The sequence below is a fragment of the Cyrtonyx montezumae genome, unplaced genomic scaffold (assembly GCF_038088225.1).
Source record: "Cyrtonyx montezumae isolate F1298 unplaced genomic scaffold, pur_monq_1.0 scaffold_5, whole genome shotgun sequence".
Taxonomy (NCBI): Eukaryota; Metazoa; Chordata; class Aves; order Galliformes; family Odontophoridae; genus Cyrtonyx; species Cyrtonyx montezumae.
In genome coordinates this window covers 21,352,233-21,634,460 of record NW_027072056.1, presented here as the reverse complement: position 1 = coordinate 21,634,460, position 282,228 = coordinate 21,352,233, and the positions used below count along the sequence as shown (strand labels likewise).

Below are 282,228 nucleotides of genomic sequence, written 5' to 3'. Positions count from 1 at the left end.
CTCGATGCCCAGAGCACATAGAAAAAGTCAGGGAAAACTGTTTAGGTGCATTTTCTTCAACTTGGGCATAGGAGCAAGTGTGTGTGATTGGGTATTGCTTTGCCCGAGTTCAGAACATCCCAGGATGTTTTGTTCAAATATGAAAGTGGGAGCTCCCAGCTCCTCTCCAAGCACATGAGGGTTTGGACCATGAGCTGGTTGCACACTGTGTGCTAAGCCAGTGCAGGAGCTCAGCCCATGTTCATGCCAGGTAGACAGGACACACTTCAGAGGTGTTTTTCAAAATGAAAAGCCCTGTTTGGGTTTGAAGGTGTTGGGTATCTTGGGAAAAAGTGCTTTTAGGGTCTTTGCTATTGCTTTGGAATTTATCAGCCGATTTCTCTGAAGAAAGCCAATAGCAAACCAGCCTCTTCTCAATGGACTTTGGGATTTTTGCTGCTGCTCTGATGGCTTCTGGTCCCTCTAGGAAGGCTGGGAAAGCACAGTGCTTTCACCTGGTGAGGGGCAATGGGGGAGGTGGTCGTTGGCACACCCGGGTGATCCGTTGGTGCCCAGAAGCTTTGCCCCCACCCTTTGTTCACGGCGGTGACCTTGCTGCACGCTTTGTTAAATAGTGCTTTCCTTTGTTAGCACAGATTAATTTCAGTATCTGTGTTCTCATTAAGGAGTGCAACATTCGAAGACGCTGAAGCACTCCCCTCTGATTTTTAAGGTTTTTGATTTACAACAACTGTCGTGGGTCTCAGCTGCACGTTTGTATCTGCGTGGCTTTATTCCGTTATCCTCCTTAATATTTAGACACAAGGAGGCCTTTTTAGTGTGCTCTGACAGTATCGCAGCAACTTGCCACGTTCGAGCAGATGTTAAGCAGGCAATAGTTGAATGTTAATTTTGGGAGGGTGGGATGTTTAAGCCTATCTGAAGTATGTTGCATGTGGGCCTTCCAGACTTAGCTACAATGCTTTGTCTCTTGGGAGAATTTTAAAGCTAAACCTCTTTCTTTTTGTGGCTCTATATGGACTCTCTCAAGTCAGTATAAAGCAGATCATCCCTAGGCTAAAGCTCTTCAGCTTTTGTTATTGGGCTCTGTAGGCCTGTAATTAGGCCTCCTGGCAGGCCTTGCAGGCCAGTTAATGGTCATATGGAGTTTCTATGAGGCAGCCTGGCTTTGTGCAAATCCTTCGCGGGAATACGTTTATGGGTCACTTCCTACCAGGACCGGGCTTTGTGCGGGTGCCCCCGGGCTGACAGGGAGCAGGTTCCCTTGACCATGGCCAGCTCGCTTTGCGCTGCACAATCTCCCACTAATCCCCAGTGTAAACAGAGGATTTAGCAGAGCTTCTGTCACTTACAGTTGCCAAACCACTTGGGTGTCTGTGATTCCTTTCCCAGCCTTCATTACCGAGGAGCGGGGAAGCACAGGAGATTTGAGCTTGCTTTGCTATTAAGCATTACTCGTGCATATCGCAAATTATAAGAAAAGAAGTTTTCCCACGCGTTGAATCCTTCCCCAAAACTGATAAGCGTAACAGGACACCTCCAAACTTTGACGGCGGTTAATCTGTGCCGTGAATCACTGTGTGGCATCAGTGCTTTCTCATTAAGTTCAAAACACGGACAAATATTCCACTTGGAAATGTATTGCTAGGAAGTAGCGCGTGGGCCTCGCGGACCGGTAATCTTAATGCTCTTACTGGAGCAGCCTGAAAAACTGTCCGAGTAGACGTTTCTTCTCCTTATAGAGACGGTGACAAAAGGCAATTGATCTGGATTTTCAAAGGTCCAGAGTTGAAATAAGTGACTGATCTATTTTTGGAATCTGCATTTCAATCTGTGGCTGAAAGAGCATTCAAGAATAGGGCGTTTTTGTGCAAGGAATTCCTGATCGAGTTTATTTCAAGGAAGCCCGAGGAGTGAGGCGCTGGCGTGACATTAGCAATATGCGGTGGAAATTAATGAATAGAAATAAGCATTGGCCGTTTATCAGCTCTGTTTGGCAGCGAGTCTGGGTATCAGCTATTTTACTCATTATCTTTGAATTACACTATCAGATTGCACCTTTTAATTCTGTAACGCGCATCTTTATTACATTTTACGTATTCCTTACAGAGAAAATAATGGAACAGAAGTACTTTGTCTTTAGGCCGTGCAAGAATGCAAGTGTTTTATAATACTGCGTTTCTTTATCTCCCCGTTATAATGCGTTTTATGAGAGGGAAAAATCCTCATTTGCACTCCCAGTGCCTGATAAGTATATAGTCCGATATTCTCTACTTTCTGGTATCATAATGGCTCATAACAGATGTGGCTGAAAGGACCACATACGTAGACTGTATGATTTTAGTCTGGTGGAACTAATAGGATCACTTGCTACTTCATAGATTCTTGCTTTTCTTTTACTCTAATAAAAACTGTTTAGTTAAAGAGGATGGCCTCTGTTTTGCTCCTTGCCAGCTATGCAAAGCAGTAAGGGAGGCAGGTGGCAACAAGTACGAAAACTTTCATGTTATTGGTACTGAGCTTTGAATGATCTTATAAAATGCTCATGGATTTATTATGTTGGGTTTGTTATTATAACTTTCAATTTTTGAATTCGTACTTAACCAAATGGGTTCAGAAGGATGGATAACGTGTGTTGGTTTATATAAGCAAAGGATGAAGTAGGACATAAAATGTCTTATCTGTACCACAGAAACCTAAAAATACCTTATAAAATACTCTTTTATCCAGAAATAAAAATTCTAATGATTTTAAAAGTGGCTGAAAATTGACAAATAGATTTATTAATGTAGTTTCTATGTGAATGTGCTCAGTCTGATTTGATATCAGCTCCTAATTTCTGTCAGTATCCAGCGGTTGTTTTAAGCTGTGTCATTGACACACTTCTGTTTGTATGAAAATCTCAATTCTGTGAGCAAACATTGAACTATAGTTCTATACATCACAATTGTTGGCTTAAGGTGCTGAAGACCTTTCTTTGAAGGTACACTCAGGTACAAATCCGAGGAGAAGCTGCTGTTCCCGTTGCTGCTGTGGTTTCAGCTGCTGGCATTAATTGCTTATAACCCCACAAATTGTCATTGATTTCTTTTCTTCCTTAATGCCCTTATCATTTTGATGCCCTCTCCGTGGCCTTTCTTTGCTTTGTGGCTGAGGTTTGGTTGGAATGTTTGTAGATAACTGAGTACAATATCTCATTAGGCAGTGAAGCCAGTTCCTAGGCCAGCTGCTGGTTCCTACTTGGTCAGCAGGTTTCTGGACCTCCACACTCATTTGGTTGTGTCGTGGAGTGAGGCTGAGTACACTGCATGATGCTCTGATGTGGCATACTGATCACAGAAGTCATAAAACCATGATGGCAGAAGGAGACCTTTGGAGGAAACTGACTCATTGGGTTTCCTGGGTGAATCCCGTTGCCCTGAACTATTGGGGCCAGGCGGTGGGTTGCTGTGCTTTAGGTCATTGCACTGATGTGCCACTGTTATGACACGATACTATTAATCAGCTGTAGTGTGATTAATGCTTGTGTTGTAGGACACACTGAAATCTAGACACGTAGCACTCATCCCTACCGTTAGAGATTATTCAGTTTATTCAGTTTATTATTGTAGAGTCTTTGTCAGAATAGTTCAGGTCTGATTCCGTGTGTGCTCTTGTGTCAGTCTCAGAGCAGTAGAAAAACTAAAGGGCTGTTGATAGTTTGAAATAAAATTGAAAACACTCATTTTCCAACATGAGAGCCTGATCTGTGAAGAGCTGTGTCGGTGCATTTTGACACGTGCAGTCTCTGCATTTGGAACCAAGCCAGTTCTGCATTTAAAAATTACAAATGAATGTAGTGAATGATAATAAAACTGATAAAAAGCAGCAGTGAAAGGAAAAGGTATGTTAGAATAAAATAGCGATAGCTGATTTCCACTCTGTGTGCTTTGTGAGGGTTGGAGGTGTTCCATCAAGGTGCACACAGTTCTGGAGCTCACCTGGTCAGTGCACAGCGCTGAGCTTTGCAGCCAGGCACAATGCTTACACAGCTGGACATGAAATACATTTATTCATACATTACTTGCTCCTAATTTGTTGGCAAAGCTACATAATCTCATTAGGGTGCTAAAAAAAAAAATAATACTTTCTGCACACGAAGCTACAGCTATATAATTAAGAGTCATTAATCCAAGTAATTATTTTTAAATCATATTAATGGTCTTGTCCTTACGGAGTGTGTGGTTTTGATGTGCAGCTGTTTTGTGTCACTGGTGAGCAAACAGTTATTTAATCAGTAATTTCTTCAACTTCTTTCTCACGATTGCTGAAAAAATATGCTGTTTTAATTAAACAAATTTGAGTAGAGAGTAAAATATCTGAAAGAAAGTAATGCACTTCTGGAAGCTGTAATGCTGTGTTGCTTTGTGAACTTATTTTAGGCTCTTATGAGACATTAAAAAGAAGAATGCTTTGTTTTGAGCCATTTTTGTAGCATAGTTTTAATGTGTGTTTTTTCTGGTGTGAGAAGCCCGGGAGTAGTTGCTAAATTGTACCCTTAAAAAAAAAATAAAAGCCCAAGTGGAGTATTGCTGCCTCTTCGTATGTAAATACTGACATCAAAATGTGAGCCAGAACCTAGAGGTGAATGTACAGTAGGTTTATTAGCTAGCAGACATTTAGTGCCTTGAGAAATAAACCTAAAGCTGTTAGCATTCCTGTTGCTTGCTGAGTTTTTGTCTGAGAGCTGGAACACAAGTATCTCAGGCCCGCGTTACAACTAATAGGTTTGCAGTAACAACGTTGTAGCATATGGTATACATGATTTTGATGCAAATATGTGTGCTAATTATGTGCAGATGAATCTTGCAGTCCTGCTATTGATCTTAAGTCAAAGACAATTTTTCAGTTAGCTTAAGTTTTATATCAATTCGTTTTTAGCAACTTTGCCCGGTAATTTAATTATGTGCTGCTTTGGCTGCAGAAACCATATGTGGTGGTGCAGTGATTGCTGTTTAAAAATGCCTTGTGGGAAATGTTGTGTCTTCATACAGACAGCACAGTGTCCATTGCTCGTTGTGCACTATCTGTTGCACCATCGTCTCCACGTGGGGGCCGCCTTTGGTCTGCAATCATTAACACGTTGGCCAGAGCATGTGCCCTAAGGTACATTGTGCCAGGACACACACCCTGGAAGTTGCTGTGAATTTCCCACCCTTCGGTTTAAGATGTTGCTCAGCAAGACCGGAGAGCATTTGATTGTGTCCAAAGAGAGGATCTACAGTGCTCGGCGTGCCCAGGGCGCTGCCTTTCGTTATCGGCGCGTGCCATGAGGGGATGCTGAAGGCCTCGTTCCGGTGGTGCAGAATCATTCTTGACTCGTGGTGTATTGCAGAAATACAGGCGGGGTTTAGAAATCATAAAGCCCTGAAAATGCCTCAGGAATTTGTGAACCTTGGTAGACGTGGGTGGTTGGGTGTCAGCTCAGCTCTCCTTGCTCGTGTGCCTGTTTGTTGAAGGTGTTTGTTGTCGTGAAGCATTTCACAGGCAGTGGACATCAGAACTGCTGTTTCCTTTGCTTTCCACGCTCATCCTGTCCAAAGAGCCTGAAGAACAGACAGGTTGTTCTCTGTGCAGAAGTGCAGTTGTCCAGCACCTGAAGGTCTTCCTTTGTCCCTCCGTGATCTTCCTATAGCTCATCTACATTAATTCTTTTACTTGAACCAAGAACGGTATTTAATGTGGGTAATAAAATCCTTGTTTTACAGTTATTGAAAGAATATCTATCACAGCTTTATTAAACACAGAGTAATAAGGGTACCACTTTTTCCAAGTGCTTTCGTTTGCTCGTGTTTTCTTTGTTGACCCAAATGAATGAAATTAGAACAAACAATCTCTGAGTCATTTGTAATCAAGAGCTGATTAATGGAGTTTGGTTTCATAGCCATTATTCATTCAAGAACACCTGATATCTTTCCCATAAACAAATTGTGTTTGTCCAAATTAAGAAATTAAATGAAGCATTTGATGAGTTTATGATTGACCCTTCTAACTCCGAGCCCATTAGTCAATGTCGTTATCATACAAAACTGTTTGACTAATGTGCTGTCTGAAGGAGCATGTGGATTTATTATGACTTCTGATTAATGCGTGCTGCAAGCCAAACTACTCGATTGTAATAATTTTTGGATTTTCATTTTAGCAATCGCTGAAGATTTTCATCAGCGATGAAATGCGTTTGTGTCCCATTAGATTTAGAGATCATTATAAGGGGCTGACTGAATAAATCTTTACGTACAGTGCTGGGTGTGTTTCGAAGATGGTTTGTCCCTGGTAGTGCTGTGCTGGTTGGCTTTCCATGAGGATGGCTGCCCATCGTTTTATAGGCACTGCTGTGTGGCTAATCTTCTGATGCCTGAGACTGGAACAATTCCTGAAAAAAAAAAAAAGATAGGCTTTACTGATTTCCATTTGTTCTTGGTTTTGGTTTATGAAATATTAATGCATTTGTGGATGTAGGGTTGCTCTGGTTGTTTGGAAAGGCTCATTATAATATTGAGAACAAGAATGTTCCTAAAAAGTAGATATTAAGATAAGTCTCTATGATAAAAAGATGGCTTTGTTTCAAATACCAATCTCTCAGCTATTTCAGGAAGTATATGTATTAATAATTTTATCTAAAGACAAAGGAGTATTTTCCCTCACGAAAGGTACCTCGTAGCTCAAAGCTGCATAGTCCTCTCTGAGAGCTTTGCATAGTAACTATTGAAGAGTGCATTTAGAGAGTTTAGCCAAAAGAAAATCACCCAAATATATGACAAATCAACTTAGACCGACTGCCCAGAGCTATATTTGCCCATAGCATTTAAAAGTCCTGATTGCTTGCCTGGCATTAAGCTGCTTAGAGAGACCTGAACAGGCACCAGCGATCTCCTTCTGATCCCACACCAAAGAGTGTGAAAAGGAGAGAGCAAGTGGGAAGTGAATTGAAGCATTGCCCTGGATGCTTTCTAAGAACAGCTGAAACCTAAAAATAGAGTAAATAAACAATAACAGCAACCTAATGACAAGGATGGTGACACTGGTGTTTGTCCTTCACTCCAATGGTGTATTGACACAAATGTACACACACGCAGTTCTGTGGCCCTTGGTGAAAAGCTCAGCTTTCATTTCACACTCTTCCAACTGTGAATCAATATGCAAAAGCAAGGAGAGTTCATACTGAATTAAATTTGCAGACAATTATTTTGGCTGTGTTGCCACAAGCTTAATGAAGAATTGCACCGTGATGCATGGGAAAGGGCAGAGTGGTGTCTTCATTAAACGGCGAGAAGGAAAACTTGTGCCCTTTGCTCTATCACTTGTATTGATTACTCCAGTGAGGAAAAAAAATATTTTGAAACACAGCTGACTGGAGCAATCAAACAGAGGCACGTGTGTCGGATCTTCCCTTTAGTTCTCTTCTATTGCTGTTCCACACGGCTGCAGTGTGATTTATTATTTAAGATTTCTGGGCGGACTTCTTTGTTTAAGCCATCGTGTATCCCTTCGTGTTGTTAAAATAGCCACTGAAGTGATTTAATCAAGGTGTTGTCTTAGAGGTTTTGAGCATTTTAAGCTGTTGATCTGAAGCCCTTGGAGAGCACTGAGAAATGTTAATGATTTTGTAGCAGTTACACTCGTGGTGCAAGATGAAATCCTGACTCCGTTACCATCAACTCAAGGCACGAAAACCCGGGGAGGACTCGGTTCTTCATGAAATAAGGGCTGTTTGTGCTCACCTGGTAAGAGAGCAGGTGTGAGAACTGAGCAGGTATGTGGGGCAGTGCTTGGGGAGTTCAGTTGCAGTTGTTTCCATGTCTCCAGTCATCTCTCCTTCATAGTTCAACAGCTTGAGGAAACTTGAGGGTAATTGCATTGGGACAAAGCAAGGAGCTGCTTCTTGGTGCATCCCTAGTGCTTTTAGCACTCACTGAAGAGAAATCTTCCACTTGTTTTATACAGACAAGGCATCTTTCCTTGTTCCTGTCTTCAGAAGTAGCTATGCACGAGTAATTTCCCTGCCTCCTCAAAGCAGAGCAACAAACCAAATGCAGAAAAATCAATTGGAGTATGCTTTACGCATGTAGTGTTTTGGCCCAAACAAGTCAGAGCTGTGACGTTGCAATAACCAGGCTCCAACAGTCAAATAATCCTGAAGGGATATCATGCTGTCATCATCCTACAGTATGTTAAGCTGTTCATCCTGAACTGTATTATGGGAAGTGCAGTTAATACGTGTGGGTGTTGTTCCAGTTATTTTCCATGGCGCATAAATTTCACCACAGCCATTGCTTACTTCCCTGTGTGCTTCCATTTTCCGTCTCCCGTTTCCTGCCTGCCCACTGTGGGGTGCTGCCTTCAGCTGTCAGAATCCATCATGAGTTCCAAAACTGGTGGTGTGAAACCTGCTCAGGTTATGACGTAGAGAGCTCTGTTACCGGAGGAAACGCAGACATGAGGCTGAGAACGCTCTGTGTGCTTTAGCAGTACCCTCAGTACTTGATGGTGTCTCAGGTGTCAATTCTGAGGGCAGGCAGCAGGGCTGAACCACGAGGGCATGCTCTGGTGGTGTGCTCGCAGCCTTGGCTGCTGCTTCACCTATTAGGGCATGGCAGGGATGGGAGGTGCTGGCTTTCCTGCTGCTCCTGGCAGTGAGGACTTCAGCCTGGGCAATGCATGGCTTCAATGGAGGTGACCCTGAGTGATCCCCCCCAGCAGCGGGGACCTTCCCTGCAGGGTGACCTGGTGCCGACAGGAGTCAAAGGGTGAGAAAGGAGTTCTGCATGAGAGCTGCTCCCATCCAAGTGAGTTTTAACTCCCGTAGCGTTATTTTCAGGTTTCTGCTGCAGCATGCCTGTAGTTTTTAAAGCTTATTAAGCTTACCAAATGGGTTTATTTTCCAGCACACTTAGTGCTGGGACATGTATTCTGACCGCAGCTCGTTGCCACCCAGGCCGCCCTCACATGGTGGGCGTTTTGTTCCAAGGCTCAGCCTACCACCAGATGATGAAATGAGCTGTGCTCTCCAGCAGATAAATGCACAGTATTCAGCTGTTTGTAGGTGATTATGCAGGGCTGCAACAAAATAAAGCCTAAAGCGTCATATTAGCTGTGCCGTTTGTATGGGTGCTAATACACTTTGAATAAAGCCCTCAATTACTAAGCACTTCTGAGTCCTGACAAGACAGTCCCGTGACGTTAATGGTATCTTTATAACCTTTTTAACTTCTTGTTTCTCTGACAGAGCACTACAATAACAGCGATGGGTTTGCCCTTGGCAAGCAAAAACTCATTTTGAGAGGATAATAAGTATTTACTATTTAGATAGCTGGCAATAAAATTTCTCTGAATGAGATTTTCCTGAGAAAATACAAACTGATTAAATTACTTTCTTTAATGGACTGGTGAAGCATGTAATAACAGTTTGTTGAAGCAGCGAGCCTAACGCTGAGCTTTTTATTTCTTTTCTGTATTTTGCAAAAAAAAAAAAAAAAAAGGATTTTTTTTTCCAAGCAGGAATTTTTAGTGGAAAACTTGCTCCAGCATTCCCTTGCAAAGTCACAAGGCGCTTTTTTTCGTCTTAGGTAAGTGTCAGAAGCTCAGATGTTGGCAGTCACCTGCTGAGAGCTTCCAGGATCCCTGACGGTTCACAGTGAGTTGCTGTCAGGCAGCGTGAGTAGCAGAGGGACAGTTGTGGGGTCTGGAACAAGGTTCTTTTAAAAACTTGTCCTAGGACACATTCAGTTATTTAAAGTACATCCAAGTAATGTCGTGCTAAATGAAGCTAGAAGAGAAAACACAGAAGCTGTACTAGAAGAGTGGTTTTTACAGTTCCCCTGAAGCCCAAGAGCATCTGCAGCTCAGTTGTGAAGGAGCACATTTATGTACGTTTCCAACCACCCTGAGCTGCCTGACTCTACCTGAAGTTGGGTTACTGTGACTCAGGGCTCAGTGCAGAATGGAGTTGGGTGCTGTTCTGTGGTGGATCTTGCAGCTCACAGAGAGCAGGGTGCTCACGTGAGTGTCGGTGTGTATGTGTGCAACACCACCTCCTTCTGTGCTGTCATCGTCTGCTGGAGAATTCCATCTCCTCGCTATAAGAAAATGGACTGAAACTGGAGCCAGAGTATCACATCCTCAGGTTAAATGCTCCTGAATATGCACATGTTAGGAGTGCTGATTCCTTCTGTTTTCTCTCAGCCCCCGGTGCTGCAGTTCATCTTTTTTTTTAATCTGGCACTTTGTAATTTCAGAAAGTCTTTATCCCGAGCACTGGGAAGTGCCGGGGGTACTGCTAACACCAGCAGCACCGCACTGGAATAAGAGGATAATATTTCTTTACCTTTTCTCATTTAAACATCACTTACTGTATGGAGCTGCTGTGATGTTGTATACAAATTCATAAGCTACACTGCATTTGATTTAAAAACAAAAACAAACAAAAAAAAGACAGCTTTCCTCAGCTCAATGACTCCCTGGAAAGCTCATACAGTACTGCATAGGTTTATAAATTGAACTCCCCCGTTTTTTGGACGTACCAGCCTGGATGAGTGATGGCTGTATCTATTTGCTGTAGAATTTTAATTATGGGGTAGGTATGAATCATTGCTCCCGCTTTTTGAAGTGTTAAAATATGAGAGCTGTGTTGTTTATTGTACTTGTGAGGGACAGAGGAGGAGGATGGTAGAGACTTCAGGTCGGTGCAGGCTGGATCCTGGCCTGGGCCATTGGCTTTTGCACCCTTGTGAAGCTGAGGTGCTGCTGTGGGGATGGACGGACAGCACCTTCTGTCAGAGGCACCGAGGCTCCCACCCTGCAGGGGCTGGCAGGCGTTACTCATTTATTACTGGCCGTGTGTTTCGGTGTCGTGGTCCCCCACTCGGGTGCTGCTGCAGAGCTGGGTGCTAGCAGCACTCTGCTTTGTTGCAGTGAGCACAGTGTGCTCGCCGATCGATACCGAGCTGAAGATTTAACAGGAGAAAGAGGTAAAACGAGAGGAATTGTGCAGGATCTTCAGTACCAGCTGCTGCTGGCATGCTGTTGTGTACGTTATCAGTGCAGCAGCGTATTGAGACACAGCACTCCTGCTGCAGCAGCAGGATGCTCGCTGTTCCCTGTGCTTCCCCTGTTTTAGGCTGTTGCTGCGTTCAGCTGTATTTGTCATGTACAGGCATCGCTTTCAACGTCTCCCACTTTGAATTTCTCTTTCTCAAAATGAGATTTTCCCCTTCGCTGGGAGCCTGGCTGTCACGGGCAGGGCTTTTACACCGAGACACAGTAACAGATTGAAGTGGTTGCAGGGCTTTAATCCCTTGGTAAATTAGCCAGCAGGCTCGCCTTTTCATGGCTGTGCTAAACAACAGGTTGATGCCATTTGGGCATTAGCAACGAGAACCACCTGAGGGAATAGGAAATGAATAAGGAGAGATGTAGCACGGGGAGAGCGTGCCTATTAGTGCCGCGTATTTCTGCCAGAGAGAAGTGATAACGCTAAATGAGTTTTTAAAAGACAAAGTTGGGGATTATATAGTCATTTATGATTTGATTAATGGGTAATTGATCCTGGTAATAGCAAACATCCAGACAGGGCTGTAAAAAAAAAAAAAAAAGCACAACCAAACCAACCTCATCTTTTCAGCACCGTGTTTGGGTTTCTCCCTTTATCCCAGCCTGCGTTTGTGGGTGGGAGCTGATGCGACGTGCACATATTCCTGCTTGAATGCTGTAGTCATCTGCTGCTGGAAGGAAACTATGTCAGAGAAATGTTGCATGATTCTTAAGTTTGTATTAACGTAGGTCTAAAACAATTAAAACCAAACGTTGCCATTTATTTTGGCTGAATTTTGTTGGATTCAGTTATAAAAAAAAAGATGTTTGTTGTTGTTTGTGATTATTTTATTTAGCTGGTAACAGTAGATAGCGTTGCTCTAATGAAGAAAAATATTATGTTTTTGTGCTCGCAGCAGTAAGAAATCAATAGCACGTTTAGGAAATAGAGCACAGAAAGCTGATGCAAGATGAAAAACCTTGGAACTACCTGTTAGCCTCCAAGTCCCACCCCCAGAGCTTTTAATTCTCTGTTTCGAAGAGGGGTTTTAGGGATCAATATGAAGATCTGTTGGTGATATTACATTTAATTAGAGTAATCAAAACCCATGCTTAGAGGGTGACACCTGCCAGGGAGGAGAGCAGCAGTGTGAGCGCAGCTCTGCGCGTGTCCGTGGGCACTGATGGAGGCACGGTCCCAATCAGGGGGAGCTGCTTTCATCTGCTTTGGGGGGTGGTTGGTTCTCCCATAATGCCATTGATCAATGATTTCCTTTCAGCAGTGATGTAATTAAAGGGCTTTCGTCAACTTGTGCCGTGTTGTCTGGAAATCTGTGCTTCTCGAGGTTTGGAGGAGATCGATGGGTGGCGGGGCACGGCGGGACACGCGCTGGGCCTGGGGCTGAGCCGTGCCCACCCTGAGCAGGGCCTGCTGCTGCTGCTGCTTTGGTCTTGGGGGCTGCCAGCTCCTCTGCCCTGCGTGCTGTTGAGCTGAGCTCCTTCAAAGGAGCTGAAATTGAGTGCTGGAAGAAAACGGTAATGAGAGATGTTGTTTTTTAGAGGGTTTCACAATCACAGAACTGTAGGGGTTGGAAGGGACTTCCAAAGATCATCGAGTCTGACCCCCTCTGCCAAAGCAGCTCCCAGCCCAGCTTGCACAGGCAGGCATCCAGGTGGGTTTATTGCTCTGATTGCAATGTATGTCCAATATTTTAAAAATAATCTTAGAATGCTGTCTCAAGACATCACTCTGAGAACGAGGTCAGGTTTGTTGTTTTTACAGTGTGAGCAGAGAACCATCACGTTCCTGTAGTATCACACTGAGTGATGAGCATGGTGAGAAGCTGAGCACGAGGGGAGGCAACGGCGGCCTTCCCCGAGCACTGAGCAGTGCTGTGTCACAGTGGAACAGCTCTGTAGCTTTTCAGCCTCATCCGTCTCCTGTGAGTATCATTTGCCATCCTTAGGACTAGGAAAGAAGTGTGAAAAACAAGGCAGGCAGTTCCAGATGGTTCAGAGCATGAGCACTCATGGGTTGTCTTGTGTGCCCCATGAATCGTCGTGCTGGCATGAAGTGTACTCCTCTGCTGGGGGGGTCTGTAATGAACTTTCTGGGTTCAGGACCACATGAAGCTGAGCTGGAGCAGCTCTGGACAAGCAGACCCTCGCAGGCAGGTGCTGGGTGCTGTACACGGGCACGCTGCTCCCAGCTCCTCTCTGTGCATGCATCATTGACCATTGTAGATGTAGCCTTAGGCTCAGCTCTCCATAGATGGTTGCCCATGCTCCTACAAGAAGCGTTTTATTTTTTCCTCTGGTATAAGCTATTGTAAAGCTAATCAGGAACACACTTGAACACGAGTTAATTCTTGTTTATTATCAGATATTCTACTGAAAGTACAGATCCTATGCAAAGGATGTACAGATGCCTTGCAGATGCTCGTGTAAGTTCAGAATGTAATTGATTTTGGATGAGGGACCTCAACAGAGGGATGCTGCTGTGGATCCAGCAGGGTCCTGTGGTAGGTGTCTCCCCTCCTCATCCTTGCAGCTGCATGCTATTAAACAGACAGCTTTCAGTATTTCCAATTCTGTACATTTCCTAATCAAGGAAGAAATGGTAAACTGCAAAAATAGACTTTGCAGAGCACTTCAGCCATAAGTTAAAGTTGGCTGGAAATGAAATCTAATAGAAGAAAGTCCGTGGAACCTCTGGTGTTGAATAGGGCTGCTTATTTATTACTTTGTTATAGCTTTATACAAATACATAGGTGCACACATCTGTACTGAAATGAAGCTGTCCAGACTTACGAGAGCCACTTGGAATCTCTCAAGGTTGCAGATGAGTAAGTGTAAATGCATGTGTATATTATAAGATGCATGCCCTTGGAGGGGGCTTTCTCGACGATGACAAATCTGTCTGAAATCCTCTCCCAGAAATCAGTCCTGTCCTTTTTATTTTTTTTTTTTGGCTGAGAGTCTCTGAGGTTTCTAGTTTCCCGTTTACCCTAATGGATTTTAACAGAAGTTTCAAAAAGAAACGTGTACTTGAAATATACCGTGAGATGGAATACTTCAGAGAAATGTTTGATACCCCGAATTCCTTTGGGTGTTATTGGAGCAGTGGCACAGGGACCTGGCTCTGCTGTGGGCACTGTGCTGTGGTGTAGCACTCTTTCAGTGCTGCTCTTGGTTTGGGACCCACGCTGCCTCTGGTGTAATTCTAGGGATGAACGGAAGATAAATAATTTGTTTTCAGCAGCATTTCTTCATCGCTTAATCTGGAATGAAATTTTACAGTCAGCTACTGAATTTTTAAGCGATATATTTACTCCTTTTATCCCGGGGGAATATTTAATAACGCTGTGTACAGTAAATGATTATAGTGGTTAATGATACAAGCTCAGGATGTATAGTTCCCCATATTTTTTTTCCATTGCCACGAGAGCTGTTCTGCAGCACAGGAGCCCAGGTTTTGCCGGGCTTTGTACGCCCAGCTCTCAAGGCTATCAGGAGTGTAATTGAGAGCGTGTTGGCACCGGCAATAAGTCTTTCACACAAATCTTTCCTTGACACATACTCCCCCTTTTGGTGCCAGATGTCAAGTTCTTTTGGATGCCTGTCTTATGATTTTGCAGTTAAAGCACAGTAAATCCTGGGTGTTGCTGTGCCTGGATGTTCCTTTCCTCCTCGCTCCCTGGCGTTCGGGTGCCCCATTGCTGATCTCTCTGTTCCACGTGGATGCTTTGACAATGATTCTCAGAAACAATTTTTTCACTTGGTGTTGGTGTTGTTTGGTTGGTTGTGGGGGTTTGAAGCTCCCATTGGTGTCGTTTGCATCTTCCATTTAAAAAAAAAATAAAAAAGAAGGAAAAAGCACTTAAAACACTTTTGATCCTTTGATTCATCATTGTTCCACAAAGATTTATCATTAACGTTGAAGTGAGAATGGAAAATTGACATCAGGAGATGCACAAAGGTCTGTCTTCAGAGCATCTCTAAAATACCTCCTAGTTCTTGCCACGTTATTCATACGTTAATTGCACCCCATCCATTATTAAGTTTGCCCTGCACTGTACTCCTGAAAGTGAAATTTCAACAGTAATGTTGTGCTTAGAAGTTAATTCAGTTTGATACGGCCATGGTTGGTGTAAGCATTTGAGAATATGCCTGAGTTTTAAGCCTGGTCACACAGTCTCAATGAAGTCAAGTGGCATTTCTGATGGAGCAAGGACTCAGTCCGTCAGGAACAAAATAAGGTACATCATTCCTTCCTTGTGGGTCACCTTTTGAATATTATTGCTTCTACAACAGAGAAGGAAATCCAGAATGTCCCTTTTTCTATTAGTAATGGGGGAAGAGGAGTAAATCTTGTTTTTCTTCTAACTAGAAAATGTCCAAAAGCATCTTGAACTGGGTATATGTTATTTCCATCAACCATTTGGGATTATACATGGGGTGGTTCCTAGAGAGCTGTCTTAGCTGAAATCAGTTGTCAGTGCTCTCTCCCCATTCATACAGCTGATACGTGGATCATACAGCAGGAAGGCCATGGAAATGAGCTGGGCAATTAGCTGTGCAGTTGGGTGCTCGTTGGGCTGTGTGGCACAGCACATCTCCCTGTGCCTATTGACACATGTAGGTGAGTGACCAGAGCCCATTCTGCCTGGAGAAGGCTCGTGGTCATGAGGCAGTAGTAAAGAAGTCAGTTTGGGGAACTGAATCAGTGGACCTTGTGCTCTGGGGACAAGGACGAAGGCTGTCAGCTCCGTGCAGAGCCTTTCCTTCCACCGTGTCCTGTGCAGGCCAGAGGGTTTGTGCTTTTCATGGCCATGATCACCAGTGTGAGCCTCACAGCCCCGTGCTCACATGTGGGCTGTTTTATGCCCAGGTTAGAAGCAGGGCTTGCCACCTGCCATTTCATCCCACATCAGGTCTGGTTTTCACAAGGAAAAAGTGCTGCTGGTTGTGGTAACACACAAAACGTGCCGTGGTACTCCTCTGTATTGGGAATCTCTTCAGTCACATATGATGAAGGTTTATTTTCCAGAGTTCCATGAGACCTTATATGAGGCTATCAAAGCTGAATGAGCTGTTACGAGTGCAGAGTGGATGGGTCTCTGATGACAGCACTGCTAACAGGAGCTGCTTTCCCGTTTTTATTCATTAGGTTTTTATTTGGTTCGAAAGCACGAGATAAAATTTCTCTGAGCCCTGGGCAGGTTCCCTGGGCTGCCTTGGCTTTTCTCCGTGTTGGTTTTTGTAATGGTTTATAAGTACTCCCCAGTTTATTACTTCCTCTTGCTGGACAGATTAGTTGTCATCCGTGTGGTTTTCACTCAGCGCGGTGACTCCTGACATGTCGCTGTTGGCAGATGAAAGGAGGGTTCATTCTGAATCGAAGTTTTGTGACAGAATTTTTCCAGTTTGCTGACACGCTGTCAGGCTGAATTCTGCTATTAACCCCCAAAGAAAAGCCGACTGCCACTCTCAATATCAGGCCGAAGTCGCAATTGTGTTTGAAATCCATTGTCAGTTTTGTCTTGTTTTCCAGGAATAAATCAAATATTTTTACTTGAAGTGGATAATTTTTTTCCAAGCTCACATCATTCATTTGTGGAATGGTATGGGTTCGCTGTTGCATTTGTCTGGCGTGGCAGTTGCTAGAGGTAATTTCCCCCATAGGGCTGTGTGGCTGCAGGAGGGACGTGTCCCTGGGGGCTGTGCAGCCTGGGTTGGGGTCTGCTCAGTGCTCTGCTGACCCCGGGGTCTCAGCTGGAAGAAGAACAAACCAGCGTGAACTAACGCTGTGTCATTGGTGTGATAACTCTAAAAGCATTTGTTGCACTGAGATTGTGCAACAAACCACAAGGAGCTCCTGGCACCGTGTTCAGCAGCTCTCCACTGTGTTTCCAAAAGGAGGTCCAAAAGAAAAAGGGTCTCTGTCTGCACTGAACAGTAGGGAGGAGGAGTGGCTCCATCCAGATACTGCTTTAAGAGCACTTTAAATAAGTAGAGTCAAAGATTGGAGGTTTTCATGTGGATCACTCCTCAGTTCTCCAGTTGAGCTGAGAAACGTTCCTGAAGGACACAGCACAGAAGCATCCTTTACTTCAGGAACTTTAGTCTGGATTTCATTTGTTCTCCCCTAAACTTTGCTGTTTTCTGCCCTTTTTAGCACAGCAGAGGAGGGTAATTTTCAGCTCCAGGCTCTGCTCTTTCATTCCCAAGCTCTCCCCTCCTCTTCCCAACCCCTTCCCCCAGAAGCCCCTCGGGTAGAAGCTGCCATTTAATCATTGCTGTCGAAGTTATTGCATTGTTCTGAGAAGTGTTTCTCTTCGAGGCCAACAATCAGATGCGATCAGCACTGCACCAGGTGGCAGTGCCTCACCGGTGACCCACTGGTTGCCTGCAGAGCATCCACACTGGTGGAGCAGAGCCTTCGTGGAGCAAATCTTTGCCACACTGAATAGCATCCAGCGATGAGTCAGGAGCCACGGAAGCAATTTAAGCCAATTAATCCTTAGTGTTAAAACATATTTCAGTTGAATTTTTTATCAGATGAGTGTGTGGGAAACAGTGTGAGAGAAAGAAAGAAATTAGAAATGTGCTAAATAATAGATGAGCATACGTAGCCAAGATCTGCTTATTAAGTCCTCTTTATTATTCTAAATATTTAGTGCCAGATCCTCAGCTGGAGTAAATGTCCTCAGTTGCATTGAAGTCAATGGAATTGTGCCAGCTGGGATTCGTGATGGATCTGGTCCTTGATTTTGCTGCAAGAAGACAAGAATATTCGGGGAGGTGAATGATGGGGGCAGCAAGGACTTTGCAGATGGTGACACCAATTTCGTAGCAATTTTAACAGGAGAAATAAGGAAGTCTGCCGTTCTTCTGACCAACATAATGAAATTAGAGGAACTTCTTGGTGTTATTTCCTTAGATGTGAATTTTCCTCCGAGCATCTACATCCTCAGGAGCTCGCACGTGCTACGGGACGCTGCATAGAGCCTCGGCTGTTCTTTCTTTTCTGTGGATGCCACATTTCTGCTGCCCTCACCTGAGAAGTGTCCCAGCAGCCACGGTGTGCTCACGGTAAACGTGTTTGATTTTGGAAAGCTGTTCTGTGTGCTGCAGCTGATTGTCCGCCGTGAGTAAAGCGTGCCGTAATTCGATGTGGCGCCTTATTGAAATCCAACGTGTCGTTTCATTTGGCTGCGTTTTAGAAACGTATCAGCGAACCGGATCCTGCAGCTGGCTAATTCTGTAATGGCTGCAAACCCCAAAGCTGTTATTTCCATAGTGAAGGAACAGCATCCTTCAGTACCATAAAACGTTGTGCTACCCCGCGTGGAGCGTGCACGTTGGTGCCAACCTCTCCCCATTTCTGCAGGCATGGCTTTTTAAGGGGCTCTCTTGGAGGGCTGAAAATAACATCACAAACCGTGTTTGTTATATTCTTAATTGTTTTGACCATAGAATTAATTTTAAAGTCAAAAGGGGCACTGCTTTTTCATCACTCCCGGTCCAGAATATTCAGCATGTCACAGATGTTCATGAATAATGTCCATTTAGAGCTGTTGGCAGAGCACACCGGCGAGTTGGCGAGATGAATTAAATGTTGGGGGGATCTGACAGGCAGCACGCTGCTTTGTGATCATTCCAAAGTTCTAATAATCTCCCTCACCTTCCCTGCCTGCCGCTAATGAAAGAGAATAGGTGATTGCACCTCGGGCTATGTTCCGCGCCTAATGACTCCTCCAAAGGCAGATTTATGAAGAAAAAATTAACTTTGAATGAGGATTGAATTGGCCCTGACAGTCTGATAGACTGTGACACAGATTCTGTGGCAAAACAGACGTAGCCCTAATTGATTATCAATATTTTAAGCAAAGTGATGAAAATAAGCATTAAGTGATGAGAAAGGCAGTCTTAATACAGTCGGCAGTGAGCGGGCTGTGGGGAGCCTTCGGGGAGGCCAGCCTGCTTGCCATCCCTGCATTCTATCTGTCAGCTTTCACCTTTTGCTTCCCAGCACCCGTTGTCCCTTTCCAGCTTATTTTCTGCCTGCAGGTTTACGAGCAGAATGCTAATGGCCTGGGCGAGGCTGTACGTGCTCCCCTCTCTGCTCAACTTGGGTTGATGTTTCACCCACCTCAACTTGGGGATAACTTGGGCTGCTTTGAGACGTTCCCAGCCCCACGTGGCACATACCCAGCAGTGAGCACTTTGAGGGTTGTGATGGTGAACAGAAGAGAGCAGCAAAACGGCCTGCATGGTGCCACAGGGTGTGTGCCTTCACGGGTGGGTCGGTCCTCCCTATGGGGAAACGGGAGATGTTGGGGCTGAAAAAGTCCTAAGATCCCCAACCCCACCCCACCTGCACGTGACCTCAGTGCCACATCCCTGCGGTTCCTGGTTCCCAAACACTTCCAGGCACTCGCAGTGATGGCAGGAGCCTCTTCCAGCTCTGAATAAAGAGACAAAAAGAGAAGAAACAGCACAGTCCTGGTCACGATGAGGTGTGTGCAGCACTGCTGCTGTGGAGCTCCTGCCTGGGACAGGATGGCACGGATCGAACACTGGGAGTTCAGGGTGGAATATCTGGGATGTGTGCTATAACTTTCCTTGTCAGCATATGAATATTTAGCAGAGAGCATTGCCGTGAGCCTCGATAAATTTGATATACTTGAGAAAAACGGCATGTAAATTAAATAAGGCCTTGTGAATTAATAATGGATTACCGTTGTATTTTTATATGTGAGCTGACTGAATATTTTATAAGTGCAAAAATGTTTGTGTTTAAAGAAAAACAAAACGGTGAAGGCCTTTCTGCTGAGCATCGCAGGCTGCACGGAGCCTGCCTGCCTCTCTTCCCCACGCTGCATTGCACGGCGTGTGTTGGTACAAGCGTGTGTGCAGAGCCTTGTGATGTGCACGCAGTGAGTGCTCTGATGAGGTCAGCTTTTGTTTTTGTGTGCTTTTTGGAAGTGAAACTTGGTCGCTGAGCACTGCGGGACTGGTGAGCAGCCTTCAGACTTTCCCACTGCACTTCCCCTGTTGCCTTTTCCTGCTTTTTTCTCCTGCTGGCTGTGCTGCACAGGGAGAGGGGTCGGTCTGCTCTGGGTAACTCTGGTGCAAGTATCTGATGTGCCCATGCCAGTGCATGGGGCCGTGTTCACCTGTAAAAAATATTAATCCAGGTGAGCACTGTGATTGTTTCAGGGTGAGAAATTAGCAGTGAAAGCCTGGGGAGAATTGTCATGTACCCTGGTCTTGGAGCCACTGCTGGGGAGCGCAGCAGAGTGAGCAGCAGAGAGCTGAGGACTGAACGGGCTGAGATAGCTGGGGTTTAACAGGATGCTGAATTACACTTTCTCTAATAATGGAGGAAATGGTTGAAGGTGTTTTCATTATTTTTTTATTATTTAAGTACATGGCCTTAAGTGAAGCAAAGCTTGAGGCTGTGTTGGTTACGCTGTGATTTTAACTGTTGACCAATTTGGGCACAAACCATTGCCAGAGCACTGACTTCGGGGCTTTGCACCGAGCCTGGCCATGGCAGCTTGGCAGCTCGTTGGGTTTTTAACTTTTATAATCACCAAAATTGGTCCTGAGGACAAAAAAGGATCAGTGGAACTGTACCTTTGTCTGGGGCTGCATCACCACTGGGTCACTGCTCCTGGGGGGGTTCAGAGCTGCGGGGATGTGGCACTTGGGGACGTGGTGGGTGTGCTGGCGTTGGGCCTGGGGATCTCAGAGGTCATTCCCAACCTGAATGGTTCCGTGATTTTGTGGCCTGCAGGGATGGCAGTGCTGCAGCAGAAAGACTTTCTGCTCTTTCTGCTCTGCATAGCAGCTCTCCTAATGCAGCGCACTGGGCTGCGCTCTGAGCTCACTGTGCTTTGGAACGAGGTGTGAGGCTCCTGCAGTGGTGTTCGGTCCCAGCTTGACTCAATGAAATTAAGTGGTGCTTTTTCACGCTGCTTGGTAGGTGAGTAGTGACGGAGGGCTGATGGCACGGAGTTCTTAGAGCCACGAGTGGCCTTGCTGACCTGGGGTGGTTGCAGCGGGCAGTGCCCGTGACCTCGGGGCTTTGCTTGCTCTGCAGATTGATGGGCTGAGTTCAGTTGTTGTTAATGAGCAATTCTGTGCAGGAAACTGTCCTCATGGTACTTCCTAAATGGCTCCATTGTCCACATAATTAACTGGGATGTGGGGGGAGGTCTCTGTTTCTGCTGGCTGAAGTTGTAACTGCATTACAAGGGCTGCACATGGGCAAGTTGAAGTTCACGTACAGAAGGCAGAAGTTTAGTCCCAGAGCAGAAGCATGCGTGTTTTAATCCTTTTGCTCAGATAACCATTGGGATATCCAATGAATTGCTCCCATGCTGCAGCAAATCAGGGAGGAAGAACAAAGTCGCATCGTGGAATAGATAAATCACATCTAGGCACGGCGGGTTATTGAATCTAAATTGTGCCCAGTTGGCCCAACAGCGATATAAGCCATCCATCTTCTGCTGATAATGGAGGTTCTTGAAATCCACCTGATGTTTGCATTATTAAATTTCAGCCTAATGAGCTCTGCTAATACATATTGAAGGCAGTTGCGAGGAGCAGGACGAGGATCCGAGCGGGATAATTTGAAAGAAACATAAGCTGAGCATTTCACATGACTCCAGGGGTATCTCCACAATTACGCACATAACCAAAATTGAATTTAAATGGAATTTCTATTATCCTTGTCCTCTTACCAGGGAGAATGAAGTGTAAACGAAGTAAAACTCGGTCGAGTTCCTGACAGTTTCTTCTTAGGATGTAATCTAATGGATTCTTGTGGCAGAAAGGTTCTGGTATTCCGTGGCTTTGAATGTGTAACTGCGTACAGAAGCGTGTCGATGCGGCCGCGGGGCCGAGCACGTGGCGACCTGAGTGTGTTTGCTGCTGGTGCCACAGCTTGTGGGGCTGGGTGCACACAACAGCCCGCTTCCACTCTGAGCTCTGCTTCTTTTCTTTCTTGTCTTTTCTTTTTGTGACACGGTGATACTTTTGAGAACTTCATATTTCATCACTTGTAATGCTATTAGAGACTTCTTCTCACTTGGTTCACTCATCAGGCAGTGAGACGGCAATAAAAGAGAATGGCTCCTTGGAGACATTAATGCTTTGGAATAAATGATGTGCTAGAGCAGAAATTTAATTAATTTACAGAGTATATTGATAGTCCCTTGTTACTGGGCTGTATATTTTTAATCTTCTTTAACATCTGTAGCAAAGTGTTTGGAAACCCCTGCAGTTGAGCAACTAGTAGATAATTAAGTAATAAGCGGAGAGGTTTCTGGAGAGAAAGAGATTCTCAAAGAACACTGTCAGGATGTGAACAAAGTGCTGCTGCTGTGGTTTGAGGTGAAAATGCTGCGCTGCATCGCTTGATGCCGGCAGACAGGAATCTGACTCTGAGTTTAAACACTGCCTGCAACTCTGCGTCCCTGCAAACGCTGCCCTGTTTGTCCCCTCTGCTCAGAAGAGGCCCTGTGGATTGCTCTCCGTGGCAGCAAATCCTCCTCCCAAGGTTGGCTCAGGTTGGTGGAGGCACTGTGGGGACAGCGGGGGTCAGAACAACCGCTTGAAAGTTCTGCTTACAGAAAGTGAGCGCAGAGATCTGTGCTGAAGTGTCACTGACAGCAGAAATCGCCACTGCGCTGTCGCCTTAACTGTAGTGATAAAGTGTAAGAAAATAGCCCAAGAACCAAATCCTTCTCTTTCACACACACCGACTTCATCGTGGGACCTGCAGAAACAAGTTGGGAATTGGCTTTGTCTCCCTAGGAAATGTTTGGTGAGATGCATTAATTAGTCATTAATTGCTTTATGTTTCTTCTCGTTTTAGCTAAAGCGGATGAAGCGTTGAAGGCTAAAGAGAGAAATGAAGAAGAAGCGAAGAAAAGGAAGGAAGAAGGTAATGTGGTTTTTCTTTCTGTAACAAACTGAAGCGTTTCAGGGATGGGTTCTGGTCAGATTCTGTGTGAACAGTCCAGGTTGGTGCCTGGGCCGGGCACGGAGCAGCTGCCCTCACTCTTCCAGCCCTGTGCTGACCCCTTCTGAGGCAGCAGCTGTGGATGATGCACTGAGCGCTCGTGGGGCCCAAACTCGGATCAGTTCAGCACAGCTTCTGCTCAGGTGAAGTTCCTGGTAACAGCAGGTGCATTTTGTTCCTGACAGAGGTGTTGCTGTAGGTCCTGCACGGGTTCAGGTAAACTGCTCGGGTCTTACGGAGTATGTGGTACCTGGAGCCCCTGCTGCACTTGACAGAAATAAAGGTAGGGTGTAATTACCTTTGAAAAATCGGAACTAATCAATTGCTTTTTTATTCTGTGTCTGAAAGAGGTTGGAGGTGTTCACATTTAATAAACTTTTAGTTTAATGATGTTTAAAAAACAGTGAAATGGATGCTCAGCTTTTATTCCCACTTCAAAGAATGTTGGGCAATCATTACATCTGAAGGAAGCATTTTCTTTTATGTTAATTTTGTAATTATGTTATCTGGGCTGCACTGTGAGAACTTATTACAGCAGACACGGCGATGCTCCTGAATCCACGCGTGCCCCCACGGCAGCACTGCACTCCCACCCCACAGCAGTGCTTCCTGAGGGCTGCTGCTCATTAAAGTGAACATGGGGTTGGTGTAGGGTAACGGGTTTGTGGGCACCTCAGCTTCAAAGCAGGAGGCTCCTGACTGCTGCTTGTCCCACGCCGCAGGTGGCCCCTGCCTTTGAAGTCTGTGCTTCACTTGTGCTACTGCGGGTGCACACTGAGCTCCCACTGCAGCTGTGCAGGCAGACACTTCTCTGTGAAGGAGCTCGTTTTGTCTGTAGGGTGTGGACAAATCCAGGAAAAAAGAGTCCCAGGTTGGTAGTGACAGTTTGCCCCAGTGTAGCTGAGCGCTAGGAGTCCTCTCCTCCTTTGGAATATACCTCGAATAGCATGCAAACCACTGCAGGGTGAAACTGTCTTCCTCTGGTTTGTCTTGTGGAGAATGTGGTTGTGTAACTGAGTAAGATACTCTCGTGCTCCTGTGTGGCTGTGTTCTGGGGGGAGAAGTCTCTGTCTTGTGCTGGCTCCGGATGGCTCAAAGTCCAAGTGATCTCTTTTCTTCTGTGCCTGAAAGATGGTCCTTGGAATGCTTCTAATTCCCATCTGTGGATGAGAAGAGCTCCTTGCTGCTGCCGTAGTGCTGGAAAGGATGGAAGGAGAAATTCCTTCAGGTGTTTTTGCAGTTCCTAACTTCTTGCTCAGTTATTCTTTTTGGAATGCAAAACCGAAGTTATTCCCCTGGAGGTACTGGGAGCTGCACAGCAGCGCTCCCTTCCCAGGGTCCCAGAGTCCCAGTTCAGCTCTGAGTCCGTACGGTGAAATCTCTTTGGAACTGAGAAATGCTGCCTGGTACAACGTGATGCTTTACCTTAAAATACCTCGCATGGGCTCTTCTGTCCTTGTGAAGGAAAGCATCACATCTGTGAAGCCCTCAGCTCAGTATTCCAAAGGCAGTGCTGAAAACTTCACCTTCGTGGAGCAGTGTTTCTCTGCAAGGAATGGTTAAAGTTGTTCCATGTGATTGTAAATATCTCATTCACGTCTACACAGCGACGATGCTGGGGTCACATGGAAAAGGTACTCTTTGGATTTGTGGCTGTAATTAATTTCATTCAAAATGGAAATACTCTGATGGTTTGGTTTGGGACTGTGTGATGCCAAGAGGAATTAGTTCTTGCTCCTCCTTAGAGAATGCGTCTTTGATGCTGAAGAATAAAACGCAGATGGAGGAGTGGGACTGCCTGGGTGTGTTTTGTTGGGCTTCAGACAGCAGGGGAGGGAGAAGGTTTTGTGGGCACACCAAGCCAAGGCAGAAGGTGATGCTGGGTTAGCTCTGAGTTCTCACACACACCAGTAATCAGTGAGAATGCGAGTTGGGGAGAGGCACCTCGTGCATCGTCTGTCCTCATCTGCACTCCTCATCCACTGAGTCCTCCCCAGACTGGGATGGTTTGTGCCCAGACAGAGGGGGGCTGGGGGCTGCCTCCCAGCTGCAGGCCGAGGTGCCAAGGTCTCCTTACGTGCACATTTGCTTTGGAAAATGTGTGTGTGGTTTTCCATTGTGTCCATCGTGAGGGAGTCGTGTGCTGGCAGTTGTTTTACCTACGGTAGTTAGGACAGCTGAGTATGGAAAGGCAAAGGGAGGAAGAAACAGTGGTGTATGTGGGAGTGAAAGCAGGAGGGAAATGTATTAATAGGCAGCAGAGCTGTCCCGTGGCTCCTCTGAAATAGTTGTGAGGCCGCTGTGCTGTTCTGAAATGAAGAGATGTGTCCTGAGGAGAAGCACAGTGAACAAAGCCCCTCCATTGCTCTGCAAGGCCAGCTACTAATTAAGAACAAAATGTTTTCAGTGGGCAATAAATAGCTTATTAAATGGTTTAATGAGTGTCTCGACCTACCAAGGCCATGGAAGGGTCCCATGCCATGTTTACCCCAGCGCAGCGTGGGGAGCGCCGGCTCCGTGCTGGGTGTGCTGTGCACGCAGTGGGTTTCTCCATCGGTTCATCCACGGAGCCTTGTGAGCCATTTTCAGAGTGTTGTGGTTCGGTTTTTAAAGGAAATCCGAATCCTGATTTAGCATCCCAGAGTTCCCTCCCCGCACAGTGCAGACACGTGGGGCTGCCCGCTCACCTGCAGCAGCCGCCAGCCCTGGGAAGCAGCACCACGTGCAGACCAGCAGCTGTTCCTCCGCTCCCGGCGCTGCCTCTGCATCCCCACCCCATCACGAGGGTGTCCCGACATCGCTTTTATTATCATTTTATTGCCAAATCAGGTGTGAGATTAGATGTTGGATGTTACATGTAATCTGCTCAGAAATCAAATTACGTGACCTCCAAGCCCAGCGCCGCACCCTCCCGCTGCTTCGCTGCTCACTATGCAGCGTTCTGCTGTCATGAATACAAATAGAGGACAAATTAGAATCTACAGACAGCTGACCCGAGCTCCAGATTAAAGGCGGGGGGCTTGTGCTGCTTTCAGTGCTTTAATTACCATAGTCCCTATAGCCGGTTGAAGGACACGTGCAAAAATCATTTTTGTGACAAAAAAGCAAAGAAAGAAAGGGAAAGGCTCCCTCCTTCTCATTTGAATTTTTCAGTTTGATTGCATTTGCACTTCCATTGGAGCTATGCTAATTCGCTGCATGAAATTAGGTCCATTAATAAAGAATGCACTACGTCCGTACGGGTATTTTCGACGGAGGGCTTTTTTTCTTTTTCTGCTTGCTTTTTTTGCTTCCCTGCTTCTGTTTGGGGATGCCTGAACGCGGCACTGTGTGGCCCTGAGGGCTTTCCCTGCCCTGCTGCTGGCTCCTGCCCGGCCCAGGCATGGAGCTGAGCTCTGCAGGAGGAACACCCATCCCTGCAGCGCTCATCCCAACGCGTGGCACCGCGTCCCCGCACGGCTTCAGGGTCGTCTGTGTGAGGGCATCGTGCAGAACAGTATTTAACACATGTCCACGGAACACAGTGTGCAATTGCAAGGAGAGATTGGCCCTGCGAGGTTTCACACGGTGCAGCTGAATGGGGTTTGTCCTTTGGGAAGGGGTCCCTGTGTTGGGGTGGCTGTGCTGGGGTGGCTGCTGTCCCCAATTTGCATTCTGTGTCTCTCGCGCGTGCTGGCCCAATGCTGAGTTGATTAGTTATGCCTGGCTAGTAAGCAGGGAAACATTTTGATATACTCTGGGGAAATAAATTTGGCAGCAAATCAGCACGAGGAGATTTAATTATCACTCGGAGACCTTTCCCTTTTCTGGCTTAGTGATCCTGAAACTCGGTGTTCCTCTGAAATCTGTGCGGACGCTAAGCTTCGCTTCCCAATTTGTTCCTCCGTGCAATGATAAGCCAAGCAATTATTGGTTTATTGATTTTTCATCACGGCAAATTTAAAGTAGATTTTTTCCTGAAAAGGCAGAGGTGATTAAGTGTTTCCCCTCGGTTTAGTACAAGAGAGCTGTGTGGCAGAATCTAATATCCTGAGGTCAACCTCCGCAGGCAGATAATACGGTGTCTCGGCCACGTGTTAAGGAGAGGAATCGGGGCTACAAATGTGATAGGATATATGTGGAGACAGTTTAATTTGCTCCATTTATATGAACAAATCATGTGGCACACGCTTGGAAAACATCATTTTGAATGGGCTTGGAAATGAAGCCCACGTGGGCGGAGGAAGGGGGGAATGCAAACACGAGAGCATTTGAGCCCTCGGTGCCAGGAGGGGACTTGTCTCTAAACGCAGTCCTTTGGGATTCAGCTCAGGGCTGTTCCTTACACCCATCTTTACCCCGCTCTTCGGGACAAGTTGGGCTCTGCAGGTCTGCAGTTCTGAGGAGAGCTTTGTTTTAAAAACAGGACCCTTCATTAAGTGGATTTAAATGAACAGGAGTTGCTCCGACCAGCGGGAAGGTGAAACTTGCAGGTGGTTCTCCTGGTTTTAGACGTTTACTAGCGGTGATTCCAGAAATGACAGCAAATGCAGCAGGGAGATGTAATTTTCTGCCATAAATCGTGGAATCCTCATTGAACCACACGAGGTTGGGTCAGCAGGGCCCTCACAGACCCCACTCCCCCACTCTGGGGGAGCACCAGCCGCGTTTGTGCCCATCTGGAGGGAGCTCCCTGGAATGCTGCTGCTCTGCAGGGCTGTGAACACACCTCACCTGCAGGGAGCAATGTGTTGTTCTAATCCTTGAGTTTGCATATGAATGGTCCAAGATTTGGCTTTATTGGGCACATTAGCTGGGAAGCCATGGAGCAGAGCACTGTGCAAAAGCTGTGAGATGGCTGCAGAGAAATGGCAGTGCACCTTTATTTGAAGGAAAACGGATTAAAACCAACAACCTCCCTTATATCATCTGCAGAAGTGCCTTGTTTTTCTTCTGTATTAACGTGCAAGGCAGCATTTGTCTGTTTTCATACTCATTTTCTTCTGGCTTGAAGCCCATTAACGTGTGGGGTCCATTAAGGGTTGGGATATCAGCGTGATGTGCCTAGATGTTAAAATTCCTTTGCCGCTGGTATTTGAGGCACTTCAGTAAATACAGTGGGTGTAATCGCTGTTCCATTTATACGTCTGTGACGATGAAGAACTCCATGAGTAGATGATGCAGATTCAAAGCTGAAACTCCAGCTGACCGAGCCATTTCCCTCCTGTCCCCAAAAAGAGGAATGCTCTGCTCCCTGTTACAGGTGTATCATCAGCATCACATTGAAAAATACCTATTTCAGATCAGAGGTATATTTTTAGACTGAGGATTGCCACCAGAGTTGTTCCATGCGTGCCCTGGAAGGGGTGGTTGGGTTGGGGTTGGGCCTTTAGCAAATCAGCAAAGATTCGGCTTTTAGCCGCTTCCATTCTGGAAGTGGAAATACAGATGAGGTCGTGCTGTCTCTCCCAGGTGGTTTATTAATTCCTTTACAAAGTCCAGAAGTCGTCTTCAAAGTTTAAGACAGACAAAAAATAACAATTGCTTCTGTATTTCGTTAACGTCGCGTACTTCACCGTCGTCTTTATGGCATTTGTTTGTGCTAGAGGATAAGTCAGAGGCAAGTATCAGTTAAGGTAATGGGATTGTAAAGCAATCACAGAATTAGTTATCTGACTTCAATCACTTAAAACAAACTTATAGCTACGTATGGAAAAGCTGCTTCTGGAAGGGAAGATAAACAAGGGCTGGGGGACAGACTGTGATTTCAGCCCCTTTGTGGCACAAGAGCACAAATGGTGGTGGGACGTGGCCGTGCTGAGCATTGTTTGCACCTCCTCTCTGTTACACATTGGCTGTACAAACTTAGAGAAAAAAAGCATTCTTACTGATGACCTCCAAAAAATACAACACAAAAAACCCACAGAGTTCTCCGGAAATATAATGCGTAATTATTTATCCCTCAAATATTTCACTTAATTTCTGGTTCGGTCTTTAAATTTCCATTAATTTTCACTGTTTGCTCTGTTGAGGTTTTCATTTGTCAAAATTGTTAGCTCTTGGGTATTAGTTACGCAAATATTGATGTGTAGCTTTGGCCTGTTCGCTATCAATTGAAATCAGGAAATCAATAGACTTAATAGCTCCTCATTACCCAGTTGATGCATTTGCAGGGCTGAGCCAAGCGCTGTCAGTGAGCCATCAATTCGGCCACCAGCTCTTTCACGGTCACTGCGGGCCGGGCCCCGTGCTGCTGGCCCCAGAGCCAGGGCACCGTGGGACCAGCACGGCTCCCACACGCTGCGCTGGGGAATCCTGAGGTGGCTGCACAGCCTGTGTACCCCGAAGGTCCCTCCTCAGGTAGCTGTGGCTCTTGCGGTGGTTTCCTAAACACCACTGGTAGGTACGAGCCCTGCCCTGGCTGCTGGTGGTAGTGAAACCTGTGCTGTAGCTGGGGTGGCTGCGATGCCAGCTGGGGACCTCAGAGCCACACAGCACGTCCAGGAGAACCCGCTTGGGTTTACCAGGTGGAAAACGATGCAATAGTGTACTGGTTTGTCCAGTCCTAAGTTGTAAAATTGTAAAGTGAATCTAAGTGAAAGGGAGGCAGCCTTGTAAAGGTGGAGTGGCTTTTGGGAGAGGCATTCCTTTGCATTTAATACATCTTTGTAGTGGGCAGGGCGTGTTGTGATGGGCAGTGCCTTGTTGTCATCTCTGATGGGTGCACAACAGCTCCTCCCAGCATCCTCTGTGTCCGTACTGTGGATGGATGAGGTCTGAGCAGATTCAGCATTGAGTTCCCTGTGGCCCTGTGCTGCCCTGGAGCTTTGGAGGACCTTTGGGAAACAGAAACCTACTGTCACGGCCAGGGATGGACACTTCCCCAGTGCATGGGCAGCTCAAGATCTCTGAGCTGACCCGGTGATTCAGCGATAAGGATCTTTTAGACTTAGACTGCAGCTGCACGGAAACATCCACGTTTGATCCATGCACACATCACTGTGCTGCACCTAAAAGAAGTGCCAAGCAGCAAAGCATTTGCCAGTGAATATTTTTTAGTCTACATTACTCTTCTCCAATGTTATTGCAAGAAAGTCGTGGCATTCACTTTAAGTATTTTTCTTCCCTGGAAAAAGGTTATTAAAATCGAGGTAAAAAATCCAGACGCTCGGTAAACATGTGAGATGAGTGAAATACAGACTAACTTAATGATGTTTAAGATGCTATACGTAATTAGAACAGAAAGGTCAGGGTAGGTGGCAGTTTTCCCAAGTCTATGGAGTGTCAGAAAAATCCCCAAAGCGTATGTTTTAATTGAGTTATGTGTTCTTTCCTTCGCGTTGAAGCATTAAGGCATTACCCCATTCCTGGGCTGCGCTCCTATAATTTCACGTGGCAAAATTCCCAGCTCTGCATTTTGACAGTGAAACCACATCATGTGTAGGTTCCTTCATTCCAGGAATGAAATACAACTTGGTGTTCGTCACCAAATCAACGCTTCCTTTCCCGTTTCAAACAAAAATATATTTAATGCACAGGAAAATAAATTTTACAAGGGTGAAGATGAAGTGAACATTTCTGGTGCGAGAGATCTGTGAAAAAACGCAGTGAGCTGAACAACTGTGACAGAGAGAAGGGAGAGCTGGTGAGCCACAGGTGGGCTGCTGGGTGGGGGGGCCCCGTGGAGTTGCAGTGGGGGCTGTGGGTCCCCGGTCCCCCCTCGGCACACCCGACCTCTGGGAGTTGTACTGAGGGAGCAGGGGACAGTGGAAGGGGTTGAGCAGTGCTGTTGGCCACTTGGGCTTGGTGTTCATGGGCAGAGCGTGGATTAGAGCATCAGCTTTAGAGCCAGCAGAAATGGAAAGCTGTGCAGGAACCTTCCAGCCTCCATTGCTGGCAGGAGAGGGGCCCGTGGGGCTCCGTGCTGGGACGTGGGGAAGGTGACCTCACTGCACCTGTTCCCCAGAGGAGATGCGTATTGCAATTGTTTTCTCCGATAGCAGATGGAAGAAAGTAGGTTTTTCCATTTTGCAGAAATTGAGGGGAAAACACGGAATTAAGCATTGTGACCTTTAGGTAAATCATTGTGAGTTTTCTGCAGGATCTCTGCTTCAGTCGGTGTTGCTTCATCTCGGACAGCCTTTCCTTAGCAGGAACCAGTAGCTATCTCTTCTCGTTACTCGGCGTGCAGATCTGTGCTTTATTTTACTGTCACTATCCAAACCTTGTCTCAGAGCGTTGTCAGGAGCTTCTGCCCGGCCACACTGCAGCTCACCAGGAGCAGAAGGGTCACAGCAGTTGGTGTCTTTGTCTATGGCAGCTCTGTGCAGTGCAGCCTTGGCGGGCTGTTAAGAGGAGAGCAGGGACAGAGGTACGGTGGGGCTTCAAGTGGGGAGAGCTCAAAAGCAGAGCGTGCTCCTCAGCGTGCTGGATTTCATCTGGCGCTTTCTGTACCCCAACGCAGCTCCATTTTTCATTCAGCCACTTTGTATTCCCTGTTTGAGGGTAACCAGGGTGCTTCCCACCCCTGTGTGCTTCCTCTGATGTGTTGCTGAGGATCAGTACCGGCGCTGGGATCCGAGCGTGGCGGTCCCTGCAGCAGTGCTGGGAGCTGCTCCAGCACAGAGCTCAGAGCACGGCTTGTGCTGCTGCTGCTGCTGCTGAGCTCCTCTGGGCAGGGCTGGCTCTGCTCCCTCTGTGCCTGCAGTGGGGAGTGGTGGGTGTGGAAATAGTTTTATTTGTCTGAATGCGTTGGAGAGACTCGGATAAGTTCAATATAGACAAATCGTTACATATTAAACGTACGCGTAATATATCCACTCGTTAGTTTGTACATACAATACAGAGGTTATTTGGGATACAGATACATAAAAGATAGAAGAACCCAGTAATTGCCTTTAAGATCAGAGCACAAAGCATTACCTTGGATTTTACAAGGCCAGCGAGCAACAAAAGAGCAGTAATTTATGAGCTCAGCGTAAAAGAATAGCATAATTGCATTAAAAATTAATGCTAATGAACACTAAAATGGGGAAGGTGGTTATGATGAAAGTTTGTATTCATCTTCCCTGGTTTGAATGATGGCTAGTGGCTTGATTAATGGCTTAATTTCTATCAATTAGCAGGGAAAAATCTCCTGCGAGACAAGGGTAAATTGAGCATCGAATTACATATCTTGCTTTTGTGTGCTGAGAAAAGAGAGCTGCGCTCCTCCGACGTGGGCTGTGCTGACAAACACAGCGTGCCCTGTGCTGGGCTGCTGGGCTGGGGCTGCGCTGCCTGCCCCACTGCCCCCCACGCCCTGCCCAGCTCCGCTGCCTGCCCCTGCCTGGGCACACCTCGGCTCTTCCCTGGGTGCTTGTGAGTGCCCGAGGGGGCTGCAGAGTTCAAGTGGGTGTGGGAAATGGGGGGGAGGTGAATGTGTGCGGGGGGGTAGTGCAGAAATATAGGTGTTCTCACATCACTGCTTCCAGACTCACTGCTGTCCTCTGTTCAGGTTTACCCCTGGTAATTCTGTTATTCTATGGAGGGAGGTTCCTGTGCAAACTTGTTTCAAAACACTATGAAAGGTGGATTGTGTGGTTATAACATATGAAAGCAGCGATGTGTAAGCACTCATACTTATAGCTGGAAGATGTGAAGAACACAAATTAGCCACAGAACCTCTCTCTGGCCACAGCAGCTCAGCATGGAGCCTCGTTTGGGGGTGCTGCTTTGGTGGAGCCCAGGGGATGGGGATCGTTCTCTGCAGTGGTGATGTTTGCTCTGCTGTCTGTTGGGGTCTTCTTTCTGCCAACTCATGAGCAAAAGAACAAAATAAATTGTAGTTTTTCTGGCAGATGCATCCTCATTGTGCAGCTGCTGGAATGGCCTGTCTGTAAGAACTGGCCCCGACGATCCCGAGCGCAGTATTAGCTTGTTTTGCTCACGGTAGCACAGTAGAAAGGCTTGCTGGGCAATGAGGCAGTATTGATTTCTTTTTTGTCTGTAGCCTCTCAGCTTTCTGACTCCATTATTCTTGATTTTACTATGAAATACATATCCTTTCTACTGACATCTGACAAACAACACATGGAAGTCATTTTATCTACCAATAATGTGTTTGTCAAAAATATCACGCACTAATGGGTTATGCTTCCTCCAGTCCATTTTCCCAAGTTAATGTCACTGATGTAATTCTCAACATTTAGTGATTTTTGCCCTTAATAATTTGTCATTCCCACTGGTCCATGTAAGACCCGGGCAGGATGCAGTGACAGGCTGTGAGCAGCTGATCTCAGTCCACGCTCCCCTTCACATCTCCAAGCCCGGCTCCAACGCTGTGACCGCCCAGTGCCCCGAGCTGGTGCAGCCTGGTGGAGGAGCATTTCCTCTCTCTGGCAGGGCACTGCTCTGTTTGTTTCTGTACTTCATACAGGATCTTTAGAAATGTTTTTTAAAATAGAATTCCTCAGCAGCAGGCCAACAGAGCTTTTAAACACAGGCTGAAATAAAAGCGTGCAGTGGGAAGAAGGAATGAAGACTGAGCTGTCACTGCAGTCAGACGTAGAGGTAGCGACGAGATTAACTGAGCTGGGAATCTGAGGAAGCAGAAAATGAAACGAGCAGTGAAGTAAATACTCCTTTTGCTCAGATGCACTGTAATGAGCAGACAGTACAGAAGCAATGGCTTAGCTTGCACTGAGAACACAGGGCATGGCACATCGATGTGGGCATCCACAACTGAAGCCAGACTCCCCTCGATACCAGCAGAAGCACTTGTGCTGCTTCATGCACGTTGGGCTCCCCTGTGGTATTGGCTTTGGCCACAAATCCTCGGGTGCAGGAAATCCTCATGCCATAATCTAGCAGTTATCCTGCAAGGACTTCTCTCGAAATTCTTACAGTAACATCTTGAACACTGTCATGCATTGAACAGCAATGGCCAACTCACTGTTGCTGTTTTTACTAAAGGAAAAAGGTTTTGTGTCTTCTTTGTAACAGAATCTTGGAGGCTGCATTGCAAGCTATTTTTTCAGGTGTACACTGTGGTAAAATACATTGAGTGCCTTGCTTAGGCACAACATTTATTGCGGGTTTACAGTAATGTATACTGACACTACACCTTCTTTTTGTAGACCAAGCCACCCTGGTAGAGCAAGTGAAACGAGTGAAAGAAATTGAAGCTATTGAAAGTGACTCCTTTGTTCCACAGACATTCAGATCAAGTAAAGAAGTCAAAAAGGTAAGTTGGCAATGTCCTTTCTTGGTGCGTAATCCCTTCCAAGTCAGGTGGGAGCTATGCCATGAATACAGCTTCCAGTGATGGAGGAGCATCAGAGCTGACATTCCTAAATGCCACCACTGGAATCAACCTCTGCACAAGGACTCTCCTTTGTGGCTCTGTAGGTCAGGGGAGGGTGCACGTTTAAGCATGCAGCAGTGTCCCTGAAGCTCAGGTGCGGCTCTTCTGGTGGTGTATCGTAACTACGCTGAGCAACTCTGATTTTTAAAAAGTCTTTTAAAATCAGAAAAAGTCATGAAGATTTTTCTAAGGAAAAGCAGAAGAATTAAAATGCAAAAGTAACTGTAGTTAGAGGTTAGTATTTTTAATTCTTCTTGACAGGAACCAGAGTCCAAGACCATATTTACTCACTGAAACAAAATGGCACTGATTTCAGACAGCTTTCTGAAAACCTAATGCGAGGCATCCACGTTTCAGAACTTTATCTGCATTTCAGCTGCCAGCTCTTCTACAAACTCAGACACTGCTTTGAAAGCATGAAAAACAAAGGGTTGCTTCAGTTTTTCCATCTGCCAACAAAGTGTTTTGGACCACTGCTGTACGTTTCCCTGAGAACATGCACTGTCTTTTCAGGAGTACCCGACAAGTGCACACTGCTTCTTCAGGGAGCAATCCCCACAGCCAGGGCTCTCCTGCTGCCGTGGCTGTGCCTGCTTCCACGCTGTGGTGGAGGCTGTTTGTCAGCCCGTGCCCAACCCATGCATGCAGAGGAGCATCCACAGGAGGGTCTTTCTGTGGGCATGTGCTGCAATTCAAAGAAGGCTGGATGCTCGGCTAAGATGCTGTCATGTCTGTGAGTCTGAGGATGAAATACTCAGCGTGTTTCTTTCTTTTCAGTCAATAGAGCCTCCTGAACTAAAATACGAACCTGTAACTGTAGGCGTGGGATCTGTCGAAGCCTCTGCCCCCGAAAAAGAAACAGTACCTGCCAATATTCCTACTGCCATCAAGTACCAGGATGATAATTCTTTAGCACATCCAAATGTAAGTGTGCTGATATTTATCTTTTGGAACAACACAGCCCGTTGAATGCACACAGGTTCACGTGCCCTAAGAACGGCCGTGCTGTGTTGCTCATCGAGGAGCTTCCTCTAGCTAAAAGGTGAATGGATACAAGTCAAACGTCCTTCTTTTGTATTTTAACTTGCATTTGAACTGGGTTTTTTTTGTTTTTTTTTTTGAGAATGAGGAAGTTAAAAATAATTTGCCATAAATAAATGGAAGCAAATTCCAAATAACGGATATGGCAAACAGCAGTGCAATGCCACCAACAAATCCACTGCTTGAGGGGGAGACTGAAGTTTGCCCACGTTGGCTTCCAAAATACTGAAGTCTCAACCTTGACTGCTGTAGGTCAGCATTTTAGCCCCTGTGTGCAGCTGGGCTTCTTTTCTCAGCACTGACTGCCTGTGCGTATTTCAGCACATTGTAACAAGCTTTGTTGTGCCTACTGTTGTTCTTCTCCCCTTGGTGTCTCAGCTGTTTATCGAGAAGGCAGAAGCGGAAGAGAAGTGGTTCCAGAGGCTGATTGCACTTCGGCAGGAGAGGCTGATGGGCAGCCCCGTGGCCTGAGCAGACTGCTGCGACCATCACCACGAGTTCTGCGTGAGCACTACGAAATCCTATCGTTAAATCGTTTCATTTTTCTCTTTTGAGGGGATTTTAATACTCAGTAGGAGTGGTACAGAGAATAAATATTTCATCTGAACACACAAGAATGTTCCATCCTGAGTTCTTGCCCAAGCTCATTGCTGGGTTGCTTGGGTTGCTGAGAAGGGAAGGCTATCACAGCGGTGTAATTTGCTTTTTTTTAATACTGGATTCCCCTCGGGTGCAGCCTTGACAGCCCAAGGAGACGTAATTTTATACTTCCCAATCCCCCCAAAATATATAACCATGTAGCAGTTTAAAGATAAATGAAAAAAAATAAGACTGTCAAAGAAAGTTCAGATTTACCAGCGCTCAGACAGTTGGAGTACAAATGATACCACCCTGGGCCATTAGATCTTTTGCAGCGGAAGGCGGATGCAGGGCAGATGATGCTGCTGTTATCTCTTCTTCCTTCCACGCAGCGTTTGAATCCCAAACGTGTGTGGGCAGTGTCGTTGCCACGGGGCCGCCTGCCCCTCACCTCCTGCCTCGCTTTCGGAGGACTTGAGTGGAAAGAAATGTTGTTTCAGATTTTCTTGAACGTCTCCCCGCTGCTGTCAGCATCCTGGAGTTCACTGAAGAAAAAGACGATATTCTTTTAAATAAACATGTTGCATTTCAGCAGTTCTCAGCAGCCGTATTTCCTATGCAATTTTAGGCGTATTAAAATGATGGATAAGCAGCAAAAGACAGTTTTCTCTGAATTCTTAATGGGAAATAATATAAAGATTGTGTCTGTTGGTGCAGACCTTTGTCGAAAAGAGTAATGGCATGCCTATTTCTGCAGAGAGGCTGTTCCCAGTGCCTGAAGTTTCCATTTGTCCAAGTGTGTCTTTCAAATAATGGAAGATTAGTCAAATTTGAACGTATCAGAATTCTCCCTTAAATATATTTACCAAAAAAATCTGTCCATCATCTCACCAAATGCGAGAGAGAAATAAAATACGAATGAATTTATTTTGAGGTGTCTAGCAAATCTGCAAAAAAACTGTTATATTGATAGGAGACTAAAATAAGCCTGCAGCTTCTGGACGTAAGGATCTCATTGGAAATTACCTACATCTGCTCTCCTTTGTGAATGAGGAAATTCATAAGGTCTCAGTGTTTTGGTTTGTAAGTTTACTATTCCTAATTGGAGGGAAGAAGATTCTGGAAATGCACTCTAGTCATCTAATTTGTGCTCAGATCATCGATGTAATGGGAAAATGTATTAAATCTGCAGTTTAATGCATTTTCAATAGTTCCTTATGAACACAGGGAGTTTTACTTGGTCCTGCATTAAAAGGGCTCTCCGTCTTTCAAGGCTTTCTTGTCTGCAACAAAAATTGGGAGGAAAAAAAAGGTTTCCCTGGTTTCATTTCAGCATTTCCAGGTGGCAAATATTTGTGACTGTCCTCGTTTCTAGTCACCTCCTACATGTCTTTTATTATAAATAAAACCTGTTTGATCTCCATAGAAGGTGCAGGATGAAACTGCTCTTTTTCACAGATTATGTCGGATAATTCTGGTATTTTTATTTGATGCAAAATCGTTTTAATTTCATTTGCATCTCCAATAGGTTATCAAGAAAATTCTGCGAAGCAGTCTAAGTAAGCAAGGCTTACTGGTAGTCATGGGGTTTTGCTGCTAATCAGTCAGTAATTACCTTTGTCCAGCAAGTCCGTACTGAAAGAGAACTGTGAGCAAGATCTGGAAGGAAAAAGTGTTTAGATCCTCTGAAATGAGAAAGGAGGTTGAAGATAAAGTCCTGTACTGAGGTGTGCCAAACGTAATTTGGACTCTGAGTAAGTCACTGTCAAGCTGATTTCTGTCACCTCCTGCCTCCCTGTCCCAACTCCTATCTTGAACATGGGTTACGTGTACTTGACGTTTGTGAAGTTGCTGGTGTTGGGAGAAGGGTTGGCAGGGCTGGGTTTTTTAACTGGATGTCGTCTGTTACAAATTAGCAAGTGTCCTATCCTTGTTAGGAACCTGCAGATTCATACAACACAGATGTTTAAAGCTGTCTAAACCAAATCTGTGACGCTCAAGTGTGTGATTAATTAAGGTAAGATTTCACTTGGTTTACTGTCAGTCTTAGCATTGCCAGGTGCTGTATCTTGCCAGTGAGTTTGAGTTGTACCGTGGATCCCTTGCTGCACGCAGTGAAGCTGAACGTTCCAGCACTGATCCTTGTGATGTCAGTGCCCTCCTGCAGGATTTGTTTGCAGTGAGTGTTGGTGCTTTCCAAAGCTGAGTCTTACCAAAGAGGAGCTGGATCAGCACTCTGCCCTCTGAGAACCTGCAGTTGCTGATTTTACAGCTTAAACTTTCAGCAAAAATAGGAGCTGTTCCACTGAGTTTGCTCCTGTAAAGTAAAGGTTGCATAAGGCCAGGCTGCAGGGTTAGAAGTGTAACTGTTTACTACAGCACTCTTGATACAAGTTGTGTAAACTCTATTTCCTTATTTTGCTTTTACTTGAATAGCATCCTGTGATAAATTATTCATTTTCCTGTCAAAGGTAGACAGATACTTGAGCATCAGAAATGAAGTATGGAAGAAGGCAGCAGCATTACGAATAAACTCGACTGCACACCTACACCCAGCGGTGCAGGGCTGAGCGTCATTCTGAAAAACCTGCTGCTTAGAATTGTCTTACCAGTGTTGGACATATTTTCAAAGGGTTGTGTCCAAATACATGTGCACTCCATAAGCTCCACATGTGGGGCATTTTTGCTGGAGGAAAACATTAATGTATTACCTAATGGAATAGCCAGATACAGCTTTTATTAAGTGCGTCATAACACAGACATGAAACTCAGCATACACAGATTAATCACCGTGGTCCTGGAGTAATGCTGTGCTGCCTTTCAACCCACGTGTTTCCTGAACCACAGAAAAATCATACCTTCCTACAGTAATCCTGCTTTCTTAGTGTCTTTGCTTCTGAGGTTGTCCAATGTAAACTGTTGCAATTTATGACTCTTGCCTATTAAGACCGTATTTCTTCTTGCCATATTTTCCACTTGATTCGATCCCCTTGTTGAATGTGAATGACTTCCTGATTATAAAGGAAAAGAAGAGGTTGTTTGTTAGCAACCAACTAAACCTGGGACTGCTGGGTGCATTGTGCAGTCCTTAGAGACATCTGTGCTAAGGTTTTGTCATTCAGGACGTGTGGCAGTGTGTCTCAGATACAATGGGTTGTAACGCAAAGTTCCTCCTAATACCAAGCTACCTTAAATCTGACTTAGACAAATCATGTGTAGGAGTGAAAAGATAATGCTGTAACTTGATCCATTCCGACTTCTGGTAGTCAGCAAAGACCTCTACCCCTAGAAATTACATTAGCAAACTCATTTCACTTAGCCTGCCAAACAGCCACCATCAATTAAAATCAAGCCAGGCTGATTTTGATTTGATAACTTTCAGGTAAAACGTTCACTCGCCCTTTCTAATTTCTTGAGTCATCCAGCATGTCCACAACTGTTTTGTTTTTTTATATATAATTACGATAATTGCTTGAAAATTAGCTGTGTTTACTTCTAAATTGTGGTTACAACATTTTAGGAAGATTTTTGCTACTACAACAGTCGTAGCAAAAGTCTGACAACACTGCTGGCCAGATCAAATTTTGCTATTTCTGCTTAAACCTCTCAGATGTGAGCAGGACTGAGCGATCCTGAAGGCTGTTTTTCCATCAGTAACCCAAAACCAACCTTCCCGATGATCACAGTTTTCCATTTGTCACATTACCAGAGGAAGTTATTTTTAGTGGAGATCCTTGAACTCTAGAAACCTGTTGTAGAAGAGATCAGCTCGAACCCATGACTTAATCCACCTGTGCCACAGGGCTGCAGTGACTTCAAATTGTAGCTCTAATAATAAGCAATGCTATAAGTAATAGTACTCCAGAATTTAAGCCATTCTGCATTTGCAATTTTGACTTAGTGCTTCATTCCCTATTTTTATTTTCTGGATTGTTCCCTGCCCTCTTTGTATGACTCCTCTGCTGAGACCTAGAGAAAAAATAGAGGGGGGGGGGAGGCAGATTGTATGATGCTGGGGAGCAAGACTTAGGCTCTGAGTCACTCTGGAATTGCCGCTCCAGGACAAGATGTACTTCACTCCTTCTGGAAGGAAACAGGAGTTGAAGCTCAGCCCAGATTGGGGCAGAGGGAGTTCAGCTCCCCGCAATAGCACAGAGTTGTGTTTCACTGCTAGCCAGGCTCCCACACACCAAGGTGCATGTGCTTCACAAGCTGAACATTATTTTTCTAGTGCAATTGAAACCCAGGTAAAAATGAAAATAATTACTTGGCTTTTGGTTTTGCTTCTTCAGAAATGCAGTATGGGTTAGGACTGCACAAGGAGCATCTCAGCCCCTGGGTACATTTTGGAGTGCAGCGTTCTGAAAATGCTGCAGCTTGAAGGTGCTTTCCATGCTTCTGAGCTGCTGCTGTGAGAGCCTCATTCCCACTAGATGTCTCTGCAGCCCCGGAGCAGCTGTCGCACGACCCACAGTGGCCATATAAGTAAGAGTAGGCTAACTGTGTTTGCCTTTTTGTTTCCTACCTGGAGCTGCAGTTAGGGTAACAAGGCAGAGCGTCTTGCCCCATCGCTTGCTGGTGTCTAAATCTAAATCTTGTCAAATAAAAAATACCCATCAAACAGGTAAAATCCTCTGTCTTTTTGTGGCTTCCCTGGGTGGAAGAAGCAGTGTGCCCATCGCAGCCCTTGCCAGCACGAAGCACTGAGCTGGGCCAGGCAGTGAGCACAGCACGGCTGTCCCCATCCTCTGAGCTGCCGCTGCTCACATCTGCTGCCCACAGCGGCTGCGTCCCCATTACAGCTCTGAAAGAAAGACATAAATGAGCCTCGTTAATTATTAGCAGAAACTGAACACAGCTAACACTGGTAAAAATGTCAAACGTGTTTTTGGATACCTTTGTGGTGACTGTCAGAGTGTTTTTCTGTAGGCTACGGGCGTATTATTTCAGTATTCATACCAGTTGCAGAGCTGGGTGACTATGTGAATTGATGATACATTTAAATAAAATATTAATGTAAACGTTATTACATGTCTACCGCTAGCTGCTCGGAGTAGAATGATGCTTTTATCTGACACTTACCAACAATTTATAACAAACTGCCTTTGCAAAATACTCTGCATCAGGCTGACGTTAGGGATGGAATGCAATCAGTTTTTAACAACGCTATCAAAAGGCTTCCACTAAAAATACACTCCAGCCTCTGGAAATGGCAGTGCATCTCTAAGCCCACCCATAAAAGGACTTAACTGTAAAAATGTAAGAAGTCAGGATTCCTCATTTATGCCAATACATTTTAAATTTAAATAGTAACTGCTGATCCTTACAAAACGGACCGGGGATTGAGCTCCAATTGTCTGAGTCCTCTCAAATTACCTTCAACCTTGCTTCTGACATTGCTGGGCAGCGCAGGGCAGGCTGCAGCGCACAGCGGATCCGAGCCCCAAGTGATCTGCTGCCAGGCTTCTTCCAAAATAGTTCAGAAAAAGGACCTATTTTTAATATATTCTGCTGGTTCTCTATAGCTACGAAAGCAGAACGAACACTTTTGGAAGTTAGGGGCTGCAGCAGATGTAATTAAGAAGTAATTGTGCAAGAAAAGCTGCCATTCTTCCGTTAGAACGGATTAAAACCCTTCCTCGCTATCAGAACTGGCAATTAATACTTGGGTTACTTGTGAAAGCAGTCATACACTGTGATCACTTCTGAACTGGATTAACTTGACGTTGTGATAGCAAGTGCATTTAATAGCCCTGTTTTCTGTGGGACTCACTTAAATATGGTTTTAATATTCCCTGCTCAAGGAGCAGGATTCGTTCTCAGTTTTAGAGACAAACAGGCTAAGGCAGGCGAGACCTTCTGAATTAGTTCAGTTATGTGAACAAACACGGTGCTGCCTGGGCTGTGGTCACTGATTTTAGATGGTGGAAAAATGCAGCTCCACATGGTGCAGAATGCCTGAAGCTGGAAGGAAGGAGCTTGGTTTTCAGATTCCTATGGAGACTGGCTCTAGCAGGCACTAGGTAACTGAAGTCACTCCTGCCTAGCTGGCTGACAGCCCTTGGGGGTGTGACGCTGTGCATTTGGCACTTTGCTTGATCTTATATCCTGGTGGCTGAATTCTTGGCTTGGTTTTGGCACCTTCACCATTCACAGATGCAGGTTTTGCCCCAGGAGCATCATCGAACTGTGGAGTCATTAAGGTCAGAAAAGCCCTTCAGGACCCCAAGCCCAACCCACCCCCACCATGCCCACTGACCACTTCCCTCAGTGCCACATCCCTGTGGTTCTCAAACACCACCTGGAGTGGCTGCTTTGATTTAAGAAGTAAATAAATCCATCACTATACAGAAAACTGCTCAAGTTCAGCATCACCAGCATCTGTTTTTCAGTTGTTTAGCCATTGAGATCAGGCAAAAAATGCAATAGCTGCAACATACTGAAGTCGCTCAGTTATGAAATTCCCTCTGCTTTTATAGACCTTAACCCGTGTGGCCAAAGATCTCATGATTCAACAGTTACTGTGTATGATGGCAGTGGAGCCTACTTAAACAAGTATTGTTTTTGAACCGAATCCTGAAATTGGTGATACACACTCACTGGGACCAGGCAGGTTTTGGGGGGGTTGTTCATTTTTAAAAAAATAATAATGTATTTGATATGCCTCAGTTTTCACTCTGGTAAACAAAAATAAGAACAGAAGAACCGGACACAAAATTAGGGCTAATTAAGACAAACGAAAAATTAAACTCAGGAATTCATCACTACGAGATGTAATTAACATCAAAAGCTTAGAAACTGAAATGGGCTTATTGTTTACATAGATGATGGAGTAAATAACACCAAAATATTTTTAAAAAGAAACAAAAGCTTATCCTGCAGCTCTGAAAATAACTGTGCGGCAACGATGAGCAATCGCAAGGGCAGGCTGTGCCCCATGCAGCTGCTGTGCACTTTCTAGTGGTTTCTTATGAAACATCCAGACATGAGAACTTGTAAATAAGACACTGGACACCACGGAGACCGAAGGGTAACCCAATCTGGCAACTCCTGCAGCTCTCACACTGATATTTTGTAAACAGCCATCAAATAAGTCAAGGAAATCAAGTATTGATTTTAAAGAGGAAGCAGATCTCTCACATTTCTCTGACAGAATGTGTTTCGCCACTTCCTTGGGCTGTCTTAAAGATGTGCACAAATCCCATCCTTTCATGCTGCTGAAGCCCATCAGGTATGGAAGGCCTCCATCCACCTGGCACAACGAGAGGATCTCTCTTGCAGTCGGAATGATGCTTGCTGCCCAGACAACAGTGCACAAGCATTACTTATAAGCTCATACATTATTGATGGTCCTCTGATTTGTGTGTGATGGGAGGAAGTTGGTCTGCAGTAAGTTATAAATGGAAGCCATCAACAGCTTGCAGGAGTCGGTGACGGTCCTATACATAGTGCGTCCCCCACGCGCTCCTTTGGTGCCACAGAACGTGCTCCTCACCCAGCAGCAGTTGAAGGACAGAGCTAGCAACGGGTTTCCACAGCAGGGTTTGTAAAATACTCTTCTTCTTTATCCACTTCAAAGAATGATAGCTCTTAAGGGTGTTTCCTAATTAAGTAAAGAACAGAAAGAGAGTCAGACTGCGTACATAAATGTTTTCTATCACAGTGATAAGCCTGGACGCCTACCTGTGCAACCTGGGCTGGGAGCTGCTTTGGCAGCAGGGTTGGACTCAGTGATCTCTAGAGGTCCTTTCCAACCCCTACAGTTCTGTGATTCTGATTCTATATGTCTTAAATCCAGGCAGCAGCACTGCCCTTCGGTGTGCAGTCCTCACGCGGGTGCTGGCTCGCATTCTCACAAACCAGTTGCTGGTTGGCACTTTGCCTATTTGGACATGTATGCAGTAATGCAATTTTCACTTCCAAGTGCTAAGCATATACCCATGGTCAGACATAATCCTTGTCCAAAATCAGGAGCTGAAGACTACACAGGTAGAGTCAAATATTTCTGTATTTCTCACTAATTGCACCAAATGTTTTTCACATATTTTAGTGTACCTTATGTAACTCTGCAATTCTAAATAAGGTGATCACGATCAGGATCTTTTTTCAGCCTCGCTGTAATTGATTTGTACTCTGGTTGGAAGAGAAAGCAGAAGGCAAAGTGAAAGAGCTGCAGAAAGAACCACTCAGCATGAGCAGCTAAGACAAACAGAAGTGTTAGTGGGAAATGTTTGGGGCAGGAACCTAAACAAATAGCTATGGAGCTGAGAGAGAACAGACAATTATAAATACCAACTCGACGCCAATATGGCCAAATGACCTTTTGTTCAAGATGAATATGTTCCACAAAGCTCTGAAGTTTGAATCAGATTTAAATAGTCATATCACCAAAATGAATAAGAATTAAGAAGGTAAATTAATTCCTAAGGGAAATCACTGTAGATCTCATTAGCTCAGGAACAAGATACCTTAAAACTTTTAATTAAAGATAATATTTACTGCAAATGAATAAGAGTTGGCAGGTTTCAGCAGAAACCATAATCTCATTTATGCAAAGTTTTCTTATATTAAGGCAGACATCATTAATCTCATTGGAGATGCCCTCCAGACTGACAGTGCTGTAGCACCGAGGTGATTTCTTACAGAAGTCTTTTTATCTACACAAAAGAAATCTAACTCAAGCAGACACAAACCGTAAGAAGGCCTGAGCAATTAGAGGTATCACTCTGTGCAAATAGAGCACTGACTTTATCATGTTCACGAGCCTCTCATAATGAGCTCACTTCTAACGGGGCCCATCTTCCACCAGCAGCCAAAAGATGAACCATAACTGGAACTCATCTTGCTCAGTTATGTGCACAGCAGTCCGACTGGGGGGATGCTCTGGCTTGGGAGGAAATCTCGTCTTCTGGAGCCTGACCCCATAGAAAGTTAAGTAACAAAGCGCAGATAATGTACTGCACTCTGTTCCTCTTCGTCATTGCACAGAAAGAATGGGTTTGTTATTACAAGGCAGGACTCATAGCAAGCCTGCACTGCATGCACTGCGTGTGCACAGAAGCAGCAGCAAACCCAGTCAATGTTCAGTAAGGCTCTGGGGGAAGACTGCAAACGAGTTAACCACCCTAAAATACACCTTTTCAGAACTGAAGCTCCACTTTTATAGCTCTCTGGTTCAAGGTGTGTAGTGAATACTCACAGCAGCATACCTTGCCATGAGTACGAATGGATGTCATGTCATGAACTGTATAGCATGTAGATTATGGACTTGATAGCGCGTATATTATGAACTGTATAGGATGTGTATATTGACGTGTATAGCACCTATATTATGACCTGTATAGCACCTACATCATGAACTGCAATAACAGCAACACCCAGCTGACCCAGGGCTCCTCTCCATCATCAAAACACCCTGACGTGTAATGGATGAGCACAGGGCCTGTGGTAACGGACAGGACCTCACCTGGCAGCGGCTCCCAGGAGCTTTTTTTCGGGCTTTAGGAACCAACCAAGGTGCCATGAGTGCATCTGCCATCTTATTCTGTGCGAATCAAAACTAAGGTTCGTTTCCCTTGCTCACCCCCCTTCAGAAGGAGCGGTTGGGAGGATGCGGCGTCCCCTCGCGACGCAGGGACTTTATTTTGCTGCCATCTAGTGGAAAAAGGGTAAAACTATTCCTAAGGCTCTGAGCTCCGGGCCCCGCGGTGGCCCTGAGGCGCCGCTTCGCGCGCGTTCCCGCCACCCCCATCCCCCGAACTTTCTGGAGCGCGCCCGCGCGTGAGCGGCGGTTGCCACGGCAGCGGTAGCCCCGCCCCGCCGCTCCGTCACGGCCAATAGCGGCGCTGGGACGCGTCACCTGGGCGAGCGGGCGCCGCCGCGAGGGACCGGCGGGTGGGGGTGGGTGGGCGCTCACAGGACGCGCGGCCGCAGCCATGTTCGGGGCTCTGGGGCGATGCTTCGAGGAGGATCCGTTCTTCCGGTGAGGGGGGGACCACTGTGGGGTCGGGATCGGCTTCGGGCGACGGGGGCAATGCTGGGGGGCCGGTGGGTCGTGCTGCGGGGGGGGGGGGGTCGGACGAGTCGGGCCGGGCTGCGGGCGCCGGGGGTGAGAGGGCACAGCTTCCGCTCGTGTTGGTGAGGATGGGACATCTACTGAGGAGAAGCCGTCTGCTTGTGGGGGCTGAACGTCGTGGGTTCCGGTTTTTGGTTTTGTGTTTAAAAACGAGAGGCTGTGCTGGGTGGTGGGGGTTTCACGGTTTGTATTGTAAGGTATCCGTGTTTTAATCGCGGGCTGTTCCGGAGCTCCTGTTGTCAGGGTATGAACTGAAGGTAATCCCAGCTTTTCCTGCGATCAAACTTTGCCAATCTGTGTGAGATGTGTCCGTGCCAGAAACCTGCCCGGTCTGCTGCCCGTGTCCCAGCTGCAAGCTGGGGGGTGAGATTGGGGTATAAGAACTCAGAGGAGCGCAAATATATGCATATAAAACTATTTTAGTGTACGGTGCTTGCTGCGTGGGGCTTAATCTCAAGCAAAGCTCAGGGCGGTATGGGTGGGTGGAGGAGGAACACACACTGTGATGTGGGTTTGTTGACTGCATCCCATAGCTACGGGCCGTTCGAGCTGAGGCTGTGCCCCTTAAAGGGAACCGGCTCCTCGGCGGCAGCAGCACCTTCCTGGCTCTGGTTAACCTGCTTCGGACACGTGGCACTAACTGGTTAACCTGGTTAGTGCGTGTGGTATTAACTGCCTGGGAGTACACACTTACAGCAACTCATGCCTCGTGTGCAGGATGCAAAAGGCCGTGCAGATGCTCTGACAGAAATGAAAATAACAGTGGCAGTTGTCTCTTTTGTGGTAATTTTGCAGCGTGCTTTTGTCACCTCGGAAACAAGGATTGCCTTCCTGTTTATTCAGCTCCTTTGTTTGATGGTAGCTGTTTTAAACCTCCTGATGAGGGTTTAAAACAGAGGAAAATAGGTGGCAGGAGATAAAGGGAGGGAGTGGGTGTGAAAGAGATAAGAGGTTGATGTTAAGATTCATTTCCTTGGCACTGCTTTCGTTGATCTGTTTTACATATAGTTAAGGAGATGGGTTTATTACCTCAGATAAGATGAGCTTCCAAGGTAGTGTAATAATAGGCTTCTGCTGCCTCACAAGGAGAGGTTTTGACTGCTGATCTGGAAATAGCGTCTGAGGGGGCACATCTCCATCTGGGAGCAGCTGTCCTGGAAGTGCCCACCAGCCAGAACGCGTCCTGGGCCCAGCAGGACTGTGCCTGATGGCTCAGACAGGTGCAGGAGCTGCAGCCCTCCTGCCAACTGGGTGTAAGTGTATGTAACTTACCAGTGCACAGCCTCGGTCTTATTGCTCCAGGCCCTGCCTTCAGGGTGGTTCTGCAACTTCAGTCCTACCTACCACCCTAATTAAATTTAAACAAGTATTGAGCACGAAGCAGAGTTTTCAAAAATCCCAAAGTGTATTGTTTTAGGATCCCGAGTTTCAACTGAACAGAAACGTGCACTGATGTAAGAAGCAGAGATTGTACTTTTATTATGACACGCTTCATCTGGAACGTGGATTCTTAAATGCAGCAGCCTCAGCCTGAGTCACTGAAGCACTGAGATGAATCTTGGAGAAATCCTCACTAGCATACGCTCTAGCAGCGTTCACTGCTGCATTTTTAATATGTATTTCTTCATACCAGCATGCTTGTTTGGGACATCAGTGCCCTCAGAGGCTTTGTTGATCCCTTCAAACACCTGAATGCCAGGAGAAGGTCAGGTGATGTTCATACTAGACAATAGTGCAGGTTCTGTGACTGCAGTCGTGCAATGATAAGCACTTAATTAGGAAAATAATTTGTGGTGCTTAACATGTGAAAGGCACAGATTCAATGTGTGAAATCCTTAGAGAACTTCCTTTATTTTTCCCCCATCGTTTCTATAGTGTTGCAGTGCACAGTGTGCAGAAGTGGTGTCAGTCTCATCAGAAGTATCTTTTATTTCTCTCTAAAACAGTTCAGATTTAATACCAGGTGACCAGTGGTAACTTACTTAATACCTAATACATATATATACATGTGTTTCTATTTTATAAGGGTGACAAACTCCTTTTGTAGTTATGGCTTGAGTTTAGGTCATCAGAGACATCAAGAGGATATGTTTAATCCTTGTAGAAGCTTTAGCTTACAGAGAGGTTTCCTGCTGACTTAGCATTGGTTTTGCCCTGCTCCTGAGCATACAGAAGTTGGACTGCTGCTTTGGAAGCCCGTCAGCACTGAGTCCTTTTACAGCTGGTTCCCCGGGGAGATGGGAGCTCAGTTCCTAAATCAGTTGCAGCATAGTTTGCATCCTGCTTACCTGTGTGTGGTGCTAAGAAGCCGTGCTTCTAAAGGATTTCGTAAACAAAAGCAAAACGTTTAGATGCATGTGTGAGTGTATTGAATGTGTATGGTAGGAGGTGAGTGACCAAGAGACCAGAGAGAGGGAAGTAAGGCGAGAAGAAAGGCTTTCTGACGGTGTCAGGTGTGACTTCATTAGGTGATGCATTATTACATATTACACGTATTCAAATCAACAGTTTTTTTAGTCTAATAAGCCCCTGGAATCTTGTTTTGCTTGTGTTGTAGGTAATTGTGTGTCCTGCTTCTGAACTAGGAGATGCTGGGGAGAAGTGTTTAAGCTATTGATGGAATCCAATTTGTGCTTCTTTGTCATAGTAACTGCACCTATCTGAAGTCTGTGGTGTTGAGATTGCGTGGAAATATTCCCCTGCTGCGGTAGTGCCTGCGTGCTTCCCTCACCTTGGCCTGTGCAGTGACTCGTTTGCATCTGTTCTTCATCCTGTGGAAAGCAAGCTTGCTGGATGCAAGCTGCTTATCATGTTGGGATTGCAGTTAAAGCTGGCAGTCATGTGAGCGGGATAGATTAGGGTCCACTTATGGCAGTGGAAAAACTGCTCCTGTGAAACTGTAACGGTCTGTCTGCACTGGAGTGAACTGCATGCATAGCTTAAAGGGATAGTGTTGGATTAAGAATCTTGTTTGGAAGTTAATTAGCTTTGCGTTTCTAATTGAATCTGCTAATGCTTTTTTTTTTTTTTAACTTAAAAGGAGAAATTAAATGCTGCTTTGTTACAAGAGGAGACTGCAAAGGGCTAAGAGATCAGAGTTACTAGTCAGTGATGTCTGTGGGGGATGGGAGGTGCAGGGTGGGCACAGGAAAGCAGCTTCAGGGGCTGACGTACTTGAGAGTTGGAGGAGCAGCCTGGAACTTTCCTTTGTGGATGTCACAGCAAAGTCCTGGGGAGAAGGAGGGTGTGAGGCATCTGGGAAATGCCAGGAAATTGGTAGGAAGGGAGATGAGGTGCTACGAAGTCTAAGTAAACATACCTGGGAAGTGACTGGTGATGTTAATAAAGAGGCTTCCAGTGGAGTAGCAAAGGGAAAATTAGACTGGTTATGAAGGGAGGAAATGAAATGTTTTCTGTATGAAGTAGTTATTTCTAGTGTTTGGACCAGAGGCAGCAGTGTGATTTGTATAACATCATAAGTCATAATATCTCATGTTTTACTCCTTTTCTGGCCTCTGTATGAACTTTGCAGTTCTTGGCCAAATTAAAGAAAGCAAAGAATTAAGTAATAAGAGAGTAATATTAGCAGTGTCTTACCTGCATGCCAATCCAAGCATTGGAATTACTGGTGGGGCTCTGTAGATTTTTGGAGGCAGATGTTGAGTGGTCAGAAAGCAAAGAGATGGTAAGAGTTCTTGCAGAGTGGTGAAAAGGGATGTGAGAAAGTAATTTGTGGAGGAATGGGAAGGCAAAAAGGAGCAATGGTGGGAAATTAAAAGAGAGGTGATGGAGCTGGCTTGAATTTAGGGCACGCTGTGTGTTTTTAAGGACGTGGGCCATGGAGGATGAGAAGTGGTGTTCTTTTCCCTCCATCCCTGATATTTAAATGTTAAAAAGTGATGAAGTGTAGGTTGGTTCTATAGCTCCTGGCAGACAGAAAGCCAGACATGGCTGCAAATGGTGGAATATTTAGAACAGCTGAGGAAAGAGGAAAGGCAGTATGGACAGGCACTCAAGAACACAGGAGAACAAGGAGGGCATCAGAAGAATTAAAGCACCCAACTGGAGAGGTGGGAAGAAATGGCAAAGGAGTGGGAGTTCATGAGGATCAGAAGGGTAGGAATTACTGCATAGTTGGATCCTGTTAAAATAAAGAACATAGATAAAGAGCTGTCTGGAATGATCTTTGAAAGTTATTCTTTTCATTTCAGAGCCTTTTGCATCAGTTGGAATAACCCCCCGCTTTCTCTGTGGGCTCTCTTTCAGCGATCCCTTTGCCACGCACCATGAGTACATGCGGCAGATGATGAGGAGCTTTTCTGATCCTTTTGGCCGAGATCCATTTCTCAGTGTAACAGATGGCAGGGAGAGGACAGTGGATCGAAGAGCACGCCAGGATTCTCAGGTTGCTCTGAGAGGAAATCGCAGAGTAAGTCTTTTCTTAATCTCTGAGGACTGCTACACTCCATTTACATTTACTGGTAACAGAGCTGGCTTCATGTTCCCATTCCTCCTGAACTTGGTCTGCTGGAAGTGGAGCCTGCCCCAAGTGCTCCAGCCTCAGTCAGCTTGTTTCATAGCAGTGAAATGTGGATCTCTCTCTTTATTCCTTAATGGCTCAATGGCTAAGCGTTTATTGCTTAATGCTGACAAACACATCATGCTTTTAGTTCTTAACAGAAACAGATCTTCATGTTATTAAACACTGAATATATAAAATTTAATGAAATATTTAATATTTATCAAACGTTTGCTTTAATAGATGTTATTAAATATCGCTACTGCAGGAGGGCATTAAAAATGTCCAAAGGCAGAGCCTTCTCTGGCCATGTGTTCCTTTGTTACTCATGTTCCTTCCAGAGGTGCCCTGATGAGTTTGTGCCTTTGCTCTGCACTGCAGTATTTTGTGTCTTGCTATTTGTTAAACTTTCATTTAAGCAGAATGTGGTGTTTCAGCCACCTGGCAGCACCTACACGGGTACATTAAACCCTGTTTCAGTTTCTTTGCTGCAGGTATGGCTTCGTGTTCTGCATTTGGTCTGATTCTTAATACTTTTCTCTAGGTACTTGGCTTTGAGAATTAAAAGTAGGGACATTCACATGGAACCTGGTATTTCTTTAAACTACCGTCTGCAGTTGAGGAGTTGGTAACAATCTGTTTTCCATGAAGTGCCTTTCAACAGGCTGGGCATGCAGGACAAGTACAGCTAAACCTTATCTAATTTCTGTATTTAGAAAGGATGTACATCTGTTGGTTCCTTTCCCTCCACCAGGTTAAGTGCTTTGCTTTTGAGCAGCCTCTTGCCTTAATGTGGAGCGCTTGATGCCAAAAAGCAGTTGGAAGACAAAACACATTACAGGGAGTCGTGGAACTTAGCTGGATTTGGTTGTTGGTGTTGAAACCTAGATGCTGAGCTGAATGAGCGTGGCTGAACGGCTGTGTGTCAGAAGGGTAACTGTCAGATTCCTTCCTCTGTGCTCATACGTGGCCAGTTAGTTTTAAATATAGGTGATGCTGGATCTAATTAGAGCACGATCGTTTTGTCTGCTGAAGCTGATTCTTAGGCCTTAGTTCAGTAGATGCTGGAAAGCAGCAGGTCTTACTTCCTAAATATCTTAGGGCAGTTTATGCCTTATTCTTGGCAACGAGGCAATAAGGCAAAGAGCACTTTTATCTGTGGTTACGGAAGGGGTTAAAGGTATGAGAGCACTGTGTTTTGTTGAGCACAAAAGAATTCCACACGTGCAAAAATGCTTTCAGTATCTTTTAATGGTCCTCATCTTTCACCTGAGAGGTGTAAGATGTCACAGAAAACTCCACACTGCTTTTTTTGAGCCTTATAGTTGTCAACAAACTGCTTTTATTGGCTTTTCTTCAAGAATGATTCCAACACCTAAGAATAACTAAATTGATTTTTACGTGGGGAAAAATGGATGTCTATACTGCCATGTAAAGTACACTTTGTTGCAATACTCCCACTGATTCCTTCCAATAAACTGTAGCTGCCAAAAACTGCCTCACAAGGATCATCATTCACTGTTACAACCTGGCGTGCATCGGTAGCTTTGATGGTATCATTCAAACTTGCAAAGGCTTTTCATTTCTCAGGCAGGTTTCAGGTGTTAGTACTTAGTCACTTGAGAGACAGAAGGAGAGGGAAGGGACCTGAGCAGGAGGGATGGGTGAAACATCATAAGAGACCTTGCCTTGCACATCTGTGGCACCCTTAGTTTTAAGCAGTGTGGTGGGGACCTGCAGGTTTTGGATTGTTTGCAATTTTGAACTCACTGAAAACTTAGTATTAGTTTCCCTTCCAAGAGATTCCCTGTGATGTTTTTAAAAAAACTGCTTTTGGAAACCATGGTGGAGCTTCAGCAGAAGCTTGGTCAGCAGGACATCTCATCACCCAGTATTGCATACGACAAGTAACAGGTTTTAGTGTGTATTGTAAAATAAAGATTTCATGAACTTGTTCTGCCTACTAACTTTACTTTGTACTTGATACCATCCTGTTGTCCATCTAACCAGTGAGATGTAAGCCTGTAGGTAAGCTTTCGTGTAACTTTCCACCCTTAGCTTCCTAGAAACACTATTTTGTTTTCCAGCATTTAATTACCATGTCATACAGGGTTATTCAATATCAGCTGGCCAAACAGGAACTGTATTTGCTGGTGTTTATAGCTTCATCTATTTATACAACTGCAGAAGAATATAACTTGCTGAAGGGGGAATTTGTCTTCATGTGGCTCTGTGTATGATGATAGACGGACTCAGATCTTCTCTGCAGTGACCTTTGAAACTGCTGACAGATTATACTTCATTTTGTTCGTTGTGAGGGATGTATGGTTATTTTAGAGAAACCTTTTATATTTGTATCAGTCTCTTAATACATACAGAGCTCTTGTGAACAGGTCGGCTGCATCGTCCAGAATTTTGGTGCTTAAGAAGTGGCCAGCCTTGTGAAATGCAATTACATAAATTTACACGAAGCAGAGCTAGTGATTTGTTTTTCATCAACCAGCAGTGCTGGGGTTCTATTGCATGTGTAGAATGAAGTGTTTCCAGAGAAGTGGGTGACATCTGAATTGCTGTGCCTTACCTTCAATAGTTTCAGCAGGCAGGTTGCTATGTCATAGGCTCCTCCACTTCTAGCTCTTAGGTCTTCTAGTGCCTACATAGAATGTGGCTTAGAAAGCAGTAGCTGTCATGACATTTAAATTATAATTAGTCTTAAATATTTAGTTTCTGTATATGAAGATTGCTTCATATTATGTTGTTACAGGGTTATCAAGACCCTCTGGAATGACTGTCTTGATTTGATCAGGAATGTTTTAATATCAGGTGCTGTGTGTGACAGTGCAGTAGGTATTTCTGCTGTGTCTCGTGGCAGGTACAGTAACTGAAAGGTGTGAATCTTTTTTTTTTTTTTCCAGGCAATGAGCTATTCCTTCATGCCCTTTTCAGGCTTTGGTAGGATGGTTGGTATCCCAGGAGAAACAGTCTGTGTAGCTTTTGCTACAGCATGCGTACTGGCTGCATAACTAAAGCATGGACAGAGGCTAGTTTTGGTGTGCGTGCAACCTACTCTTGGTGTTTGGGTATTTATTTGTTGCAGATCTTCAATTTTTAAATATATAGTTATTTAAAGGAGTGAGTTTGATCTAATGATACACGTTTTCAATAGTTGGAGGAATGCAGGCTTTGTGCTCCTGTAGTTAGCATGCTTGCACTTTGTAATGCCACGGGCCTGCTGTGTGCAGCCCTGCAGCCTGCCTTCCTTCCCAGCTCTGCAGCTCCTGAAACTGAAAAACTCCTGTGCTGTGTTTGCACCTGATTAGCATGCCCCAGCCAGAGCTGCTGGTATCAGAAGGCAGGCAGCTCAGCAGGGAGCTTGAGCAGCTCCCAAGTACAAGTCCACAGGAGGAGGGAGAGGGCATGATGAAAATCATCCCCACCTGCTGTGCTGGAGAGGAGCCCAGGAGAGGATGCTTGTTTGGGACTGTGCTGCTATCTTCCCAGATGCCCACTTAGGATAGTTTACCTTCTCTCTACTTTTTTTTTTTTCTGTCTCTGGTATTTTTAGGCTTGTTTCCCACCAATGGGAGCTTTCATCTGTGCAGTCAGTATATGCCACCAGTAACAAGCTGTACTATTAAAATGTGCATGTAAACCTGGCTTAACGTTGCTTATGTAATGCTATCTTCTGCTTATGTAAGAATAATGAATGCTTTATTGGACACGTCAATCGCATCAGGAAGTTAAGCTGCCATTAGGATCCCAAGTTATGGTTCCCTGGCTTTTCCTGGTTGCATGTGTATTACTTGAATGACCACTTTCTTCTGCAAAGGAGTAACTGTGTCATCTGCAGTGGGTTTGCAGGCTGATTCCACGTGCAGTCAGGGATCTGCATGACAAAGATAATTTGATCTTCAACAGATCTGTAAGGTAGGGAGCAGGTTAGAGTATAGATAACAGTAGTTCTTGCTAACTGGCCTCAGTATGAGCTTAATCTGATACTAGAGTGCTAGAAATCTTATCTTTTCACTATCTCCAACTTAACAATCAAGTTCCTCATGCTAGCTTTCAACTTTTCATTCAGGAAGATGCATTTTGGCTTGTTTACAGCTATGAATAGCAGGCTATGAAAGCCCTATTGATGTTTTGATTTGCAGAAAGAAAAAAAGCATGTCAGAATCCAGCCTCAAATTGAAGAAATAGCAGAGTTTGTTTTAATTTGAACTGTTGGCTTTTGTTTTAGCATGATGCAGATTTTGGGGATCCTTTTTTTGCGATGGACACAATGATGTCAAATATGAGAAACAGCATGCTGGAGATGCAGAGGAAATTTGTAAGTTTATTTTACATTTGTTTTAAAACTGTATTGGAGAATGACAGTTGTTTAAAATGTGACTGAGAATCTTACCAAGAAAAAGATCACAACTTTACACAGCTTGATGCATACTGTGTGTGGGAGAACTGGTCTTACAGGTTGTCTGTTCACTACTGAGCTGAGCTGTGCCTGTGCAAGCTTTTGGGCAGTTTGCTGCTGCCCACATTTCTTATGCTGTGTTCCCTGCTATGGGGAGACCTGTGCCCAGACAATGCTAGGGTAAGAGTGAGGGCCTGTCTGTGCTGGGGGCTGTTCTTAACAGCCCATAACTATGGTGCTGGGGCTGAGGGTTGATTGCTCAGGGGGCTATTCATTTTCTTGTTGAGAATATGAGAAGTGCATTATCCTCGGCCTTAAGTTATTAAAAGAAATCTGCGTTGTTTGTAGGATGACCTGTCTGTCCATCCAGATGCTCACACCTTCAGCTCCTCCTCTGTGATGACATATTCCAAAGTAGGGGATGAACCTCCCAAAGTTTTCCAGGCTTCAGCCCAGACACACACTGCTCCAGGAGGTGTAAGTAGGTTTGAGATGTGCTTCAATAATGACATACCACCTTTCTGCTGCAGGGTCTTCTGTACTAAACCCCAAGTTTCTCTGGTTCTCTCTACTGAAGACAGTTACTCTTATAATTTAGAAAAATACACATTTAAGTGCTATTATTTAGTAAAGGTGCTTTGTGCTAACATGCTGTTTTCTTCCTTGTCATTTGTACTTCTCTAAGTATACATCTAAACAAATAGTAGGCCTATTAAAGACAAAAACTGAATGGTGGAACAGCTGATTTCTCATAGTGGTCTACAGTGTATTTCTTGTTGCTATAATTAATTCACCTTTCGTGCATTTAAAATCTAGAAGATAACAAAGGGCATTCTATTTGTGTAGAGCATAACTTCAGATCGTACCCTTTCCTCATGTACTTCAAAATGCTTATGTAATGCTTCGGATGAAGATGCCCTTTCATTGACTTCGTTGCAGCTGTTGCATCTAATTCTGCTAAGAAATCTGAATTTGAATTTGAACCCTGAAGCAAGGTTCATGAAAGACTATATGTGAGCAGTAAAGGCCATTCAGCATGCTTGGCTGCGGGCTGTGTTCATGCTCAAGCAGACACTCAGTTATCAAAAAGCTTCTAATAATATACTTATGAGCACAGTGATAAGTGGTTGCCTGGGCCAACGTGACAACGTAGTAATTAGTTGTCCCTTCATGCTGAGAGTATTGGCATCAGCTATTATTCATTCTCTTGTCAAGGAGAATGGTGAAGACCTGTCTGTGCGTGGTATATTTAGACTGGGCTTTTTTTCCCGACAGTTAATATCCAGCGTGTGTGTTACTTATGGAGCTTTAGATGATCTTGTTTAATCTCTGTTGACAGAAAGAAAATAGACTTGACCTGTGCTGTGGTGTACCTTCAGCCCCCATAAGAACCTTGGCAATTGGAAAAGCACACAACACGTAACTTTTTCAAAAGCCAAATATAAAACTTTGAGGGAGAAGAAAACCAATAATTTTTTTCTAATTTTTTTTTATTGTTGTTTTTCAAAGGACATTGATTTATCCTTTTTTCTGTACAGGTTAAGGAAACAAGAAAAGCACTGAAGGATTCTGAAAGTGGGGTGGAAAAAATGGCTATTGGTCATCACATTCACGATCGTGCCCACGTCATAAAAAGATCAAAGAACAGGAAGACTGGTGATGAAGAGGTGAACCAGGAGTTCATCAACTTGGATGAAAGTATGTCCCTCCATGCAGTTCTGATGTGTTTTATACAGATGTTTCCCATACCAGTGTTGAAATTCTAGCTTGAAAAGCAGTCCCTTTTCGTAAGTGTCACAAAGTGCTAAGCCTGGAAATTGGTTTGTTTTGTGGTCAGCAGAAATCTAGACATCTGAGGCTGAAGTCACCAGATAAATGTTGTGTTGTAATTTGTACTGTTTGCTGGTGTAGTATCTGTTCATATTTGAAGGTTCCTTGAATGACGTGTGGTTTTGAACACATTTGTAATGGAACATTACTATTTTCTGTGTGTTATGGATATCCTGCTTACATTGGTAATAAAAACCCTGTATTTGAGATGTAAGAACACAGAGTCGTGGACCACAAGTCTGGAAGAACACTGTTCACAACCCCAGTTTTCATTGAATGCTTTTATTTTTCCCCCATCCTGTTTGCATCTATTTAAAATAAAAGTGAACTTTAACTCTTTTTTCAGCTGATGCCCAGTCCTTTGATGAGGAGTGGCAGAAAGAGATTTCCAAGTTCAGGCCCTCGAGAAGCAGGTGCAACTTAGAAGCTCCAAAATACAGTAGCGTTCAGCACATACGTAAGGAAGATGGACAAGGAAGGTAAAAATGGTTTTGTATTATGGAAATGTTAGCAACAGAATAAACACGCAGTTCTGAGGTAACCTGTTTGTGAACATTGGGTACTGGCAGTGCAGGGAGGGATAGCATTTTTCTGTTTTTTCTTTCAGAGAGAAACCACTCACATCTGTGGGTTTCAGGGGACCCAGAGTTTCCACGGAGAACGACCTCAGTGTGAAAGGATCACACGTCCCCATCAAAAGCAGCAAAAAATAGTCCACTTGGATGGAGTTTCATCAGGAAGAAACGACGGTGCTGCACTGCTTATGTTAATATAAGTGTGCACATACATGTGACCAATCTCTGTCTTTTGTTTTCATGTTAGTGTGCCTTGCTACTCTAATCTTCTGACTGCTGAATGTTGTGTAAGAGCTCAGATCCTAGGTTAAGCCATTTTGAAAAGACAGACACAAAACAAACAAAAAAGCAACAACAACAAAACCCCATCCACATAAAAGCACTTTAATGGTTTATCATTAATTCTGATGAACAACATTCACTGTGGGTAGCAGAGTCTTTTTTCCACCACAGTTGCACGAGTCTCAGGCTCTGCATTAAGCCTGATGAAACTGCCTTTTCCCCTCACGTGGTGTAATTTGCACAGAAAGTAATTCCTCCTCCTGTTTTGTGTGGCTGCAACTGTTGTTTGCAATCTGTTGGGATTTCAGTACACTGCAGGCACTGCATGTGTAGGTTTAAAACCATACTGTGAACTGGGATAGAATTCCCAGATTCATCGTGATGCGAAAATAAAGGAGAGTGAGAGGAATGCTGAAATGACTGGAACTTTTAAATACTTCAGGCTGTTGTTGATCAGCATTCGTGTGTTCCTGAATTGTGCTGTGTCCCTCGTGCTCTGTCCCTGTGCTGTTATTCTCAGATTTCTGATCCTTTGAAATGAAAAATGATGTGAAGGTGGCACGTTATTTTTCATGTCTGTAGCAGTTTTCAGTTATTCTGTGGCAGTACTCAGATGGCACTATCACCCACCCCTTAACCAGAGGAACGTGGGAGAAATGGTTCAGCAGACAGCACTTAACTGGGTGATGGCTGCACCATTTCTTGTGTCCCAGAAAGCTGAAATCCCCGTGTCCAGGAGATGGTTTCCTGCCCCAGCTGAGCTGAGCTCTGTTATGTTTTCTGCCCTGATGAGTGCGGGCAGCAGGATCCTCAAATCCAACACTTGGTTTCCCTAGGTGGTATTTGTTGTTGTTTGGTGAAGGATCTGGTGTTCGTGAGGAAAGCAAACAGGACTGGAAATGTCTTCGCAGTACAGCTGTTGTGTGCTGTCTTACTTAGAACTGTAGTGTAAATGCTATAAACTGAAAGCTGTCAGCATAGCCTTCCTGAAACACTGTGATAAAGAGTTCAGTACTCGTACAGCTTATTTCCTTTTTAGTTGTGAGTTTCACCTTCGTGTCGATTCCTCAGGTTAACTTCATTAACATGCAAAAATTAAAAGAGAAAGCCAGCTGAGGGGAGGTTGCCTCTGACACTGCTGGAATTTGCCAGCGCTGAACAACGGGAAGCATTAGCACGCTGTGATGAAGCAGAGATGTAGAGGTGCTGCTGGTGCGCACGTCCCGGGCTGCGCTGCTCGGGGGGGAATGTGTTCAGGGCTGAGGAAACGAACCTGCGTGTAAAAGTAGCGCGGGAAGAGGCAGCCGTGCCCGGTAGTTCGTTATGCACAGCAGCATCACAATGCCGTGCAACGAGCTGCTGTACGCAGCGACACCTGAAACTTCAGTTCTTTAATAAAGAGCTTTAATCGAGAGCTGTTTGTTGTATGTATTTATTGTTAATGTTACGATGCCCCCTCAGTCCATGGGCTCCGCCTCCCCCCGCCCCGCGCGGTGCCGCCGGCCCGGGCCTACTTCCGCTCTGAGCCCACTTCCGGCCCGACCCCGCATGCGCGGTGACCCCGGAAGCGGCGTCCCGCGCTTTAGGGGCGGCGGTGCGGCCATGCTGCGGGCGGTGCGCGCTGCGCGGGGCCGCGGGCGGCGGCAGGTAGCGGGCGGAACCGGGCGCGGTGGGGAGGGGCGCGGGGAGGGGCACGGAGGGCCGGCAGGATGGAGCCCGCCCGCGGGGGCGGCCTGAGGGCTCGCTGAGGTGTGCGGCCTGAGGGCATTCCCGGGCTGAAGGGGAAGGCCGGGCGCGGGTAGGGCGGGCTGAGGGGCGCCGCAGCGAACCGGCTTTCCTCGCTCAGTTCCTCCTCAATGTCTGCCGCCGCTGCTCCTCGGCCGTCCTTCCCAACGAGCGGATCCGCAACATCGGCATCTCGGCCCACATCGACTCGGGGAAGACCACGCTGACGGAGCGCGTCCTCTTCTACACAGGCAGGATCGCGCAGATGCACGAGGTGGGCGAGGGTCGCTGCGACCCCTGGGCCGTGTTCTGTGTGAGGAGGAGCTCAGTAGGGGTTGGGCTGAGGATGCCCGAAGGTCCCTTCCCACCCCTCGGTTCTGTGGTTGTGTCTCTGGTAAATACAGGGTGGGAGATGTGTGCTTCTGATTCAGCCAAAAGTGGCTGTGAAAAAAGAGAATCCAGAGGTGTGTTTCTGTGTCCATGTATGTTAGCTTACGAAGTCAGCAGTGCAACATAATTGACTGTCAGGTATTGATGGTCTCATTGGGGACTGATCCTCAGGGGAGCAAAGGATGTTAAACTATAGAATCAGAATCCCATTCAGGATAGGATTCAGGATAGGAAAGCCCCCACGGCTGTCTAATTCCACCACCAGAGTAGATGATGCTACAAAAGCATGCGGGTTGTTTGCATTTCAAGAGCTGTAAGTAATTCTCTGTGTCTCCTTTTCATCGCTTTCTGAAAAGTGATACTCACCAGGGAAGCATCACTTAAAGCGAATTCTCAGTACCACCTCTGGGGCTTAAGTTCTTTTTTCTTTCCTTTGCTAAGGTGAAAGGTAAGGATGGAGTGGGAGCTGTCATGGATTCCATGGAGCTGGAACGGCAGCGTGGAATCACCATTCAGTCTGCAGCCACGTACACCATGTGGAAGGACACCAACATCAACATCATAGACACGCCAGGTAGCGGCCGCTCTGTGCTCTGGGGCTGCTGCTCCTTTGTGTGGATGGAGATCATGGTGCTCCCGCTGTGCTCGTTAGGGGCTGACATTGATCTGCTGTGCTGTGTTCTGTGTGGCTGGAAACTGATTGCATTAGTTTTCTGCAGCCACGAGGAAGTAATTACTCATTATTTTTTATCATCTGTGAGTAATTTTTTTTTGTTTGCTTGTTTCCTTACTTAGGGCATGTGGACTTCACCATTGAAGTGGAAAGGTCTCTGAGGGTTCTCGATGGGGCGATTCTGGTTCTCTGTGCTGTTGGAGGAGTTCAGTGCCAGACCATCACTGTGAACAGGCAGATGAAACGTTACAATGTGCCATTTCTGACATTCATCAATAAGCTGGACAGAATGGGCTCCAGTCCATCTAGAGCAGTGCAGCAACTGAGGTATTTCTCACTTCAGCTTGCTAACTTTACCTGACAGATAATTCTGAACAGTTCATGTAGTGGATTAATGCTGATAATATTGAAAACGGTTCTCTTTTGGAGTTTGTAGTTGTATTTTGGGAGGTAATGCATTATGACTTCAGGTTAAATCTTACTCTGGCCTATTACGACTGTCCCTTTTGTCAAGGAAAAGGGAGCAAAGCAATAGTTAGCATCAGCCCAGACTTAGCGTGTCCGAGAGCTGGTTTTTTGATGCTTATTTTGATGCTGGAGCCATTTCAAAACCAGCCTTTTGATTATTCCTGGCTGCAGGTGCACTGTAGCTCATGGCAGGGCCACCACTGGTGGTTGGGCAGTTTCTGGAGTCCCACCTGCCCTTCGTGTGCCATCTTCCTGTGCTAACTTCGTCTGTGAGGTACGTATGATGATAGGCAGGAAGGGAGAAGGAGCTCCCCTCGAGTAATTGATCTGAAGGTAGGTTGCAGTGCCTTTTATTTCCCCTGGGAGTTGTTTGCTGTCTGCGAGGACATAGAGGTCTGGCAGTCACTGTGGTAAAATGCAGACAGGCATTTTTCATCATAACAAAGCACGATGCTGTAGTGTAGGAGAACATTCAAGAAACATCTGGAGCATGTGTATGGAAATGACTTTTTTTTTCTTCTTAATCTGTTTGCTCTCTTTTTCAGGTCCAAGTTAAAACACAATGCAGCTTTTGTCCAGATTCCAATAGGACTGGAAGGAAACTTCAAAGGAGTTATAGATCTCATAGAAGAAAGAGCTATATATTTTGATGGTGCGCTTGGGTAAGGTTCAAAACTTGTGTTTTTCTCCCACTGAGGGAAGCTATGGCTTCCCTGAGATTCAGAGATGAAGCAGCCTGCTGCTGGGAGGGTTGGGGATGCAGCTCCTGGCAGGGCTGAGGCGTGGCCCCTCAGCTCTCTGGCACAGTGACTGCAGCCAGGTTTAGTGAGTGGTGGCAGCACTCAGCTCCGTGGAGCTGGGAGACGTTCACAGTGGGACCCAATAGCATTTGGCACGAGCTTCCTGGGATGATGATACGGTGTGGGTGCTGTTGAACAGGTCACCCCGCATCCTCACAAACTCCAGCTGTGAGTGGGAGGAACTCTTGCCTGCTGAAGCACCAGAAACAGCAGCTTGGTGTTCTGTGTACCTGTATTTTGATGTCTTTATCCACGGCGATCTTTTCCTGGTCAGGCTGGCTGTCACGATGAATAGTGATGGGAAGGCTGATAGTTGGGACGTGGCGTTAGAGCCGTGGTGTTGTTTGTGTCCAGCCAGGCGGTGCGGTACGATGAAATCCCAGCTGAGCTCAGAGCTGAGGCTGCAGAGCGGCGCTCGGAGCTGATTGAGTGTGTTGCTGATTCAGATGATCGCCTCGGGGAGCTGTTTCTGGAAGAGAAGGTTCCTACGGTTGCTGATATCAAGGTAACTTGATGTGTGTCTCCTTAATATAGGACCGTTCTTTCACTTCTGGAGACGTTTTTTGGAGTTCTTTCTGCTTAGTTCTGTGGAACGCGTTGCCTCCTGCAGGAGGGTTCCCACTGAGTGCTCACTTCAGCTGATGATTGGGAAATGAAGTCAGTGGGTGGGATTGCAGTCCCTCCTCCACGCTGGATGACTGTGCTGATAGCTGCAGTTTTAATGTCTCTTCCAACCTATGCTGTTCTGATTCTATACAGATTCTCTGTGCTTGGTGCATTTCTGAGATGTGGTTTGCTATTTGCCAGCACCTCTTGCTACTGTTGGAAGTTAACTTGAACAATAGTCTTCTAATGTCTGCTATTAGTAGCAATGAATCCATCAAAGTCTGCATCTGCCACAGGGGACCAATTGCTTATTGTGATAAATCAAAAACTGGGGGGGAAAAAGAAGAATCTGTTCTGGTAGGAGAGGTGTTGTGGGCAGACTGCATTTTCTAGGAGGTGCTGTTGAAGTTTGAGCTGGTTTCTGTGAGCAGTAGTGTTGGGGGAGTTGGTGCTGGGGATGAAATCTGCCTGGCACAGCATGTGCTGCCTCCTTTTGCTTCTCTTTGCTGGCAGCTGAGCCCTTCAGTTGGGAGCTGAAGCCAAACTGAGGCCTAAGATGCAGCAGGAGCTATTTCTGTGTGTGCAGCCAGCTGGGCTCAGGTCAGACGGGATCAGTCAGCTCATGCTCTGAGCAGAACTTTGGCATTGGAGTCCTCTTAGGAGTGTTTGGCTCCTTAGCAATGCCTGGCTGCCTTTGTGCAGCACTCACTTTTCCTGGTAAGGTCTGCACTGCTGGCTTTCCTGGAAGCTGCACACTCTATCTGTTGGGATATAGAGCACTGGCAGGAGCTCAGAGCTGGTGGGCATTGCGAGTCCCCCCGAGCTTTGCTTCTTTGAATCTTCACAACCCCAAAACTTTGATCACTTTTAAGTTTGTTACAGACCTTGAGTGTGGATTTTGTTTTTTTTTCCTTTGTTTGCAAGTCCATGTGTTTCACTTGAGACATGGAAGCATAAAACTTTTTGGTGTTGTTTCAGGAATGCACAAAAAAGTTGTAGCTCTTAGTGATATAACTGAGCATTTAGCTATTCTAGTGGTTAAATAGTGTTTTATGAGGTTCAAAGCAGCCCTTCTCTCTTAGTTCAAGGCAATTTTAGAGCCCTATAGGGATTTCTCTCCCTCTAGAGATGGGATAGCACAGATGTGAATGCTGAGTACTGGGAGAGGGGAGACACTTCTGGAAGCAAGCTACTTCTGATAGCTCCCACTGAGAGGAGAACCTGTTGCAGAAATGAATGTGTCTGTTCAGTGTGCCTCTCCCACTTCAGAAAGCAAATTAATTACTGATGGTAGCATTGGGTTAATTTTTACTATTACATCCCTGAAGATGGATTCTCTTTCAGTGGTGAGCAGCCAGGTCTCCAGCAAAAGTGTCTTTTCACAGAAGCAGTGCTGAGTGCTGCTCGTGTCACAGCCCCAGCATATGAAGCTTTGCTGGAGATGATCTGCCTGAACACAACCCGGTGCTGCCATCCATAATGCTACACTCAAGGATCAGATTTACTGATGTAGCACTTTTTTCCTTGTACTGTTTTTATGAGTCCATTAAACCAACAAGCTTGAGGACAACACCTCCTTCTCCAACTGAGAAAGAATATTCCTCCCCTATAATGATTTGCTCTGCCAAAGAGCTCATTTGATGTATGTATTTATTTATTTTGGCTCTGATAATCCAGGTTGCTCTTTCTGTTAATTGTAGAGGTAGTTCAGTCTTCTCTCTTCAGGTGCTCAGGTGATGTGGCTGAGGAGGATACATTGCTTTTTGCTTATCCCAGAAGGTGACTGGAGCTGCCTTCAGTTGGAGAGAGAGCCCCTGCAGCCACGGGGAGATGGCATCCTCTAGTGGTAGGGAGAGGTGAGGCCAAGGTAGCAATGTTGGCTTTAATCACTGATCTGGGAGGAGAGGGGCAGAGTTTCTGAAGGATTCCCAGGGCAGTCAGGACCTCAGCAGCTCTGCAGGCCAATGTGTAGGTTCCTCTCTGGTGATGTTAAAGTGCTCTTCATCAGAACACAATGCAGCTGTTGCAGGACAGTAATGCTCTGATATTTTTCCAGCTTGCAATCAGAAGAGCAACACTGAAGAAGTCCTTTACCCCTGTGCTTGTGGGGAGTGCTTTAAAGAACAAAGGAGTGCAGCCGTTGCTGGATGCTGTCCTGGAATACCTCCCAAACCCTTCAGAGGTGGAGAACTATGCTATTCTCAACCAGGAGTAAGTGAATGCACTGTGAGGTCTTGGAATTGGGTACTACGCAGTGGGAAACTTCAGTTACAAAATATGTGGCGATTTGCCATTTGCGTAATGCAGTTATAATTGTGTACCTCATTCCAGTGCTAACAAAGCTTGCTTCTCGTTTGAGGCTGGCTGTTCCTGCTCCTAATACACATTTGTTAAGCACTGGTGGCACATGTCATAGTTGAGGCCTTTTTGGGATCTGCTGCAGTTTTCCTGAGGTCCTTTTCTAAGCACATGAGAGCTGCATGTGTGAGCTCTTCTAAGTCTCTATAAACCTGTGACACTGAGGGCCATTGGCATTTCCCAAGGCAACTCATGGTTAGAGGAGGCTGATATGTTTTCTTTGTAACTTAGTTCACTTTCCATCCATGTTTGGTTTCTCTTAAAGGGATTCTGAGGACAAAGCTAAGTTCCTGTTGAACTCTGCTCGAGACAACTCTCAGCCTTTTGTAGGCCTCGCTTTTAAGCTGGAGGTAAGCAGGTCAATGTTTAGTACAGCAGAAGCAGTGGAGAAGCAGAGTGTTTCCTCTGAGAATTGTTGTGGTAGTTCTGATATACATCTGGGAGGTTGCTGGGCAAATTGGAGCTGTTATACGCCTCTGTCACGAAGGCTTAGGACTAGTAAAACTGGTGAAGTAAGGCAAATTGCCAGTATGTGTCAAGTGTGTTTCCAGAGCCAGGTGAAAGCTGAGACCATGGTAAACAAAAGCTTCACACACATGTTTGGTGTATACATTCAACAGCAATCATTTGCTCAGTTCAGATCATAGCTCAAACAGGATCTGGCTTGACTCCAAGGAGGATTTTATCTGATCTTTAATGACTTTTGATTTCAGGCTGGCCGTTTTGGGCAGTTGACTTACATTCGAGTTTATCAGGGGATGCTGAAGAAGTCTGATTACATTTATAACACGAGGACTGGGAAGAGAGTGCGCGTGCAAAGACTCGTCCGCATGCACTCAGACAACATGGAGGTGAGGGGGAGGGGCACACAGATTGCATCCTGGTCACCCTTATTAACTGGCTTCTCTCTTTTCAGCCAAGGTGTAATGTGTCACATTTCTGCTGTTGTTGTTAAGAACTCTACAAGAAACAAAAATGATCTTCAGTGTGTCATTTCCACTGAAGTGGAAGAGTCTTTGCCCAAGAAGCATTATAAAGAGGCCTTGGGATGATGGCTGAAGCAAGCTGGCTGCTTATGGCTGTGCTCTGTACTCGTGGGAGGGGGGAAACAGGGTTGGTAAAACATGCAGTGCTGTTTCCTTTCATGTGATTCCTATCATGTGATATGATGTGATTTCCTTTGATATTAAGCTGAAAATTGATTCTCAATCTGCTGCAGATGCTTCCTGTTCCTGTTGAAAATTCCTTGACCCTATAGCTGGGTCAGGACTGCCTGTAAAATATCATGCTGATTGCTTTCTTAGAGCTGAGGTATCTTTCTTGTCCATTTGCCTTAAAGAAAAAGGAATGTTAGGCTTTTAAACACAGTATTTATATCTCTGCTTAAAACCAAATGTCATTTGTGATATATGGTCACCTCTTTCACTGTTCTCTAAATAGTCCACTTTTCTTTCTCCAGGATGTAAATGAAGTTTATGCAGGAGACATATGTGCATTGTTTGGAATTGACTGTGCCAGTGGGGATACATTCACAGACAAAACCAACACTGACATTTCCATGGTAAGTGTTCCTCCTGGTCTGCCTCACTGTGTGCTGGAGTTCACCACGATTTTAAGAGTTTGTTCAGTTTAAGTATTTTTTGTGATGTGTACACAGCTGCAGATGATGGTTGTGATGCACCTCAGGAAACCTGAATGTGTGTGCAAGAGAGACACATCTGTCTGCTTCACTTGACACCAAATACACATTTGGTGTTAGCAAACTGCTGGAAGCATTTCTGCATCGTCTGCTGACCGTGGGCTGCTGAATGCTGAGGTTGTTACCCCAGAACTGCTCAGCTGTGCATCTGTGGACATGTTTGCAGAGACCACTTTTATTTGTGTATACATTTGCAGGATCCAGTGGGAAGCAGATTTTCCTAAGCAGTGTGAAAAGACAGATTGATTTGCATCTGTGTTGGCACTGGGGATGTTACGGTCACCAGTATGGCATAGGTTAATTAGCAGCCCTCTCATGATCCCAGGGAGGACTGCACAGTTCTGGTGCAGTATTGCACTGTATTGGATACAGGAGTGATAAGAGCAGCAGCCATCTGTTTGTGACAGGTGGTTTTTGGAGAAGTTGCATTTCCAGGTACAGTGAAGTGTGACTCTATGGTGTCTTCCTTTATGATCTGCAGGAATCCATACACGTCCCTGATCCTGTCATTTCTGTAGCTATGAAGCCTTCCAACAAGGTATGAGCCCGTGGACTGGTCTTTTTCTGACTGAATTACCTTTCCCTGCTGCCTCTATTACTTCGTGCTGGTTAGGAGGGAAATGCAGCATGTGCAGACTAGATGGGCACTGTTTCAAATTGTTCTGTTGAAAGTACCTAAGAATATACTACGTGTTGTCTGAACGACGTGTTAGGTGGTGCTAGGTCACTATAAAGATGTGTGCCTTTGGTCCGGGCTTATCGTGGCCTTGACATAACTGGAGAAATAAGAACAGCTGTTTCAGAAAATAACCTCGTGAGAGTAGAAGTGACAGCTGACAGGAGGACGTGAGGCTTGGGTGTCTTCTGGGTGCTGAATTAATGTTTTCTTTGTGTACCTGATCTGTAGAATGACTTCGATAAATTTTCCAAAGGCTTGAGCCGCTTTACCAGGGAGGATCCCACTTTCAGAGTCCACTTTGATGACGAGAGCAAAGAGACCATCGTTTCTGGGATGGGAGAGCTGCACTTGGAAATCTATTCCCAGGTAACTGGGGAAGCAGAATCTGCAGACTCTGCTTGGACTATTTTGCCAGCCAACAGTTCTCCTTCCTTTCTGGCTGAAATGTTGCACTGCTGTACCAAAGTCGGTCTGCAGAGGGCTCGTTGGTGCCAGGGCTTAGGGCTGCTTTTGTAACCGGGTGCCTCAGGTGTCATCGACTTTACAATCCTTTGGAGGTGCACAGCTGAATTTTTTATTTTAGTCTAATGAAGTAGATACGTTTGAAATGTTGAAAGAATGAAGAAAAGATGGCTTTTGTTTGGAGAAACTTAAACTTTAATAAAATAATTGGATGGTTTCCTTTTCCTGTATCTAAAGCTACAGCCCCTGTACAAGAATGGCTGCGGAATGACAGCACACTGTTTTTAACGTTATTCTCTTGAAGGAGAGAAAACAGAAACACCAGAAAAACCCAATCCAGTCCAACCTCTACCCCCAGAAAATGGTTAACCTTAAATTTCTCATTCCAAAAAGATCTGTAGGAAAGTTATCACTAAAGTGTAGCAACAGCTCCTTATTTCATTCCCCTTTCTTTTCTACAGCGAATGGAAAGAGAATATAGTTGCCCTTGCACCATGGGAAAGCCAAAAGTTGCCTTCAGAGAGAACATCTCCGCACCTGTGCAGTAAGTATTCTTCCTAGCAGGAGTTTTCTCTAATCTGAATTGATGCAGAACTTGGTTGTGTGGCTGAGAGAGTCCCTTCTTGATGGTAGATCAGAGTGCAGCATACAGGAAACAAAGTTCCTTTGAGTAAGGACTCTTCTTACATTGTTGGTGTTCACCCAGTCCACTTATGTGCCCCTCCTGAAATGCTTATGGTAGCCCCTGTGCTTGTTGCTTTGTGATACTGGATGCTCCATTAGTCCAGTGCATGTTTTGGCAGGCGGCCGTTCTGTGTTACTGCAACGCCATGCTGAGGATGCCAGAGAACTGTCATTTGCCAGGGAATAATCTCCTGTGGGTAGAAAGTAAAAATGTAGGAAGTGAGAAGGTATTTTCTTTGAGCAGTACTGAGCTGCAGCTCCTTCCCTTTCTGCCTGAGCAGTTTGGTGATGCTGTCTCCCAAGGGGAGAGAGCTGTAAATGAGGCCAGTATGCTGAAGCTCTGCCATTAACAAGAAGTGCCTGGAAATTAGCTGAAAATTATTTCCTGATAGAAACTAGAGAGCTGTCCTCTCCTGCTTGCACGGGGACAGATGCCAGATAGTGCTGAGCTGATCTCTGCCTTCACCTCATTCATTTCAGTTGCTGACCTCCAGGCACCAGATCTGTGAGCACCCCCCCTGTTTCATGTCCAAGTTGAAAGTTACACAGCCAGCAGCATAACAATAAGAAAACCTTAGGGAGAGGGTTTTTTACCTGGGACACGTTTTCGTGAAGCAGAATCACATAGTCGAATTGCAGGTATTCATCAGTTCTTTTCTGGAAAGATAAGATGAAAAGGGCTGAACCTGGGACTCCCCCCATCTTAAAAGTAGCAGATCAGTTCACTTTGGGCTCTGAAAGTCCCTTCTGAAAACTTCTGATGTTTTGGGTTTTCTAAATAGGAAGCTTTATTTTTATGTTCTAACTTAACACACTCAATTTTCTTGAGTTTCAAGTGTCCTTTGCTTTAGGAGTTACTCTTAATTTGCAGGTTTTTTTTCCAAATAGAGCAGGGAAGAGCTGAAAGAATCCACAGAATTATATTACATTAAAAACAAACATTTTTTTTCCCTGATGGTCATTTATTTGTGTCCTTGGCTGCTCAGGCTAAACACAGTGCTTGTAATCACTAAAAAAATTAGTGGAAATAGGAAATACTTTATCCTGAAGTATCCCGTTCCCCTGCACTCCAGTCATATGCTTTCCTGAGCTCAATTTCCTTACCATAAACTCATGAAGCTGATATCAGTGTAGATGCATTGCTCAAATCTACCAAATGCTTAATGTCAGGAAGGAAGCTAATCCTGAAGTGTTGTAGAAATGGATAAATGAGCCATTAAAAAAAACTAGAGAGCAATTCTGTGATCCAGGTGTTTCAACTAAAAATTAATGTTAAAATATTTCCTTCTCCCATCCTAAAAAGCAGCATTACTGAGAGTAAGTTTGGGAAGAACAAAGTGAAAGAAGTCAATATTGAGGTTGGAATTAAATCGGTGTTTTCTTTCTTGATGAACATTTTGAGGTGAACTGCCAAACGGATGGAAGCTGGAGTACTGCAGATGGAGAGCAGTGCAGATTGTATTTTACTGAGGTTGAGGTGGCAGCCATTGCTATTTGTCTAGACTTGAGCACCTCAGAGATGTCAAGCAGTGTTACGGTGACCGATTGCTAGATCGTGATGTAAATCAGGGGATGGAGGAGAATAGTCCAATACGTGCTGTGCAGGTGCAAAGAATGCTGTCAGCTCAGCCTATGTTATAAATGAAAGGCAGGAAAGCAATATAAAACTGTAACCAAAGGGATGACCCCCATGTGGAAAAGTCTATTTTTCTAACTGAGCGTAGGGTACTGCTCTTGCAAAGAGATGCTTTCTATCAGGAAAATTTATGAGACAAGGGAATGATGTAAATGAACACTCAAACCATCAGTGAAAGCGTTCATGACTTGCTAGAGGAAAGGGGTGGGTGGAGCAAAAAGCTCAAGCACTGGCTTTAAAATGAACAGGCTATGAAGTTCAGACACAGTTGAGATTTGTCGCTTGAGAGCTTTGCCTCAGCTGTAGGTTGGTACGTGCCACAATTGCTTAGCTCCTGAGTGTTCTCTTTCTTGCGGTGTGTTGATGATGGTAACTCACCACTTGCTTCACACGTTTAATCTGGGCAAGCTGGTACTTGGTGTTCTCAGCTGAGTTCTGCCATATCACATATCCGGAGGCAGCCCAGGCGAGCGCTCTGATGGGCTGCATTTCTGGAGACACATTGCCATAGCTGTCTGAGAAATAAAACAAAGGCACATTACACGAGGCTCACCAAAATCACAGGCATTAATGGGGTCGTTGGGTAATAGTGGGTTGGGTGCTAAAACTTGGGGGATATGGCTGATGTTCCTCACTGTGTCACAAACCTTTTATCATCTGGGAGTAGCTGCTATATCACTACTCTCTGTTTCCCCTCCCACTTCTTCCCTTTAGCACGTGTTCTGTACAGTCTTCATTGGGGTGTGTAACGTACAGCATGAGGAGCAGTCACGGGCAGCACAGCAATGATAGAGTTAAAGGAGTGACAGAGGGCAAATTATGCATCAGCTCTGGATTTCATAAGAGCTGATGAGTGATTCTGGCAGAGTTGTGACTGACATCCCACTCAGCGTAGGAGAAAATGAAGAGGTGTATATTCAGAGCAGGGCCAGCAGCCTGATCTCCCTCTGCCCTGCCTCGTGTACTGTGGGCTCCCGTGGGATCATGGACCTCCACCAGTTCAGTTTGGTTTTCTGGCTGCGGAACGCATCCTCTCACTTCTTTCTTGCCCAGGTCCCTTCTTTGTACCTGGTATGTTCTCTGCCTCGAGCTCTTTTTTCAGGCTCTTGATTTGATTGTAGAATATGTTATCTTCTTCGTCTGTGTTCTTAAGTTCTCCTTCAATTGTAAATTGCACATCTGGAGCACTGTTTTTGTTGCCCAGATGATAAAGAACCTCAGCAGTGCAGTTAACAGTACTGTCCTGTTACAGAGTTAATTAGATGTATTAATATTTGGTTATATACATATATAATATAAATAATTTAAAACCTCCACAATGTTAGTTTTTCCCCTTGGTTTGGCCCGTACAGATTTGTGATTATTTAAAGCAAGGCTACATTCACAGCACCTCTGAATATACTTTAAAGTTTTCCTTGGAGATCTAAAACGCAGTGTTTGGGGCTCAGAGTGTTACTTCAATCTGAAATTGAATGATGTTGAAATCTCCTTATCACGTTACACATCAGTAGTGTCAACTTCTGCCCATAGAATGCATTAATGAAATAAATCCAAACTCACTTTCTCAAAGATGTCTTCTAACACGAATTCCAGGTGGTATTTGTGCCCGATACCATCAATGTCCTAAACAGGGAGAACCATAAGAGCATTTGTTTTGTAAAAATGCTGCATTACAGCGTCACTCTGTGTCACACACAGAGCTCAGCTTCAATTTGATTTCTTCCTGCTGAAAGATTGCTCATTTGCTGCACGCGTGGGGGAACGCCCGCTTAGTGCCTCCTTGGCACTCTGGTCTGGCTTAGTACTGAACTGCCACGCATGGGCTCCCAGGAGCACTGAATCCTTGGGGTTGGAGGGGGCTCTGAAGGCCACCCAGTCCAATCCCTGCAGTGCTGGCTCAGGTTGCCCTGGGCCTGCTCCCTGCTCCTGCCTCACCCTGAGGGCCGTGGTGCTCCTCAGCGGCCTCTCCCCCTTACCTCCCTGCGGGCATGGCACACGTCCCGCAGCACCAAGCCGTGCCCAGGGCTGCCGTGGCGGTGGCTGATGTAGGCTGCAGCCAGTGCTGCTGCCCGGCTGGCAGAGCTGTGGGGTGGGGGCAGTTCTGCCATGGCACAGGGCAAGGCTGCGGCCCAGGAGGGCGGTGGGGCCGAGCTGGTAGCAGGAAGCAGTGCTGGCAGCTCCCGCCCACTGAGGTTGGGCTGGGGAGGAGCAGAGTCTGGGCTCTCCTCTTCCTCCTCCTCCTGCTCCTCCTCCTCGGAGCACAGCCCCCTGCCAGCCAGCTGGTGTGCAGGGTGAGATAGTTAAAGGAACCTAACATCTGTCAAGTGTTATTAATAATAGTTGTTTGTTTTGTTGGTTTTTTTCCTGTAATCGTCCTCGTCCTGTGTGTGTGTGTGTCAGAGCCCTCTGTGGGAGGGAAGCGTTGGTGTGTGTGGAAATAGTGTCAGGTCTTGCACAAGTGAGCGAGCCTGAAGGCAGTGAGGATGTAAGGGTTGCACTGATGGGGCTGTGGCTGTCGCTGTGCGTTGTGGGGAGTGCGACTGATGGCTGTGGAGGGTCCCTCCCAGCTCCAGCCATTCTGTGATTGCTCTGTTACTTACCATACGCAGGAGGGATTATGTCCTGGGAGACCAAATCATCGCTGTCTGTAGGCTCCAGCACGCCATGTGGACAGCTGTGTTGTTCCTCCCCTGAGCATCTCAATGCTCTCAGCTGTCTTTGCAGTCATTCATGTGATACTAAGCCAAGTAAAATAAAATGCAGAATGGGAGCTTCTCCTCTTAAAGCTGTGGTTGAAGCATAGTTGGTGTAGTGAATAACCTGTGGGGCTTTGTCTGTTCTCAGGTTTGAATACACACACAAGAAGCAGACTGGTGGAGCAGGGCAGTATGGCAAAGTCATAGGAGTCCTCGAGCCGCTGGATCCCGAGGACTACACAAAAATAGAATTTGAAGACAGAACCATTGGCACAAATATTCCAAAGCAATTTGTGCCCGCTGTTGAAAAGGTACGAAGCAATTTGTATGTGAAACAAGAAATACTGATTTATGTGGGGTTTTTTTCTTGCTGTTCTGTTAACGTTTCCTTCTGTCTTGCCCTGAGCAAGGAGACTTTTCCCATTCCTTCAGAGGACACTGACTCAAATTTCTGTGTTTTTGCTTAATATCTGACATTCCTTGCTTTACTACTTAATTTAGGAGCTGCTGCTTGTTTGCCTTGGTAGCGTGTGCTTGCCCTGTTCCCATAGCAGTGCCTCAGTAAGAAGGGCAGGCTTTCCTTTTGGGAGTGCAGCAAACCTCCTGAGCCTGCTTTTTCATTTCCATTTCTGCTTTTAATTCTAGCGATGTAATTCTCATCACTGGTTGTGAATTACGTGTTGGGTTTTTTTTTGTGATTTCTCTGAGACAAATACATAGGAGACTGCAGTTTAATTTGATGCATGAGTTACCATGTTTTACCACCTAGGTGTGCTTCCTCTGTGTTTTTCTGTGTAACTGTGATTTATCACTTAGGGCTCTGAAGTCATGTGTTTGTATCCATCTTAGTATGATCTTTGCATTCCTTAAGCCAATCAAGGGAATTCCTTCATCACTCTGTGATTGACAGATTTTTGCTGAGTCTTGGAAACAACACACAGTGAGAACACCTCTGAGAGGAGATGTTCTGAGAAGTATCTCACTGTTCAGTCATAGTTAAAGCATTCGTTCAGCTTTTTGTTCTACAGTCCCTTAAAGAAAACCCTGAGTGCTTCCCCTGTTCCTTCTGGTTTGTGCTGTGATTTCTTTTTTAAGGTGGCACTAAATTAAGGTACCAAAGAATGACAGTAAAAAGTTTTCCCCACTCCTTTAATGTTTTTCCGCCTTCTTAACGAGCTGGGAGGCACGTTGGCTTCTTATGGGCTATGCTGCTGGGAATTGTGAAGGGGTTTTTTGGTAGCTCTGAGTGGATTTTGGTGGTATGTTTGTTTTTAAGCTTACTTTCAATCTGCAAAGTGGTAATTTTGAGATGTTGTTGGGCAGGGATTCCGAGACGCGTGTGAAAAAGGTCCTGTGTCCGGGCACAGGATATCTGGAGTCCGATTTGTCCTGGAGGATGGTGCACATCACATGGTGGACTCTAATGAATTCGCTTTCATGAGAGCAGGAGAAGGAGCCCTAAAGCAAGGTACAAAGCTGAGTGGTCTGAATGTGCAGATGGAGTAACACTGAGTGCCCTCATTTCCTTAGGTTACCTGGTGTATCAGGGCATACATTTGAAGTTTGGCTGGTTCTTTAGAAGAGTGTGTGCTAGAACTTAGAGAAATTCATAGGAAGGCAGGCTAACCTTAGAGCTGTCAGAAGGAAATCCTTTTTTGATCAGAGTAAAGAGGCACCAACAGCTTCATCTGTTTACATAGGTACAACAAAACAGAACAACCATTTTACCAAACTGTGTGCCTGCCAGCATTGCCATCTCAGGAATAAAAGGCAGTGGGGCTGGAATTCCAAATAGTCAGTAGTGTTTTCCCCACTTGTTGAACATCAGCTGTAACTGTGAAAACAGTTCTTTGCTACACAGAGGGGTATCTTGAGTGAGACCAGTGGTTTCTCTAGCTGCACGTGCATTTAGCTGGAGGTTAATTTCTGCAGTCATGCAAAACACAGCTTCGTGTTTCTGCTCACTGTTGTTGTCATGAGAAGCACGCTGTGTAAGTTGGCACTGCTGGCCATATCATTGAGGTGGCTTTGGGAGACTTCTTGCAAGGCAAAGTTCAAAATCCTGCAATGTCCATGGCTTAGGCATACTTATGTGAGAGTATATGTAATTAATGTCTTTCCTCCAGCTATGGAAAATGCTGCTGTGCGTCTGCTTGAACCCGTTATGGCTGTGGAGGTGCTGGCACCCACTGAGTTCCAAGGAGCAGTGATAGCTGGAATTAATCGCCGTCACGGGGTGATCACGGGGCAGGATGGCACAGAAGGTTACTTTACTCTCTATGCAGAGGTGTGTGCTGTTCCCTGCTACCTCTCTCTTCTTTTGTGCTGCTTTCTGACTCCGTTGTGGTTTGTCTGGTTGGCTGCAGTTTTAAATGTGAGACGAGTTATTCAGTGGACAGGCATGAATTTTCCATTTGTGGAAGCGCGTTGTGCAACGTTAGTAAACCTGCTATAAATCTGTTCTGCTTCAGAGAAGCCAGCTTATTAACCCAGGACCATATGGTGGCAGAGGGAAGAAAATGGTTTTGTTGAGACTGTGCTGCCTTGAAATCTGTGCAGCAGTGGTGATGCACTGAGTGAGGAGGACCTCCATCAGCTGTCTCCCTTCAGTGCAGTTAACTGCAGTAACTGGAATAAATTGCAGATAAATGCAAAGGATTTTTCTTCAAGCCTTTCCCAAATAAAATGCATTTGCTCTCATGTTAGATCACGTGAAGGTTACTTGTAACGGTGGCTGGAGGGTAAATCCTCTCAGCAAAGCCTGAAGTAGCAGCAAACCATATGGTGCATCACTGCTGCTCTGTAAACTGTATTTAGATCTGTGCTCTCAGATACTGCACATGTCATAGGCTGCTGACACAGATTACTGAGCTTGGGTTATGCATTGTGAGTCTAAATGAGGTGAAAGAAAAGGTATTTAACAAAATAAATAGTAGAAGAGCACTGGATTTTACCGACTGACTCTATCATAATTGAGATTAATTGAGTGATAACCAAAAGCAGATGGAAAAATGTGAGAATGATATGCTTTGGTTTTAGGTGCCACTGAATGCCATGTTTGGATATGCCACCGAGCTGCGGTCTTGCACAGAGGTAACTGTCTTTTTGCTAGAGATCCTTCTGCAGATCAAATATGCCAACCTGTGTCATCATTGGCGTAGTGTATGCAGCACTAAAAGTGATAAAAATCACAAAAAAATCACAGTCTTAATGAGAATAGGAAAATAACCTTAATTATTGTTACTCTAACTGATTCTTAATTAATGTAGTTATCGCTAGCCTCGTGCTGGGCAAAAAATTCTTGGTACTTTGGAGAGGGAAGAGATTCAAAGTTGTGAATAATATGAAGTGATAGAGAATCAGTAGAGGTATTGCATTCAGAGTCTGGAGAGGTGTAGACGTGTTCCTTGAGTCTCTGATTCCTGCAGGTAGGTGGGACTTTTTTAGCAGCATATACCTTGGGTTAGCTGTTCACTGAACGCATCTGAACCAGTTGAGGTTGTTTTCTTTGTGCGATGTGCAAATAGCTGTATTCTCTGAGCGTTCAGGGTTTGTGTGCTTCACTGTAGGGTATTGCTGCTCGTTAGGTCACAGATCTGGGGTATGGCCTGCAGTTCCTGATTCAGCACCCTAACTCTGTTTTTTTTCCAACTCGTCAGGGAAAGGGTGAATACACTATGGAGTACTGTAAGTATCATCCATGTCTGCCCAGTACTCAGGAAGAAATAATTAACAAATACCTCGAAGCAACGGGACGGCTTCCTGCGAAGAAGGGCAAAGCAAAAAGCTGACTCTTTTCCTCCTGAGTACATGGAACGGTTTTCACAGTCTTCTGGAGCTGCTTCATTGCTCGCATCATACAGACAGTGGAGCCTGGCTGGAAGGCGTGGGCTGCAGTGGGACTCAGAGCTACAGTTTCACCCTAATGTGTCCTTCCTTCGTGGTATTCCCAGTCGTTACTGGGAGATGACAGTGGAATTGTTCAGATGTAAATGCTGCTCAATGATGAAATACAGAAATGTTACAACGTTAATATGAATTCGTCTTGAAATTTGTTTAAATCCAGTTGTATTAAATAATTTTATTTTTTTTAACTTGATAAATAATTATTCTGTAAGCAGACTGGTTCCTATTTCTCAAATTGGAATTTATTTTAGTTAGACTTCAATTTAGGAGTCTAAGCTAGGGTAGTCATGGATGAATGATCATGCAGTGCTGAGTATTTTTCGTGCAGGCTCTCCAAGCACAGATCCTTTTGTTCACTGACAGCATGCACTGGCACATGACAGCATTAATGTTTCCTCCTCGTTCTTCAAAAACAGTGGTAAGAGTCTCCAGAGCCATAATGAGCCAGACAGGATATCTGTCCGTGCTGTTATCTGATCTGCTTAGCACTCGTAGTTCAAGGCATTTGGGAAGAGGTAACAGGAAAGTCCATGGAAGTTACCTCTCTTAAAAATTGGGAGCAATAGGATTTTATTGTACGTTGTTACTTTCTTGGCACTTACTCAGAAAATGAACCAAGGGATTCCTTTATTTTTTAGAGCCCTGGAGTCAAGAGAGCATGCTGCTGCTGCTTAGCTTGGGAATCAGCTGGATAGATCTTTCTCAGTGGTACAGGAGAGTTAACGAGGATGAGACAGTTAGGTGAGAAAGAGAAGATATAATCATCAATTTTCATGTGATTGTTACCAGGTCCACTCTGCATTTTGGGTGCACACTCTCTTTTCCTGACCTACTCAGTGTAGCTGCATTTTTTGCAGATTTCCAGTAAACAGAGGAGAAAGTTCCAGTTCAGAACCAACTACGTTCCTGGCGCAGGGTTGTGGTTGATGTTTACCAGATGCAGATTTTACTGCAGTGGCTGTGCTTTTCTTAAGCATTCAAAGAAATGCAGTGGAAATTATTTATTTCAAACTTGGGATGAGTACAGCGTCAGAGCTTTGTCAGGGGCACGTAAATGGTAGCAATGTGCAGGTGTGATGTATGGAAGTGTGTTGTTGCTTTGGGCCACGTCTTGCATGATTCCCTCACATCCATAGCTTTTGTTCTGGTGGAAACGTTCAGCTGGAGCTCATTTCAAGAAAAAGCCCTGTGACAATTTGGAGAGTTTGAAAAATAAGCAAATATTCGTCGAGACTCAGCCATGCACGTGGTGGTGTGACTGCGATGTAGAGAGGTGGGGTAGTTGTCATTCCTGGTTCTGTTTGTGTCATGGTTTTACATTGTGCTGATGGGAGGCCACTCACAGTGTGAATTCCTGGCTGATAGGTTCTGCCAGATGTGTGCTGGTTCTCTGTGACCTGGCACAGATGATCAGACCACGAGCGGCACGCTGCTGGGACCACTGAGGCGCAATGGGCTCTGCTGGACTTAAATGCAAGGGAGAAAAGTCCACAGGTTGGGAAATAGTGGGTGGTTGGGGACAGTGGGTGCAAGGAAGGAAAGGAGTATGCTTTTGATGAAGAGAAATGTTTTGCCAGCACCAAAGAAAACACAAAATGTGTGTAAAATACTGCTTCACTGAATGTACTGTGGTGTCTGTTAGGTGCTGATAGAAAAGCCTTCAGTGGGTAAAATTCTGTCAGACTCTCATAATCTTGTGAAACACCTCAGTTTGGGAGGACATCAGATCGCCCAGCCTGAATAGACTAAATACCCTCAGATGCCTGACTCCTCTCTGCTGATTACACACCTCTGGTAGCACAGTATACCACAAACAGCAGAGTAACTATCCCAGGAGGCAGAGATCTTTGCCTGTTTTCCTAAGAGGGGGTTTCTGATTTATATGGAGTTAATTTAACCTGGCAGAAATTCCTTTTTAATGAGGGAGGGGGAAATGACAACTGCAAGATCGTCTGACACCATCTCAGAGAATGCAAGCAGGCTGTTCCCCTACCACATCCTTCAGTGCCTTCTTGTCTTCATTTTTGTTCAGGGTCATAGCAAGAACTGTGTCTGTACTGTGAACAGACCAAGACAACATCCTCACCTTCCATCTGCAAACAGCACAGCGTTCTGGACTGGTGGCAGATGTGGCAAGACAGCAAAACACGTTTCCCTTCTCTCAGTAATTGAGGTAACTTCACAAATACAGGAGGATAAACTTTCCTTTTATGTAAGCTTACACAGAAGGAACGGCTGCACATCAGCAAGACCAGCACAGTGCAGGTGATGGTTACTGGTTTCTGACGGGCACTGTGGGGAGAGATTTCAGGGCCTACAGTCAGCCACAGCTTTTTAAAGGTCACATACTGGGAGAAGATGGAAAGTTGGGGTCAAACAGCAGCATCATGAAAGAAAATCCAACTTTGTGTATAATGGTATTTATTTATTGGAGGTTATTTAAAAATGAGCAGGTATCTACCTCAAAAAAACAAAAATAGCAGATATCTCTTAGTGAACGATTAATAACTTTTCTCAAGATTTTTATCTGATATATTAATTTTGTTCACAAACTTTGTTACTGTAAGGACGTAATCAACCTGTGTGTGCTTATCTGTGTACATATAGTAGCAAAGTTTTTAGGTAGATCCCTAGAACATTAATTTAGAGAAATAATAGAGGTTCATTCTGAAACAAAGACACTAGTGAAAACATTCGCATTCACTGTAACGAGACTTGGATAGAAAAATGATCACAACTTCAGCCTGGTACACAAAGCTTTCCCGTTTAATGTGTGTGTCAAGCTGACAATCTCTTAAAAATTTCCTCCCTTTTCATGTAACATTCCAGCAGCTGATCCAGATTCCTGTCCAGATCCATCATCGAGCTGGTGGTTCTTTGAAGTGCAGATGTGTTTCACTGTCAGAGGGTGACCAAATATCCAAATGAGGTGCATGCGACACACATGTATTTCCTGCAGAGCAGATTTCAGAATAATTATCTTTTATGATCTTTATACTGTTTCTCTATTGGTGAAGGTAGGTATTGTATGAATATGCTTTCTTACCTGTGTTGGAGTTTCGTGGAGCAAGATCATGAATTCAAACTCTACAGCATTATCCTTCCTTATCTAGTCGTGCATCGAAGGAAGACAAATCAGAATGCAAATTATATTGCTGAAGTACAGCATCCAGCCTGATTTACTTGACTACATTTAGCTTACATAGAAAGTGAGATGAATAGGGCTTAAGATGGCTGTGATACATGGCTGGAGTAAGACAGGTTTTGCATAGGGACAGAGAGGGGGAATTAGGAGCTCTAATTGCATAAAGCTTCAAAGACAGTAACCACTGTGTGTCTGTAGCCTGGCATGAGACTGGGCTTACACAGATAGTAATTCATTGAGTTGATCCTCAAATTAATGTGGTAATCCTGCCTGACTATTAAACTCTTCTTCAGGGAAATGTTATTCTGTGTAACTTGGGAGTGAAAAATGAACGTGCAGATGAGTAAGAGAAAGTTTGGGAACTCCAGTGCCTGTAGGCTGGAGATGTAAGGTTTGTTCACCAGAATGCATACTGGACTGATGCTAACCTGAAGTAAGGCTAGAGGGGCAAAGAGCAAAGGGAGTGACATGGTATGGGGCTGATGAACTGCAGGATCACTTGTTCAGACCCTCTCCTGATTAAGCCTGCAGAAGCCAACAGATCCACTCACGCAAACAAAGAAAACCAAATTTCATCCAAATGAGTACATTTTTTTTCTGCTAAAACCTGGACAAAATAATTTATTCTGATGGATGCATTGGCATGTGAGGCCACTGGGATTCTGTAACTACCACAGCCATTGCAGAGAGCGTGAGCTGTTGGCTCCATTTTATTCTCTGCAGCTCAGTAGACTGTCAGCTTCTGTAAGGCGGACATGTAATTTTTGCTTTGCTTACCCACTGCTTCACAGCCTTGATTTGTGCCAGGAAGTAACCTTTGTTCTCTCTTGACTTCTTCATCATGACGTAACTGCTACCAAGAGCAGCCAATGTCCACACTGGGAAAAGGTCATGTTCAATATTTCCATGGCTGTCTGAAACAGAGTCATATAAAAATGATGAATTCCAGCTGTTTGTCAGAAAAGTGATAAACCACAGAGCATTTCTGCCTGGCATAAAGTTATGCTGGGAGCTGGCTCTATCCTCAGACACGTTGCAATTGTAAACAGGGAGGGGAATGAACTGGTGCTAAATTTACTGTGACCACACAAGTATGTGGGCATGATGGAAATGAAATTACCACGAGATGTTACTCACAGGTAACCTCAATGAGGTGACAAACTCAATTTCCACTATAGCAGAGGTCATTACCTAACCAGGAGGAAAAGAGGGACCCAAGTGCTCGGTTTCCAGGGTGGAAAAAGTCTGCTACCTATCCTTTGTGAATTTCCATCCACAGCTGGGGCAGGTTTGTGGCTTCAGGTAGTTGGTATTACTTCAGAATATTTTGCATTTACTTGAATGTCAAACTGCACAGTCTTGTATTTAAATCCAGAATGCCTTCACAACACTGTGTTCACCACCACTGTGCTAAACATGTTTTTTTGGTTGTTTTCTTCTCCCCAGGAATTTCTGGTGAGGTAAGTTGTTCTGCTAGTCAGCCCTACAGTTTTTGGGTGCTACTTTGTGTTTATACTTCTTGAATTGCACGTTCATTTGCTTGTGTTCGTAAGCGTGCAAACTCTTTGATACAAAATGAAGTGCAGTTGACTATTTGGAGGAGTGTACCTGGAATATCATATGCAGTTATTGGTTTCGTTTGTTGCCGAAGATACTGGTAGAATCTGCTGTCCTCTTCTTGGATTTGTTTCTGATCTTGAGCGTCTGCACACTTGATAAAGACTTTAGGCAGAGACTTCTTTAGGTACAGGACTGTAGCAAAGCAGCTCCCAGCTTCTTGCTATAAAGGTAGAATTACAAACTGTTACCTTTAATCAATGCTTTATCTACCAGCAGCACATTCTTAAAAAGCTCTCTGTAGTGATAAGTGAAGCATATCTTTGGAGGAGGTACCTGGGATGCTTTGCATGAAGCTGTACAAAGATCACAGAAAACCTTTAAATGATATATATAGTATTTTTTTTCTTCAGAAAGTTCAAGAGGTTTAAGCCACCGAAGCCTTTAAATTAAGAGGTAGCAGAACTGTGCGGAGTCATCTTGGAAATGTATTTGTAAGTTCTCAAGAAATATTACTGATAATGGGACTTTCATTGTATCATACTTCTGCCTGGAAAGAAAAATAATCTAATTCTTTACATTACATTCTGAATATAATTTGAATGTTATAAGAAGTGTGTAATGGAAGAACAGATGCTAGTGGTGAAACTGCTAGTGGCAGCTGTGACAGAACGAATGAATGGAGAGGTGGACAGGTAAAACCATGAAGGACCTTACGTTGTGAAAGGCCTGTTTGCAAAGAGCATTTAAATATGCCCTGTCTTCAAGATGTTGGTTTGTTTAACACACACTCTAAGACAATGAGTTGGGATGGTAAACTCACCCCACTTCTGTAGTGTGTAGTATCAAACTGCAGGTAATACTTCATGCCAACATGTGGGATGATCTGAAAGAGAGGAGGAAAGTGTTACGCACTGTGATGCACTGCACTGCAGAGGGAAGGCGAGGGTGCAATGCCAAGTACTCTTTCCTTCTCTATTGTTATTCTCCTACCAACTTCTCTGTTTACTTTTGGAATTTCTGTGTTCGTTTTCGAGTGGGGAATCTGAGTGGCAAACAGTGAGGGAAACTTTATTCATCTCTTTGCTTGTAAAATGGCATTCTGTGGTGTTCAGCTGGTGGATATATTTCTAAGCCTTTCCTTTAATTAAATCAGTTGACAGAGAAGGAAGTGTGTGTGTTTGTATGCTGTGCTGTGATTTGCTAGATACGTTCTCTGATACATAAGCTGTGTTACTTCTGTATCTGAAAGCTGGTTCATTTCTCATAGATAAATTGGACTGGTAACAGGCATTCTTCCCTTCTTTAAAACCTCTAGCTTATATTCACTACTGATGTAGGATGGTGTTGTTAGAAAGGTTTTCATTTGAAATGTGTAATGTAGTGAGTAGAAAATGCATTGTACTGGACAGTGCAAGCTGTATAGTGTACACTGAAATCAAATCACTGCAGTTCAGCGACAGCACTGTTTGGTAGTCTGTTTGTTTTCTGACAGTACACTCAGGTAAACAGAAGGGGCATTCTGGATGTTTGCACAGTGATGAAGGTAGAATCTAAAGCACACGTGTGTATCTTATTTATCTAAATGTGGATTTGTGTGTTCCCACCATGCTTTCTTCTACAAAGCCATCAATAGCATCGTGTTAGCAGAGTTTCACGGGCAGGGCAGGGCTGTGGGCCCACACCTGCCTTTGGTACATATGCATTTGGGCACTGCTGATGACAGATTGATTCAGTCACTTTTTTTTTTTTTTTTTTTTACCTTCATGAAATCTCTTTACACCTGGAGTTGGGCCCAAGTCACACCAAGAAGGGAGTGGAGGAGGAGTTCAGACGTTTATAATCTTTCCTCTGCCATTCTCCCCATTCTCATTTGGGGTTGGAATCGATGATCTCTAGAGGTTCCTTCCAACCCCTACAATTCTGTGATTCTCCCTGCTCCCATTTTGTGCACTAGCCACAACGTTGTCCTCCTGATCTACTTAGTCTTAAGTCAGATTGTTACGTGTTATTGCATTATGTGCTACTCTTAGTGCAGCAAACTGGTAAAAAATAGCTTTCTGAACTGCAGGTTTATAAAGCAGTAATTTGAGGTGCTGAAAGAAGGTCTTAATTGCTCACGATCGCTGCAGTTAAGTCTAAGTTTCTAATTATTGTAAAGTGATGTTATTATTACAGCTACTGTTTCTAGCATTCTTCATTTGAAGAAGTATTGTTATTTGAAGCAGAGCACCTAGGCTTATTCCTTGTCATCAGTACTACAGATGAGAGACACTGAAGTATTCAGGTGGACTACAGCTGTCTGATTTAACTGAAGGTAATGGTGGGGTTTCCTGCTGAACCTCTTCCTCGAGTGGCCCAGCACAGCAGCCTGCCTGTGACATCGGGGTTTTAGTCCTAAGAAAAAAAAAACACTTTCATTTCCATTATTATTTTCACTATTACCCCACAGTGAGTTCCTGTAAACCATCAAACGCTGTCTGTAAAATAAGAGCTGAGGCGTAATTGACATCAAGCAATGGCTGACTAAAAGTAGTCAAAGGTAGCATCCAAAAGGAAAAGTAAAGTGTGATATATATATTTTTTCCATTGTATATCTGGGTTTCAGGATTGTTTTATTATCCATCTCAAGATGAATGCAACTTTAATGACAAATTTTTAGTACTGTAAAGGCCAGGACAGCTACTTAAGAGCAGTTGCATTTCAGGTCCCAAAGGAGGGAGTTTCACAACTTGGTGACACTGCCCTAACTCTCTGCTGAAAGGGATGATCCCTCCTTCACCCTTTACTGCAAGTTCACATCTCCTCTGAGCATTTCCCAGCTCTTTCCCTGGATCAGTTCTCATTCACTGGGGCAGAGGGACAACTGGATCACTGAGGGAGGAGTGTGAGATGTGTTGGGAAGCTTGCCTGGGGTCTGCACCACACAGCCTGGCCTCCATCCCTGCCAGCCAGCTAGGTGGCTTTACCCCAGCTGCTGGGGAGGGAAAAGCCAGGAAAGCTGACTGCTTTCTGTGCCTCTCTGTTCCCTGGACAGTAAAGCAACCCTGCAACTGATCTTACCTCCCCTCTCTGTCTTGGGTGTCTGAGTGTTAGAAATTGGTAGATAACTTTTAATATCAGTACCGTAGTCCTGACATGACACTGCTCTATGTCAAGATGAGCTTGTGAGGTGAGATCTCCAGCCATAAAATACTGTTTGGTACCCCAGTTTTAGAATCTGTTGCAGTCCTGTCAAAAGGTTAACTAGCTTTACCTTTGCACTTCCCTGCTGATCCTAGCTGCTCAGCTACAGCTCAGTGGTACAGGAGACTGCTCTGGGAGTCAGTCCGTGCTCTGACCATTTCTCTCTGGAATTCCAGGCTCTTCTGCTGGTACACACTAATGCTTCTCTTCTCAAATATGTATTTTTAAGTGCAACTGTCAACAATCCCATGAAATGCATGCTGCTGTTTCCTGGAAGATACTCGCTGAAATTAAAAAACAAAGCTAAACTAAAATTGATGAGAAAACATACAAAGGAAACTGCAGCCAGTGTTTGGTACGTACCTACTACTGGCTGCTAGAAGAAGGAGTCACTGAAGGCTCGTTTTATCTGAGCTTGAAAAATCCTTCTCATCTAACAGTTACTGTACTGGAGGCTTTTTCCAGTCCTGTTTCTGATTAGCATCATTTTAACTGCTTAGTGGGCTGATAATGTCAGTTATTTAATACAATGCTCGTGATTAAATTCCATGCTAAAGCTATTCTATTTTTGCTTGATCCAATAATAGACGAAGAAATAGGAAACCCACCTTCTTGAAAACAAACAAAAACCCCGTAACTCTTATGTTCACATTAGATAGCGCATTCCTTCCAGGAAATTCTTTTCATTTTTTACAGTGAAGGACAGGAAAGGAGGAAGTGACCATGTCTGCTGTGTTTCTCCTCTTGTTTTTACAGAGCATGCAAAGAAAAAGGAGAAATAACCTGCAGAAAGCGGTCAGAGAGCTGCACAGCGTCAAGAACCACGAGGAAATAATGAGGCATTTTATTTCTCCATGAGCCAGCTTCTTCTTTCCTGTTTTAAAAGGAAAGTGGGCAGTGCTGGGTGGAGAAAATCCCTCTTCCTCGCTCCACCTTGCAGATATTCGGGTCAGAAAAACCAGCAGCCATGTGCTGCTCCTAGGGGCTGTGCTGCAGAATCATTAAGGTTGGAAAACACCTCTGAGATCCCCAAATACAACCCACCAAACCCAAGCCCATTGACCACATCCCTCAATGCCACGTCCCATGGTTCTGAACACCTCCAGGGACGGTGACCCCAGTGCTCCCTGGGCAGCAGTGCCAGTCCTGATGGCTGCTTGGGAGGAGAATATGGAGGGATGATCTCCCCCTCTCCTGCTGGCTGCACTAGTGCTGATACAAGCCAGAGTGCTGCCAGCCTTCTCAGCCAGGCACAAAGACCTCTATATTCAACGTATTTCCCATGCACGCTGCCCAGTAAAGGTGAAAGGGGCACCAGAGCGCTTCAAGAGAAGTACTGAGCATCAGTCCGTTTTTGCCACCGATTTCTGCCAGAGTCGCAAAGCAGAACCGCAGCACATCCCAGCTCAGCCGCATCCGTACTGCTGTGCTTGGGATGGAGTGGGAGCAGCAGGGCAACTGCGGGCAGGCAACAACTGCTCGGCTGCCTCGGGTGGGGACGGGGTGCCCCCCGCTCCCGAGGGGAAGGCGGGAAGCGCCTCGCCCGGGGTCCCTCAGCCCTGAGGGCAGCCCCGCTCCCGCCCCTCGTACCTTGACGGTGGCCTTCAGCACCTGCTTCAGCGCCAGCAGCCGGTTGGGGGACGCCCCGTTGAAGTTCCTGTAGTGCAGTGCTACCCACGCCGCCCTGGACGCCTGGCGGCTGCTGGGATTGAGCTCGTGCATCACGCCCGGAGCCAACGGCCACGGGGGCTGCAGCGGGGCGGCGGGCGGGAAGGAGCTGAGGAGGAGCAGCGCGGCGGGCAGCGCGGCGCGGAGCCCCGGCATGATGCTGACGGAGCGCTGTGGGGCGGCAGCGGCCGCGGGACCGCACTAATAGTGGGGGCACGGCCCGCCCGTCCCCGCCCGGGAAGCGCTGAGCGGAACTCCTCGCTCGAGTCCTGCCCTTCGTTCAGCCCTCCCAGCTGCCCTGGGGGGTGATTGTCGCTCCTTTGGCCGTGAACGCTGTGGAGATTTCGGTGTGCCCTCGGGCGAGCCTCGCGCAGCTGATGGCTTGCCCTGTGCTGGGGGCTGCGTTTCTCTGCCGCCCCACAGTTAGGTGCCGCGTGGAGAGGTTGCGGGTTCCTCGCCGGCTCTCCTGGCTTCTGTAATCTCTTGCTGTAGAGATTACGTTGCTACAATTCCTTGTTGATCTAATGCGACTCCAATTTAAAACCATTTTGCTTGGAAAAAATACAAGCTCAAATGCTTTGGGGGTTGGGGACGTTTTCCCAAGCGTGTCAAACACTGGCATTTACTGCTTGCACAAAACTTAGAAATAGTATTTACTTTATGTCTTGATTTTATAGGGCTCTTAGTAAGAGCCAGGCCTCGAGCTCTGCTCTGCCTGTTTGCTTCAGACTTTTTGGGGAAGGTAAAAGTGAAGCTCTGCACTATGTCATATCTGAACAGAAAGAACTGAAGCTAGTGGTCCAACTTGAAGTAACATTTTCTAGTTACCTAAAAGGTGGTGCTGGCTGATTTTCTCCACCACCTTTTTACCTCTCATCTTAGATCACTTGGTCCAGATGAAAAAGGATGATGGTGAGGTAAATCACGTTAATATCGTCTCTCACTCTCCTTTAACAAGCTGTGCATCATGGCAAGTTTCCCAGCTGTGGTGTACATCACACTTATGCCACAGCATATTTGGACCTTTTAGAAACTGAAGTAAGGGTTGTTTTGGGCAGCTGTTCTAAAAACGCATTCTGAAGTTTTCATTTTCTCACCATCTCTTCTTGTACATCAAACACTTGCTCAGAGGCCAGTTATTGCCATTTTGTTTCATATTTCAAGACTGTTTTCTATATCCTTTGTAAGCAATTTACAGCAGACTTCACTGGCTCATGATCGCTAGCAGATGACTGTAATATAAAACACGGAATTTGGACAAAATTCAATTTATTTTGTTTTGCAGCTTTTCCAGTTCTAACTTGAGTGTCTTGCTGGAGTTAAAAACAAGCTCTTTGTTTTTCATGTTATTTGATTTTAAATGAGTTGGAGATACCATTTTCCACCATCAATAACTTTAACATCAACAGCTTGAATTCTGTTCTCTATAATTAATCACAAAAGCTTATTGTCTGTGTAATTTGATGCCTGATTTTTGTTTTGTGTTGTTTTCTCCTGGATAAATATAGCCTTGAAGAGTTGATCTTTCAATGCATTTCTGGGCTGGCACTGCCAGTGGTTGAGCTCAGACTTGAAAACATGAATGTCATTTTTTCAGTGAAATTTGTTTTTGAAGGCTTCTGACTGTTTTTAGTTCTTTCCTGTTAGGGATAGGATTTTTTAAAGATGAACATGTATGATCAGAGTCGCCAGCAGCAATTTCCATTCTTGCACATGCAGATAGCAGAGTTTTCCCCATGGATTTTGTGTCTGTGACTCAGATCAGGCTGCTTTCCTGCAGATGCTTAGCATGATATGTGTGTTGCAAAAGGAGAGGCAGTGTTAAATCCAAAGTGATGGCTTTTCTATTTTGGTTGAGCATAGCATAGAAAAGTTTTCTAAAAAGCCATGTGTCGTATGCATTGATTGGACTATGGGGAGGAATTGCTGTAATAGTTCCTTTGAGAACTGAGAGAGAGCAGCTGATGGTAGTTCATGTCCCAGTGAATATTCATTGGGTTCCATGACTCTAACATGGTTTCCCATTGCATTTATGGGATTATTTTAGACCAGAACTGTTTAAGCCAGGAAGTGACAAAAAGGGAAAGAACTCAAAAACTATTCATCACTTAAATACAAGTTGTTTGGATCAGTACAGGAATAACACTTGGTTTGTGAGGGATTATGATACCTGTGTCAGTAAAGAAGGACTCGTTGTCCCTTTTTTCTGGTAGTCCTGTTTGATACCATCCAACACTTAAGCATAGGAAACAAACTTTGTGAGCCTATGAAACAGAAGAACATGGAATTTGTCGATCACCCAAGCTTGGATTGAGAAAGGGAGTGAGCTTACAGCGGGCAGCTAAGTTTGAGATGTAAATAATGGAATCAGAAATGAAGTTGTGCTAGAAAATGGGAATGAATATGAAATGACCTCAAACCAAGAGAAGTGAATGGCCTTGTGTTACAACAAGGGAGTGTGAATTGGTTCATTTGTACCAAGCATTCTGTTAATCTATTTATGTTGTTTTCTTTTGGTTATGGAATGTGCATGGTAATAATAGGACAGGAAATAATGGTCTCAAGTTGTGCCAGGGGAGGCTCAGGTTGGATATTAGGGAAGATTTCTGCTATGAAGGAACAGTCAGGCTCTGGCACAGGCTTCTGTGGCACAGGGAGAGCTGGGGTCTCCATCCCTGGAGGTGCTCCAGAACCACGGGGATGTGGCACTAGGTGACATGGCTCAGTGTCTCAGTGGGGATGGGTTGGGCTTGGGGATCTTAGAGCTCTTTTCCAACCTGAATGATTCTGTGATTTCTATGATAATGCCTATCAGAGAAATCACAGTTTACTGACTGGTCCCAGCAAACAAATCCCTTACATGCTCAGCAATAGCCACTACGTGGTCAAGCACAAGCATGAACAATGAACTATACTGCTTGATTGCAGTTCTGAAAAATAAATGGATCTTGGGCACATCTCAGGCCTGTTTAAAATGCATAGAAATTAAAGCAGCTATTTAAAGATTGAATAGAAACATAACTGAGTATTAAGCCATGATGAAAGGAGCCCTGAATGGCTGAGCAGAGCCAGGGTATTTGGCTGCTGTTCCTTTCCTGTGTGCAGTCCTTACAGCCTCAGCAGTGACGATCAGGTGGTGCTCAGTGTCTCTGACAGGTGGGCTCTAAAATGAAGCCTTGAAAGTACAGTTCATATGGAATTCCCCCCTTCAGGTCTGGATGGATGCTAAGTCGTGACCCCTTGCTACACAAAGTATTTCATTTTGTTTGCGGTTAACGTTTGCCTCATTGCTGATAGCAGTAAAAATCACCTTGAGAAGCTGGTATTTCTGACACTTTATTTTTAGAGATTCGGGTTATGTCACTGTTAAATAAGCATTGCAACAGAACAATAATTTTTGAATCGTTTAGTTGCACAATGTTTAACCAAGGCAGTAAATGTTTGCACAAAAAGGGAACAACTTTCTCAGTTAGTGTTTTAAGTAAGGTGGGGACAAATGGTTGAATTCTTACTCTGTACCAGAAGCTGTCTTTCTTGCAAGGTGACGTGTTTGCAAAGATCCAGCAGAGGTAAGAACTGTGAGGAAACACATTTTTCCTGTCCTGCTCACATCCTCCCTTTTATGCTCACTTTTGTGAGCACTGTTCACCGTGCAGAGAGCATTCCCAGGTCTCTGCTCCCATGAGGAGCAGTGGGCGCTGGAGGCCCAACTCTTGTGTGATTGGAAGGCAGGGTGAGCAGAGCACTGGTAGATGCACAGCTGGGGGCAGGGGACAGTCCTGGCCATCCAGAGCAGATAGCCCTGAGCGGACAAAAAGAATACCCTAATTTCTTCTTTTTTTTTAATTTCCTGGGATTTGTGATACCTCTCAGTCCAGAGACAGAAGACACAGATTAAGTACCCCTTAAATTAAGTACTCTGTGCTTATGTTATTAGACGTATCACACCATTTTCAGCTCTCACCTACAAAACAGTGTGGTGGCAATATGCACTTCCCTGGTTTTTCTCTTTAACACCAGGTGAGTCAGTCCTGGAGTGGTTGACCACCTCGATGGCAATAAAGGCAGATCACTTGTCAGCACTTTCTGAAGTCATCTCACAATACTGTGATTTTTTTTTCACGGGGAAGCACATACCTGATTATCACAGATGCTATTTATGCAACTTAAAAAATAAGCTGTAATGCATTTTTACTCTGAGCATTAGATAAATGTGGAATAGGAAGGTTGGAGCACTTCCCTCTAGCTCTTGAGTAACTCAGGTATGTTACCTCCTTGCTGTGGTTCATTCTTTCAGCACTTCTCTCACTGCTCCGTGGTGGTTTTCTTGTCATTGCTCCATGTAGCGATAATCTCATTTTCTTGGTTCTGATCAGGAATAATTCCTTCTTTGTTCTTTCCTGCATCACTGTGTGTTCCCAGAACTTCTGAGAAAATGAACTTTTTTCTGGATTAGTCATTCTGTTTTGACAAATGCGTATGCGTTTGTTTGCGTGTACGTGTAAGAGCCGTTGTGTTTAATTCTGTGTGTTGCGTACTTGGGTTTAATCAGCAGCATGCTGGTGGCTTAAAGGACCCAACTGCCCCTGGGCTTCAGGATTGAAGAAAATATAGAGAAACGACATCGTTCACAGAGCACCGATTTCAGAGTGGTCAGTGTGAGCTTTACAGTCCCTTAAACACTATTCATACTGAAAAAATCAAAAATTGAAAGCTGTGATCTCAGCTGCGGCTTTGATTCCCACAAAAAGACCAAATAGAAGACTTTCAACTGCTCAAGGGTCAATGAAAAAGCAGTGTATGTAAGAACAGTAGAGGAGCACTATCCAGTGATTTTCAGAGGCGTTTGTTCCAGTAGGAGAGGCTACAAGGAGAATGTTTGCCATCATTCAGTGCCACTAAATCTAAGTGAGCTTGTGTCACCTGCCAAGTGTCCGTTGCCATGGGCTGTGTGCTGGCAACCTGCATCACACCACGACATGGGAGCAGCTCACTGTTTGTATCATTGCCACTCGTGATGTGCCATTGTAAAAATGTTCTTAGGCACTCCAGCAAAAATGCTGAATGGGAAGTTACGTTGTTTAACGTTTTTCCTTTCTATTAGGAAAATACTTCTCTATTACATGAGAAATAGAGTGAATTAAAATGGGAAATGTTTAAGGCTGCATACAGTCTTATAGTCTGGTGTGGAAAAATGAGCCTTTGGTACATCCAGGCGTTCAATGTATTTTATCAGGCTGTTCTGGAATTCTGAATTTACACAACAGCAGATTTTTAGGTCAAGTCCTTATAATTTTATTGCTACTTTCCTGATGAGGAATGGGATATCAAATCAGTGTACCTGGTAATGCAATCATTCTGTCATCTTACAGTAATGTAAAGTCATTGTGAAGCACGTTGCTCTTTTCCTTTGCATCTGAGATGTGATGGCACTGAGCAGTCACCACGGTTCTCTGATGATTTGTGAACATGTTATTTTCATCTGATGAACAACAGCCTTTCAAGCACAGTGCATCTTGTTCTGTAGCAGAGCTCCTTCCAACAGGAATGTAATGTGATCTGGGAAACTATGCTGCTGTTTCACTAAGTCAGAATGAAATATCAGGGATTTTGGTTTGATACCTTCCCAAGGCTTTAAGAAAATGCAATTTATGGCATAAACCAAATTAATATTTTGCATCTCACAGATGTGAATTTGATGTTTTCAGTTGGAAGTTCTCTGCGTCTCCTGCTGACACTGATACATTAGCAATGAAAGCCTGGGAAGAAGCACAGTCTCGCCATTGTTATGCAATGCATAACAAACCCTCTGCCATTTTCCTTTTGTGAGGGTGGTTGCTTTTCAGCGTCAGTGTCTGTCCTGAATCAAGGTTAGCATGAGATGTGTGTTTTGGGTTCCTCTGTAAAAAGTATGCTCAGGAAGCTTCTGCGAGTGTTTTCAGGAGGAGGTGCAATTCACAGTTTGCTTTTTTGATGTAACTTTTGTTAGGTGTTTTGATAATGTGCTGAAGTACTCCTATTGACATCTGAGGGAATTTAAGCAGCCCAGTGCCACTAGAAACCAGCAGCAAGTCTTCTGTTAGGCGAGAGCAGGTCTGGGCATCAGATGTGTAACACATTTGTGAGCAGAACACCTTGCCACGTGTGTTTGTGTGCTGTCTGTACGGATGGAGGTCTAACACACGTCTCTGAAGCATTTTTGTGCACACTCTGTTTAAGATTTTCTGCCAGGATCCCTGATCCCATCCACCCATCCCAATAATTTTTAACTGAGATGAGTATGCCGTGCTTGGTCTCCTAAACCATCTGAAGAAAATTACTGAGTAAACAGAAATGAGGGGGAACTTTTACTTTGCTGTTTGTAAGATGGAACTATTATTGCAGAGTTTTCCATGTGATGGCTCAAGTACTTATTAAAATGTTGTTCTGATTTTTCTTAAACAGTCCTGACTGCCCTTGCTCCCAAACGTGAACATGGAAAACAGTAACGAGAGCCAATGCTGAGCATATTGAAAGCACAACAGTGGGAAGCACTGAGGACTTCCTATTTCCACTGAGTCCTTTTCCTTCCTCCAGCAAAACCTAAGGCTCATCACTGTCTGTGCACAGCTGGACTCTGGTTGTGTGAGCCCCTTCAATAAGGTAATTTTTAGCAATATTAAAAACGTAATGCTTTAGTGATGCCAGTTTAAGAGTTCAAGGATATCACAATAGGACTTAAATACATTTTTTTAGTACTTACATAAACTGCTGTTTAATAAACACATGCTGATCTTTAAAAGGAGATTTATCTCAGTAACATCTTCCAGCTGAATTTCGGAAGAATACTTGATTAATAATGCTCACTTAGAAAGGAGACGTTGCTGATCCTGTGTATGCTTCCTGGGTTTTTCCTCTTCACATTTTTGGGAAGTGGGAGATTAGGTTTCAAGAAGTTTGGGTGCTTTTGGCTTCTGTACAATAATAGATTGATTTTAATAACTTGGCTTATATACTGACTGTGTCAAAGTATTTCCCAAAGTGATTTGATATGGCACAGCCTTGATTTAAATGGAGGTGCTGAATGCCAGTTCCTTCATTGCTCTTGTTTCAGTACATTCTGCTGTGCTAGATTCTGCAGGCTGTCTTTGGGATGTTAAATGTGTTTTTAACTGTTAGAACTTTGCCATAATGCACAAACTGCAGACAGAGATGAAGAAGAATGGAGCAGTCCCATAGCAGCTGGGTGCTTTCGGCAGTCAGCACTCAGCCCCGTGCACATTGCAATTGCAAATCTGTACAGATAAAATGCAGGCAAGCAAAATGCGTTAATGGACAGAGGAGAATGCAAAGGGTTTTATAAAGCACTTGTGAGAGCAATTTAGTTTTGCTTAGTAATACATCACTGGAGACAGCAGAAGCAGGGAGGATGGTAAGTTTTAACCGTATTTCCCCGTGGGCATAAGTGTAATCCCTGCTTTATGTTCTGAACATTTGTCAGTGCAGAAGGCTCCAGATTCTACCTCATGTAACTCGTGCAGGGCTTTCATGCAGCCTTCTAGATATGGAGCCCCATGTCATTCTGTGATTTTGTAACATGAAATCCATGAAGTGTGACCTCGTTTAAAAAAGTCTCAGTTGTGAAAGTGCCTCACTGTAACACTGCGCTGCTCAGCTGACCTGACTGCAGCAGCACGGTGAATTCTCAGGTCTGCACGGGGCTGATTGTAACTGAGGAGTTAGGAATAATGAGACAGAGAAACACAGTGCATACAGAGGTAGGAGGAAATAGTCCTGCAAATTAGACACGCTTAACTAACTTCTGGTGAAGACAAATACAATTTTTTTCTGTATACAACATTGCAGTTGTAGGAGAACCAAAACCTACTGGCATAGGTTAGCTTATGCTGAGATTATAGAGCTGCTGTGATTTAGAAATTTCTTTTTAATGATTGTTTTTTTGGGCCTTCTGGATCTAGTACACAACTTTGCATATCTGTTGTAAAGACAGCATTTTAGAAGGAGCAAAGTAAATTTGACCTTGGCTTGAAAACTTGCCTTTTAGGAATGAGGCAATGAGCTGCAGTAATGAAGCTCCCCAAATTGGAGGAGTCTTCAACAGTAATATTTCACTTATGAAAACAGATCCAAAGAGGACGCAATTATAAGGCCGCACCATGGAAGTGAAGTCACTGAAATTAAAGAAAATTTGAAGTGAGCTGGAGGAGAGAACAGAAATGTGCGTTTCTGTTAATAAAACAGGAGGTGGTGGAAGATCACAAGAACCAAGAATCACAAACACTGGGTTGAACAGACCTGGGGAGGTGAGGTAGCTCATTGCTGACTGATTGACCTCCTGAGAACAAAGCAGTTTGTTTATCATGGGAAAAGACGTGGTTTTGTCAGGGTAAACATTATAAAACTTGAGACTTGTGATTTACTATCTGGTCTTACATCTGAGTGGTTTGTATTTCACTTGTGTGCTTGTTAGGGATACCAGCTCTGCTGTCAGCTGCAGGGTCAGGGCCTGCAGTAATTGTGTATTAAATGCATCAAATGTACATTCATAACTTGGTGCATAGAAAGGCATGGCTGAAGCCCTGACACCAGCAGGACTCTTCCTCTTGCCTATGCTAGACCCTGGGATGGGTGTGAAGGAAAAACAAACAAACAAAACTAAAGGAACAACTAAACAAAACTCCAACAAACCACTAAATGAACCCTTTGTGTCCCAGAAAGGCACACATAAAGCTTGAAAACAGTTTCCCAGCCTCAGTTTTGGGAACATGCTGAGTATGCCTATGCAGAGTGCCCATTCTTGAAATCATCCTCTTTCTCAGATGTCTCAGCTTTGATTTGAAGAGTGGTATTTTCTCATTTAGCCCCTTTTCTAGTTGTTGTGCTAAAATTGTGAGCACTTGGTTCAGTTTTGTTACTAGAGATTGGAGCAGTGTTTGTCAGGCTCCGTGGCTTAGCCTAAGGCAACAGTGTCAACAGCAAATTGTCACTTTGCAGCCAATACTGAGTGCTGATTCAGATAAACTGCAGGAGTGCCATGGGAGATTATTAATTGTGAGTGTACAAAATAAATCATGAAGGAAGAGCATATCTTAGTTTAACAGTGCCTGGTTGCTAAATCTGTATTTGCTGATTGCATGCACAAATGAAGAAAGCATTGCAACGGCACCAACGTTTTCAACAAACCATCTGTGTCAGCAAGCCCATTTGCTGCTGGGTGCAGTCTCTGCCCTTGCAGACCGCTGCCCAAACTCCCACCACATTGCTGTGTGCACCAAGGTCTGGACAGTGTGGAAGAGGCTGAAATGTGCTGCAGGCTTTGCACAGGGAGCCAGTGGTGATGGGTTGATGGTTAGACTTGAGATCTTTTCCAACCTTAATGATTCTATGATTCTACAATTTACGGCCCTGTTGATTTCAGTGTTGACTGCCTTGAAGACTGGAGTTGTGAGCAATGATTCATTCATCCTCCAGTTCTTCCCAGTCCCGTGGGAACTGTGAAAGCTTGTTTCAATCCCATTTCTTGAAAGCATGTGGTGTTTGGGACAGGTTGCTGGGCTGTGCTCTGCTGCTGGTGACCAAGTTGTTATCTCCTGGGTGTAACCTTGGCAATGTTATCTGCATGAAAATTCTGAGGCTTCATCTCTGTAGTGCAGTGACTTCTGTGAGGAGGGCACTGGGTGTGTGGCCATCTGTGGGAAATATTCCTAGGGAATAAAGGCCGGAAATGCTGAGCAGAGCACTGCTCTTTCAGGTTTTGGCACAGTAAAATTGTAAGAAACTTTGGCTTGTCTGTTAGGCAGAAAGCACAGTAAAAAGGGAACCAGGTCTGAGAGGACATAGAGCAGGATCTGAAATGGTGCTGAGACAGCTGGAGATGGAGGCAGGATGGTCATTTTTGGCAGATCTACACAAAGAGTCACTTAAGAGCAAACTTGTATTGAGAGGTTTTGTTCTGCTCCGTTCTCAGTGTCCATAATGTACCCAAGAGCTGTTCCTTGCATGTCTTGCTTAAAGCATCACCGCTGCCTATGGATCTTCCCTCTGTCCCTTCACTTACCCTGGGATGGTCAAAGCCATGACTCTGGGCTGCTGAGCCTCCTCCTCACCCTTCCTTGCCATGGAATTACTAAATTACAAGGCTCCTAGTCATAATAGCCACCAGTGTAATTTTATTTTGGGCCAGTGCAGCACGAAGCTTACAGCACATAGGGATCTCAGGGTGCTGGAAATGTCTCTTTACTTCTTCAGTCAAAATATTTGACCTATGTAATATTCTTAATAGCCACAGCAGATCTGTTGGAGCATGCTAATCCACTGCGAACAGTCTGATTGGTGCTCACTGAGAGGAGTGGAGCAAGGCATAGTGACAGGCTGCCTTTAAGGGGACAACTTCCAAATGTAGATTTTAGGAGGAAAAGATAATACAAAGATGAGAAATTCTGATCAGTTTGCAGTGTGACTTCAGTACATGTGAGTTCACTTTGGAAAATAAGATTTTGTCTCTTACACAGCAGTTTTTGAACAGCTGGCTGTCAAAGCTAAGCTTTTGCTCAGTGTGAAGAGTTGTTCACTATTTAATCTAAATATTTGTTCACTATTGTCTAGTACATTCACTATTTTATGTATAATTGTTTGCTATTTTGTCAAAATTTTATCAGACTTACAGGACTACACCCCGAGTCACATGGAGGCACTTTTCAGGATCCAGCACTAAGTTACTGGGGAAAATTTAACTCTTGGGAAGCACACACTGCTCTCAGCTGAGGGATGGCCAAGGACAGTGCCACCTTGTATGAAATTTAATGACACAAAAAAAATGTCATTGGAAATGTTCCTTCCTTTTTTTAAGAGAAAAAATATGATCCTGGCTCCAGTGCGAAATAAGCCCTGTGTCTGTCTGCAGCTTGGCTGCCAGAGGGGGAGAAGGAAGTATGATTGCTTTGAGTTTGCTGGTCCCAGCCCTCCTCCACATCACGTACCAGGGTGGGGTTTGGATGTGAGAGTGTTTGTTTAGTCCCTCTCACCTCTGATGAATCAATTTGCTGTCTTATTTCCTATAAAAATCACATTAAGAGTTATAAAACCACCAGTTGTTTGCTTCTTCTCTTTTTTGGTGGTGTAAACGCTCTCATGCAGTGGAGAAAAGTCATCCAAAATTGGTTATTACCCATGTGTGGAAGGACTCTGAGGGATGCATTGCCCAAACAAATTAAGGGTCAGTTCTTGTTCACCAGAGGGTTATATGTAAATTGAGTGTCAGAGTAGTTGATTGGAGCTCCCAGAAACAAAGTCTGGCCCAAAGCACTCATTGTTTGGAGTGTAACTAGAAGCTGGAAGAAGGGTGATTTCTCAGTTTGCCAAGGGAAGCAACCTCTCCCGATCCTGTACAGGGGCCAGGATGGGATGTTATTACTTGGCTTCATTCTCAAAAGCAGGATTTTTATCTGTTCCTTTTCCTGAGCTCAGTTTTCTCTTTCCATGCTATGTTCCCTATTATTTTACAAAGCAGTATACTTGGCATTTGTTGTTAGATAGTAGATGTTTGAAATAAGTGTCAGGGCTGTTCACTGCATTGTTGTATTTCATTTGAATACTTTGTGGTTGTGGATCACATTGTAGAAATGTCACATGAACTGTTTCTCCTACACTGTGACTTTGTTTGACAGTGTGGATGCAGAACCTTGGCTTTTGGCAACCATCATAGTAGAAGTTTGCTTCTCTTAGTGTTAGCAGGATTTAGTCCATAACTGCTATTTCCAGGGCAGGTTCTTACCCAGTGCTGCAGGAGGTCCCATTACTGTTGCCAGCTTTTTGCATGGAACTCAGCATTAGAAAAACCTTCCCATGTTTTGTGCAACAGAATTATTCCAAGAAGTTTCCCCCTGGGGACGAACGTGTAGGCTTTATTTCCTGTCTGAAAGAGTATTTAGAATTCAATAAACCCCTGAAGCTATTTAAGCATTCCTGAAGCTTGGATTGGATGAATTAACGAGATAATGTTATCAAACAGTGAGGCTCTTGGGCTGCAGATGTGAGAAACATAAGAAGTAGAGACAGGGGGAGCAGGTGGGAGAGAAACACTGAAGGAAGCAGTGGATGTGTATGGGAACCTCTTAAGAGAGCTTGATTTCACCCAGCCTCTGTGCAGGGTGTGGAATGCTCAAGCAGAGCAGGAAAGGAAGGTGAAGCTGGAGCATGCAGTCATTCATATATGGAGCAGCTGAGAGGGAAGGACTCCAGCAGCTTGAGGTGAGTGGAGGCAGCACAAGCCTGGGCTGATGGGGACCATTGGGATGGTTCTAGATTCAAAGAGGTGCAGGTGCCTATGTGGTGTGAGCTCTTCCCTGAGTTTTTTCTCTTCAGAGATTCTGGTTCTGTGAAAGAAAGATAAAGATAAAGCAGATGGTTTCTTAAAGCTTTGAAGGCTATCATATGTGTATGAAGTCCACAGAAAAAGTCAAAAACCAGCTCAGGACAGAGTGCTTTGACTTACTCATCCAAGAGACATCGTGGTATGCATGCTCAGTTACGGTAAATATTAATGTTGCTGGGAATTTCATTTCTGATGCAGCAGGGTGAGGTGAGGCTGCAGCCTTCTCATGTCACTGTTATTTGCTTCCTGCAGTGCTGCCCTGCTACAAGGTGCTAAGAGGATGCCAAAATTCAGGCTTTGCCTAAACAGAAGATGTTTATATGTGAATAAAAAAATGTGAGGTCATACAAACAAAGCGTAATTTCCAGTGAGAATCACTCAGAACTTTTGTCTCACCCATGTAGTTGTGCACAAACAAGGCTATTTTTAAAGGGGATTTTGCTCAGTTCCTCCTTCCAAAGGAGCCACCCAGAGCCCACTTGGTAAAGGAACAGATGTGCTTTGCTGCAGGTAGGTCACACTCAGCTTGCAAACAGGTGACACGTGCAGCGTGACTTCCCTTACCTGTGTGAGCCTGACTTGGGGTGTGCACTGGCATCACAGACCGTGTGAAGGACGGGAAGTCCTGTAGGTGTCATGAAAACCAAAAGGTCTTCAGGTCAAATTTTCAAAGCTAACAAAGCTGGAATGATTCTTCATTGAAACTTTGGCCATTGACGCTTTGGGATGATGTTAACATACATTTACTCAGTATCAGTTACCTCTGTGCACAGCAGTGCTGTTATTTCCACAGTGCCAGGAAATGTGACTGTGATTTCAGTTAGTCACCCACACAACCTGTATTTATTCACTTGTCATTTATGTGGAAGAATATGAATCTGCCTGTTGTTTTTTTTTCTTTCTAATGCTGTGAGTAATATTTATGAAGTTGTTTGTACTTCAAAACCACAAGCTGGTGAACTCAGAGAGATAAAAATGCAAAGAACTGTAATTTCTAAGGAATGAAAATATGAGATCAAGTGTTGAGCAAGATGCTTTTAAAGGAAACCATATATTTTCTGCGTTATATTGCAAGTCATTTTCTTGCTGTGCAGAATAATTTTTCATTCACTTTTTGAAAGAAGGAAAGCAGAAAACTGTGTTTTACAGCCCCCTCTCCAGCCACTCGCTTAAAACAAATGCTGAGGCAGAATGTCTGTTCCTCCTTTTATTTTTAACCCTTGGCTTCTGAATCTTTTTCCTCCCCTCTCCAGATATCCAGGCAGAAGAACTGCTGGTTTGCATCTCTGCCAATTAGGTATGCTTTTTTTTTTTTTTTTTGCTAAATGTCCTACTTGCTTCTTGCAGTGTTTCTCATGGTAACTCTAATGGTAACCTGGGATCACAAGACAGAGCAAAGCTTTGTGCTCTTAGGGATAAAACTGGGTTTGCAGAGAAAACTCAGAATTATTGGAGTGGTACTGACTTTGCATTTCTTGGTTTCATTTTGGAAAGGCCTCAATCCAGCGTGAATACTGAACATGTACTGTTGAATACAGGTATAGAATATTCTTTTTTAAATAAACTACTGAGTGCAACTACCTCACTCTTGTCATTGCTGGGCTCTGTGAACAGTCCATGCATACACACTGAATTTTGGGAACACTTGGAGTGGATAAAATATCAGATTATGCTGTGCCACCTGCTAGGAGTGTTGCAGTTGGAATAAGAAGTTATGGAAATGCTGGAGCTCAGGAACAAAAGGGGAGTGACCACCAGTCAGGAAACTAAAAATTGATAGCAGGGTGTCTCCTGGATAACAATTGCTAATAACAATTGCTGGATAGGAGTGTGTGCAAAGTGGGGCAATACTTATCAGGGTGTTGTCAGGAAGGAGCCCTTTCTCTGCAGAGTGCTGTGCCTAGATGACGAGCAGATTCCAAGTCAGAGGCTGCACAGTGGAAGAGGAATTCCAAACAAGTCCCAGCATCAGACATCCAGCAAAGGAGTGAATCCCAGAGCTCAGGAAACAATGGTGCCATGGAGCAAACCTGTTTGCTTGGAAAGTTCTGCTCAGCTCTTGCCTGCGGTCTAAAGAGATAAGGAAAAAACATCGAACAACTTACTTTCATCTTGGAAACTCTCCAGAAAAGCTCAATTATATGAGGGCAGAGGAAGTGCCTGAAGAGGAACTGCTTGGTGTGCATAAAATACTTAGCCTTGGTGGGGGCAGGGAAAGGAGTTTGGAAGGAGCTCTGCATTTGGAATGTAAGAAAGGGAGAAAAGAAAAGACCTCAGTGGGGTAACTGTGACAGTTGATGCTGCAGTTAGAAAGATGCTCTTGCTGGTGTCTCTGCCAAGCTGCTGGGTGGTGGCAGTAACAGATATCCATTTCAGAATATCTGTGGGTGAACATTACACTTTTTTAGGGCAGTTAAGGGCAGGCTGCAGGGCCTGCAGTGGAGTCACCAGGAAGCAGATGCTTTCTCCCATCTCTGTCTGCGTCCCTGAACACGTGTTTCCAAAGAGTGAATGGTTGGGCCTTGGTGACAGCCTTGGTGCACAATATTCTGCTGATCTGCAGACTCTAAGTTGTTGACCAGTCTCTAATACAACAGCTTTTTTGTTTTGTTTTGTGTCTTGACTTCTTCCCAGGTCGAAGTATCCAGACAGTAATGACTGAAAGTGCTGAAGGAAGCAGCACATCATGAATGACCGCTCTTACACTCTCACTGCAGGCATTTTTCTTACATATTACCTGAGTAGATTTTGTTGTTGGAGATAGGGCTTGATACCCACTTCCCTTAGGAGATATCTAGAAGCTTAAAATAATTTTGGGAAATATGAAGAGCAATCTTTCTTGACGATCTTACTCGGGAAGAACAGCAATAAAGGCATAACATGCGGTTCTGCGGTCTGTTTCTGACTCAGCTGACAGGGAGGAGGTGTTTGCTTTGGCAGAGTCATTTTGTTGAACTTCAGGAGGTTTCTTAGGCCAAAATCCTTGTTCTCTCACAGACTTGTGGTTCAGAAATGCTTCCTCAGCCTTTTTTCAGCTTTCTCTGATGTAAAAGAGTTTACAGCAATTAGACGTGTCTTAAGGGGATCATATGTGAGGCCAATAACTTTTGAGTGAGGCAGGAAGAGCACAGGACACGGGGAGCTTTATAATAACACATTCCTTAACACATGAAGTGATTTTAAAATGTTTGTATGCCTGTGTATGACAGATCTTTTCTAACAGGTTGCTAGCACAAGTTGGAGGCAAAGCAGAAGATTTTTTTTCAGAGAATGCCTGACAGTCTAATGATGGTGCAGTAAATTTAATCATGTTAAGTACAGTCCCCTCTTTGTAATTTGGTCGAATTTTGAAGCATTTTCACTGAAGACAGTAGCAGGTTAGAAGAACCAAACTCTGAAAGCTAATAATTGGTTCACGTGGGTATTTACTGTCCAGAGTATTCAGTGAAATTGATTGATCTGAGCAATGCAAAGAGGTGAGGCCACAAGTACAAGAATTTTATAGCACCTATAAAGTACTATATACAGTTTTTGCTCAATTTTATGCTGTTAAACTAAACATTTGGTATCATATGGCACTTTAAGTACTTTGATTTATGTTAAGACAGAAATCGCATCTGTAATAAACATTCTAAAGTATGAGTTTAAGAGTAATCCACTGTATTTATTTGTGGCATAAACTCTCACCAGCAATGCATTTAGGAATCATCTGAGACTTAACTCACACTGTGCATTGCAGCCACACTGTGCTTCAACCACAGCAAGGTCACATCCAAGGTGAACTCTGAAGTTAATGGGAAGAAAGGGGTGGGTGGCATGGCAAATATTATGTAACAGCAAATGGAAAAATACTCATTTTCTCCTGTTAAATATTCCAGATACTGTAATTTCTTATTCTGGTGTAAAGAATCCTATGTTTTATCAAACGAGATAAAGTACAAACACAGTCTTGTTTAATATGAAAATAGTGAAGCACACAGGAATGAAAATAGCATGAAAAATTCTCTGACATATTTGAAAGTAAATACCATAAAATTTCATCTGTTTCAGGTTTGTACAATTTCCCTCAAGGATGAATGAAAGCACAGAAATCCATTGCTGTATTGGAAACTGCCACAGCTGTGCTCCACAGGAAGAACTCTCCTACCATTACACTTACTATTTTGATATCGAATCAATTATACTTGGTGGAACCTGCTTAAGACTGATGAAGTAAGTAATCATTTTTAAATGGTTTAGGTAGCTTTTAAATCATTGCATATTTTTTATGATGGTGATAGAACATGAAAGGGGCAATACTGGTATCATAAAGGACAGATGGCAAAGGCTTCATTGGCAGAGTGGGACTTTAACAATTCTGAAATCATAGAATAACTGGATTCAGATAGAGCCCTTGTTTCCAAAAGAAGGTGGAGCAGAGCACAGGAAAAAGCAAGACACAGTAAGAAATCATGAACTTCCAAGTTTTCAGAACACAGCTAATTTGGTTAATTAATTAAACTTGGTGAAAGAAAGAAAGAGAGAAGAAAGGAGAGAAAGGAAGAAAAAGAAAGAAAAAAGAGAAAGAAAGAGAGAGAGAAAAAGAATGAATATATTCAGAATGCCTTTGTATAAATAATACAAAAATTACTGAAAAAAATAATTCAATCTTTGAGGTGTGACGTGTACAGAAGTAACCTTCTGTCTCGCTGTTCTAACAGGAAAAGGAAGGATACTCCAACTCGTACTGTTTGTTACATATTGATTTAGCAGCGGCGTATCACATCTCTTATGGTAAGAAAAACTTGGACTGCGATGCTATAAAGATTTGCATAAACCCAAATGGGTCAGGAACACGGGAAAGCAGTGCCTTGTATTCAAGTCCCCCTGCTCTGTTAGCAGAGTCAGGACAGTGTTCTTCCTTGAGTACTCACTTTTCCAGGAATACTTTGTCATAGTACTTGGCAGAAACAATCTGCCGCGGTTGTCAGAAGCTCCTGAAAATACTCTTGCACAGTGGATTTTGTGGTCTTTAAACACTGCAACAGCATTCTGGGGAAGAAATCCTGACCCTCAAACACATCTAGAGATTGCAGGAATTTTGTATGCTTAATGTTTGATTCATTGAGGTCAGACAAACAAAGGCAGCGTTCAGGATAACCTCAGAGCCTCTGAGAGCTCTTCACTTCCACTCTCGACATTGTTGTTCATGGCTCAACAGCAACAATGTCATCCTAAGTCACCAATTGCAGTTACTTGGTAGGAGTTTTTGCCTATTGCTTTGGTTATGGGCTAGAGATACTTTTTGAAACTTCAAGGATAATATGTTTTTCTAGATCTTCTCCTGGATATCCCTGGTGATAAAATTGATCATGAACCTTGCAGTCAGAGTGCTGGTACCATGTCACAGCCCTTGAGACACACACTGGGTTGATGTTGGTGTAACAGTGTGACAGTTTAAACATGGGATCAAAATATTCCTACTCATGACAACAACAAAGCATTACAGTGGCACCTTTGTATGTGTGTTGGTTGCCCCTCTTCAGCTTTAATTAATACTTCCCTCTATTAATTTGTGACTTATGAAGCAACATTTAAAAATATTAACAGGGAAATCTGTATCTTTTTGGTGATAATATTCTGTCACTCTACAGACTCTCTACATTTAATTTTGTGGGGTACATCAGCCTCGAATCAGTGTCCACCATTTTACAGAATAGACAGTACAGCTCATTTGTTACTTGTGAGAGTTTTCTTGGCCAACACTGCCATGTCTCAGACATTCCTGTGGCTCACAGGATGCTCAGAATGGGGCAGGAGGTCTCGGGGAAGCAGCCATGACCCCAGGGAAGCTGGTTCTGTTGGTTCTGGCTCTGTGCTTGCTGATCAGCGCAGCTGGAGCTCCAGTTGTTCCCTCTGGTGAGGGGTCCTGTGGTCTCCAGAGGTTTTTCTCATTTTCTGTATGAAAGTCACAGTGAGAGAGCAATTTGGGAACTTCAGGCTTTCACAACAGCCACGCTTGTGTCCTGGAGTGTGTACACAACCAAAGATCTTTTTCCATGGATCAGAGAGGACTGAAAAAGTGCTGAGTGACGTGGTGTCAGCCTCCCGAAATAACGGAGCTTGTGAGCTGGGAACAAGAGGACATTCTCGTCCTGTGCACGTTTTCACTAGATACATTTTTGCTGCCCAAAGTTCTCTCTCTGCGTTGATGAACCGTCCGCCGTTCCCCGAGGCCCTGCAGCCCACGCACTGCCCTCCAACTCCCTCCAGCGGCCAACGACATTGAGCTCGTGGGACGGCACACGTTACGAGGTGCGCAGTGAGTGAGATGTGAGCGCTTCACAGTGTGTCCTGAAGGTTTATTTTGATCGGCGGAGCACTGGAATAAAGGGACCTCAGGGTTCGCAGTGGGTGAGGTCACGCGTGGCAGCTGAGCGTGGTGCCCGTATGCCGGCCTGCCATTAAAACACCTGTGCGTGGAGAAGCGGGCTGCCCGTGTGTCAGGAGCGGGAATGATGTCCTTCCAAGGGTGCGCTCATCTTGTCGTTGCTGGGATGGACACGCCGATCTAGTGGGTCCTTTCCAACCTTGTGATTCTATGCTGAAAGGGACGTGTTACTTCTTCCCCTGTCCCCCAGGAGAGGCAGGAGCTTCACAAGCTACACTGTCGAGTGCTCGGCAGTTGAAAGTTCCCGTCTCAGGGCCGCGTTTTAGGCCGAATTTCGCCCCAAAAAACCGCTTTCCTCTTGCGCAGGGACCGCCCGTTGCCATGGCAGCCGCGGCGCACTGCGATCCGGCTGCTCACGTGACGCGCCGCTCACGTGACGCGCAGTCACGTGGCTTCGCCCGGGTGACAGCGGAGCCATGGCGGAGGAGGAGCGGGCTCTGCTGGGACCCAACGGCGGCGATGGCGGTTCCGCGGGTCCCTCCCGCGCCCTGCCCGCCGCGTGCGACCCGCGGCGCCTCCCGCACCGCCTGCTCGTCCTCGCGCTCATGTGCTTCCTCGGCTTCGGTGCGTGGCGGCGGTGGTGGAGGTCCCGGGGCCTCCGTGAGGAGAGGCCACGGGGTGCGCGGTGCCCTGAGTTCCCCTTCCCCTTCTCCTTGCAGGCAGCTGCTTCTGCTACGACAACCCGGCGGCGCTCCAGACGCAGGTTCAGGGGGTGAGTCGCTGCCCGGGGGTCCGTGCGTGGGCTGGGTCGGGTATGGGGAGAGGGTTCTGTGCTCGAGAGGGCGGCCCTGCCCGGAGCGAGGCTGCCTTGTGTGTTTAGGGCCGGGCTTTGCCACGATTCTGTTGGTGCGGTGCGCTGAGGACAGTGGTGCGATGTGTGCCCCCGAGACAACCCCACCTGTTGCGTTAAAGTGGTATGGATTGATTTGTCCTAAAACGTCAGTTTCCTGTGGGTTGCAGTCGTAGAATTGCTCCCTGTGATTTCTGATTGGAAAGCGTGCTTATTTCTAGGCACTTCTTGGGTGCTTATTCTGTGTCCTCGAAATTAACTTAAAAGTTCTTTTTGTTTCCTTCAAATTTCCTTCTCTAGGATATGAAGGTGAACACAGCACAGTTCATGGCGCTCTATGCCTGGTATTCCTGGCCCAATGTGGTTCTTTGCTTCTTTGGAGGCTTCCTAATAGACAGAGTGTTTGGAATACGGTGAGTGTGGTCTTACCCTTTTCCACATTTGGTGATTGGTAGAATTAATTGTATATGGAATTGTGCACTCAGTACCATAGTTTTTTCTACACTTTCCACTGGCACAGCCACATTTTTTCAGTAAAGTAGCTTCAAAAATACTTATCTGCGCCATCTTTTTAATGTAGCTGTCAAGTTGTGGCATTTCTTACTGAGGACTTCCATTGGATATCAGCTCCCCCTTTTGGTTTGCTGTACATTCAATATTGTACAGAGAAAAGCAATATCTCATGAAGCTGTTTTCTTACAGGTTGGGCACTGTAATATTCAGCATCTTTGTTTGTGTTGGGCAGGTAAGTGCAAATGAGAGGCTGACAATGCTATCTGTAGCAGCTCTGCTGGGAGTGAGATGGGGAAGAAAGCTCAAAAGGCTTTTATGATTGTAGTGTATGTTTTGGGTAGGAGTATGCAGGTGAAGGGAATTGAAATAGGAGTCTGAATTGTATGGGGGTACCTGGAGACAGAGGGCTATGAATGATGAGTGAAATGAGAATAGAAAGGAATGAAGCATTTTATCTGTTTAGTGTGAAACTACTCTGGGTATATTCAGGTAGAGTACCAGTGGAAGGGAAAGCTTCTGGAGGTGCTTGCTGAGTGCAGTTTGGGATGAATCAGGCTGGATTCTGTGTAGATAGCAGGGTAATACGTAAGGGAGGAGCAAATTAAAAAGTTAAGAGTGGGAAGAGAATATAAAGGTTATTTTTAAGGTCTGTGAGGGGAAAATAATTTTTGCTTCTGCTTTCAGATGGTTCTAGTTTGTTTCCTACTCCAACTAAGAAATGATAGTTTTTCTTAAATGCTCTTCTGACAGGTGGTTTTTGCCTTGGGAGCGCTGCTTAATGCTTTTTGGCTGATGGAAGTGGGCAGATTTATATTTGGGTAAGCACCTCTGAAGCTGAGATGTGCAAAAATCTTTAGTCAGGTTCCCATTTTTATGTAAAATTAGAAAATAAATAGAGCTCCTTAGCTGTTATTTTTAATTGGGAAAAGCTGTCTGTTGAATTCAGAAATTGTAAGACTGCTCAGCAGCTATACTGCGTGGTTCTTCAATGTTTTTACCTATGCAAAAGATAAATGAGAAGCTGCTGCCCACCTGCTTTGCTTATGTTAAGACAATTATAACAGTTCCTAGAGTACTTAAGATACCTTGTACTCTTAATGCCTAAGACACTGCAATTCTTACCTGAATCATGTCTATAGGACTTCATTTTCTTTGTATGTTTGCATTAGATTTACCTGTTCCTAGGAATTAATCTGAAATACTCTCAACTTGGTACTACCATCAAGTAGTGGGATGCTTTCTTGTTACTTGCCTGTTGCAGTTAATGTATTGCTTGGTACCTTCTTTCTTTTTTTTAGGATAGGTGGAGAATCCTTAGCAGTGGCACAAAACACATATGCAGTCAGCTGGTTTAAAGGCAAGGAGTTAAATCTCGTGTTTGGATTACAGCTGAGCATGGCTAGAATTGTAAGTTTAAAACTGTATAGCTTTAATTCATAGGCTTTAAGGCGTGTAAAAAAACCCAGCATTTCTAACACTTCCTCAGAAATCTTAGGTAAAAATGGATGTGGGAGGTGAATTTAAAATGTGGTTGGTAGATAAAGGGTGAATACAAAGGGAAATGAGTTAGTAAGGTAACTTATAACCTGCCAAATGGCTTCAGAAGGCCTGTGTTGTTGCTAGCATCAGTTACTGAGTGGGACAGTGACAGCTGCCTGGCTGCCTCTTGGCTGTGCTGTTTGGTTTGTAGAGTCATTGTGAGTGCAGTGAGTGGAGATGTACCTTTCCTGTTAGGGCTCTCCTAACAGCCTCGGTGCTGTGGATTCAGGTAACTGTGAAAAACATTTTTCTTCACGTAAGTTTCTTCTGCCTAGGGGAGCACAGTGAACATGAACATCATGGGATGGGTGTACTCGCGAGTTCGAGATCTTCTGGGGCATTCTGGTCACACTACTCTTGGATTAACTCTCCTGATAGGTTTGTAATATTTGTCAGTGGCATTTTAGGTTTCTGAATTCAAGCACTGTTTATGTGTTAATGAATTCTTGCTATCTGAAAGGTGGGAAAGATGGAGTTGGGACTGGGAGGAGCAGTTTGACTGCTTTTTGTATCAGTAGCTAGTAGTGTGCTTATGCAGAGTGTATGCCTACTATGAAATGCTGTGTGATCTCTTGGTTGCCAAATTCAAGTATGTGTCTTATAGCTATGAAATACTTAATGTACTTTGAGTAAAGGACAGACTTGAGAAATGTTTCTGAAGGACATATGTCAGAGCTCATGTGTAGCTGCTCCCTGTTGTGCAGCAGTGAAATTGCAGCTGCAGGAGCAGTGTTCCTTTCCTTCAGAGTATGGAGGTTAACACCTCGGTGTTGGTAGCAGGGCCTTGGCTTTGTTTCTCTTATTGCAAGGTACAGATAGCAGCTCAGCTGTGTTGAGTGGGAGCGATGGTAATACTTGCAGACTTAATAGAATTGTGTTAGTACTGCAGATGAAGGCAGGTGTCTCATCTGGTAGGCCTCAGTGCTCACACTTTCTCCCTGTTGTACAGTTTGAGTCTTGTACTTGAAGTAGAGTTAAATTGACTGAATTTGCATTGGATGTGTAAAAGTACACTACACCAGAAGTGCATCTAAAAGTCAGATTACTGCTTGGTCTATATCTAAATGTGTCATGTTACCCTCTTGCAGGGGGAATAACGTGTCTCTTCTCTCTGGCCTCTGCACTAATCCTTGCTTATCTGGACAGGAGAGCAGAGAAGCTCCTTTGTAAAGAGCAGGGAAAAACAGGTGAGTGGTGTGTGTAAGCGTGCCTTGTGGAGCAGATCATTCCAGTTCCTCAATGCCTTATTTACTGAGCTTGTGGAGGAGGCTCATGAGCCTTCCAGTTCACGTCTCTTTGGTCTGTGCTTTGCCACTAGAACTCTGTTCTGTTGGAATTTGTTTTATTTCCTTTAATAGGTGTGCAAAAACATGCAGCTGTTCTCCTTGTGGTGTTATGAGTTTTTTTGTGTGGGAGAACTTAGACCAGTTTAAAAAAAAAAAAAGAATGAGAACACATTAAAACATATAACATGAAGTTTCAGGCTCTGTTTCACAAGCAGGTCAAACATTTCCTTGAAAGAAAATGGTTTGTATTTAATTCAGTTCTGTACAAGACTTTCAGAAGCTTTTGAGAACTTATGTGTAAGTTCTTAGCATGGGAGATGATGAGTTTGTTCTTGACTTTGGCACTGTTGATCTAGGACTTGTATATTCTGGGCTGATGCTCACTGTGCAAACTTCATGTAAGAGTGTAGATAGTGGCTCAGCAGTGACTCTTGATCTCCCTAACATTTATTCAGTGTGGATGAATTTCAGGTATATTTGTGATGGCTGAAACAATGTTCTCTTGCTGCCACTCCAGGTGAAGTGATCAAACTGACTGATGTGAAGAACTTCTCTTTGTCACTGTGGCTTATATTTGTAATCTGTGTCTGCTATTATGCTGCGGTTTTTCCTTTCATTGGACTTGGAAAGTAAGTGTCTCACGTAACAAAGCTTTTTCTCTTTGCATTTGGCCAAGGATGAACTAGCTGTGATGTGATTTACTGTGATGTGATTTTTTCTTTTCTGCTGAGATTTGTGTTAAATCGTGTTCCTTAGCATAGGCTGAGTTGTCAGAACTTGAAGGCATCAAACGTTCCGTTCTGAGATTAAAACTTTATATTGATCTAAAGTGTGAGATTTTGTGCAGAAAGCTGTGAACAGCTGTAGTACAGAATTCCTCCAGTACTCACTGACTGTGAGGTGGGGCTCAAATATAGTTACAGCGTTGGACTGAAGCTCTTATATTACTGAGTTTTATGTATGAAGGTGAAACTTGAATTCCTGTGTAGTTTTCTTCTACACCATGCATCTTGTTCTAATGAGTCAATCAAATAGATTTCTAATGTACTTGGGATTAGGAACCAACCTTGTGAGCTCCGTGCATGCTTTACGTTGTGAGATGAGAGTTTGAAATTGACTGTTAAAATCTCTCTAAATAATGTAGATAACATTTTTTTCCACTTTCTGCATGTAATCCAAACCTCGTTAATAATCTCTTGTGACTACTTTAGATGTTAGTTATGTATTTTGTATGTTTCCTTCAAAATGTGGTTTGAATGCTCCTTTGGCAAAAATCTGTGAACACTTAACTGCTTGCTAGTGGTGGATCTGCTTTGGGATGTTTGCTAGTTAATGCTGTATTTACAAGTAAGATGTAAACTAGTTTTTGTATTATGTGGTCTAGCTTAGTTTTTCCTTTTACTTTATTCATATTCACATTTGCCTACTTCTGAACTTGTGCTTTTTTTTTATCTGTAGGGTTTTCTTTATTGAAAAATTCCGATTCTCATCTCAAGAAGCAAGTGCAATTAACAGGTATATTTCAGTTGGTTTAACGAGTAAATGCCCCACTGCTGTGATTTAAGGGTTAAATAAGTATCTGTGGATTCTGACTGTTAGAGATCCACTGATGTAAGCAGTTTGCAATTCAGTGGATAGGGCTCATATAGCATGAGGTCTAAGTGGAAGGTTATACTTTCTTAGATGTTCCAATGGAGGGAAAGATGTTTATCTGAAAGAAAAGATTCTGTCTGAAGGGTTTTATTGTGGTATCTGGCAATTCCCTTTTGAGTTGGCGACAACACTAAATAAACTACATTTTCCTTGTTTGACCATGAATTGGCAGTGTGGCAATACAGAAAACACACTGAAAAATACAGAAAAACATTGGCCAATGATTCCAGGAGCTCTAAGCACATTGCTTATGATCTCGGATGATACTTCCATGTCTTCAGACACTTTGGTAATTTTGAGTTTTGGAATCTTTTATTAAATGTAATTTTTTTGGTTTCACAAATTGCAAAAGAAATCCTTGTGTTTTACTCCTCTGCAGTGTTGTGTACATTATATCAGCACCCATGTCCCCTGTCTTTGGAATCCTGGTGGATAAAATTGGAAAGAATATCATCTGGGTTTTATGTGCTGTAATAACGACGCTTGCTTCTCATATTATGTTGGCTTTTACTTTCTGGAACCCTTGGATTGCAATGGTAACCTTGATATCTAAATATGACAAAGTAAGAGGTTGAGCTGCTGATGAATTATTCTGCATAAAGTTTACCCTTGTCTTCTGACTGCTTAGGTAGTCTTAAAACTTATTTTAATGTTCCTGATTTCAAAAGGATATACAGCATGCAAATGAATTTAAATCTGAAGGTGATGATAAGGGAGTACATCATAACACAGGCTGAACTGATGTGAGCTGTGGCCTAAAGTTCACAGATTAGGACTTTATAGCAAAAACACACTCATCCAACAACTTTCTACTCATTTATTTCTCAGTGCTTACTAGGAGTGGCTTACTCCTTGCTTGCCTGTGCCCTGTGGCCCATGGTGGCCTTTGTTGTTCCAGAACATCAGCTGGGGACAGCTTATGGCTTGTGAGTACTTCCATCTGTCTGTTTGTGCTGGCCTACATCCTCCTGCTGTAGAACCACTTGATATTAAGCAGTTGTAATGAGTTAATGGTTACTATTTCTAGGGGGAAGTCTCCTGTAGTTTCAGGATATGTATGTGATGTTGCTGCAGATGCACACTGATGTCTGCAAAAGTGCAGATTAATGACTGCCATTTAGAATATGGGGAGAAATTAATCTTATTGTGCAAGAAAATATTGTTTGTTCTTTAAAAAGTTTCTGCACAGTCGTAGTAATCCTTTGTTTGTGTTAGTATGCAGTCTATCCAGAATCTTGGCCTGGCAGTTATTGCTATAGCAGCTGGGATGATTCTGGACACGAGAGGATACCTGTTTCTCGAAGTCTTCTTCAGTGCTTGTGTTTCCTGTAAGTAGCAAAAACACTGAAAATAATGCTCTGTATGTTGAGGAAGCTCTTCTTGACTCAGTGATTCCTGTAAAATGCCAGTAACTGCTTTCTTGCTGTGCAGTTGGATAGACATTTATAGATGTTTCATCTGAGGCAGTGCTGACAGTAACCAGCAACTGGTGATGTGTGTTCAGTTGTTCTTTTCCTGAAGCAGCTTAGTGTCAATGGTTGGAATGTTTGGTAAAATTGGAGCATGAGTGGAAGCGTTGGTGAGTTAGATTCTTCAGGGCTGTTTATGTGAGGGTCCTTATTTTATTTATATGAGTTTACCATGCTACTTGTGAGCATAGTGGAGTTCTTGAAACTGATAGAGATGCTGCTGGTAACAATTACAACTGTCACAAGAACTCTTAGTTGTTGCTGGTGGATGTTAAGCTGGTTTTGTGTCAGTGTGGTAAATGTACTGACAGTTCAATCTCTTATTTTTTTGTTAGTGTCTCTGGTAGCTGTAGTCATGCTGTATTTTGTGAATCACCTAACAGGTAAGTCAGGTGGTTTTTAGCTTTTCCTGATTGTTGCACTTTCACTGTGATTCTTGCAGTTACTATGCTGAGCTGCTTACAGGTAGTGGAGTAGAGGTGGGTGTCCATGGTGCAGTACATGGATTTGGTGGTACCTTTTAGGGCTTGCCCTCATGTTTTTCCTTGATGCTGTAATGTGTAATTCACTGGGCCTTGCTATGATGTTAAATCCAATTAGCAGGACAGAGTACCTTCCTCTTCAGTTAAGTTGAACAAACATATATGATATTTTAAAATAGCTGTTTCTAAACTGCTTATGCATAACACACTTGATTGTATGTACCTGCATTATGCTTGCCATCAAATAGCAGTGTTTACTTCCTCAACTTCTTCCTGAAAGATCTAGAGGAGAACATTTGTTTAATTCCAAGTTGCTTTCACTTCCTCTAATCTTACAGGGTGTTGTGATGAGTTGTGGTTAAATTTCTTTGTTGCTCAGCAAAAACATGGGTCACGTTTGAGATCTTAGTGTGGTTCCTGATTTTGCTTGCTCGTGTGATTGTGAGGAAGTTGCTTTTTTTTCTTGATATCAATTTCTCTTTTTGTAAAACCACTGTTCTCTTTCCTCAAGTAATGAGATATGATGTCAGTTTTGGAAGTTTCATAGTAAGTGTTCTTTCTGTTGCAGGTGGTGATCTTAACTGGTCAGCAAAGAAAAGGGAAAAGCTGCAAAAAGTAGCTGCAGATGAGTAAGTATAAAAAATAGTGTCCTTTAGAAAATGCTTAACCTTAAGCAGTTGATTAGATTGCTGTCTGAATGTAGCAGACCTACAAGAGAAACTACAAACAGAAAAGCTTTGTGTTTTGAAAGTTACTTTCTTTCATACGAGATAGCAGTAAGATTTCTTATTCCTTCCTCCTGTGAGTAGAGAAAGTCACAGTTAAGTGTGTCTTTTGTCCTGGCACTCCTTATGATTTCTCTTAAAGAATTTCAGTCACCTTCCAACTCAACTGAATTGGAGTGTAGTTTTAAGAAGTTTGCATTGCTTACTATACAAAGTGCACTCTTAGTGTGGTGTATGAGGGTTAAAAATGGGATCCCTTCGGGTTTCTAAAGTCTGTTTGTGTGTCATGTTGGAATGCTTTACCTGCTTGTAGGTAAAAGCATTTCACTTGCAGGTACTGTGCAAATTGCAGCATGCGTATGAGTTCATAAGTTCATAAGTTCATAAGGTTGGAAAGGACCTATAAGATCATCTAGTCCAACCATCCTCCTATCACTATCTCTACCCAACTACTAAATTAAGTCCTTTAGCACCTCATCTAAACGCTTCTTGAACAGCACTAGGGATGGTGCCTCAACCACCTCCCTAGGCAGGCCATTCCAGTGCCTGACCACTCTTTCAGAAAAGAAATGCTTCCTGAGGTCTAATCTAAATCTTCCCTGGCGCAACTTGTGGCCATTCCCTCTCGTCCTGTCATTACTTATCAGGGAGAAGAGGCCTACCCCCTCCTCACCACAACCCCCCTTCAGGAAGTGGTAGAGTGCAAAATGAGATCTTTGCAGATAAATACCCTGATAATGAAACACATAAAATGTGTGACTTCATTGTTTTCTCTAAAATAATCGTATAATTAAGTAGTCTACACTTAATTTAAAAGTAAATTAATGAAACCCCAACCTATCAACAAAATCCTGCTAAATGACTTGTGATGGAATGTAATGTTGTCTTGATTGCCCTCCTATTTCATGGGGTACATCAGTCATGAGGAAAACAAGGAAATCAAAACCTCAGCAGACCTGGTGAGCAGGCAAGTTTAGTTGGGATGAGTGTCACTTTGAGCCAAAACAGCCAGTTATTAAAACAAATAGAACAATGATGAAAAACTACCTCTAACCCAGAGGAAATCTGTGTCCAAATGGAGCTGCTTTTCAGCCTGCCTGGACTGTGTGTGTAACCTGTCAGCATTCACTGTGAGAGGTGGCTTTGTCTTGGAGTATGGTGTGGGTTATACAGTGCCTTAGAACAACATCTTCAGTAATTGTTATTGAAATGTTTTTTGCAGAAAAGAAATTTGAATAGCAAATATCATCCAGAAGTGGGGAGCATTTGCTGGGGAGCATCATGTCAACTTGAAGAATTATAGTGTTACTTAGTTTGATCAACACTGGACAATAGTTCTTGTGGGGGGTAAAAAAAAAAAAAAGCATGATTGTTTTGGTGCTGGTGATTTTTCAGTAAATGGTTGAATTTTATGCTTTGTAACCACTTTTAACTAATGCCACATCATCTCTTAACACTCAAACAAATTGGTTTACAGCCTTTTATACTGTTGAAGCTGCCTTATGGGAGAGGGCACTCTGCAGCCCAGGACAAATGTGCTCATCTCAAAATGAAGCCTAGTATAAAGTGTCTTCTGTATACAGTACTGTACCACTGTGGTGTGGGTGGAGATTTCTTAACAACATTTTGTGTAATGGAATAAGGTTCACCGCCTTCCAGATCTTAGAATTGAGTTCCTGTTACTGCCTCTGCCACTATCTTAATACAAACCACTGTTTCAAGCTAAACATGTTCAGAGCTTTGTTCAGTCCTGTTTCCCTCCTATAATTGTGTGGAAAATGACTGACCATGGTCTGGTCAAACATTGACTCTTGTAGGAAGTTGCTACTAGTTCCAAAGACTGCTGAGCAGTCCTTTATTTGCATTTTTGACTATTGATGCTTTTGTATTGTAATCTTATATTTTAAGGAGTACGTTTGTTTAATAAAGGGATATTAAGTTGTGTTACAGATGCTCATTGAGCACGTTGTAATCTGTGAAAACAAAAAGATTTCTCTTTCTGCTGAGGTCTTGCAAGGTAAATAAAAGGAAACTGCAGAAAATAGCCTCTCTCTTTCTTTGCAGTGGATAAGTGTAATCCATTCACAGCTTTATTTTAATCTAATGCCCCAAATTCTTCTACAAACTTTGGAGGTACTTTTAGTTGTAAGAAATAAAACTGCTGTATTTAAGATAAGAGTTGCTGGGTTTGCACTCCTCAGTGCAAGTCTCTTAAATGAGTTTTCTTTTCCAGAGCAGAAGAACAGGAGAGACTCAGACGTCAAAATGAAGATGACTTGGCTAAATTACAGCCAAAAGATGATGACTTTAGTTTAAGAAATAAATACCTCTCCAGACTAGGCGCTCAGGTATTAGTAACGAAGTAGGGCTCTCAACAGTAATGAATAAAGACTAAAATGTCTGTTTTAAGAACTTGGCTTATTGTTCCAAACAGCCAGTGACTTAACCTCTGAGTAAAGTGTTGAATGCGTGTTTGTTTTCAGAAGTGGTTTCAGTTGTGGTAGTTAAAAATGTAAGGAGGGAAATGGAAATGAGTCGGACCAAATAAGCTGAGGAGCACACTTATTATGATGCATGTTTCTTGAATTTTATTTTTTTTTGCAGCTACCAGACAATTACTCCTCCTATTTATCGACAATGGCACACAGAAGCGTGTTGAAATAGCATCTTGCCCCACTTGCAAGAGCAGAAATACGCTGATGTTCCTGTACACAAAACTTTATTTCCAGTACTGAGAACTATTGCAGCGAAGGCAGAATGACATGCCACAGTTTTTCTGCAAGCATTGATCTGATTTTCAAAGTGTGTGTTGTAAGTTCCTTTCTGCACCTTGAAGTAAGTAATGCACAGATACTGAGGAAGAATCGTCTGGCTGTTCGCTTGAACATATGAACTATATGCTAAACCATCCTTAAGTACTCAGTGAGCAGCTCAAGCCAGTAGCAAACGCCTGAAATGTAGAAGCTTTCCTACAGTAATCGAGTTGCTGTGAAATGAGTTGTGGTGTAAGTGTGGAATATTATCCTCTCGAGTTGGACAACTTTATTACCACGTTGCAAACAGTCTGTTTCATTTTTCTTATAGAAAATATGAGGAAAGACTGCCTCTTATTTTGGCTCAAGCAAGCATTTCTGGGGAAGTTAAACTACACAGTAATGCTGCTGTTCAAAAAGTACAACCCCAGGATCTTAATGCTAGATCCATAGGCTTAGCACTAACCTCGTGTAAATCAGGGTTAATGTGAAACTGATCTGTTTAAGAGGTTGCAACTTAAAAATGTGGGAAGAGTTAAGAACTGAGTTTTGCACTCTGGAAGAAGTTGTTGCATTTCACTGTGAAGGTTACGCTGTTCCTGTGGAAAGCATGTTCCTTGTTCCTGAGCAGAGCTAACTCCTGCACAGTGCATTTCCAGTATTTTTTTTTCTTCTTGTTTTTGTTAACCATAAAGCCTCATGGATTTGGACTGAAGTTCTTGCACACTAATGTTACATTAAAGAGCATCTGTCTTTCTTGAGCACTGAGCAAAGAGCTGCTATAGAGTAGAGCACCAGGTGCACGGGGTGAGTGAGCTCTTCTTGGCTGACTTCAGGGAGCTTTGTGTGCCACGGTGCTCAGTAGAGTCCTGCACCTGGGTTGACTGCAGAGGAAGTATTTTACTGTAATAAAAATGTTACGTCATATCCATATAGTGTTTTTGATTTGTTTTGCCTGAGGTAATTTGAACAGATCTGGAAGTCATGGTTTTAAGGTTCTATTTTGTTTGGTTGTTTTGCTTTTGAAGATAGTTCTTAGTGTCTTCCTGGAAGACAAAGGTAATCTTATTCAAACACTAAGATTCCAACATACAGTCTCAGAAAACTAACAGACTGAGCTATGCTGAGGATACTGCAGCAGGGAAGCAGTACACTGAGCTGTGATAACTTCTGTTGGTGCTTTTTGTGCTCCTTAGAGTGCCAGATGCTATCAGCTGGGAGAACAGATGATGCAAGTTTGGATGATTTTTTGCTTGTAAACTTGTGAAATCTGGGTCTTTTTTAATAAAAGCTTTGAATGGATGCTGCACCATTGGTGGTAGTTAAGATGCATTTTTAAACACGTGTGATTTCTGTTTTCCTCTGAGAATTATTTAAGGAAGCTCCTGGGGAAGTATCTCTTTGGGGGATCCAGAGGCAAAGTTTCCCTGTTCCTGTGCTGTTGAGTGGATGCATCTCTCTTTCCTGGAGAGGGAGGGAGTGAGATACTGTTCTGTTGCTTTTCCTCACCTTCACTTTGGCTGATTTACAAGTCACAGATCTCTGCTTCTGGATGATGTGTTTTGATCGTAGATAACTATTCTGTTGTTAAGCATCTTTCATGTGAAATGATAACGAGAAATGTAACATCCTCTTGAAACTCTTCAGTTCCTGAATTCTCTTACTCCTGAGCATCTTGCTGAAGTACTGCATGTGGTGTAAGCTCTAGCTGAAGTCCCAACTCCCAAGCCTTCCCTTTTTTGACGATTTTCAGCCTGAGGTTTTTTTACCTTGCTTTTTCATGCTTACTGCTGTGTTTGTGCTTCAGACTTCTGATGAATAGTTTTAGGTTCAGGTTTGACCGTCAAATGGAAAATGGGAAAAGGGATTTTTGAACTCTGAAATGAAGTTTCCTTCTGATAGTGAAAACGTGGTTGTGGTTACTGGGGAAGGGATAAGGCCGGCAGTTAGCAGTCAGTGGGCTGCTGGCCTTGGTTAGGGGAGGGGCTGCTGGAGTATGTGCTGCTGGGCTGTAACTTGGCCATAACTGAGTCTTGTCTGCAATGGATTTGGAATGGCTTGAGCTGAAATCTGCTTATCTTTCTAGACTTGCCTTTTTCTTCTCTGTAAAGCTTCCTTTCATGGCTTTTACCCCTGATGCTGTGAAGCTGTTGGTGCGTTATGGCTTTCTTAACTCTTAACAAATACTGTTTACAGGTTGTGCTCTGCTGCTGGGCTGCAGTGGTCTGACTGAGCTCTGCCAGTGGATGTGCACCCTTGTCTGGAGATGTTTATAGAAGTTAGTGTAAAAGAAATATGACAACTTACACTCTTCTCCCAGGTGTAATAAGTGTGGCAGTATTTTATTAAAATCATTTGGGTGAATTTCAGAGGAAGCTGTCCCTTGTTGAGAACTTAAATGGGGTTATCCATCCCTCCACTACTCCTGCTCATGTGGAGTGCCCAGAGGTGTTGAGGGATGGGTTTTTTTTTTTTCTTTTTCTGACTTATCTTTTTCTTCAGGAGCTATCATTGGAGGTTTCAACAGCTGCTCTGTCTCACTACTAAGACTGTGGAAGTTAAAGGAGAGGAAGCCTTGACTGACTGGATGCCTTAATCTGGATTCCCAAGTAGAGTTTGTTCATGTTACTGTAGTCGTGCCACCTGTGCACAGATGGAGAGCAGGCCAGTGAGACTGCCTGGAACTCTTAAGGTGTGATCTGAAGTAAAGAGATTGGATTTAATTTTATTCAAATAGGGAGAAAGTTCATAAAATAAGGCAGATTATTTTGTATGCTTAATCTGGGCTCCAGCTTGTGTCAGCATATTAAAGTTGGGTTGCTGAAGTAGTTTCCATGTCCTGGCCATCTGGTCTGCCCTTCTAAGAGAAGCTGCCACTGCTGTTGCAGAGTTGATTTGGAAAAACATTTGTTTTGGCTGAACTCCACAAAGTTGGGTATTATGAAGAGGTTAAAAGCAAACAGGACCCAGTTTCTTAAGCTTGCTTTCTGTTCTGTGTCACTGCTTCTTCTCGGGTGTGTACGGTTATTCCTTTTCCACTTTTTGTGTTTCTGATGCCCATATAGAGGTGTCAGTGTCCCAGTCAGATTGTTTATTGTCAGTCATTGCATCCCCACCGTGTCCTGCCATGAATCAGAGATACCACACTCATAGTATTAACTGGGAGTCCCTGCCCAGTGCTGGTGCTCGCTGCTGGTGGGGTTTGCTCACCCTCCAAAGGTGTAGAACGTGATGCAATGGAGGGAAAGTGTGAGCAGTGTGGTTTGTCCCAGCTCTGTTCCGGGATGCTTTGTCACTAGAGGTCAGCACTGCAACATCAATATGCAAGAAACGTTTTCTGTATTTCCACAGAAAGTCTTGTTTCAAGGCTGCAGCTGCTGTGATTCATTTCTGTGGCTTATTTACACTGTTTTGGAGGTAGTTTTCCAAAGACAAATGCTAATACCAATAGCCTTCAGCAAGGAGAGGTAAATGGAGTAGAATAATATAGAAGCAACTCTGTTGTTTTATACCTGTACATGAATTTAAGCACATTCACAGTGTAGTTCTGTTTGGAAGGCACCTCTGGAGATCTTTGAGTCCAACCCCTACATTCATAAATATGCATTTCAGGAAATTACACGTACATGTTTGTGCTCCTGCCAGCTGCCTTGGTCTTCCTCCCCAAATCAGAGCTCTTGACTGGCAGTGTTGGCATCTTCAGCAGAAATCCTTTTGACTCTGATCTGATGTGTTTTGTGAGGCCTGTGAAGTTGCATAAAATCATGTGGATTTAAGTCTCTTGCTGAAGTGGCTTCTGCCTTGTCATCTGCTGCATGTGTGAAGCTAAGTTATTTTAAATCTGTCCAAAAAGCCCTCTGATCAACAGATGGAAAAAGAAGAAACGGTCAAAAGAAGTCCCTGTATGTTACAGTCTAAGACCTAAATCATGTCCTTTGTAGAGATCTGCCACATGCTCAGTGGTGGTGCCTTATGTGGGCATGTGTGTTTGGGCAGGGAGAGCACTGCTGACACCTTTCCCAGTCAGGATATGGTGTGCTCATCACAGGAGGCTCTCAGTTCCTCTAATTTCACATTTATCAAGAGCTCATTTTGGTGGCACAGCCTTAGTGGTTTAGGAGGGTTTCTGCTGCATGGAGTCTCAGCCTCCAAGACCATCTGAGTAGTTACTTTCCCCCAAACCCTTTGATTCTGCACGAGGTGGGTTTTGCCATCCTATATAGGAGTGTTCCCATGCACATACCCATGTGCAAATGAGGAGAACTGGCTGGAGCAGCTGTTGGATGTGCAGGAAAAGGGAGAAGCATGCTGCCCACTTCCCCAGCCCAGTGTGAGCCTGTTGTGGGCTGGGAGCAGGACTTCCTGCAGCATTCTCCTTCCTGAAAGGACTGAAATCTTCCTGTTCTGCTGGCAGAAGGGGGAGCCTCTCAGCAAACAGAAGAAAATAGTTGCCTGCTTCCTTCAATCGTGCCAATTTTGCTCTTTCTGGTATCTTTTAAAAAATGTATTTGTATATTCTTACAGAGCATCTGCAGATCCATAAACATCAGGTTGGACCTCAAACTGTTAAAACCCATTTTACTGTGGTGTCTTAATTAATTGACTTGTTTACAAGCTTACAAGCTCTGTCTGTAGATATGAAACAGCTGTTGATGTCAGTAATTCAGAGTGGAGTTGGCATGCTGCATTTCTCTTGTCAGCTGGAATGAGGATTGAACATAACTGGCCACTCAAATTAAGGTAAGTGAAGGATCCTGGGAGGAAAGGGTCTCTTAGGGCTGCCACAGACTGCTGGAAAATCCCGACTGTCACATATGGGACATTGGTTGACCTACTTAATACTGAAGACTTAAGGCTGCTTTTTAATTCAACTTTATTCGTAGAGCCAGTCAGTATCTTACAGACTGCCTTGACAATTTTTCATATGATTTTGTATTTGTTTTTAGAAGTATTTTTTTTCTTTATAGTGGACCGTTGAAAACGTATCAGCTTAGAGATACAGCTTCAAGATGAAATCTGCCAGGGAGCTGTCTCTTAAAACACTTGTGTGGTGCCTCTTCCAGGCTGGATTGTTGTGCATGGTTACCAGGCAGTCTCTTCTGGCCTCTGATCCTGGTAAGTTCAGCTGCTGCCAGGCCAAAACCAGCTGCATTGCCCTTGGGGTTGCTTCAGTGCAGGGCTCAGTGCCTCTCACTTAAAAGCATGCTGTCCTGCAATGCACGCTTCTTGAATGAGGTTGGGGATAAAACTTAAGCTATCAAAAACGACGTTCCTTATAAATAGAGCTTCTAAAAGCAGGTTTTCTAGCCCCTGCATATAAAATTCACTTTAAATAGTTTTTAGGGAGACTCCAGGTGATATCCCAGGGTATGGAATCTGTCAGAAATGATTGATAACACGTGCAAGAAGCAGAGTGAAAGTTGGAGAAAAGATGTGGTATTGCCAGACTTCATTTAAATACAAAAACTGTGCATTTAGATTGATTTATTTTTATGCCAAGAGGTTCTGACATAAATATAGTGATATATAATGTATTGACTATAATGTCAACATTATTTTAAAGCTGACTCAAGGGAAAAATATCTCATTGTTAATGCTGAAATATAAAGCTTTGTTCTGCTGAAGGGGAAAGCCTATAGATGTGTGAGTAAAACAACCTCTTTCTTTAAGACCCTTTGTGATAGCTCTTAAAATGACCTCAGGTTTTTTGGTCCTTGCATCCACGCTACGTGTGCGTTGGGTTGGCCATTGGTAAGTAATGCTGATCACAGTTCTGTAACAAACACTGTGCACACTGTCCTACTTAAACTTCTGGGTTACAAAGCCATGGGCTGCACTCTTGCCCTAAACCCATTGATGATTTTTTTCTGTAGACTTGTTTTGGAGCTGACCTAGAGGTCAGCTCTTCTTACTCCTTCTTACCCTGAGCACCTTTCTGGTGACAACTTCTGTGTGTACCATGCATGAAGCAGTTGTGGTTCCTTGCTATAGGTGTCACTCCAGTGTGGTGCAGAGCCCTTCTGCTTGGTGACACTGAGGTGGCCTCCAGGTTTTAGTCACTTCTATAATGCTGCAGCTCAGCATTTTGGCATATCAAGTCTGACAACATTTCTATCAGAGGTTCAGGTTGGATATTAAGAAAAATTTCCTCTCCTGAAGAGCAGCTGGGCAATGGCACAGCTGCACAGGTTGTGATGGGGTCACCATCCCTGGAGGTGCTCCAGAACCGTGGGGATGTGGTGCTGAGGGGCGTGTGGGTATGGTTGGGTTGGTGTTTGGCTTGGGGATCTTGGAGGTCTTTGACAGCTTTCGTGTTCCTGTGATTCCATTGATATATGCAACGTTTCTCAAGTGTGAGATGTAGGGTGCTATTGTAGATTCAACTTTTTTCCCTTTGTTTGAAATTGCATTTTTCCTTTCTCATTTTCTCCTGCATTTTTCTACTTTTGCTCTGCACAGGCTGCTGATATAAAGGGTTTATTCATGAGGTTAACCTAATTACTGTCTTCAGAAACAAAGCCTGTTTCTACAGTGAATATCCTTTTGAAATCCATCATCTGAATATTGCCTAATAAAGTTAGCAAATGGCCTCCAAATGAACCAAAATGACTCAGTATCTTGCCTAGCAAAGAATGTATTATGGCCTTCTGATACTGACAGAAATGTTTAAAATTCTCAGTACATTGCTTTGCTTGTGGATTAATATGTATTTTTCTGTCTTAAGACGAAAAACACTGTCTAGATCTAATGCAACACTTAGAAAATTGCTGATGTGAGTCTCTATTAAAGCTCATTTATATACACACTGGAGAGCTTACTGGAGACAACTGGAAAGTTCACTCTGAGGAGCCCCAACGCCAGTAATCAGTAACTAAAATGCATTCGTGGAGCCTGAAGACTAAGAGGCACAAATTTAAGTGCTTTCATGTCTTTTCCATACTTGGCATATGAAGGTGCTGCATTTTTTGTGTAAGCAGAGCCCCTTGGAGTAGAGGATGCCCCAGAGGGGTGGTTAAGGGGCATCTATGTGTGAAGATTGATTGAGTTTTGACCTGAGCACGTGTTCTCTGTCTGTGTATTGTGATGCCAAGGCCTGGGCTGGATTGGCCAGGGCTGGAGGCGTCTCACAGAGCCCTGGGGTTGGCTTCGAGAACAGTTTACATGTAGTCAGATGTGTCTGGATTACATGGGAATGTTGGTTTAAAGACCTGATGTAAAAGCCCATTTCAGTCCCTGCTGGGACATGTCTCAAGACAGATATTCCTTGCTCAGCTCCTTTTTTTTTTTTTTCTGTGTAAAAAGATTTTTTTTCCTCAAAGGGTCATTATTTCTGCTAAGTGCACTCTGGGACAACAAAATTTAAACCGGATTTACCTTTTTTGAAACAGAAACACAGCTAATCCTACTGAAGATAGTGTAAGTGATGGATCTGTGTTCTCACTGCTGACTACCTGCTTTGCTCTTGGAAGTATTCATGGGAAGGGTCTTCACGTGGTTCATAATTTTCTATCTTTACTTGAAGTGGAACTTTTAGGGATAATTTACCTTAATTAAGACATGTCTTCCTATATTGGAAATTATTAGTTTACAGAAAAATATTTTGGAAACTGTCCTGAAAAGCTGCCTTGTCCTGCTGCCTGCAAGAATCACTGCACGAAGCTGTGATGACGTTTGGTGTGCCCATAGGAAAATCATTATTTCAGTTACTTCTTAAATAGCACTCTGGCTGGGAAAGAGCATTTGAATTAATGGTAGCTTGGGCATCATTACGTATTAATGGACTCCATCTGATTTGTTTTTTCTGGCAGTTGTCCATCGTACGATGTATTACGCCTGGCTGATCCATTTCCCCTGCTATGGAGTGGGGTAGGCTGTGGATTGGTACCTCGAGCCAACGCAGAGCCTGCATGGGAGAAAAATAGGATCTAGCATCATTTTTAATGGTGACTTATGGGCTGTCATGCAGAATATCTGGACACACTTAATAACTTTCTGATGACAACTGCAACAGACATAAAGGTAAGCGTGTGCAGTCACTGAGCTGCTGGGTAGGCAGGCTCCAGCACGCCAGATGCTGTTACGCTGCACTGAGTTGTGGCTGTAGATACTTCTGTAGTTCCAAACTTTTTCCTAGCTCCAGTAGTGCTTAAATAATAAATTGATCCCGTGGAATTATACTGCTGAATATTAAAGTCAGTATTTATTTGCAAGAGTCACTTAGGGGTTCCTAATTTGTCCGCAGGAGCAAGGTTTTCTGCTCAGGCTGCAAAATGGTGCCGTAAAAGTCAGTGATTGATGTTTATTATCAGATTAAATGGTTTAGCTGTGGGGATCAACGTTATAAATTACAGCACTCCCCGAGCGGTGATTGGCCACTGGAGATCTTTCTAAGTGCCAGCGTTTTTTAATGAGATCGTATATTTCCAAGCCCCTAACAGTATCAACTTTTGTAGTTTATTGAAACTGTGTTTAAAATAACAGCTTGCTGGGTGTCAGAAATATTGGATGTGTTTTGTGTCTGCTTGGTCGAACGTCCCGGAGGAAAAAGCCATTGCTTTGAAAGTGGTGATTTTGACTCCACATTGCAGTGGGGTCTGGGGACCTAACGCAGCATGAAGGAGGGGTCCTCTTGGCTGCAGCATTTTCTTTGGACTTGGGTCATTTCCCTTCAAACCTGGGCAGAATCTGCACGGTGGCTTTGGTTGGATCAGAGTTTCATGGTCACTTTTTGGCCTCTTGAGAGTTTGGCCCTAGTGAGTGCAGGAATTTCCTCCACTGTTCATAAGTATAGAGGAAAATGGAGATAACTCCACATGGGAGAACAGTGTAAACACCCCAGTGTTATTTGCTTATTGCTGATGGGATATGCCCCCAGTGTCAGAAGCTAAGATTCAATAGGCACGCTGAAATAATCTTGTGAGATCGCTCTTAAATTCTCTGCCTGAAAACTTGCAGTGAAAGCAGAGCTGAAGTTTAGTGTGCTGTTAGTGAAGACTAAATTATATTTTGTGACTTGCTAAGGGAGATTTATAATTGGGGTAAAATCTTTGCTGTGAAGCCATTAATCTCAAATGCAGTATTGTAGCATCAAAAGCAAGACATTGTCTTCCCGTCCCCAGGATGTTCTTTGTTAGAGAACCATTTGTTTTACTCAAAGGAGGTCTTTTTTTCTTTTATATTAGAAAGTTGCTCTCTCTTCCTCCTGGCTGCATTTGCTCTCAGGAGATTCTGATTAAGCAGCTCGGTTCAAAAGGGTTTGCAGTGTGAGTCCTCCTGGGGAGGGCTCGCAGCCCACCCCTGCAGTTTCAAAGCATGCCCTTGGCTTTCGTTCCTCCCACGTCAGCACACGGCGTGCTCTCCTCTGTGTGTCAGTGAAAGCAGGGGGCTTCTCAGAGGTGAGAAAGTGTTATTTATGGAGCTGTACAGGCATGGGTGTGAAGGTTTGCAGCCAGGCATGATTTCCTTTGTTCTACTGATGAGGCAAGGATCTGCCCCAGGCCCGTCTCAGGCACGGGGAATCCCATTTCTGGAACCACTTGGTCCAGTAGTGCTGGGAGGCATCCCTGAGTGAATGCTTGCTTGATGGTGGCAACTTCATACACGGAGTGATATGCCCATTGTTGAGTTAGATTGGTCTGTTTTATTTTGAATTATTATGTAAGGGCCAAAATGAGCAGAGATGTGTGAGCGCTGCAGTGGGGATGGGCCTGGTGGTGCAGCTGGGGGGCATTGGCACGGGGCTGCTCTCTGTGAGCAGCAGCCTTTTCTGCTGTAATTGCACCTTTCCCATGCAAGCCCTGATGGAAAATAATTAAATTTCATAAAAGCTTTGAGCCCTTGAGGGTATCAATTAAATGTAATAACAGTTACTGCAGCTTTTAAGCAAGTATTTAGGGTTTTTTTTTCTTAAAAAAAAAAAAAAAAAAAGCAATGAGATGAAGTCTTTTGCACAGCACGGAGCCAAGGACTTTATTGCCACGTTCTCACCCCCTTGCTCCAAGCACTGCTTCTGCTAAATGTCAGCAGTAGGTGTTCGTGCCCAGAGACAGGAAGATGCTGTGGGGTTTCTTGGATCCTTTGGGGTTTCCTGGCATCACCAGGGGATGCTCATCACTTCCCACTGCTCAGGGTGAGGCCTGAGCTGCCCACATCTCAGTGACAGCCATGCTTCTCAGCAGCAGGGCTTGCTTTACTGAGCAGCTGAGAAGCAGCACGCACCTTCTGCAAGGTTGCACTGGAGGGAAATAAAGCACTGAAATTATCCCAATAGATTATAATAATTGTGCCTGGCAGCATGCAGTAATTTAAAATAGATTAATCTAACAAGCCTTAAATATGAATAAATAATAAACATCTTCATGCATTGGGAATCGTATTCTGCTTAATTCTGAAGGAATATTAATTACTCCTCGTAAACTCGGTGCAAAAATCGATCTGTGCAGAGGAGGCACCAGGTATCCAGCTCACTGAGTTGGACAGAGCCCAGATGAACGCTCTCATCATCCGTTCATGCCAGCTCCCAGTGCTGCAAGGCTGCTGTGATGAGAAGCAGGCTGTGACCAGGCTCTGCTGCCGTGGTTCTTCTGTCCTGTTTGGCACTGCTGGCTTCCTGGCTGTGCTGGTGGGGTTCCAGCCTGTGCCCCCATGGGTTGGGGGTGTTTGTTCAGGGATGGTGTTGGGATGGGGGCTGAGGAGCTCTCTGGCAGTGGTTGGCTATCACAAGCCTTGGCATCAGGCCTCCAACCCACTGTGTGTCCCCTCTCCCGCTGGTTCTTTGGGCTGAGGCTCCCCTCCTGACATGGGCAGGCACTGCAGGTTGTTTCCTCCCCTAGCAGGAGTGACGCTGAGCACCGTGATGGAGATGCAGAGTTTGCCACATGTCTGCATTGGTGCAGCCATAGAGCGGCATTTCCAGCACAACGAAGCTGGAGAGCTGCTTGGTTTGGAAGCATATGGAAGATGGTTAAAGGCAAACATCTGCACCGTCTGCTGTAGGAGAGCAATCTTTCATCTGCTCACCTTGCTGCATAGCTGTTTGTTTTGATAGCACCCTTCCCTCCTGTCGTTGCTGGGCTCCTGCAGCCGAGTCTGCCTCCTGCAGAATCCCACCAGAGCTTCCTCCATTGCATTCTTATGCCTTCTTTCACTGTGCATGCCTTGCGTCCCCAGCCTGATGATAAAATAAGCTGTAGCCTAGCAAAAGCTTCTGATGGTATCTGCTGCAGGCCACGGCCTCTGTTTTAAAGCTACCTTGATCTTTGCACATGGCAGAAATTTGCCACTGTTGTAACATGCCTGAGGTTTGCAGATACGCTGCTGGGAAGTGTCTGCAGGCTGCTGCTGTCTGCAGGGCTTAGGGAGGGAGGAGGGAAGGAGAGCCCTGAGCCCTGTGCCAGCAGACAAGAAATGCTGAATAACAGAGAGCTTGGAGAACTCTGAAATTGTGATTGATTATTTTTATGGCTTCCTGCTTTACAGTGCCCAGGTGTTACAGGACATCCTGAAAGGCACTTGCTTGGGATAGAGACTCAATATCAAAAGTTGTCTGTGGCATGTTCTTGGCAAACCCAGGTGTACCTGGCAATCCAAAAAGATTGTGAGAATAGAGAGAAGTGGCAGAAAAACCCCAAACTTGGGCAAGACAGCGCAGCCTGGGTGGCTGGGTTCCCATTAAAAAATAATAATATTAATTTTCATCCTCCTGGCACCTACCAGCTGTCTTTGGGGTGCTTGCTGTCAGGGGGAGCTGATGCTCACCTGGCATCATGCTGCACGCTTCCTGCAGCAGCAACACAACCCAGCTGTTTACTTTAAGGGTGTTTTTATCTAGGTCTGTGGCCAAGGACTCGGCAGAGGTTGCACGGAGGGAACAAAGCGTTATGGGTTTGACCTGCCTGGAGGAGCAGTTCCTCTGCCTTGCTGCGAGGCAAGATTTAAATCCTGCTGCTGTATTGCATTGATCCCAGGTAATTGCTTTAATAGCAGGCCCAGTGTAAGCAGTGAATAGGTTTCTGTCACTCAAGTAATGAAATTACATACGTTTTTGGTGCGCCGGCATTTATCCTGCGGCTCAGCATCCTGTCCCTGGGACGAGGCTGCAGTGTGCCCTGAGCTGGGGCCACCCCATCCTGTGTCACCCAGGAGCAAAGAACTGGGGAGAGCGATAGGGGCAGAGGTTGTGGCAGTTAATCATCGAAGGCTCCAGGGCAGTTGCTTCTGTTAGAGTGACAGCAGGTTCTTGCTCATCCTGCAGGCTGCAGTTCCATCATCTCGGCTATCCATGTGTTTCTCTTCATCTGCAGTTGCATCCTGTGTGATTTCCTTGTTACAGAGCCACTTTCTTTAGTTGCTCATGCGTGAATGCTGCAGGCTGGGATTAGGTGAGAAAAGAGTGCTTTGTGAGCCAGAGGTTCAAGCTCAGGGACTTGGTGCTCATCCTTCCTGCTCAGCAAGGCTCGAGCCTTTGCCAGAAGGGATTTCAGAGCTCTATGGCTTTGTTGGGTTTTTTTCCTCCTTTCTTTATTTTGAATGCATAGCTCTGGGTGGGAGACCCATGCAAGTCCTTCTGGAGCTTTGCAGAGATTTACCCCTTGGCAGAAAGCAGATGAGGAAGATTCCAGGGCAGCAACAAAGCACAAACAGCCCAAATGGCAACCAACATGCAGCCACAGCATCTTCCCACATCACAAACCCCCTGTAATCAAAGACTGATTTGCAGTATAGCACAAACTGGCAAAATGAGTAGTACACTTGGCTCCTAAATTCTCGGTAATGAGGAGCTTTGGACAGTTAGAAAAATTCACTGTGTCTTTGCAGTACAGAAAGTATATGTAACATATATACAGATACATTTTCTGCGGCTCAGTAGTTTCATACAGTTCGATCTCCTGCGTGCAGGTCGTTTGTGTGTGATTTAGTGCAATATTTATGCCATTTCATGTTGGTTTAAGTAAATGAAGCAGTGCTGGCAATCCTCTCCGTTATTAATAACTCCAGAAGTAATGATTCTGTCCACCAGGCTGTGGGTTTTTGGCGGGCAGATACCTAGTTAATGTGATGTATTTGACCTTCATGCTTAGTGGGGTGAGCTCTGATAGTCTATCTGTTGTGTAATTGCTTTTTGATTATTATTCACAAACCCTGGTATTGTTTAATGGACAGATTAGAATCTGGCTTGTGAGCTTTGGCTCATGACCACAGCTGTATGAACCATGGTGGTGTCTTGTCTGCATAGAAATCACCATAGTAACATTGCAGGGGAACGGCGTGCCTTGTAGCTTTAGCCCGTGCTGAAATATGAGGGTGCCTGATGTTTTTCTTCTTTCTGTGCCCACAGCATCTCTAGCAGCGATGCAGGCTGAAGCAAGCCAAAATTTTCCTATGGCCACATAGTGTAACGAGACCAGGATGGAGGTTGGCCCATGCTACAGGTGGCTTGGGTTCAGGTGACATGGAACCACCCCAGTGTTATGCATGGGCAAAACTTAGAGGGAAACGACTTCAGCACTATGTGAGGTGTATGGGGCAGCTGCTAGTTTTGCGTCCCCAGAAGTTATTTGCATCGTACGTCATTCTTATTAATTAATCTCTGCATTCAAGAAGTGCTTGTTTATCTCGATATGTGTTTCTGAAGGTAAACTTAACTCCCCCCACCTTTCTTTCAAGGAGCCTAAGGAGTTTAGTTCCCCAGCAAGTCGGTGTGTTTTGGGTGGACTTTGGGTGTGCGGTGTGCTGCTGTGGGCAGGATTGCACCGCTCGTTAAAGCCGCGTTCCGGGGAAGGAGAGCGCTTTTGTTCGACAGGACGCTGATAAGTTAAGCTCTGTGAGTCTGAAAATAGTAATTGTGTTGCCAGTGTGTGCTTAAACAAGGGATAAATTACATGTGATTTTGGCATGCAATTTCACCCCTACTGGCGCAGAAACTCGTTACAAAGGTAGGAGCGATTGCTAGCCAAGATTTCTGGCTCCCTTTCTCTTTCCAATAAGACTTTATGCTGTTGCATTACAGTCTTTGGCTGATATCAGCACGTATCATGCCCCGACTGCCACGGGTGATAAAACATTTGACAGTTTTCCACATCCCTGTTAAATAGAACTGCAGTTTATGTGTCTCTGGTCTCCTCCTGAGTGCTTCTGCAAGCGGTGGTTTCATTTCCTAAGCATTTCTGCAAGCTGTGGCTTTGTTTATGGCAAAAGAAGACAACTTGTGGCTGCTCCCAGTGCTTTGCTGGCCATTGTGGAGCTTCCTGTTGTTATGCTGACTGCATTCCTTACTGGTTACTGCCTCTCTTTCACTTACTGTTCTTTATGCGTTTTGGTTTCTGGTTCAGGAAATGCATTTTCAGAGGCAGCTTCACCCAACAGGTGTTTATGTATGAAAGCTCCCCTGTAAACCTGCATCCTGTTTTCCTTGTTTCTCTTTGTAAGCCTGGCTGCTCTGGGTTGCTTGCACAGCACCAGTGAGTCCTACCCAGGAAACATGCCAGGTGAGACTGGCTTGGTGTAATGCATTCAGTGCAGGGCTTAAGGGCCCTGCAGAAAGGTGTACGTGCATGATATCATTCCTAGGTCACGTCAAGTGCAATTGCATTTTTGTGGCTCTGAATCAGTTTCCTTAAATATCGCGGCTGTATATTTAACTTCGGAATGAAATGGCTTATTCTGTAAATATTGAGGCCATTGGTGTGATTAAATATTAAAAATGACATTTAAAGAAAGCCCAGGTTGCTGCACTGAGCTTGCCTGGCTTCTGGCAAAGTGCAGGCTGAGAGCTCGGCTCTGTGTCTGACCAGGGGGGATGGGTTTGTGGAAAAAGAGAAATCCCATAGGAGATCCCACCTGGAGCCTGCAGTGGGTACAAGAGGATGGGGGCAGTGTGTGCTGGCCTTTGATGAAGCTCCTCAAGAGTGTGTGTTTGTCTGTGTGTGTGCAGGTATACAGTGGTCTGTTTAAATGATGCTGAAAATATGGGAGATTGATAGAGAATCCCTAGGGCAGAGTTCTTGCTATAGGCATCTCGGGTCACTCATTCCCTCAGCAGGCGCATCACAGTAAGGACAAACTGCCCATGGTTTGACATCTGGAGCTCAGGACTTCCATGAGGATGGAAATGGCTGAGCAATAATTCAAAGAGAACACATCTTACACAAGTGCAAAGTCTTTATGTGACAGAAACCAGCTTCATGTGCAGGCCGTGACTGTTTGGTTTTTGAAATTCCATTTATCCTGTCCATTAAGTTGCACACCTGAGCTAAATGCAAGTGGGAGGAGCTGGGGGATGGGGAGGGAGATTCAACGTGGGTCTGGGATACAGGTCTGTGTGCGGTGCATGCAGGATGCTGCCCAAATGGTGGGGACAGGAGGGAGGGGATGGCTCCAGCTCAGCGTTGCTGGCTGCACACTAACTCCAAAGGAGCCTGCTGGGTACCAAGAGAAATAAAGTAGAGATTTACAGGATCTGCATGCCCGTGGGAAGGCTATAATTTCAGGGCATTGATTTAAAGGGACATAAATCCAGAGGGAAAAATAAATAGAGTGGACATCAAGTTTGAGATTGCAGGTGACATACATTTTATTTTGTTGGGGTTGTTTTTGGAGGAGCGCCTGACCATCGCTTGCCCCAAGTGTTCACCATACAAATTTGTGCTGAGCTCTCCCTGCTGCATGGGCAGGAGGGTGCCAGAGAGCTCCTGGAGGAGGGCTGCAGCTCTATGGTACTGCTGAATCTCTTGAGCTTGTTAATGCAGTGAAAAAAAACAAAAATGAACAGGATAATAACATTTAAAATAATCCCAGTGTTGCTATTCTACGTGGGAAATTGCCTCTGGCTTTGTTCCAGTATAAATCTACCTGGCTATTAAACCTACCATGACTGATACGGTCCTCATTTTTCAAGGATGCATTAAGGGAACTGTGATTGAAAGATGACACAGAAATTATGTGGTGTTACTGCGGAGATGGCTCTGATTACAGCCTCCTTCCATGTCCCCTGTAAATTCCTGTACTTGCTGTGTTATTTCCCTGCAAGTGTTTGTAAGTATTAAATTAATTTGGCAGTGTGAGGTTGTAAGAAAGAGAAGATATTCGCGTGCCAGGAGGAGCTGTGAGCAACACCTTGTTTGGGCTTCATCTGCCCCTCGGAACCCTTGTTCCTGTGCTGGGAAATCTGTGAGCAGCTCAAGGGAAGGACCTCAGTCAGGATGCAGCCACAGGGCTCTGCCTGAAGGTGAGGGGAGGTGTTAAGGCAGACATGGATCTGAGTTTTAAGTTTTCCTTGTGTGGCTTCCCTGAAAATGTAGGCTCTTTTCCATAGAGCATTGCAGGTGACGTGTGTTTTCACATGTATGCACTCATGCCTCATTTGTTGGCTTCTTCTTTTGCCTTCCCTTTGACTGTAGGGCATTGAGTGGCACCAGGGGATTTCAGCTTGGTTCAGGTGCACCTGGTGCCGTTCACTCTGACACTGATGACACTGTTCTGGCAGTGGTTGGGTTGTCATGGCTCGTCCAGGCTGACACCACATCCCAGGTGAAGGTCAGAGCTGTGTGATTGAAAACCAAAACATGCACACAGCATCTGGTTTTCTCTCTGCTGCAGCATGAGACTTCACCTCTAACTTGCTAAATAGCTCTTAGGAGAGATTATCATTAAAATCTGGCCAGGACTCAACTGGAGTACATCTGTGTGCTGTAAAATGAAATTGTATTTAATGACAGTGGGTCGGCTGACTGCCCTGTGTGGGGGCTAAAGCCAAAGGGAGCCTATTGCAGCAGGGTTGAAGGCAGTTTTTGGTTCAGAGCTTGACTGATGAAGGTGAGAGGCATGGAGCTGTGCTTCATGCAGTTCCCTCCCATCTCCCAGCTCACTGCCTCTACCCAAACCCCATCAGGGGACACACCTGAGATGTTGAGGTGCACAGTGTATGATATTGGCTTTATTTAGTGTTGAACACAACAAATGGAATGCTTCTAATGAGACATGGCATGTAGAAACAGCATGGATTATTAACTAGTCCATATGTGAGCAACATGCATTTTATTGCTGTTGCACATCTTGTTTAGCTGCATTTCTTTGTGCAGTTAGAAAATGCAGTCTGGCAAACAACCTCTTAAACTGCTGGATCTGGAGTCCGTGAGAAATTGATTCAGTGAGTTATTATTATGAAAGAATTACTGTGTGATTAACAACATGAATGACTTTGTGTTGATGAAAATGCCAGGAGTTTTGTGTGTGGAATCAACGTTTGCTTTTAAAACATCAAAGCTGTTGGCTCCCAAACTGGATGCCTCCAGGAAAGGGGATGTGCTTGAGAGCCTGCAGCGTTGTGCCTCGTAGGGTCAGACTCCAAAATGGGACCAAACCATCTTGTCCCACCAGTGCAAGAAGATGCTGGAAGATGACTTCTGTTGAGAAGCCGCTCCTTGTAATCCCTCCCAGAAAACCTTGATGTGGCCTCATGTGCCCCATCCAGGTTGTTGTCTTTCTCCCACTCTTCAAGTTCAGATAAATAGATGGAGCAGAAATTGGAAAAGCAGTAAATGGTGGAACAGAAAACAGTGGAAGCCAATTCTTCCATCTACATCTACACTCGATGTTTAAAGATTATTTTTTTCTCTTTTAGATACTGCAGATTTTTTTTCTGTGTTATTCTTGCAGTCTTCTCAAGTGTATTAAATGCTTTTCAAGTAGTTACCGTTCTCCCAAATAATAATGGTTTGCAGAAGCTAACACGTTTGCAGCTGTTATTTTTTTCCGGCAGAAATAAACCTGAATGTTGTGAATGCTGGAAGTTATGAACTCGATGCGTGCAATGAGGCAGAATGCTGCATGTTGGGGATGTGTTCATTTAGCAGCCGAGAACAAGAAATGGTGGATGAACAGTGCTGTTTTTGAATAAATATTATTCCATTCCCTTCGCTAATTCCTGACCTACTGCAAGATCTCTCTTTACAAAAGCCGTGCTGTTACGTTTTGCAGTTAGCGTCAGGAGGTCCATCCCTCTACCAGCACAGTCTTCGGCCTTTTCTAGCGAGGATGTGGATTTCCATGCTCCCCTTAATGCACATTAAAAATGCATCCTTTTAGGTTCTGGCTTCATCACTGTGTCAGCTGCCACGGGGAAGGGAGAGCGGCTGTGCTGGGGGTGTCAGGCTGGAAATGCTCATCCCCCCAGGGGTTCTCGGAGGGAAGGCTTTGCAGCGCCGTGCTAATCGCTTCGGGAGGAGACGGAGCTCTCCTCAGCCGTGTATAAACACAGATATCAGAGCAAACAAATTTTTAATGATAGAAGAATGATTTAAGACCCCTCGGAGGCAGGAGATCAAAGTCGTGATAGGGTGCACCTCGTCTCTGAAATTAATTGAAGGGTGAAAGAGAGGGAATGCTGATGTCAGTGGAGCATTGATATGACATACTGTTGCTGAGTTCCTGGGAAGTGTGTAGCACTGTCTTAGCAGTGAGCTTCCAGAAAGCTGAAAGGATTAGATTCAGGGAGGAAGAAGAGAGATCGATGAGGTGGCCGAGGAGCTCGGCAGAGGGGATAATTGCTCACCTTAATTGGGGAGGATGATAAAAAAAATCTTGACAAAAATGCTTGACTTAAAACAGTGGGTAGAATTATGAAGAGACTTCGGAAAAAGTAATTAGTAAGGGGAAGAATTCTGCTTGTTTTGTAGATGGGGAAAGCCATGTTGACATTTAGCTGGTCCGAAAATCTCCTATTTTATCCTACAGAAGGGGAACTCAGCATCTGTCCAGTTCTATCTGCATGTTTGGTGCAGGACGCACTGGTAGGTGATGTTTGATGGTGAGCCATCTTGGGAGAGCTGGGTCTGAACACGAACAAACCAGTACATTGTGTGTATAACCTCACACCCACCAGATCTGCAGATTCAGTTCTTGAGGTCTGGAAAAGAATGTTAACAAAAGATGAGAGAGAAAGACCATACAGAGAAACTCAGAAGGATAACTGCTCTAGTTGAGATTTTGGAGGAGCTGTGTAACTCTCCTGTGGGAGTCATAGAATGGCTTGGGTTGTAGGGTCAGATAGTTTCAACCCCTCTGCTGTGGGCAGGATTGCCAACCATGTGAGTGAAATTACAGGCTGGAGCCTGATATGCAAGCTTGTGTTAAGCAAGCATCTGGTGCTGTTGGTCTTAGCATCTTGATTTACTGGTGTAAATGAAGGAGCCAGACAGCCCCTTCCCATGGCCACTTCTCTCTGGCACGAGAACACCAGGGAGGGCTGGGGGCCTGCAAGGTGCCACGGAGGAGCTCTTAGGGCTGGGTAGGGGATGGCTGGAGATTGTAGGTCTCCTTCAGGAGCTGCAAATCAGAGGAATATGTCACTTTTCATATCTCGGGAGGGAATTAGTGCCCCTTGTTCAGAAGACAATGGCAGATCAGTAGATTGGCCATGATGATGGCATTTGAGAGTCGAGCTTGACTTTAGATGCTGATTGTGCAGGCTGAGTGTGAAGCACAACAAGGTTAACAAAAAGCTGCATCTCCCACTTTTCTAGCTCTGGAAAGAAACTTATTTTCTAGGAAATGGCAAACGTGGAGGGGCTGGGGGCAGATCTTTGCTGGAAAACGTTAATAAATGATGTGACAGGGTGGAGTAGCAGGAACATAAGTCTCTTTTGATCTTCACCGCTGGCTTAGGAATTGTGAATTTAAACAAATTCGATTATGCCTCGGTCTGGTGATATATGCTGCAGTTACAGGTCTTTTGCATTTCAGTTTACAAAGCCCTTTTTAGCATGCAACAGTCAAACTGTCATCAGTCAGACACAGATTTATTGTCCAAACCACAGTTCATCACACCTCTTCCTTCCTTCCAGACGCTGCTGGATTCGCGTACGAGTCTTTATTGTGCACTGTAAGGAGAGTTGCACAGATTTGCAGAAGTGAGGGCTGGTTCACCTTGCCACTGATGAACTGTCAGGAGCAATAAATGTAGTGCTTGCTTCACAGTGGAGGAGAGGTCGTTTCCTTAACGAGCTAAGATACAAATGTAATAAAGAAGCTATCACAATATTCTTTGATACATGCATTAACATTTTATTTAACATTGCTTCTGTACGTTATCACCCCCCTGGTGATTTATGTTCTGAGGCATCCATAGGCACATTTATTCAAGCCCTCCCCATACCCTGCTTCTAGGAAATCCTTATTTTTTATGTACTTAGTTTTCCATTTACATTCTATCAATATCTGAGACGGCTGTAGTTGGCCCCGCATTGGTTGATAGCATTCAGTCTGTTCTTTGTGGTGCTTGACTCATTTAGCAAATTATGAAAATGAGTAAGCCCTGCCATAGCTGTCGGGCACTGTTGATCTTCTGAGTTTGACTTTGGAGAGACTTTGTAGTATTGCGCATGGCTCACATCCAAACCCTTAGAATAGAGTATTTCATATGTAATTTTGTGAGGGATTGTTCAATAATATGGGCACGGCAGGCAGGTCTGATAGAGAAATGATAAAACAGTCCTCCAAATGAAAATTCAGTAAAAAAAAAAAAATCCAAGAGCTCTATAGAGTGAGTGGTGGTGCAGAGGAAGGGCAGGTTGTTCACTGCAAATAATAGAGGAGGTAGAAAACCACGAGTGGGCTGGAGGCAATGCTGAGTGTGGGAAGAGGGCCCCTTGAACAATGACAGACCTGGTGTCCTGGGAGTTCCCATCCACTTGGAAAATTGCTTCTGGGGTTGTCGTGGGGGAGGGTGAAGTGAAAAGTTAGCGTTGTAGGAATGAACACAGAAATCCACAGCTTTAATATTGCTTAGGCTTTGGGCATGTTTTATTCAAACTGCTGCTGAGCAAAGAATTTCTTCAATAAAATGGCCCAAATCCTGACTAGCAGGAGCCTGCAAAGTGTGCAGGTCACCTCCAGCACTTCATGGTGTTTCCTTACAGTTTGCAGAAGCAGCCTGGCTGCACAGACCCATCTGGTGCTGGCAATTTGCACTTCCAGTGTTAGTATCTGTGGAGGGTTGTCATCACTGGGAGAGCATCCAGAGGAGGGCTGCAAAGATGGGGAAAGGTCTGGAGGATGAGAGGTATGTGTGAGGAGTGACAGAGGTCCCGTGTTTTGTTGAACCTAGAGCAGAGATGGGCAGGGCTGAGGCCTGGGGCACCCCAACCTCGGGGCAGCATGGAGTCCTTCCACACCACCTGGGGGAGGTGGCAAAAGATCTGCTTCCTGACACACACATGCAAGTAGAAATACTTTTGTGTTTTCATCCGGCTGAAACGATGATTTGTATTTTTTAGCCCGTCACATAGCATGTGGTAAAAGATTGCCTCTAGGAAGATCTGTCGGTGCTGTGATGTGAAAGCAGTCTCTCGCATTAATCCGGGCTGATCCGTATGGATTAACGTATTGATTTTAGCCTTAGATAAGGGAGAGTTTCTTGCAGGGGTGATGGGTGTGAAGAGGCACGCAGAAACGGGTCTTTGTTCAGTTTGCTAAGGCTGGCCATGGTCTTTCTTGCAGGATCTGGAATTAATGCAGTTCCATTAAAAAGAAGAGCTGAGTATCTCTAAGGGTGCTTCCTATAATTACTGAATTTCTTGGAAAACTCAGTTGGGAAGCCATCTGGTTTAGGGATTTTATTGACCTGTCGCTGGCTAATGACGTTGAAAATTTAATCTTTTGTGGTTGTCATTAGTAAGCACCCAATGCTTTTCAAGCCTTTTTGTCTTCAACTGTTGCCATCCTTACGTTTCAAAAAGTCACGGGAGGAACATTTCTAAAGAATTAAGAGTCCTTTTCACAGTGAAATCCAGAAGGTGACAAATACAACTGAGATGTGCAGCAGTCAGGAAAGGTGTGTTTGGAACCCTAATACAGCAGCCACGTGAAGGGCCAGCTATTTTCATTCTGTGTTGTCCTAATAGGTCTTGAGTAAGCGTGGTTTACAGCCAGCAGCCCTTTCCTTTTCTCCCATTTATCTCGTTTACCACATAGTGAGTGCCTTACCAAAATCTGGCCGACCCTCCTATAGAAGCAGCAGTCAATCACAGGAAGGTATTGCGCTGACCTCCTCCCATTTGGTAGCCATGCAGTGTCTCATATCCCATTTCCCAGGCATTCTTGCCTTTTGGGAAGTTCCCGTGTCTTAAATGTCAGTGACGCATTTGGAATTCATCAGTGAAATATGGGAACATCTCAGTTTGCCAGCTGCAGAAGCAGATGCTGAGTTCTGAGCTTGCGTTAAGATACATTGGATTAAAATAATGTTTGCCTATTAATGACTTATTATCCACTGGAGTCCTTTAATATGAATTGCTGTTATCAAAGAAGTACTATTTTATCTGGGTTTACAGTTAGCCTTCCTCCACTGGCTCCTTACTGCAGCTAATTTAGCAAAATTGCATTTAAACGAGTCCCTGATGAGAGACCCAGAGTTCACATTTTTCTTTTAATAGACGTGTTAGTCTTCCTGCATGCTGAAATTCCACAAATGGCTCTTCGTTCCTCGCAAGAGAGACAGCTATTACATACCAGCCACCGCGTTGTATTCCTGGCCTCACCCAGGGGAACTGCCCAGCAGTCGTGGCATTCCTTGGAGTCCAGAGCCTGAGCTGCAAGGGACCCACGAGGATCACTGAGTAAACTCTATGCAGAGTGTTTAATTTTGATGTGTCAAAGGAAGAGACATTGATTTCCTTCACCGGTTCGAAGTTGTTTTATGTGGGTGATGGTTCTACACACAGAGCATCGGTTTTGATCACGGAGTTCTCGTGCATCGCATTGAGTTTGTGTGTGGCTGGTGAGGATCCCTGTCCGTTCCCACAGTGCCTACAGCTCCTCGGGGTTTCCCATAGGCTCCCAGGGCAGCCCGGAGCTGACTGGCTGCCAGCAGTGCAATTAGCAGTAATAATCTGAGGTTTTCCATGGTTTAGATGCAATCTTTGAAATTTTACAAATCAGAAGAGACCGTTTATCTTATTCCTCAGGCACTGCTAATGACTAATTAAAAACCATAATTAACTGGAGTAAAACCACAAGAGGAGGAAAGGCAGAGAAGGGGCTGTTCCCGGCCACCTGGAAGAGCCTCTGCACCTGGGGCTCCTCCACAAGGGGCTCACACGGTCAGTGCTGTGCCCTTTCTGACTGCTTGTTCTCCTCTGTGAAGGTTTAGTATGTAAATAAGATGATGATTAATTTCTCCAGATGAACTTTCAAGCAAAAAATCGGAAAAGATGGTGGACTTTATGTCATAAAGCAATAGAGCCAGTGGGCAGGTCTGCTCTAAACACCAGTGGGTAGCTACGCGTGTCCAGTGATGTCTCAACTCAGTTGTTGAGGGGCTTTGTCTCCCAGCAGCAGCCAGAAGCCCTTCAGTAACACCCTGCTAACTGCTGCCTCCAGGCTTGAGACCCCGGGTTCTCTGGCAAGGCTCCGTTCTGCTGCAGTGCTGCACTCCTGAAAGGAATCCGAAAGGGCATTTGGAAGACCTTAAGTGCTGTTGTACTTAAGGAACCAGGGCAGTAGTTTGAAGATCTCCATTCACTCTCGCTTAGGTCTGACAAACACCATGACGTGGTTTGAGGTAAGCCCTATGGGAGTCAGTCGGGGTTGCACTTGGATCAAGCAGGGGCATCTCATTGTGCTTCCTGAGGGCTTCCCCCTTGCACAGCGCAGGGGCTTTCGAAGTAAACATCTTTAAGATAGATGAGCTTAGAAAATATCTATCATTCACTCAGATTTCTGTTAACCATGGCTCTGGGAAACCTCTTGAATGAAAAAGCACAGTAAAGATGTAATGGAGCAGGAGTCACCATAAATTCAGGGGGAAACGTTGCTGAAATGGGTCTTGGGCAGGCGGCTTAATTAGAAATGTCACTAGTAAGAGGAGTAGGGATGACAGTGCTCACTTCAGAGAGAAATGACTGTGAAGCTGCATTATTTCTGCTGCTTTCCTGGCCAGCCCGGGCTTTGCACGTACCGCTGTGCTTGGAGGCTGGAAGGGGATGTTTCGTGCTACAGATGTGTTGAGTTTAGAATGGAGATGTTGAAAACACACCATTATTTCAAAACTGAGTCCAGCCACGGTTGAATTGGTAAGAATATAACATCCTGAACCGAGAACGGCATCGTGGGAAATGACTTCGAGATTAGCCACAGTGTTAGAGGAATAATTAAGCAGTATTTACTTACAATTATATCCAATAACTTTTTAATACTGTGATTAATTAAATTCTAAGTTTTCCTCATAGTCTCTGCATATATTGCAGGTGGAAATTAATTTTCTCCAACAACTCATTAAGGTCCTGAAAGGCGTCGGATTCCCTTTAATCAGTTATTCTTTACTTTGCATTGTAAATCTCTATTTGTGCATCAGTCAGCCCGGGCTCTGTACTGAGACGTGGGGAGCTGCAGATTACAGGTAGAGCTGCTTACCTCTGCTTTTGTAAAGCAAATTCTAGCTGTGTGCTACCAGCTGTGGGTTTGGAGGAAAATAAAGCCCCTTCCCACTTCAGCTGTTGTACTGTTTCTGAGTACTGGGTTTCAGCAAGCTGAAGGAAGGATGGAAAGGGGATTTCATGCTGCCAAAACATCAGCACGGGAGGTAGCTGCTGGTGCTGCATGGGGGTAGGAGCAACCAAAAAAGCAATGTTGGGCAGTGTGATAGGAGAAAACAGCATGGAAACCCCTGGGTGACACAGAGGTGAGGAGCTGTGGTGAAAAGCAGCACAAGCTGAAAGCCTCCGTGCACTGTAGGAAACCTCATTCTGCAGATGTAAAATGAGATCTGCAGTGAGGAAGGAATTGCAGGTTCCCATCAGCGCCCCAGAGCGGTGCCGCCCAGGAGAGCCCGGTGCTGGGTTTGTTCTTTGTTGGATGGATACGCCTGAGCGCGGGCGGGATGAGGGAACTTCTGCTTGGCAAAATATTTGAATTAGAGAGGCAGCTCCTTAATTGCATTTTTAGCTGTATTAAAGCCTGTTCCTTGAAATCTGATGTAGGCTGTTGGAGCCGTCCAGTAGCTTTTGTTTGGCTGCGTTAGCCAAGAGTTGAAATCACAAACAGATACGGTACTGAGAAATTGCTGAAATTTTTCAGCAAGTGTTTCCTGGCTAATTAGCTCCCCAGGGGGTTGGGATGTGAGTTGGGGGGGGGCAGCTTTGCTCTCCTCTTCCATTGGCATTCAGGGAGCGTGTAGCTTAAAATCTCGAGCCATAGCTGATCGCCATAAATGATTAATATGCTATTTATAGGATACCATTTCTTTAGTACACAATGAACGCATCTGAGCCAGCGCTTCAAGGCTTTTAGAAACAGATTACATTGAAAGTCTCTTAGGTCCAGTGCTGGCTAAAAGCATGGAATGATTCCATGCACAGCCTTGCAGGCTTCCGAGGAGGCATCAGCACTGCATACGGGGTGGGAGCCTGCACTGCTCCTGCCCCTGGTGGTCACTTGGGAGCTACAGGGGTTGGTGGTGGGAGGAGGGCACGAAGAGGGAAGGAGCTGATTCTGAAGCAGATGGGCTTGGTAGCTTCATGGACAAGAGGTCCTGCTTACCTGCTCCATGTCAAACAGCAGTTAAAGCCCAAATCCTTCTGGTGGTGCATAATACTGAGCAGAAATGCCTTGCCTGATTTTTGAAAGCATGAGGGAAGTGCAGAGGACTCATCTTCCTTGTTGCCTCTATAAATGATATTGCTTTCCCTTTCAACCTCAGTAGAACCACTCAGGAGATAGGTGGGAGCAGTCATGGGATGGGGAAAAGTGTCCAGGGGCAGAAATCCAGTGTCTAGGGAAGAAACCTGAACTGCACATAAAGGATGTGGTACAGAGACCTAATGCAGATTCAGACCAAGGTATTCTGAGTTCTGTCTTTGCTGTGAGAAAAATAATTGAATGTCAAGCTTAACTGCAGGAGCTCTGGAGCTCCTCGTTGGCATGGCTGGGGGCTGCACTGCAAGGGTGAGTGATGTGCACAGCGAGCTGCCAGGCAGCAAACAGGAGAGTGGCAACAAAACCACACTGAGCTCAGAGCACAGCATGCTTCATCAGCACGGCAACTTTCATTTCCTATTGGTAATGACCTGTCTTCAGACCCTGGGAGACAAAAGAGAAATTAAAAAAGAAATGTACCCAACACGGTATGAATTTCAGCCTTCCAGTGCAACGTGTCATTTAGACTCCAGAGCAGGAAAATCCCCTGTGTAGCTCATATTCCCGTGGCTGCTCTGCAGGTGCTTCTTCCTGCACAAAACACTGTGGAGCACACAGCCCTAACGGCTTGTGACAGCTCCAGCATCTTTCCAGTCAAAAAGTGTGATTTTCTTTTCCTAAAGCTAACCCGTTGTCAGCGGCAAGCGATGCACGAACAGCAGTGGGGAGCACAGCTGAGGACAGGGTGTCTGCAGAATGGTTCCTCCTGCCGGTGGTCAGCAGATGATGCAGGTCTGGCGCTGGGTACCGTGCAGGTAAAGCCTCCTGGGCATGGAGGGAGCACAGCTCTGCAGGGTGTTACAGGACAGCTTTTACACCAGCTCTCTCTTGGAGGATGCTTTGAAACGGACACGTTCTTGGTCAAGGGATCTGCTCCTCTGCTCTGCACTGGGAGGCCTCACCTGGAGCACTGCTCCAGGTGGGGAGTCCTCAGCACAGATGCAGACCTGCTGGAGCACATCCAGAAGAGGACCTCAGGGATGAAACCCCTCCTGAGCTGATAGGAAGGCTGTGTCTGCTTCTGCACATCCTCAAATAGGTCCGAGCACTTTGCGCTTTGTCTTGGAGATCTTCTGTTTCCCTTGGCGTTGCCTTCTGATGAATTCATGTTTGTTTGTTACCGTTTGATTTTCCTCCCACAGAGGACTGATTTATTAATAGGAAGAAAACAAGCAATAGAGAATCCCTCCAGTTATTTAGCCTAGCTTGACTTCTTCCTCTTCTTTGTTAGCTAAATTAAAAGCCTTCCAAAGCTACAGGAACCTGACTTCTAATTTTGAGAGCCGTGCTTATTAGTAGCTATATTTACCAAGACGCTGTCTGAACTTGTAACCGGATTTTAAATTAGTGCGTGATCGGAGTAGGGAATAAAAGGAGCTGAGTTTGGCTCAGCTGTGTGACCCACACCGCTTGGAGCCTCGTTTCCCTTCTCATGCCAAGAAAGTGTTTGCTTGTGTGTTCTCCAGGAGTTGAGTTAGCATTCATTCTGCGGTGCGTGACAGGGAGATGCCCCAGCGCTGCATGTTGTGGAGCTGGGGTGGAGCACCACGTTCACCCACTGTGAAAAGAGCACTGATTTTTACATTTTCTTCAAATTCAGATATTCTTAGTGGTCTTGGCCGGCCGTGCCTCCTGCAGCATGTCTGTGACAACATCACGGCGGGCGCTGGCTCTTGCTGCTTCCCTCAGCTACCGACACGGGTGTTTTGCTTCCATTGGCTGAAAACATAGAAATATTTGGACAAGTTCAGTCTCAGCGTGCTGACACTTTTGTCATCTGCTTGAAAACATGTGAGTTATCTTTACAGAATGGATTTTGGCTTCCTGGTATGATGGAAAATGCTGAAAACCAAATTGTTGCTGTGCCTAAACAGCATCACGAACTGCTGTGAATCCACTTTGGGATGTAAAGGGAACGTGAGTTTCCCCTGCGCTGGATTTGATAACCTGCACAGCACGGTGGAATGATCCATTCCAAGTTTGTGCTCACAGATAGATGTGTGTGTGTGTGTGTGTGTGCGGCGTGGTGCTGGCTCCCTCCTGCACATCACTGTGCAAGCTCCGGCCCATCCCTACCACCGAATTTCCCCTCGTTTCCATCACCCCGTGCCTCTCAACGGCAGCGGCTCCATCCCTGCGCTGGAGAGTTGCCAGAAGTTTCTCATCTCTGTCTGTGGGCTGCGTGCTCGCTCGCGCTCTGCCTTTCTCTCTCTCTCTCTCTCTCTCTCTCGCTTTTTTTTTCCCCTCTTTGAGCTTTCCCGATGCCGACAGAGTGAGCCGAGCTCCGCGGTGTGCAGCTGGCATTGCGGGCACGGCGCGCTGCGGGAACGCTCCCTCCTTTCCCTGCAGGTGACGGGGAACTTGGCGATGCGGCTGGTAACGTATGGCGTTTCCTACCTACATACCGCAGCTCCGAGAGACGAGTTTCCTTCCAACTAATTAAAGCGAGGCGATGCCGGGGGGGGGTGGGTGCCTGTCGGACGCGGACGCTGCTCGTTTGACTTGCGGGCAGGTTTCCCTCCAGGAATCTCACATCAAGCAGCACTTCCCTGAGAGAAGGAGCTCGCACGAGCACAGATCAGCAGCTGTGCTTTGCGGTGCGTGCAGGGCTGCGGTAAGTTCGCGGGGAAGCTGGAATTTCAGACCACGTTATGCTGTAGGCTCGGGAAGGAAAGTGTCGTCTTCGCGTGATAACAATTTAGTGGAGGTGATGGAAAATTCAGAGAGCAGTGGCCATGCTGCTGCCGTGGGATTCCTCCAGGTTTAACTGCCCTTTCGTTTTGGCTCGGCTGTTATTGGGAACAAAATGGGGTTGACCCCGTGGGGCTTTTAGTGGTGGTGCTCTCCGTGTGTGCCCCCAGCAGCAAGCAGCTCGACGGAGGGTCCTGCAGCCCGAGTTTGGCTCCTCATCCACGTGCAAAACCTGATGGATTTGTCGTGTGCAGTGCGGGTCCATACAAAGTCATCCAGGAAATGCTGTCCAGACCAATCCTGACCACAACAGTGGTCAAAGGAATGAGCTAATTAATCTTGGATTTATTATCTTTTTTTTTTTTTGTCATTCTGAAGACAGTAGTTGCTGCAGGCAGAGGTGTAGTTCAGGGAGCAGTTGTATGCATTTAGCATCAGAGCTCAGTTAAGAGCAGATGTTGAGTTCCTTCCCTTAGAAGCACTTCCCCCAGGAACAGCTGATGTTGTCTTTACACCTGGTGCAAAGCCATACATCATCTCACCACAGCAAAGAAATTGCCCGCAACGCTGTTCCGTTTTCCTCTCCCTCCAAACAGACCACTTCAGTGCTGTCCACATCATTAAAAAGCTGTCCATCAGGACGTGGTGGTCGGCACGGGTATACGTGAACCCCACGGGGCAGCAAACAAAGCTGGGTGCTGTGAGCTCTGCGGGGAGACGGCACGTGGGGGTTAAAGCTGCTCGAGGCTGTGGGGCAGCTCCAGGCAGTGCGTGAGGCTGCGTGCTGCCCTGCACCGCGTGGCATCCCCCTGCCTCCCTTCCTTCAGTCGGTATTGATGGATCTGACAGGGCTCAGGAGATACGGCTCTTAGCTGTGGTGTGGGTGGATGTAAATAAGCGAATATTGAATTGTAATCCCTACAAAGGTAAAATTAATCTGAGCTTTTATGTTTTCCAGGACAACTTGTCAGACCATGTAAACTCATTTGCTAAATTGCACAGGAAAACAGAATGCATTAGGAATATCTAATTTGCCTGCAGCTGAATATATTTTGATTCCCTTTACTGCCTGCTTCATGTTTTTCAGCCTTTTGGATGACAGCTTCTGTGGGTGGTCTTATAAATAAGAAAAGTACATAAAGAATTTACCTTGGTAGTAAGGTGCTGGAATTCACCGTGTGTTCACAAACAGAACTGCAAAGCCTCGTGTATGGTGCCACAGAGTTTTCTCACTTGCTTGGACAGTGCATTTCAGAGCACAAATGCCATATGTGACCTTCTCATGCTTTAAAATCCACACTCTGAGAAGCGTGCTCTGTGTGCTCAAAAGTCCCACAGGTTCTCACCCTTGCATTGGTGGACTCGTGTAACCTTGGCAGAACCAAGGGGACTAACCAAAAGCCAAATGGTGAGCTCATCTGTTTTGTATTAAAAAGTCTGGATAGACCCAGAGTGCAGGAATGGGATTGAATTCAAGGAAAACTTATGGGCTTTCAGCAATTTCCCTGGGTGCCAAAGAAAATACTGTAGTAAATGGCATTGTTGGTATGTTCTCTGAGCATGGTTTCAAAATGGCCATAGCTGTTACACAGACCCTCATGGCAGCTTCCCAGCAAACCCAGTATTTATCACTTTCTCTGTCTGGGAAGCCTGGGCTGTGCTCACCACGGTGGGCAGTGGCCGTGCACACACATCCAGCTGCTGGGGCTGGGCAGTCTGGGATGGCCATGCAGAGCTCAGTGCCAACCCAAGAGCAGCCAGTACATTTATCCAGGCCGAAACACCAGAGCACACTTGGTGAGTAAATACAGTATGCAAAAGCAGCTGTGTTGCGGTGGATCAGTGTGTCACACAGCAGTGATGTCTGTGGAATTCATGTGGAGTTTGGTTGTGAGGTTGTGAGGCAGATGAAGCAAGTGCTGCTCTCACCAAACTCAGCAGATCATACATTTGGGGATGTTTTCTTTTAATAGGGTCAGTTCCTTTGAAGAGTACAATGTGCTTTTGAGCAGAAGCAGCATTTAGGAGAATTTCTACTAGGCAAGAATAATGATTCTCTCTTCTTCTTTTCCTCTTCTGCCTTCTTCAGCACTGGACAAAGCTGTAGGGCTGGATGCATTCCCAGGCAGTTTGCGTCCTGTTGGTGGGAGCACCTCAGAGCTGTAGGCTTCAAAGGGACGGTGGCAGCCTTTGGAACCTGCACTGGGCTCTGAGCATCACCTGGAAGGGTGCTCCTCAGCTCTGGCCAGTGATCCTGCTGGCCCTGTGGGCTCGGAGGAGCTGGTTGGGGTAGGCACAGTGGGTGAAATGCATGTAACTGGGCTACAAAGCAAGGGGTGAGGAGAGGAAACCACTCACCAGTCTGAAACTGTATGGTCTTCGAGGCAGGGAGAGGAATTACTTAGCGTGGCATGAAGAGATGTAATGAGTAAGATGATAAAGGCAGAGTTACGCTGAATGTAGGAAAATTTTCCTGTTGTATGTGTTTTTTTGATGATATGCAAAATAACCTCTACAGGGAGGCAAATGAAACTTTACTATTTAAGCACTGAAAAAGAGCTGTGACAAGCTCTGTATCCAAATGAATGTGACACATATTGGATCAGGCAACTCAACTCATTTTTTAAGTCTCTATTCCCATTCTGTGGCAAAAGAAATTTGTAGTAAAACTCAAAGTTATTTTCAGAATTCAATGAGGTGTTTAAATAGGGCTATTAAATTATAAGTGTTTAATACACCTATAAAATCTAGGTGTTCAGCAGGACTGTTAAACACGAGGAGTAGCTGAGGTGCATTTCAACACCATGCTGCCGTGCAGCATTCCTGGCAAGGAATCAGACCGATAACAACAGGAGTACACGGTCGGGTCCTCCAGTAGTTCATGCACAGAAATGCAGATGTTTTTGTATCTGATGCTCTGCACACACCCTCTGGATGTGGAGATAGGTGCCTTCCACCCTCCACGCCCAATTTCAGCTGGTGCATCTGGAAACAGCTGAGCTGCTGAAGGCATTCACAGCAAACTGCTCCCACGTGGTATGGTTTTGCAGCAGTTCTTAGTTCAGCTCCCAGGGCTGTATGAAAGCCTCTCCTGTACCTCTGTGCTTTGAGCCAGAACCAGGAGATGTTTCTGCTGCAGGGTTCTGCTGTGACCACTCGTTGCTGCAGCTGCCCTTGCTGTAATTAGCTCAGCTGGGGCACAGGAGCCTGATTGCCCAGCTGCAGCACCTCCACCCAACCCATACTCCCCACTCAGAACCAGTGCTTCCAGGAGCAGGGAGGCCGCAGCGTTGTCCTTTTGCTGCTGAAGCTGGCCTGTGTTTTCTGTTTTACTGTTGTGCTTGAGTGGAAGTGGGGAAGGTCAGGTAAGAAGCTGCTTTTCTCATCTTGGTGGGTCAAGAATGTGAGTGCTGTGCCTGCTTTCAGGATGTGCATCTTCTATAGATCTGTCTTTCGTGTTTGCCTCTTAAAGTGTACTGGGGGAAAAAACACATAACTTGTTGTATAGGAACGTCCTCTAGGCAGAGAGGTGCTGGTGTCAGGAGAGATGTGGGCTCTGCCCACAGCGAGGTGCACAGGCAGACTTGAGGGCAGGAACAGGGGTTTGGTTCCCTCTGGAGTTTCAGGGCAAAGCATTTTCTTCTCCCATGCTGAAGGTACATTGGGTGGAGCTGTGCCTTGTGGCAAGGTTGTAGCGTTACCTGCAGTCAACCAAACTGCAGATGAACTTCTTGCAAGTTGCTTTACAGCAGCATTTGAGAAGACGTGATGTGGTGCGCTGCTGTAAAGCCTGATAATGATTTTTGATAACCTTTGGGTGTGCTTTTGCTGGATGTCCTCTGGGGAACATTGTCCTTCTACAGCTCCAGCTTTCCTGCTGGATAAATGGTGGAGCATGCCCTGCTCCAGCTGCTGGCAATCAGTGTGTGCCCTTAGCAGCAAGCGATCACGGCTGTGGCTCATGGCCAGAGGCATCTGTGGCTGCAGCTGGTCAGGGCAGAGCTTCTGGTTACAGAGCACAAGTGGTTCCTGGTCAGATCGGTGTGTTTTGAGAAGCTCTGAAGAAAAAGGTGAATTGATAGAACTGAGAACTACCAGAGATGAGGGAAATTGTTGCAGAATGAGTTTTTCTTCTCCGTTCTGCCATACGTTCACCTGTGTTAGTGAGTCCTAACTGTGGTGTGTTAATTTCGTATTAATAAGTGTGAAACAAATTAGGGCACGCTGACACTTATATCAGGTTGGCTCTTGGCAGATACCCTCACATCGGTTTCTGCAGCACCAAAGGTGGCTGAGCTTCCTCTTTCTCTCAGCATCCTGGGCAGCATCCCAGGAGCATTCGACCAGAGACCTTTCAGCAGCACTGAGTGGTGAGTGCACTTGCTGCCTGCTGGCAGGTGGCAGGTGGCAGTGGTCAGGCACTGGAATGGCCTGCCTAGGGAGGTGGTTGAGGCACCATCCCTAGCGCTGTTCAAGAAGCGTTTAGATGAGGTGCTAAAGGACTTAATTTAGTAGTTGGGTAGAGATAGTGATAGGAGGATGGTTGGACTAGATGATCTTATAGGTCCTTTCCAACCTTATGAACTTATGAACTTATGAACTTATGAAAGGTGGTCACACCTCAACCAACAGCCTGATGAGCTGGATTGCTGTTTGGGAGTGGGTGCAGGTAGGATCAGGGTGGCACAAGCTATGGAACAGTGAGGGACGACCAATGCAGTGTTCTCTGTGGGCTGTTCCTGCTGCTGAGTGGCTCACCGTGGATGTGCCCGTGTCGCCAGCTGCAGGACCTCTTGTTCCCCATTTGTTTTTGTGCCCTTCTCTGGGATGAAGCTGCAGCTGTGAAGGTCGTCAGGCATCAGATGCTACAAGTTGCTGCTGTTATTGGAAGACAATTGCATCACTTGAGCTAATTTCCAAATGGCATTTCTCCTCTGAGAAAATTACATACCTGGGCTCTCTAGGAGCATGGAGTGCAAAGTGAAGAAAGCAGAGTCGTTCCTAAGGCTTTTTGAGCAATGAGATTTTGTTAACCTACTTACCAAAGCACAATTAAGTGTAGCTGAGTAATGGCTGCACAGGAGTGACCTTTCCTCCAAAACTCAAGCTCTCATGCATTTAGAATTTCATTAAGGAGGTTGGTACATCTGCTAATGGAAAGTTCTTGGTCAAAGAGTTACCAAGATCATAGGAATTAAGAAGAATTTCTTCTCTGAAAGAGCGGTGATGCTTTGGCACAGCTGACCAGGGAGTGGGAGGGGGAAGTCACTGTCCCTGGAGGAGCTCAGGAACCATGGGGATGTGTTTATGGGTACAGTGGGGTGGGCTGGGGTTGGGTTGAGGATCCTGGAGGTCTTTCTCAACCAGAATGATTCTGTGACGTTACTCACTGGGAGGTGAGCCATCTCTGCTACAAATTGTTTGCAGAGATGTGTTTCTCTCACTTTAAGAGGACTGTTCACCTCCTTAGGTGCTCCTAGCAATTCACATCTTATAAGCTCTTGCACAGCCCTGGCTGCTACCAGCAGTGGTACAGCACAGCAGCATTTTTTTTCCCGTTTCTGAGCGCTTTTGGGATATATTAAAGCCAGACCGAGCTTTGTCCATTTCTTTCACGTGGTGCTTCCTGCTGAAACATCCTTCCTGAGTGAAGTAAAGCTCCTCTCATCAGTACAAAAGATCAAGCTTCCAAATGCAGTAATAAGAAATGGAACGGCAGCTCTCATTTCCTCAGGCCGGAGTTTGTCCCCAGGGCTCTAGTGTGAATCCCAAAGGTGCATTTTGGAGTAGCTTTAGGCCATCGAAGAAAGGGTGAGAGTACTGGAAGAGCAAATTGGGAAAAGGGAAGACTGGCCCAGGTGATGTGGAGCAGAGCTCTGTGTGCTGGAGGTGGGCTCAGCTGTTGATGTGTTGGCATTAAGAAGAACTTGCACTTGTTTTCCAGCTCCACGTTAAGTGAGGTTTCTCATTTCACACTTCTAATGGGAAATATATTTCTGGCTTTCTCTGTTTGCAGAGGATAACTGGCAGATGTGAAGTCTAAAGGCCAATATTTGTTGCTGTTCAGAATCTCTTTTATTTCTTTTAATTGAGTTTGGTGACATTTGATGTTTTGGCTTTTGGATTTGAAATGATAATATGCTCTTTAGGAGTATCTTGCAAATTACTGGAACTGTATCAGATTTTGTACATTAATAATAAGCGTTGCAAACTGCCATTTGAAACCACTGGGTTTGTTTTTTTAATACAGAATTCTGTCCTCCTGTTTGGAGAGATTTTCTTCCCGTCTCAGAAATGACTTGGTAATAAGGGAAGAGGAAATAAAGGAAAATTGGACTCTTTGATGTCTGTTTTCCTCCATTTTTACCTTTCTCCTCCCCCCTTCCCAAGTCTTCCATGCAACCACTGAGGTTACCATTCCCCTTAGTTACATACAAGCTCACCTCTGCTCAGATACTCTTGTCCCTCTGTCAGAATATTATTTCTGTTTGTTAAAACCCAATGGGATGGTGCTTTCCTAAGCTATTTTCTTAAAAATAAATAAATAAATATATAGAAAACAGCTGCTTTGAGGCACTTAGGCTGAACTTCCTATTAATGCTTTAAGCCACTTTACTTTACCTGTTTTTCAAGTAAAGTGTGGGCTCACAATAGTGAAGGAGCAGTTCCTCAAAGGTTTCATTGAAGATGGCACCTTCAGTTTGTGCTTCTGGAGAGAGTGTCACCACGGGGTGAGGTCTGTGCCAGCTGACTGTGAGCAGCTGTGGTTCTGTAAGGGGTTGTTGGATTTCAGGCTTGTCTTCTCTTAAAGAATTAATTTGCCTGATTTGAAAGCTTCTTGCACTGAGGTAGTTTGATACCAGTACTACTTCTAGATGGAAGCACTGATATATATGGAAGGAGAAGTGGCAGTGATGTTGTTTCCTACCTCAGGGAGCGTTTATGTCTAGCTCCTCACCCCTGTGATCCCATGGGAGTGGAGTTTGCTTATCCATGATAAAAGTGCCCACGCTGGGCAGTGTTAAACTTGGACTCTTGATTGAAATGTGTGTCCCCAGTGTGAACAGTTGGTTTAAGTTATCAGTTCAAAACCGTGCCACCATCGCTTTGCCTGCTGCTAATTGCTGAGGATCTCAGGCAGTACATGGGCACAGCACGCAGCTAGGTGTGAAGCAGCTGTGACTTTGGGCCAACTCTTCTTCCCATGGGCTCTGACAGTAATGTGCCATCATCTACATTGTCTCTTGCAAGTGTACATAGTGCCAGCATGTTGATGTCACCAAAGCAACAATTGGAATTCAGATTCTTCAGATGAAAAGCTACGTTCTCCTTAGGTTTACAGTTTGAAGTGGTGTTCCTGAGTGAAGTGGTGCAATTAAAAGTGAAACAGAGGCCTGAGGATGATGGATGTGACCCGCGGTGCTCTCATGCTGAGCGTGCTGTGTGATGACCCCTGCAGAGGGTAAATGGGAGATCCATCATCGAGACTGCAGGCATATTCAGGCAGGAGCGGGGAGGCCATCCCATCAGGACCTGCCACTCCAAGAAGCCCCATGAATATTCTTGCATGCATTTTAATGCAAAACATTGGTCTTATTGTCCGTTGGGGAGCATGAGGTTTGCTTCACAAGCAGAGCCATGAGCTCGGTGATGGATGTGCCCCATGGGGCTGGGAGGTGCACCCTGAGGGAAGATGGAGTGGCCCGAGACGTTGGGTGCTGGTGGTGCCTGTCACAACCTCGAAAATAACAGCACGAAGTAATTTAGCATCTTACATTTATAATTGAGTCTGACTTCCGCAGTGATCTCTGACAGCATAAATTGTATTGTGCTATGGGAGCTCCAACCAGTGGGCAAGATTAATGGTCGGGTAATGGGAAGAGATGTCTGGAAACACTTTCTTCCTACAGAAATTAAGGGGCATTAATTTAGACATAAAAGACGTAAATGTTGGGAGACGTTGGCTTCCAGGAGTGATAGCACGTATAATAATGGTGCTTCTCAAGTTTATTACTGTTTTCAGTATTGCAGATGGCTGCAAATCGTAGGGCTCTCTCCCATTGTGTCTTTCCCCTCTGCCAAATTAACGAAGGGATGTTAAATCCTGGCTACCCTTAATACAGTGCATATGTTAATGATAGCAATTGCTTCATTGTGCTGCTAAATTGAGGGAAGCAAGGCAAGATGTGGGGAAGTGCGTGTGCTTTGGTTGGTGCTGGGTATTATTTTGGGATTCAGACTTATGTTCTGCTCTTTGGAAGAGGAGTGCATTTGCATCTCGTGCTTGCCAGCACATTTCTGTTTTGAGTGCTTTCGCGTTTCAATTGCTTTTGGGGATGTTTTGGGACAGGAACTTATGTTCTGTATAAACTGGAGCTGTCTGGAAGGTGAATAACTTTGTATTTGGCAGTAAGCTGCTGTTCTGGGTGATTTCACCCAAACCAGCCGTACAGACACGCGTTTTTCTGATCAGTGTGCTCCTCTGAATTCCAAAGAGGAGACTGCCCTGACCTGAGTGACTCCTGCTGGTGGGAGGTGGGCTGTGAGCAGGTCCTGCAGGCAGAGCAGGGCTATGCTGTGCTGCAGGTTACAGCTTCACTTGTTGCAGCTCTCGGGAAGCATGCAGCCGAGATGAGGGACTGCAAGTAGCCACAGCTGCAGTGTGTTGGAACGTGACCTCGGTGGTATTTCTGCTTGTGAGAAAACCTGTCGGTGTAACCAGGAGCTCTCCTTCACCTCCTTGCACCTGAGCAGCCGTGCAGCAAAGCCTGCTGATGGAGCATGCTTAAGCCTGGAGTGCATTCAGCCATGAGTTGTGCTCGTGCAGATATTGGTGCCTCAGCTCCTCCACCTGTGGGACCACCCTGTGTGCTCACCGAGGCCTTGGTGCACGGGGAGGGGGGCTGGGAGGAAACCAGAGGGGTGCTGGGATGTCATTTGTGCCAGTAAGCAGATCTAAATTATGTAAATTGCTGTCTGCGCTGAATCTGCCATCTGGAAAAAGTTATGCATACAGAAATGTGTCGGGGCAATGCGAGGGATGGAGCGTCGCTGGGAAGGCAGAGGGTTTGGTGGGATAAAACCAGCCTGCACCAAGAAAATGTATTCACCTGCTCCAGGCCAGTGGTAAAGCTGTTCTGTAATAGCCTGTTAAATTTAGTGGGACCGAAACAATTGTTTAAACCTGCTTTGTGGTTTGAAACCTTCCTTGTGATCAGGGCCAGCTGCACGCTGGTTGGCATGCACAGGAGGAGCATGGCTACCTGGTGTAAGGGGAGGGAATGTGGAGCTGGAGCCTGACATTTCTGGGGAGGGGAAGAGGCTGAGGATGTGCTCTGCTGCCGTAATTGTTTCCTCCCGTGAATGGAATTACAGGGGTAGAAGGCTGCAGCATGTATTGCTCTTGAGCACGTTGGCCACCCTGGTGTCTGAAGGGTCAGAGCAGCTGTGTCTGGGTTCTCAGCCAAAGCAAGAGCTCCTGTGAGCTGAAGGAGCACACGTTGTGGAGCTGTGTCACCTAATGTGTAATGTGTTCTAGGCAGATCATTCCCTCACAGAGTCACAGAACCAATGTGGTTGGGAAAGACCTCTGAGATCCGCACCCCACCACACTGCCCACACTCCTCAGGGCCACGGCCCCACAGTTCTCAGCACCCCCAGGGACGGTGACCCCAGCACTCCCTGGGCAGCTGTGCAGCGCATCACTGCTCTTTTGGAGAAGTAATGCTTCCCAATACCCAACCTGACCCTCCCCTGGCACAACTTCAGGCCATACTCTCCCATTCTGTCAGTGTCTTTGAGCAGGTATTGCCTTCCCTTCTGCTCCCGAGACAACACCTGTGCAGAGCGTGCCTGCTGCCAGGCGACGGAGGGGTTTGATTCTTCCCAGGGGCACAAAAAGCAAAGCTTTACAGCAGCCCCCTGTCTACGTTCCAGCCACTTCTGCATGTCTCCCATTTACAGCAGCAGCGTGCTCCCGGCATCGTGTCATTCATTACAAGAGCAGCACGGTACGCGTATTAGTAATATTCTGTAAAGCGGAGCAGTAATTACAGAATGCTTTGTCAAATTTTATTATCTGTTACAGCAGAGCTCTGTGTGTGCTACTGCAGGGAGCGGGGGGGGCCGGGCCGGCTGCTCTCCTCATAGCTCCGGACGCACAGCGTTTAATTTAAAGGAAAAAATAACAGTTGGAGACTGTCAGCGATGCTCCCATAAAAAGTCCGCCGGCTTCTGCTGCAATGCAGAAGGGAAACAAATGGTTCCCATTTGTTGTCGGCACACTGTAGCCCCACGGAGCTGGCTTTGCCGTGATAAACTGTTGCCATTGAATCGTATTCCCACGAGCCGCTTCTGCCGCCTATTTAAAAAGCATAACGCCATCTCATGTATTTCTAATTATTTGCGAGATGAAGGGATACGTGCTTCGCGGTGCTGTTTTTTGCTTACTGTTCTCGTCGCTTGTGAAGCAGTGCTGGGCACCTTGCCTCATTCTCTTGCTGTTTATTAAACTGCTTTTTAATGAAATGGGTCAGCTGTGTTGGGGTGAAGGCAGCGCTGATTGCTGTGTCTGGACATGGGAGGACGGCGTGCGTTTCCAGCAGGAACGCTGCCTGCATCCAGGGCTCCAGAGCTGGAGGGGGAGGGTGTTGCAGCTCGGAGCTTTATCAGGTTTGCTCTTTGCAGCATGTGCTCCCTTCTTTGAGGATTAGGCCGAATGTTGCCAAGCTAACGGAGCAGCAAGGTTGGTCTTTTTTCTTCTTTGAGGGAGTCTGGGGAATAAGTCGGGTTTCAATTCCCTGGTTCACCTTCTCTGATCCTGATAGGAGCAGCAGCAGTGTGGCTCGCTGTCCTGCCTGGTGTCCTTATGGCGTGGTGGATCCCATCCCAGGGCTGCTCTTCATTCTGGGGATGCTGTGTGCAGCATGGGCTCTGCTCACCACTTCCTCCACTGTTACTGTAAAAAACATCATCCAGCAGCTTTGGTGGTAGCTTTGGCGTAGTCCTTGCAAACTGAGACTTGGTACCTCTCTGCCAGGGCTGCCTTCTACATGCTGGAAGGGATAGGGAGATTTCTGTGTGCTGTGTCAGCTGTGTCAAATAGCAGATGAGACCGAGCAATCAGTGCCCCTTTGTGTCCTTCAAAATCCATTGTAGAAAAACTGCTGTGAATGGGTGACTCGATGCTTTGATGTAAGAAGCAGCAGCCTGTTCTTCTAGCTGGGTCAGTGTCTGGGTTCCAGCCAGGTGATGCTCTTAAATTGCTTTGCTGGAGTCATGAGTACAATTTCAAACTTTAGGATATTTAAATAGAAGGAGCCAACGGGATCAGAGTAAAAAAGGTTGTTCTAACAGAGGGGAGGATCTGGGCCAGAAGAAAGCTCCTCCATCTGTGCTGGAGACAGGACTGTGACCCCAGGGTGTCCCATGAAGTACCCATGCAGATAGCTGGTTTTTGAATGTGTGGCAAGGAAGGGATGGCTCTACCCTGAATGCAATACGTATTGATTACATGTGTTGTGCTCCTCCTCTGTCTGGCAAAATTAGAAAGGGAAAACATAAGATTTAAATAGAAATCCATTTACGTTCTCAATAGCTTTTACTGCCTCTGTGCTAAATTTAGTGATAATTAAGTTCTCTGCACTTCTAACGAGGCACTTCTCCTGGTGGCTCTTTCCCAGTGGTCAGTCCTGCAGAAGCACAAGTCTTTTTCCGTATCACACATTGTAATGAGCACTATGCTCGTTGTAATGAGGAATAGTTCCTGTTCTCCTGCAGTATGAGGACCGATCCGGAGCAAACGATCCAAACCTCTCTTTTTGTTGGAAGCTTTGGGTTTCTCAAGTAGGCAAGAAAACCTCCTTGAAAAATTCCTTCTATTTCCTGCAAGCACCCAGCATTGTCCTGGATGTGCTGTGGGGCATTGGGTCATTGTGCCTTTGAGTGTTGGCTCCCTCTGCCTCTACCAACAGACTATTCAGCGAGCAGGTGCTGTAAGACCCAGAGAAAACCCTCACCTCCAGGATGTAGCTGTTCTTAAGTCCTAGGCTTAGAGCTTCTGATTTGTGGCTGCCTGTAATGCTTTACCCGGCGTGAGCTAAGTGTTTAAAATTCCCCTGGCACGCATCTCTTTCCCCACCTGGGAGCTCCATGGGGTGATGGAAGGGCCGGATTTCCTGGCTCAGCCATTCCCCATGGGACACACAAAACTGCCCCAGCAACAGAACGAGCTTTGCAGCCTTTCAGATGATGAGCATTGGCGGGCTCCGAGAGATTACATGGCATTATTGATCTGACCTTTCTTTCCCATCATCAAAGTTTATCCACTTGTAAGGAGTTTTCTGCAGAAGTAGCGGTCTGACCTTTACTGCTTTCAACAATCCATGATAAATGGAGGAGATGAACACCCAGTGCCAACATTTGCTTCTTTTTTCAAGCCTGAATCTCCCGATTTTGACAGATATATCCTGTTAATACTGCAGTTTCCAGAGAGATAACCGTACCATTAAGGCAGCATCTTCAACTTAACATTTATATAACATTTTACTATGGCTTCCGCCCTCAGCCCATCATACATAAACACACACGAGCTGAATCTGCAGGGATGTGACTCCTTGTGACTGTTTGACCTTTTCTGCGGATTTTGAGTCAATAAAGTTCACTTCTGTGACCTTACTGTAGCTTGGCAGCAGTTCTGTGTTATGATAGCAGTACTTCTTACGTTCCTGTAGCATTAAACCTGGTGAAAATTGGATGTTACACTTATAAGCTCAGCTGTGAAAGATCTTTGTAATGAGCTACCTTTAAAAAATTGGAGGCACTGTAAAAGCACCTCAAAAATAAGGTATCTCATCAAGCAGGTTCTTTCATGTGTGAACTAAAGGGGTCTGTCTTACTTCTTGATGACAGGAAATGTCTAACTTCTGGTGAATTGAGTGAGTTTTTTTGTCCTTTCCCCACTTAGATGGGGGCAGCAAGGTTCCTCGCTGTGCTCTGTCTGGCACTCATTAAGTCATTCTGGTTTACCATTGGGAACCCAAAGGGGAGGTTACTACACAGGAGAGATCTGCGTAGTGACACCAGACAGTCAGGAAATGGATTTCCACATCAACAAGTACTTAGCTTTTCTTTTACCTTGAAGAATTATTGCAGCAGTTCTGTTTAGTTCGGAGAAAGGGTGGCTCTGGAGGAAGACAGTGCTATTATTTTCTAATATAGCCAAGTACAATGCTGTCCTGGGGGGATTTCAGTGAGTGAAGAGAGGTGAGGTGATATTTGTCGTGTTTTTCTTTTTTTTATTATTTTTCTTAAGCCATCTAAAACTCAAATGACTGTTATCACAGCATGCAAGCTGCAGCTGGATGGCATCTTTCAGAGCAGAATGAAATGGAAGTCCCAGCTGCTTAGGATATCTCAAAGCAAACTCTTATGAATGTCCCCTGGACTATCTGGCTGTGCATGCTATATCAAAGGCTTCAGTCTCTCTTCTTCTCATTGACCAGCGAAGCTGCTTTTAGAGTACAAATTAATAGGCTCATTAGTGGAAATGGAGGCGACGTGTCCTGCCTGCCTGATTTGCTAACGATGCTCAGGTGTCTTTCTGCTGATGCTCATCACTCAGTGAAGGAAATGCAAAGTATTTACAAGAATGTATTAAATTGAGGCATGGTTTTTTGTCTTTGATCGCTGCTTGGAGGCTGTCAGAGCATTGCTGGGAGCACTGGTGTGGCCTGAGGATGAGTGTGGGACACCTGGCTGCCCACCTCAGCTCTAGCAGGGCAGATTTAGTCTCTGAGCAGCTCCTGTGCCTTTGGGCCTTATTGGAATCTATGGTTTAGGTGCAAAATCCCTTCCTTGAAACGGTAATAAACTTCAACATTAAAATGAACAGGCTGTTCTTATCTTCCCCAGGGCTGCTTAATATCTGAAGTTCTTCTGTTTAACACTGTGATTTCATTTTATATCCTTCCTTTCTTTTCTCCTTTTTCTAATTTTATCTGATTTTATAATGTTTGGGAGATGGAGTCTTAATTTCCTGCCCTGCCTTTCAAGGAATCCTGAAGGAAACTGAAAGTATGAGAAGGATCTGCCCGGCCTCTGACTGTGGGCATCTGCAAGAATGAGGCACCCACCCCTCGGACAGGAAGCACTGAGGCTCTGAGCTGTGTGTAAGAGCTCTTCCTGAGGATGGAGCCCTCCAGAATTGTTCTGAGGTGTTAAGCAAGCTCTGGGTCAGCTGGATGAAGCTGTTCTGTGCCGAGAAGCAGGGCTGGGGGACTTGTGGATCGGTGTTACTGTCCCTCCAGCACTGGTGGTGTGCTTATGCTCTCTGTTGTTCATCAGTCTGCAAAATCCAAAACGTAATTGCTCTGGGGTTAATCTTATTTTCACTGTCCATTAAACATCAGTACACATTTTCTTATTACTTGGAAACAAACAAACAATTAAAGATGGGTGTGAGCTCTTAATGTATGTGACCACATCTTAGGGCTCTGCTCCTTGTGTGGTTCTGGTGGCTGTTTTTTACCCAGGCTTGAAGCGGGATGGAGAAACCTGCAACATGTGAAACTGTTTAAATTTGGCATGGTTAAGAAAGACTTTTCCCTGGTGTTTGAAGTCTACGTGTCTGTTATTCCTAAAACATTTCTTGTAAATAGCACTGAGTAAAACTGGTACCTCTGCTGAGATTGGTGAATGATGAATAATGAAGCAGGAGATCTTTTCTCCCTTTGGAGTTTGAATTAAAATAGGTATGATTATCTAGTTGTATCCCTGCCGTTAGGATGTACCAGCGCATTAAATGATGCAAGGTGACAAACTCTATTCTTTTTTTCCTTTGAACCACCTTCATAAAAATGTGCACATCTGATTAGAATCTAATTTCTCTGCGAGTCTGTTCTGAGAAATGGGCTTTTATTTCCAGTTTGGGTCGATAAGTGCACCTAATTATCGCTTTGAAGTGTCAGCACTGGAAGATACAGTGAAGAATAATTGGGCAATACTTCTGAAAAATAGGATGTAGTGATCTGAAGATTTGTTTTCTGCTGTAGCACCTGTCGGTGTGCTACCTGTGGGCTCCCTGAACTTTTTCCATCCTTCTGTGACTTTCTGAAATAACAGGTGCCCAGGCTTTCTCAGGGAGCTGTGTTATTTGGGTTAGTGGGTGAGGTTGGTGGCAGGTGACCAGGTGTCAGAACCTGGCTGCCCTCCGTGGTGTCATGTCTGCAGGAAACTCCCCATGGAGAACTTAAATCAGTGCATACGTTGGGGAAAATCTGTGCTTGATATGGAAGGTGGTCAGCACTGAGATTAGTGTATGAGATGATCAGTGATGATGTGTAAGACTTGTAATAGATAGCTCTGTGAGATGTTATCTCAGTGCTTGGTAGGAGCAAAGGCAGTAGCAGTAATCAGTGAAAAAATAATCAAGGGTGAAGCATGATGTCATGATGTTGATGTATACAGTGGTGTCCCTGAATCCCATTGAGACGGAGCAGAGATGAAAACACTTTGGCAGAGAGCAACAAATACAATCCCGCTGTGAATGCATTCATCTCCCTCTAAACTAATAGAGAGCAGCTTTCAACCAAGGATACTGTATGTGTGCTAGTCACAGTTTCAACACTAAATAACAGAGGTGGACACTTCATGGCTCAGAACATTCTGGGCAGGGAGTGAGGTGCCAATTTTTAGAGGTAGGACACTTGAGGCCTAGTGAAGGTGTTAATTTAAATGAAATTACTTAATAAAGTATTTGAAGAATGTTTTTTCCTGTCAGCAATCATAGCTGTAAATGTAAGGAATGGAGTTGTTAGGTGATGTGTGTGGTGTCAGTTCGCTGTGCTCTAAGGTTGTCACAAAGAAGTGTAGATGAGGCAGCTCTGGTATATATCCGCATGTATCCGTATCCAAATGATAAATTATTAACATACCCATTTGGAAACATGGAGCTGCTGCTCAGGGCTGCATGCTTGTGTTGGGGAGCTCCTCTTGTACAGTGCTTTTTGGTGCAGTGATGCTGTCTCAGGCATATGCAGAAGGAGAGGGAAGTCAACCAAACCCTTGAGGCCAAGGTTGTTCAAGTTCACAAGGAACCGTCCGGCTTAAGATATTGCAGGATGGTTTTGTGAATGTGTAGAGGGTACAGAGCTGTGCAGGAACTGTTGGGTGATGGAAATGTTCATAGCAAACCGCTCTGTGGGAGAAATAAAAATCCTATTGTGCATTGTACGCGTCTGAATGAGAGCACATCCCATAAGGTCATTCTGATTTATCAACCTTATAAATATTCACCATGACAACGCAGTTTCTAGAGTTACAAGAAACTGTGGATTCATTTGGGGAATTAGTGTTGGTTATCATAATTTCAGTTTGGGGCCCAGATATGTAAATAATTTCTACAGGATTCTGGTGCTAAATATTTATCTCTTGCTCTTTGACAGTATTGGTTATGCCAGGTAAGAAAAGGGAGGAGTTTCTGCTAGTGTTGCCCCAGTGACACTTGTAAGAGGGGTAAATTGTTACTGCAGTTAATAGAACTTTTACTTTCAAATAACTGATTGGAGAAACACAAAGAGCAGGTTGGGGAGTCCTCGCTTTTCCATAGTATTAGAGAGAAGATGCTGATACCTGCTCTCTTTAAAGGCGAAGTTCTACTCAAAATTTACCTGTGTGTGGAATTTTGTGTGTGGAAACAATTTTTCCATGTGAGTTTTCCTTAAGCTATTGTATTTACCCAAGTGCAGACCTGTAGCAGTCCACGTGCTACAAACACAGTGCTTGAATCTACTTTTTCACTTTGCAGTGATGTCTCCTGGGGTTCATAAATTACCTCTGTCTTCTGAATGCATCTGCTTCCTGGTGGCCAAGTCTAAATTAACACAAAACTTAATTTGTGGAAGTATATTTCTAGTTAGATGGAAGTTCTCCTTCCTCATTAAAGAAGGGGGGGGTTGGAGGATGAATTGTTTTTCCAGTACTCTCTTACCACCTTTACAGTATGCTGCTCATAAGTGTTCTTGGGTTTATTCTTGCTGTGTATGATAAGTTCTTTTTTTCCATTAAAAGCATTTTAGTCCTTGATTAGTTCTGTTAGTTTCCAAGCAGAGGGAGAAGGGCTGTGTTCCCAGCAACAAGAATGTCCGTGGGCTCTTTGAGGGACGTGGTCAGTGGGGATGGGTAGGGTTGGGCTTGGTGATGCTTAGTGGTCTCTTCCAACCTGTGTTTCTCTTCAGCTTGTAACCAGAGTGCCCTGACTGCTTGTTGCACACACCTATCCTTTAGTGTCTGGCTGAGGGGTTCAGGAGTTGCTGGGCTGACACATGGATCTTAGAACACGTGGTGTTTAGGGAACAGGGCTGAAATAACTGAAACAGCATCTTTCCTCCAAGAGCTTTTATGTTGATATTTATCCTGGAGGAAGAACCTTCTGTGACAAGATTGAAAGCCTCCAACCCGTGGACAGGCAAGCTTAGGTGGGAGCTGGTGATACGGTCACAGTGGGAGCAGAGGTCTGTGGTACTAGCAAGGACCCACGTGGCTCAGTGCTCCCAGAGGAAAATGGAGCAGTGCTGCAGGGAAGGAAAGTGTTACTCTGTAAATCACAACCCCTCTGCAGCAGTGACTTCCCTCATCCTTCTAGGATAAAGGACCTGGAATGGGTGCTAACATTGCTGCTAAAATGGGTGATTGAAATTAGGTAGTCCTTACTGCTCTTTATTTCTCCAATTGCAACCTAATTAGCTCAGCTGAAGGGAGGGACGTGCTGCATTTCTTCTGAGAAGCAGCAGCAGTGTTGTTTGCTGTGAGGATCACTCCACAGTAACTGGATTAACGTGGAGGTTGTACAGATGTCAGAATTCCTAGAAATAATGGAATTAAAGACTCCCAAAAATGTTTTTAGTCAGTGTCCTTATAAGTCACGTTCAAATTAAATGCTGGAAAATTTTGACATAACTTTGTTGTGTGCTGGGCTTTGGGCTTGATTTCTCTCTCCTCATCCTAACTCCCTGAGAGTCCCTATGTCTTGCAAAGATCTGTGAATATTTGGGAAGAGAAAGACTGGTTGACCTGGTTGGTCCCTGGGCCCTGGTGGGATGTCTTCAAGAATAAGTAACAAAGATTTTGAAGTCATAATGGTCAGCGTTTCTGAATGTGTGAATAGCATTTGTGTGCATGGCCAGGAAACCCACAGCAGTTCAGCCCATGGGTTCTTGCTGTGTGTGACGTGCTGGCACTCAGGGCTTAGGCTCTTCCATCTGTAGTTAAATCCAACAACAGGTGTTCCAATGGAGGAGATCCTCCTCCTTTGAAGCCTAGCATCAAAGGGGAATGACTGCATCTTCATGTGAATATAGAAATCTTGCTGGCTGGGATCTGCTTGTGGTGCAAAGAGATACGCTGAGCTTGGGCCTGTTATGGAAATGGTCCTTGATTTCATCTGTACATAAAGACCCAACAGCCTGTTTTCCAGAGCACTGTTGAAAAATATCCCAAGGATATTTGCAATTCTGAAACCCAGCATATGCCACAATGTCTCAGCAACAGGTCTGGGCAGTAGAATCCTGTTTCTATAGTCATTACATGAAAGTAGCCATAGCAATGCTAATTTGTGTGTTGTCTAGGGAGCAAGCAGTCCGTCAGAACAAGACTAATCTCACTGTGTGGTGTTTTGTTTTTTTTTCTAATAAAAAGAAGGAATGCTAAATAATTAACATAAACAAATGAAAACTAATTTGCCAATTTTTTTTTAAATTTTACCCAATTGCTCAATCCACATTGATGAATAATTTACAAGTCAGAAAGGAATATAAAATTAAACTGTTTCTCTGGGGTCTGCAGTGTATGTTATCTGAACATCCTATCTGACTGTTCGTTTATACAGAAAAAAAAGAGTGAAAAATAACCCCAGAGAAAACAGTATTCAGCATGAACCAGGCTGTAATAAAAAGAGCTGCAGACTCCAGAGGTTTTACTATTTCCTTATAGACCTGGGATCATTTGTTCTGAGGCTGTTTTTGAATTATTCATGTCAGCTGTGGCTTTTTGCTTTCAGAGACCGAAGGCAACCAGCTTCTATCGTACGGTTTCACATGCTGCTTTTCTGTTTGCGTTTAAGTTTTTTATAGGGTGCCCTTTATACAAAGGCTTTGCTGGATGCTGTGGGATTCTATCAGCCCCGCATTAAACATTAAGAATCTGTATTGTGGTTAATGCTGAGGGTTTCACACGGCAAAGAAGGCAGCTGGTGGGAGGGTGAGCCAAGGAAGCAAGGGAATGTAATAACTGAAGAGCTAATAAACCTTGGAAATAATGCCATCATTCTGCTTTGGCTTTGGAGTGCTATCACCAAGCAAAAGCCGTTTATTACTTTTGCTCCAAATGCTGTGTGTTGACTTCACAAATCTTCTGCATCTTGATGGTCTAGCTACCCAAGGACTTGAGGCTTAGACCGGTGACTTTGTGTTAGCATTTTGGTTTAAATCAGGAGAGTATCTTTGAAGGCAATTTCCTGTTTGCCCTGCCTTAATACCACTTGGATTTGGAGCACCTCATCCTGCGCAGATGGTATTTCATAGCATCATTAAGGTTGGAAAAAACCTCAAAGATCATCCAGCCCAACCATCACCACCATGCCCACTGTTTGATGTGGCTGAAGATGCACTGACAGCTGCTGGTGCTCTTTGCAAGTAGAGTGATGAGGTTATCAACAGCCCCAGACTGCTTATGGGGCTGTGGCTTTGGCTGTACAGATCTGCTCCCATCCCGTTCCCTCCTTCCTGGTGCAGACGTGGCTATGGATCTCACCAGGGTGTCCTGGCACCCCTGCAAGCTCCCATGCAGCGATGTGGTGGAAAGGGAATGCCTTTCAGGGCTAACAGGGATCCTGATGCAGGTGTTGATTGTTCTTCATAATTAGGACAGGTTTGGGATGTAGCTGTCTGTCCAGGTGACCGCACAGAGCTGCACGCTTTTTATTCCAAGCTGCATCTTGGGTGGAAGATTTTCTTCTGTTCCTCTAAAACTGGGAGTTTCAATGTCTGAATATTTTGCTAGTGGTATTCTGGTCAAAAAACTAAACACAGCTGAAGTAGGATAGGATGTTAACATAAGATAAGGAAAAAAATGTTTGCATTATGATGTTGTAACACAGAGATGTTGGAAATGAGCAATTCAAGCACTTGTAGGAAACACAGCAGCAGCACCAAGAACCAGCTCTTAGCAGCTTGTAAAGGCCCGTGCAGGGCAGGTCTTCAGGCAGCAATGCCCAATTACAGGTGATACAAGGAAATATTTTCCTCTTTGTTCTGGAGGATGTGCTTCTTTTGGATGACGTTCAAAGAATCGTAGTCCTGTTCAGAAAAAAACATCTGAGCATGATTGCGAGTACTCCCGTATTTATCATCATGTGTTCAACTGCGATAGAATCTTCCGAGTGAGAAAGTGCCGCCGATGCAATCACGTCCTGACAAGCCCCAGTGGTGAGCAGCAGACTGAGGCTGGCTGGGAGCAGGAGGAGTTTCTTTGGGTTTTCCCTGCTGATGGGTATCAGGTTAGAGGCGTAACTTTGCACGCTTTTTGGAGGCAGCTATTTCGTGGCTGCTAATCAGATTTGTAAAGTGCCATCCTGATGTTTATCTGCTCCAGGTGAAAAGCATCGCTGCCGCACACGGGATACAGTTGCTAAGCAACTGCCTTCAATTAAAACATCTTCTTAGATATCTGCAGTATACGTGAAATTAGATTTAACTCCTTGGAGCACCCCCTGAACCCAGCAGCTCCTGCCGTAGATCCTACTCCTTTTCGCTGATAATGCAAAGCTTGGGAGTGGGGTTTTGGTTCTCTCCTGGTTGTTGGTGTGACACCTGCACGTGCTTGTTGTTAAATGCATGCAGAGTTTCTGGCACCTCTCAGGAGGGAGAGAGGCTGGAGCCAAGTTCTGACTCCAGGGTTGGGCAACTTCTGTCCTTGGGTATCCGGCAGACCCATCCCCAACCTCAAAACAGAGCTCAAATCCAGCAGCTGGAGGAGTGCTCGTGGTAAGTGGGCTCCGAGTGGATGAACTTTTGGAAGCGACTTCAAGGCCATCTTCTGCAAGGAGTTTACATGAGCTGCTCTCACGTGGAGCCCGTTGCTGCCAATCAGAATTTCAGCTGCGTGACATCCCCTGAGCCTCAGGCTCCCTCCTGAAAGTGCTGTGAGGATGGATGTTGGGAGCCCCAGCAGTTTGAGCGTGCCATTGAGAAAGACAAACAGAATGGGTAGAGAGTGCTTGGAAAAGGGAGTGCTGCTGAAGGGTGGGGAGGGGATGGATACACAAGAGTGAGAGCCTTCTGTGTTGGGAAGTTTGGTAATTTTCAACTCTGGAAGTCTGCTTAGCTTAGCTAACCTCCAGTGTGCTCAAATGCCTGAATTGTGTTGAAAAACTAATAGAATCCTGAGTGTTTTCCTATGAAAAACTCATACCTGAGCTGCCTGAAGCTCTGCTGTGGGAGGCGTTGCACGGTGTGCGTGTATTCAGGGTGCACCTCCAAGTTCCTTGGCCAGACCCCATGTAGCTTTTAGGGAAGCCCGGACAAAGGGTGGAGTATTCTGCTGCTGCTTTGGAACCATCTCATGGCCACATTCCTGGATTAACACACTCTGCTGAAGGGAATGATGTTGCTTCTACATCTTGGAGGTTAGAAACTGATAGTAAGAGCCATAAATACAGAAAAAGGCAAACATTTGTTTCATTACATTTTTTTCAAGGCCCAGTGCCTTCGCCTTGACCATTATTTTGAAATGCCAAATGCTTAGCATCCTCCAGCACCATAACAGAAATGATTTGAATGCTCAGTAGTGACAGAAATTTAGTGTAAGATGTGAACTAAATCCTAGCTTTTTAAATGAGATAACTCTGCATGCCTTCTACCCTGTCACAGTACTTGTTTTATGTTGCTTTTCACAGAAGAAAAATTCTCTGCTGTTGAAGTAGAGTGTATCCCACAGTCTGTGATTGTATTTAATTTTATGTAGGAAATTGGGTGGGTTTGATGGGTGTACTTGCTCTGAAACCCTCTCTGCAACTGATTGATTGATTGATTGATTCTCAGGATTCATTTAGCTGCAGCCCATGTGCTAAAAGCACAACTGAATGGTTTTGTAATTTGCCCCTGAGATGTACCTGTGCCCATTTTTTTTAATGGGATTGTAAATTATATGCACCTTATAAGGGGACTACAGTAGACTGAACAATTGTGTTAATGACTCTAAGTGATGAACTGGGAAGGCAGGATGGAGGAGATTAGATTATTTCACCTGTGAGATTGCCAGGGGAGCATCTTTATTACTTGTCTAATTATCTTGTTGCCATTTTATTGTGGTCCCCAGTAGTGCTACAAAAGTTAGAGAAAGTTCTGCTGTGATCCCTTTGAGAGTTACAGTGCAGATGTTCTTGTCACACTGGAGTGAAATGTGGGGACATACAACATCTCTTTCTGAAGGTGCTTAAAAATTCCCATTACAGAGGTGCTCAACAGATAGGAAACCTCATACAGCTATGTCCGTTTCATCAACACAATGTCCCTACCTTGATGAATTTGCTATCTGGTTTCCATACAGCAAGCTGGATACAAGGGAAAAGAGCAACCCCTGATAAATCAAACAGATCCATTTTATGTGAAGTTGAGGGAGGAGCCAACTTAACCCTAAAATGCCATCAGCATTGGCCTTCAAGAGAAACCACACGGTTCGTGTTAGCCTGGGCAGCCCTTTTGTTAGTCTTCCTGATTTAATCGACCTCTTAGCATATTTATGCCCACCCTTAAAATGAGAATGATGTAGTTATACTTCTTGAGAGTGCTGAGAAGGTGTTTACCACCAGCTTTTGGGGGGTAACACCTAGGCTGGCTGATGCGGGTGCTGTCCTGCTGGAGGGATTTGCCCTTGAAGGACTGTCTTTCTGAAGCTGTGGTGATCTTTATGGCTGAGCAGTAGAAAACACCATATTTTGTAATCAAGAGATGCTGGGGATGGGCAGCAAGGTAGGGCAGGGCTGGGGCCTGATGTGACTTGTGCCTACGGTCTCCAGCAAGCACAGCTCAGCTGGCAAATTAATAAGTGGATTGCTGGTTTCTTAGTGTGTTTGCATAGTTACAAGCATCGGAATGAGTGAGTGGTTTCATTATTATCAGCTTGGAAAAGCTATTTCTCACGCTGAAGACAAACAGGAGAGTGCGTGGTGGAAATTACAATATACATAAAGATTAAGACCCTAATCAAAACTGCTCCGTCTGCAGTTCTTCATAACAGAGGAAATGGTGTTTCTGTGAGAGCACATGATCTTCCAGGAACCTGAAGTCTGTAGCTGCTGTCCTTCGGATCAGTCAGAAATGTCATGTGGCTGCCAACTGGCTGTGCTGGTGCCTCTGCCTCATGAACTTTGCACGAGAGGAACCACCTCAGTGACAGTGTCTCAGATGCCTAAAAATAGGAGCGGAGCATGGTGGCCATGCATCCAGGATCACTCATGGTGGCTCAGAGGTGGCTGATGCATCACTGATGTCCTCACTGCCTGTCCTGATCAGGAATATAAATCCCCACGCATGCAGTGATGGAGGACAGAGCTTCCTGGCACTCATATTTAGGTTGGAAAAGACTTCTGAGATCCCCAACCCAACCCCAGTGCACCCCACCGTGCCCACTGACCCTCAGTGCCACATCTCCACAGTTCTCAGGCACCTCCAGGGACAGTGGCTTTTCCAGCTCCCTGGGCAGCCTGTGCCAGTGCTTCACCACTCGTTTTGGAGAAGGAATGCTTCCTAATATCCAGCCATTAAACCCATGTGTGCTTTCTCCAAGCGAAGGCTCTCACTGTGAAGTTGGTGATTTAGGGACTGTGTAGTCAGTGCCACAGTGCAACGTGATGGATATTTGTGCATCACCTTGTGTTATATGGACCAAATGCACCCTGCGTGTCCTGCACTGAAACTGTCAGAAATGTGAGAAGTGTAAAAAGCATTTCTGTAATAGATGCGTGTTTTTTGTACAGTAACCTCCTGATTCCTAAAGTAGCTCATCCGTCTTCTCTTTTGTGGAAATTAGTAGACAGAACCACATGCTGAAAAGCTGAAAATTGGATTAATATTTTTTCTTTTCAGTTTTAAAACAGTCATCTGTTGTTGTCATTAGAACTAATCGGCACATGAGCTATAAAAAGAGCCACTTACTTTTTCTGGGGGAACGAAACCTCCACTGGGAGTACAGAAGATGGATCTGTCATGTCAAATTTTCCTCTGGCTTTCCCCTTCCTGGCGTGCTCAAATCCACCCTGGCTTGGTTGCAATCTCATCATATTTCTCTCAAAATTAAGCTGGACCCAACTGTAACTTGCAATGAAAACCTGAGAGGGTGATGGGGTGGCTGAATGGTGTGGGTTTCTTCCAATGGGTGCAGATCTGTGTCCTTCATTTGTAAAGAAACTAAAAGCAGGGCTGCCTGATGGCAGCCAGGGCTTGCAGGAGAGGCTGATTGCTCTATCTGTGGGGTGGGACTTGGTACCTCAGTACCTCTGGATTGCTGATTTTTATTCCAAATGGAAACTCGCCTTGAAAAACCCATTTCCTGCAGCGTGCTGTCTCAACAGCTCCTGCTCTGTGTAGGTTTTCACTGGAGGAAAGGCAGAAAACAGTGGACAGTGTATAACAGAGTCTGCTTAAGTGAAACCGCTGAGATTTCAAAGCACTGAGATTTCGTACCGGTCCACTCAGATGGGATTAAAGTCCCAGTAAAAGATTATGGCATCTCCTCATCCCATAAGTGAATGGCACCGTGCCTGCTGCTGCTTCTTGGGCAGCCAACCAATCCAAATCCAAAGATTTCTGAACTGCAGTGAGAAACTGGCTTTCCTGCCATGCAATTGGATCCAAGTGTATATTTACGTGTGTGTGCGTGCATGTGTACAAAATATCTATATGTACTTAAATTCTTTTGCTTGCCTCTGAGATGCCCTCTCTCCCTGGTCTCCCGTGGTACTCCTACTGTTTTCAGACCTTTTTACTTTGTGCTCAGACTGGCTGGAGTTTCAGAAGCACTTCAGCTGCAGGGAAGCCAAGATGTCGAGAGGTTTCTTTGTCTCCAGTTTGTTCTGTTGGCAGAAGCTGGAAGCATGTGCATTTTGAAGCAGAAGTGGTGCTGTTGGAAGCCTTGACCGCAGTGATAGCAGAAAGAAGAGGCTTTCTAAGGGAATCTCACTTGCACCTTAGTGGGATTCATCCTCGAGTGAGATCTCCAGAACTGCTGTAGCTCTGCAGCCACGATGCAGTATGTTACTCTTCCTGAGGGTGGGAGTGAAGCAGGGGAAAAAAACAACAATTTACTGATATCACAGAAAATGAGGAAGAGCTCACTGGGTCGTTCTGCAAGTGGTCCTGTCCCCTGGGAGATGTCACAGCATTGATGCTTTTCCCTTCTGGCCTTATACCACACTCAGGAGAGGACTTAATATGTCAGCTGTCCTGGGCAACCCCTGTGCAGCCAGGATGGTGGCAGAAGGATTGGGCCAGGGCTGAAGGGCAGGGCTTCCAGCAGTTTGGTCTCTATGCTGCTTTCACACTTAGGTTCGTATCAAGTCCTATCTTGATTTATTGACGATGAGGAGATAGCATCATGATTTTCAACACAGGAAAGAGGAAAAAGCAGATAGTATGCCTACAGGGTATAAACAAGGAAGAAGGGAGGTTACCACAAAGAAAATGAAAATATTACCAATTCATGCATGTGTGAAGTGTTCTGGGGAATATGAGGCAATCACAGCCCATGAGAACTTCCAACAGTAAGGAGTAAAACTGAGAAATAATGCAGCACAGAATTTATCTTCAGCAGAACAGTATACTCGCTGCCCTAGAAAAGCTTTTCCACCTCTGCCTCACTGAGTTTTCAGTGGAAGGACCGATGGAGCCGCCCATGAGCCAGCCTTGGCTTCTGGCCTCTGAGGCCCCAGCAGCTCCTCAGCTGGAGCAGTCCTACAAGCATAACTTTGATTCTCAGGAACATAGGAAATGAGCATCATATCTCACTAATATCCAGAATCACGAGCATGAAGCTGCTGGAGTTCATTGCCTCATTGCTGCTGTTGCCCTGCACTCTGTCTCAGCTCCTACTGCCTGTGCCCATCCCACCATGCTCAGGTTACTGCTCACCTCCTTCCAGCCTGGGTCATGTCAGTGGTGCCAGCCCTGTCCTTGGCCTGATTTGCTGTTTGGTGTGGTGCTTCCTTCCTGGGGACACCCTTGGGTTTTGACTGGTGGGGAAGGATGGGTGTGCGGGCAGAGCTGGCACACACTCACTGCCCTGCACCCACTGGAGCAATGTTTGTAGCCGAGGGCCTGTGAAAAGTCTGGAGGAGTGATATGAGCATCTGAAGTTGCTTGTTATTAATTAGTGGTTAATAACCACACTCCATTTTAACTAATCCTGATGTACAAGAGAACAAGAAGAGCTTTTCCTTCTCTGGAGGGACCACAACCAGATGGATAGAGTATGTGCAAGATTGGAGCTCATGGACCGGGGTCTGAGTGGACTGCCTTGCTGTGTCTCCCTGCAGCAGCTCATGTGTTTCCACCATGCTAAGTCATATTTTGTTCCTAAGTCTGTATGTGCAACTGAATTAGATTGAGGTGACTCCATAGATGGCGTGATTTTTTTCAGTGTGATCTGGTGAATCGCTCTAACAGCTGTGGATTGCAGAGCCCCTGCAGCTATGTTAATCGTGTGCACTTAATGTACTTTCCTTGAATATTCATAGCTGAAGTGTTCCCTATTAGGTTGCCTGGTAGGGCTTCCCCCTCCCACCCTCAGTACACAACAGCCTCTATCATCTGCTGTCTCTTTTTGTTCTGAGATATGGAGCTGCCATCTGACGTTTAATTACCGATGTTACTGGCTGCTCAGTGTGCACAGGGTGCTGTGATAGCTGCTGTGCTCCAGCCCTTGAAGGGGATGCAGAGGCACTGCGGGGAAGAGCGAGGATCAGACAGAGCCCAGCAGAAGTGCTGTGCACAGAGGTGCTGCTGCAGCCCAGCAGGAGAACTGGTGATGCTTCCCAGCACCCTCAAGCACTACAGATGTCACAGTGGGTTAGGAGGTCCCTTCCAACCCAAGCTCTTCTGTGACATGTTTGAATAGCTGCCCTTAGTTATGAATTGGGAAAACAAGTCTTCTCTGCTGCTGTTTTGGGGTTCTCCTGGGCTTGGGGGGCCTTTCTGCCTCAGTCTCCATCTCTGCTCCCTGGTCAAGTGCCGTTGCACAGCGATGGGCAGAGCTCTGAGGCAGAGATGCTCCAACAACTGCACGTGTGTCCAAAAAGGATTCTCAATGTTAATTTCTAACACGTGGCCTCTGCCCTGATTTCTCTGAGCTGGTACAAACCCATGGGTATAAATAGCTCCAGTGACCTGAATGGGTATTTTTGGGCACAGCGACGGCACACACTCTCTGCCTGCTATTTCCAGGTAAATATTTCTCTAGGCATGACTTAGCATGTGTAGGAGTCTTCCCTTAGACTCTAATATTGGCCTTTGGAAGCAAACGTTTCCAAAACGGACTTTAGCGATCAGTGCACTTACTGCTTGAATATTTATTTCCCAAAGGTAAGCGTGGCTTAGAATCATCCTGGAAATGTTTTTTCCTTTCCTAAGTGGCCTTGTGAAGAAGACACCTCTCTGCCTTTACTGGGCAGGCTGGGGAGCCCTTTGTGGGGCGGGGACATGGCTCAGTGGGCATGGTGGGGATGGGATCAGTTAGCCTTGATGATCTTAGAGGTATTTTCCAGCCTTAATGATTATACATATTTCTGCAGCTCCACAAGTGCTCTTAACATCTGTTTTCCACTGAAGTAGGAAAATGAAATCTGCAATAAATTTTACAGTATGTTTACATTCTACCAAGTTTTATGGAGGCACCGTAATTCATCGCGTATTCCAACAGAAGCATGGATCTCTTCCAGTTTAATATTCCCAAGCCTGAGTTTGCAGCTGGGTCGCTCCTGGTGTGACCTGTGCCAAACATCTCCCCCTTGGCTGCTGTCACCACCCGGGGTCCGGGTGCAGCAGCAGAGCTGGCCCACAGCCGTGGTTGCAAGGAGCAATAATCAATGCTTCATGTTTAGTGACGCAAAACTGAAATTAGTATGGATTTTATGTCTCCTTCTCTTCCCAATTATGCAAACGTTACTGTGCCCCTTTTGTAGTTGCTTTCTGTTATGGCTTTTAGACAGGCAGGCTGGTGATGTTTAATTGAAAGACTGAATAGTCAAAAATGTCACAACTGATTTTGCTTTTTACTTTTTTTTAGTTCTGTCTTCACCCTTAGGTTAATAGAAAATGATGTCAAACACAAGAAGTGATTTATGTAAGTTGTGCAGGTTTTGTCACCCAGGGCTATATATAAAGTCAATTGCAAATTGTTTTCACGTTCTAAATTACCTTACAGTGCTCTGGGACACGCTGAAAAAATGACCAGCAGAGTAGTATGGGAGAATAAAGGTTATCTTCTGAACCAAACTGTGCTTCGAGGAAAACAATTTTGGAAGTCGCTTATTTTTAATGCGTTGGGAAAAACAGTTCCTTGGAGCAAGCACAAAAAGGGAAGGCAAAGCCAAGGAGTTTGAGGACTGGATTATTTCCAGTGGCAGGTTATGGGGGAGCAGCTGGGCTCCTGCGTCACGTATAGTGCTTCATCTGTGTGTCAGGGGGACGGCCCCAAGGCCAAAGGCTGGAGCAGGGCTGAGCAGAAACCCAGCTTGTCGTCCTGCTGAATCTGGGCTATGCATTAAACATGCTTTGCAGTAATGGTCTAAAGCTGTGAGGCAATGAAAGCTGTATTAGGAGCGAAGCAGCTACCGGCTGTGATCTCGCTTCATGTCGAGCAGCGCAGAGCCGTGTTCAAGATTAAAAAGCACCAGGTGAAATCTCTGTTTCACAAAATCAGTTGTGTTTGAAAAAGCGCTGCCAGATCTGCTGGGCCCCAGTGACAGCCATGGTGTCACTGGAAGCACAAGTGCAGGATTCATCCTGGGGTAATGAAAATATCCCCATTTTTCTTTGTTAATGTTCTCAGCTCTCCTCAGAATCCCTCATCCCCTCACAAGATGCTTATAGGCACATTGCCCCTGTCCCTGCCTCTCAGTAGCTCTTGCTTTTCTATCTAATTCCCAATGTAATGAGGTAAGAGAAGTCATGGGTTGACATATTTGTGTTTTCATGAATTTCTAACCTCCCAGCATGCTTTCACTATTAGCCAGTTGATAATCTCCAGGGCAATATGTTTATGGTATGTGTTATAAGGGAGGATAGAGTTGAACCTTCATGGGTAAATGAGGTGGGAATGGACCAGTGCTCTTCTCCTCCAGTGGCTTTGAGAACAAGCCATGCTCTGCAGTGTGTCCTGCCGTTCCCCATCCTGCAGTCAACCACCATCTGCAGTTCAGCTCATGGCATCTCTGTATTGAAGCAGGATCCGATGCAAATACCCTGGTGAAGGTGTCAGGCTGGAAGTCTCTCTTAATTATGCAGCTGAATATGGCTTGATTGCAGAACAAAGGAAAGCGCCCGTTGGTATGAGACAGTGCTCGTTACCTCTTACCATCTCCTCTCAAGTCACAGCAGCCGTGCACCTAACAAGCAAAAGGATGCTTTCCTCTTTCACTCTGCCCCTCTCTTTTTGTAGGTCTAATATTTATGTGCTGGGTATGTCCATAAAGATGTTGATTTCTTTGTAGCTGTTGTGTACGTTGGGTAGTGTGCCATGAAGCTGCTACCTGAGGGAACATTGTGCTTAGTGGTTGGATACAAGTAGAGGGGATCTCCAGTATCAGCTCATGAGCACATTGAAACACTTCTCTCTCTTCTTGCAGGAAGAGCTCAGAAGGCTCCAGAACACTCTGGAACAGGTCAATGATGGCAAATACTTGTTTCAAAGGTAAGGGTGTGATTTCCACTGTGTCTCATACATGTGTTTTTTATTGTACGTGTGTTTTTTCACTTGGTAATATGCTGGATCTTCAAGATCTTGCATCTATCCCATAAACAATTCTTATTTTTAGGTACAGGAGGATAATTTCTGAAAACTGCTGCTGATTGGGTGATGTAATTAAGTGTCCAGTTAAAGTCTCAAAATAACTCCGCAGGTTGGGGTCTAATCTTACAAATCTTTGTGCAAAGACCTTTCATTCATGTCGCCAGTCCCATCCAAAGCAGTGTCCCAAGTGTGTTTGATTTTTATCTTCTAACATCTTAAAAAATTGCTTTCTCAAAGCAATCAGTTTGCAGCACCAACTCTTCAGTCACCATATATCACAAAGAATTTTTCTTCATCTTCTTGTATGGCTTCTGCTGATGTAATTCATTTGCTGCCAGCATTACCATTGTTACTTTCCATTTTACTCTCCAGCTTTTCAAACGTAGCCCCAGGGATGAAAGTTAATTTAGCAAGAATATCTACTATATTTGCCAGTGTTTTTGTTTGCAGCAGCTTCTTTGCTGGCCGTGCCTGTCTCTGGGGCTGGCATCTGGGTGGCTCAGTGCAAAAAGGTGCAAGGACTCGAACATGCCCCAGTCTGAGATCTGGGTCCAAATTTCTACTTCTTGTTAAGTGAAGTTGGGCTGGACACGGGGATCCAGACGCCTTCCCCCAGAGGCAGCAGCTCATGAAAACGAGCAGCTCTTGTATGGTCTTGTCAAGTTTTCTGAATTAATTCACAGCGATTGCAAAAGTGTCATGCTGAGACACATGAAACCCATTTTCTCTTCTGTTTCATAGCCATCAGCTTGCCATGGATGAAGAAAACAACATTGAAAAATATCGTATCAACTTACAGCCCTTGGAAACAAAAGTGAAAATGTAAGTAACCAGGAATGTGGTTTCTGCATTTAAGTGCTGCTGAGTTTATCAAATTCCTGAACCTCAAAACCCAGGACATGTCCATCCCCTGTTTCTGTGCAGTTCTAAGTATAATGAAGCAGAGCGTGGAGCAGGTTGTGCTTGAGCCCCAAAGTCACTGATTCTGAGCTGTCAATGTGGAGTGTTACGCAGTTGTACATACTGAAGTTCACTGTCAATTGAAAAGCTGCACCTAATTTGCTTTACATGTTGTTAAAACATTAATGGTGTCTTAAAATAATAAGAGGATGTGAAGCTTCAAATTAAAATCCAGACACTGTCTTTTAGGCATGCCAATACAAGGCCAGTGAAAAGAAAAGCCTAGAGGGCTTCTGAGGAGGGTAGCTATACCTTAACTTCAGTTTATTTGTGTGCTTTAAAATGGAAAGTACATGTAAGCATAAATATGTAAACACTACTGATACATGTTTTGCAGTGGAGCGTGGAGCTGAGGTGATGCCAAGTATGAATGCTTGAGGTGTGAGGACGCGAATTCTTTTGTAAAGCAAAATGCATTTACTGGAAGCTCCTCCACTGGCATTTGCCTCTGGGGGCTTTAGTTGGTATTTCTGTCCATCTTAAAGCTGTTGTATGAAAACAGCATGGGGCTTGACCCACACAAATTGCTCTAAAATGCATGTTGTCCCCTGGCACAATGTGAGGCCTCTGTTGCTGTTACCTGGGAGCAGGGCTGACCCCCACCTCCCCACAACCCCCTTCAGAGAGCTGGAGAGAGCCATGAGGTCTTATCAGTGACTTCTGGGGGCTCACTTGTGGAGCTGGGAGAAGTGACACCTTAACTCCTACAAAGGCAAGGTGGAAAAAAGTATCCCTAGGACAACGAACATCTGCAGGAAAGGCTTTGGATCCTTTGGGTTATGTCAGAAAGCACGTGAAGGGCTCCTTGAGGGAGGAAGGAGCATGGTCCATATTTCAAACCTCCAAAGTTGCCAGCAGGAGTGGGGCTGGGGGACACAGCAAGGAGAGCCCAGGCTGGTGCTGAGCCCCCAGGACTGTGCTGTGCTGCTGGGAGAGCAGCCGGGGAGCTCTGCAGCTCCTGCAGACCTGAGAGCACGCCGAAGTCAGGGTGCTGCACTTGAGTAACAGTGTAGGTATAACTGATTTTGTCTGCCAGTGAATCAAACGTGAAAAATCCCAGAAAGGAGCATTTCAGTCTCGTTACACTGCAGTGCTTCAGATGAGTCGCGGGTCAGAACTTAGCCCTGCTTTTCCATGGGGCTGGCAGATTGGTCTCTGATTTCCTTTCATATCCATATTGTTAGCAGCACGGATTTGATAGCGAGCATCTCCGGCGGTGCTGCACTGCCACCTGCCGAGCTGCAGCCTGGGGAAACTGCTCCAGAGCACTGCCTGGGCAGGTGCTCAGGGGCTGAGGGCTTGGCTGGCCTTCCCCCTCCTCACAGACCCCAGTGGGGTGTTAGGAATGTGGTCGAAGCTCAGGGTTTGCAAGCAGAGCTCCTGCTGCACACCCACACGTTGCTCTGGAGCAGTTTTAAGTTCCAGTAGCAGTGGGAGGGGGAATTCAGAGGGTGCTCTGAAGGGCCAACCACATCTGCATTGCAGTCTTCATCGCTGGTGTAAGTGTAAGGTTTTTAATGCTGTTCATTCCTTTAAGCAGATAATTGTCTTCCCCTTTGTTTGCAAGCAGTGAGAGAATTGCTGAGTTAAGTACAGTCTTAGATTTAAACTCGCACAAGTGATTTAAGGATTTGGGATACAGAATCGTATCTACTTAGTAGGCATCCCAAGGTACACCAGCAGTGCATAATATAAAGCCTCCAGAGATAGTGAAGAATTCCGTCTGCTTACCAAGTGCCTCAAGATACACCAGCAGTGGCTAATGGAAGTCCTGCACACTGTAGCAATGCGTGGTAATTTTCCAAAGCAAAGCACTCAAAGATACGGCCACCACCACCTGCCTCTTGCTGTATCCCTTCCTGTGGATGTGTTCCCCAACTCTGTGCTTTGCTGTCTGCCCAGCATCCAGCGTGCATGGCGGGAGTACCTGCGGCGCCAGGACCTGCGCCCCGAGCACATGGGCAAACGCAGCCCCTCCCCACCCTCCCTGTCCTCGGACAAGATGAGCAGCTCCATCAGCATGAACACCTTTTCTGACAGCAGCACACCGGTGAGTGTGGCCTTGGTCTCTGTGCTCCTTTTTGCTGGTTCTCATTGAGGGCTCTGTGGGAAATGAAAGTGGTTTCAGCATCTCAAACGCTTGGTGCTGTGCAAGTGAGGTGTAGGTCTTGGAAATGCTGTGTACTGCGCACAGCAGTGGTACTCGTGGGAAGAAAAGATGTTTCCAAAGTGTTTGTTTTGCTGTCGGAGGCAAAGATCTTCACATGGGCATGTGTTTGGCATTGTGAGTTGGTGTTCTCCAAAAAGAAAAAGTGGCAAATTCTGGTGTTCTCCCAAGAAACCAATGTATTTTCTGGCATCATTTTGTTTTGCTGAAAGAGACTTGGGGAAGCTGATCCAGGGATTAAGATTAAACTTGACTTTGGAAGCAATGCAGTGCCTTGCAGACTGGGAAGCTATCAGTGGATGCTGTGCTTCTCTTGTCACAGCCACTTTAAACCAGGAGCCCAAATACAGAGCCAATTTTAGAAAATGTTATGTGGCTTTGTGACTGTCCCTAGAGTTGTTTTTTTTTAGGTCAATAAATCAGCAGATAGATATCAAGCCTATAAATACTGCTTTCAGCTTGGAGACAGCATCCATCCGTTTTGAGGACACGGTGGACCTGAGTGCACAAATTCAATAGTTTCACAAAATACGGGAGGTAAAAATGGGGCTCTTAAAACAGATGGAGCCTCTGTGCAAGGAGGTGGTGGTGGTTAGTTTAACTGCACCTTCAGAGCTGAGTCCAAAGCTGGAAAAATGCCATGTGCTGTAGAACACAAAGTGGTCCCAGAGGTCCACTATGACTTTTTTTTGTGCTTCTGGTCTATGAGTTAGGAGGACGATTCGACCCTTCCTCCGTTGGGCCGTGTTATCCAGGTTAGACCTGACAAGAGAAGTGGCAGAGTGCTTCCTGCAGCTGCTATTTCTGTTGGGAAGGTGGCATCAGGTTTGACAGCATTTAATGAATTATTACTGAGAGCACTGCTTTATTTTTAGGTGCCTCGTGTTCGTAGCTGGAGGCCAGGATGATCAAGTGTCTTAGTATTGGGCTATGCACTGTGTCTCCTGTATTAAGCAAATCATGCTCCTGTAATGTGATATAAATAACTTGGGGGCTCTCTGTTGCCTGCTGGGGGGCCAGGCGTGTTGCAGGGGCTGTGGGGTGGAGGCACAGCCACCACCAGAGGTCCCCCCTGCCCCATGCACGGAGCTCCTGTGGGGTCCCCAATCCTCTGCGGGAATCTCCTTGGGGAAAAAAAATAAGTTTTCTCGGCACTTTTACGTCTTTTAGGAAAATGAGTACATCTGGGGGTTACAGTGGTGTGAAATGTGCAGCTTGAGACTCTAGGATAACTACATAGCTTACTACATATACTACATAAGGTTCTACAAAGCAACATGCAAGGCTTTGCAATTGGGTCGAGGACACAGGTATATATAAAAACTGGGAGAACACCTTGAGAGAAGCCCTGCCTGTGGCAGGGGGTTGGAACTTAGTGATTCTTGAGGTCTTTTCCCACCCAAGCCATTCCACTGTTATTCCATTCAATGTTTAGGAGATCTGATCTGGAAGTGGGTGAGCAGAATGAGGAAATAACCAGTCCATTTGCCAAGTCCTCAATTTGACCCACAGTCCAGAACAAGAACTTAGAGAAATGGGGCAGAGACATTGTAATGCCATTTAATTTGCAGTGTTGCTGCTGCCCTAATAAATATTCTTATGGCAAGTCTTTGTGTAAAAGTACACTGTGCTGAGCAGCATGGAGTCTCCCAATGAAAAATTTGGAAGAGAGAGAAAGTCAAAATAAAATTTGTACTCCCTGGAGAGGTTTTTCATCTCTTTTCCAAAGAGGCAGAATGCAACTAGCATGCCAAAATATGTTAGCAATAAGCAGTGATTTGCAGATGGGAGAGAAAAATTTATGAAGTATTTTGAGAAACCACTGTCACAACAGAGCCACTTAATTCAGCTGAAATCTAATCCTGGTTTTCAATTTCCTTTCACTGTACAAACCTCCTGGTGCTCTGCTCGGCTGCGTCGTACATACTTCTGGGGGTGAAAAAGTAGTTGACTACTTGAATAATGAAAGACAGACAGAATCTCACATCCACAAAACAAATGAGAGCCTGTAGGCTAACAAATGCAGATTACTGCAGCAGGATGGGTATTGAAACGCATGCACCAAATATCTGTTTGTACCTGTGCATGGGACCAGCAGTTGTGATGAAGCAGAATTGTGGAAATCTTAATTGGGTGAATAATACCTAAATACAGAATGCCAGCACGTGCAGCAGGTCTGTGGCTGGAGAGCCATTTGTACCTGAAAGAGAAGATCTTTGAGCTGTTTTCCACTATTACTACAAATCTCCCGAGATATTTGTAAGGGGAAATGATGAATTACTTGGGCTGATACAAGTCAGAGTTTTTTTTTTTCTCCCTCTTGCCCTTTGAACTTTTCTGTTCTTAGTGAATAAGATAAAATGTGCAGATCGGTAGTAAAAGAACTGGTTGAAACTGGGAAACTGAAATCCTGTGAAAAGCCTGTATATCCAATCAAAAATGCTGAGTTAAAGACACGGCCTTCTTGCAGCACACACACAGCTTGAGTGCAGCATGGGAGGAAGGACAGTGTGCCCACAACTGAGTAAAATGATTCTAACCCAAAGGTATCATCACCTGTGACTCAGACTGAGAAGGAAATGGTGAAGATGAATTTCAAAGGCATGGAAGATTTTCTGCTATTTAGTCAAGCAAAGTGCCATAAGTCTCTAAGAGACAAATGAATGTCTTCTATGTCATTATCCACACCAGCACAACATTTTAAAGACTCTTAAAGACTTTTAAAGACTTTTAATTGACTCCCTTTTAAAACATCAGGCCAAATTGTCGGAGTGCCCGCTAAACTGCTCTTGGGTAAATTTGACTTTTCTGATTTTAACCATAATTGATACCAGTTACGTAGTGATAAAGTTCTACCTGAAAGGAACAAATCCTCTTCTTTCTCCTCTCCCCCTCTCCTGATATCATTCTTGGCAGTGGGGAAAAAAAGCAATGAATCCATCTCAAAGTGATGTGCTGTAGTATACAGTGCTCCCTTGGGCCTTCCTCCCAGTAGAATATGGATATAATGATCAGAATGGATGTAACTTCAGTGATGAGATGGGAAACAGATTTTTCCTGTTAGAGTACAGTTTTATAGGCCACGAGGAAGGGATTTGCCAACTGTGTGTGTGTATGTAGTACAGGCGATTTTCTAGCTGTTGGAAAATGCCTACTGTCAATCGCTTGTCAGATTACTGCATTAGAAGCACACAGTAAGCATCTATACCATATCCAGTTACTTCTGTTTTCCTTTTTTTTTTTTTTTTAATGAGGGAAAAGAAAAAAAAAAGAGAGGAAAAAAAAGAGAGCAACAAAACAGTTTGAAAATAACCTTATTTTCTTTCTTTCTTTTTCCTGTGTAGAAAGGTGGCAGAATTTAGCTTTCTCCTGTGGTCCATGGCTGAATTCCTGGTTTTATTTTCCATCAGAAATAAACAGTGTCTGTAGCTGCTCAGAAAAAAAAAATGATGATGCCAGATACGTCCCACTGGCAGTTGGCTGCGGGTATGACCTTGTTTTCTGATAACATCCTGTCTCTTCAAATGGTTCAGTCGCAAAGACATAATCTGTGAAAGCCACCAAAAACCTGATAATCCTCAACAGACAGGCAAAAGCTAGTGCGAGACATCCCTGAGTCCAGACTTCATACAGAATTGCCGTGGGTTGTTGGCTTTTATTTATTTATTTATCCACTTATTTTTAATCTAATCTGAAACACTGGCGTGGAAGTGAGTGAGTTTTTGGCCCCGTTCTGGGTAGGAGTGGTCCCGGGGCCCTTCAGCACTGCGGACAGTGGCTCCGCGGATCTTTCAGCACTGCAGACAGCTCCTCATCTCTCCAGCGCGGGGCTGGGGCTGCCCTGGGGATGGGGCTGCTGTTCGTTCCCAAGATTTTCCTTCCCTTAGGCTGGAGCGGATGCAAATACAACATAGAACAAATACACATCAAGCGCAAGATTTCTACTTTGCCTCACTAGGCTTCCTGGACAATGAAAGTCATGTTACTTCAAGACAATGACAATGTCATAGAATCACAGAACTGTAGGGGCTGGAAGGGACCTCTAGAGGTCATCGAGTCCAACCCCCTGCAAAGCAGCTCCCAGCCCAGGTTGCACAGGTAGGCATCCAGAGAAGGAGATTCCACCACCTCCCTGAGGAGCCTGTTCCAGTGCTCCATCCAGAACATAATATTCTCTTGTGTTCAGGACAAAATGGCAACGTGCACAAAATGAAATGCAGTAGGTTCTGTCTGAACACAAGGAAATACAGCTTGAAGGCGACTGAGCACTGGCACAGCTTGTCAAATTCTGGAGTTTCCTTTCTTGGTGCTATAGGGAAACCATCTGATGTGGGCAGCTCACTCCAGGTAGCTGTGCTCAAGCATGGGGTTGAGCTAGGTGACATCCAGAGGTGTCTTCCAGTTTCAGCCATTCTTTAATTCTGTAAAGTAATAGGTAGGAATTGGAGCAAAGTAGTTGAGCACAGAGCATATTAAATCAGAGATAATATAGACAGCTGCAAAGAAATGTTTGTAACTTGTTGTATTCTTAATTAAGACTCTTATCTGACTGAATTTCTTGCAGCTTTGGGAATTTGGGCTGCAATAGAAAAATCCACTTAGTAAGAATTAGCAGATAATTTATTTAGCTTACTTTTGGAGGAGGGAGTAAAATAGAAGATAAAAGACACTGGTATTTGACTTCTTCATAAAAGTTTTTATTATTATTTTATACAGCTTTACTAGGTTCCACTGCTTAATTTGTGTGTACATCATTTTCTATACTACAAACTCAAAATAGTTATTTTTATGCAGATTTGGTAGTGAAATCCATACCTACTCCCTGTGTCCAGGATTGAAGTGGATTTTACATTAAATCATAACACTTACATTGTGCCAGTGGTTGTAGCATGTGGGCAAACATCACTGCTGAAAATCAACAGTTCAGAACGTTTTTGTCACAACATCCAAATTTCTGTAGAAGGGGAAAAAATAATACAATAGCCACACTGTTACTACACGCTGCTCATGGAAAATTATTTAACTCTTTAATAGCAGTTTGCTTTCCTTGTAGCTATTTCCAACCTTTTAACAGATGTTATTTCATCCAGACGAGAATCATAGTTTAAATATATTTTCCCTTGTTTTAGTACTGGTTACCTTCAGTGACTGGGAGCTGCAGTGTAGCCTGAGAGTTCAGAAGTGTGTCAGTTTTTGGACAGAGTCTTGGGCAGTGCCATATGTTTTCAAATTTAAAGTGCTTGATTAAATGTTGTTGACCTTGTGGCTTAGGAAAAAATGTCCTGGATGCTTTATAACATCATATATTTATAAACTATGTCACCTTTAGCTAAAGTGATCCTGGCTTTGTGTACTGCGAGGCAGTTCCATTTAGAAGCAGGAAAAAGGTCTAGAGTCAAATCTAGCCTTTGTTGACAGCAGGTTTAAAACTTCTTTTGGCTTCATGTAGCCTGAGTGTAGTCCCCAGGGCCTGTGTCTGGAGGATGTTGGGATGTTGGGGTTTTGTGTATTATTATTGAAGGGGCTCTGACCTTTGGGTCCTGGGAGGTTGTCTCATTGTTCCCATTTGTAGCATAGATTGTACAAATGTTAATGCTTATTTTGAAGGATGAACAATGCCTGTGCTGCAGCTGTGAGACTTGCATGTTTCCTGCTATATCCTGTCTGAAATGGTTTTGCAGCATGCTTTGGTTAAAAGACTGATACAAAAGGGGGAAGTGGCAAAATCAAGTGACATCAACTGTGTTTTCCTGCCCAGCCCCATAGCAGATGGCTATGGGTGAGTTTGAAGGGTGTTTCTCTTGTCTCTAGAGCTGACTTCCTCAGATACCCAGTAGAACTGTGGCTGTGATATCCTACACTTTAGTGCCATTTGAACTGTAATTACTGCTTTGTTGCAGAACTCACACTCTGACCTAATGACATAAACCATGAAGCTTTTTAGTTCTCACTAAGTCAGAGCAGATCAGTGTGTGCTGTGTCACTTGGAGCAGCTCTTACAACTGGCTGAAGATGGTGCACCAGGAAAGGAGGCCAGGTTCATCAAACCTGCTGTCTGGGACTTTCCTCACCTTAAGACAGTCCTCCATTTCCCATTTTTCCTCCCATTCTGTTATTCTCTCCATCACTCTCTGCTTTCTGCACCCCACCACTGCTCTCGGCCTCCCCTGTACGCAACTGTGAATGTTTTCTGATTTGAGTATAGCATAATTACTCTAAATATTCCTCTCACTGCAAGCCATCTCTTGGCTGAAAAGAGGGCCCTCAACTGATTCTCTCCCCCTTTTTCTTCCCTTTGGAGCCTTTCCTGTTCTGCTCCTTACTTCTAGCTGCTTAAGCAATACAAACCAATCCTGCCCTTCTATCGTACTTAAAATAAATTGGAGAATATGCTGCAACGCATTTGAAGTTACACGGACAAAATCAGAGTTCCGATTGCTTTGCCCTTGTTCAAGCTAAATATTGCTGCCATTTTTTCTCCATGGCTAATTTGTTTTCAAGGGTAAATATGAAACTATTAGCAGGAGTTGCTCAAGCATGGTCCAGTAATCCAGTGCAGTCTTAAATAGATGTGGATGAAGGTAGTACACAGTACAAGCTGGGACTTAAAAATAGGTTTTTACCTCTAGCAGTAATTGAGCAGCATTAGCAGTAGGGCAGTAGTTTGTTTAGGTGAAACTTCCATGAGCTAATGTAATTTGTGGTGATTAGCAAAATGATCTCTAGAGTCAAACAGGAAGCATGACTTGCTTCAATTCATATGAATCTGTTATTCTGTGTTGCAGAGAAGCTCAGAGACATTAACTGTGATAAATGAATTAATACTCTTCACGGTAATGACATCTTATGTATTCTCAAATCAGAGCACTCTGTAGCAACATACTGATCCCCTTGCCAAAAAAAAAAAAATTTTATAATTTTGTTCCAGAAGGTCAAATAGAGAATTATTCTTTCTGTTTGTCTAGAATAGGTTAGTACAGTCCTCGTAGCAAAATGAATCTGAAACTGAGAGGTTTATGAAAAAAGAGCAGGTTTTACTTGACATGATGGTAGTAAACTGGAAAGGAAAGGTCTACTTGGGAAAAAACTGAGTGTTGAATTATTTCTGCCCCACAAGCCCAGTTTGTTTGTCCTTCCTCATCAGTGTGGTACCACTAAAGCTGCGCTCTTTAGGCTCAGTGAATTATTCAGGTTTGGCTCTAAAACTGGAACAAAGCATATCTGCAACTTCTGCACGTTTGTAGATCCCTGTGCTGAAATCAGTGAATGTCCTCTGGTGTGTGTTGAAACTGGTTACAAATCACGTTTTGCATACGTAGGAGTGATGAGAAGACAGCAGAGGTGAAGGGGAGCACCAAATTACTTCAGCAAGTGCAATCCTAACATGCAGTTCTTTGTGTTTACAAAGATACACGTAGAAGGAAGAGGAGCATTTCTATAGGGAGCACTGTCTTGTGTCTGTAAGGTTGCTTTCATCAGTGCGTGAACAGCAAAAAAGAGAAGATGTCTTTGATAAACATTTACCAAGTGATTTCCATATAACATAAAAATGCAAATCTTTGCATTTGCTGTTGAATAACATAGATGGAAATGTAATTAAAGATCAGGAAGACAAATCAACCACTGGAAAGAAAAGGGCTTAATTAGAAATCAAATATTTGATGATTTTATGAGAAGCATTAATGCTGATGTGGGCTGTAAGAAAGCATTTGAAATTAAGTGAACATGGAAACAAACGTTATTTTCAATTCCTTTAATTTACTCCAGATAATTGTAGCCCTATGCGTAAGAGAGTCTACAAAGCTTCTGGCCTAAGATGACATTTATCTTTTGAATGGGCATTTTACATAGAAACGGTTCCTGCGCTGTGTTTGTGTGTATTTGTGTACATAACATCATCATTCCAGATTGCTCTATGTACATCTAGCGCTCTTACAAGTAATTTCCCCCGGGGCTTTTTAATGCTGTTACAAAAGGACCGTCTCAATTCGGTTTTGCTGGTGGTAACAGAATGCCAATAAATTTCTTTATGTGTGTATATTGAATGTTGACTATTGATGTGGTTAGTCAGTTTGATACATTTCAGTTTAGTAGTGGCAAAATCAATTCAAAAATGATCTCCGTTGGTGACAAAAGGTCTAACAAGACGTTTCTGAACCATAATTCTGTGGGTGAAGTAGAACTATTCCAGCAGACTTCTGGAACAGGGGGTGACTTTGGAGTGATGTCTAACTGCAGATTTACTGTGTTTGGTATTGATGATACATCTTCAAAACATTGTTTATTTTAGAGCTTCAGATATTCCAACTGATGTACTGATGTGCTCTTGTGGTTTAATTGTGTGGGAAGAGTGCATGGTGGTATGGCTTCAACTCTGGGTTGTGTGAGACCAGGATTTACCCAGGGTAACTAGCTTTGCTTACTGTAATTCATTATATTTAAAGTTACCAAAACAGAGGGAAAAAGAGTATGAAGTCTAAGTAATAAACAATGCATTTGTGATTACTAGGACCAGAAGGAAATGAATATATAAAATTCATGTAATAGAAACATGTTAGTATGCAGGGAGAACACTATTAGAACAGCCAGAGCCAGATCCATCAAATTGTGTTAGTGAATTTATCCAAAGTTAAATGTGACAGCATCCCTCTAGTAGTGTGTATTACAGAAGAACTGTGTATCTCTCTGAACATATTCAGCTTACATTGTTCCAAAGTGAAGGGTATTTATTTCTGCTCATAAAATAAATGTTTAGGTGAAATATACTGGGGAAGTGTACTTTTACCTGAATAAATAATAACAATTTTAGCTATTTCTCTCACTGATGCAAATTTAAGCAGTGAAATAGCAAACATTGTTCTGGTCTTTGTGAGATTCAAAATCTCTCCCAATAACTACATTTTTTTGAGCCAGCTTGACTGCTTACGCATATGAAATAACTTGTTAGGGTCAGCTCAAGTTCATCAGTAAGACGTATATGACATTTTAGGAGGGTGAATGTGCTGAACAGCTCTGCCAAAGGAATATATTTTAAGGAAAAAGCCCATCTTTTCTTAGGTAATTTCTCTGAAAGTGGGGAATTATTCCACATTGGAAGAAAAGCCATTGCAATTTGAGCAGAGACGAAGCCGGCGCAGCGGGGAATTGCCTCCTTGGGGGTGATTCATTCCCCATCTGCTCCACGCACTGCAGAGGTAAGCCCAGCCTGCAAGGGCACTGCTCTTGAGAAAAGATTTGACAGCTCCACCAACTGCTGAACAGCGTAGCATGCCTCCAGCAGCATGCCCCACATTGCGGCTGTATTAAATCCACAGCAAGGAGTGTAGGGCGAACCATGCGGAGAGCAGTGGAACAATAAAGCTGATGTGATCGGCTGGCACCTGCACGGCAGAGCTGAGCACAGATCTACTCTGTATGAACAGCACTGTAGGAGCTCTGAGTACTTTTGAAAAGGTCTTAATTTTAGCATTAAGGTGATGTATTAACTTTCCATACAGGAATTATCAAATCTTAGTCATAACTTGGATTCGTTAAGTGTAAATTGCTGTGTGGTTGGTTGACCTCTTAATGCTATCTATCCATTTTTCCTTTGGTCATATTCCAAGAACAAATTACTTTTTAAAATCAGCTTGATACAGACTGTCTGTCAATTTTTCTATTAAAAATGATCACGCATTATTTCTCCGTGCCACTATTGTGCGTCAGAGAATCATTTTGAAAATGAGTTCTTGCACAACGGGGTGCTAATAGTAATAGTTCTGTGAGCAGAGCCTTTCCTGAGGTAATAACTTTTTTTCCTAAACATATTAAGATACAGTTTTCTGATGTATTTGGTCATTGTTTTGTTTGAGCAGTGATATTGCGGATATCGGGTATGAAATTATTGCCTAATTTGCCATGTTCAGTCACACTTATCCAGAGTATGCCATCACAAATGATGTGGGTTCTAATAGCATAACTTTAGATACAGACTTGCTCTATCTGCTCCACACCATGCATATACCTGGCCTGGGGCACGTGGGGTCTCTGTTGCACCCTGACAGCCAGCAGGGTGGAGGGCAGCCGTGGGCAAATTGCTTCCCGTCAGCAACAAATTTCCTCCCTGCATTGGCCTTGAGTTGGGGTTTGCTAAAAGACTTCTGTCTAATATCTACAGCATGGTGGAGTTGCCAGGATATCAAACCTAAGACACTTTTAATTTAACCATGTGGTATTGAAGAGGTCAGTTTGGTACCTGGAATCCACTGTTAGGCTGGGGTTCCAGTCTTCTCATTCCCTTCTTGTGTGTCCTTGGAATTTCTTGTGTTGTTGCTAATTGCTTTTGGCCATTTCCTTCTTAGGCTTTTTCCATGGCCAGGCTGACAAATAGATGCTTAATGAATATGGAGTGGTATTCTAGGGGAAGAAGTCCCTTCTTTTCTGCTTCTGCCAGTCTTTGAGGTGGCTGCCCCTGTCCGCTCGCTATTCCTCCCATTCCTCTGAAGGCCCCACCATGATGAGCCTTTTCAACTTGGTACCCCAAAGCTTCCACTTTGTATCCAGTCCTGTAGTTAAACATAAAACTTGACCATTGCTTTGCTCTCATCTCATTCTCTTTTGTACAGTAACTATTTGTTCATTGTGTCCAGGTCTCCAGAAACTGTATTAGGGCGGATGGCACAAACTCTTGGTTTTCTCCTCAGGGAGCTGATCAAGAGCTTCACCCACACACCAGTTGTCTGCTTACCCCTCTGGACTGTGGTTTAACCTTTTCTTCTGTGTTGTCTTCCAACATTTTAGACATTGTTCTGACAGTTTAGGTTGGTTTTATCTTTTTTAACATCTTACCCTTTCACTTGTGTCCCATGCTGTGCACTGGGGTTTGTGCAGAGCTGAGTTGCCTGCTGAGTTAGCTGTGTTGGCTCTCAGCCCACCTGCTTGTGGGACAGTGGTTATTTAGGGCACACCTGGATCTCTCTAGTTGTCCCTTGCTGGGGACATTTAATTAAGTAAAGTTCCTCTTGTTGGACCAGGGCAGTTGCTGGGGGAAGCAAAACTGAGCAGGTTACATCAGGAGATACATGGATACAAGATATAAGAAGAGCCATATCTGAACTCTAGAATGTTGCTGTAGTATAGTGTATTTGGCATTTTACTGCTGTGTCTAATAAGGCATTCTTCACATCTCATGCATCAGTTGTGTTACTTCATTATTTTAAAATTTAGAAGCTTTGGTTTTACAAACTAAAACCCATGTTTCCAGTTCCTCATTATGGCGCTGCTTTAATTGTATTACTCCTCTCATTGTGAGGTTGAATATGGCCATTCAGCTAGAAAAAACTGCTGCTAGAATAATGTATCTGGTCGAGCTTTGGTCTTTCCAGGATATTTAAAATTCTGTTGCTGTTCCCATAAGCCACAGGCAGCAGTGGGTTGTTTTTCATGGACAGACAGTACATCCTTCTCTTGGGGCTCTTATAGGCAGATTGTATAAAATGATAATGCAGTGAATGGGGCATCTGCCATATTCCATCCGCTGCCTAAATCAGCTGTTTTGGACAGAAATTCAATACAGCAGAATATGTTTCAAACAGATTTTCAGGTACATGGAATTTCAGGACTGTTCTCGATGCATTTGCACTGGGGTGGCTCTGAAGACGTTCGTGTTGCTTCAGTAAGAATGCAGTTAAAATGCTTTCAAGCTATCTTCAAAATAATAAAATGACTTCGGTCCTCTGAGGAGATAAGAAGAATATCATATTATTATATTTGATCATGATGTTGTCCAGAAGTCTTAGATATTGTAATGCCTGTTGGATATAATATAACCGCTTTAGTGAGGAGCAGAAGGAACATGGTGTTCTGAAGAGCACTTTGGGGATAGAAAGGAAGAGAAAGCTTTGCATGCAAGAATAAAATCTTTCCTGGTGATTTTATTTTTAAATAAAATAAGTGCAATGGTGGAACGTAAGTGGATTATTGTGTGACAGTACTTCGCATGCTAACTGCGTGGTGTATTTGTGCAATGCAGAGCTGTTTATCTTAACTTGCAAAAGCCTGTTGCACACATTCCTGGAAATTCAGCAGCACAAAGTGCTCGTTATTTAAATTTTATTATGTGTATAATTTTGCAAATGATGGAATGATGATAACCCAAAGACTGAAACTTGAAGCCAAGTTTCAGCAGCAGCCTTCCTACCTGGAAGGAAATAGAAATGCAATGTGGATGTGCTATGGAGAAATCAGCAGTTTTACAGTGGAGCTGGGTGTGGTGGCATGCAGAGTGGTACAATTCTAATTCTGTAGACAACATCACTGGAAATCCCAGTGTGACTTCTTGCCCTCTTGATGTCCATTTGCCTATTTTCATGTGTCTCATCCTGATGGTAAGATATGTTCTGTCTTTTGTTCTGAGATCTGTCCTCCCTTTCCCATTTCTCAGCTTCCTTGAATCTGTCTGAAAAAAGTCCCCCAAAACAACAGACAGACCTTGAGTGAGGCGTTAATTGCCTTTAGGACAGCATGGCAGGAATTAGTGAGGCTTGGGAGAGCTTATATTTTGCACACAGAAATTGCTCATGAGTTGTGCTTTCTGTTTCTCAATTTCCATCCAGTATGTTTAATCCCAGTACACTGAGTTGCTCTGTGTCTCTGCAGGAACTTCTTTGAATCATTGAGTCATAGAATGGCTTTGTTTGGAAGGGACCCCAAGGATCATCAGGTTCCAACCCCCTGCCACAGGCAGGGCCTCCACATCTGATACTAGACCAGGTTGCCCAGGGCCCCATCCAACCTGGTGGTCTTCATTTTCTTCTAATGAAACATATCTTTTCATGACCCTTAACCAGAATGAGAGGAAATTGGGCAGCTGGTGCTCGGACACTGCTTGTGACCTTTCTTCCAGGAGAGACTCTTGTTCCCTCACAGAAAGCCTTGTGAAGACTAATCTTCTACTAATGTGTGCTTGAATCAAAATGTTATTAGACTTCTGCAAAGCTAACTTGGTGTGGTAAAAATATCCCCAGGTTTCTTAACTCACTTCTCAGGAGGAGGTTTAATGATGCAGAAAATTAAGAGGAGTCACATTTTTCAACGTAGGGATACTCTAATTTTAGATGTCCATTCTTTGTTTCCCTTGTAGCCTTCAGCATAAGCATGGATCTGTATTTCTGAGTACTGTGTGTCATAGCTGTCCTTTCAGCCTTGTCTTTGGGAGTGCATTTCTGCCATGCCTTGTGTTCTAGTCCTAGCTCTTTGCTGAACAGAAAAGCATTATTTCATGTGTTAGGGGTCATGCAGAGCAGAAGAACTGGGTTTCTGTGTAATCATGCCAAAGAAATAAGAGGCTGTTACTGCATCCCTCTCACTGCAGCAGAAGAATGCCAGCCCCACTGGCTTTCAATGAAAGCATTTTCTAGCATCACTGAAAGGCCTTATTTGGATCTTCTACAGCATCACTGTCTTTTGTCTTAAGCATTTGCTGTATGCTCTAACTCTTGGGTGATGGAATAGTTGGTGCCAGCAACGTGAGAGGTCCTGAGAACTGGGAGAATCTGGCTGGACACTCAAACATCGCTGCAAATAAAGTGTTATTGCATCAACATGGACATAAAACTGTGTTAAAGGAGAAGCAGGTTGGTAGAAAGTGCTCATTTGGAGCATGCCAGAATGAATCATGTCTGGGCAGGCTTGCTCCAGCCTGTGTCTTGCTTTATTCTCAGCTGTGGCTCTTCAAAGAGAGGGTTTTTTTTACTATTATTAATTCGTGCAAGTCTAGACTCAATTTATGGTTGGGTTAAAAGTTTTTTTTATTGTATTCTCATGCTTTTCTTCTGTTTCCCCCTAAATTAGGACTTTCAAAGAAACTTAAGCAGAAGTTTGATAGCACAGCTGTAGTTTTGTCCTACACAGGACGTCACCCAGCCACAGTCACCAAGCAGCAAAGCTATCGGGGTTGGCAGTGCTTCTTATTCTCTGTGCTCCTCAGCTGCAGTGCTTTTGGCTGAGTGTGGCAGATTGAATGCTGCCTGAAAGTTCTCTCTCACTCTGCTGGCTCCGTGGCTCCTCCTGCACGTTCTAAGCACGCCGTCCCATGGAGCCCCACGTTGCTGTGTGGTTCTGAGTGCGGGCGTTGGTGTTAACCATGGTTCCCTTGGTGAGCAGCACCTCATGCCCGAGATAGGTGATTCCTGTTAAACTTCATTTAAAGCCTACGAGTGCATGAGGTTTGAGAATTAACCTCGACATGACCAAGTGGAAAACGTAGTTGTATTTTAACAGAATTATTTATGACTGAGAAGTAATTTCTAATTGCGTGAGCGGAATGTTTTCCCATTCCGTATAACCTGCATGGAGGTGTGCAAAACACAGACACATTTCTTTTTCATATTTCCTTCCTCCTTGTCTTTGAAAGTTGACACCAAATCATGGAAAGGATTGGATAAATGTGTGTGCTAGGAGAAAATACACCCTGCATTAGAATTCCTGGTTTCTCTGACAGGAGTATGCATGACCTTCTTGCTCAAATAAGCACTAAAGTTAACTCGTGTGAGTAACATTCACGCAGTGCCAAAATGCCTGGGTTGTTTCCCTTGCTTTAACATGGCGTTCATCCCCACTGTCACACACATCTCATATCTACTTCTGTGTGCAAATACAGTGGTCTGTTCAGCGCTGCAGAAAATGAATGAGATACAGAATCCTTAGAGCAGAGTTCTTTCTGCAGGTACTGCAAGGTCACTCGTTCCCCCACCAGGTGCATTACAATAAGGACGAGATCTCCTGCCCATGGTTTGACTTCTGGAGGTCAGGACTTGCATGAGGACAGAAGCAGCTGAGCAATAACTCAAGGAGAATGTATTTTATTTCTTTCTTCTGCTCTACATTTTGCTGCAGCCGCATAGTAACTTTCTTCTCTGTTACCCAAGATGTGGAGCAACACTGAAAATACAGTGTTTAAAGCCTAACTCTGTGAGACAGGAGAATGCCAGAAGTCAAGAGATGTGGCTATCAAAATGAAGGGCTAATTCACTGGCTCAGGCACATGGGGGAAATCAATACCCTGCATGAACTTACTCAAAGCAGTCTGGCAAGCAAAAAATAAGTGGAAAGGAAAAAGTGATGTTTAAACAGTGATGAGCAGCAGCAAACTTATTCTGTCTCTCTTTGATTTCTTCATAGGTTTAAAGACCAAAAATCTCATTGATTTGGAAATGTTCTGAGGTGTTTCTGTGCAAGTCAGGATGGGGAGTGCGTTTGTGACAGAGCTCTGACACAGGGAAAAGGCAAGATGTTGGCTGGCAGTCCCAGAGCTTCTCAGCTTATACAATTGTGTGGATGTTATCTATCTGAAATAACGTAAAGCGTTTACATTTCATAATTTCTCTTTATTGCAGAAATATTTTATGCAAATATTCGGGGTAGAAAGATGTTACCAGATGGAAATGCAATAGTTGTGGAATTCTTCCTGGCACTTTTGACAGCGTCTATAATGCCGAATGTCTTTATGCTAATGCTTTGCACTGGAATTTGTATTTTATAGCTACTTTGAAATTCAAATTAAAGAGGTTTCGAAACTGAAAACCTTGCCCTCTGAGATAGACTGTAGTATGCAGGGGAGCATTTAGCTGTGTTGGCTCCTGAGTATTGTCGTGGCGGTGTGTAAGAGGATGATTATGGTGTGAAATGTGAGCTGGAAATCTCCAAATGCCACCTGTGCTGCGGGGCCGTTCTGCTTTGCTGGGTGAGCACCATGGAAGCTCTCGAGCTTTTGAAGAACGTCACTTCTTTCCAAGGGGGAGAGCATTTAGTATCTAGGAAATGCATAAATAGCACCAAGTTAATGCATTGGGCAGTTAGCTGATTGCAAAGGCACTGCGCAGCACATAGGGTGTGCTTGCAGTAATCCTGCTGTGGGGTTGGGGTCTGGGATATCAACTGACCTTTGATAGAGTATTGCAGCAGCAAAATATCGAGATAGCGAAGATCTGATTTCCTACCAGTTACACCTCATGTGAGTTACTGATAAGGTAAAGTTTTATGCAGTCGTAGAAAGAGATAACAGCTGCAGGAAAGCTGAAAGGCAGCAGTGCTTTGCCTGCTCACAGCTCTGCCCATTCCCACATCCCTCCATCCTCATACATAAAACACCAGTTCCTCGATGCGTGCGGTCGGATCTGTTTGAGAGTGATTTACACCCTCACATAAAAACTTCTCAAGCTAGCTGTAGTTTATGTGGTGACTGCAGTCAGTTTCCCTGTAACTTAATGGTATCTAATCCTGCCCCGTTGGCCTCTCCAGCTCTTGTTGTGTCCTGGCCCCTTGCTGCAGAACTGCACCAGCCTGAATCCTCCGTGTTTAAAGTAAAAACTGTGATAGATCAAAAAGTGGATGTCTGCAGATGCCATCCCACAGGCCAAAGTGGAAGTCTGAAATGTGCTGAAGGTGATCCAAAACTGGAGAGTTTTTGGGCTGGCGTTCAGCCATTGTAATAAATTGCAATTCCTAAGCTGCTAGTATAGTGCCAAATCATGGCTGGCTCCTCAGTTTGATTTCTAAAGCAACTATTTTACTGATGTATAAGGGGTATTCTACATGCTGGAAATGCTGATGTCCTCTGTGTGCACAATTTGCTGTTTCAGTATTGTGTGGTCACTTCATATGACATCAACAAGCACGCAAAATTAGGAGATGGCAGGAAGGAAAGTACACAGAAGTGAGAGGAGCTTTCTGATATTCACCCATGTTGCAGCGCAGGTTTTCCAATTACATCTTTGAAATTGTTCTGCTGGAACTGAAGCTGTGAACTCCATGGGCCAGAAGCAGAACTTGTACAAATTACTTCCAAGTAGAGACGTGGTATATGAGAAAATATGCTCTGGATTTGTATTTTATTAATAGTCTTAACAGTGGAAAAAGCTGAAGTCCCATTTAAGTTGATTCATTGCAAGTAATTTTTTAGCAGGATATAATTAGTGTGTTCTGTGCCAATCTGCAGACTGGGAGGAAGGAGTCCTCGCAGTATCCCTCATCAGTGTGACTTTACACCCCAGAAATCTGAGGACAAAGGCAGAATTCCTAAATAGATGGGAGAACAGACACACCTGGCCATGTCGTGGGGAACTGGACATTTTTCGAATTATTTTTCAGAGCAAAACCATAATTTCTCACATCTGACCAACCTCAGCTAGGCAGGAAGGCATCGTGCTGCATCTGACACATTTGAGGGAAATTAAGGATCACCATCTGGCAGACAGATTCCCTTAAAATTGTTCTCCCTTTTTAATTAAAATAGGCTCTAATTAAAAACAGACATGTCAAGAAGAGCTGAACATCAATTATTTTAGTCACAACAGCTTCCAATTTGGGATGGGCACGTGCATCAGGAAAGGATTTTCTCCTGGGTAATGTCATACCAGCTCAGGACCAGCATGGAAATAGCTTGCTTTCCCTAATCTTAGGATTTATTAGCATAATATATGATATTATCAGTGAACATTGACCAGAACCCAAAGCAAACAGGTCATTAGGGATATTAGTCGTAAGTAAGTGTAACTTTACATTTTGCAATCTTGGCTCTCTGCTCAACATGCTCGTTGCAGAAGGGCACAGGATGCCCTGCATCAGTGGCAGGAAAAACTTGTAACACGTGCATATGCTTTTCCAAACTTCAGGAATACGCCATTTTTCTTCTGTGTTCAGCATACTCCTCGTCAAGTGATCTCACCTCGTCCAAACATTGACATACTTGCTTTCCAGCTGTGTTTTAGGGCTGACTATGACAGGGTCCAGGCTCATGTAGGGCACACCAAAACTCATGTAAGAGCATCCTCCAAGCTTTGATCGATGTGGAGATGCTCAAGCACGTAAGCTCAAGAGCACTTTCGGATGTGCCCTCTTTTATCTGTATCTCAAATGCCCAGCTGTTCATTCAGGTTGGATATAGGAAAGGGTTCTGCACCAGAGCAGAGTGGGAATGGATCAGCTCCCCAGGGCAGTGGTCACAGCCCCGAGCTACTGGAGCTCAGGGAGTGTCTGGACAGTGCTCTCATACGTATGGTCTCATTTTTAGGTGGTGCTGTGTGGAACCAGGAGTTGGACTTGATGATCCCTATGGGTCCCTTCCAACTCAGGATGGCCTGTAATTCTGATTTCCCAAACTTGCTGCGCTGTGGCCATCACAGTGTTAAATCATCACAGAGTGCGCAATTAAGGAGAGGGTAAATCAAAAGATAGGCCGAGGCTGATGGGAGAGGGATGTTTTTAAGGCAAGTGTTGAATGCCTTGGGCAGTTAGCAGTTTATTTTAGCAATTCCTTTTGAGAAAGAAAGACTGAAATATCCTCGGTTGTTCCATTAACAAGTTTGTTTACTGTTGGTAGCACCAGAGTCACAAAGTAAAATGACCTAGATATTGTGGCTGGGAAGCAGGTTTTTTAACAGCTGGCAGATGGGATTTATTCATTCATAAAATGCTGATTTATAACATTTGTGGGAAAAAAAAAGGCAGAAGATATTAAAATCCAATTTGTTCATTGAATATCTTGGTACAAAAATCAGACCTACTGGTGAGAGGGGGAGATTACGGTTGTTAAAAGCAAAGCTATTACAGTTTAATCTTCATCACAAGCCGACAAGGTTTGAACATGGAGTTATATTAATTCAAATGACCCTCCGAGTTCAGACACCTTCCCTGTTTCTTCTCTTGTGCAAATAGTATTTTGTGTTCTCATTTTCGGAGAGAGAAGCCAGTAAAAGAGTTGAGCAGGAGCAATTAACTGTTTGAAATTATTTTCTACTTAGTTACTTTGGGCCTTTAAAGTACTGAGGTATTTAAATGCCAATGGAAACTTTACCTTGCGTATTCAATTTCCTTTGTACCTGCTGTTTTCAGAGCTTTGCTCTTGGGCTGCGTGCTTTCCATGTCTGTGACTGAGGGTTGAGCTCAGGTAAGGGCTGGGGTCAGGACAGGGCAGCTGAGGCCCAAGGAAACCTTGTGTTCAGGCAGGACAGCAGTGTCATCTGCTCGAGGTGTTGGACACACACCCGGGGATTATCTGTTGGGTGGAGTTCCAGAATCTCTACGTTTGAACCACGTCCGTACAACTTGGAAACACTGCAAGAGAGCACAGGGTATGTGGTTCTCCCACAGCAATCCTGAGCCTGGCAGATACAAGAGGTTTTATAAAAATAATTGGCTGTGCATGGTAGGTGCCTTATTGTTTTGGGAAGCCGATAAATACAAGATGATATAGGAAGGGTTTGTAGAGTCCCTCGCCTCTAATGGACTTGTATTTCTGTCTCTGATGCACTAATGCACAGGGCTGTCTGCTTTGCTCGCTGTCTGCTAGGCAGATTGGCAGTACTGCTGTAGTAGATGCCCCACCTGCTCAGCAATCCACCTCTGCACTTGTGGGTGATTCCTTCTCATACGTTTTGTGATCCTCCAACGTTCCTGCATGGATCAGAGGTAAGAGATGGCACTTCTGCAATTTGAGGAGTCTAAGAAAATGAGTTGTCACCAGGGTTTCTTTCATGCTCTAAGTTCCTTGGACCTTCCCTAAAAAAAGAAAAAAAAAAAAAAGAAAAAAAGTAGAAAGACATTTTCACACATATACTGGATCTCTTTTTTCCTTTCTTTTATAAAGCTCTGAAATATAAGGCATGAGTCAATGGTATTGGAAACCAGGATGGATATCTGTCTCATTGAGCAGTCTGACAAGATGACTCAGACAACGAGAAACGGTTATGTCAGAACAGAGTGAGCAAAAGGCATCTGTCTTGTCATTATTACTCAAGAAAGCGGTATTTTGTGTCATCACATTATGCTTTCTGAAGAACTCTGTAATGCATTTGCTGAGTGCAGGTCTTGGAAGCCACTTCTGCAGCCCATTTCTCATTCACTCTTCTTCCATCAGGGCTTGCTTCATCCTCCACCTCCTCCATACGAACCTCTTCTCCCCCTGCACCCATCCTGCAGAGCTGCATTTCCAGGGGAGTAGGGCTTCTGTGTCCCTCTTTGTGAGAAGCACAGGAAGGAATTTGAATCTGCCATGGACAGATTTTAACTTTATACCTCAATGCTTCTGCTCTCAGCAGAAAGTTTGGTAGCCACAGTTAAAGTACACAAGAGAAGCAGAAATTGATTTTTATTCTGGGTGGCTGGGATTTTATCCTGCTGCCATGCCTTCCTTATGTGTACATTTCAATCTTTTCTTTGCTTTCTGTCCCAAAAATATCCCTATTTTCATCTTGACTGATGATTGAAAAGTTTGGGGTTTGGTTCTGAAGACATAGCAGATGAGAAAAAGTGAAAAGTTTGGCTCAGATGCTTTCAGCAACTCAAAATGCTCTTTTCAAATTGCCTGGAAAACAGGAAATCGTGAAAACCTCATGGAAGTGAGATTGATGGAAATAATGCACCAGCAGAAGGGGTTGAGCTCAGCACCCCTGTCCCCCGTTCAGTGGTCTTTCAGAAAAACCCAACCTTGCCATTGACAGGTAGGCAGCTAAACGAACTGTACACAAGTACATGAGGTGGTGTGTGGGCCCTTTTATTGGTGATAGGTGGATGGTTGGAACAGATGATCTTGTAGGTCTTTCCCAACCTCGGTGTTTTTCTGGTTCTCTGATTCTCCATGCAGCTCAGTAACTAGGACAAAGAAACCAGAATTGGAAATTATTGCTCCTACAGTTCATAAAATGTTTCCTTCAGTCAGTCACCTAAAAAGCTGAATTTTGAAGACAAACTAGTTTTGGAGATCATCAAACTAGGTAAAGGGATGGCCACGGTGTGGGGAAGGTGCAGTGAACCCCTGTGATCCTAGACACGAGACCTAGAAAAATGTTTCCACAGTGATACTGAAATCTTAATAACCTGTCAAACGCGCTGCTCAGAAGATGTTTGGAATGAAAAATAGCTCAAAGATTTCCAGCTGAACAATGCACAGTTCATTATACATCCATCAGAAGCCAAACTGAAAGTTAATTTAGCTCTCTGATGAAAGCTGGAGCCTACTTCTGTACAGTGGAGATGAAAACCAGTAATCTCAGCGATGCCTTCCTTGCTGCCCACATGTGTGAGGAGCAGAGCAGTGCTGTGGTGTACCCATGAAGCTGCTTAGACCTTCCCAGTGGCACGTGGGGAGGGCAACTGAAATTTGGGTTGTATGCAGCCGGACGGGTTGTGGAAAGCTGATGTGATCATGGAAATATTCTTAGCTTTCCTTAGAAGGGAAAGGTTTGCTTGTAGCAGGTACATTTTGGCAGACCTTCTGTTGAGGATAAGAGAATTTTAGCTGGTTTATGTGAGAAAACGAAGGATAGAAGTAGACACAGCTCCTTGGTTATCCCATTAAGAATAGCAGGAGATCCCTGAACGCTTCAGTGCAGTAAGCCACTAAGATAACATTTGCAAAGGGAATCCTTAACGAGGTGGTATGGACACATCAGTGACTTACCTTGTCTTGTAATTAAAAGCTGCTATCTCTAAAGTCTTTGGCAGAGAGCAAATTAGGTGGGACCTAGTACAGGAAAGAGCCATTACTCTTAAAACAGGAGGTTACCATCCTGAAGTGCACAAGTGCTTAATTAGGATGTAGAAGCTAATTTAACAAATCAGGGGAAGCTTAAATTAAGGTGCTTCAACTGCAGATTAAACCAAGTATCTGTTTTTTAAACTCCTTTTGATCATGTATAAATAAAAGCTTAACCTTTCTCGTGAACACCCAGCTCTCAGGGGTTGCTCTGGGAGGAGATGGGGACGGTCACCCTGGGGAGCACGGCTCCGTGTGGGGCCACCTGCACCTCCCTGTGCCAAGGGGCAAAGAACCAGGGCATTGCTTCCCCATTCCCTTATGCCTTCTCTCCTGCAGCTTCTCACTTTCTTTTCTCAAGCTCGTTGCTCTTTATTTGTCCACGTTACACAGAGGTGGTTAAACACACGATCAAATCTCATATTACAGTGCCTGTAGAAAAGTGCAAATTAAGGGTTTGTGCATGTGAATGACAGATAGATCCTGCCTTGGGCTCTCTCTTTGTAATAAAGATATTGGAGTAAGTCGCTGCTTTAGCTCCGGTGTGCAGTGCTAGGTGCAGCACACGCTGTATTTCAGAGGTAAACTACAGCCAGTGATGAATCATCCCCACTGCAGCAATAATTACAGTTCAGTCAAAAAAGATGTAACAGAATTAATTCAAGAATGTTTAGCCTGAAGGCATCTGACAGCGTTTAGAAAACGTGTGAAATATGTTTTCTTTGGGTAACTTTTAGAAAGAAGCTTTTCTGTGGATTGACTAACCTGCGTGAAATGACTAAAGAAAACCTCCCACAGCCAAGCCTGAGATCTCAGAGTACCCTAAATGTTTCCCAAAATAGCCGAGGGGGAGGGGCATCACCAGTGCATTTTGCTGGGGGCAATTAATTAAGCTCTGGTCCTGACTTACACCTGGGTCCCACAGAGGAAGGGGAGCAGCTAATTGCTGTCCTTGATCTTCCTCCAAAAGGTTCATCAGGAGAGCCATCAGCCCGGGCTAATCCTGCCTAATGCAGTGTCCCCACTGTTCATCCTCATGGTGCCTGGGCATCCCTACACCACCTTTTCAGCTGCACAGTCCCTCTTTGACCTTCTCCTGGAGCCCTGGGAGTGTGGGACAAACCTCCCCTTGTTGTGTGCCATAGGAAAAGGAGGAAGAGGCTGTCCCCGTGTACCACGTGGACTTTTTTCCAGCTACCTAGCTGAAACCCAACTCCTTTACTGGTTTTAATGGGATTTGCCATTCTCTGACAGTGAATGCGAGTGTCCCTGCCTGCAGCCCCAATACAGCTAAGTGCTTTATGAACACAATTGTCTGACATCTACAAAAGCCTTAGCTCTCTGCTGTGTGTTTTTGTGCTAGATACTTCTCGTTTCCCACTTCAATTGGTTGATAACTGTCTTGGCTTAGCTTTTCAGTAAAAGGATCTTAATTACACAATAGACAGAGCACAACGCCTTGTCTCAGCAGCCTCCTGACAATGGAAATGGATGATAAAATGCATTAAAGCCTTCACTGGTATTGTTTACACATTACAACAGTGGTTGTGGTCTCCAGCGATAGAAAAGGCAGTAAATAAAGGCTGTTAGGATTGTTCTTTTCATTATCATATGATTTTATGGCCTTTGGTGCCTAAACCATCCATGTATAAAACTGACTGATATCACCCGTAATTAGTGGAAATGACTACTCTTAATTCTCCTGACTGGTATTTAAAGCTTTATCTGACTCAGGGAGCCCACCAGGCCTGAATACCAAAGTGGGAGGGAGCTGCAGGCACACTGCCATGGAGGGATGGGAGCTCAGGTGCACCAGCAGCCAAGGGCTGTTGGCATGGCACGTGGGAGCCAATGGCTCTGCAGAGTGCAGGGAGCTTGGGGTTCATTAGCTGTGCTGGAAATGCAGTGGAGGAAATGGTCTTTTTTTTTTTATGTGTGTTTTCCACTTTTCTGTTGAAAATTCAAGGCTTGGATGTTTTTCCCTGGCTGCAGGGCAGGCTGAGGTCCTTACCTCTTCCCATTGGCCAGGTCCATTTGTCTCTAGTCTTCGCAAAGAAGTCTCCTTGCACTTGGAGCAGTTGCATGTGCAGAAATGGTGTTTGAGGTCAAATTTGAGGTGCTTTCCCCCAGATACCTTCCCCGCTGAAGTCAGAAGCAGAGAAAGGTGAAGCCTCCATCAATCCCCTGGCAGACCATAGTTCTTTGTCATTGCAGCCTCATCTGTGGATCTGTTTTATGGCTGAGGAAGGAGGTCTGATCACTCTAATTCATTGATTTGTTTCTGCCCTATCTGTGACTTGCATATAACCATCATAGCTTTCCATCCTCAGTGGATCAGCCTGATAATAAAATTGCTCGGATGTCGATTTATTTATTTAACCTATTTAACCACACTCCATGCCACCTTATTCTTCCCCACAGAAGTGTATTCCCAGGGAACGATGCATATGTATAAGAGAAACCAGAAAGGAGGCTGCAATCTGCAGAGCTATGTGAAGTGCATTTTAGCTTTACCTTTCACACAATCAATCATGCCTTTAAGTGCAGAAATTGTTGTAGACCAGGCAGGGACAGACAGCATCTCTAAATGCTCTCAGGTCTATGGTATTTTATGAAAAAGCTATGTCTCACTAGTCATCATAAGGAATGTGGAGACAGACTTTAAGGAGTTTATTTTAACAGTTATGCATTTAAATTGTTCCATTAGAGTGGACATGCTCTCCTCTCTGCTGATAACAATCAGTCTTAAGAGAGCAATGTGGGCTCTTCAAGGAATTATTTTTGCCATTTAAGAGCTTAATCTACTCCTCATTTTTAGGAAAACAATGATTTTATAGGTACGAACCCATCCAGATTAACTTTCGTGGCCACATATATTTTTTCTGCTCTTGCCATGTGATGTTATCATCTATTACTGGAGATTTACTGAACAAATGAATTAGCAGCAGCCTGCTCTGGCCCTGAAGGCACCGTACAAATCCAAACTCATTGACTGCTGCCTTTCCTTGCTCTCTCCCAGCCAGCATCACCAAGCTGTGAGCAGCTCTTCTGAGCATGGGAGGAGAGGGTATGTGACATTCTTCTGTAATGGCATTTGTCCACGTGATAATAGTGGTGCTGAAATAGGAAGAGGCTGAACTTTTCATGTCCGTAGTACTTGGCCCTACATCCTTTTTTTAAGGACTTAAGAGGAATTTAAAGTTAAGTTGGAATATTCTGATCCTCTCACAGTAATTTCTGTGGTCCTAAAAATATTAACACATCAAACATACCTGTACAGAAGTCCAAAGCAAGAATCACTACAGAGAGGGGAAATATTTGCAGGGCTCTGAACCATGGAGTCATAGAATGGTTTGGGTTGGAAAGGACCCTAAGGATCATCAAGTTCCAGCCTCCTTGCTATAGGTGAAGTAAGTCTTGATACCAGAGACAGGCAACATTCCCCATGTTCTCCATTGGACCCTAGATCTTCTGTACTGCTTATTAAAGAACAGCTCCAGGGTCTCTCTGAACTCATCACACCCCGTAATTGTGTTTTTCATTGGGTTTTTATGCAAACAATTGGTGGTCGGGTGTCCAACCAAGAATAACTTTGTGCCACTGGGACAAACACAGGACACATGTACCTCTGTACATGTACATACGTGCTCACACCCTCCCAGTCTCCCTAACCATTTCCCTTTCCCCTCCATTCTCAGAGGTATGTTTAAGTCATTTAAAACTCTGAGTGCATATGAAGGAGTTTGTGCTGCGTTGGCCAGTACATGTCTTAAGAAATAGGTGTCTGAGCTTGTTTGTGCCCTGAAGATGCATATTTCCATGGGGCCAAAGGAAGCATCACCCAATTTTTAAGACTTTGGGGCTCCAGTAATTAGGGGAATGCTAATTATGCCTCTGAGTGCTGTGCATCCAGAAAATGCTTTAATTGCAGGTCCCTTCTCAAACCTCATTTCCCTGTGCCTGGCAGTGTGAGCTTTCAGACCGGGATTTTGATGAGCTCTCTGCACTTCTTGCGTGAGACAGCTTGTCTTAAAACCAAACGAAGGTGAACCTGCAGGTTTACAGCACTTCCCAGGAGGTTTGTTCCAGATTCAGAGGTCTTTTTTTGGAAAGCTGCAGTTTGTGGATGTGGAAAGCAGAGCAACTTTTGCCACTGCAGTGTTCAGGGCTGAGAGACTCTCCTCTGCCTCGTCTGCTCACGGCTGGTTGGCCCTATTGGTGGCCTGCCTGTGCCACCCAGAGCATCCCATTGTCTTCTGGTGCTCTCCATTGGGGTTAAACATGGCACAGTCTTCATCTGTGTAACATATTAGCGTTGTTACTCTTTGAATTATCCTAATTTTCTCTTTCTACGTAGGAAGCTATTTAGAAAATATATTTATTTTCAAGTACCTCTACCTTTTGACTCACAGTTCTAATTACAAATAATGACTTGATGGGGCGTGTTAAAACAATCATCCTGCTGAGTGAATTGCAAGGCTCGAAAAATAAAGAGCTTTCTCATCACCTGCAGCAATTTCAGGGAAATAAAGTGTAGAATTGCATTAAATGATCCTTTTCATCACTGTAAGACACAAGGTAGCTTCCTCTGTACTCTCCCAACAATGTATTCATGTCAAATACTGTCAACTTCACTGCTGACACTTTCTCTGTGATTTAACATTGCCCAGCGCCAGCCCAAAGTATTGAATGATTTTATTTTATCATTATTCTTTTATTTTTTTTTTAAACGAGAGCTCTCATTTCAGATGAGAAGCCAGGAAATGTGTTGACCTTTAAATAAGGAGGATTAAGGCAGGATAGCTTTGATGAGTTTGGTTGGCTTGGCTAGATAAGCAGCAAAATAAGACATGGTCTTGTCTGCCAGGGGTGATATAGCATCACAAAATCACCAAGGTTGGAAAAGAGGGGAAGGTTCTTCCACTGGGGCATGTTGCTGATGAGCAAAGAAACAAAGAAGAGACTGAGGAAAGGAAGAAAGAGGGAGAGCAAAGAAGGTATATTCAAGGAGTTTATGACTTTTTGTTGCCAACTCCCTTTGATTTTCAGGCAAATTTGTTAGGAGCTCTGTGTAGATGGAGGGAGTGCTTTAAATCAATCCGATGGTTTTGCCAACATCTTTATTTAAAGCCTTACCCCTTAAATTATACAGCAGTTACCTGACAGAAAGATGATTGAGTTAATGAGGGATTATTACAATATTCTTGATTTGAGGAATTAGAAAACACCACCTCACTTTGCCCCCGGGAGAGCTGGCTGTTTCATTAACAATTAATAGGAAAAAAATAGACACTGCGAGAGCTGCAAATCCTGCTTAGTGTGAATAATAGAAACCAGAATGCGTTTGGCTCGAATATATTTATAAATATATGAGAGCTGAACCTGGTAACACTCGTTTGAAAAGGTTCTGCATCTGCTGCGTGCAGAGGAATGGAAAGCAGCACGCTGCTCCTGTCTCTCCTCCCTAGTGACAGAAAAAAGTCATTACTGCAAAGATCGTTTATCTCTCTGAACAGACACTGTATTGTTTGTGGAAGTTCTATTTCATGTAACTTTCCCAGGTGGAGCTGGGGCACTTAGGGTAATCCACAGGCATTCTGCTATCTGATGTCATTTATTGCTCCAATTATGGCCATCGTGGAATGTCTGATGCCAGCGTGAGGCTGCCTGCCTGCAGAGAGCTCAGGGTGGGAGCGCTGGGGGGTCCACAGCACTGGGGAAAAAGGTGTCTGTGGAAAGTGTTGGTCAGCATTTTGTCCTTGCTACAGCAAGAGCATCCCCTCACCAGTGCACAGGGATGGCAGCTCCTTCCACTAGAGCTGGGTTGTCTTCTGCCACGTGTACTGCTTTTAATCAGGAGACGTGTAATTGTATTCAGTAACAGCATGGAAATGGTAAATTGAGGAGTCAAGTGCAGGTTGAGCCTTGAGCTATTGAGTGGTGCAGTGATTCTGTGGATTATTTTTGGAGTCCAGCTGGATTTACAGGGCTGTAAAGTAGATCAGGGCAGCAGTGTGGCTTAACGAGATGGTCTTCAGCTGGGGCTCATCCATCCCCACCTGTTGGGGGGTGATGGGAGTAAAGGAGCTGATTGGTGCTGGTGGTGAGAGAGCTGTAGTTAGGTTGTGATTTGTGCTCCTCTCTGTGGTGTGTTGAGGGCTCAGAGCAGAGGATTAACTTTGGAGTGCTGGGATGGCTGGAGACAGTTGCAGGCTTCACCATGAGGGATGAGTGCATCTGGAGATCTCAGGTAGGACTTTGGGTTTCTGTTTTTAGCTCAGTCTCCTTGCTTAGGGTTGTGTCCTCTGTGTTTTGCTCTGTGTGCATAGGTTCTCCATTCCTTGTCCTCTGTACTAAGGTGAAGCAGTGTGTTTCTTTGCAAGCTGCATACCTTGTCAGAGAGTAAAGGTGAAAACGCCTTTCAAATTCATGATAGTAACTTAAGTGTAATGAGGCTGAACTGCACAAGTGCCCCATAGCCCAGTGTGAGCTTGTGTGCTCTTTAGGATCAGGTGTGCTTGGGGATGTGGGGGGAAAAAATGGGAGCTCCATGTGCTTGGTCCCTGGCACATGTTGGGGGTGGGTACTGCCTGCATGAGAGCTCAGTGGTTGAATGGACACGGTTATAGGCCGTGGCTCAGAAACTGCATATCAGAAGTGGTCATGAAATGCACGTTTGTTTTTCTACTTCTTACTGTCTTTGCTCTTTGTTGTGTGGCTCTTCTTAGTTTCCAGATTTCTTAGAAAGAAACTTAGCTTTTGACTACAAATAATTATTGCAATTTTAAGAGGTGCGGGAACTAGAATCAAACCTGTACAACCACTCAGACCCTTAAGAAAGGAGTCTTTTGGAACAGAAGGGTGCAACTTGACACCGTGAGTTACTTTAGAAGCAAGCAGGGAGCCCTTGGTCGTGCCTGGGCCTGATGTGCTGATGAGGAATTTAACTTCATTCGTCAGAGGTCAGCTGTGGTGAATATAATGCGTACACGTTCTCTGCAGTTTTTCACTGTGTGCTAGGCTGGCTTGTGTGATGTTGGGTTGTGCTCCGTGTGTTGGGACCCATCCCTGTGCCATCCTGTGACCTGCTTTGGGACTGAGCTGGTTGGGGAAGCCCTCACTGGGTGAAGGGGGTCAGTCTGCAGGCAGCTCTTGGGCATGTTTCTCAGCTGCTATTTGTACATCTTGGAGGGGCAGAAGCCGTTGCTGAATGGTGGACGCTCTGGAGGCCGTCTGGTCTCTCTACCCAAGCAGGACCACCTGGAGCAGGTTGCCCAGCACCGTGCCTATGATCAACTGTGGGCATTTTCCTTCAACCATCAATACTGCACCTTGACTGTAAGATCCATTGTTGAGCAAAGCCATCAGAAGTTCTCTTTTTGTGGCTTCAAGTGCTTGGGAGCATTGCTCTGCCCAGGATGAAGAGGAAGGCTTTGGCTGACGTCTGCAACCCTTGCTAGCTGTGGTGCATTCCTCTTATGTTTTCAAGCACGTTAAGTTCTTGGAGCTTTTGCTGTGTACACCTCAAAGATGTATTTCAACAACTGCTGTAAATCTCTGGAACAGATCAATATTATTTCAAAATCCAGTGTCTTTGATGCATCACTGTGTGATTGTGGGATGTTCCTCACAGTGCTGATTTTCAGGTGTATCTAGGTCGGGCATTACTCTTATTGAAGTCGATGAAAAATGGGCCATTGCTTTTGGAGATTTAAAGGCAGTCTCATGTGGACCACAACAGGAGTTGTTTAAGATGCTTTTCAATGACAAGCATGTGCAGTGCTGCGAAAGATGACTGCTGTGTGGTAAAGAAGCCCTGACAATGTATCTTGTAAAGAAAATAATAATAATAAAAACTTGATTTGGGAAATACTTTAAGAATTTATAAGCCCAAGTATAGTTTTTTAGATCAGTGTTTAAGTAATGGGTTTTATACACGTGCTGAATGAGATGTATAGCGTCACACAGCTTCAAATGGTGAAGAGAGAAAGAGTGTTAAACAGGGTGCTGCTCTGAGGAGGTCTTTACTGCTTGTTAAATTATCTGATGCTCTCATGTAATGGCTTAGGGTCGATGATAGTCTGGCTGTGTTTGTGCTGCTATTAGTTCCTCAATACTGTATTTCCTGTGAATGAAACTCATATGTATGCCACATCAACCTCACTTTGTGTGCTGCTGCTCCTGCTGCCCAGGGGCTTGGATCGATCCAACAAGAAAGCCTTTGCTAGCTCACTGATTTTTATTTTTGGGTGGCATTTTTTTGTTATTACTTATCCAAGCCCATCTGTTTACTTGATGTCCACATGCAGGACCAGCAGATGGTCAAAGTGTTGTCCATGGTGTAGCTGCTGTGACCAGATGTTAGCAGTTTGGATGTGGTTGGGTGGTGGGGGACTGGCAGAGCTGGAGTCTCCATCACTGGAGGTGACCATGGAGACGTGGCACTGAGGGATATGGGCATGGTGAGGGTGGGAGTGAGTTGGGGAGTCTCAGGAGTCTTTTCCAACCTTGCTGATTTGATGAGTCCTAATGTACCTGGAGTTGTTCCCACATCCTGTTTGCTTTTTTTGGGGAAGCAGGGATGGTGCCTGCACCTGAACCCAGGGGTTGGGGTCCCAAAGGGCTGGGTAAGGGGAGATCTCCCCTGGCTGTGGGGTTTGTGTATCACAGAAGGACCTGTGGAACTGACACCAAACATCCCCCCATGATTTGGCACTGTCATAATCATTGAATGATTTTCAGTTGTAAGGTACCTTTAGAATCATCTAGTTCCAACCCCCATGCTATAGGCAAGGACACCTCCCTCTAGACCAGGCTGCTCAAAGCCCCATCCAGCCTGGCATCTTGATTACCTTTGTACCTGCCAAAGAGGTCACTCTGCAAATATCTGTTGTTCTTAATCACTGCTAAGTAGTGCATATCTGTGGTTGTGGTGTTGACTCTGGCAAGGCAGAATGTGGCACTGCCATTAACCTGCAGGAACTGGGGGGGTTGGGTGCCCTCCAGCCACGAAGCATTTAGGCAAGGTGATGAGCCACCAGATCAAGTTGTAGTTACACCGTGCCAGGAGGCCACAAGTATTTACCTGCAGGATCTGCTCTGTTAGAGTCTGTTGCTAATGTCGGGTTTATTAGGTTAGGGACCTTAAAGGGAAAGCAGATTGTGTTAGTCTGTCTGGGGAGGCTGAGGACTTGTAGCATTACTGCCTTTTAAATGCACTGTGCTGTCTCTTCTGAGTACTGGGTTTTGTTTGATTTTCAGGGGCACCAGCCTGGGTTTCCTAGGTTTGCATAACTCTGCAGATTGGAGGAAGATGCCCAAGTGTGTGGTGCCCCAAATATCCTTTGGAGAGGGAAATTTCACATAACCAGTTTCATGCATTCAATACCAGTGCAGCCCAGGAGTGGAGATTTGAGCTGGAGCTCGATCTGTTCCAGCCCATTGATGGCACACTTGGTTTGTTCTTGTTATCCTTTATTACTAACAGCTGTGGGGCAGTCCAGCTGAGCTCCTCCTGCTCCTTCCCCTCTTCCTCCACCCCAGCAGCTGGTGCCATCCTCTCCTCCTTGCAGAAAAGCACTTAAAATGGTCCATGGGGAGGGCTGCCAGGTGAAGGATGAGCATTGCCACGAGCTCTGATCTTAGCACTGGTGCTTCTATTATTATTTATAATCCATTTTTAGATGGAGCAGTCTTGCTGAAGCCACAAGTGGGAACCACTGCTCTCAGTGCTCCCACCATGCTGGGGCTCATTGGAAAGAAAAAAAAAAAAAAGCAATTTGGGGCCCAACTGTGTATCTCATGGGCCCCCTTTTGTGCACACGTATTACCCCAGCTCAGCAATTACGAATTTGGGCAGCACTTTAATTGCATTCACTTCTCTGTAAGCAGGGGTGTAGGAAAAGCCACAGGGCTGATTAATTTTACAGCTTGATTAAACTGTGAAAATGCAGCATTTTGGTTTATTGTGTTGCACGTGCACGTCCATGTGTTCCTGTGGGCTTTGCAGTCAGAATTCAGTGAGAACCCAAAGTGTGGGAGGTTCACTGATTAGCAGAGTGCCCGTCCAGGTGAGATGAATGGCTGCAGTGCCCACAGCACCAACACCTCCTGCACATTGAGATGACCCCACGCTGATGGATGTGCCCCAAAGGAAATAGGCAGCAGCTCCAGAAGTGCACCTCTTCATCTTCTGTTAGATCTCCACAAGCAATTTGCTCTGCCCACAGCTTCTCTGATGTTGGTGTTTTCTCACCTGTGTGTTTAAAATTTTGCTTGGGATCTTATTCCAAAATCAGCAGGGAAGGCAGGCAGTGCTCTCAGCACTTCCAGGTGTACTATGTCCAGTTGACTTAGAGCCTGGCTTGGTGGCCATGGTGGCACCTCCCCAGGCAGCAGGATGGTGGAGTCACTGGTACCTAAGCCCTGCTTGCAGCTAATAGGCACACAGTGCTCATAAATAGACAACATAGGTTTGCTTCGTCAGTGCTGCTGAGTGATGCTACCTAAAAAATGCGCATTAACATATTTGCTGACTTACTCATTACAGCTGAATTGAGTGCACTGATTACCTGAGCTCGCTGGTGATGAAATATGAATATTTATTCAGCTGAGCTGAGAGCAGATTGGTGTGGCGGAGGGGCAGGAGGGGATGTGCACTTACAGTATTTCTTTTGTCTTCTGTGTCTTACAACATGATTATCATTTAGCAAAATAGAATTATCCCATTGATTGGATTTGCATCATCTAAAACCGTGTGGCCTTTTTTCTGGTTAGGCTTCCTGATAAATACAAAACAGGTTGTAGTATAAATCAGCATTAGGCTGATCAGAACTTTATTGCCTTTAAATATTCAGCACTCCTTGGAGCTCAGGCAGTGTGATTTTATTTTATTTTTTCCTGTGAAAGGCCTTTAATGCTCTGCATTTAAACATCATTTTTGTCCCATGATGATTACTGTAGAGTGGATCTTTATTGTTTGCATTGCTCTGTTTTGATCACTGAACAGAGAAAGAAGAGCTGTGTTCTCAGAACGAAGTAAAGGGATTTAATGACAAGACCTGCCTCAATAGGAAGGATTTGTACAGAAGCAATCACTCGTTTGCATCACAGTGAAAATAAGTTAACCTCAGATGTTGTATGATCCCCTTCATTTGTGAAGGGAGAGGTCTAATGAGCTGATCTGGGCTTACCCTGCTTCTTACAGATTGCAGGGCACAGTTGTGTTACAAAGTTCTATGGGAATCAAAATCTCTTTAGGACAAAGTGGAATTCATCAGGAGTGGGTATGACAAACCCGAGTACCTTTGTATGAGTCGCTGAGTGGACCAAACATTATGTGAGAGTTGGTGCAAATCCTACATCCTCAAATGCTTGGGAAGTGGCCTTACCTTTTTTTTTTTTCCAGTGGTCAAGAGTTTTTCTTGTTTGTTTTTGAATGACCAAAACAAGTGAGTTGTTCCAACTTCAGGCTTTACTCCATGCTATTATTGATTCCAGTCAACAAATTGGAGTTGAAGGTGCTGCTCTTTCCCTCCTACTGCACTGGGGCAGCTGTGTGCAGAAAGCAGCTCTATGGGCTGGCACCATTGGCAGCTGTTATTAAAACACTACAGCAGTTGAATTTAAATGGATATTTTTCTTGTGTAACACTTATATTAAAGAAAAAGATATTTCATAAGCAGAGCCTTTACTGTTGGAAACATGAGACTGCAGCGTTGTGTTGTTGGTCTTTTAAAAGCTGATGGAAGGGAGGCAGATGATGAGATGTGATCATTTTGGTGACCTGACCCACACACCACCATGGCCTGGGGATGATCTGCACAGTGCTGACAAATCAAGGAGTCCCGTTTGGAAGAAGACCTATGGAAAACATAACACAATTTACGTATTAAAAATGAAGGCATCTTTTGAGAGCTCATTAAAAAGAGAATGCTTTTGTTTCATTAGTATGATTACTAAGAAGGGCAGTGCTGCTGAAGATTGGCTTGGCATGGGTGTCTGTGTTGGGTGAAGCTGTTCATGCTCTTCTTCTGTTCTGCTTCTTTTTATGGGCTCGTGCTCAACAGCCCTGCAAACAGCCGTGGCTTGGGGCTGTGCGTGAGAGCTGTTGATGGTGGTGTGAAAACAGAGCTTTGTGGCTGAGGGCACAGTGCTGCCCACAGAGCTGTGATGCGTTTCCCAGCTCTGTGCCTGGCTGTGCTGGAGATTGCCATCCGTGCTGGTGCAGCTGGGGGTCACAGTGTAAATCCTTAGTTTGAGTTCACGCGGTTTGACAAATGCTGGAGGGAACCGTACCAATTCCCCGAGCTGTGGGGCTCTGCAAAGTGCCCATCAGGTGATGGAACTGGCTCCTAAAGCTCTCCCCTCCTTTACCTTCCTCTACCCTCATCCTTCCTCTACCCTCATTCAGGTTAGTACTCTCTGAGGCAGTGATTGCAGCTACTGCAGTAAGAGTGAATTTGTGTCCCGCTCACTGGTCCCTGTCCCCAGAGTGTGGCATTGCCTGTGCATCCCAAGGCGCACAGCTTAGAGGTACATGGATGCTTTAACGACACAAACACACAGATGGTATGGCTGGTTTTCTTTCCTCAAGACCATGTGTCCAACCTGATAGTTTTTGTGGTTTTTGTTGTCCCCTTTTTTTCTTAAAACACTTTTTAATGCTTTAATAAAGAATGCGTTGTTACTTATACGTGCTAGCTACATTTTTTTTATTTTTTTAATACTTGGCCCAAGACAACTCAGAGTTTGGACATCTATGCCCAAGGCCTGAGAATGAACCCTGTTCAAGATGTTGCCCTGTCTCATGCTCAGGTCAGGCTGGGCTCAGATCAAGCAGTTAGTGTGGATTTAAGGAAGATGTATTTTCATCTTTGAATTGGAAGAGACTACATCATGTGTTTTACCTTTCTTTTCCAGTCCTGGCTGGGAGTAGCCTGCTCTGCACTCCATGTTGCCTGAGCATCAGTCTGTGGGCTCTGCCATAGAGATGCTGGGTGACAGTACTGCAGTAGAGCTGTCTCGTTATAGCCAGCTGATTAATTACCAATGGAGCAGGCCATTGGTAATCCACAGGGACTCTGTTGGTGTCCCTTCCCCTCCCATCCACCAGCTGCCATGAGGACTCACTATTCACAATAGCCATGTCATGAACTGTGGCATTGCCATCACACAGCTGCCATTTCACTTCCATGCAGGTGAATGAGTGCTTAAAAAGACAGAGGGCAAATGGATCTTATGTAAATGTGTATGTTTTAATTTTCTTTTAATTTTGTCGAGCATGTTATGTGTTTATCAAGGCATGTAACAGCTTTATGTTAACAGTGCAGCAACGCATCATTAAGCCCTCACCAGCTGCTTGTGTCCTGGTTCCCATTGCTGATGGCCCTCACCAGCTCCTCTTGAGGGAAACAAATGCCTACTTTTCTTTAATGACTAGCACCAGCCCTGCAAAACAAGGAGCAGTAACAGGAGGGCCCTGCCATGTTTCTCTGATGGGTACAGCCTGGGAGCTCATTAGCTGGGGTTGAAGAGGAGTGCTCGATCCCAAAAGGCACGTGATAGGTGCTGATTGATCCTGGGGATTGGGGTTGTGGGTGTAGTTTCTGATGGCAAGACTATTGATGCCTTGCAAGACCCAGCTCTGAAGTAAATACTTCAAAGTATTTCCATGAGCTCTCCAAACCCATGTTGTGTTTTTTTGTTTGTTTTTTTTTTATGTAGCTATATGGGAAAGGCGGATGGGGAAATGAGAACGAAAAAGGGATGGCAGATAGAGAAAGCACAGTACAGCAGTAATGCTGTATATTTGTTCAGCTGGAGGGAGATCCAATGGCAAAGTTGGTGCATGTACCCACTCTGTCTTACTGCACCCCACTGGTGGGGTTATTCCCAGGGGGTCCCCTGGCTCAGACGTGGTGCTTGCTCACGTGTGTGCACATTGGTAGTTGTTGACTATGGAACAAATAGATCTGCAAAACTGAACAGTGCTCTCTATGAAAGTGTTTTAATTCAGCTTAAACTTCCCACGAAACAGACGTGGGATTAAACATAGGTGGACGGGGCATTGCAGGAAGCAACTGCAGGAGCCCAAGAGTGCAGTCTAGTACTTGCTCACAAACTTCAGTCACCTTTCCCTTAAACTTGCCATTGATTTAAAGAACTCCCGTTATTACCTGACAAGCTTCCTCGTTCTCTGCATTTATTTTGATTTTGTAGAGCTTTCAGCCATGCCTTTATTGCTGCTGAGCAGTAAAATATCTGTTATAGCCAGGGCCATAAATCTCCCTCCACCCGAGGGCTGTATCCTCGTGGCTATAGATCACCACAGCTATTGCCAAAAGGTGCCATCATATCACATTGCAAATTAGGGGATGGGAAGACAGGGCTGTGCTGATTGTGCCTATTATGTGTGTCGGAGGGAAATGCTCTACTCCCCAAACTGGGGCAGTTACAAAAAGTTCAGAAGGAAGATCAGAAATAGGTGGTCAGTGCGGGCTCTTCCTCCATTATACATGAGAAAAAGAGGACAAAGCCATAGTTACAAGGGACAGTGTAATTAACAGTGGCTTCTAATGGGCCTGATTTTTAGACACTTTGTTGATAGAGATGGAAATCAAAGTGTGCTTTTAAAACTGTAGAGAGACGTGACTCCTGTACCTGGGAAGTGCCAAGAGAGCATCGCTGGCACCCCCAGCTTCCCTCCTTCCTTGAGTCCCAGCCCTCAGCTTTCCTCACTGTAACATTAGCAAAGTAAAGAAATATGAATAAATTAAATGCAGCATCAATTATTTACCGATCCAAAGCGTCTCTTCCTGCTTTCTCAGGGCCCCACATCCCTCCCAGCACCCTGTGCAGCACGGCCCTATTTTATTTTTTAAATTATCTAACACTTCATTAAATTTTTAATCCTCCCTGCCATTTAATTATTAATTACCTTTGGATTTAACTTTTTTCTTTTTTTTTCCTCATCAGCTCCTCAGGCCTTGGAGAGAGACCTCAGACGGTTTCCTTTATTTGTATTTTTAGGCTTCTCTTTCCCACTGTTTATCTTTGCCACCACCATCTCCATCTATTCTGTTTTTGAGATCCTTTCAAGCCATGTTTCCCTGCTGGCCCCCTCTTCCTCCCCACTGTAGAATGGTTTGGGTTGGAAGGGACCTTTACGATCTAGTTCCAACCCCCCTCCTATAGTAGGGACACCTCCCACTAGACCAGGTTGCTCAAAGCCCCATCCATCCTGGCCTTGAACACCTCCCTCTTCCTCCCATCATTTTCATTCAATTGGAGTACGTTTTAATCACTGCAAGTGGAAAAACGCCCACAAATAGCATTTTTCCCACCTTTTCTTAATTGCTTCAAGATATTTCCCTGTATCTTTTCCCAGAAGGAGTCCCATAAGGCTTCAGAGCAATGGCAAAATGTAATGTAGGGCGGATATCTTCCAACAGAGTGGTTTTCTCCCAGAGGATGCTCACAGGTAGCAGGCTGTGTGAGGTGCCCATCTGCCAGGCTGTGCATGCATCACTGCGCAGGGCACACGGGGACACCTCCCCTGGGTCCCCACCTTCCCAGCCTGGAGAAGCTCATCCCATCATCTGTGGCCAGAGCTCTAAAAGCTTCCTTTTGGCTCCGTCAGGAAAGAGATTTTTAGTACTCAAAGCAGCCTTACCCATTACCGATGAGAATGTTTCTGCTTCTCAGAGCTTTGCTAAGGAAGAAGCAGAGTGCGTCAGGTGGGGGGGGGGGGGTGCACTTGGTGACCTCAGAGTTCTCCAAACATAGTGATTATGATTTTGTGGCCTGGATGAGGTCTCTCCCACCCCCTCCCGTTCTGCCACATGTCTGCAGGGCAGGATCCACGAGCCCCTAGCAGCCTGTGCTGTGGGCTGGGATTGATCCTGAGCACAGAAGCCCAGGTGCTTTGTGCACCTGTGCACCTGAGCTGTAGGAGAAGGGTGCTTTATTCATAAATTCAAACTGCAGCAGTTTACATACCAGGTAGCATGTAATTGCTCTTTAACGCTTTTACATCCCAGAGCTGTTGCAGAGGATGAGGAATTATTAGGATCTCTCTCAAATGATCTCTTTTGATGGAGGAAATATTAGCTGGTGATGCTCGCTGTTAACTCTGGCTGGCTGATGTTGATGGCTCAATGCATGCTCCACTTCAGCTGGCAAGGAAGATATTTCAAAGCCCAAAGCAATGCAAAGATGTGAAAATGAAGTGACACATACATTTTGAAAACAGCTGGAGAATAGCTGGGGGAAATAAAACGTGGCTTTGTAAAGGAAAGCTCCCCAGGCCTGGAAATGCTTAACCCCACACATTTGGGTTTGGTGTCCATGGGTGCTCCCAGCACTTCCCCTGCTGTCAGGCAGGTGAGCACAAAGTTAGATGCACTGGGGATTGTGCCTTATTCCTGCTTCAGTAAGAAGTGTGACTCTAAAGGCATGTGGCAGGCAGTAGCATGGCACTGGGCAGCCCCAAAGCACAGGGAGTTTGACCTAGATGCTGATTCTTGGCCTGCACATCCCTGCAGGCCACCAGGCAGTGCAGAAACACATCACAGAAACGCACACAGTTTTGATCCTTCTGTGTCCCACCAGCACTACTGCCACCCCATTCCTGCAGCACTTGGGTCTCCCTGGAGGAAGCAGTGCTGTATTTCTGCAGTTCTGATGAGAGCTTTAAAATCAGTGCCTAGGTGTGAATAGCTTCCCAAAGTGTTTGATGCTTGAGCAATAACAATCTCTCGGGGTGTAGCCACGAGGAAAGCAGTTTGTGGAGGGGTTGAGGAGTGCTGCCCATCTTTCAGAGGCGACAGCTGTCTGTCAGCCTGCTGCAGTTTAATTGAAAAGATTGCTGATTCTGGTTCTGTCTGAACAGCAGTACAGGCTGCCCTGGGGGTGCTGGGCTCCCCACCCCTGGAGGTGCTCCAGAGCAGTGGGGATGTGGCATTGAGGGATGTGAGGAGGTGGAGTTGGGCTTGGGGCTCTTAGAGGTCTTCTCCAACCTGAATGATTCTGTGTAACCTTCCAGCTCTCCTGTTCCCCTTTGGGGTGCCCCCCCAGCACAGGACATGGAGTTGGGAACTCCTCGGAACCTCCAGGTGCCCACTGGAGATGGATGACAAACTGATCCAGGAGCTGCAGTGTGGGACATCTCTATGGGACACGTTCAAAAGGTGTCTGGTGCTAATTACACAGCTCCAGCGTGAGGGAGAGCAGACTGGGAGGGAGCAAAACAGAAGTGACAGGGGGATTTAATTAACAGCAGGAGCTGTGTGCAGCCCCTGAGCTTGGTGTGGTCAGTGCCACTGCCCATACACAGCGATGAGGACCTGGGGCAGCATGAGGTGTATTTCTGCCTCTTTTGGGCTGCACCAGTGCTGCTGTTTCAGCACTTTTAAAGGTGAGGAGATGAAATATGCATGCAGCTCCCTTCAGGGCAAGCTGGCCATGCTATCAATTTGTGCCAGCTCAACTTAGCAAAGCCCTTGGATTAAAGAAAATGGAGTTAAGATGTGGGTTTGCTCTGCACGTCAGCCCCCAGCGATGCTCTGGGGCTTCGGCTGTGTTTGTTTTCTGTTTCTCACAGGGGCTGTGATTGCTGATGGTGGATGTGGGCACCCAGGTGGGTGGGTAGGCAGCTCCTCACCCCCAGGATGTGCACATCAGCCACCAGCACTGTGCTTCCCAGCACACTCACTGGGTTACTTGCTTTTCTTTGGCTTTTTCTTTCCCACTTTCGCACAAGCTCCTCATTATGTTGGCAGTTAATAGCAGCTTCAAATGCAAATCCAGCAGCACGAGGGTGGCATTGCGTTGCAAAAAGGAGCAGTGCTTCTGCACCTGCCTCGGCTGAACACAGCTCGGGCCTCGTGGTGCCCGGAGTGGGATCAAGGGGAGGGCTGGACCGGAGCAGCTCATGGGTGTTGCCTAATCAGAGCAGGAGCCCCATCAGGGGCACAGCTCCTACGTGGAGCTCAGCAAGGCTTTGTCACTTTGGGTTACACAGCAAAGTGCCGTGTGATCCACAGCATTTGTGAGTTGAACTGCTGCTGTGTTGTGAGCTGTTTGTTAATTACCTCCCCCACCAACTGTTCCCAGCAAAATGGATGGAAGGTCAGCAGCGGGAGAAGCAGCTTTCCCGAAATGCACGCAGGCAGCCAGCATTGCCTCCTCCTGCATCCTTCTACCATTGCCCAGTGGAAGTGAGGAAGCAGCTCTTGGCCACCTGGGTTGGCAATTTCCTCCCAGTGGAACACTAGAGATGGTACTGAGGCACGTTGGCAGTGGGCATGGTGGGGGTGAGTTGGGTTGTGTTGAGTTGGGGATCTTAGAGGTCTTTCCCAACCTCACCGAAAACCTCTTTCCCAATCTCACCGAAATCTGAGAAATGTTTTTCCCAGAGTTTTGAATTACAGGGCCTGATGCTGCTGAAGGCTGCTTCCTAGCAATGGTTTCCAACCATGAAGTCTGGAAAAGACCTCTGAGATCCCCAACCTCACCCACTCTGCCCTGAGTGCCACATCCTCACAGCTCTGAACAGAGACAGTGACCCCCGCACTCCCTGGGCAGCTGTGCAGTGCATCACCATTTCTTTGGAGAAGAAATGCTTCCTAATACCCAACATGGCCCTCCCCTGGTGCAAGGTGAGGCCATCACTTCTCATCCTGCTGCTGTTACCTGGGATGCTCAGGCTCCCCAAGACAAGTTAACTTTTGCGATGTGTTTCTTCCTCCTCCCAACTTCTGAAATGAACTGAATTAGAGACCTCCATCCCAGCTCACATAAATGAGTTGTTAACCTCAGAACTAACTTCAGGTCAGCGGGCTGAATAGTTCAGGTTCCCACTGCATTTAATTATGAAACCAGGTATGGTTCCTATGTAAAATCTGTACAGAAAGGAATGTGTTTGGAACGGGGTGGGTTACGTTTCTCCCAGCCCTGATTGCAGGGCCAGGCTGAGCCCCAGCCCAGGCTTCTCCAGGAGCCACCTCCAGCACAGAACATAATGTAGGGGCTCATGAAAGTGACAAGGCTGGGCTGTGATGTTATTGGCAGGAGCTTCCCACTGCTGAAATGTCATCTAGCTCTTTGGAGAATGGGGTGGGCAATGCAGCTCTGCTAGCCAAGAGCCAACCAGCAGGAGCTGCAGGAAGGGCTGCTCGCTGGATCTGACTTGAAATTAATAAGGGAGAACCAAGCCAGGGCAAGGAGGACCCAGAGGGTGGTTCAGTGTGTTCCTTAAGTACAACGAGCCCCATAGGACAGATGTGAGTCTGGATGCACGCTGTGGGGACAGCTCCTGGTGTTGGCAGCAGCAGTGTCCCCTCTGCAGTAGCACAGCACTGAGCCAGGCCAGCCCTGCTGCTCATGGCTTGGAGTGGTTTGCCATCAGCTCTGCTTAAAAAGGAGGAGAGCAAGCTGTTTGACAGCGCTCCCAGCGCCGTTACCTTGTTCTTCTTTTATTATCCTGGAAGCCTCCCCTGGTTTCCGTCACCAGACCGGCTTGCAGGCTCAGGAATTGCTGCCAAAAAGTGAAATCCAAACATGTTTTGCAGTGCTTTAGATAGAACCAGCCAGTGCTAGCCCAGTTCCCGGAGCTGTTAAAGTGGTATTTCCCACAAGGAAGGATGTGCATCAGGACGGAGACGGCTTTCTGTTTGGTAAATCAGATGAATGCTAATTAATACACCGGTGATTGCGTTATTTTTAAAGAAGCGAGTCGCATCGGGGAGAAGATAAAAGTCATAAAAAAAAAAAAAAAAGATAAAAAGTCATGACATATTAATGATTCAGAACGTATGCCGGAGCTGGCAGAACAGAAAGTATGATGAATAATTCAAACGAGACAGGATTTTCCTCGCAAGGTCGGAGAACGTAAAAGGGACGGCTTTGGAGAGCTCGGCACTGCCTGGGGACCTCCATCCATCTGTGGGCTGGAGCCGAGGAGAGCGTGTTGGAGCATCCCTGGCCACAGGGCTGAGCCCGGACCTTTGGTGCTGGATGGATTAAGGGCTGCTCTGGAGCCCAGGTCCTTGCAGGGCACGCAGGCAGCGATGCCGTAGGTGGCGGTGAGCGACTGGGCTTTCTTTTTTTCAAGATGGCTTGAAAGAGGAGGGCTGCTCTGGAAGATGAACGTGAGTACCGTGCGCATCAGATGCTTTCAGGCGGCTCTTTCTGTGCGGAGAGGTGTGGGTTCGGGAGGCAGATCATGCGCATGGCGTGAATGCCTGAGGGTGCAGGTGGGAAATCCCTGCTCGGTGTGAGGTTCCTGCACGGTGCCCAGCTCCCTTGGTCCTGGTTCTGACCCAGCTCAGAGCTCAGCACAGCCCCAGTGCCTTCAGCAGTGTGCGGGGCTGGAGCCGGGTGCAGGAGATGTTTGATTTGTAGCAAAGTGCACTGCAGCTCACAGATGCGATTCGGCACCTACAAGGTCTGCAGGTGCACCCTGCGCTCGCATTGGGTGCATGACATGCAAAGCCCCAGGAGCCTCCAGAGAGACCCTGCTGCACCCTAGGGTAATATTTTTAACCTTATTTTGTTTCTTGATAAATATGACTCGGCCTTGACCTGCGTGTCTGGCAGCTGAGGTTGTGCAAAGCAATCCAGGGTGGCTCTAAAGTGGCGGTTGTTTGTGAGTGGAAATGAGAACCTTTGGGCATCTGACTGCCTCACAGAGCAGCCGGTGCTTGGATGGATAGGTTCTGCTTTTTGCTGCAGTCCCCATGTGCAAGGAGGAGCAGATCCTGTACTGCTGTGATGGCAGGTGCTGGGCTGCGTGGCAGTGACCCGTGGCCCTGAACTGGTGCTGGCTGTGTCTGAGGCACTGCAGAGATAAGTGTGGCATGCACCGTGTCTTGCTAAACTGTGCTGTGTCATGCATGCCTGTTATGGCAGTGGAAGCAGGGAGAGAGGTGGCAGAACAGAGGCTGCATGGGGAGGATTAGGGCAATGAGTGCTGCCCATCAGAGGGGGCTCCCACCCCAGTTTTGGGGTGCTGGGCAGGTGGTACCCCAACCTGCATCTGCTTCCACAGCTGTCCAGGGAGTGCTGGGGTCACTGCCCCTGGGGGTGTTCAGTATCACAGGGATGTGGCACTGAGGGACACGGGCAGTCGCACGGTGGGGTGGGAATGGTTGGGTTGCGGATCCCAGAGGTCTTTTCCAACCTGAATGGTTCTGTGGTTCCCATGGGAAACCCTGCACACTGGTGCACAGCAGGAATCGTTAGTTTTAGTGACACGGGCACCACGTGGACTCCACACCACGTTCTCAGTGGCAGATGGAGCACGTTGTCCAAAATGTGGGATTGGAAAGCACTGTTGCAACCTTGCTCACATGGAGCATCGTGGTGTCTTCCCCTCTAAGCAGCAGCATCAGGGCAGTACTCGGGCTCTGTAACACTTTGTCTGTCTCTGGCAAGGACAGAGAGAGAGGAAAACCTCCTCCTATGGGGTATGATGCGTGCAACAGCCTTGAACTCTCTTAAAAAGCCTTTGGACTAAGAACTGTATTTTTAAGTACTGTGTCCCTTTAGAGACGTGCCCAATTTTAGCTGGCAGTGTGGTGGAAAGCAGAGATTTGTGCCCAGCGAGGCTGTTCCCTGTGCCACCCAGCTGGTGCCTCGTTCCTTATGGACGTTCTCATGACTTAGGGTTCCTTGCAGTTCAGTGGGAGGGCTGTGCAGTGTGCTGAGGCTTTGGGATGAGTTTCCTGAGGCATGCAGCATTCTTGCTGGGGGAGGATGGCTGCTCCCCCTGTGCTTGCCTGTGGTGGGAGATGCTTAGGGTGCGTTTTGTGGAGCATCTTACTTACCAAATGGGGGAGGGGAAAGGTGCAAAATGAGAGCGGAGTAAGAGTGGGACAGCATAAACCTGCAAATCATTTTCCCCTCTGCCCTCCTTTCCCTCAGCAGACGTGCTCTAAATCTCCTCCATCCCACTTCCTCCCATAATTAATAACAACCCCAGTGAGGCTGAGCCGCTGCTAATTGGAGCACAGCACGGGCAGTGCCAGGCCAGTAAGAGGATTATTGGCTTTCTGTGCCACTAGTTCCAGTGTCAGTGGGAGCCCCCTGGGTCAGCAGCAGGGCAGAGCACAGCAGCCTGTCCCCTCCTGCCTCCTCCCTGCCTTCAGCTCCTTCGGTGCCTTCCCCATTTTATCTAGTCTGGGTGGTCATGGAAGTCAGCTTCAGGTTTTTCTGCTGCATAATATAGGATCAGGCTTTGCAGCACTGCAGGAGGAATGCAAATGTTGACACCAGGCTTTCTTGCAGCGTGTTCAAAAATACCCAGCCCGCCTACCTCGCACCTTCGGAATAGCTGAAGTTTGTTCCTTGCAGGACTTCTGCAGAACAAACCACAGGAGCTCTCAGGAGCTGAGCCCAGTCTATTGCTTGTTCTGTCCTGGTGTCATGGAGCTCCTGTGCTGGGCATGCTGATCTGTAAGGTGTTCAGGAGGCACAGCTGGTTTGTTTAGATGTTGTCTTGGAGCACCTGCAGGAGCAGAATCACAGAACTATTAGAGTTGGGAAAGACTTCTGAGGTCCCCAGCCCACCCCACCCACATTCCTGAGTGCCACATCACCACAGTTTTGAACACCCCCAGGGACGGTGATCCCAGCACTCCCTGGGCAGCTGTGCAGTGCATCACTGCTCCTTTGGGAAATAAATTCTTCCTAATATCCAACCCGAACCTCTCCTGGTCCAACATGGGGTCATTACCTCTTGTCCTTGGGTGGGACACAGCACGACCCTGATGGTAGCAGCAGAGACTGGGACACGGAGCTCTCATCCAAGCAGCCCAAGCTGGAGGATCCACTTGCCCATCCCAACAGGGTCAGCTCCCTGCACCCTCTGGGGCAGCCCAGAGGGCTGGGGTTGCTCAGTGCCCAGCAGCAGCTCGCTGTTCCCCATCGTGATCCAGCAGTGTCAGTCTGTCCTGCTGCCCCGTGCTGAGGGCACAGCCACTGCTTCGTGCACTCAGCTCTGCCTAAGTGGGTTATGGCTGGAGATTAGCTGGAAATACCTCTGCTTAAATAGCCCACAGATTAGAAATAGACCTTTTCGTTACAGGAATAGGTCATGGCAGTTTGCTTTCTATTTTCTGCCTTCCTCTCCAAGCATTGGTGCACCGAGTTCAGCAGAAGCTTGACCCACTGCTCAGCACATCGGAGCTGTCAGCTGCAGAGCTTTCAAACTCAGTTGATTAAGAAAACATGCTTCTGCATCCTCCTGGCCACAGGCTGGGGTCTGCTCTGTGCAGTGACCCTGACCCCTGAGCTGCTTCCATTGCACGCAGGTGAGAGCCAGGAGGGCTCTCGTACCAGGGGTGAGGGTGTAGGATGGGCCTGTTCCCATTAAGGAAGCATTGCAGTAATTGTTGACTTGCTTCATCACTTTGATTTCCAGTATGTGGATATTAAATAACGCTCCTTGAGGAGGGAAAAATAAATGTTCCCCAAGAGTTAAGAGCCTATAGAGAAAAGCATAAATTCATCAGATGCGTTTGGTAAAAACAATTAGAAATAATTTAACTCGACACCAATAGCATTAAATGAGATTATGGGAAGCTGAAAAACTCTGCTCACCATTTAATAACATAATTGCATTGGGTCCCCATGCGTTTCCCTTTCTCAGGACGGCTGTGGTGTTCCCCCACCGGCTGCATCCCCACATCTCTGCATGGGGACATTGGGGCTGCAGTGGGTATGGTCACTTCATGCTTCTCCTCCTCCAGCCACAGCAGGGCCTGGGATGCAGCAGTCATTTCCAAGCTGTACAACTCATTTAAATGACAGCAGTCAATTATAAACAGGCGATAAGTGCCATTGCAGAAGCAGAGCTTGGCAGCTCCCATACCTGTGTGGTGGGGTGGCAGCTCTGGCCGCATGGGGTATGGCATGGGATGGTGTGGCACAAGGTGGCATGGCACGGCCCCTAGGGAAGCACCAGGCACTTCGGGTGCTGGAAAAGCTCCAACACAGGCCTGATTTCAGGAGCAGAGCTGAGCTCTGAGGACCCAGCCCAGCACTCGAAGGCAATCAGTTAAAATGAGCAGTGACTGATGTAACCAAGGCAAGACAAAGCACATACAGTTGCTTTCAGGCTAATATGTAGATTTATGCAGAAAACAAATATAAAGAGCTGCATCTGTTGCGAGCGAAGTATAATTCATCATCAGGGAAGAGGTTTTGTTTCCTCGCAGCGACATGTGCTGTAGTTATGTATTTTATTTTCCTTGGGTTTGTGTGCAGTTGTCGGGTTTTTTTGTTTGGTTTTTGGGGTTTGGGGTGTTTGTTTTTTTTTTAAGGTTACATTTCTGAGTTGGGAGACAGAATAGGAACAGAAGACAGGCTGAACAGATTCTAACGCAGCAAATGGGCCCTTTACTCTGGGGCACGTCCCAAGGACCACAGGAGGGTGGGCAGCCCCAGGAGGTGGCACAGCAGAGAAGCTCAGAGCTGGCATCCATTGAGCATCTGTCCCATAGGTTTGGGAAGGCAGTCTGGGGCTTTGGGCATGGCCCTGCTGCTGCTCCGTGGCACGTTCCTGCAAACGGCTGCGTTAAGCACATCATAAATCATTAGGGAAAAGCAAAGCAGCAGCCTGTACTCCTGTGAACCTGAACTGCATCTCAATGTTGAGCAGCTCATAAAGACGCAGAGGCGAAGGAATAGAGGGAGATAATTGCCCTTGGCTGGGAGGTGGAGAGCAGCAGAGGTGGTGGATTCGGGATTCAGAGGTGCTTGGGCTGAGTGGGACAGCTGGACCCATGAGTTGGAGGGCACCTGCAGGACCATCTCCAGCCAGAAAGACTCCTCTGGAGGAATTGCTGAGTGTTGGAATTGTACTCCAGGTGTTGTCTACTTGAGCTTGGGCAGCAGGGGTGCACTGGGGCACTGCTGTCTCTGTTTCCCTTGATGTCTTCAGCTCCCAGTGATGGTCCCACTGTACTCAGTGCTGGGCTCTCCACTACTGGAAATACAGTGAGGTCCTGAAGTGTGTTTGAAGAAGGGCAACAGAACTGTGAGGGAGGGGGATGTGAGGTCACAGTGAGTTTGGGGTCAGCCTCTGCTCTCAGGGGTATGGCGAGAGGCGATGGCCTTGCATTGTGCCAGGGGAGATTCGGGTTGGATATTGAGAAACATTTCTTCTCCAAAAGGCACCTGCACAGCTGCCCAGGCAGTGGTGGGGTCACCGTCCCTGGAGGTGTTCAGAACTGTGGAGATGTGGCACTTGGGGACATGGTTGTTGAGCTGGGGTTGGGGATCTAGGAGGTCTTTCCCAACCTTAATGGCTCTGTGATTCTGTGCCTTGCACAGCACCCATGGGGCAGTGGAAGGAGCAGCCTCATCTCACTGGCACGTAATTACAGGGTCGGTTCCTCCCATCCCACTGCCCTCGGCTCCCCGTGCACATGGAGAAGCAGAGCAGGAGGGTTTTCATTACAGAACTGCTCTTTGGCTCTATGTGACCTCCTCTGTGCATGCTGGAATTCCTTGGTTAATAGGTTCAGAGTGACTGCAAAAACATCAAGATGCGGCGGTGCTGCGCTGGCGTTGTGCATTTGAACTATTTCAGCTATTTCCTCACTCACATTCCTTACCAAATGTGCCTGTGAAACCAGTTTATAAAATGGCTTTTTTTTTTCCATGTGGCCTTGGAGATTACACTGAATTCCAGAGGCTCCTGCAGAGATAAGGGGATCCCTACTGACCTTGCTCCCTGTTTACCCAGTGTGTTTGCCCTGAGTGCTTTGTTGGCCCTCCTGGAGCCAGGAGAGAAAAGAGGAGAAGGGAAACCCACAGCCTCACTGGTTTCATCTAACCCCAGCAGTGTGTCCTCACTGGGAAGAATGTGTGACAGTGGCACGTTGCTGCCTTCATTGTAGAGGAGGATGAAGAGGAAGGATTGGTTCCCTGTGGTACCCAGCATCTACACTGCTTGGCAATAGAATGAGCCATCCCAACCACTGGTTTGCCTCCAGAAAGACAGTTCCCAGCAGGTTTCAGCAAGTCACCTTCTGCCCTATTGAAATGGGCAAGAAATACCTTCAATTGAAGGGGATTTGTTCCTTCCTTGATTCCTTCATAAGCCATGGGGAGCAGGGAGGTGTGGTGGTGCTTCTGAAAGCGGAGATGTGCATTTTCCCCCCTTCAGTGCCATTATCTGCACAGGGCAGGGGCTTGGAGCTCAGCAATCTTTATGATCCCCTCCAACCTGAGCCATTCTATACATATTCCCCAGATGGGAGAATGGGAATTTGTCTCAGAGTTTGGCCTGAGATGCTTAAAAACGTGTCCAGTGCAATACTCAGGAGAAGCCCTCTGCCATCAGCAGAGCAGGACCACAGTGTTCAGGGCGTGATTTCCTCCTCTTCCTTACACCCCCCCACTCTAAATTAAGCAAAGGATTAACGTGCTAAATTTAAATACTGAAACCTGCCAATGTGAATGGAGTTTGCTGAGTCTCCCCAATGCAGCCCCAAAAGCCCAAAGCAGTGCCTCCTCTGCTGGCCGGGCTGCGGGGGATTCATTTCATCAGGCAAACAGCACTAATAGGAAACAGCGGCAAGATGTCGAGCGCGTGTTGCTCCTATATATAATTTGGCCTTAAAACACAAATTTCTGAGTTCCTGTTTGCTTTTGCAGTATGGGAAGGTGTCTGTCACCATGGTATCTGCGTGCGCCTCTCAGCAAAAAATCACTGCCTCTCAAAAAAGCGGCGATTTTCCCTTAGAAATGCGGTCAGGCGGGAGCGAGCTGCGGGGAGAGGCAGAGGACAAGGACTTGGACATCGGGAGGGCAGTGGGTAAAAGAGGGCTCCCAGAGGGGGCACGCACTGACTTCTGGCTGTGAGGTGGTTGGTGGAGGGCTGGGGCTGTGCAGGACGTGGTCCCCAGTGGGTGACAGCCACTGTGCAGCTGTGACATCCCGCAGCAGTGGCAGGATGCTGGTGCAGGGAAGGGGAAGCTGTGCTGCTCTTTAGAGGCTTTATTATTGTTACTTAAAGGAAATCCATGACATGAGCTGCTGTTGTTTGGAGGAAACGTGCGTTGCTGGCGCTTGGCGGGGCAGGTCAGCACCATTTCCCTGGCAAAGCCCCAGCTGCATAATAGCAGGCTCAGCCTGGAAGCCCCTGCTTTGTCAGGTAAAGGCAGTGTGTTTTCTTGGACCAGTAGTAAGCACTAGGCTGCAGCAAACCCATTTGTTATGAGGAACACAGGCTTCCCTTGCATTAGCCCACCCAGCAATTCAATGGGAGCTCTACCCTGTGAAGGCACTGGGGAGGTCGAGTCCATGCATTTGGCAGCAAAGTTCAGTGTATTTAGGCTTCCAAAACTGGGAGAAACCTGAAGTTTTCCAAAAAAATGCCAATCCAAAAACATGTGGTTGCGTTCAGCCCCCGTGGGGCTGCTCAGTGCCTGGGTGCAGAGCTGTGGGTGATGCTCCCAATGATGAATCAGGACAGGGAAGGGCAGGAGGGGCCGGCTGAGGCTGCTGGGCTTCCCTAACCTCCTCCTTCCCTCACCTAAAAGCTTCTGCACTTGATCATAAGAAAAGGAAAGCACCCGAGGGGTATTTTAGTATGGGTTAAAGTAGTGCCAGAACAGTAAAACAAAGTAAGTTTGATGGCTTGTGGTAATAAGCAGTCTGGCTTTTAGCGTGGCCCTGCACTTGTACAATGAAAGTTGGAAGTATTCTGTTTCCGTGCGAGATTGCTGTTTCAGAGCAAGCTTTGTATTAAAACCTCCTTTGCACTGAATAAAATAACTGTAAAGCATGCTCTTTCATCTACAAGGACTTGTGCTCACACTCTCCCCCCTTTAAAATTCGTATGAATCTCGAGTTGTTCATCGCTTTGGAGGAGCAGCCCATTTGATGTAGGCTTGTAAAAGGGAAGGAATGACATATGTGTTTGGAATAACAATAACTGGTTTCTTCTAGCGGAGGGTCAAGTGGAAATATGGTCCCTGTGTATAATTAGAAATGTAGAGGGCTGATGCTGCAAGGGGAAACCAACTGCGTCTGTCTGCAAAGAGAGAAAAATAGAAAGTTAAAAAAAAATAAAAGAAGAGAGAGAAACTTAGACAAATACCGTTTGCTCTGCAGCTTGGTCAGGAGGTGTTCTGCCCTGCTGAGGCCTGGAGGTGAGCTGAGGACTCCTCGTCTTCCACCTCTGAGCTCTCTTTTCTGCAGATATTGGGTATTAGGAAACGTTACAGTCGGGCACTGTAACAGCTGCCCCGGGAGTGGTGGGGTCACCGTTCCTGGGGGTGTTCAGAACCGTGGGGATGGGTTGGGGTTGGTGATCATTGCCAACCTGAACGGTCGTGTGGTGTCACAGAGGGCAGCGGCAGAAGTTTGGTCTCCTGTTATCCATCCCGCTGTGTCTGTCCGTCTGTGTGTACCATTCCTGCGAGGCCGGCCGGGTGCCTCTCTGAACCGCGATTTCAGCGACTCAGAAAGCATCGCACTGAAATCAATGCTGGGGCGGGACTGCTGCTGCGCCGGGCTCGCCTTTGACCAGACGGAACGTAGAAGGCACGACTCGCTTACTGAGTCTCCATTAATGGGCCAAAAAAGAAATGGGAAGCGTAGGCAAAGTGCTCCTCCGCCCCGTTACCGACCCCGGGGCCGGGCCCCGCCGGCGGCCGCCCCCTCCCCACCCCTCCCATCCCTCCCCACCCCTCCCCGCAGGCGCTCTGAGCCGGGGCCGCGCGGCGGAGCCTCCGGGGCGGTCGGTCTCCGGTACCCGCGGGCTCAGACCGGGATATATACGTTTGTTTGGTTGTTTTTCTTAATAATTTTTTAACGCGAAACCTTTCGCTTCTTTCCCCCTCCGCCTCCTCCCCCGGCCAGGATTCCCGTGAGGATGGCATGGATTTAGGCAGCGACGCCGGCAGCAGCCGCTCCAGCTCGGAGTCCAACTCCAGCAAAGTGACTCCGTGCTCCGACTGCAAGTCCTCGCCGTCCCCCGGCAGCTTCGACCTGGAGGCTCTGGGCGACGATTCGGAGGAGGAAGAAGAGGAGGAGGACGACGACGACGACGAAGACGACGAAGCCGCCTACCTGCCTCCCCGCAGCCCGGGCTCCGCCGATGCCCTCCGCTCCGCTCCCCCCCTCCGCCGCTCCCCGCAGCGCTCCGCCGCTCTCCGCCCGCGGCCGCACCACCGCCCGCTGCCCCCGAAGCAGCAGCAGCGGCGGAGCGGCGGAGGAGCGGCGGGGCCGGGCGGGCGGAGGGTGCGGAGGGGCGGGGGAACGGCGCAGCCCCCCCGGGAACCGCAGCCGCCCGCCATGGACTGGGCGGCCCTGGAGAGGCACCTGGCGGGGCTGCAGTGCCGGGAGAAGGAGCGTGGGCAGCGGGCCAGCCCCGCCTCGGTGAGTGGGGGCCGGGCGTGGGGGTGGGAGAGAGCGCAACTTCGCGGAGCATCCGTGGGGTCGCGCGTTGTGTGTGTGTGTGTGTGTTTGCGGGGGGGGGGTGGGGGAGGCGGTGCCGGGGGTGATGCTTGGCGGCACGGCTGAGCCGCAAACCCGCAAGCGTGATTTCAACGAGGGGAAACGCCGCGAATTGTTTCCACGGTCGCGTCATCCGCAGACGAAGTCTGGTAGAATTTCGTGCGTGACTTCGAGCCGCGAGAGCGGCCGAGAGCTCCGTGCGAACCTCCTGAACGGGAGCCCCGCGATGCGCCTCGCCCCGCAGCTTCGCGTTTCTTTTCTTTAAGGCATTCCTACCCCTGACATCCTGTGAAGTCATCCGGCTCGGGGAGGTGGGGGATTTTCCCCTAAATCCTCGAATTACAACTAATTGCTGAAAAATGTGGGCGGGTCCCGGGCACGATGAATAAGCTCAGAGTGTGACAGCACCGTGCCCAGGGCCTGAGCCCGGGAACCTCAGTGCCTGCGGACAGGTAACGTCTCTAATTGCTGCTGTTTGTGCAGAAAGTCGGCTTTAAAAAGAAAGCAAGCTCGTTTTTGTGGCTTGGAGGCATACCTCTGCAGTGCTATCTGATGAACTCCTGCTGCCCCGAGCTGCAGGAAGCAGCAGCGCTGCTGGAAACTCGTTGCCTCCGGTTGTGTGCTTAGCGAGGGGAGGGCTCACCTGAGGAACCCTGCCCAGGTGTGACTTGCTCAGTCTGCACAGAGACTGGGGGCTCCTGGGTCGGGAGGGATGCGTGGTCTGGAGGGCAGAACTGTGGGGTTTCAGGGCAATGTGATCCAGTGTCTGATGTAGTGGTTGGCAGCAGCCCACGGCAGGGGTTGGGAATAGGTGATCTTTGAAGTCCCTTCCAACCCAGACCGTTCCTTGCCATGATGTTTTCCCGAGGTTCAGCATCTCTCTATTTGTAACAGTGTCATCTTGCCCCGCTGGGAAGACAAATGTTTGGGAATGTGAAAATGGTGAAGTGAAACCAGGCATGGGGGGAGAGGGGCTGTTTTTCTCCAACTACGTTTGAGAAAAGAGATTTCAGTGTGAGGCCTTGGTTGGTGTAATGTAAGATGATCTCGTTAGCAGGGGCACAGTGCAGAGCAGCTGTTGTTTTGAATGGGAGTGTTTCTATGACTGATGTATGTGAGCAGGAATCCAGTGTGGAGTTGGAGAAATAGGGAATTCTTTCTGCTGTGGGCAGTTGTGAGTTGGTCTCGTTGTGCTCTGGGAGCTGGCTGTGACCTGAGCCACCACGCCATGCCCTGGTGCTGGTGTGGGTGGTGGCTGTGCCGTGCCTCTGCCCGTCCTGGCTTCTTCCTGAGGCTCTTTGGCATTTTGGAGAATAAGTCTTGAAACATCCACCCATCTCCTGGAGGAGCAATCCCATTTCTGCCCATAGTTTGAAAGCTCATTGCAATGCCTCGGGAGCGATCCCATCATCAGCACACACCGCTGTCCCCCTGCCCAGCTCCCATCCCACTGCAGTACTGGGAGCACAGCAGGAGTGCTGTGCTGCGATTTACGGGTGCTTCGGAAGCAGGAATTGCTGCTCACCGTTTCACTAATGGTTCTAATAAAATCAAAATCAGCATTGATGGTTTTAATCCTCTTTCCATTACATCTCTGAGGATGGCGGTTGCAATCGATAGCGTGTATTTTCCAAAGAATAACATCTGCAAATTCCATAGTCGATTAAAAAAACACTCAGAGGGCAAGGAAAGGGCTTGGTCAGCCAGCTTGCCACCAGAATGGACTTCAGAGCCTGTGACAGTCAGAAGATGGATGGCACTGCTGGATGGACTGTGCTGTGCGGAGCAGGCTCGCTGCAGGCAGCGGTGATAGCAGCTTTCCCCTCAGTCTTTGGTCCCTTTGGCAGGACACGACACATTGTGCATCAGCACGGCCTGCCCAGGCTTGTGCCTTGCCTCTGGCATGTGGGCTCCTGTGTTGTGCTGAGCATAGTTGTGTTAGGAAGTTAGATTTGTTTCCTTCTGAATCATTTGGCTCTCAAAGCTGTCTTGATTGAGGGGAGATGGGCACAGGGCTCTGCTCTGCTCCAGTCTGTGGTTCACCGTGGCTGCATGCCCAGAGAGGTGGATTCAAAATATGGATTGTGGTCCAGGATTAAATCTTGAAATGATTTAGTGGCTGTCCTGGCTGGGTCTGGCCCAGTGTGTGTGTGCTGGCTGAGCTCAGTGGGAGTGCAGTGCAGAGCTCCTGCCTGCCAGTGTGTTCTGCCTCCAGCGTTTTGAGAGCAAATGTTTGCTTGGTGAGATGGACAGCAAGGTTGTTCTCACTTAAAATAAGTCATAGATGTTTGATTGTGCCTTCTTTAAAGCACTGGGCTCCTTGTCCCAACAGGTGGCTCCCCAGACAGGAGTTGTCTGAGCCTTCACTTCTGACACGCTCATTTTTAAAATCAAACTTGTGGCTTGAGGGGGATTGCATTTCTGTCATTCCTGTGATGTAGAAGCCCTGCCAGACCTCCTCATGCACCCGACAGCAGGGTGCCTGCACTTTCTTATTTATCAGCTGGAGCACCTCTCCGAGGAGGAAAAGCTGAAGGAGCAGGGCTTGTTCAGCCTGGAGAAGAGAAGGCTTCCAGTACCTAGAGGGAGATGATAAACAGAGAGAGAGAGCAACTTTTACATGGTCTCATAGTGACAGGACAAGGGAGAATGGCTTTAAACTAAAAGATGGGAGGTTTAGGTTGGATGTTAGGAAGAAGTTCTTTGCACAGAGGGCAGTGAGGCCCTGACACTGCTGCCCAGAGCTGTGGGTGCCCCATCCCTGCGTCTTTAGGAAATCCATTCATTGGGTTGAACAGGGCTGACCTTCCTAATGCAGAGTCTGTGACACACCTGGTGACACAGCCCAACACGGTGACTGCAGCGTACTTCGGCCGCTTTCCACCCAGCTCAAAGGTCAGATGAGGTTGGCAGGGTGTTAGTGGTTCTGCCAAAGCGTGCCCTGTCAGTCAGCTGAGAAAACAGCTGTAAGTGTGCTGACGGGCTTCGTTCTGGAAGAGCACTGGTAATTATACAGACTGGGGAGATGTATGTTTGCTGGTGCTGAAACTGGACAGGAAAGAGGACAACAATTAATAATCTGAAGTAAGAACTCTACAAACTACTTCCATCAGTGCTGCATTAAAGGAAGTGCTCAATACGTGGGGTGAGAGTGTGCAGATGCCTTTTCAGTGAACAATTCTCCTTTATCTGAGCATTGATGCGATGGGAAGCACTCTGTTATGGACCCCAGCAAGCTGCCTGGTCGCGTGGTAAGTGGCTCTTTTGTTGGTGTTTTTTTTTTTGCTGTACAACCCCTGCTCCTCCCCTCACACAGCACTGATGTCTGGGGTTGAAGGAGCAGCAGGAACACTTGGTTGGGTGCTAGTTATGCACTCTGGCATCTTATCCTTGCATACTGTGTATGCTAAGTGAGGCAGAGTTTTCCAATTAGTCCTGCAACGGATGTTGAGATTTACTCTAGCATGAGGAGTTTCCCTGTGCTGTGCCATGGTTTGCACGTGCCAGTGAGCAAAATGAACTGTTCTCCAGGATTTTGGGTAAGAGCATCACGTGAGCCTTCTGAACAGCAGAGTGTGCAGGTCGTGTGCGAGTCCCCCTGTGGAAACAAAGGCATTCCTTTCCTGCACTAAGAAACTTCTGTTTGGCAGCTATTTGAATGAACACCTCCACTTGGCCACGGAATTGCCCTTGCTGTGAGCAGTGGCTGTGATTTCTCAGTGATGGGGCATGGTACGTTTGGGCTGTTAACTGTCTCTTTGCATGAGAAGTGTCCTTGGAGATAGCCAAAGTAAAGCAGCACCACGTTTGGAGCCGAGATGCTGGCTCAGATAAACAAAGTTCTGACCTCCATCCCAAATCCATCCCACTTCTGGGAGTAAAATGTTAATGGCACTGCCTGAGCTGAGTTGTTCCCTGAGACAGGAGTGCTCCATAATAGCTGTTGTCTATGAGGGTTTCCAGCTTTTTCAAGTACTTGTTTCACTTTCACCCACTTTGTCTTTCCCCATCGCGCCTATGGAGTCATTTGCATCACAGCAGCAGTAGATCTTATTTATACCACCAATTTTGGTTTCCTGCTCAGTGATCTATGGATCACCTTTAAATGAGAAAACTGCACTGAAGCCATTTCTTTCTACCTGTCCATGTTTTGTTAGCATGAAAGCCAAGTGTTCGTATGGGCTGGAAGAATTAATGACAATGGGGTGGGGATGGGGGTGGAAAGAAAAAAAGGAAGGAAAAAGGAGAAGAAAAGAGGAAGGGAAAGAGGAAAGGGAAGGAGAAGGGAGAAGAGGAAAGGTGGGGATGAGATTTACTGCTCTTGGTTGGTAGGTGGCAATGCTGGGAAAAAAATGAAAGAGAGCTGTATGGAAGTGCTTAATTCTTTATGAACACAAAAACTGGTGGTATCTATGGTCCACAGAGGATTGAAGTGCTTTTAGTGAGTTATTAAAAATTTAATCTAAATTTTTTATTTAATGCAACTCCCGTGTTGAATTTATTAAAGAGGGACTTGGGGAAATAGCAGAATTCTGTGCCTGGGTTGTGCATGGCCATCATGTTTTGTTTTCCTTCCCAATAGGAGTTTGATAATAAACTGATCTCAGTAGTTTAAAAACAAGTATTCTGTGACTGATGCTCCTTGCTGAGCTCTCTGTGTGTTGGCATTAGTGCCTCATATCTGGGGCATATCTCAACAAGGACTGACACGAGCTGGTGAGCCTCTCCTTCCTTCTATTGCTTTGTCCTGTGTTCCTCCAGCTAGAAATCACAAAGCCAGCTTCTAGCTAGATAGGAAGGAGCCTTGTTTTTCTTTTATTCCAGAGGAGGACAGTTCTGGTGAGGGTTTGGGTGTTGTTTTTTTTCCCATACAGGGAACACAGGGAGCTGCTGAGGGTTGTTTTGTTGAAGGGCTGAGTGAGTTCTGGAGCAGTGTGGCAAGGACATGGCAGGACACCAAGCCCCCCGTGCCTGGTTTTCACCTGCACCTCATGAAATAGGGTTCTGTGTTAGGTGAAGGCTCTGTGCTCATCACTGGCTCCAGCCTTGCCCTGGGCAGACAGCTCTAACACAATGATTTATGTTGCACTGCAGCAAAGCAGAGAAAAGAAGAATGTTCTTGAGACAAGAAAAAAATGGTCTCAAATGCTCATCTCTTTTTCTTTTTTTCTTTTTTTTTTTTTTTGGCAAGGAAATGGGGCAGCTCAGATGAATGCATGCAGAATTAATTGCAATTGATAGAGATGCACAAGCCCTGGTGCTGTCGCTGCTTTGCACCGAGGTCAGGTTGGGTGTTAGGAGATGTTTGTTCTCTGAAAGAGCAGTGATGTGTTGGCACAGGCTGTGCAGAGTGGAGGAGTCACCAGCCCTGCAGCGTTCAGATCTGTGGGGATGTGGCACTGAGGGATGTGGGCATGGATTGGCATGGAGTTGAAGATCCTAGAGGTCTCTCCCAACCCTCGTGCTTCTGTGATATACTGCTCAATGTGTGCTTGCTAATTACTCTTCCATGTGGGTTTTGTACCAAACAGAGCTGGGATTGAGCCCACAGTTGCCCAAACTCCAGGTCAGCCCCTGCCCTCCCATGGTGCACAGGGATGGGGTTGATAAGAGCATATCAATAGCTGTGCTGCTGCAGTGTTCCTAAAGCCTTGGAAAAGTATGTGTTGGTTTGCAGAAGTTTGGGGGCTGGAGGAATGAACGCCACTTGGGCTTTGTTTTCTGCTCAGGGAGCTCCTGGATAGCCAGGTGTCCACCCAGAGCACAAGCAGCAGTTCTGTGCTCTTAACCTGGGAGCAAATAGCTGTGACTGCACTTAGTGCTGTGGGAGGAAGCCGAGCTGTGCCCCACTGTGGAACTGCTAAAAGCAGAGAGGGCTCCCAGAGCTGGGCTCACTGCAAGGCAAAGCCCACAGCCAAAAGGAGAGTGACAAATCTGATTTACGAGGCGAGCATCGCTCCTTTGCTCTTATATGGAGCTGCCTCACACTGGCTGCAGCTCCCATGCTGTGTGACTAACAACGCTCGGCCGGGACCCACCCTTGCTATTACTGGTATTTTTAGCATTTTCCATCCCTGTGCTCAGCGTGCCTGCCCTCGCTGTGGTGAGAGCCTCACTGTGCTCTGCAGCCCCACTGCACCAACCTGGAGGCATAGCATGGATTTCTGCTAGGCTCTGTTACGGGCACCGAACCTCACAGCTGCCAGGTCCCCAGCTGCCCTGGGTCTCGGCGTGTTTGTGTTGGGTTTGGTTGTGTTTGACAGAGAAGCTTGGAATTTTGGGTGAAGTGGGAGCGTGGTCTGTGCAATTCTTCAGCCTGCAAGTTCCTCGTCGGGTCTTTTTTCACACATTTGGCAATTAAATGAGATGTCATATAGAGATTTCCCCTGCCTGAGCCTCCCAGCTGCTGCCTGCTGGGAATGGGGCAGGTGGCTCCAGCTGACTGGTGCCAGAGTAACCCCATTTCAGGGTCTCTGAGCACGTGATGGGGCTATGGTGTCCCTGTTCATTAAAGGGAGTGGGACTGATGGCCTTTAAGCTTCCCTTCCAACTCAAACCTTTCTATGTTACCCCCAAAACAACCCCAGAGCGATGCCAGCACCATCCTCGCATGCTGCCCTCTCTCTCCTAGGACTCAGGGGACTCCTTGATGACTGGTAGCATTGAGCACTGTGCTAAAGGTAAATTAATTGCCCATATATAAGCACAGGTTGTGTCTGTGCTCTTGCTTGGCCAGGCTGGAATTCCACAATCTCCGTTGGAAGCACACAGACTCAGAGCACAGGGTATGGGGTTTCTGCTCACGGACATTCCCATACAGCCCCTCTGCCCATCTGGGGAAGCTGAAGGCTGCATGGCTCTTTATGATTGCTGGAGAAATCTGTCTCACTCTTCCCCTTCCCTTTCTTCTTCTTACACCACATTTTGCCTCTTTTCACGTTATGTTTTTGAAAACACTTTGATTCTCTCCCTGTGTGCTGTTTAAATTCACGTCTTAGTGCAGAAAATGGGCCTCTCTGATGATTATGTGATGACCTTATTAGTCCCTTCCAACTCTTAACAATTCTGTGAAAACTTTGAGTGTGGGAGCTGACAATGTCTCCCAGTTCTCTCTTCTTCTCTACTTCTAGCTGTCCACCTGGAGATTAGGAAAACCCTTTATTTTGCCACCCCCCACCACAGAGAAGAACTGAGTTAGCCCCATTCTGTTGGAAATGGAGAGGCTGTGGTTGCCAGCCAGCAGTGCTGTGTCCGTGTCCACCTTGGGGCCTTCAGCGTGGTGCTGTGCATCCCCTCTGTGCTGTTCCCAGTGTTAGCCTGGAGGACTCTGTGGCTGCAAAAGGTGCCCTGGAGGACTTGAAAGGGAAGAACTATCATTCCTGGTCAATGAGCTTCTGTAACTTACTGGTAATTCATCAAATTTGGGTGATTTATTACAGAGGATGCTGGTGCAGCCCATCTGCTGGCTGGTGATGTTGTGTGGCTTGGACTTGGTGCTTGTGCTGGGTGACAGGATGCAGAAAGGAGGTGCTGGGAGTGAGCACCTGTGATTATGGCAAACGGTCCCCAAAACCCCACCGTGCTGTGGGCATCGGGTCTGTACAGAAAGCCTTGAATATTACATGTGGCTGATGGAGTTCACTACAAATCTTCTCCCAAACGGGACAGAAGTAGTGCTGTGGAACAAGGTGGGTTGTAATGTGCTAATTCATTTCTGTTAGTACAAAATCTTGCAGTTTTATGCTGTTCTGTTGGAGGGCTCGTGTGCTCCCTGGCATTTTGCATAATAACACGACTGTTGCATTTCCAAAGGAGCAGCTTATCCTTAAGAACATAAATGCAGTCGCAGGCAGGCAGCAACAGCTCTTCAGTTGCTCTCTCACCGTGCTCATTAGAATGGAGAATTGGCTCTTCATTCATGAGCAGCAAATACTGGTGGGAGATTGTACCTACTAATCATCAGGCCGTTCGTATATCCTCTATTAAGCACGTGTGAGCCAGCTGATGAATGTCACTGTTGGAAATTAGGGCCGTGCAGCTGTATCTGCAAGCTGGTGCAGGTGGGATGTCCGGAGATTGGTCTTTTGGACCACTGAAAAGCATGAGTGCTGCAATCACCACACAGCATTCCAGGGCACTGGCAGCACCGTAATGGGGTGAAATCACTGGTGCTTTTCAGGATGGAATGGGAATCATAGAATCACCGGGGTTGGAGAAGACCTCCCAAATTGCCCAGTCCAACCATCCATCTGGCACCAGTATTTCCCCCTGAACCACCTCCCTCAGTACATCTGAACATTTCTTGAGCACCTCCAGGGGTGGTGACTCCACCACCTCCTGGGAAGCTGTGCCCTGGGTTGTGTGGGAGCTGTCTATGGGATGTGTTGCAAAATGACCATGTCCTGTTCTGCCTGAATCCCTTCCTGCTGAGAATGGACAGCGAGGGGGTGGAGATGCGTGCTTGGAGTGCCTTTCCTAGTGATCTTTAATTCTCTGCTCACATTTGAATTCAAAAATAATAGAAATGAATTCGAAGATAAAAAAAATTCAGTGGAGAATGGTGGGTTTTGCCCTGTATTTCTCTAATAAAGCCGTGTCTGGCCTTCTACGAGGAGGAGGAGGAGCTTTATTCCTCTGTTTCCATGCGTGGCAGAGGTACGGGCACAGTGCATGTTCCACCACCTGGGGACGATGTGCTCCCGGGGAGGAGTGGCACATCCTAAGGGGTGGAAGGCTGCTCAGCATCGCCCTCCCTCGAGAGAGAAAAAAGAAGTAATAGTCCGGAGCATTAGACATGAATGTAATCCAAACAAATGTTCCCCTTTCCAAGGAGATTTCTAGTATTAACCGATTAAAATATAATCTTTTTTTTTCTTTTTTTTTTCTTTCTTGCTAGATTTAAACCCCGGGAAGCTTTAGCTTGGCTTAAGGAAGAGCTAAACCCATAACTCCCAGTAAATCACCAGCAAATAAAGATGAAATCCCGTGATGCTCCATGTAATTCCTGGGTGGGTGGGTGGGAGCAGCTCCGTGTCCCTGCGTTACAGGGCAGAGGTCAGTGCACAGCACGGGGTGCGTGTGCTGATAACTGCGTGCGGCCGTGGGAAGTGAGCAGTGCACTGGGATGGGGCCAGCCACGGCTTCCTGCCCACAGCTCACCCGCATGGCTCACTTCCTTCCCGTGGAGGTGGGGATGTGCCCCCACCACGTCCTGTGGTTATGTCTGAGGATGTTTCCCTGCATGGGGATGGCTGTGGAAGAGCTGGGGATGTGCGTGGACTCAGACGTGATGTCTTTTCCCCCCAGTGCTGGGGCCTCCGGGTGATTGTCCTTTTCTCAGAGGTCTTTTCCAACCTTAATGATTCTGTAACGCCTGGTGACGCCCTGATGATGAACTGCAGGATGTGCTGTGTGCCTCATAAAGCCGCTTTTCCCTTCTCAGAGGAAAGCAGAGCATCCGGAGGGGCAGTGGGAGAGAGGGCTCAGGGCTGCAGGTTCCCCTTGTGACGTTCCCCCTGCCTGCTGTTGAAGATGAGATTGAGCTCACTTGCTGTAGGTACTTTTCTAAGGTGTACGCAGTGCTGAAAGTAAACGTTTAAATGCTGACGTTTGGGAAGCCCCGCCTCGGTGAACGGGACACCCAGCAGATGCAGGAGGAAGCCGTGTTTGGGTCATTTGGTGTATTTATCCTTCATTTTTGGACCTTGTCCCATGAGTTCCCATAGCTCTTTTCCTGCTACCTACATTTCCACTCCTGGTTGACGCTGCAGATTGCTGTTAACTCCCGCTGTGTGCACTCCAGCACGGAGGAGGAGCCGGCAGAGCTGTTTTCCCACAAAGGGCGATTATTTCTGCAGGCACATCTGGTGCAGGAATCCAATCTGGGAGCAAGTGCCGCGTCTCTGCAGTCATTTACATTTTGGAAACTCACAGCTGGCTGTGAGGAGGAGCAGGCGATAGCTGGTACTGCAGAATAAAGCCGTGTTGCGTTTAGGATCCTCGAGCTGTGAGCTCATCGCTGGGCAGCGTTGCCCTGGGGGGGGTTGTGGCCATTTCAGGGCTGAGCCGTGCCCAGCAGCAGGCAGAGCTGCAGTGTGGGAGCTGCTGTGTTCTCACAGCTGGCACTGCCCCAGATTCTTGCAGGTGAGGCTGTGGGGGCAGCTGTGAGCCCTCAAGAGGGTGAGGAGTAAATCCAAACAGAGATAATGAGAGCTCAGTGAGGACCCAGCACCCACAGGCTGTGAAGGCAGAGAATTCCTGACTTGTTCCTCCATTCTCTGCAGTTTTTCCTATTGAGAGTTTTACAATAGAAAGCAGAGTGGGGGTTCAGGTCACCCATGTGCCTCTGTTGGGGGATGTTTGCCAATCTCGTAGTGGCATTGAAGCCATCTGCAAAGGGCAACAAGCCATTTTCCTGCAGAAAACCTCTGCAGAGCAATCATAGAGCCATGGAATGGTTGGGTTGGAAGGGGGCTTTAAGAGTCATAGGGTCATGGATTGGTTGGGTTGGGAGGGGCCCCAAAAATCACAGAGACATGGTTGGAAGGGGGCTTTAAGAGTCATAGGGTCATGGATTGGTTGGGCTGGAAGGGGCCCTAAAAATCACAGAGACATGGAATAGTTGGGTTTTAAGGGGTATAAAGATGACAGAACTATGGATTGGTTGAGCTGGAAAGGACCAGCTGACGTTGCCCAAAGCCCCATCCAACCTGGCCCTGAGCATCCCCAGGGCTAAGGGCACTCATTGGGTATTTGTCTGAATCCTGCAGGCCTTGAGGCAGTTCAGCTTCGGGTGAGCCGGGCTGGCGTTGGGTGCCACGGGCTGCTCCGGTTGGGCCCCGCAACCCCCCCCTCCCCCCGCGCCCGGCGGAGCAGGCGGGGCCGGGCGGCAGCGTCCATCTTAGCGGCCGCGGGATGCTCGGAGATGGTCCTGCAGGAAAACTGCGCCTACCGGGTGAGGGACTGCGGGGCCGGGCCGGGGACGCGGGCTTATCGCGGTGGGTTGTTTCGGTTTGTTGTTGGGTTGGTCTTTTTCATAAAGATTTGCGGGAGATGCGGGGAAACGGAGCCGCGGGGAGCGCTCTCCGGCAGCCTTTGTGGAGGAGCCGCGGTCGGGCCGTGCTTTGTGCTCGCCATGTGATGCTCGCAGCCGCAGTGAGAGCCGCGGTGGGGCTGAGCGGTGCGGTGCGGTGCGGGGATGCTCCGGTCCCGCCGCCTGCCCGCCCCGCAACGCGCCCGCAGCCCCGCTGCAGATGAAGCTGCTCCGGGTGAGTGCGTGCGATCTGCCGACCCCGCACTTTCGAAACAGAACGCTTTCTAAACGCGTTGAGGAACGGGGCTGCGCTGGGGAGCGAGACCCCTCCGAGCCCCGACCCCATCCCCACGCCGTCGGGGGCAGCACCCATCCCGAGCTGCGAGCATCGCCTCGTGGGGCGGCTGGGAGCCCCGCTGCAGGTGCAGCACTTGCAGCCGTGGTGGCATCGGGTTGGCAACTGAGCTTGGTGGGCTTGGAGCTCTTTGCCAGTGCGTATGAGTTGCTGACTTCCACTATTCTCGTGCCTTCGTGCCGAGAGGGTCGGTGGTGCTGTGGGTGCAGTGTTTTGGGGCTGTGTTGTTCCATCTGCACGTCCCCCGCGCTGCGGCACTGAGCAGTGCGTACGTGTGGTGCTGGGCCTGGGGAGAGGGGCTGTGCTGTGCTGGGCTGCGTTCAGACACAGCAGTCCTCCGAATTCAGGCTTGGTGTTGTCTTTAGACTCAGTATCTCTTATGGCTGAATATGCTGTGGAAGGAAAAGCTATCGGTGTGTGCATCTGCGTGCAGGGGTAACTCGGTTTGTTTCTCAGCGCATCCTTCAGCGCTTTCCTTGCAGCAGGTGCTTCTGGAAGTCAATTTCCCTCTTTAGTTCCGTTGCAAAAACAAAATAAAGAAAAAAGCTGGGTTTTTTTTTCAGCCTCTGTTGGAGGGAGGCTGGTTTTCCAGCAGCTCTGAGCCTGTTGCTCTCCTGTCGTTATAAATGGGACCATTGTTTCTGTGCGGTGGATGTTTTCCCGGCACGTTTGGTGAGATGCTGTGGTTCTTGGGGGCTGTGGGCACACGGTGCCTGGTGTTGGCCCGGCAGCATCCCCGTGTGCTGGTGGTCTGGTTTCATTGCTCTGCAGCGCTGCCGCTGCGTTTGATCTGCTTCCATTGACCTGCTTGTTTATGAGCTGGTCTCCCTCCTCCGGAACAGTAAATATTAGGGCGGAAATAGGCAGAAGGAATGCAGATCCCGAGGAAACAGGCGCTCAGTGCAGTCTGCCTCACAACCTTCTGCTGCAGCAAAACCCCAACCCCCTCCATCCCATTAGCCCTAAGGCCAAACATGAATCCCCCAGCTGACTGATGAGCCTGGGTTGTGGCTCCAACTGGGAGCCAGCAGAGCTGGGGTTGGGCGGCTGTGCCTGCCCCTGCTCCTCATATCCCTGCCTACACCACTCTCTGCAGCTCCTGTGGGTTTAGGAGAGCTGCAGATCAAACAGAGGAGCGAGCCAGTGCCAGGAGAGAGGCTGTGGACGTGTGTGCCTTAGGGAAGTTCAGCAGGAAAGCTCTGACCTCAGCACAGCAGAGGGTGGTGGCCTGGGAACCTCCTGCCCCGCAGTCCTCCCTTTGCTGTCCTGTGCTCAGGAGGCTCTGAGCTCTGTCCTGAGACTGCCTGCATGCTTCTGGGGCCTGGCACTGCCAGCCCTACCTGGGGTCTGCCTCCGCCAGTGGGGAATTTCTATTATCTGATAGGAGAGTGCCCTTTGGAAACCTCTGAGTAACTAAATGAGGACATGCAGCCCGAAGGCTACAAATAACCCAAGTGTAAACAAAAAGCAGCTTCCTCTTAGTATTTCCTTTCCTGTTTTATGCTGATTTATTTTCCTGTGCCAGATATTTTGTTCCAGGCTCCGTTTTTTGGTTTTTTTTTTTCCCCTCTACCATTTGACAAGACCTCTTGGCTTCTTCCCACCTGGCCACATTGCTGACCACCAGCCCAGGTCCTTTCCCTCTGTGCAGCCCTCAGCCGCTCTGCCCCACGCCTGCTGTGATGCACAGGGTTGTGATTGGGGCACACAGACCCCTGGTCTGCTTGGATTTCACACAATGGGCCTTTGAGAAGAAGCCCCACATGGGCTGTACAACACCAGTGCGGCCGCAGCACGCTGACCGCTGCTCCCCGGGCAAAAGCTGTGGCACAGAACAAAGGCTGCATTCTGGGAAGCAGGCTGGGGCCTTCTCATTTAGTCTGATCCCTCTATAAAATACCCACGGGAAGCATGGGATGTGCTGAAGCCCAGGTGTGAGGGCAGCGTCAGCGTCGTCCTGCAATCTGCAGTGATTTTGGTTGATGGGGATTTAGGTTTTCTCCCCAGTAACTCGATGACTGCAGCGTTTGGAAGCTGATGCTGAGCAGAAGGGGCTGGTGGCAGTTCCCTCTCCCGATGGAGTAAGCACCAGCATCATTTCAGAGGCTTTGCATCGACTCAAGCCAGCATTATGTATGCATGGCATGGTTTAATTTAGCTCCTTGCTTGTCCAACATGAAGCAGCCCATTCCCTCACCTTGCCCAAGCAGACCTGCAGGATTTCTTCCCCTCCCAGCAGCCCCCAGCCCTGCACTGGGGCGGTGCAGCCCCACGTACACCCGCATTAAGTTCTCCTTAGGCTCTATAAAAAGCAGAGCAGCCTCAGGTGGCTCCGGCTGCCTCTCACAGCACTCCCCTTGCACTCAGCAGTGCTGTAACCATGGAGCCGGCTCGCAGCTGATGCAATCTGACGTCTGCATCCTTCCCCAGGAGGAACCCATGGCTGATGGTGCCCACAGCTTTGCACAGAGATGCTCCAGAATGGGGGTTGTCTCTGGGGATAGGGTGGGACCGCATTTGCGGGTTCCTCCTGCATGGGGCATCCTGGCCTGACCTGCATGGCAGGGCCAGGGGCACAGAGGCTGCAGTGAGCAATGAGGTGGTGCCAGGGGCAATGAAATGGTATCAAACTGCGGCCACGAAGCCCTTCCTCCACTCTGCGGGGTTTATTCCTCAGATTTATGGCACTGCTGTTGTGGCAGGGAGAGGGAACACAGCCGGGGAGAGATGCCGCACTGCCTGCTTCCTTTTAGCAGAACTTGGTTGTGACATGGATTACCATCGTAGGTTCCTGGTGATGGGACCTCCCGTTGCTCCAGGGGAGAGTCAGGTTGGATACTGGGAAACGTTTGTTCTCCAAAAGCTGTTGGCACAGCTGCCCAGGGAGCAGCAGGGTCACCGTCCCTGGAGCTGCTCCAGAAATGTGGGGATGTGGCACTGAGGGACGTGGGCATGGTGGGGTTGGGGATCTCAGAGCTCTTTTCCAACCTGAATGGCTCTGTGATTCTCTGACCTGGAGAAGGTCTCTCCCACCCCCTCCCGTTCCACCTCCCATCTGCAGGGCAGGACCCGGGGCCCCTTAGCAACCCCTGCTGTGTGCTGGGAGAGATCCTGAGCACAGGGGGTGATGGGCTGACAGTTGGACTTGGGCATGGTAGGGGTCTTTCCCAACCCTCACGATTCTGTGATGTCTGAACGTTTCCTTGAAGAAGCAAAGGGACGGTGCGCGTGCAGCAGCGATGCTGCAGCCTGCACTGTGTTGTGAACAAAGCTGGGCTGAGAACAAGCGGTGTTATCACCACCAACATCAGGGTCCCCATTGTCAGCAGGGCAAGCTAATTTTAGCAGCGCTGGGAAGTGACACAGTGAGTCAGCGGTGGAAGGGAACCAGAAAGAATGAGGCACGCGGAGAGCTGTGCGTCCTGGGAAAGCAGCGGGATTAAGCGGTCCCCCGTACTATTGTCGTTGTTATTTCCCCTGCAACTTCGGGGTGGGGTGATGCCATGATGCTTAACGTATGGGAGCCAGCAAACTGCAGGATCCCCTGCATGAGCCCTGAACTCCTGGCTTGGGGAGACCAAGGGATATAGGGCTGTGCCCCCCAGGGTGGGGCCCTGCGAGCCCCTGGGATCCGGGCTGAGCATCAGATGCCACTTGGGTTCTGTTGGTGACTTCCCAGGAACTTTATTTTGCCCCCAAAAGGACTCTTTGTGCCCAGAGGCAGCTCGCTGGGGAAGCTGATATCGGAGGCGAGCTTCGCTGTGCAACCACTTCGCTCTGCAGTCACTTCGCTGTCAGAGGTTGCGGCTCTGACATCAGACACCGGGATTTTTCCTGCCCTTGTGCAGCACTTGGGGCTATTTTTACCCGGCGCTGCCAGTGGCTGGAGGAAACCCTCTGCTTTCCTCTCCCGGTCCCGCTCCGCCGCCTGCCCGCGGCTTTGACTTTATTAGGGCAAGGCCCGCAGCGAGCAGCAGTCCCCGGTGCCACGGCCACGGCGAGCGGAGATGTGCCCGTGGAGAGCTCCCAGGGAGCGGGGCCATGAGCGGGGCCGGTGATGGAATGGGTGACATCATCGGGCAGGCATCCGCGCGGGATGTGGAGGGGAATTATAAAAAGGTAGGAGACAAAAAGGGGCCTTTTTGTTGGTGCACAAGGCGTGGACGGGCGATGCCAGGCGGCGTTCACTGTGCGTGGGGCTGCAGAGGGGGGGTCACCTACACAGGGCTCCGTGCGTGGGGCTGTACGCTGCGTGCTGGGCACGGGCGTGGGGCAGTGGGATGCACGTGCCCCTGTGCTGCCTGTCATCACAGATGCCCTCTCCCTGGTGTGATGAACTGCCCCCTCTGCGTGCCCTCGTCACAGCTTTTCCCCCAGGGGTGTTCCCGAGCACCTCAGTCCAGCAGAGCTGGCATTTGTAGGGTGCCGTGCCACGTGGCTTGAGAGTATATGAACACTTTGTGTTGTTTATTTTTCCTAGCAAGTCCATCCCTATAAAAACAAGCGTTGTGTAATTATAATTTCTGCTGGTGGATCCAATCACAGCCTTTGTACTGTACAGAGATAAAAAAGGGCGCAGCGTACGGGTCTGGGACTTTAAATATAGTGATTGTCCGTGGCTGGAAATGACAGTCCCTGACAAAAATAGCCTGTGTGGAGTGGCTGCGGGGACCAGGCAGCTCCAGGGCAGTGGGGTGATGTCCCCTGATGTCCCCCATCGGCTTTAACCCCTCAGTAGGATGGGAATAGCACTGCCCTGCAGGCATTTATTAACCTGCAATCCTAGGGCAAGATGTAATGGCCTTAACTTGCACCAGATGAATATTAGGAATCATTTATTCTGTGTACAAGAAGTCAGGCACAGCTGCCCAGGGAGTAGTGGGGTCACCATCCCTGGGGGTGTTCAGAGCCGTGGGGATGTGGCACTGAGGGCAGTGGCACAGCGGGGTGAGCTGGGGTTGGGTTGGGGATCTCAGAGGTCTTTCCCAACCCTGATGGTCCTGTGTTTGTTGTGCTGTTCCCTCCCAAGCACTGCAGGCAGCACATGGACCGGCCATGCTGGCTGCTCACCCCTTGCTATTATCAGTACAGCTCCAGAGATGTCATTGTCGTCCGCTGTTAATGGAGGGCTGTTAATGGTGGATGGTTCCAAAGTGCAACACAGAGCCTGGGAAATGGCTGCAGCACCTCAGTTGCAAATAAATATTTGATGTGCACTTTTATTTGCTCTTTTGGGCGAAGGCTGTAGTGCACAGAGGCTGCCAGTACCACGTCCTGCGTGCTCCATCAGTCCTCCTGGCGGAGTGGGTGAGTGGAGCAGCCCAGTTCTTCATTCTCAAGTGACATCAGTAACACAGCATGGGCTTTTCTCATGTCTCAGACATCAGCAGAACTCTCGTGGTTCCCATCCCTGCAGGGACAGCCCGACAAGGGGTGGGGGCAAAGATATCAGTGGGGTAGATTTGGGGTAAAGGGCAAGGATGGGCTTCTTGTGGTAAAGCAGTGTGCCTTGCATATGGTGTAAGTGCCTGTACAGACCAAGTGTTGAATGATGCTGTGCTCACTCATATGCAGAAGGAAATACATGAAAAAATAGGTCAGTAGGAGATAAAGTGGGTCAGGCAATGCCAATGGGTTCAGCAGCCCCGACCGTAGAATTGAGACAGCCAAGAGAGGGCCCGCACAGCATGACATGGGGACCCCAAACTTGTGTCCTCCAAACAGGAGTCCCAGAGTGCTCCCCCTTTCTAACACGTGTGTGAACCTTCATCAATTCACAACTTTTCATATATATGTATATATGTATTATTCTTTTCAGCTTCTTACAGGATCTTTTCCCTGTTAATCAACCCAATAGGTGGGGTGGTTAATTATTTTGGAGTTTTTTTGACTCTCTGAGGATGCTTGCTGCCCACTTGATGCCGGGGCAGAGCCAGGGGACGCAGTGTCACAACACACATTTAAATATAACATGGTTTTACGTTTTCCTTGCTGGTACCTTTACCTTTTATTCGATGCATCAGAAAAAAACACACAATTTTCCTCCTCAATTTCCAGTTTTCAGTACCCAGCCTGGGACACATCACACAGCTGGTGGGTAATTTATCTACAGCATCAAGTCCAGTTCCCTTAGGTATATTCTATTTCTTAGTAACCGTTCCCTATTTTATCATAACAGATAGGACTCTCCATTTCTTTACAGTCATTATGCCGTGTCTGTTCTATAAGATGGGATATGCTGAGCTTGGGACTGGGAATAGCATTATTTTGTATCCCTGGTAATGACCTGGTGGAGAAGACTAATGGCACATTGATTAATTGTACAGATGTCAGACTGGGAGCAGCTGCAGCCGCAGTGGGACGTGGAGCAAAATTATAACGGGTCTGGAGAGAGCTCCATCTGTAAGGGGAAATCATGTGGGGGCAGTCTGTGTTTGTATGTGTTCTAGTGTGAAGAGGAGTGATTTTCAGCACGTGTTGGAGGTGGGGCTGGTGCCAAGGGAGTGGACGGCCCCATCCTGCAGCCCCTGGCTTCTGGAGGGAGACAGGAATGTCTGGGCATAGAGGTGGGATGGGAGGGGTCCTCTGAGTGGGAAGAGAAGTGTCCCTGATTTAATATATGATCGTGCCGTGGGGATGTGCCCATCTGGTGCTTGGAGGCAGCTGAGCTCGGAGGTCGGCCCTTGGCAGAGAAGGGCCCATCCCTGGAAGTGTTCGAGGCCAAGTTGGATAGGGCCGTGGGCAGCCTCATCTGGTGGGAGGCACCCAGCCCACGGCAGGGGGGTTGGAAATGGGTGATGTTGGAGGTCCCTTCCAACCCAACCGTTCCACGACTCTGATTTTTCTGAAGAAGACAAGGTGCTCTGCGGCCATTTAATTGGTGTTACTTCCATCTCTTCCACCTACCACATGCCCAGTGTGGCAGCAGAGCCCAGGGCTGCAATGAGCAGTACAGGAAACACAACAATTCTGTTCTCCTTGGGTTATGTGTTGCTGCTTCGTCTGATTTTGGCCTGCTGTTCAAAGTAGTGGCTCCGAAGGAGTGTTGTACCAGGCTAGGACTGTTGTCAGTAAATAACAAAGAAAAAAAATGGAGCGAGCAGTCTGGGTGTGACTTCTGAAAACAGGAAACAACTTGAAAATTCAATACCCACTGATGCTAGGGGCGTTGTTTTTCCACGCTCTAAATTATTTGTAGTGGTGGCAAAGGAGTTAGGTTACAAATAAAGTACGTATTTTGGGAAGAGATTGACAGCATAATGGGCAGTGCGATGCTGTAATATAGGCTGTCAGCACTGGGGGTAGATTAAATGATTAGCTATTTTACGTTAATAATTTACATTTCATTATAATGTCACTTCCCTCTGTCAGATAAAGGTGTGTGATTTCAGTTGGGTGAAATGATGATGTTAGCACTGTGGATGCAGCCCATGCTCACCTGGTACATTTTCTTTTGCTGTACATTCCTGATCGGCTGTTAGGTGCTACTTCTAAATGAAATGTTTGAGGGCTTCCAAAGGTTTGTTCTGTCCATAATTTGCCTTCCTTTAATCCACTGCCAACAGTACTGCTGTTAATTTGGGGTACGGGTCTGTGATTCTCGTTCGTTGCATGCTGACTGTGCAGCCATGGGTCAGCGACCCATCTCCATCCATCCCATAGCTCAAAACACACCTTTATACAAATGCACTGTTAAAACCGTGGTAATTTGATGGCACCTCTCCTGCATTCCTTCCCCTGCAGGCTCAGAAGAATGAGCGTGAGTCCATCAGGCAGAAGTTGGCTCTTGGCAGCTTCTTCGATGATGGCCCGGGGCTCTACACCGGCTGCAGCAAGAGTGGCAAGCCCAGCCTGTCCTCCCGGTACGTGGGGCTGAGGGGTGAGTGGGGGCTGGGGTTGGCCAAGGAGTTGTGTGTCTGAATTCCTGCTGAAATGCACACATCCAGAGCAGGACAGGGCTTGGTCTCATTGCTGGGTCAGTGTGGTGAATGATGAGGCTCGAGCAGTGGGCGAACCTCATTGGCCCAGTGAACCCAAGTCCCTTGGGAACAGCCTGCCCAAGGGGTGGGTGCCCCATCCCTCGAACCATTCTGTGATCCTGTGAAAGCTGGCTAAAAAACAAAACCATTGGTTTGTGAAAGAGCATCTTCCTTTGGTGATTGAAGAGGTGGCTGCAAGTTGGAAGCATGTTTCATGCCGCTCACCAGTTGAGCTCAGCTGGTTGCACTCAGTCCACAGCACCTGGGGAGCTTGAGTGCCTCCTGTGCTGCGGGCAGATGTGGGGTGGGGAGGAAAAGACCTGAGAGAGGCATAAAACCAGGGGGAATCCTGCTCGGGCAGCATGGAGGTGTGACTCTAAAATACAGCTGAACCACAGCACGTCTGAAAAGGAAAGTTGTGCTCTGTGTGGTTACAGCTTGAGCAGTAACCGCTGTCTCATAATTATAGAGCACGTCTAATTAACATCCTGCAGCAGGGCTGGGCAGCTGTACCACCAGAAAACACCAGATGTACCTGTATGCTGCAGCATTTTGTTTGTACTTATAGCCCAGGCAGAGCACTGGTGAACTGTGTGGCTCAGCACATCCAGGAGAAGCTGATGGTTCCCACTGCTCCAAGTGCTCCAAGTCCTTGTCCCCTGAGAGCAAGCACAGGGTGCAGCCTTGTGCTGTTGCATCCTCATGTTGCAGCAGAGGATACTGAGTATTGAGTCAGCGTTTCCTTGCACATCACACAGGGCCTGGAGGAGGCAGTGGGAGAGCAAAGGCTGAGTGCAGTGCTCAGGGCTGTGCCGCTGCTTTTCCCCATTGAACGCTGGGAGCTGATGGGGACAGCGGGTGGTGGAGCAAAAGCTGGGAAGGGCTGGCACACTCCTCAGCACATCCTTCTGGTCAGCACACGGCGTTTCACACCCGTGATGACGAAGCTCTGCAGTATGTCGGTATTTCTGCCCTCCATCAGTAGGTGGTGGTAGAGGCACTGACGTTGTGGAGTCGATGAGTTTTCAGCCCGAGCTGTCACTTCGCAGTGATGGCAGCAGTGGGGCAGTGGCATCGTATGTGGGAATGGTCACCTCCGGCCCAGGCTTTGGGGCCAATGGGGCTGAGCAGAGATTTGTGCATCACAGATCCACCACTGGGCACAGTCCAACCTCCATCCTCGTCCCCATCGTCACCTCTCCTCCTCCCCACAGACTCCAGAGCGGGATGAACCTGCAGATATGTTTTGTGAACGACAGCGGCAGTGACAAGGACAGCGATGCCGATGACAGCAAGACAGAAACCAGCCTGGACACGCCTTTATCACCCATGGTAGGTCTGGGGCATCATCTCGTAGAGGCAGTGGAACACACAGGCCATAATGAGAACTGCTGGGGCACTAAACCCCAGAGCAGCACCTTCATTTGTCAATAAAAGAAATGCAAATGCTGACGGGCAGCTATCAGATTGCTGTCTCAGGGCAGACCTGCTGCAGAGAGGGGATGCTCTCAAGGGACAGTGCCCCTTCTCATGCCCTTCCCTTCTCTGTGCTCTGACTCTAGAGGCATTAGTGGGTATGGAGCAGCATTGGCTCCCATCAGTTCTCCACTCCTCTGTTCCTTCATGGATACAACGCAGAGGTGGGCTTTCCTCCAGCTTAACCAGCTTGTCCATTAGGCCCCTATTGATTTCTTCAGCTCCTCTTTCCATCTAAAGTGCTCGAGTGGCTGTTAAGGCTCTTGAAGAAGACCCAATCAAGAAATCAGTTTGATTTTAAAAAGCAACAACAACAGAAAGGCCACTCAGCCCTGTACTCTTCACCTTGCCTGTAGAAATGAACCCCTCTGTGAGCATGCAGAGGGTGTGAAGCTGCAGGCCAGCTCCTTTGCTCTGTCCCCGCGGCGGCGGTGCCGGGCTGTAACGGTGCGTGTCTGCTTCCCTAGAGCAAGCAGAGCTCTTCCTACTCCGACAGAGACACGACCGAGGAGGAGTCCGAGTCCCTCGATGACATGGATTTTCTCACCAGGCAAAAGAAACTCCAAGCTGAAGCCAAAATGGCCTTGGCTATGGCAAAGCCCATGGCCAAAATGCAGGTGGAGGTGGAGAAGCAGAACAGGAAGAAATCTCCGGTGGCGGATCTGGTGAGTGTGGGCCCTTCATCCCTCTGCCCCAGGCATTACAGGAGCAGGAAAGGAGGGGGGGAAGCGTGGAGCTTGGTGCTGTGTTGAGGCTGGAGATGTGCTGCTGACCTCCCAGCCGAGGCTGGAGGCCTGGGTTGAGCACTAGCCACATGCTTTGGTGGTCTCACTGTAGCCACAAATGGCTGTTTGCAGAGGGGGCCAGCTGGTGCTGTGCAGAAATGCGAGTAGTTCAGAGAGAAAAAAAATTACAACAGTTGAAAAATTTATTTCCAGCTGCCACATATGCCTCACATAAGCGAATGCTTGATGAAGAGGAGTTTAAAACCTGCCGATCTAAGAGACATGACTATCGGGCAGCTACAGGTGATAGTCAATGATCTCCACTCACAGATAGAAAGTAAGTGGTCTTTGTTTAATTGATCTTTGGTAAGCACTGTCTAATTGAGGATACACATAAAAATGTTGATAAATGTACAGTAATGGAGCTGTACAAGAGCTGCTGGAGGTGGTTGTTTGCTAGATCTGGCTGCTCTGGCTTTTTGCTTCCCTTTTGTCCATCAAGCACTCAAGGGCTCCATAAGATAGCATTGCTCCGGCCCCTAACACATCGCTGCTAACTCAAATCCAGGAGTGCTGCTGGTTTTGTGTCTTTGTGCAGCTTTATGGCTGCATTCTGGAGTGATGCAGTGCTGTGGCATCAGCAGTACTGTCCAAAAGTAGAGAAACCCTGCAGTCCAGTGGACATCTTTGAGTACCTATGTTCTGTCTTGCAGCACGTTAACATGGTTTGCGTTTCCTTGTGTTCTCTCCCTTGGCTGTCTTTGCTCTCTCTGAAGGATCCAGGGTTCTCCTCCAGCACCTCCACCTTCCCTTATCAATGATTAATCTTAAAGGAAATGTCTCAGGTGGCTGTAGGACAAAAAATAGCCCCAACACTTTCATTGGGCTGCTCTGTAACTGCTTGTGTTCGTTAATTACCATCCCTCCTGGCAGCTCCTGCTAGGGATGTGGAGCTGCTCATCCCTGTGGCTGAAGCACTGCAAAATTCCTCTCCTTTCAAACCTCCCCCTGCTCAGCGTGAACTCTCCTCCTCTCTCCCCGGCCCCAGGCTTGAACGAGGAGCTGGTGCAGCTGCTGCTCATCCGGGACGAGCTGCACACAGAACAGGATGCGATGCTGGTGGACATCGAGGACCTGACCAGGTGAGGGGGGAGTAGGGGTGGCACGGGGCATTTGCCCCCACTGTCAGCCTTTGGAAGCCACAAAGCCAGCAGGAAAACGGGTGCTGCCATGGCTGTGTCCGTGCAGCAGCCCTATGGCTTAACCACATTGGCAGCAGGAGGCAATGGGGACTGTCACCACCATGGTGAGATGCAGGTAGCACTGGGAGGTTGGTGGGATTGGGGTGTGGGCAACCTCAGTCCCACAAGAGCAGGATCCTTGAGGGGTTGTGGGCTTCCAGAGTGAAAGGAACAGCACCGTGGTGAGCAGCATTGTGCAGCAAGCTGGTTGCAGTGCCACATCCTGGTATTGTCCATGCGTGGGGACACCTGCCTTCACAGGTGCCTTCTTTTGCCTTCCCTGCAGGAGAGCAGGCAGCCCCCAAGGCTGAAGCTTCCTTCCTTCCTTCCTTCCTGTGGCCACGCTTCCTTCCCATGGCCACATTTCCTTCCCGTCCCCAGGGCTTGCTCAGCACCCTGACCATCACAACCACGCCTCCATCCGCATGCTTTTGCCAATACTTAACCAGGCTTCTCCTTCCCAGACACGCCGAGAGCCAGCAGAAGCACATGGCAGAGAAGATGCCAGCAAAGTAACCCAAGAGACGTTGGGAGCAGAGATGGAGCTCGCCTGTCCCTCGCTTCTGTGTCTGTACACGTGCTGATGTCCTCGGTGGCGCGCAGCAAATCAGTGTTAGTCCTTGGTCGTGTCCGAAGCTTTATGTCTGGTGATTGGCCTCTGCTTCTTAATTTATTTTATTTTATTTTTTTTTAACTCGTGCCACTCGATATCAGGCATTTTAATAATATTATTACAGAAAATGTACAGTACTTATAACATTATAAAACATGGCTGAGGAGAGAGGGCGGTTTAACTTTATTTTTGTTTGCTTAGAGATTTTACGTTGAACGGTATTTTACCATTGACTACTTTTTTATTCTCCACTGTAGTTTTAAATAAAAGAGACTGTACTTGACGGTGCTATACAAGTCCAAAAGACATGCCTGCCTCGTAGTGACGTCGTAACCTTTGGTAATATGTACATTTGAATCAGTTTTCAACATTTTGTGAATGTTGACTACCTGACGTTCATTTTTAGATGTGCTATTAACGTTCAGTTGGGTTCAAAGAGTTACCTGGAAAGTTTTATGTATAAAGATGTAAAATAAACATTTAAAAACTTGTTTCATATGATACGTCCTTTTGTTGCCCAGTGGTTGACTCGGGGATGCACCGGTGATGTACTCAGACAACTGAGTGTGCAATTAATTCCTCATTCATCAGCACCCAAAAGAGCCAAGCACATGCAGTTGTGCAGAGAAGACAGGATTGTTGTAGAGTTATTTATCTGTGAGTTCATCATGTGTGTATGACGTGGACTTCAGCTATTCTTCCATACTAGCATTCAGCAGGCCCTAATATCGTGACTGTTGTTAGGCTCAGGCACACACAGTAGGTGTGTCTATATTTTATTATCCACACTACACCTTTAAATGACTCATCCGTGTCAGAAATGTAAAAAAAAAAATGGAAAAACCTATGGTAAAAGAAGTCTTTAGCAGCATATGAGATGTATGCAATATAGCAGAGCCTCCCTCCACCATGGGGCTGCCCCCCTCCCCATGCTGCTGGCCATGCCCTGCTCTGTGCTGCAGGTGCTGGGTCCTTGCTTCATTCTGCTCCCAGGAGCAGGGGACCTTTGCTTCCCACATTTTCATCTCCCCCCTCACCCAGTGACAGATTCCCCTTGGCAAAGCGCTCAGCTGACGACTTATCCAGGGCGTCTGCAGCAAAGCATGAGATGCATCCAAATTCCATCCACCCAACCCCCAGCCACGAATGTAATTTGTTTAAATGACACTTACTGTCATCCTTTCCCTCCTCCCTTGGCAGCAGGGCGGGCTCTGGGAGCTGCCTTGGCATCCTGCAGCATTTTGGGGCACTTTGGGGCTCTTTTGTCATGCTGTGCTGCTCTGACAGCAGAGGGTGGCTCAGGTGGGAGCACCCAGTGCCCACCTGCAATGGAAAGTCCACTCCTTTAATTTGCTTTTTTTGGAATCTATGCAGAAAATATATATATATATATATATAAATATATATAATAGTGGGGGTGTTCATTTCTCAGTATCTCCTGTTGTCTTGCTGCTGTGACCTGCATGCGGTGATAGCTAGCTGCTGCTGTTGTATTCCTACTCTGTGCTTTCACCTGTGAGGCCAACCCCCCCCTAGCCTGTGGGGTGCAGATTGGGGGGCTCAGCTTGTAGCCCCACTGTGGAGCTGCTTGGCAGGAGGGGTGGGCAGCTCTGCTCACTGATAAGTGCCTTTAACTCTCTGGAAGGAGCAGACCCTCAGGCACCCGGCACCAGGATGGCCAGCGGCATGTCCATCATCAAGGGTTTGGTTTTTAACTAAACAAAAAGTTAATAATACAATAATAAAAACAGAGTCTTTCTGGGTAACTGCATCTTAGATCTCTGTCCGGTGTCGTGCAGGTGTGTACGATGGCAATGCTGTGGAATGAATGGATTAAATGATGTTTTCGAATGAAAAGAGCCTTGCGTGGTTTCTGAGCTCGGTGCTCTCAGGTTGTGCCTCAGGTTGGCACTGAGGTTGTGCCAACATTTGGGGGATGTACCCCATCCTTGGGAAGCTGGGGGGGGGGGATGAAGGCATTGCCTCAGTCTGCACATCAGGGCAGCTCTGCACTGCTCCAAGAAGCCTTCTTCTGTCCCCCAGTGCTGTCCCACTCTTTTGGCCTTGAGGGCAGCAGCTGCTGCTGTTCTCCCTCCTTCTCCTGGGGGGGACTTTTCTGGAGCACAGGGGCTTTGAGGGATATTTTGCTTTTATTCTGCCTTAGCTTTTGTTTTTGACGTTTGCCTTCTATGAATGGATCATTCACATGGTTCCACTTAGGAATCCCATTATCAGTATCATAACCGTGGAGCCAAATTCCCCAGAAGCTCTGGGTCAGACAGTTTCATTTCATGGGGTGACATCAACATGAGCAGTGAGAGGCAGTTTCTATTCTGAGAGCAGTAACACCCACCAAGATACAGGCACCCAGCAGCCCACCCCAGTGTGCCCAAAACAGCTCATAGGAACACCCAGTGCTGCGCAGACCCCGGGCTCCAGCAGGAGAAAGCATCCCTGGCAGTGGTTGTTGAAAAAATAAAATAATAAATAAAATAAAATAAAATAAAATAAAATAAAATAAAATAAAATAAAATAAAATAAAATAAAATAAAATAAAATAAAATAAAATAAAATAAAATAAAATAATAAAATAAAATAAAATAAAATAAAATAAAATAAAATAAAATAAAATAAAATAAAATAAAATAAAATAAATATAGTTCTGGTGATAAACCACTTACTTAATGCAATTTGTTTAATTCCATGTGTGTTGAAAGCAGGTGGATGCTGCGTGGCCACCATTTGTTTCTGCCCTGTGAGAGTCTCTGTGCCATCGCTGTGTTCCCTTGGGCATCAGCACCTTGGAGTGGGAAACAGTTTCAGAGCCTGCTTTGTAGCTGTTGACATACACCCCAAGAATGGCTTAGGGAGGAAGGGACCTCAAAGGTCATCTGCTTCCAATTCCCTGCCATGGGCTGGGTAACCCCCACAGCTCAGGCTGCCCAGCATCCCATCCTGCCCAGCCCTGAGCACCCCCAAGGAATGGGGCACCCCCAGCTCTCCAGGCAGCAGTGCCATGGTGGGTTATAGTGTTTTCCTTTAATACTATAGTAATAGTTGTGCAGGTAAGGACCCAGCCCTGTCCCAGCCCTCTCCTGCTCTCTCCTCCCCACGCCCTGACAGAAGTGGACAACCCGCTGCCTTCTCCTTCCCTGCCTCCATCTGAAGTCAAAATAAAGTTGTTATTTATTTATTTATTTTCTTTCTGTCTCTTGGACTCAAACTCACCTGTGCTTGAAAGCATTCAGTGGTACACACAATAACAGGGAAAAAACAAACAAACAAAAAAAACAACAAAAAAAAACCAACTGACCAACATTATGTTTGAGACAGCCACAGCAGTAACTTCCCGGTGAAAATCAAGCAGCCCTTCAGGCAGGGATGTGCTTTATAAGCCAGATACTTTCTGCCAAGCACATTGTGCTCATGGGTTCCCCTTTTTTTCTCCCTTTTCTTTGCACTCCCTGAGCAGCACATTCTGCACAGCATCTCCCTGAGCACTGGGGAAAGCGTGGAGAGCTGAAGCTGAGCTCACACACACCCTTTGGATTTCATCCCTCCATTGCTCAAAGGGAAAGGACAGCAGGGATGGGGAGAGCTACGTGCTGCGGGGTCCCGAGGGAAGAGCTCAGAGGGCATCCCCAAGGAAAAGCCACTGTCAGGGCTTACAGTCGGAGCTCACTTCCCTGCAGGAGCCAGCCCAGCACCAGGAGTTTCTCTTCCTCCTTATAGTAAAGCAAAATGAAAGCCACGCACGCAGGACCCCATAGCCAGGCTGGGAGCTGGGCCCTCCTCGTGGTGCTCAGCACCAGTCTCGTGCTGCCAGATCCTTTGCCAGAGGTGCTGAGCTCACCTGGGGCTCTGCTGGCCCTATGGCCAGGCAGGCAGGCAGTAGGGACAGCTGCTCACCTCGCCCCTGGGTTCCTAACAGCAGCACTTTAGGGGAAGGAGTGCATCTTCAGAAGAAAAGCGAAATACACAGCAAGTTTATAAAAAAGGGAATTGCAGAGTTTCATGCGGATTGCTCGGGCCGCCAGCAGCAGGCATTTCCAGGCAGCAGCCAGATGTGGGTGTCGGGGCTGCCCCAGGTGTCAGCTCCATCCCGTCCCTTTATTCACATCTATATTTACCCCTGAAAGGACAAGACCACTCAGGAGCCCGTGCTCGATGTGTACAAGACCTTTCTGTTTTCCAGCCTGCCCACAGAACAGCCCTCCCCCTCACGCACCTGAAGCCACTTGTGCAAATGCACCAGGAGCACCTGGTGCACACAGCTCCTCCACCAGTGGGGCTATGGGGTTCAGCTATCTGAATAGGAATCTTCCACATAAATTACCCGTGAGCAAAATAAAATGAACTGTCCATGACAGAAACCCTCCATGTTTTCTCAGAGCTGGGAGAAGGGCACAAATTATTGACGCAAGGACTCCTCACCGCGGCACTTTGTGGATCATACAGAACAGACTGGGGTGGAAGGGGCCTTAAGGATCATCTGTTCACACCCCCAGCCCCATCCAGCCCAGTCCTGAGCACCCTCTGGGGTGGGCAGCAGTGCCAGGGCCCCACCGCCTCTGGGTAAAGAAATTCTTCCTAACATCCAACCTAAATCTCACATCTTTTAGTTTAAAGCCATTCCCTCTTATCTAGATCTCTTTAAGCAGCTGTGATCTACTTCCAAGCGTAGCTGTGACTTAATTTATCGCAGCTTTACTTTATATATATAATTAATGCACAATTATGGATACATACATAATTATTACACGATGATATGTAATTATATTTATGAGAAATGGGGCCTTCATGCGAACAACCCCTCTCTTTCCAATTGAGGATGCACCCAAGCACAGCATGACCTCCACACAGGACTTCGGGGCTCAGTTTGTAAGAAGGGAGGGAGCAAGCCAGCACAGCCACCGAGCATCAGCATCACCACCACTGTCACCCACTGTCATTGGGGTTCCTTTAAGTGCCCTTTCAATCACAAACACGGCACAAATGAGGCCATTTGTAAACCATCATTTGGAGCAACACATCTGCTCAGGGAGCAGAGGGGTCACCATCCCTGGAGGTGCTCAGAATCACAGGGATGTGGCTGTTGGGGACATGGCTCTGGGCACAGTGGGGTGAGGACCTGAGAGGTCTTTTCCAGCCTTAGCGATTCAAAAGGTAAAAAGCTCAACAGCAGGAGCAGCAATGGAAAACACAATCAGACTGGAAAATCATACAGTGGTGTTGTAGCAGATTTTTGACACATCACAAGTTTCTTAGGGGAAATAAGATGGCCGTTAAAATAAAGCGAATCTGAAAATTCGATATAAAGAAAACCCTTGATTCATCCTGCAGCTTTCTAAGTCCACTGGAAAACTCCCACTGACTTCATGGAAAGTTCTCCCTGGTGCCTCGGTGGGGAGGGCAGCAGTCACGTACAACATGAGCTAATAATGGTCACATCTTCGGTGCCCCGAGCACAGCAGCCAGACCCAATGCTCTGCAATCAATGGCATCTCATCATTATGATATCAACAGTGAAGCATAGAAAGGGAAAGCTTATTTACTGTGTCAGACACATACTTTGAACACCTCTATTTTACTTTTAAAGGTCCTATCGCTGTCAGACAGCTCAAAAAAGTCTCTCTCCATCTTTTTGTACATCCCCTTTAAGCACTGCAGGAAGGGCAGCCCCAACCCCCTCCTGTCCCCACACTTTCCCAACCCCGAGACCCCCGGGCTGCCCTGTGGGATTCCCAGCTCTCAGCTCCCTGAGACACCAATACAAAGAAAAAGGGGAACTCCTACTCCTCTACTAATATAAAAGCAGCACGGACCCAGCAGCAGCCACTGATCCCACATTGGTTCCCTTGGGCAGAGCCATGGCAGAGCGCAGCACCAACACTGGGAACAGAGCAGCAGGGCTGGGGGCTGGGGGCTGGGTGCTGCTGGCTGTGCTCTGCCTCCTGCTGCCACCCAGCTGGGCTCTGCCACCACCCATCCGCAGCCTGAGCGAGGGAATCAGCCGCTCCCGGGCATTGCTGGCTGCTGCCAGCGATGCTCTCCTGCAGGTGCAGGTATGAGAGGGGAGGGATGGTGCCCTGGGTGGAAGGGTTGCTGCATAGGATGGTGGGGATGGTACGTGTCCAGGTGTATGATGGGTTGGGGGTGGTGCCCAGGATGGTGTGTGGGATGGGGATGGTACATACCTAACCAAGCAGGAGATGAGATGGTGCCCACGCAGATGATGTGTTGGCAAAGGTATCCAGGATGATGGGGATGTGTTTCTGATGCTATCCAGGCTGGCAAAATGTCAGAGATAGATCCCAAACGGGAGAGAACATGGCTACTGAGCTCAGGGAGTGCTCCTTCTGAACACCCAGCAGGACTGTAATGGCTGGTAGTGCCCTCCCATCCAATCACCAGCACCTGGGTTTGCACAGGTGTCCCTCAGCTCTCATCCATTGCAGCACAGCAGTGACTAATTGGACTGTTCACTTTTGAGCACCTCTTTCTCCAACACCTCTGCAGAACTGACTCCAGAAACACCTGCTCCCAAGCTTACTGTGTGCTGGTGCCCTGGCTTTGCTGTTACAGAGCCCTTCTGCCCCTAGATCCCCTGGCAACAGCATCAAGATGAGAGTCTCTGCTGAAGTCCTAGAGCTGCAAGCTTCATCTCAGAGAAGCGCAAAGGAAAACCACTAAAGAGTTTCCTAAAGTTGCCATAGATCCCTGAGCACCACCTCTGTATTTTCTTTTTTTTCACTTTCTAGGAGATCCTTTACGTTCAGCACAGCCACATTTTCTGAACAGCACATTTGCTGCTTTCTGAAGCTGAATTGATCACCTTTTCCCCCCTCTTTTTAACACAGAAACAGGGGATGCTGGGATTTGAATGCACCCTCGAAGAGGTCGATCTCAAAGACGTCACGAACAGTCAGATCAACACAATCAAATCCTGCACGTCTGAGGATCCGGGGGTAAAACCAAAACAGCCAACTTTCAGCACTGTGTTATCTCAAACAGCCATACATGTTTTCACTGAATGACTGTGTATCATTTCTTCTCTATTTGCAGCCTGGAAACTGTCCAGTACTGGAAAGCTCTACATTAGATATGGTAAGCTGCAAGTTTCTATAAAGAAGCCTTGTTTTGCACTTCAAGCACTCAGCAATGAGTTCCAGCATTTCTTATTAATTATTTTTGCAGAGCAAATGCCTGCAGGGGATCTACGAGGACCTGAAAACCTACAAGGCAGAGCTGGGGAGCTTCAAGGATCTGCGGGTGCTGACGTCCATTGATGAAATGATGCAAGTAAGCACTTCGATCTCGCTCTTTTCTGCTCTTGCTGTGTTTAAATGGAGTTCCAGGAGCAGTGCTCTGTTGTGTGGTTACTCAGTGGGGAGCTGCCTTTGGGAGCTTGGATGACAGGAGAAGCAGAAACTAGGAATAAGACTGGAAGATGTTAAAAGCTCACTGGTAGAAAGATGCTTTGTGCAGCATCTCCAAAGAGCCCGGGGATGGCTGTAGGGGGTCAGAGCAGGCTTTGGGGTTATCAGTAAAACAATCCTGTGTTCAATAAGAGCCTTAGTGCAGAAGGGCTGAGTCACTTGTAGATGCGGGGATGTGTCCGTGAGCACTCCATTCTGCCCCCCCATTAATCTCCCTTCCCCCCACAGGCCCTGCAGCCCCACAGCAGCCCAGCCACCCTGCAGCCCACACCCAGCACTGCACTCAGCTCCTTCCAGGGCCGCATGCGGCTCTGCGGGGCCCTGCACGCCTTCTGCCTGCGTGCTGCCACCATCGGCAGGACGCTGGGCTACCTGAGTGCCCTCACTGCAGAGCTGTGAGAAGAAAACGCAGCAGTGTGGACAGTCCTGCCAGGTGCCTGGGGACCGAGAACATCATGCAATGCTCAGCTGTTGTGTTCAGTGTTTTATTGATTCAATTGGAAGTTTCTGAGCTGGATATTTATAGTAACCCTAACTTATTGATGATGATATCCCTTATTTATTCTATTCACTGCCTAATAAAATCCAAGATGACACAAAAGCTGCATGTGGCCTTACTTATTTTTTGCTCCTTGAGGAGCAGCATACCTCAAGGAACACCATCTATTCCATCCTATTAATAGGACAGAATCACAACCATCAGTCTTCTGATGTGCTTTCTATTCACAGAATCACTGAGGTTGGAAAAGAGCTCTGAGATCCCCAAGTGCAACCGCAGCACACCCCACCATGCCCACTGCCCATGACCCTCAGGGCCACATCCCTGCAGCTCTGAGCACCTTCAGAGAACAAATGTCCCCTTTCCCTAATTCCTCGCAGCAGCTGTGCTCGTTGCTGCTTTGACTCTCCAGGACATTTGTTGCAGGTGTGTTAAAGTTGCCAGGTGCTGCCTAACACACATTTTGAGAACAAAAGCTTCCAGTTAAGAAGCAAAATCAGCTAGCTTTGCAAGAAGTGCCCCTTCAGAACTATTTTTTATTTTTGTGGTTGCTGTTGTTTGAGCCACATCAAAACTACTGGCTGGAGCTGGCTGTGCAGACAGCAAAGCCTCTTGCTGGTAAGAAGCTGTGACAACTCACCTCCATGCTCCACAGCTCACACTTCACCCCTGCTGCTGAGAACATGCCAAGAAGCTATTTTCTCAGCACTGTAATTCAGGAGACATTAACAAGATGGGAAGTAACAAGTTGGGAAGTGAGTTTAGAAAGGTAAGGCATCATACTCTCCAACAAAAGCAATCTCAATCTGCACTCACTAGGAGCATTCACTACTGGTAAAACTATTACTGATATTTGGGGAAATATATCCCCCTAATGCTCTCTTTTATGAGATAAATGGTTTCATTCTCTAATAAGACAGAACTGCATCATGACACTGCATTTTTATTACTGGTGGCTTGGTGTTGCACATGGAGAACAGCAGCTGCTTAACCCCTTTCTTAGTGTACAAAGAGAGCCCTCTGTCATTCTGAAACAAAAACTGAGGCTTCACTTGAAAACCCAGGGAGAGACAGTGAGTTGAGCATCCTCCCACTCCCTCTTCCAAGCTCACCACGCCTTTGCTTGCTGACACGGGGTCTCTCACCACAAAAACAGAAAGAAAGAAAGCAGCAGCTGACTTGAAAATTTCAACACTGATGAGAAGCACTGACTAGCAGGAGCCTGCCTGGAGGGATGGGGACACCAGCACTGCCCCAGCTGCAGCAGAGAGGAATGACTCAGGTTGGAAGGGACCTTAAAGCACATCCCATTCCAACCTCACGCCATGGCCAGCCCTAAGCACCCCCAGCTCCTCTGGGCAATGGCAATTCCTGTTTGCTTGCCACAGAGAGAAGAGGCAAGGGCAGCTGGGATGTGTTCCTGTGTCCCAGCATGTATTCCCTAAACCCCACACCAGCAGAAGAACCCACAAGGGATGAACACACCCCCAGGAAAAGGCTTGACCAGAAACAGCATTTGACAACAGAGGAGAGCACAAAGGGGTGAAGAAGATGGCTTGTGACATACAACCAGCAGAGTTGTTCAGAGCTGTATCTCAGCAGACAGCTAGAATCTAAAAATAAACCACATTAAAAAATGACACATAAATGGCAAAAATGTTCTCTTTTTAATCCTTGTATTTAAAAAGCATGTTTGCTTTTTTTTTTTTATAAACATACACAGCAGGAGATGATGAAAAGAACCATGTGTTGCCCTCAGGGTAACAACCTTCTCAGAGGTCCTGATGTTCTCTATTTTACCTGAAGCCCCCCTACCCCCCTTCTATTCAAGTTAAAATTAATCACGTAAAAAAAAAGTATAAAAAAGTTCATAGTACAAAAAAAATTAAACAACATTAAAAAAAATCTCATAAAAATTGAGACAGATTGTACAGAGAGGAGAAAATCCCACAGAAGGTTCAAAGCTGCCTGCAGTTCTCAGTGGTGCTACTGTGAAAGAGGTCTTCGGGTTTAAGAAAACAGAACCACAGCTCAACAAAGACTGAGTGCAAAGATATATATACACACATAGTGGTTGTGTACGAACAGTGATTCTACAAAGGAGTTTATCTGCAAGTTTAAGGAGTTTCTTCCCTGATCTCAGGCATCTCTGAGAAATGCAATGTACCTCATGATTCTGACAGTTTCATTATTTTAAGGGGATGAAAGTTTTGATACAACTTTTCTCCCGTGTCTTTCCCTGATTCAAATAAAAATGATTGAAGATAACAGTCATGTACCTGATGAAGGTAAACGAATATCTCCCAGCGCTCGCTGTCTTTTAGGATTGGCTCAAACAGGACAAGATTCAGCGGCAGCTTTCAGTTTTGGGCATGTGAAGCCTGACACTTCCATCCTGACTCACCAGCTGCAATGATTGGTATCCAAACGCATGAGTAATGACTCCCAAAATGTTACTTACACTTATGTAGGTGCAAAATTCCATTCACATTTCTTTTGAAGACACTCTAAACTTTCCGCTGACTGATTACGATTTGGATCTTCATCACAATGAAATCCCAGGAAAATAGCCTGAAAAGTTTAACCATTTGGGTGGGGAAAGTTCCTGAGCTTCTCATCAGCTTCTCCAACTCATCACTCAGCCAAGAAGCCTGGGGAAATGAGCAGGCACAAGCACACACAATTATTTCATCTCTAGAGGTTATTACAACGTTGAATAAGTTTACAAAAACCTACAGCAGGGGCAGGGCAGTAACACGAGTCTGCAAGCGTCAGAGGAATGAGAGGATGTCAGCAGTGGTCCTTGCTTTGAAACCAGTTTGCTTTTATGGAGAGTAAAGTGGTAAGGAAATTTAGTAAAGTGGGTTCCAAAGGCACTACTTGTTCATTATTATTTCTTTGGAGTTCTTATTTCTCCTTTGGACTCCCTTACAAAGACCAAGATATAATATAATGCCCATTAGTCCATTCATGAGGATAAGGTCATGGTCAAATACTCTGAATGTAGGCAGGAGAAAAATATTACTCATTTTATAATATCGTTTTCTGAAGGGAAGTATGAAAATGTCACAAGAAAAAACATTATTAATATTAGAAGGGAAACAATTTTGAGCTACACAAGAAAATGCTTACTGGGTATTTGGTAAACTCTGACAGGCACTCTTAAAGCACATCTGAAACAGTGATGTAATTGCATGAATACAAGCTGTTACCTTCTAGTGTTTGCACTATTTCATACGACACTTTCTCACGGAGCCTGTTGCACAAGGCTTGTGCAGTTCCGTTGCTTTGTTCTCTTTCTCTCCACTTGCTTAACATCAGAAATTTCTGGATATTGACTTCCTCTTCGTTTGCTTGAATCTGCTGGATGTCTTTCATTTCCATCTGAAGACATTCAATGGCAATTTCTTTCCACTCTACACCAAACAGCTTTGCTACTACCATCAGCTGTTGATCAGTTAGCAAGCATCTGGTTTTAATTCCATCTGAAAAGACACAGAGCAAAAATCAGGTCTAACATTGCTCTTCTGATTAAGACTTTTAATTTAATGACAGTATTGATTCTGTGCAGGAGACGTATAACAACGGGGATCTTATTAGCCAGGCAGTCAAAACTGGACTGTCTGCAGCCAAACACTGCAGAAGATCACCTGAAGAACTATGAAGACCAGCTCAGAACGATGCCAGCTTTTGAGTTCACACAGACTGCTGGAAAGGCTTGCTTCTCTTTGTTTTTCCCCCCCCTTTTACAAACACAGAAGAACAGTATGAACACAAATCTCCCTCAGTATGTTATACTAACAAGCACAGAGATTTGAGAATGGATAATAAGGCACTCACTTTCACCTGACCCACTCAGAAGACCACTTCCCTCAAAAGCTATGGGTGTTCCACAAGGCTGTTTGTTTTTCCTAAAATTATAGTAGCTAAGAAGGCTCAGACTGAACACTTTTCCTTTCTTCTGTCAGCATTTACTTGCAAACAGAAGTTTTGAACAATGAAAGCTCTCCCTCTGGTGGCTACACGCTCCCATCAATAAAATACCTATGAGCTTATTTTTGCTTACACCCAAATCTAGCATTTTAAACAATACAGAGATGCTAACCTGTATAACTGTTAGACCTTTGCTTTTTGCTGCAGTGTTTCTCTTCTTCAGAAAAGCTGTTGGTTGATTTCCGCCTTTTGACACCTAAGGAGCAAAGAACTGATGTCACCTCAATCATTTCAGCTGCACATCACTTGAGCAACAACAGCAACCAGAGCTCACAGAAAGCAACCAACCCCAAATCAACTTCAAATCCACTTACTGCCTGGAATTCTGGTTTGCTCATTTTTGTTCTGATCATAATGTATCCAGTCACCTGGAAAACAGTTTTCAAAGAAAAACAACAGGTGAGGTAGGGATTCCCATGGCTGTGCCCTACACCCGACCGTTCGCACACGTGGAAACAAGTGGATTCTTGTTCCTCAGCTGAGATCTAAAAGAATAAGATAATTTTGCCCATTTTATCTGATACGCCACCTAGTAATAACTGCAGCAGAATACCTTCTCATCCCAACCTGCAATGCTTTGCCAGAGGCAGGGTTTGTTCTCAAAGCCCCACAGTGGTGGTGGGCGCCCAGATCCCTGCACCAAGAAGGATGAAGGCACTGCTTTGCATGTCACCCCATCTGTGATACACAGTGGGGCCAGGGAAGATTATGATTACAATATTCAGTATGAGACCCCGTGGATCACTTTTCTTTGCATGCTATCACTTCCAGTTCCAAATCTTGCAAGTAAATTAAAGTATTTAAAGAATTTCATCTACAGGCTGCACTATACCCCAACTCATGCTTCTTTTCAGCTGGAGCAAGCTGCTAGTCAAAGCACAACACACTTACTCTCTCTTAGTTTTGCCTTCCATACAACTGCATCAGAGTCCAGTTCAACCAAAGATAAGGTGAAGTCATCAGGTTTCTCAAAATAGACCTCAATGTAACTCTTCAGTTTCAAAAGAGATCCATCAACAAATTCAATTTCCTGTAAAACAACAATATTTTTAAAACAAACTTCCATCTGAATATATATGGATCAGGAGGGACACGGATGGTGGCACAGATATGAACCAAACTCCAGTCTACCCAATGTTTTGCCATCGACTTCGACAGTCAAAAGATTTCACCCCCAAGTTTAAGGTTTCTAAGAGGCAAATGCTTTCTGCAGTGATGCCAAATGAATGTGAGAACTGTCTTTAAAGCCAGTGCATGCCCTGCACTCAGCAGGAATGCAAAGGGAAAATATTTCCTGTAATGTTTCAGCTCAAGTTGTGATACACAAAATGATGGTTAACACGGAGTACTTACCTCTGGATTTATTTCAGCTTCTGGTTCACAAATTAATCTATATCTCTTTCCATTCTGTAGTAATTTCTGGCACACAGGGGGCTTGTCAATTTTAATGAATTTCTTTTTGGAATGTTTTACTGCTCTTGATATATCCTGAAATATTAAAAACACGATCTGTTAGTCCTGTCAGTAAAGGAACTAATATTTACAACCTTCACTGCTCCTCACAGCTCCTTGTGTCCTTCTCTACCCATCCCTAGAGAAGGCCACAAAGCAAACCTTACAAAATGCTCCATACTGAGCACATGACTTGTGAGGATAATGAAGATTCCTCAAAAAGTAGAGAGTTATGCTACATCAGTGAAACCAGAAGGGCTTCACAACCTGAAGGGAGGTGTTGTTAGCTGCTACCCCTTCCCATATTGGACTAGGAGAGGATTGGGGGGAGGTTGCAAGTCCTGAGCTCTGTGACTTTTCCAAGAATATCCCCTTGGACTCACAAGGATAATTGAGTCTAACTTCTGGCTCTGCGTACAACCACACAAAGCCAAACCCTATATTTAAGACCAGTGTCCAAATGCTTCTTGTTCTGGCAATTTCAGTGCCCACTGCTCTCTGGTGGAGAACCTTTTCCCTGATTTTGGGGGCAAACAGGTTTCTGATGTATTCTTCATACTTCTCATAGCAACGTGTGAACAAGCAGGTGGGACAGTACAGCTACTTTCATATCAAATTCTTCCCTTCATATTCAGACTACATTGAGACAACACCTGCCACAGAGAACCCAACCTTGATGAAGGAGTCGTTGTTCGTCGCCACGTAGACCCGGAACAGCAAGGAGGGGTCATCATTGATGGCCTTGTAGAGGATGACGGCCCCGTGGTAGAGCAGGGGCTCCTCGCTGCGGATGAGCGGCCCGACGGGCGACAGCGAGCTGACCAGCCAGCGCACGTGTGAGGCTGAGAAGTCCGTGGACGGCTCGATGGCCGCACCCGCACCCTTGATGTGCAGCACCTTGAAGGCCGGATGGGAGCCACCATCTGTGGGGACACGTGGAGGCAATGTCAGTGCCTGCAGCGTGGTCCCGTGCGTGCCCACCGCACGACAGTACTCACCGCCGAGGCAGAGGGAGTGCGGGAAGGCGATGGAGGTGAGGGCGGAAGGCAACTCGCAGCGCACATCGAAGAGCGGCCCGCCCACCACCCATGGTGGCTCTACCAGCCCGGCGTACTTGCTCCAGGACAGCAGGGAGTAGTTGATGGTGACTGCCTTGGTCACCTCAAAAATCAGGCCGGTGACACTGCACTCATATGTGCCTTCCGAGTCCAGTTTCATCCTACCCGGACAGATCCGCACAGTCAGTAATGAACGACTGATATTTTAATCACAATTATTAATTATTGCAACAAGATGAACAGGAGGCCACCCTGATTGCTGTCAGACAAGGATCTATAGGCAGCTGGCATAAACTGCTTATTTTTAAAGATTTTGAAGCATCTTTATTTTTTACCTGGTATAGGGAACCTGCTTTGGTAGGGGTGTTGGACTCAATCTCTTGAGGTCCCTTCCAACCCCTATGATTCTATTACTATAAAAGTATTTGTGCAGCAACCTTTTTTCCTCACTTAACTTGAAAGAAGTATATTGATGGGAACACCATAAATGTATAGCCACTAAACATGAATGTATATCCATTAAAACAAAAAAAAAAAAGTACAAACATACAAATATTGTCCTCCACAAAGTTTCCTAGGGGTCACCTGCTCCCTCTGAACCTAGAAAAACAAATAGAATAAAAATAGGTATATAAGAAGCTAGTGAGAAAGTAGCATTACGATTTGCAGATTTTCTCATGCAAAACGTGTGGGGTTTCTCTTTCCAAACCTACATTTTCTTTTCTGCAGTGCTCACAGTGGGGCAGGTAGTCTGCTCCTAGCGAGAAAACAGGAAAATCAGCTCATTAAAACCAAAGTAATTAAATGCTCAGGGAAAACAAAACAAAACAAAACCACCTTCAGAGATCTCTTACCATCTGAGTCATTGCAGATTGGCTGTGATTCTTTCTTTTCTTGTTCTTCCTCTACACAAAGAAGCGTTAAAAGCTCCCGTTAATACTCGCTAATAGCAAAAGATCGCACTGAGAAGGGGCACCTGTGGCTTTTACACAAGCGAAAGGACAATAGGGACAGAATGCAGACGGTCGTCTCTGCTCCAGGCTCTGCCCCATCCCAGCTGCGTGGGATTTGCAGTGTTTGCACTGCTTCTGTCCGTGGGGGTGTGCAGTGCTGCACTGTGCAGCAGATACGTCCCAGAGCCTGCAGGCAGCATGCTTCGCAGGGATAACCCACCCATTTCATTCCCCTGTTTTAACAAAGGATTACTAAGGAGAGTATTCTCAGGACTACAGTGCCTGTGCCAGCTTCACACAGCCTGGGGATTAAGCTGGGTGCCAGGACGTGGGATCTGCCAAAGGCTCCAAACCTGCCCATAGTACTGGGAATTTTTCAACACAGAGGGGAAGATCCACCCGCAGGATTTCACCCTACCCAGCACCAACTCCATCCACTGCATGGAAGCTGGGCACCACGCTACAGCAGCACATTTGTCCTTATGCAGGTTTAAAAATGCCCAAAACTACATCACCAGCCTCCCAGCACAAAAGCAAGCAAGCAGAAACAAGATATAGGGCAAAAGTTTTTGGCCTCAAGGGCTGAATTGTGCAAAAACAACGGGCAGAGCTCCTGCCATGAGGCATTATGAAATGCAAACAGCACTGCTGGCCCAGAAATGGCAGGCACTCCAGGCAGGCAGACGGGAGAGAGGTAGACAACCCATTATTATCTATGGGAAGCACCTGGAAAACATAATGGAAACACCCAGGCTATGGCAGCAAGCTGGATCCCAGCCTGCAGCAATGCTATTCTGGGCATGGAGCAGCAGCTGGGCTTGCTCCGAGCACCCTGCAAGAGGAAGCAGGGCTGAGCAGCACGCGGGCTTGCTCTGGCTGTGCTGTTAATTCATTCTGTGTTTTGCATGCCTCCGTTCGTACCACGCATGCGCTCTGTCTGCACAACAGTGCTCTCTGTGAGTGTTTGTGCCCCGAGGAGCAGAGGTCACCGGCTGTGCCAGCACCTGGTCACTGCCACGCGCCCTCGTGCATCCTGGTGCAAAGCACTCATCTGTGTTGGGTCCTGAATGCCTCCAAGGACAGATATGGGAAAGAAAGCCAGCAGCACACTCACCTGACCGCCTCGTGTCTGACTCCTCTGTATCTGGATAGGAAAAAAAAGCTGTCTAATTATTTAGGAAAGACAACCAGGGCCAGGTGAAAACAGAATAAATAAGTTGCCCGTGGTGTAACCCACATAAGTGAAAACCCGCAGCCTTCTCGCCAACAACGAACACTTCCTTCAATTCTTGTCCATCCTGTTTTGCCACTTTGGCTGCCAACTGCTCAGCAGTTGGACAAGGGCTGTAGTATACAAACATCCGCACACATTGTGTGCACGAGGCCAATACCACACAAGCCGCTGCCCTGTTACTGCAGAGCTCGGCACTGATGCACTCCCATAAGTACCATTCTGCCTTTCAGCATTCAGTCACTGGCTTAGCAGTTCTGTGCAATGACTTGGAGACTACTCCCAAAGGGGGAAAAAAAACAACAGAGGTCTGAAACCGAATTTAGATTTTCAGAAGAGGGAAAAATATGTGAAATGCAATGCCCACCTGAGTCAACTTCTGAGCTGCTGCTGGAGCTGCTGCTGGGGCTGCCGGAGCCGCTGCCAGAGCTGCCCTCTCCTGAAGGACAGGATGAATTAAAGAAAGAAATACCAAGGGTAAGTAAGAGGTGCATTTAGAAGCTGGAGTGCATTATTCTGGTGGGTGCTCGGTAACATGACGCAGTAGGAAAAATACTGAGCCACGCTCAGGCAGCAGAGATCAGCATCAGAGATTCGGGATCACTCAGAGCCTTTGAAGGTATGTGTGATGCTCAAGGTGCACTACTTTGATGTACGATGCCCTGAACAGTCTGAGGTTGTCCCTGAAGGTCCCTGCACCCCAACACATCCCCTTTCACCAAGCTGAATTCCAGGGTTTCCCATGGGAGATGCACCTATGGGTGCTGGTGTGTACCAGCATGCTGTGAGCCCGGGCTGTGGATGTGCCATGCACACTTTTAATCAAGGATTCTTACAGATTTCAGAGTCTCACTCGGGACAGGGCAGGGGCCTTCTGGTCCCACAGCTGCTCACCTGCTGGCAGCTCCTCCACACAGCCCACGCTCTCCTCACAGGAGGTCTCCAATTCTGCAAAAGAAGAACAGCCAGGGGTTACACATGCACATTTTGCATTAAAAAAAAAAAAGGAACTTCTAAGCACCTACAGCCAAAGCTCCCTCGGCTCCAACGTCACGAGCTCCATGCGGGCTCTATGCAGAAAGAGCTGACTGAGCCACTGCCATCTGCACCTCAAGCTCCACTTCCTCAAGCACCAAAAATACAGCTTGCATTGCTCCCAATTGAAGTGCAGCTGGGCTGGGCTGCAGTGCTGAGCAAAGGCACGGAGGGTGTGCAGCAGGAGGGCAGAGGGCTGCAAGGGTTGGAGGGATGGGGAGGAACAGAGAGATGGACACTGGGATGGGGAAGATCAACCCACAGCCCGTGACATCCAATGGACATGAAGAAAATGAAAAGAAAACCAGGCTGATACTATGGAATTGTAGGGGTTGGAAGGGATCACTAAGTCCAACCTCCCTGCTGCAGCAGGTTGCACAGGAACGCATCCAGGTGGGATTTCAGTATCTCCAGAGAAGGAGACTCCACCGTATGTAGGCAGCCACATACTCTCTCCTTCCCTCACGGTAAGGAAGTTCTTCCTCATCTTCAGGAAGAACTTCCTATGTTCCAGACTGTGCCCACTGCCCCTTCCTTGCTCTGTCAGTGGGCACTGCTGCAGAGTCTGACCCCATCCTCCCAACTCCTGCCTGTCAGATATTTATAGGCATTGATAAGATCTGCCCTCAGCCTTCCCAATGCCGAGCAGTGCAGGAGCTTTCAGCCTTTCCCCATCAGGAGGTGCCTCAGGGCCCCAGCCATCTCTGCAGCCCTCCGATGGACTCTCTCCAGCAGTTCGTTCTTCCTCAAACTAGGGAGCTCAGAACTGGGCCTAGTGCCCCAGATGTGGCCACACCAGAGCACAGCAAAGGGGAGAACACCCTCACCACGCTCTCTGCACCCAGGACACCACCAGCTTCTCAGCCACGAGGGCACAAAGCGAGCAACTGCTGGCCACCAGAACACCTTTGCAGAGCTCCTTTCCAGCAGCTCAGCCCCCAACCTGTATTGATGCAAGCAGTTACTCCTCCCCAGGCATAGGTCTCTACACTTGCTCTTGTTGAACCTCATCAGGTTCCTCTCCACACAACTCTCAGCCTTGCTTGTCACGTTTGCATTATGCAGATCACAAGGAAAGAGTAAATAACAAAGAAATACAAACTGAGCCTCAAAGATCCTGCCCATGAAATGAAGCATTGCACACTGCTTTTTCTAGAGGTGGCAGTTATAAAATGGTGCTTTTCAATGTGAGGAACAGGAATTTCTAACCCCCAGCCCACTAAAGCTCTGTATTTCACAAAAGTTACTGTACCGTGTTCATCTGCAGAGAGAGATTCGATTCCGCTGGAAGACAAAATGAGAAATGCATGAGAAGACCTGGCAGTCCTTTGCCACCTTTCCATCCAAGCCAAGGGATGTGAGGAAATCAAGGAGGTTGTAAGGCAAGTTGAACAGTGATAATAGGGGGGTGGTGCTTAAAAATGCATCTTCTCAAATGCTGCTTGTGGACAGTGCTACTGGGGACACCTGGCTCTGACAGAGGGGTTTGCATGAGGGCAAGCCTCGGACCCCAGCCCCTTTTTCTCTCAGGAAATGAAAGGTGAGAGCAGGAACAGGAGCCAAATCAACAGCCCCTGGTGGCTCTGAGCCCTTTGCTCCATGCTGGAAAGAGAAGCAGGATGCCAACATCATTCATCTTCTTCAGCTGTGTATGAAGCTCAAACAGACCTGATGACCCAGAAGTGGCAAACGACTCCAGTCCGACCACCTGCTGGTGGCCCATAAACCCAGCCACCACTTCCCTGCCCCTTCCCTCCCAAAAAACAGCATTTGCTGTTTCCAACTTTTACAGAACAGATGTGGAAACCTTTCCATGGAGCTCCACAAAGGCACCCCAAAATAACCATCACAAAAAAAAAAAAAGGTCTGATGAGGGAGAGAATTGCCCTGGGTGCAGTTACCCGAAGCCAGCAGGTGACATCCACCTGTGCTTCACTTTGCAATCAGGAGCAAACACCCAGCACAGCCACCAAGTAACCCTTAAAACTCCAGGCTGAGGAGCAAGGAAGGGAGGAAACAAAGCAAACGTGGGCAAAATGGAGCTGCTGCAGTTGGATGAGGAGGAGTATGGCTGAGAGTTCTGCTGGAAAGGGAATTGTGTTCACACTTGCATCTTGCAAAAATGATGCCACGAGTGCCTGCAAGGTTGGGAAAAAGCCCGGAGAGCACCGGAGCCTTTGTGCACCTTCTCCAGGCACTGCCTTGCTGAACAAGAGCTTGCCGTTGGCTGATAGCCCTGCTCTGCTGACAAACACGTGTCGAGGAAGAGAAACGGCGTGAAAGAAACCAAACCCAACGGGCCCCGTTCAGCATAATGTTTTGTCTCACGATCGCTTAGTGACGGGATCAGTCCGGGGAAGAAACGCAGCTCCAGCTCTGCTTCGTGTCACGTGAGCGGCTCTGCTGCTCAGCCCTCCCCAGCCTCGCTTTGCGGGGAGAAGATAAACACTCTCCTCCCTACACTGTCACACAGCTGCTGCCAGTTTGGGAAACGGCCAAGGTGCAGCGGGGCTGTTGGAGCATGGGGTCGGGGGCCAAACCCCACCGCTGAGAGCAGGGACGTGGAGCGGTGGTGGCGAGGAGCAGAAACGCAGAGCGGGAACGGCGTTGGCTCGCTGAGCGCTTTTGTCTGCAGGAGGAAATGATGCTGGGGATGGCGGGAGGAAGCATGGCCGGGCCCTGGCCTGGAGAGGGGAGCACGGGGAGACCCCGCTGCAGGTGCGAGGCCGGAATCCTGCACCCCACATCTTCCCTGGGGGGAGGAGGTGGGAAGGGCGACCGTGGGCTTGGACCCGAGCCAGAAAGGGGGAGGGAGATGTAACTGGGGGTGAAGGGAATGGGGAGATGGAGGGTGGTGGGAGGCAATGGGTGGGGGGGATGAAGGAGACGGGAGGATGCTGGGGTGGGGGTGAAGGAGGTATGAGGATGCTGGGGGGTGCGGATGGGGAGTGTGCTGAAAGGGTGGGGAGGATGCTGGGGGCTCGGTTCGGGGGGGAAGGGGAGAGGGCGCGGGAGAGTCGAGGAGGTGCAGGTAGGGGCATAAGGGAGGGAAGGGCGGGAGGACGCACGGCGGGCTGGGGGGAACGAGGGATGCTGGGGATGGGCCGAGGGGAGGGAGGACCCATCCCCGGGGCCGTGGGGCTCCGGGTCCCGCTCACCTGTCGGGCTCCGTGCAGCGGCGGGACATCGCGGCGGGAGCGGCCGTGCAGCGGGAGCGAAGCACCACCCCGGGGGGGCGGGCAGGGCCGAGGAGAGATGCTCCGCCCCACCCCGTAACACTCGCGGTTATGGGGAAGGGGGGGAGGTCAGGAGGATGCCCAGAGGAAGGGAAGGAAAACGTGAGCGGGAGTTCCCCGCTACGAGCCGAGTGTTGGCAGCAGGCAGCGCCGATGGGGGGGACGGGAAGTGCCGGGGTGCTGGGATCTGCCCCTGCAGGAGGTGTCAGCAGGGCTGCTAATAGAGGACGGCCGTAAAAAAGGAAGCAAAAAAAAAAAAAAGATAAGCTGTATCAATAAACATGTCGGTAAAACTCACTCTGAAGTGCGTTCCGGGTGCCCTTGAAGTGCTCAGTTCCCACGTTCTGCCGTCAGAAGGATGAATGGAGTTGGCTTCCAGGGCTTAACGGGGAATGTTATTGCCCTCGAGGGTCTCCGTGATGCTGGAAAATCCCAAGTACTTGAGTGGAAGTTGCAGGAACAAGTTGCGAGGCCCGGGCTGCAAAGCTGTGCTGAAATAAAATCCATTTCATCCAAAACCTCTCGAAATGCGACGCATAGAGGTCGGGTGAGGAAGAAAGAAGGCTGTGTTACTGCAGGAAATCCCCTGGCAGGGAGCACGGGGAAGCCCAGCTGAAGGAAGGCAGGAAAGGTTCGGTCCCCACGTGCAAGAGCATCAGCAATGACATTGTTGTGACACTGAGTGACAAAGAGGGCTTACAGTGGGACACAATAAAGGGTAAATAAAGAAAAGCAAGACAGAACAGGAGAAACGAGAAACCAACAAACAACAATACAGTGCAGAGAATTTGAGCTTGAGGTTTTGTGTTTCCCACAGAAGCTGCAGGCAAGATAGAACCAGCCCTTGAGAGACAGCACAGTTTCTCTTAAAGCCAAACTGCAGGATGGTGTGGGTATGTCCTGTTTGCAGACACAGAGAAACAAGAGGCATTGCTGGTGTGGTGCCACCTGGTACCCAAAGAGCACTGCCAGGTGGGGCTGGGGAGTGCTCCCTGAGGGCGAGCAGTGCCTATGGGCACAGAGCTTCACAACACCTCCAAAGCATGGCTGTCACCATGCTCTGTCCCTGCTTCGGGTACTTTTAATGCTCATATCATCAGCTTCTTCCTCTGGGCTCTCCATAAGCTGGTGGCATCTGCTCCTTTGCCATAGGGTCAAAGCTCAGCAGAGAAGCTCAGGGCCATCTGAAAGCAAGCTGCACTTATCCCCAGGCAGAGCTCAGATGGTCTTATGTGGCCATGACATCAGGACATCCTTTTCTCTGCATGGCCCCACATCCTCTTCTGCACCATCCCTTGTTCCCCACCACTGCAGATGCACAAAAGTTTCTGCTGTAGGAGCAAGAGATGTGCTGATGCTCTTGGCATTGCCCTGCCTGCTGTCTGTAGCTGCTATTTTCCAGACTTTTCCCAGACACCCTCACACTGAGCTCAAGAAATACAGCCAGGCAATAAACATCCTGATTACGATGCCAACACAAAATATCCACAGATCACCCTGCGGTGGGCCCAGCCTGGCACACATCATTTTCAGCCTCACAGAGCAGCCAGATCACTTCTCCAAGTGCCAGCTCCTGGTCCAAAACACTCCGATTAAGCCAATTCCACAGAGGGCTCAGTCCCCAAGAGAGCTTATTTCAGCAACCCTATAAGCAAGGCCTGCAGTCAGCCCCAGGAGCAGAAGCACTGTGCACCTCAGTACAACAGTGCATGTGTTCCTGCAATGTATGGGGTTGCAAAAATTTATGCAAAGGGAGAGAACTTGCTGGAATGTATTGAAAGTATTTATTTGAATGTATTTGAATGTTTGGATGTATTCATACAGGCAGTCGTGAAAGCGTCCTGTGCCAAACTCAAAATGTGGGCTTTGATTGTTCGCTGAGGATAATGTGTTGTACTGTACTGCCCAGTGCCTTTCATCAGAAAATTAAGGTCTTTTCACTCAAATGGCAAACGAGGCACATAATTTGCAGGGGAGCCCTCTGCAGTCAGCTGAAGCTTAGAATTAATCCAGAGATGCACCTGGTCAGTCCTCCAAGGCTTGGGACACCTCCTTATCCGTACCTACACTTAATGCCCATTAGCATCCAGCTCTGTAACTGCATCAGTGGCTTTGCCCAAGCCCTGGCCATCCCATTTCTCATTGCTATGAAATTCGATTTCTCCTCTCCAGCTCTTGCTCGATCCTCAAGTTAAACAAGCTCCTCCAAGACCATTATTTATTGATAGGAGCAGAATACAGTCCTCCTCCTGAAGGGAAGGGATCAATCAGAATGCTGAAAGCTTCCAACAGCTCTTGCTTCCAAGTGCCCTAACTGATCCCTACAGCTTGCTGCCAGGCTGGCCACAGACACATGGACTTTCACTCAAAGAATACTGCTGTAGTCATTGGGGAACGGATAGCAGCACCTCCATCTGCCTGCTGCTTCATTTCTGATTCCCTATCTCAGCTCTTTTTGCCATTTGGGGGCAGTGTACGAGCGGGAGCAACTCCGGGTTGCGAGTGACACCGACGGGATTACCGGAACTGCTTCCAGCGCTGTGCTGACACCATCCATGCAGCCGGACACCAAGAAGTGCAGCCTTCCTGCCCCGGAGGCAGGCAGTGTGGGATGCGAGGACTTGGCCTCAGAGCACTTTCTCCGTTCTTACACAGCCTCCCAAAGCAGACACGGCTGCAGATATGATGCACTACAGTGGGGTTTTTGCAATTTTAGAGTGCTGACTTTAGTGGAAGCCTCTAGATTTCATGAGCATTGGCACAGCACCTGCGGCAACGGCAACTCTTTCCCTTTGTACAGGGGCACAGTTGGCACCTTGAGCTGTAGGATGCAGAAGGACAAGGAGGGCAGCTCACTGCAGCTTCTCCACGGATGTGGTGTATCAGAGCAGCTATGAACACTTAATTTCTATGCACCAAGCCCTGCTCTTGCCCTCAGCCCCCCTGAGGCCACACACAGGGCAAGGTGAGCTCAGAACCACCACACACAGCATCCTGGGGTGTCCTCCTCTCAACAGCAAAACAATGATGCATCTCCCATACTTCTATCCTGACTTTTCAGGATTTAAATATCAACCATCCTAGACAGTACTGAATTAGTAAATCCAACATGTGAAGAATACCAAGGTCAGTTTGGAGGCGGGGGAAGATGACAAATCAGCTATTATGGTTCCCAGGGAGCCAGGCTCTTCATTTCCTAAGCCTCTGCCATCTGACCCCCACCATGTAGGTGCCCCACACAGCCCCATGGGCTCACAGCTGACCCACAGGGACACAGTGCTGGGGGCCCTGTGGGGCCCTTTCCTGTTGGTAAGCATCCTGCACCACCTCCCCCACACAAAGGATTCAACACCACAGTAAAAATAGCAGGATCAGACAGCCCCATCCCACTGCCCTCTCATAGGGTGAATTACCCAAAACAATAGTATTCAGAGAAAATAATGAAGAAGACGGTATACCTTGCTAGGCTTATCTGGATAGTAAACAGACAACCAGTAAATAAAAAGAGGCTCACCTTTTCCAGATGGTTGAGGTTCACTGATAACTCCACAGGGGAGGGATCTCCAACAAGAGAACCTTCCCCAGTGGTGGTCAGCCCTTAAATGGGGTCTGGGAGAGGTGGAGCCAGACTCCACCCCTTCTGCTCACACAGGTACATTGCCTTCACCTGTGCTCCTGTGGCTGACTCAGTGCTCACCTCAGGTGATCCATCAGTGGTTCAGGCCGTGATTCAACAGTTCCCACACACTTTTGTGATGCTGAACCTCTGCACTGCCCTGAACAGCACCTCAATTTCCACGTTGCACTTTACATGGTTTACATCCAGCGTGGCGATGTGCAGGATGCTTCCTGCGCCTGCGGGATGCTCGGGGTCCTGAGCACATCCTCCCACCCCCGCTGAATTAAGCAATGCTATTTCTCCTTTTCCTTCTTTGTTAAACATCCTATTGATTGACCTGGCGATGCCCTGAGCTGCCTCATTTTGGTGGTGTGTTGTGTTTATCCCCAGCAAAAACCCCTTGCAAATGGGCAGCATCAGGGTGGGAGAAGCTCTGTTTAATAAAAGTGTCTTAGTGTAGAAGAGAAGGGAAAAAAAAGGGAAAAAGTTTCTCAGCCAGACTTTCCCATGCTGGGGGCTCACGGTGATGAACCCCTTGGTGGGGTTCCACCTGGGGGCACCCGAAAACCCTGCATGAGGGATGCTGGGGATGCAGCCAGAGGACTGGGGCCATCCCCACGTGCCAGGCTCCGGCACACAGACATGGTTTTCACCTCCTGTGCTCGCAGTGACCCTGGGACATGCGTGCCCCGTGACTCATGCAAGTCGTGTGGGTGGCAGAGGGACCACGCCGAGAGGAGGAGGAATGGGAAAGAATCTGCTGCTATATTTAACCACAAATAATAGGAAGAGGCTGAGCTTTGGAGCTAAGTTGTAAATAACAGTGAGATGAAATCATCTCAGAAATTCATGACTGTATCGCTGCAGCCCCTTGAGAACCGGCGTGACTAACGAGAGCTGCGGCCTGGAAAAATGTTGCCCCCTGTTTAAAAAAATAATGGTATTTTTTCCCTTATTCCACAGCACGGCAGCAATCCTTCCCACTATGACAAATGGTGCCTTATGGGCCTTGAGCTCTTGCTGTGTTTTAACACATTCCAGCATTTCCATGCTTGTACTGAGCAGCAGAATACCAGCTCCTGGTGCATGGGTAGGGATGGGGTCCGGGGGTCGTCAGCAGAAATTAACTGAATCATTAATTGACAGCCATGCAGCAGATCCTGCTTGTTCTATGAGCATTAGGTGTAGAGGTCAGCCTCAGCTAAAACCCAGTGGATGAATGGGATCCTCTCCACCATTCAAATGGTTCAAGTCCCAGCTGCAGTGAAGGAGGATGCTCAGATCCTGCCCATCTCAAGCTCATTTATGGTAGAAGGAATGAAAATGAAAAAGCCAACTGCCACATGGAAACCCATGCTCAATACTGCCATGACATTTCCACATTTCATTTATTTCAAGAAGATGTGTTTTGCTTCTGGAGAACTGTTAAGCAGAAGAGAACACCCCGTGTGGGAAGGAATGGTGGCCATGCATGCGGGCTCGAGCCACTCTCACTCACTTTCCCTTTTTATTTTTAATAGTCTAACAGAAAAAATGTGCTGGCAGCAGAGATTTCTGAGCTGTGAGGTAATGGCATACACATGCAGAGTCATCTTCTTGTTTCTGAAGCCTACTGCAGTTGCAGATATGCTGAGAAGCTCAGCTCTATGGTTTTAATCCAAGCAGTTTAGAGCTCGCCCCAGCTGAGCAGTATGGATGCAGGCCGTGCCTGGGCATTTCCATCAGCTCCTGTTTTTGCAGAACTTTTAACAACATTCTTCACTTTGGAAAATTGGTTTGAGTGTTGTGAAGACCTTCAAGGGTCTGTTTCCATCACGGGTCTACGCTGTCTAGGCTGCCCACCTTGGAGCCTCAGGATTATTCCTGCAGCAAACTGCTGCGCAATAGGCTCTGCCAAAAGGAAACTTCTTTGTGCTTCTTCCCAGTCACTTTTCCCATATTTTGAGGAAATACAAAAGAAAGGGGAAGGTTGATGTGAAGTACCACTCTCCCAAGGGCAGTGCAGGCAGCGGGGTTTGTGAAGATGGGTTTAGAGTTGTACACATGCTGATGGTCACCAGGAACACGAAGCCCTAACAAAAGAACTGTTTGGCCAGGTCAGCTACTTGGCACCGTGTGGAAGTGAAGCCTTTAATGACTGCTGCTCCAAGGTATTGGTGGATTTCTGCAGGGGGCATTTGCAGGATCGATGACTGCACAGCCCCAAAACTCTCACAGCCAACCCTACACCATGCTTTCTGATGGGGAACATTGGCCATGGCAATGAGCTCTTGCTCTCCAGCCCTCTATTTCTGGGTGTTTTCCCAAAAATTAGGGCTCTTCTCCCCTGCCCCCAGCATGCATATCGCTCTCCCAGGATCAAAACCAAGGCTTATTTGGGTTTGTTTTTGGAGGCCTGTGGAGGCCACAGTTGCAAGAAATAAGTTGGAAATGATTTAGTGGGTGCCTGACTAACTACAAGAATACACGCTAAGTGCGGATGTCCAACTGATGGGTTGATCTTAGATGATCTTTTCCAACTGTCATGATGCTGTGATTCCAGGACCGAGACAGCACCAGTGCACAGAGATGCTTGTTATTTCTTATAGCTGCTCACACTGATCTGCCAGAAGCTTTTGGAGCTCCGGATCATTATTCACAAAGCTTTGAGCTGTTGAATGTGAGCACTAATACAGATGCCATCACCTGGCTGTAGGCTTGCTTGTTTAAGAGACCTTCAGGAGCCTGGCCCCGAGCAGCTGTCCCCCAGCTGTGGCACATCTGGACACACAGCTGGCAGCCCCCCTGCATCCATCCTCACTTTGCCTCCCCGGAGCACAGAGCTGCTGGTCCTCGGCCACATCCTATGACAGGGGGCTCTCCAAAACGACGGCTTTCCTGAGCCATCAGCAGGCTTTAATATTTCATGATGTTCTGAGGCTGAAGATACAGCTGATCAGAAAGGCTGTTAAAATGCAGTGCTTATTAATGCGTCGGCAGAGCTCGCAGTGTGCGCCGCTGGTTACTCACCACTGTGTTTGCCATAAAGATCCCATCAGTGATTCTCCAGAGCCCCACGTGTGGCATAGAGCCGTGCCCACCCTGGGCTTCCAGCACGGCTTGGCCATGAGAAACGCCCCCAAAAACTAAATAGAAGGAAATTCTGCATAAGAGATCCCTGAAGATGATATGAAGAAATGGTTTCTTGATTACTGCATGAACAGGTGCAGCCTCTGCCCACTGCTGCACTGAACCTTTTTTAGCACTTTTGTTCCTGTAAAATCTGCAGCAGATACAACACGTATGGGGTTACCCAGACGCAAGGATGACAGCAGGAGCATCGCTGGCAGTTAGCAGCAGTGCAGTCACTGCAGGTCGAGTAAACAGGGCAAAGGAAACCAGTCCAGCACCCGGGACCGTGACGCCGGTGGTTCCGCTGCTGCCTATCAGATCTGGCTTGGTCATGCAGAGGGAAGCTGAGCAGAAAAGAGCTGATTGTGTTGTGCCATGTTTCACGTGAGTAAGTTTTTCCATGACCAGAGCAGAGCCCACTCTCCTTTCCCGGTTGCCTGGGGAGTTTTGCAGATGGACTGACAGGAACCAGCAAACAAGACAGACAAGTGTGTGGGATTGTTGTGGGGCCACAATGAAGGGATGAGTCAGCCCCCAGCGTTGGTCACTGTGAGGTGACATGGGGTCCTCCTGGCTTTGCACCAATAGAAGCTACACAGCCCTAATGGCAGGAGTCAAAAGCAATAGAAGCAAAAACAGCTCGCCCACCTGCACTTTGCACATGCAGCCAGCTTCACAGCTCTCTGTTGTAAGTGGGGAAATCAGTGGTGGGCTCTGCACCTGGCACTTCCCCTCCATGGGCTGCTCAGGTACTGCTGATCCCCACATCCTTGGGTCCCACTCATCCTCATGCCCTCAGATACCGCTCATCTCAAAATCCTCAGTTTCAGCCCCACATCCTCAAGTAGTGCTCATCCCCAAATCCTTGGGTTCATCCACACATCCTCTGCTACCACCCATCCCCATGCCCTGGGGCTCAGGTTACCCCCACTCAGAGGAAGACCCGTTCCGTTTTGGAGCACAATGACCATGGTGTTCACGGTGTGTCCCCGCCGCTGACTCCAGAAGGCGATGCCGAGCTGGGCTGTGCGGCTGCCACAACACCTCTGGCCCTCTGCCCCGTCCGCTCCACCGCCGCCACCCCATTAAGCCCGTGAACGGCCGCCAAATGGCCCCATCAATTTTTCATCAGGAATCAAACCTGATAAAACCCGGCCGTGCCGCCGGACCGTCGACCTCGAGGTGCGAGCGGGGACCCGCGGGGTCGGTTGCGGGGATGGCGGGCGGGCGCGGGGCGGCACCGTGCGGGGCTCCGTGCGGGACCGCGGGGGGCTGTGCGGGGCCGGGCTGCGGTGGGGCGGGGGTCGGGCAGGGGGCGGCGGGGCGCTCGTGGCTGCCGCGGGCGCGGTGGTTGGCACGGAGGCTGGCGGCTCTGCTCGTGCTGCTGGCCCTGCTGGCTGCTGGCTGCCTGCTCCGCCGCAGGGCTTGCCCCCCGCCCCGGCCCCGCAGGCACGGACCCCCCCGGCCCCGTCTGCACGGCCCCGTGGCCCCGCAGGGTGAGCTGCGGGAAGAGCGGGGCGCGGGGCTCGGGCTGCCGCCGCTGCCCAGCTACGAGGAGGTGAAGCATCTGCCCAGCTACGAGGAGGCGCAGCGCTGCCCCAGCCGTCCTGCCCGGGATGGGGATGGGGATGGGGATGGGTGGGTGTGCGGCTGAGCCCCCGCGTGCCGGAGGGACGCGGAGGTCCCTGCGGTGCCGGCATCCCCGGGAGGGATGCTGGATGTGCTTGGATGCGATGGGACGCGGGACAAAATGGGATACCGGACACGATGGGACGGTAAATGCAACGGGAAGCTGGATGAGATGGGATGCTGCGCGGTGGTGGTTACCAGGAGGGACGCGATGCTGGACACCGAGGGCCCCAGGAGGGCCAGGACTCAGGAAAAGCCCCCTTTGCAGGGGACATGACATCCGCTGGGTGCGACAACCGGAGGACGCCGGGATCTGCAGCGGGGACATGCCTGTGGGACACCGGGGCTCATATCATACCCCCACAGGGATCAGCAGCCCCCGAGCCGCTCTCACCGTCCCTGCTGTGGCTGGACAAGAAGAGCAGAGAGCCAGCACAAAGGAAGGTGGCAGCCAGGGACAGTGCGTGCGTTGGAGGAAGCTGAACTGGGGACATCGCTTGCACGATGACACCACTCGGGTCCAATGACGTGAAGGGGAAGCCTGCTGGCAGCTCAGTCTGTGCACAGATCACAGTGTTGTGAGCACAGTGCCATGGACTCAGCCTGCTGGAGCTGTCCTTCCACAAGGTTGGGAGCAGGAGGCAGGGGCAGCAGGATCTGCAGCAGGAGCCTATTCCTCTCGTGACCCTCAGCATTTGTATGGAGCTTTTCATTTCTCAGCAAGGCAAACAGAGGAAAGCAACCTCCACCGCTTGCTAATAAAATCGTGGCACCCTCTGGCAGCCTGCTCTTTATTTCTGAGGCAGCTGGGATTGAGGTGAGGCCTTTTTTTGTGTTTTTTCAGGGGACAGGGAGCCCAACAAGTGTGCAAAGTGGTCAGAATGGCCAAAATTCAGAGAAAGCAGACCTGATCCT

The 282,228-nt window shown here is 46.3% G+C and overlaps 9 protein-coding genes and 1 long non-coding RNA gene across 19 annotated transcripts in view; 6 read left to right on the top strand and 4 right to left on the bottom strand.

The window, feature by feature from the left end:
* Nucleotides 1-36,075, top strand: part of RSRC1 (arginine and serine rich coiled-coil 1) — a 104,705-nt gene extending 68,630 nt beyond the window's left edge. The window contains exons 7-10 of the mRNA XM_065747873.1: nt 22,958-23,026; nt 34,201-34,307; nt 35,205-35,351; nt 35,847-36,075. Coding sequence (XP_065603945.1) covers nt 22,958-23,026; nt 34,201-34,307; nt 35,205-35,351; nt 35,847-35,939 — 416 coding nt within the window. The 3' untranslated portion in view covers nt 35,940-36,075. The remainder of the gene's footprint in view (nt 1-22,957; nt 23,027-34,200; nt 34,308-35,204; nt 35,352-35,846) is intronic.
* A 9,844-nt stretch (nt 36,076-45,919) lies between these two features.
* MLF1 (myeloid leukemia factor 1) lies at nt 45,920-57,679 on the top strand. Of its 4 annotated transcripts, none has more exons than XM_065747961.1 (8): nt 45,920-46,029; nt 50,389-50,551; nt 53,557-53,601; nt 54,882-54,971; nt 55,401-55,529; nt 56,591-56,750; nt 57,229-57,361; nt 57,490-57,679. In XM_065747961.1, exons 1-8 carry the CDS (start codon nt 45,983-45,985, stop codon nt 57,593-57,595), a joined length of 873 nt encoding a protein of 290 aa, XP_065604033.1. In that variant the 5' UTR covers nt 45,920-45,982; the 3' UTR covers nt 57,596-57,679. The 4 variants fall into 4 exon arrangements, with proteins under 4 accessions (XP_065604033.1, XP_065604030.1, XP_065604032.1 ...); XM_065747958.1 differs by having other exon boundaries at nt 45,932-46,029; nt 53,557-53,622; XM_065747959.1 differs by lacking the exon at nt 45,920-46,029 and adding an exon at nt 49,294-49,398 and having other exon boundaries at nt 53,557-53,622.
* A 1,657-nt stretch (nt 57,680-59,336) lies between these two features.
* GFM1 (G elongation factor mitochondrial 1) lies at nt 59,337-76,472 on the top strand. 2 transcript variants are annotated; one of them, XM_065747860.1, is made up of 18 exons: nt 59,337-59,386; nt 59,586-59,738; nt 60,296-60,428; nt 60,650-60,854; nt 61,541-61,657; nt 62,150-62,300; nt 64,458-64,612; nt 65,025-65,109; nt 65,473-65,610; nt 66,219-66,320; nt 66,940-66,996; nt 67,366-67,503; nt 68,061-68,143; nt 72,764-72,926; nt 73,939-74,083; nt 74,742-74,902; nt 75,655-75,708; nt 76,275-76,472. In XM_065747860.1, exons 1-18 carry the CDS (start codon nt 59,342-59,344, stop codon nt 76,404-76,406), a joined length of 2,217 nt encoding a protein of 738 aa, XP_065603932.1. In that variant the 5' UTR covers nt 59,337-59,341; the 3' UTR covers nt 76,407-76,472. The 2 variants fall into 2 exon arrangements, with proteins under 2 accessions (XP_065603932.1, XP_065603934.1); XM_065747862.1 differs by lacking the exon at nt 74,742-74,902 and having other exon boundaries at nt 76,275-76,367.
* LXN (latexin) lies at nt 68,131-72,041 on the bottom strand. Its single transcript, XM_065747880.1, has 6 exons — nt 71,896-72,041; nt 71,480-71,542; nt 70,988-71,162; nt 70,298-70,434; nt 68,878-68,940; nt 68,131-68,474 (listed from the first exon to the last, which is right to left on the bottom strand). The coding sequence occupies exons 1-6, from the start codon at nt 72,025-72,027 to the stop codon at nt 68,379-68,381; spliced, it is 666 nt and encodes a 221-aa protein (XP_065603952.1). The 5' UTR covers nt 72,028-72,041; the 3' UTR covers nt 68,131-68,378.
* Nucleotides 76,473-79,315: 2,843 nt separating the features above from the next.
* On the bottom strand, nt 79,316-86,233 carry RARRES1 (retinoic acid receptor responder 1). The gene is made up of 6 exons (XM_065747881.1): nt 86,000-86,233; nt 82,047-82,109; nt 81,275-81,446; nt 80,444-80,580; nt 79,568-79,630; nt 79,316-79,474 (listed from the first exon to the last, which is right to left on the bottom strand). Exons 1-6 carry the CDS (start codon nt 86,231-86,233, stop codon nt 79,316-79,318), a joined length of 828 nt encoding a protein of 275 aa, XP_065603953.1.
* Nucleotides 86,234-105,329: 19,096 nt separating this feature from the next.
* On the top strand, nt 105,330-116,590 carry MFSD1 (major facilitator superfamily domain containing 1). Of its 2 annotated transcripts, XM_065747871.1 has the most exons (17): nt 105,330-105,444; nt 105,540-105,592; nt 105,971-106,083; nt 106,373-106,415; nt 106,934-107,001; nt 107,482-107,590; nt 107,998-108,100; nt 108,811-108,909; nt 109,526-109,637; nt 110,467-110,523; nt 111,041-111,197; nt 111,490-111,587; nt 111,877-111,989; nt 112,466-112,513; nt 113,181-113,241; nt 115,571-115,685; nt 115,942-116,590. In XM_065747871.1, exons 1-17 carry the CDS (start codon nt 105,426-105,428, stop codon nt 115,999-116,001), a joined length of 1,428 nt encoding a protein of 475 aa, XP_065603943.1. In that variant the 5' UTR covers nt 105,330-105,425; the 3' UTR covers nt 116,002-116,590. The 2 variants fall into 2 exon arrangements, with proteins under 2 accessions (XP_065603943.1, XP_065603944.1); XM_065747872.1 differs by lacking the exons at nt 115,571-115,685; nt 115,942-116,590 and adding an exon at nt 114,560-115,139 and having other exon boundaries at nt 105,332-105,444.
* A 7,318-nt stretch (nt 116,591-123,908) lies between these two features.
* On the top strand, nt 123,909-252,554 carry SCHIP1 (schwannomin interacting protein 1). Of its 5 annotated transcripts, none has more exons than XM_065747865.1 (11): nt 123,909-124,109; nt 174,364-174,428; nt 175,269-175,349; nt 177,390-177,537; nt 228,041-228,559; nt 247,768-247,886; nt 249,218-249,335; nt 249,947-250,144; nt 250,418-250,541; nt 251,253-251,346; nt 251,910-252,554. In XM_065747865.1, the coding sequence occupies exons 1-11, from the start codon at nt 124,041-124,043 to the stop codon at nt 251,959-251,961; spliced, it is 1,587 nt and encodes a 528-aa protein (XP_065603937.1). In that variant the 5' UTR covers nt 123,909-124,040; the 3' UTR covers nt 251,962-252,554. The 5 variants fall into 5 exon arrangements, with proteins under 5 accessions (XP_065603937.1, XP_065603938.1, XP_065603939.1 ...); XM_065747866.1 differs by lacking the exon at nt 123,909-124,109 and adding an exon at nt 144,146-144,155; XM_065747867.1 differs by lacking the exons at nt 123,909-124,109; nt 174,364-174,428; nt 175,269-175,349; nt 177,390-177,537 and adding an exon at nt 218,535-219,315.
* A 5,374-nt stretch (nt 252,555-257,928) lies between these two features.
* Nucleotides 257,929-259,896, top strand: IL12A (interleukin 12A). Its single transcript, XM_065748572.1, has 5 exons — nt 257,929-258,123; nt 258,919-259,026; nt 259,124-259,165; nt 259,256-259,360; nt 259,726-259,896. Exons 1-5 carry the CDS (start codon nt 257,929-257,931, stop codon nt 259,894-259,896), a joined length of 621 nt encoding a protein of 206 aa, XP_065604644.1.
* Nucleotides 259,897-262,567: 2,671 nt separating this feature from the next.
* Nucleotides 262,568-267,400, bottom strand: LOC136056116 (NACHT, LRR and PYD domains-containing protein 1a allele 5-like). Its single transcript, XM_065748125.1, has 11 exons — nt 267,354-267,400; nt 267,213-267,256; nt 267,050-267,099; nt 266,440-266,660; nt 266,114-266,364; nt 265,343-265,477; nt 264,881-265,019; nt 264,304-264,357; nt 264,102-264,185; nt 263,209-263,481; nt 262,568-262,647 (listed from the first exon to the last, which is right to left on the bottom strand). The coding sequence occupies exons 4-11, from the start codon at nt 266,657-266,659 to the stop codon at nt 262,631-262,633; spliced, it is 1,173 nt and encodes a 390-aa protein (XP_065604197.1). The 5' UTR covers nt 266,660; nt 267,050-267,099; nt 267,213-267,256; nt 267,354-267,400; the 3' UTR covers nt 262,568-262,630.
* Nucleotides 267,401-269,050: 1,650 nt separating this feature from the next.
* On the bottom strand, nt 269,051-273,460 carry LOC136056365 (uncharacterized). The gene is made up of 4 exons (XR_010622935.1): nt 273,253-273,460; nt 270,971-271,002; nt 269,578-269,631; nt 269,051-269,122 (listed from the first exon to the last, which is right to left on the bottom strand). It is a non-coding gene; the product is annotated as an uncharacterized LOC136056365 (long non-coding RNA).
* Between the last annotated feature and the right edge of the window lie 8,768 nt (nt 273,461-282,228).

Coding starts and splice junctions, on each gene's coding strand:
- MLF1 (XM_065747958.1), top strand. CDS start 45,983: ATGTTCGGGGCTCTGGGGCGATGCTTCGAGGAGGATCCGTTCTTCCG. Junction 50,552..53,556: donor CTCTGAGAGGAAATCGCAGA/GTAAGTCTTTTC, acceptor TTTTTTTTCCAG/GCAATGAGCTATTCCTTCAT. Junction 56,751..57,228: donor GTTCATCAACTTGGATGAAA/GTATGTCCCTCC, acceptor CTCTTTTTTCAG/CTGATGCCCAGTCCTTTGAT.
- GFM1 (XM_065747860.1), top strand. CDS start 59,342: ATGCTGCGGGCGGTGCGCGCTGCGCGGGGCCGCGGGCGGCGGCAG. Junction 66,321..66,939: donor CCAACACTGACATTTCCATG/GTAAGTGTTCCT, acceptor TATGATCTGCAG/GAATCCATACACGTCCCTGA. Junction 75,709..76,274: donor AGCTGCGGTCTTGCACAGAG/GTAACTGTCTTT, acceptor CCAACTCGTCAG/GGAAAGGGTGAATACACTAT.
- LXN (XM_065747880.1), bottom strand. CDS start 72,027: ATGGCAGAACTGCCCCCACCCCACAGCTCTGCCAGCCGGGCAGCAGCA. Junction 71,543..71,895: donor TGTGCCATGCCCGCAGGGAG/GTAAGGGGGAGA, acceptor CTCCCTGTTTAG/GACATTGATGGTATCGGGCA. Junction 68,941..70,297: donor TTAAACGTGTGAAGCAAGTG/GTGAGTTACCAT, acceptor TTATCTTTCCAG/AAAAGAACTGATGAATACCT.
- RARRES1 (XM_065747881.1), bottom strand. CDS start 86,233: ATGCCGGGGCTCCGCGCCGCGCTGCCCGCCGCGCTGCTCCTCCTCAGC. Junction 82,110..85,999: donor TGCTGAAGGCCACCGTCAAG/GTACGAGGGGCG, acceptor CCTCTCTTTCAG/ATCATCCCACATGTTGGCAT. Junction 79,631..80,443: donor TCAAGGCTGTGAAGCAGTGG/GTAAGCAAAGCA, acceptor ATGCACGACTAG/ATAAGGAAGGATAATGCTGT.
- MFSD1 (XM_065747871.1), top strand. Junction 107,002..107,481: donor GTGGGCAGATTTATATTTGG/GTAAGCACCTCT, acceptor TCTTTTTTTTAG/GATAGGTGGAGAATCCTTAG. Junction 108,910..109,525: donor TAAAGAGCAGGGAAAAACAG/GTGAGTGGTGTG, acceptor CTGCCACTCCAG/GTGAAGTGATCAAACTGACT.
- SCHIP1 (XM_065747865.1), top strand. CDS start 124,041: ATGGGCTGTCATGCAGAATATCTGGACACACTTAATAACTTTCTGATG. Junction 174,429..175,268: donor GGCAAATACTTGTTTCAAAG/GTAAGGGTGTGA, acceptor TCTGTTTCATAG/CCATCAGCTTGCCATGGATG. Junction 177,538..228,040: donor TTTCTGACAGCAGCACACCG/GTGAGTGTGGCC, acceptor TCCCCCGGCCAG/GATTCCCGTGAGGATGGCAT.
- IL12A (XM_065748572.1), top strand. CDS start 257,929: ATGGCAGAGCGCAGCACCAACACTGGGAACAGAGCAGCAGGGCTGGGG. Junction 259,027..259,123: donor GCACGTCTGAGGATCCGGGG/GTAAAACCAAAA, acceptor CTCTATTTGCAG/CCTGGAAACTGTCCAGTACT. Junction 259,166..259,255: donor AAAGCTCTACATTAGATATG/GTAAGCTGCAAG, acceptor TTATTTTTGCAG/AGCAAATGCCTGCAGGGGAT.
- LOC136056116 (XM_065748125.1), bottom strand. CDS start 266,659: ATGAAACTGGACTCGGAAGGCACATATGAGTGCAGTGTCACCGGCCTG. Junction 266,365..266,439: donor GCACTCCCTCTGCCTCGGCG/GTGAGTACTGTC, acceptor GTGTCCCCACAG/ATGGTGGCTCCCATCCGGCC. Junction 264,186..264,303: donor GCAAACCAGAATTCCAGGCA/GTAAGTGGATTT, acceptor TTTGCTCCTTAG/GTGTCAAAAGGCGGAAATCA.